This window comes from Procambarus clarkii, chromosome 61 (genome assembly GCF_040958095.1).
Source record: "Procambarus clarkii isolate CNS0578487 chromosome 61, FALCON_Pclarkii_2.0, whole genome shotgun sequence".
Lineage (NCBI taxonomy): Eukaryota > Metazoa > Arthropoda > Malacostraca > Decapoda > Cambaridae > Procambarus > Procambarus clarkii.
This window is the reverse complement of record NC_091210.1, coordinates 15,588,993-15,820,676: the sequence shown is the minus strand read 5'-3', so window position 1 is coordinate 15,820,676 and position 231,684 is coordinate 15,588,993. Positions and strand designations below refer to the sequence as shown.

Below are 231,684 nucleotides of genomic sequence, written 5' to 3'. Positions count from 1 at the left end.
TTTTTTTGATCAAGTTTATTAAAATGACCGTAAATGATTCAGTAGTTGTTCGATATTTAGGATTAGTTTGTAAATCCTACTTTCACGAATCAGTGGTCATATGTAGTCCCCAATCATGCATATGATGAATCACCATAACGTGGCTGATGATATGATGACTAATCAAACACATCAGATGATGAGGAGACGAGGACTTTTCGGTCCGTCCTGGGCCACTATCAAGTCCTGGGCCACTATGAAGTCCTGGGCCACTATCAAGTCCTGGGCCACTATCAAGTCCTGGACCACTATCAAGTCCTGGGCCACTATCAAGTCCTGGGCCACTATCAAGTCCTGGGCCACTATCAAGTCCTGGGCCACTATCAAGTCCAGGACCACTATCAAGTCCTGGACCACTATCAAGTCCTGAGCCACTATCAAGTCCAGGATCACTATCAAGTCCTGGACCACTATCAAGTCCTGGGCCACTATCAAGTCCTGGACCACTATCAAGTCCTGGACCACTATCAAGTCCTGGACCACTATCAAGTCCTGGGCCACTATCAAGTCCTGGGCCACTATCAAGTCCTGGACCACTATCAAGTCCTGGACCACTATCAAGTCCTGGACCACTATCAAGTCCTGGGCCACTATCAAGTCCTGGGCCACTATCAAGTCCTGGACCACTATCAAGTCCTGGGCCTCTATCAAGTGTCTGCCTCAGTCGGGAATCGAACCCGGACCCTTAGGTCTACGACCCCCGAGGTCCCCATGTGTGCGCGTGCGCGTACATGCGTGCGTGTGTGCGCGCGCACATGCGTGCGTGAGTGGAAGAACCAAACTGGCAATACTTCACTTGTGTGTGTGTACAGGTTCGATGCTCACGTGAGTCTAAGCAATGAAAGAAAAGCAAACATTGATTGGTGATTTACGTGCACCCAACAACACCCTTCCCAATCACTACCACCATCCCCCAATCACCACCATTCCTCAAGCTTCAGAGGACCTTATCTCAGTCACTATCTCTCGAGTTGTATCTTATCTATATGACCTGAAGTATCCACAGACCAGTTCTTGACCCAACTGGTGGATCCACAGACCAGTTCTTGACCCAACTGGTGGATCCACAGACCAGTTCTTGACCCAACTGGTGGACCACAGACCAGTTCTTGACCCAACTGGTGGATCCACAGACCAGTTCTTGACCCAACTGGTGGATCCACAGACCAGTTCTTGACCCAACTGGTGGACCACAGACCAGTTCTTGACCCAACTGGTGGATCCACAGACCAGTTCTTGACCCAACTGGTGGATCCACAGACCAGTTCTTGACCCGACTGGTGGATCCACAGACCAGTTCTTGACCCAACTGGTGAACCACAGACCAGTTCTTGACCCAACTGGTGAACCACAGACCAGTTCTTGACCCAACTGGTGGATCCACAGACCAGTTCTCAGATCAAGTCCATTCCATCCAGCGGTCGACCCCACAGACGCATTCGTCAATTTTAACATGCTGTCCATTCAAAAAAATAATTTTCTCAAATGTAAATTAATATTATAATATATTAGCATATTGTGCATATATAGGCATAGGTTAGGTTAGGTGTTTAGGTTCTGTTGGCGATTATTTGTATTTGTAGTACGTGGGTGAAGCATTTACAGCGTTGTGGTTCGAACACCAGTCGTCAGTGAAGCACTTGTTCCGGAAGTGTTCGGACGTCAGCAGTTGTGAGTCAGCAAGTCCGCCAAACAGAGCCCCAAAGTCCATTCCATCCACCCGCCAAACCCCCAGCTGTTTATGAATGAAAAACGGTTTACACACGACTGATGACGTTCGAACACTTCCGGAACAAGTGCTTCACTGACGACTTGTGTTCGAACCACAACGCTGTAAATGCTTCACCCACGTACTACAAATACAAATAATCGCCAACAGAACCTAAACACCTAACCTAACCTATGCCTATATATGCACAATATGCTATTATAATATAATATTATTTTATATTTGAGAAAATTCCTGTTTTGAATTAACAAATTAAAATTGACGAATGCGTTTTTGGGGTCGACCGCTGGATGGAATGGCCTTGAGACGAGGACGGGTTGTCTGTTGTCCAACAGTAAACAGAGCCTGTCCAGCTAACAGTAAACAGAGCCTGTCCAGCCAACAGTAAACAGAGGCTGCCCGGCCGACAGTAAACAGAGCCTGCCCAGCCAACAGTAAACAGAGCCTGCCCAGCCAACAGTAAACAGAGCCTGCCCAGCTAACAGTAAACAGAGCCTGTCCAGCCAACAGTAAACAGAGGCTGCCCAGCCAACAGTAAACAGAGCCTGCCCAGCCAACAGTAAACAGAGCCTGCCCAGCCAACAGTAAACAGAGCCTGCCCAGCCAACAGTAAACAGAGCCTGCCCAGCCAACAGTAAACAGAGCCTGCCCAGCCAACAGTAAACAGAGCCTGCCCAGCCAACAGACAACAACAGATCGCCGCCTGCTCGAGGACGCTCCATAACGGGGACCTTCATATTACGTCTTCCGCTAAATCTGGTTAAAAGGTCGCTTATGTAACATTGAAGCAACGTCCATCCTACGTTGATTTACCGTCCATCCTACGTTGATTTACCGTCCATCCTACGTTGATTTACCGTCCATCCTACGTTGATTTACCGTCCATCCTACGTTGATTTACCGTCCATCCTACGTTGTTTTACCGTCCATCCTGCGTTGATTTACCGTCGATCCTGCGTTGATTTACCGTCGATCCTGCGTTGATTTACCGTCGATCCTGCGTTGATTTACCGTCGATCCTGCGTTGATTTACCGTCGATCCTGCGTTGATTTACCGTCGATCCTACGTTGATTTACCGTCGATCCTACGTTGATTTACCGTCGATCCTGCGTTGATTTACCGTCGATCCTACGTTGATTTACCGTCGATCCTGCGTTGATTTACCGTCGATCCTGCGTTGATTTACCGTCGATCCTGCGTTGATTTACCGTCGATCCTGCGTTGATTTACCGTCGATCCTGCGTTGATTTACCGTCGATCCTTCGTTGATTTACCGTCGATCCTACGTTGATTTACCGTCGATCCTACGTTGATTTACCGTCGATCCTGCGTTGATTTACCGTCCATCCTACGTTGATTTACCGTCCATCCTACGTTGATTTACCGTCGATCCTGCGTTGATTTACCGTCGATCCTGCGTTGATTTACCGTCGATCCTGCGTTGATTTACCGTCCATCCTACGTTGATTTACCGTCGATCCTGCGTTGATTTACCGTCGATCCTACGTTGATTTACCGTCCATCCTGCGTTGATTTACCGTCGATCCTACGTTGATTTACCGTCGATCCTGCGTTGATTTACCGTCGATCCTGCGTTGATTTTCCGTCGATCCTGCGTTGATTTACCGTCGATCCTGCGTTGATTTACCGTCGATCCTACGTTGATTTACCGTCGATCCTGCGTTGATTTACCGTCCATCCTACGTTGATTTACCGTCGATCCTGCGTTGATTTACCGTCCATCCTGCGTTGATTTACCGTCGATCCTACGTTGATTTACCGTCGATCCTGCGTTGATTTACCGTCGATCCTGCGTTGATTTACCGTCGATCCTGCGTTGATTTACCGTCGATCCTGCGTTGATTTACCGTCGATCCTGCGTTGATTTACCGTCGATCCTGCGTTGATTTACCGTCGATCCTGCGTTGATTTACCGTCGATCCTACGTTGATTTACCGTCGATCCTGCGTTGATTTACCGTCGATCCTGCGTTGATTTACCGTCGATCCTACGTTGATTTACCGTCCATCCTGCGTTGATTTACCGTCGATCCTACGTTGATTTACCGTCGATCCTGCGTTGATTTACCGTCGATCCTGCGTTGATTTACCGTCGATCCTGCGTTGATTTACCGTCGATCCTGCGTTGATTTACCGTCGATCCTACGTTGATTTACCGTCGATCCTGCGTTGATTTACCGTCCATCCTACGTTGATTTACCGTCGATCCTGCGTTGATTTACCGTCCATCCTGCGTTGATTTACCGTCGATCCTACGTTGATTTACCGTCGATCCTGCGTTGATTTACCGTCGATCCTGCGTTGATTTACCGTCGATCCTGCGTTGATTTACCGTCGATCCTGCGTTGATTTACCGTCGATCCTGCGTTGATTTACCGTCGATCCTGCGTTGATTTACCGTCGATCCTGCGTTGATTTACCGTCGATCCTACGTTGATTTACCGTCGATCCTACGTTGATTTACCGTCCATCCTACGTTGATTTACCGTCGATCCTACGTTGATTTACCGTCGATCCTACGTTGATTTACCGTCCATCCTACGTTGATTTACCGTCGATCCTGCGTTGATTTACCGTCGATCCTACGTTGATTTACCGTCCATCCTACGTTGATTTACCGTCGATCCTGCGTTGATTTACCGTCGATCCTGCGTTGATTTAACGCAAACGACGTTGATTCACTACGTCGATAAATCAACGTTTATTACGTCGATTAAACGTCACTTTTGGCAAAGTTACTTTCTTCCAGGACGAAGGTAAAGTTAATATAAGAAAAAAGCTATCGGAACGGAGCCAATAGTGGAGTACCTCAAGGAGTATTCACTATAGGCCCCTAGACTTTAACCCTGCCAAATGCAAGGTTATAAGGATAGTAATTGGAACAAGAATGTTCCAAGTCCCTCCATGGGTCATTCTACCTCAAGAAACAGAAAACAAAGAGAGAAAAATATCCAAACATAAGCAAGAAGGATCGTTTCTGAGCTGTGCGGGAGAGCACGCGCGTGCGGGTAGCGCAGGGGGGGGGGGGCAACAGGGTAAAGAATTACATGGACAAGAAAATGGGAAAATCCCTTTGTTGGTCATATGACTGGCTGGCTGATGACGTCACAGGGTACGAACCAATCATGTGACTGGCGTCGCTGATGACGTCACAGGATACGAACCAATCATGTGACTGGCTGGCTGATGACGTCACAGGATACGAACCAATCATGTGACTAGCGCCACTGATGACGTCACAGGGTACGAACCAATCATGTGACTGGCGTCGCTGATGACGTCACAGGATACGAACCAATCATGTGACTGGCTGGCTGATGACGTCACAGGATACGAACCAATCATGTGACTAGCGCCACTGATGACGTCACAGGGTACGAACCAATCATGTGACTGGCGGGGCTGATGACGTCACAAGATACGAACCAATCATGTGACTGGCGTCGCTGATGACGTCACAGGATACGAACCAATCATGTGACTGGCGCCACTGATGACGTCACAGGGTACGAACCAATCATGTGACAGGCTAGGCTAATGACGTCACAGGATACGAACCAATCACGTAACTGGCTGTCCAGCGGTAGTAATGACGTCACGGAGTACGAACTAATCGTATGACTGTCGGTATAGCGGCATTAATGACGTCACAGGGTACGAACCAATGACAGAATGGGAGGAGGGGCCGGTAGCCGACAATCCCGGCCTGGCCGATATCAATTATCTAGGGACAGCGCCGTGGTCAATAGGACTGGCTATGATATCTTCTTCCTGACGCCCTTAGCCTCTCACCCTTTACCAGCAGCGCCCTCTATATTGTCTTGTTGTTCTCAATCTCTGTCCCTAGCTCCCTCTCTCTCTCTCTCTCTCTCTCTCTCTCTCTCTCTCTCTCTCTCTCTCTCTCTCTCTCTCTCTCTCTCTCTCTCTCTCTCTCTCTAGGGGTTCGTTGGGAAATAATCACAGGGAAAGAGGGCGCTGAAATGTAGAGCAGGAGCCAGAAGTGAGAGGTGTGTCGAGAGGGCATAAATGAGAGGGGAGAGGAGGTGGGGAGGGGGTGAAGGGGCAACAGAGAAGGGGGAAGGGGGTAAGAGAGATACAAGACATTACTGTCAATCACTTGATTGAGATACGTCTCTAGTGGCAACAGGAAAGGAGTACCTAGCATCTGGACCCGTCTCCTGTGAGAGAGAGAGAGAGAGAGAGAGAGAGAGAGAGAGAGAGAGAGAGAGAGAGAGAGAGAGAGAGAGAGAGAGAGAGAGAGAGAGAGAGGGAGAGAGGGAGAGAGGGAGAGAGAGAGCGAGAGGGGTATAGGAGAGGGGGGGGGATATACGTATATCCCAGTACCGAGCCTGTTTAACCCAGTGTGGGGTGGTTCAGTGGAGAGAGGTTCCCACGTGGGGGCGCCGGTCCGGATTCACCGGTACCAGGCGCCTCGCCGGAACGTAAACATGTCAGGTACTGAGGCGGCCGCGTGTTCCCGCCTCTAAACTACGAGGCCTTGGAGGGCGAGAGGGTAAGGCTCAAGACACAGCACGGTAAGGAGAGCCTTGGAGGGGGATTTATAGGGTGTGGGGGGCCTTGGAGGGGATTTATAGGGTGTGGAGAGCCTTGGAGGGAATTTATAGGGTGTGGGGGGCCTTGGAAGGGATTTATAGGGTGTGGGAGAACATTTGAGGGGGATTTATAGGGTGTGGAGAGCCTTGGAAGGGGATTTATAGGGTGTGGGGAGGCTTGGAAGGAAATTTATAGGGTGTGGAGAGCCTTGAAAAGGATTTATAGGGTGTGGAGAGCCTTGGAAGGGGATTCATAGGGTGTGGGGAGCCTTGGAGGGGCATTTATAAAGTGTGGAGAGCCTTGGAGGGGATTTACAGGATGTGGGGGCCTTGCAATGGGATTTATAGGGCGTAATCCCTTACAAAATCCCTTGATGCTCCTGGTTGCAAATCTTAACTCTCGCGTCGCATTAATAACGTTTCTGGTGCGAGGAAACAGTCACATTTGTTACGGATTGAGCGATATATCAGAGGAGAGCATGTGACGGGATAGCAGGTGGCTGGGACCTGCTATCTGCGATAGAGCAAATTACTGAGCCGATAACAGGTAAGATAATGATAAGGGCGCTAAGAAGTAGCAGGGAGGGTGTGTAGGTACTCACCTAGTTGTGCTTGCGGGGGTTGAGCTCTGGCTCTTTGGTCCCGCCTCTCAACCGTCAATCAACTGGTGTACAGGTTCCTGAGCCTATTGGGCTCTATTATATCTACATTTGAAAGTGTGTATGGAGTCAGCCTCCACCACATCACTGCCTAATGCATGTGTGTATGTGTGTACTCACCTATTTCTACTCACCTATTTGTGTCTGCAGGATCGAGCGTTGACTCTTGGATCCCGCCTTTCTAGCCATCGGTTGTTTACAGCAATGACTCCTGTCCCATTTCCCTATCATATCTAGTTTTTAAATTATGAATAGAGTTTGCTTCCACAACCTGTTCCTGAAGTGCATTCCATTTTTCCACTACTCTCACGCTAAAAGAAAACTTCCTAACATCCCTGTGACTCATCTGAGTTTCCAGATTCCACCCATGTCCCCTCGTTCTGTTATTATTCCGTATGAACATTTCGTCTATTTCCACTCTATCACTCCCTCTAAGTATTTTATATGTGCCTATCATATCCCCCATCTCCCTTCTTTTTTCTAGTGTCGTCAGGTTCAGTTCCTTCAGTCGCTCTTCACATCCCATCAATCGTATCTCTGGGACGAGCCTCGTCGCAAACTTCTGAACCTTTTCCAGTTCCTTATGTGCTTCTTCAAGTGGGGACTCCATGACGGGGCGGCATACTCCAAAACTGGCCACACGTAGGCAGTGTAAAGCGCCCTGAATGCCTCCTAACTTAGGTTCCTGAATGGTATCCGGGTTCCTGAGTCACCCGGGCGTGGGTGACTCAGGGTATGGGCGCGCACGTGTTCCGGGCGTGGGCGTGAGAGTATACCAGGTCCCGCCCGTGGACCAAGGGGGCCGCCCGGTACAATGACTCCGTCCTGCACCCTTCCGTTGATCATTGTAAGGTCTCGCACCTCACTTTCTGAGCATTTCAGCCTTTTTGTACATGTGTAGACCAGGCCCTCAGTCTTTTGTACATGTGAAGACCAAGCTCTCAGTCTTTTGTACACGTGTAGACCAAGCCCTCAGTCTTTTGTACATGTGAAGACCAAGCTCTCAGTCTTTTGTACATGTGAAGACCAAGCCCTCAGTCTTTTGTACATGTGTAGACCAAGCTCTCAGTCTTTTGTACATGTGAATACCAAGCTCTCAGTCTTTTGTACACGTGTAGACCAAGCCCTCAGTCTTTTGTACATGTGTAGACCAAGCCCTCAGTCTTTTGTACATGTGAAGACCAAGTCCTCAGTCTTTTGTACATGTGTAGACCAAGCCCTCAGTCTTTTGTACATGTGTAGACCAAGCCCTCAGTCTTTTGAACATGTGAAGACCAAGCCCTCAGTCTTTTGTACATGTGTAGACCAAGCCCTCAGTCTTTTGTACACGTGTAGACCAAGCCCTCAGTCTTTTGTACAGGTGTAGACCAAGCCCTCAGTCTTTTGTACATGTGTAGACCAAGCCCTCAGTCTTTTGTACACGTGTAGACCAAGCCCTCAGTCTTTTGCACACGTGTAGACCAAGCCCTCAGTCTTTTGCACACGTGTAGACCAAGCCCTCAGTCTTTTGCACACGTTAAGACCAAGCCTTGATTGCGGGACTGATGGGCCAGACTGTTCTAGACTTGCTCCCATGTGTAGGCTGAGAACTCTCACTAAAACGAATCGAATTACATTGCTTTCCAGGGTTCGAACTTGGGTTCATAACACCTATGTGTTACCATGTATATGTGTGTTTCTTGGCTTGAAATCCTTATCTCTCTTACTCATTTTACGTCTAAACTCCGCTAACAATTTAGACTTTTTTGATGGCTAGATAATTGATATTTTCAGTGGAACATTTTGATTGTATGAGATTTATATATTTGTGAGCCGGTCGGCCGAGCGGACAGCACGCTGGACTTGTGATCCTGTGGTCCCGGGTTCGATCCCAGGCGCCGAAGAGAAACAATGGACAGAGTTTCTTTCACCCTATGCCCCTATTACCTAGCAGTAAAATAGGTACCTGGGTGTTAGTCAGCTGTCACGGGCTGCTTCCTGGGGGGTGGAGGCCTGGTCGAGGACCGGGCCGCGGGGACACTAAAGCCCCGAAATCATCTCAAGATAACCCTTTCGGCGGGTAGTTTAGTTACAAAGATGTTCCGTTTTTTAACCAAAAACACTTTTTTTTTACCAAAAAAAAATGGTTCGGTCTGTGGCCGAGTGGGTGCGTGCGGCCGAGCGAGCGTGTGGCCGAGCGTGCGCGTGTGGCCGAGCGTGCGCGTGCGGCCGAGCGTGCGCGTGCGGCCGAGAGGGTGAATGAGCGCGGGGCTGCCAGGCGCACGATGCTATTGATCGAGGCACGCGGGCCGCTCCTCTGGCAGGTACCTCCGCCCTCATGGAATGTGCCAGCCATCACAGTCAACTTTCTCACGTCCTAAACTCCCGTGCCCTTGCCCGACCCTTGCTCCCGGAGCTGCCCATGGGCACCTGGGGGCATGGGCATGGCCCCGCGGGCTCCCTTCAAGTGCTTCCATCTCACAGCCTAGCCGTCTCGAGCATGGAATCCGGGCCCATGGTCGTGGGAATCAGTGCTCAAATGGGTCACTGATTCCTACCTTTACCTTACCTCTAGCACCTCCCCTGGTTCCTCACTTTCCCTGGGCCCTCTCTCCCCTGGGCCCTGTCTCCCCCTGTGGAATAGGGAGGGACCTCTTTCACATGGGACAGGAATTAGGTCAAAGTCGTTTTAATTATGTAAGAGGACCCTCTCAGAGTTCCGGAACAGCTGCCCTGGGTTATGATGTTCTGCCTGTTCTTCCTGTTCTACTCTCCTCTACCTGTTCTCTCTGTTCATGACAAGTTCTCACGGAAAGAACGTAAGCGAGAAGAGTAAATGACGTCCAAGAACGTATACCTTAGAAAGAGATGAGAAGCGAAGAGGCATTTACAAAATATACAGCAAAATCTATCTATAGATACTTATAAAAACTAAGTCAAACGAGAAGCATTCGTGGTGATTGAAGATTGGGACATATTCACAGGTGATTAGCAAGTCTGTAAGGACTTGTTTGCCCAACCACTTGGACGGTTGGGGATTGAACGCCGACCTGCATGAAGCCAGACCGACCGATTGGTTACGACAATGATCAGGGGGCCAGATTCACGAAGCAGTCACGTAAGTACTTAGGAACCTGTACATCTTTCCTCAATCTTTGACGGCTTTGGTTACATTTATTAAACAGTTTACAAGCATGAAAACTTGCCAATCAACTGTTGTTATTGTTATAAACAGCCTCCTGGTGCTTCGGAGGTGATTAACTGTTTAATAATTGTAAACAAAGCCGCCAAAGATTGAGAAAAGATGGACAGGTTCGTAAGTGCTTGCGTAACTGCTTCGTGTATCTGGCCTCAGGGAACCAAACAAGAACCAAACAGGATCTTAGCATGAAAGCAGAGATGAAGGAAGACAGATGAAAGAAGGATCTTGACCTACAAGGTAAGACTGTCCGGTCTTCCTTAATAGTTTCTACAATATTAACAAACAAGAACCAAACAGGATCTTAGCATGAAAGCAGAGATGAAGGAAGACAGATGAAAGAAGGATCTTGACCTACAAGGTAAGACTGTCCGGTCTTCCTTAATAGTTTCTACAATATTAACAAACAAAAAGCAAGTGCAACAGGAGACGAAGTAGCACGTGACCGGTGATTGAAAGTGAGGATCTGTTTTTTTGAGGATTGACGAGGCGCCTCATCAATATGATGAGTTGATGAGGCGTCATGTGTAAGAGGAGTGATGGTAGAGTGGCTAGCGTCTGGTCTTGCTTCACCAGCATCCCTCACCACGCCTCACCAGAGATTAATACACTGAATTAATGTGTGTGTGTGTGTGTGTGTGTGTGTGTGTGTGTGTGTGTGTGTGTGTGTGTGTGTGTGTGTGTGTGTGTGCGTGCATGTGGTTCACCAGCTTAGCATACAGTAATGTATTATTCAGGCGAGCCTCCGGTTGTATATCCCTATACACGTTTCACTTGTATTCACTAACACTGAACACCTCGAGTCATTCATAATGTATTGATCATCTGGCCTTCTTGCATATGTCCCGAGACTTATGACCTTGCACTGATTTAGATTCAAGTCGAGTAGCCATTTGTCCCTCCTCCCCTGCAACCTCTCTAACTCTTCATGCAACATCTTGAAGTCCTTGCTCGTCCTGAAAGTAGATAAAAATTCAGTAGGGCAGGGGTTTCCTGGCTCTGAGATCTTCCCTATTGGGTCTACCAATAGCTCAGTGGAAGAGCTTCCGCCTCACACCGTTGGGTCAGTGGTTCAAGTCCCCTAGTGCCTAAAATAATTATATATATATATTTCTAGAGTATGCATAATTTGGCGTCATTTGGAAGGGCTGAGCGTCAAAATTCGTGTGTTGAGGCTGATGATTGATAGATAGATAGATAGCTGTGTCTAGCACCAGCATAGATAGATAGTAGCAGCAGCAGCAGTGCCAACAATCGTGGCTAAGGATGCGACGCGTTAGATCAAATGCATCAAGTTTAGTTCCCACTAAATATATAGTCATTCTTCCGTTTTCTTTAACTTACGATACGTTCGTAAACAAAAAATTGTAGATAGTAAAATGTAGATTAGATTTAGAACGCATTATACATAACTGGTTTGCACAAATCATTATAGCTGCAGAGTTTCGAACGCTCATTTTGAATCTTAGTGATTCGTGGTCGTCCACATATAAAGAAACGACCTGTCCGCATGGTAGAGAACTACCATGGGTGTCCCAACCATGCCAGACGTCGTTCTAGGTAGGCAGACAGCAGTGAGGTAGGCAGACAGCAGTGAGGTAGGCAGACAGCAGTGAGGTAGGCAGACAGCAGTGAGGTAGGCAGACAGCAGTGAGGTAGGCAGACAGCAGTGAGGTACGCAGACAGCAGTGAGGTAGGCAGACAGCAGTGTGGTAGGCAGACAGCAGTGAGGTAGGCAGACAGCGACTTGCTGGAGCGCCTGACAGCTGGGTGGACAGCGCTTCGGATTCGCAGTCCTGAGGTTCCGGGTTCGATCCCCGGTGGAGGCGGAAACAAGTGGACAAAATGTTTCTGTCACCTAGCACTAAATAGGTACCTGGGAGTTAGTCAGCTGTCACGGGCTGCTTCCTGGAGGGTAGAGGCCTGGTCGAGGACCGGGCCGCGGGGACACTAAGCCCCGAAATCATCTCAAGATAACCACAAGGCTTTTATTACTAGGGGAATAACGGAGACTTCAACTCCAGTAATGTAGGAACCCAATTCTGGTGACCTCTCCCTCTCCCTAACTTTCTAACTTTACCCTACTGTATTCTCATGTATTCTCCTGTACCCTCCTGAGCTCTGCCCCACCCCCCGTGTACCCCTGTACCCTCCTGTACCTTCACGAACCCTCTTTTGTTGATCCCCAGACAAAAAATTTAATTTCGGGATTTTTCGGGAGTTCGAATAATACCTAACATATTTTTCGGGAGTTCGGATAATACGTAAAAGATTTTTCGGTGAGTTCGGATAATACGTAATAGATTTTTCGGGGAGTTCGGATGATACGTAACATATTTTTCGGGAGTTCGGATAATACGTAACATATTTTTCGGGAGTTCGGATAATACGTAACATTTTTCGGGAGTTCGGATAATACGTAAATATTATCGAACTCTGGTGGAGTTCGGATAATACGTAATATATTTTTCGGGAGTTCGGATAATACGCAATATATTTTTCGGGAGTTCGGATGATACATAACAGATTTTTCGGGAGTTCGGATAATTCTTAAGGGGCTTCGCTGTGGACAATAACTGATGAGCCAGCTGACTGGTAGACTGGATGGGCGAGAGTCTTACCAATTAATCGGGTGACTTAATGGCAGCCGGCCCGTACCAGTCAGTACCATGTTGGTATCGGTATGGTGGGCAGACTCGTGCGTGCGTGTGTATGTGTGTGTGTGTGTGTGTGTGTGTGTGTGTGTGTGTGTGTGTGTGTGTGTGTGTGTGTGTGCTGCTGCTGTTGCTGTTGCTGGTGGTGTGAGCCAAAGTGTAGGAGTGAATAAATTAGAAAGTCTCTCAGAGTATGGGGCAAGGGGTGTGTATGAATGGGTATGTGTGTGTGTGTGGAAGCAAGCAGGTGGAGGCATCTGGCACGCCATGATCTAAGAAGCATCCGGCTTTTATAGATGCTATAAGTCAGGCGGTGCTTCAAGGCCCCAAGAAACTAGGGCCAGAAACGGTCTTGGATCAGGCACAAGGTCTTAATCCTGTGTGGAGGCCAGAGAACATGTGATCAGATGTGGATTTTGAGAGTACAAAATCCCCCAAAAATCGCTTGAAATCTATTGGCTGACGCGAGCAGAAGAGTCAGTTCTCTTCTACAGTCAGACTGGACGGATGGAACGGCAAATTCATGGATGCTTCAGCAGCCCAGTTGTCGACCAGAACGTACGGCCGACTTACGGTACGGAACGAACGAACGACCAGACTTGTCGACTAGGGTCGACAAGTCCGAGGCTGGCAGCCTTCACACCTCGGTATAGCAGAACAGTAAACCTACATGTATACCTGAGTATACATCGTGAATAGCACATTTAAGTGTCATGAATGTCTGACATTGGGTCCGTAATATGAAGAGAGATAATTATTATATTATTGTTATAATCCAAGATATCCTATATCCTATATGTATGTATATTAGTTATAAACACACACCACATGACACAGGGGGGATGTGTATGTGTGTGTGTTAAGGAATTCTCCCAGGATAATTCATGTACGGATAAGGAATTATCCTGCAGACACTGGATAATGAGTTGAGACCCTTGGCTGTGTTGTAGAGTATGTTTGTATATATGAAATATATCGTGTAAGTAATTGTTAATATATAAATTAACGTCTAGGTGTGTATCGAACCCCTGTCTGCCCTGACAATTCGGTAGCCTCATTGAAGAGTAATGGTGCATGCATTTGATATATGAGTGTATCAAATTACAAGTATATCTTCGTTGATATACAAGTATATCAACAACAGTGTTACCTGTTGATTCTGAGATATAACCAGTTACAGGATTGTTGCTGTTGCTTCTGTTCTTCCTGTTGCTGTTGCTGCTGCTGCTGTTGCTGGTAGAAGTAGCACTACTAATTCTAACAATGACACCCTCCACCTTGCTGCTCACTCATCATGCACACACACGACCTGGAGACCAGACTCTGTTGGGCAACACTGCCGCACCCTCGCCACCCCCGTGTGTGTGTGTGTGTGTGTGTGTGTGTGTGTGTGTGTGTGTGTGTGTGTGTGTGTGTGTGTGTGTGTGTGTGTGTGTGTGTATTCACCTATTTGTACTCACCTATTTGTGCTTGCAGGATCGAGCATTGACTCTTGGATCCCGCCTTTCCAGCTATCGGTTGTTTACAGCAATGACTCCTGTCCCATTTCCCTTGGAAATGTATGTGTGTGTGTGTGTGTGTGTGTGTGTGTGTGTGTGTGTGTGTGTGTGTGTGTACTCACCTAGTTGTGCTTGCGGGGGTTGAGCTCTGGCTCTTTGATCCCGCCTCTCAACCGTCAATCAACAGGTGTACAGGTTCCTGAGCCTACTGGGCTCTATCATATCTACACTTGAAACTGTGTATGGAGTCAGCCTCCACCACATCACTGTCTAATGCATTCCATCTGTTAACTACTCTAACACTGAAAAAAGTTCTTTCTAACGTCCCTGTGGCTCATTTGGGTACTGTTAATACTACCCTGTCAATTCCTCTGAGAATTTTGTAGGTAGTGATCATGTCTCCCCCTAGCTCTTCTGTCTTCCAGTGTCGTGAGGTTTAACTCCAGTAATCTTTCCTCGTAACTCATTTCCCTCAGCTCGGGGACTAGTCTGGTGGCATACCTCTGAACTTTTTCTAACTTCGTTTTGTGTTTAGACATGGACTCCTTGCTGGAGCTGCATATTCCAGGATTGGTCTGATATATGTGAAACACAAAGTTCTGTTCCTCCACCACACTACCACTACCACCACACCACCACTACCACCACACCATCACTACCACCACACCACCACTACCACCACCCCACTACCACCACCCCACTACCACCACCCCACTACCACCACCACAAAACCACCTCACAACAACACCACCACCACCACCACACCACCACCCCACTACCACCACCACACAACCACCACCACAACAACACCTCTAAACACAACTAACAACTGTCAAATTTTCAGTGTTGCAACTGCCGCATTTTTTGGTCAACAGATCTGATTTTCTCCAGTTCCGAATTCATAAAAAAACTAGTCTTTTTATCCGGTCTAGTCAGCGGATACAACCGGTCTAGCCAGCGGATACAACCGGTCTTGCCAACGGATACAACCGGCCTAGCCAACGGATACAACCGGCCTAGCCAACGGATACAACCGGCCTAGCCAGCGGATACAACCGGCCTAGCCAACGGATACATCCGGTCTAGCCAACGGATACAACCGGCCTAGCCATAACTAGCCCACAACCACCCAAACCTCCTTATACCGGACTCACAGAATTTGACAATGATACCCGTTTATACTGACTTAACGAAGCAGTTGCTACACTGGAATGACGTTGATCGCAGCGTTATTAAAGCAGTTTCTACATACCATTGACGTCGGCATCAGTGTTAATCATGCAGCTGCACCACCATGACTTGTGCAGCCTCGTCAACTTTGTCATTGTATGTCGGGGTCACAAGCAAGGCTCACTAGGCTTGGTATGTCGGGGTCACAAGCAAGGCTCACTAGGCTTGGTATGTCGGGGTCACAAGCAAGGCTCACTAGGCTTGGTACTGGGGCGGCCTATTTCATGTGTCTCTGCTTCCAAGGTGTCGATTATCTTGTACTTAACTAGTTGTGCTTGTAGGGGTTGAGCTTTGGCTCTTGGGTCCCGTCTGTCATTGTGGTCTATAAGGATAGTCTTTCTAGTCACAGCTTCCTCTATGTTCTTGCTAGCATAATATTTATAATAATACTGTAATTATTATGTTATACTGTAATTGTATGTCATATGAAACCGCTAATTCCAGCATTATACAGGTGCATAATGTCTCAGATGTAGGTTCGAACCCTTATCACGGCCCTGGTGGATTTGTTCACTAATTCCAGTGTTTGGGTGACTGTTGCACAGTTGAACACCTGTTCAGCCAGGCCAGGTGAACAGTGGTGTGAACAGGGGATGTTACATCTGAAGCCTGATGATGTTCGTAGCCTCATATTCATTGTACAAGTTTCTAACCAATTACAGAGTCAACTAACTGCTAGTCAAGGAATTCTGATTAGCATGTCTATCCTCACTCTATAACACCTGAGGCCAGTCATGTGTTAACCGATCCTAGGTTAACACATAATATAATGTATATATATTTTTATATTAAGAATGTTTATACTTTAGCACCATCCTGCCACCAACTATCTTCATACGCTCGTATACACACAACTTTGGGAAGTAAGGATACTTGCCATAGGTCGGGACAAGGCTGGTTGATATGGACTGCCGTTGGAACCTCAATATGGAGCGTAAGGACTCTACAATTGTTGTTAAAGCAGAAAGTGTTGGGACGTGTCGTTGGTGGAGAGGAATATGGCGCGGCTCCCTCACCACCCGCCTTCCTGGGTCAATGTAGAGTCTTATTATTTAATCTTGAGTGACCAGTAAATTATTACTGATCATAAGATCAAATTTATATTATTAATTTGATAAATTTACCAAGTATTAACTCAGAATTCCGCTACTTTGAATTAATAATGTGAGTTAAGAAGATAATTTTAGAATCTCAATTGTCCCATATCGCAATAGGAAAAATTTGGCGAGCTGTTGCCATAGCTACAGCTGCGCATTTATAATTAAAATTATTATTTTTTTCCTAACAGAGGACGAATGCTCATAGTTGTTAATTATTAAATATAATTAGTATTTATCCTTATATGTGGGGGAAATATTTTCCAAAACAACAGTATTTTGTATCTATATCACTGACAAATCTTTGCAACCGACGGCCATGCAAAATGGAATCTTTAGCCACTCAATGTTTATTTTAAGTTGGTTTAACTTGGTATTTCTTCCCGCTGGATGATTGCAGGAATAATTAAGCCCTTATTGCAAGCCAGCCGTGGCTGATCAGGTAGCTGAGTGGATGAATTGAACATACAGGATGATGATTAGAATCACCTGTCGTAAAACATTGTCGTACGCGTCTTAAGTCCCATGGTTGGGGTGGTCGTACGTCCCGCACCACATCGTACCTCTTTCTTTAAGCAGCAAGATAGCGGGAAATGGTAGACTCGTACCTCTTATAATAGCTTTCAATCCTGGTATGATAGCTTTCAATCCTGGTACGACAGCTTTCAATCCTGGTACGATAGCTTTCAATACTGGTACGATAGCTTTCGATCCTGGTACGACAGCTTTCGATCCTGGTACGACAGCTTTCAATCCTGGTACGACAGCTTTCGATCCTGGTACGATAGCTTTCAATCCTGGTACGATAGCTTTCCATCCTGGTACGATAGCTTTCAATCCCGGATGAAGCATTAAGCAGACGACGTCAAGAAGGTTGCAACACAGCTTGCAATGTCTTGTGTATTCAGAGTACACCTTGGCTGGGCTGGAGGTGTTGATGAGGACATTGACACGGTGAGTAACGACTCACCTCTGGTCTAATTAGCATCTTGAGACTGACGAGGGTTTACGATTAGGGATCTCGTAACAGTTAATGATCGTCCTGAAGAGGCCAGATTCACGAAAGCACTTACGAACCTGTGCATCTTTTCTCAATCTTTGGCGGCTTTGTTTACAATTATTAAACAGTTAATGAGCTCCGAAGCACCAGGAGGCTGTTTATAACAATAACAGCAGTTGATTGGCAAGTTTTCATGCTTGTAAACTGTTTAATAAATGTAACCAAAGCCGTCAAAGATTGAGCAAAGATGTACACGTTCGTAAGTGCTTGCGTAAGTGCTTTCGTGAATCTGGCCCCTGAAGAGGCAACTCATTCAATCTGTCCGACAAAAGAACGTCGCTTTTCGGTCGTAGGGGGTTGCATAAGGCCAAAAAAAATTGTCGTACGCGGTTGGCGAAAGTGACTTACTGTCCCGTTTTCTGTTAAATTGACCGTTTTCTTGACGTTGGGAAACCTTTGGAGGACGGACTGACTCATTTACTGTCCGCTTTCATGACGTACTTATAAAAGCTGTTATTACCTATACAAATATATCGTTTCTACCAAACAATATGTAGGTAAGGTGATCAAAGCCGACAGTCACTGCTATGACTGATCACTGCCCCGTTCTCGCGAACGTTCCCAACGTCAAGAAACTGTCGTACTAAAATGCTCCTTATCGTAACCCCCCCCCCGCCAGAGGACCCACAACAGAAAACGGGACAGTGTGTCAATTTCGCCATCCGCTGCCATTTTCTAGCACGACAGTTTCTTGGTCGTATACGTCAAAATGCGACGTTCTATTGGGTGGACGTCCCAATAGAAGTTCGTTCTTTTGGGTCGAACTTAGTTTGGTATTGTTTAAAGTTTGGTGGTAAAGCTTGTTATAGAATTTAGTCAAACTTAACGTTTCTGAATTTGCGTACTTGTTCAGGGCACTTTTACCCCCCTTACTAGGGGGGGCTGGCTCCCTCTTCTTCCCCTTACTAGGGGGGGCTGGCTCCCTCTTCTTCCCCTTACTAGGGGGGGCTGGCTCCCTCTTCTTCCCCTTACTAGGAGGGCTGGCCCCCTTGCCCACCTTACTAGGAGGGCTGGGCCCCTTGCCCACCTTACTAGGAGGGCTGGGCCCCTTGCCCACCTTACTAGGAGGGCTGGGCCCCTTGCCCACCTTACTAGGAGGGCTGGGCCCCTTGCCCACCTTACTAGGAGGGCTGGGCCCCTTGCCCACCTTACTAGGAGGGCTGGGCCCCTTGCCCACCTTACTAGGGGGGCTGGCCCCCTTGCCCACCTTACTAGGGGGGACAGACTTAGTCTCTACCCCCTCCCCCAGAGGACAGCAGGGGTCACCACCCCCCTCCCCCACAGGGCAGCAGGGGTCACCACCACCCGCATAGATAACTCCCTCATCAACAACCAGAGCGGCGGCAGATCTACTCAATAGATGGCGCTGCGGCCGCGTGTTATGTTTCCCCGGACGCAGTAACTCTTCTTGATGGACAAGTTGCGCGCCACGGGCCTGCTCGCCTGCCGGTTGTAGCCGGCGGCCGTGCAACAACACCCCGTGAATACTGGCTCTGGGGCCTCGACGCCTCCTAGTGCATTACATTTGCGGGGATTGAATTCTAGGAGCCACTGGCGTGCTGTAATTGGCTCAGGGAGCCAGGGACACAGGTGGCCAGAGACACAGGGCGCCAGGGCCACAGGGCACCAGGGGGGAAAACGTATGGGTTTAGAAATGCATTTTGTGAGTTATTGAAAGCAGTAACCGTCACTCATAGTGTGAGGTACAGACACCTCAAGGGTGATGGTAAGGTGAGAGGCGGGTCACACTCCAGGGTGTTCAGCGGTGTAGTGTAGAGTCGTGGTCCCAAGTGTGGCGTCAACGTCTCCCTCAAGTGTTTCCACAAGAGCAGTCTAGGAGAGGGAGCAATGGTCAGGGGCCCCCAGCACCGTGCAGGAGAGGATCTTCCAGAAGAGGAAAGCACGCCTCTTGAAGAGATTTCACACGAAGAGATGTTAAATACAGTGCTATCATACTGCCATGCTATCATACTGCCATGCTATCATACCGGTGGCAATAACCACTGGGGATTGTGTCTCCAGGTAACTACCAAACAATCGAGCTACAATCCATGAACCGAGAGAATCCATGAACCGAGAGACTCCATGAACCGAGAGAATCCATGCACCGAGAGAATCCATGCACCGAGAGAATCCATGCACCGAGAGAATCCATGCACCGAAAGAATCCATGCACCGAGAGAATCCATGCACCGAGAGAATCCATGCACCGAGAGAATCCATGCACCGAAAGAATCCATGCACCGAGAGAATCCATGCACCGAGAGAATCCATGCACCGAGAGAATCCATGCACCGAGAGAATCCATGCACCGAAAGAATCCATGCACCGAGAGAATCCATGGACCCTGCTTGATCCTAGCCAAGCTGTACCAACTGACTCAGGCCACACTGAAGTCCTTAACCGCTATCCTTTCCCCACAGAATCTTGCATGTCTCTCGGAGCCACATTCCTAAGTCGACCCAATCCTCAGGTGAAGGAACATAATGTTAGTCAGGTGTTTAATACCCGGTGGACGGGTGCGTGGGAGGACGGCAATGGGCCATGTTTTTGCCTCGTAACTCCTCCAGAAGAGGTGCCCCAAGAGCTAAGGTCAACTGCTCGTCTGACCATCAAAGCACTGAAGAATCCATTCCCCCACTACCACCTTTCCACGTCAAGGTCCTGCCCACTAGGGGGAAACGTGGTTGATACCTTGCCTGACCTTGCCTTTTATGATGGTGTAGTGACCTTGTACCGCCCTGGTCGACGCCGGCTCCCTGCGCTTTGTACATGCCATTTTGTTCCTGCCTTGGCCTCCTGATTTAGCCTGTTTTGACACCTTTGTGACTTCTGAGTGGAATGAACCTTTTAGTGATTGTGCTAGGTATTCCTCTCTTATTGTCTCCTGCCACTCTACGCCCACTCGCCTAGAGTGCTCTGCAGCCTCACTCTGGGCGAGGTCATGCACTCTTGACTCGCCTCAACCTGTTCTCTTACAAAACAACGTCGCTTTTCGTTCGCATGCGTTACATAAGGCCAAAAATTGTCGTGCGCGGCTGGCGAAAGTGACGTACTGTCCCGTTTTCTGTTTTGGTGTCCTTTGGTAGGTTAGGAGAGACCACTTTAAATTGATCGATTTCTTGACGTGTGGAAACTTTAGGAGCCCGGGCTGCTTCTCTTGGCTGTCACGCCAGGCTTTAGAAAACACCTATATGATTATAATTTTCGGTCTCTAAGTGTCGTCTACGCTACGGGCATCTTCTTACCCAATTTACAATTGATTAAAATCTCAAGTAACAGTAGCTTTAGATGTGTGCAGGCGAGGAGTCACAATAACGTGGCTAAAGCATGTTGACCAGACCACACACTAGAAGGTGAAGGGACGACGACGTTTCAGTCCGTCCTGGACCATTCTCAAGTCGATTGAGTTTCTCAAGTTTCCTCTCATCGACTTAAGAATGGTCCAGGACGGACCGAAACGTCGTCGTCCCTTAACCTCCTAGTGTGTGGTCTGGTCAATTTAGATGTGTCTTCAGGCCCGTTTGTTGGGGAAAATGTACGAGGCCAAGACCCGTCCCACTAATTGTGTAGTTCTGGGGGCATATGCCACCTCTGCCACGGGGACTTGCCATTCGTGCCACAGTTTTTGGGTCCCTGTGCCATGGGGAGTTTGCCATCTCAAATGTGTTTCCAGCAGCTGAGTCTGTGGAAATTTCTTGAGGATTAAGCCAAGGAGTTATATAATTTCTTTAGTCTTCCTGCTTTCTGGAGTCAACTTTCCCTCGTTTCATTTACTTGAGGTAAAAATAACGTCGCTTTTGGCCGATTACCCGTATGGCCGAAAGTGGACGTAATTTGAAAATGAAAATAAATTCGAGATATTTTTTCAACAACAGTTAGTTAAGAGTCCTCTGGTAAGTTAGGTGAGCAGGAAATTCTCATAAAGTTGCAAAGCGTTATGAAAAACTTTAATTGAAAGTTTCCTCTCCTAACCTTTCCGAGTAAGCCGGACGACTCGGAAAACGGGACAGTACGTCACTTTCGTGAGTCGATTTCATTTCAAATTACGTCCACTTTTGGCCATAGCGCGCATACGAGCCAAAAGCGACGTTATTTTTAAGAGGACGGGTTGCAGAGAGGTATACCTCGTATACCTCTCTTCTCGGCCTGTATATACAAGGAGTTTACTTAAATCGTGGACTATATTCATGACTAAAGTATACATAATGGTCCATCATTAAATTATTGGACTTGCCAATCTCTAGAAAACTATCATTCTTGAGATTAATCAGCCCAACACCAAACCAGATTCGTGGATCAATACCTGAAATGATTGTAATTGTTTGGGTTGAGGCAGTTAGACCGTGTCTCAGCTCAGCCCTGGGGCTCAGATGGGCGCGCCAGCGTCTTGTCAGGATCTTCATCTGTTCCCACTCGTGTCAATTGTCGTATTATCCGGAGGGCGTCGTTATTACGTGTTGAGTGCCTTTGTAAGGTCGCTTACTTGGACCAGGAACCAGATAGGAGCTGGTACTGGATCATGTGATTTTTGTCCGTGTGTGTGTGTGTGTGTGTGTGTGTGTGTGTGTGTGTGTGTGTGTGTGTACTCACCTATTTCTGCTTGCAGGATCGAGCGTTGACTCATGGATCCCGCCTTTCTAGCCATCGGTTGTTTACAGCAATGACTCCTGTCCCATTTCCCTATCATATCTAGTTTTAAAATTATTAATAGTATTTGCTTCCACAACCTGTTCCTTAAGTGCATTCCGCTTTCCCACTACTCTCACGCTAAAAGAAAACTTCCTAACATCCCTGTGACTCATCTGAGTTTCCAGCTTCCACCCATGTCCCCTCGTTCTGTAAGTATTCAGTGTGAACATTTTATCTATCTCCACTTTGTCAATTCCCCTGAGTATTTTATATGTTCCTATCATATAAATCGTGTGTGTGTGTGTGTGTGTCCGTGTCCGTGTGTACTCACCTAATTGTGCTTGCGGGGGTTGAGCTCTGGCTCTTTGGTCCCGCCTCTCAACTGTCGATCAACTGGTGTACAGGTTCCTGAGCCTACTGGGCTCTATCATATCTACACTTGAAACTGTGTATGGAGTCAGCCTCCACCACATCACTTCCTAATGTGTGTGTGTGTGTGTGTATGTGTCCGTGTGTGTGTGTGTATGTGTCCGTATGTGTGTGTGTTTGTGTAACCTTAGCGAATGGGGGTGTAATAGAACCCCTTGATAAAGAATAATTAAACATACCTAGAGGTAAGTTATGTAATATTATTTAGGAGTAATGATATACGGAGAAGTCTAATAAGTTATCCAACACGGGTAACTTATGTAAAAGGGCCCGCACCTGCGTCACGGCCGCAGTAACCGCATGCGGAAGTGGTCATAACAACTTGGTCACTATGACGTCAGAACAGCAAGTTATCGTCGCCGCCGTCAGGTGGCGCTGCCAGAGGTCACCCAAAGAGGTCACAGCAACGAAAACGGAACACGTTTGGATGCGTGTATGAACGATTACTGGAGAGGGAGCAGGCGAATGTAGAGGAGCAGGGGGGGGGGGAGAGATTAGGGGGCTGAGGAGGGGGTTAAAAGGAGGGGGAAGGGGGGTTGCACACCCCCCCCCCCCATCCTCCAGGAACCTGCACCGCTGGGAGCGACAACCTTGCAACTCAGGTCATGCACTGCACCACCTGGCCACTGAAATAACCCCCACCTCCCCCACCTTGGCTACCGCACCTGGGATTTCCCGCAAGCGGACCACTCGCCGCGAGCCTGGTGGGCCGGGCCCTGGTGGTCTAAGGGGCCCACCTTTCATGGGATTGGTGACAGGCACGGCTCATAGTCTCGCAATCTATTGGTCCGGGTTCGATTCCCGGGCAGAGCGAGCCGTTGTCTCTAATGCAGTTCCATTGTGTAATACTCGCGGCCTTCTCAACCCCAATATGTAGTGATGGACCACCAGGAAGTACCAATATGTAGTGATGGACCACCAGGAAGTACCAATATGTAGTGATGGACCACCAGGAAGTACCAATATGTAGTGATGGACCACCAGGAAGTACCAATATATAGTGATGGACCACCAGGAAGTACCAATATGTAGTGATGGACCTCCAGGAAGTACCAATATGTAGTGATGGACCACCAGGAAGTACCAATATGTAGTGATGGACCACCAGGAAGTACCAATATGTAGTGATGGACCTCCAGGAGGTACCAATATGTAGTGATGGACCACCAGGAAGTACCAATATGTAGTGATGGACCACCAGGAAGTACCAATATGTAGTGATGGACCACCAGGAAGTACCAATATGTAGTGATGGACCACCAGGAAGTACCAATATGTAGTGATGGACCACCAGGAAGTACCAATATGTAGTGATGGACCACCAGGAAGTACCAATATATAGTGATGGACCACCAAGAAGTACCAATATGTAGTGATGGACCACCAGGAAGTACCAATATGTAGTGATGGACCACCAGGAAGTACCAATATGTAGTGATGGACCACCAGGAAGTACCAATATATAGTGATGGACCTCCAGGAGGTACCAATATGTAGTGATGGACCTCCAGGAAGTACCAATATGTAGTGATGGACCACCAGGAAGTACCAATATATAGTGATGGACCACCAGGAAGTACCAATATGTAGTGATGGACCTCCAGGAAGTACCAATATGTAGTGATGGACCACCAGGAAGTACCAATATGTAGTGATGGACCACCAGGAAGTACCAATATGTAGTGATGGACCTCCAGGAAGTACCAATATGTAGTGATGGACCTCCAGGAAGTACCAATATGTAGTGATGGACCACCAGGAAGTACCAATATGTAGTGATGGACCACCAGGAAGTACCAATATGTAGTGATGGACCTCCAGGAGGTACCAATATGTAGTGATGGACCACCAGGAAGTACCAATATGTAGTGATGGACCACCAGGAAGTACCAATATGTAGTGATGGACCACCAGGAAGTACCAATATGTAGTGATGGACCACCAGGAAGTACCAATATGTAGTGATGGACCACCAGGAAGTAGTTTCGCAAGTTAACTGGTAAATGCTTGATGCATCTTTTGCCTATATTACCTATGTAAAAGTTGTGTAAAAGCGTCGACCTCACACGCATAGGGTCCATGGTTCGAGACCCATAAAGCCCAGGCGAATGGAATATTACCCATGACTTTCCACTAAGGACCCACTCGTGTCAACATTGGAATGTTTTGTCCCAGTTCTCTGAGGCCGAATATGTCATTCCCCTCCACCGCCCTGCTCATGATTAGGAGCCTTGGTCTTATGTTATTAACGTGATCTATTAGGTCAGCTGTGTGTGTCCAGGATAGGTCAGGTGTTGCCTACGGCGGACGAGTTGTAGCTCATGTCCCCCGCCTCCATGTGTACTGGCGGCAATTTAATAATCAAGACGAATGAGATTGGGACTTGTTCCCGAAGCCCAACACGTCCCAATCTGTTGAGACCGGTGGCTTCGAAGTCTTCGAAGTCCGGTGGCTCTTCGAAGTCCGGTGGCTCTTCGAAGTCCGGTGGCTCTTCGAAGTCCGGGGCTCTTCGAAGTCCGGGGGCTCTTCGAAGTCCAGTGGCTCTTCGAAGTCCGGGGGCTCTTCGAAGTCCGGGGGCTCTTCGAAGTCCGGGGGCTCTTCGAAGTCCAGTGGCTCTTCGAAGTCCGGGGGCTCTTCGAAGTCCGGGGGCTCTTCGAAGTCCGGGGGCTCTTCGAAGTCCGGGGGCTCTTCGAAGTCCAGTGGCTCTTCGAAGTCCGGGGGCTCTTCGAAGTCCGGGGGCTCTTCGAAGTCCGGGGGCTCTTCGAAGTCCGGGGGCTCTTCGAAGTCCGGTGGCTCTTCGAAGTCCGGGGGCTCTTCGAAGTCCGGGGGCTCTTCGAAGTCCGGGGGCTCTTCGAAGTCCGGTGGCTGTTCGAAGTCCAGGGGCTCTTCGAAGTCCGGGGGCTCTTCGAAGTCTAGTGGCTCTTCGAAGTCCAGTGGCTCTTCGAAGTCCGGGGACTCTTCGAAGTCCAGTGGCTCTTCGAAGTCCAGGGGCTCTTCGAAGTCCAGTGGCTCTTCGAAGTCCAGTGGCTCTTCGAAGTCCAGGGGCTCTTCGAAGTCCAGTGGCTCTTCGAAGTCCAGTGGCTCTTCGAAGTCCAGTGGCTCTTCGAAGTCCAGTGGCTCTTCGAAGTCCAGTGGCTCTTCGAAGTCCTGTGGCTTCGAAGACTACTACTTCGAGTGCGCCTCGCTTGTCGATCTCTCCTTCGGCGTACGAGTTAGACCTTACGATTCTCCGGTTCATTTGCATGTTCTTAATGCGGAATTACTTTAGTAAGTCACTCCACGAGGCCACAGCTGCGGCCCGAGGCCAATGTCACATGAGGTGTAACGGGCCGGAACCTTGGTAATAAAAATTGTGTGCGCGCGCATGTGTTTAATTAGACCGGAAGTGGTGTCAAAATGCGCATGTAGATAAACTTAATTTTCTTCGTTATTTTCCTGCATGTCTGTTATCTCGTTCTTGTTATCCCGGACTCTGTTCTTCCCTTGCTATCTTCTGTTCCAGATCTTTTGTTCCTGATCGCCCCTAATATCTCCTGTGTCTGATCTCCCTTAGCCCTGATCGTCCCAGGTTCTTATATTCCCTCTCCCTGATAATTCCCCTTATATCAGGTGACTTGTAGATATATCGGGTGACTGTTGGGTATTATATCGGGTGATTGGTGGATATTATATCGGGTGACTGGTAGATATATCGGGTGACCGTTAGATATATCGAGTGACTGTTGGTTATTATATCGGGTGATTGGTGGATATTATATCGGGTGACCGTTGGATATTATATCGGATGACTGGTAGATATATCGGGTGACCGGAACACTCCATGAGTGAAATCGGTGGACTAAAGGTGTAAGGGAGAGGGGGCCGAGCCACAGGGTCCTTCACCACCGTGAATCACAGAGGTTTAGTCTGCCCTTGAACTATATAACACCATTTTCCCACTGTGGTGACGTGAGTGAACCACCACACTCGCTGTATACTCTCAGGGGTATGTATAACCATATACAAAATACAATTAATACAGTTGCGTCAAGTATACATCATGTATTTGAGATATTTCCCTCTCGACCGTTGGGGAAAATATGACTTTTTAAAAATAAACGTTGATAAAATGACGTTGACTTTTTGAATTCAAATATTTTTTAAAATTAGTGTTTGTGTGTTTAGAATGTTTTGCGTTAGTGAATTATTTATTGAAGAGGATGTGTTGATGAGGATGTGTGGGGCCCCTTTGTGTACTTCTGTGGTGGTCTTGGGGCCCCTTTGTGTACTTCTGTGGTGGTCTTGGGGCCCCTTTGTGTACTTCTGTGGTGGTCTTGGGGCCCCTTTGTGTACTTCTGTGGTGGTCTTGGGGCCCCTTTGTGTACTTCTGTGGTGGTCTTGGGGCCCCTTTGTGTACTTCTGTGGTGGTCTTGGGGCCCCTTTGTGTACTTCTGTGGTGGTCTTGGGGCCCCTTTGTGTACTTCTGTGGTGGTCTTGGGGCCTCTCTGTGTACTTCTGTGGTGGTCTTAGGGCCCTCTGTGTACTTCTGTGGTGGTCTTGGGGCCTCTCTGTGTACTTCTGTGGTGGTCTTGGGGACCCTCTGTGTACTTCTGTGGTGGTCTTAGGGCCCTCTGTGTACTTCTGTGGTGGTCTTAGGGCCCTCTGTGTACTTCTGTGGTGGTCTTAGGGCCCTCTGTGTACTTCTGTGGTGGTCTTAGAACCCTCTGTGTACTTCTGTGGTGGTCTTAGGGCCCTCTGTGTACTTCTGTGGTGGTCTTGGACCCTCTGTGTACTTCTGTGGTGGTCTTGGGGGCCCTCTGTGTACTTCTGTGGTGGTCTTGGGCCCTCTGTGTACTTCTGTGGTGGTCTTGGGGCCCGTCTGTGTACTTCTGTGGTGGTCTTGGGGGCCCTCTGTGTACTTCTGTGGTGGTCTTGGGCCCTCTGTGTACTTCTGTGGTGGTCTTGGGGCCCGTCTGTGTACTTCTGTGGTGGTCTTGGGGCCCGTATGTGTACTTCTGTGGTGGTCTTGGGGGCCCTCTGTGTACTTCTGTGGTGGTCTTGGGGCCCTCTGTGTACTTCTGTGGTGGTCTTGGGGGCCTCTGTGTACTTCTGTGGTGGTCTTGGACCCTCTATGTACTTCTGTGGTGGTCTTGGACCCTCTGTGTACTTCTGTGGTGGTCTTGGGGCCCCTCTGTGTACTTCTGTGGTAGTCTTGGACCCTCTGTGTACTTCTGTGGTGGTCTTGGGGCCCGTCTGTGCAATACTGACATTCAGTAAGAAATACTTCCAACTTCACGATATTTTGGGTGGCCAAAAACAGATGGAAGTCACTGGTTACCTTGAGGTTACCTTGAGGTGCTTCCGGGGCTTAGCGTCCCCGCGGCCCGGTCGTCGACCAGGCCTCCTATAGTCAAGTCTATTGGTAGTCAAGACTGAAGACTAAGGAGCAGTTAAGACCTCAAAGTGCTCGTCTTAAATGTTGTAGGCTGTTGCACCCATTTAATTTGCATATCCAACTTGTTTTGCAACCGGGGGAGAACATTGCAAGACCTCAAGGCTATTTTAAGTCTGTTCCATAACCATGTTGACGATAAATAATTCTGGATTTAACTTAGTGTGATGATTTCAGTCGTCCTCGAGCTGTGGAAAGTCTTGATTTAGACTTTTTAAGTTCTCTCAATTCTGCAGTTAATTGATGGTTACGGAAAATTATTATTTTATCTGCGGTGTGTTAAGTTGTCGTCTGATATATGAAGTTGTGTTGTCTGATATATGAAGTTGTGTTGTTTGATATATGAAGTTGTGTTGTTTGATATATAGAGTTGTGTTGTCTGATATATGAAGTTGTGTTGTCTGATATATGAAGTTGTGTTGTCTGATATATGAAGTTGTGTTGTCTGATATATGAAGTTGTGTTGTCTGATATATGAAGTTGTGTTGTTTGATATATGAAGTTGTGTTGTCTGATATATGAAGTTGTGTTGTCTGATATATGAAGTTGTGTTGTCTGATATATGAAGTTGTGTTGTCTGATATATGAAGTTGTGTTGTCTGATATATGAAGTTGTGTTGTTTGATATATGAAGTTGTGTTGTTTGATATATAGAGTTGTGTTGTCTGATATATGAAGTTGTGTTGTCTGATATATGAAGTTGTGTTGTCTGATATATGAAGTTGTGTTGTCTGATATATGAAGTTGTGTTGTCTGATATATGAAGTTGTGTTGTTTGATATATGAAGTTGTGTTGTTTGATATATAGAGTTGTGTTGTCTGATATATGAAGTTGTGTTGTCTGATATATGAAGTTGTGTTGTCTGATATATGAAGTTGTGTTGTCTGATATATGAAGTTGTGTTGTCTGATATATGAAGTTGTGTTGTTTGATATATGAAGTTGTGTTGTCTGATATATGAAGTTGTGTTGTCTGATATATGAAGTTGTGTTGTCTGATATATGAAGTTGTGTTGTCTGATATATGAAGTTGTGTTGTCTGATATATGAAGTTGTGTTGTTTGATATATGAAGTTGTGTTGTTTGATATATAGAGTTGTGTTGTCTGATATATGAAGTTGTGTTGTCTGATATATGAAGTTGTGTTGTCTGATATATGAAGTTGTGTTGTCTGATATATGAAGTTGTGTTGTCTGATATATGAAGTTGTGTTGTTTGATATATGAAGTTGTGTTGTCTGATATATGAAGTTGTGTTGTCTGATATATGAAGTTGTGTTGTCTGATATATGAAGTTGTGTTGTCTGATATATGAAGTTGTGTTGTCTGATATATGAAGTTGTGTTGTCTGATATATGAAGTTGTGTTGTTTGATATATGAAGTTGTGTTGTCTGATATATGAAGTTGTGTTGTCTGATATATGAAGTTGTGTTGTTTGATATATAGAGTTGTGTTGTCTGATATATGAAGTTGTGTTGTCTGATATATGAAGTTGTGTTGTCTGATATATGAAGTTGTGTTGTCTGATATATAGAGTTGTGTTGTCTGGTATATAGAGTTGTGTCGTCTGATATATAGAGTTGTGTTGTCTGATATATAGAGTTGTGTTGTCTGATATATAGAGTTGTGTTGTCTGGTACAGGTAAAATCCGGATACCATAACCGGTGAATCCTTCGTTGGTACGTAGGCCCGTCGCGGTATCCGTATATATTATACGGATACCGCGTATTATACGGCTGAATATAATATTTTCATCCCTCAACCGGCTGAACCCAGTCGCGAGACATCTCCCGTCACGCAGGGTGCAGTCGCGCCTCCACAGATCTCCAGTATCAGCTCTTGATACTGGTAATGACTCAAAAGGGCCACCACTTACGGGCTATTCATGCCCGTGCCACCTTTTGGCTGGCTTAATCTTTATCAATCAATCGGCTGAACCCATTGGGCTGCGGCTAGGTGTCGTGAAGAGCGGTTTATTGTCTTGAGCCTAATAGTTCAGTTTGCCCTCCTAAGGTTTCCCAGGGTCAAGAAAACGGTCAGTTTAAAGTGGTCTCTCCTAACCTACCAGAGGACCCACAACAGAAAACGGGACAGTACGTCACTTTCACCAGCCGCTTCCATTTTCTAGTACAATGTTTGGTCTTTTGTAACGCATATGAACGAAAAGCGACGTTCATTGTAGGAGAACAGGTTGAACAGTTATTCAAACTTATCAAATATAATTCTGCATTATGCACCATATGACCTACCTTGAGGTGCTTCCGGGGCTTAGCGTCCCCGCGGCCCGGTCGTCGACCAGACCTCCTGGTTGCTGGTCTTGACTGTGAAAGTTAACTCGACGATTTTGGAATCTTGGGGCATAGTTCGAGACCCATACAGCTTTTAGATTCTACCACCCGAAACAAAAAGTTGCAAGTAGCACGGGCTATGGTGAGCCCGTGGTGGACTTACCTGGCACAGGAGCGGGGCAAGTAGCACGGGCTATGGTGAGCCCGTCATGGACTTACCTGGCACAGGAGCGGGACAAGTAGCACGGGCTATGGCGAGCCCGTAGTGGACTTACCTGGCACAGGAGCGGGGCAAGTAGCACGGGCTATGGTGAGCCCGTAGTGGACTTACCTGGCACAGGAGCGGGGCAAGTAGCACGGGCTATGGTGAGCCCGTAGTGGACTTACCTGGCACAGGAGCGGGGCAAGTAGCACGGGCTATGGTGAGCCCGTACTGGACTTACCTGGCACAGGAGCGGGGCAAGTAGCACGGGCTATGGTGAGCCCGTAGTGGACTTACCTGGCACAGGAGCGGGGCAAGTAGCACGGGCTATGGTGAGCCCGTAGTGGACTTACCTGGCACAGGAGCGGGGCAAGTAGCACGGGCTATGGTGAGCCCGTAGTGGACTTACCTGGCACAGGAGCGGGGCAAGTAGCCCGGGCTATGGTGAGCCCGTAGTGGACTTACCTGGCACAGGAGCGGGGCAAGTAGCACGGGCTATGGTGAGCCCGTAGTGGACTTACCTGGCACAGGAGCGGGGCAAGTAGCACGGGCTATGGTGAGCCCGTAGTGGACTTACCTGGCACAGGAGTGGGGCAAGTAGCACGGGCTATGGTGAGCCCGTAGTGGACTTACCTGGCACAGGAGCGGGGCAAGTAGCACGGGCTATGGTGAGCCCGTAGTGGACTTACCTGGCACAGTTGTACACTTACCCGGCGGCAGTTGTATCAGGTCGTGTCGGTCAGTAGCTAGGCATAGATTTCCCCTTGACTAGGCTTAGTGGCTGCTTAGTTTATTATGCACCCCATGCCCCTCGTGTGGGTGGTGGTGGACCCCATGCCCCCTGTGTGGGTGGTGGTGGACCCTATGCCCCTCTTGTGGGTGGTGGTGGACCCCATACCCACCCGTGTGGGTGGTAGTGGACCCCACACCCATCCTGTGGGTGGTGGTGGACCCCACACCCATCCTGTGGGTGGTAGTGGACCCCATACCCATCCTGTGGGTGGTAGTGGACTCCATACCCATCCTGTGGGTGGTGGTGGACCCCACACCCACCCGTGTGGGTGGTGGTGGACCCCACACCCACCCGTGTGGGTGGTAGTGGACCCCACACCCATCCTGTGGGTGGTGGTGGACCCCACACCCATCCTGTGGGTGGTAGTGGACCCCATACCCATCCTGTGGGTTGTAGTGGACCCCACACCCATCCTGTGGGTGGTGGTGGACCCCACACCCATCCTGTGGGTGGTGGTGGACCCCACACCCATCCTGTGGGTGGTGGTGGACCCCACACCCATCCTGTGGGTGGTGGTGGACCCCACACCCATCCTGTGGGTGGTGGTGGACCCCACACCCATCCTGTGGGTGGTAGTGGACTCCATACCCATCCTGTGGGTGGTGGTGGACCCCATACCCATCCTGTGGGTGGTAGTGGACCCCACACCCATCCTGTGGGTGGTAGTGGACCCCATACCCATCCTGTGGGTGGTGGTGGACCCCACACCCATCCTGTGGGTGGTAGTGGACCCCATACCCATCCTGTGGGTGGTGGTGGACCCCACACCCATCCTGTGGGTGGTGGTGGACCCCACACCCATCCTGTGGGTGGTAGTGGAAGGGTTACACAGGTACATAATAGCCTTCGAACTAAATCCCAATATTTTCGTTTAGTTAAGCAAGTTACAGCATTGATGAGCTGGATACAGAGTAATATTCACGTCAAAAGAATGTTAATAAAGATAGTGTTGATTGTTGGTCGTACGGCAGGCAGCGTGTGTGTTTGTCGTACAGCAGGCAGTGTGTGTGTGTTGGTCGTACAGCAGGCAGTGCGTGTGTGTTGGTCATACCGCAGGCAGTGTGTGTGTGTGTTGGTCGTACCGCAGGCAGCGTGTGTGTGTGTTGGTCGTACGGCAGGCAGCGTGTGTGTGTGTTGGTCGTACGGCAGGCAGCGTGTGTGTGTGTTTGTCGTACAGCAGGCAGTGTGTGTGTGTTGGTCGTACCGCAGGCAGTGTGTGTGTGTGTTGGTCGTACCGCAGGCAGCGTGTGTGTGTGTTGGTCGTACAGCAGGCAGCGTGTGTGTGTTGGTCGTACAGCAGGCAGCGTGTGTGTGTGTGTTGGTCGTACAGCAGGCAGCGTGTGTGTGTGTGTTGGTCGTACAGCAGGCAGCGTGTGTGTTGGTCGTACAGCAGGCAGCGTGTGTGTTGGTCGTACAGCAGGCAGCGTGTGTGTGTTGGTCGTACCGCAGGCAGCAGCAGCTCTGCCAAACGAATGACCCGTCACACAAGAATCTCTTCCACATCTTGATATAAAATATATCTCATTGTTTTCTTTATTCCCTGCATATAATTTTCTCTCAATGTAAATTGATCAAATTCACATAGTTGAATAAGAATGTTGTTTCCTGAAGGCCGCGGAGTGGTTCTCCAAGTTACCGCCTACATTATCATTTTCTTTCTAATAGGCTTTCACAATTTTACTAATATTTAGACAACAAAAACGCCATCCAGAACTGGCCAGGCTGGAATATATTTCGCTTCTGAGGCGAATCTTTTTCATATCTTTCTTTTAAATATCATATTTTTTAAAAGATTATGCTTTTCTCCCCAAAACGCTGCGCATACAAGTAGCTTTACAAGAATGTAAACACATGATGTAATCTCATAAACCCGATGTAACTTCGTGAATATATTTAAATAAATAAATTATCACCTATTTAGGCTCGATAAAATGTTTGATATGTATTATAATTGAAGGATAAGATGTTGGAGAGGAGGAAGATTGGAACAAAGGGGATAGGATGCGAGGCGCCTTCGAGGGCTGCTGCCCAACATGGCGGGAAGACTTGGCAAGGGGCAGGGAGGTCGCTGACCTGACCGCCAACCTTTCTTGCCATCTTTGTCGCTTCCTGGGGGTCGCTGTGTGTGTTCTCTTGCCCTGTGGAGAGGCTCCTAGGGGTGCTTGATCTGTGGCGAGGCTCTGGGAGGGTGCTTGGTCTGTGGCTCTGGGGCCAGATTCACGAAAGCACTTACGCCAGCACTTGCGAACCTGTACATCTTTTCTCAATCTATGGCGGCTTTGTTTACAATTATTAAACAGCTAATGAGCCCCGAAGCACCAGGAGGCTGTTTATAAAAATAACAACAGTTGACTGGCACGTTTTCATGCTTGTAAACTGTTTAATAAATGTAACCAAAGCCGTCAAAGATTGAGGAAAGATGTACACGTTCGTAAGTGCTTGTGTAAGTGCTTTCGTGAATCTGGCCCCAGCTCTGCTAATTCCCTATCACGTGTGTTTCTAGCTTATATTCGACGTTTGTCGAACTTGGAGCAAGAAATTAGCAAAACTGCTTTATTTTCTTTATGTAAGTAAGGTCAAGACGTGTTTTGAGAGGTTGCAAGATTGGGATAAGAGAGGATCATTTAGCAACGTGCAATTGAACGCTGTTGTTGCAAAACTTGTTTTCTGTGCGATGTTTTTTCTTGCGTGAGAATTTGTGGTGTTTGGAGTTTGTGGTGGTCGTCTGTTTATGACCCCACCTGACCCCTTACACCCCCACCTGCACCCACTGACCCCACCTGTCCCCTACACCCCCACCTGACCCCTTACACCCCCACCTGCACCCACTGACCCCACCTGACCCCAACACCCCCACCTGACCCCTACCTGACCCCTACACCCCCACCTGACCCCTACACCACCACCTGACCCCTACACCCCCACCTGACCCCTTACACCCCCACCTGCACCCACTGACCCCACCTGTCCCCTACACCCCCACCTGACCCCTTACACCCCAACCTGACCCCTACACCACCACCTGCACCCACTGACCCCACCTGACCCCTACACCCCCACCTGACCCCTACACCCCCACCCGACTCCTACACCACCACCTGCACCCACTGACCCCACCTGACCCCTACACCCCCCACCTGACCCCTACACCACCACCTACCTCCACTGACCCCACCTGACCCCTACACCCCCACCTGCCTCCACTGACCCCACCTGACCCCTACACCCCCACCTGCACCCACTGACCCCACCTCACTCCACTGTCTCCCGCCAGAGGGCTTCAAGGCCGCTCCCACCAACAGGCAACTGAATTAACACACAAAAAGTTAGTTTTTGTCTACAACTGGCAACTAGCGTTCAACTTATGATAATATATGTAAATTACAATAGCAAACGCTTACTTATCTACCTATATAAGTATGCTAGTATACCTAGTATACTTATAATTAGTTCATACGAACAATGTGCAACAGAGAAGGAATGCGCAGACTCGGTGGGTGATTTGTTATGATGCGCTTTGTGGGGTTATTTGGGTCACTAACTAGGTATGTTATTGACCTAAAAGGGGGGGGGGACCTGCTGCATGGGTAACAGCTTCTTCCTCCATATCAACCTACCATAACTTTGCGCCCTGGAGAGGCCACTCCAGACCGACAACCAGAGCACAACTCCATAGTCTCCTGAGACTGATGGATGACTACTAACTAGGTGGTTAAAGCGAGGCTTGTGTACTATTCTAGGTCATTTGATAGTTCGTGTTCAGGTGTTTAAACCTGTCCTAGATGGAATAGTTGAACACACAACATGAATGCACTCAGCCACGATTGATTGATTGATGAAGATTAAGCCACCCAAGAGGTGGCACGGGCATGAATAGCCCGTAAGTGGTGGCCCTTTCGAGCCATTACCAGTATCAAAAGATGATACTGGAGATCTGTGGAGGCGCAACTGCACCCTGCGTGACGGGAGATGTCTCCTGGACCAAGTGGTGACCAAATGGTGACAACCACGGGGTTGAATGAGTTCATAAAGACTCGTGACTCGTGATTTTGTAGTGTGGTGGTGCAGCGGTACAGTACTCGACTTTGCATCACGCAGGCGGAGGTTCTAATCCCAAAAAGGGCATTTGGAACCTTCATGTAATATGTACACACACACATAATATATGTGTGTGTTCACAGTTTGAGGACATGCTTGGGACTAACCTAACCTTAGCCACATTTGTAGGAAGAATGATCTGGGGTGCCAGAGGGACATATAGGCGGGTCAGGGGAGGCCAACGCTTAAGGTAATTTACGAATCATCAGTTACATCACCTGAACAAATCCACAAGGGCCGTGACGAGAATTCGAACCTGCGTCCGGGAGCATCCCAGACACTGCCTTAATCAACTGAGCTACGACAGGGTTAAAAGGGTTGAAACCGAAGTTCTGCTGAACTTACTGGATCCCGTAGCCTCTCCGAGGTTCGAATCCTCGTCACGGCCCTTGTGGATTTGTTCATTTGATGCATCACATTAGTGTGATCTCTGTGTGTGAGTTACATCACCTGTTCAAAATGATATCCATTTACTTGAATATATTTTCGAACGCGTTCAACGCAAGATTTTCGATCATTTCTAAGAATGGAATTACTCGCTTTTATGCCTTCAAATCCTCTATGTAATCCTTAAGTGCATGTTCTATACTGCCCTTGTTAACTTAACCACCATAATGTAATTTGAAAAATTAGAGAATTTATAAATCTACTGTAAACGGAAACTATAGTATTAAATACATGTTCTATGGGGATAATTTTTGGGACACCCTACGTATATTAATTCTCTATCCCAATAACTATTCTAATATAACTCCAGGGACGCTGCCAATCACATTTCAACTTCAATTCCGCGACGGTCACCATGATAGGAAAACCCCTTTGGATGCAACGGAGTCGATCTCACCTCGCCTCTGTTGGTCACATCCCCCACACCAGTCACCGTGCAAAGTTGGGTATTCTGCACCAGCGTCTGACCGCCAACTTGGACAAACATTATATTTTATAGAAATGTAGAAAAATTAGTCTTTACGATGAATGGAAGTGGTAGTGGTGGTGGTGGACTGGTGGTGGACTGGTGGTGGACTGGTGGTGCTGGTGGACTGGTGGTAGTGGTGGTGGTGGTGGTGAAGACCAAACCACACACTAGAAGGTGAAGGGACGACGACGTTTCGGTCCGTCCTGGACCATTCTCAAGTCGAAACGTCGTCGTCCCATAATTGTCTAGTGTCAATAAGTTTCTACCATTGAGACTTGGGGCAGCGTCCTCTGGTGGTGTCCACACCCAGGCTACGAGAGCTGGCCATCTCTTCTTTGATTGATTTCGGGGCTTAGCATCCCCGCGGCCCGGTTCCTCCACCAGGCTATACCCTTAAGTTATACACAGTCTCTCTCTAGTCGTTTTTGGGCAGTTTGAGCTTCCAGTCACAGCTGTTATGGGTTCTTTAAATTCCCTAACCACTTCTTCGTGAGTCCGCTGCGGGCTCACCATAGCCCGTGCTACTTGGAACTTTTTGTTCTAGGTAGCGAATCTTAAACAACAACAACTTTAAATTCCTTAAGAATAATGATTCTAAATCTTTAAAGAGGGGGGGGAGGATGTGGTAGAGAGGGGGGGGGATGTGGTAGAGAGGGGGGGGATGTGGTAGAGAGGGGGGGGGGATGTGGTAGAGAGGGGGGGGGGATGTGGTAGAGAGGGGGGGGGGATGTGGTAGAGAGGGGGGGGGATGTGGTAGAGAGGGGGGGGAGGATGTATAGCGTATGAATACAAAATACAGCACGTCATGCCACTAAATACATCTGTATTAAGGCCACGTTCCTTGCCCCATGTATACCTAAGTGATAGGAAGCCGGCGCCCAGCATGTCATGCGGCTCGGCCCAGCTCTCATTGGCCGAGCTGGGCCGAGGGCCGGGCGAGGCACTCCCAGCTCGCCCCTGTGGCCGAGCGAGGCACTCCCATCTCGCCCCTGTGGCCGGGCGAGGCACTCCCAGCTCGCCCCTGTGGCCGAGCGTAAGCACTCCCATCTCGCCCCTGTGGTCGAGCGAGGCACTCCCATCTCGCCCCTGTGGCTGAGCGAGGCACTCCCATCTCGCCCCTGTGGCTGAGCGAGGCACTCCCATCTCGCCCCTGTGGCCGAGCGAGGCACTCCCATCTCGCCCCTGTGGCCGAGCGAGGCACTCCCATCTCGCCCCTGTGGCCGAGCGAGGCACTCCCAGCTCGCCCCTGTGGCCGAGCGAGGCACTCCCAGCTCGCCCCTGTGGCCGAGCGAGGCACTCCCAGCTCGCCCCTGTGGCCGAGCGAGGCACTCCCAGCTCGCCCCTGTGGCCGAGCGAGGCACTCCCAGCTCGCCCCTGTGGCCGAGCGAGGCACTCCCAGCTCGCCCCTGTGGCCGAGCGAGGCACTCCCAGCTCGCCCCTGTGGCCGAGCGAGGCACTCCCAGCTCGCCCCTGTGGCCGAGCGAGGCACTCCCAGCTCGCCCCTGTGGCCGAGCGAGGCACTCCCAGCTCGCCCCTGTGGCCGAGCGAGGCACTCCCAGCTCGCCCCTGTGGCCGAGCGAGGCACTCCCAGCTCGCCCCTGTGGCCGAGCGAGGCACTCCCAGCTCGCCCCTGTGGCCGAGCGAGGCACTCCCAGCTCGCCCCTGTGGCCGGGCGAGGCACTCCCAGCTCGCCCCTGTGGCCGGGCGAGGCACTCCCAGCTCGCCCCTGTGGCCGAGCGAGGCACTCCCAGCTCGCCCCTGTGGCCGAGCGAGGCACTCCCAGCTCGCCCCTGTGGCCAGGCGAGGCACTCCCATCTCGCCCCTGTGGCCGAGCGTAGGCAGAAACAGTCGTACGTCGCCCTGTTCTCGCGTTCCCAACATCAAGAAACAGCCGTACTAAAGTGCCCTTATCCTAACCTACCCGAGGACCAACGAACAGAAAACGGGACAGTATGTCAATTTCCTGAACGACAGTTTATGGCCTTAGCACGTCGTATTTTGACGTATACTCTATTAGGAGGACGGTTGTATAGTGGTTCAATCCGTAGTGTATTTACATGTAGAGTCTAGGAACGAGAGTTCGATTCTATTGCAATGCCGTCTGTGTTGTCAAGATTTCTCTCTTGTATCGCCTCTTGTTCTATCGTATCGGCTACCGTACGTCTGAAGGACGCAGCTCATCATACAACCTCTCCCAGCTACGTCGTTTGACGTCATTACGTTGTATTAAAGTAACGACGGGGAAAAGGTAGTAACGCGGATACGTTATGCGTTTGTTGGGAGCAGCAGGCATCCGGCAGCCGACGTTAGCTGCGTTGCTAGAGTCCACTAGTGAGGTGCGCGTCGGTGGTGGATGGGTTTGAACACAACAGTTGCTGATGGCAACTTCATCACCGACGAGGTCCACCCGCACCTCTCTCAACCAGTTCTAGAACACTCTGTGCCACGTCTGGAATGGCAACAAGGAGGTCAGCAACGACCCTGATTTGCCATTCCTTCCGTACCCCCTTGAGTCCGGCCGCAGTTGCCACAGTTTAGGGTCCGTTCATGCTGCCATATTTGTTGCACTTACGCACATACCTTTCTCACCTTGGAAGCGACTCATGTTTACGGTTTACTCTAATGGCCCTTAACTTACACGTGCTCAAGGAGCAATATTGCCTGCACAGGTGGATGGACTCGGAAACAAATGCCAAAATTCTGCGTAGCTTAACGGGCTAACTTGCCCAGGAGGCGTGATACTACGCAGGTCCTGGTGGGGGTGAGGGTTGTGGGGGGAGGGGAGGGTAGAGGGGGCATGATGCTGCGTTCATACGCTTCATTTGTAAATATTTATCAAATGCATTTGTCTGCGTGTACCAGGTGCGAGAGGGAGAGCCAGAGAGGGAGGGAGAGAGAGCCAGAGAGGGAGGGGCGAGCCAGAGAGAGCAAGGGGGAGAGTGAGTGAGAAAAGAGCTGAGTACACTGGGTGCTCTCCCTGTTCCTGAGTTAGTAACTCACCTGACTCATCCTGCTACCGCTGTGGCGGTCCCGGCGTCGTCTGGGAGCCAGACGGTGGTCCCGGCGTCGTCTGGGAGCCAGACGGTGGTCCCGGCGTCGTCTGGGAGCTAGACGGTGGTCCCGGCGTCGTCTGGGAGCCAGACGGTGGTCCCGGCGTCGTCTAAGAGCCAGACAGTGGGCCCACCGGTTCTCCGTCTAGGTTAAACAACAAGCCCCCGAAGAGTTCGGGTGCTTATAAATAAGAGCCGCCTCGTATGGGCAAATAGATCTACAACACTTCATAATTCACATGTTCTAATCCTTATGTTGTTAAGTATAAGCTTCATATCCACAACAAAGGGGGAAATGTGTGTACCTCTGTCCCCCGATACCGAGGTCTGTTGTGGTGGGGCACATGCACGAGTATTCCTCTAATGGAGAGGAATTTAGGAGCTCATGCGGCAAGTAACGAGGCAGTACAGTTCAGTCTGCTGCGAGTCCTTGCTAACTTGAATCTTGTAGCCCTGTTATGCCAAACCTGTCCTCATACCTGACTCATTAAAGCACCGGCTGTCTCACAAGATTCATTCGTCAATTTCAACGTAACGTAATAAAAATAAGTTTGTTCTCATATATATATTAATATTACACACTAAAATGTTGTGTATAGTTAGGTTAATTGTTTTTGTTCTGTTGACGATTATTTGTATTTGTAGTATGTGGGTGAAGCATTCATTGAGCTGCGATTCGAACAGAGGTCGACAACAAAGCAGTGTTCGAGGAATGTTTGAACGTCAAGGGGGGTAGGGGTTGAGGGCTGGATTAACAAGACACAGTTAGGTACAATTTCTGGTTTCAACTCTTTTTGACCCAACCCGTCCTCGACTCAAGTCCATTACATTCAGCGGTCGCCCCCACAGACGCATTCATAAATTTTAACTTGCTGTTCATTCAAAACGGGAATTTTCTCAAGTATAAATTAATATTATAATATATTAGCATATTGTGTATAAATAGACATAGGTTAGGTTAGGTGTTTAGGTTCTGTTGGCGATTATTTGTATTTGTAGTACGTGGGTGAAGCATTTACAGCGTTGTGGTTCGAACACCAGTCGTCAGTGAAGCACTTGTTCCGAATATGTTCGAACGTCAGCAGTTGTGAGTCGTGTGTAAACCGCTTTTCATTCATAAACAGCGGGTTTGGCGGGTGCATGGAATCACTTTTGGGTCTTTGTTTGGAGGACGGGCTGTTTTGACCATGTCGTAGCTCAGTCGATCAAGGCGGAGTCTGGGAGGATCTCGGACGTAGGTTCGAATCCTCGTCACGGCCCTTGTGGATTTGTTCACTGGATTAACAAGCATTTGGTCTTTGTTGACGTGGACAAGCTGGTTGTGTCACAGGGTTGGTAGGGAAGATACGAACAGAGACACATCGACTTGCGTCTTGCTAATCTAACGTAGCTTATTTAGTTCAATTTTGACCTCTGGTTTCCACTTGAGGAACCCAGGGTCGTAACAGTTCCCCATTTAGCATGACCTCTCCTGCCACCATCTATATATTCTGGTGTTGTGTGACTGCTTCAGCTGTTCACCTTCTCAGTGCCAGATGATGATGATTAGATAAGAATTAGTCAAGTACTCAGAGCACCTCGTGGGAATTAAACTGGTCTATCTGTTATAAATATATACTCACATCTTACTCAGCTCTTAGAGCGCCTGACAGCTGAGTGGATAGCGCCTCGGATTCGTAGTTCTGAGGTTCCGGGTTCGATCCCCGGTATAGCCGGAGACAAATAGACAAAAAGTTTCTTTTACCCTGATGCCCTTGTTACCTAGCAGTAAATAGGTACCTGGGAGTTAGACAGCTGCTACGGGCTGCTTCCCGGTGGTGTGTAACAAAAAGGAGGCCTGGTCGAGGACCGGGCCGCGGGGACGCTAAGCCACGAAATCATCTCACGATACCTCTATTAATGTTGAGTTCATAAGGTCCCAGTAGCCTTTACAGGAGGCGAAAGACTCAAATTCTTCCTTTGTTAGTTACCAGGAATTAGCAATTATATTGTGATAGAAGACATCAGGTACATTTTTGTCAATTTTTCATCCCTTAATAGTTTTTTTCATTAGTGTCATTAATATGTTCATTCCACATTATTCCACGTTCATTCCACCCTGCCCGAAACGCTTTGCGTAATAGTGGCTTTAGGCATTGTATGTACTAGCTCTATCTATAAATCCATCAATGTTTGTATCAACCCCTTGTATGTACTTTACCTGAATAAACATTTGAATTTTGAATTTTGAATTATTTTAGCTTCTCTGAAATATCTTCATTTTTCCTGTTGTCATGTAATTATTTATCTAAGGCAACTGGGTAAAAATCGGATTAAGGAATACCTTTACGGGAGATGGGACAAGTGCGGATAGCTTCCTTAGAGGCAGCATCCGCATGCTCATTTAAAAGACACCAACATGGCTGGGAACCCAACAAAACTCTACTGTCTTAAATCTACTGGACATAAGAAACAGCCAATGTTGAATCTCGACTACCATCGGATGGACTGGATTAAAGGACTCCAGAGCCATGAGGGCACTGCGAGAGTCAATTATAACCACAAAGGAAAGAGACTTTACCAGTCTCCGTGGTGTAGTGGTAAGACACTCGCCTGGCGTTCCGCGAGCGCTTTGTCATGGGTTCGTATCCTGGCCGGGGAGGATTTACTGGGCGCAATTCCTTAACTGTAGCCTCTGTTTAACGCAACAGTAAAATGGGTACTTGGATGAAAAAACGATTCTTCGCGGCGGGGATCGTATTCCAGGGACCTGCCCGAAACGCTACGCGTACTAGTGGCTCTACAACCATGTAACAACTCTTGTATATATCTCAAAAAAAAAAGGTTGACAGCGAGAAAGCAGAAGACGAAGAGCATAGAGAATAGCATAAAGTTCTGCCGTGAAGATGCTAGTCTCCGGAGACAGGCGACACACATAGGTGTGGTCAGGACAAACAACACAGTAGCCTACACCGTCTGCAGACTTAGACCCATCGGTGAAGATGGAAATGGAGCGGGTGTGTGAAGAAAAGTGCTCAAGAAAAAGGCGTTTCAGACCTGTAGGAGGGGTAAAAGCTTTAGTGATGTGTATAAGAAGGCGCTTGAACTATTTCCCTTTTACAGCCCCGCTCTTGTGCCAGGTAAGGCCACTACGGGCTCACCATAGCCCGTGCTACTTGCAACTTTTTGTACCCAGTGGCTGAATTTATATCAAGAACAGTTTCCCTTCACTTCGTTCATATTAAAGAAACCGAGCAGCCATAGCGGGGTTACTATAGTATTTTGTACCTTCACACACTGGGTTAATTACTTAAAGAAAATTAATAATAATATCAATAAATAAGAGGAAGGGGAGGTTTACGAATAGGAAAAACAACTGCTTGAAACTAGTCTTCAGGGATGCATGACGTCTCCCAAATATGATTATAAATGTTCAGTAAACACAAAGGCACAAGCAGAGGTCACGACCTTTCCGTAGGGTGCAGTCGCACCTCCACAGATCTCCAGTATCAGCTCTTGATACTGGTAATGGCTCCAAAGGGCCACCACTTACGAGCTATTCATGCCCGTGCCACCTTTTGGGTGGCTTAATCTACATCAATCAATCAAAGGCATATTGAGGGAGATGACAGGGTATCTCATAATTGGCCATTTGAGCCTACCGCCGTAAAACCACAGAGGGACATGACACTGACATTCCGAGAGAGAGAGATCGTTATAGGGGAGCTGGAGGCGAGTGCAGAAGACTAAGGTACGAGACTGTGGAAGGCCTTGCGAGTAAGGAAAGTAAGAGGAAGGTGAGCGCTGGAGTCAGCAGCTGAACAGTGCAAACTCAGTTCATTCGCGACTAGCAGGAGATCCACTACGACAGTACCGTGGACACGAAGGATACGCGATATGTCTGGACCAAATTTCCCAGCAATCTTTTACATCTTCTTTCAGACCTGAGGGAGAGGGGGTGTTGACCATAATACCACAGGATATCAAACTTTTCCGTTTAGCTGCACAGATGGTCCTACAGTCCACCACACTCGCTTTCCAAATCAGGAGTCTGCTGACAGAAGTGTCATTTTTTTTCCTCCAAGCCGTACGCTTACAGCATACAGTCCAAATTTCACCAGGAAATGCACTTTCGCATGCCACGGAGAGCACAACGAGGAAGAGAGAGGAGGGCAGCATCCCATAAGGAGATGCTACTCTCAAAAAAGGCAGAGCTGGAGATAGACAGATCAGAGGTTGGAAAGAGGAGCTCAGGGCGAAAATATTACAGTCTGCCTTATCAAACCGCCACCAAGGAAACGAGAGAGAAGGGCGGGAAGAAAAAGATGGTTATGAGGATAGGGAAATGGTCAGTTATGGAGCTCGTCGTGGACCCTCCACGACAGATCTATATAAATGGAGGACGAGCAAAGGGAACAGGAAATGCCTGTTTTATGCCCGAAACGCTTTGCGTAATAGTGGCTTTAGGCATTGTATGTACTAGCTCTGCCTATAAGTCAAACAATCCTTGTAAATATTTATTGTATGTATGTACCTTACCTAAATAAAATTGTATTGTATTGTTGTATAGGAAAGAGTGCGAATCAACACGAGTCGGCTCGTTGGAATTCAGGAGACAATGGAGAAAAGAGGACGAAAGGTCCCAGAAGACAGCCTCGGGTATATATCAGAGCATCACCTCGCTGGGCATGCAGAGTGAAAATCACCCAAAATGGGCAACAGGCTCCAGTAATGAGTCCAAGGGGGTGACCAAGATTGGAAAGAAAAAGAAAATGGGAGGGGGGAAGAGATAAATGGAACAGTGTACCTGGCGAGGGTAGAAATAGCCTAAGCTACTCTATCCTTTCGAGATGTACTTCATTTTCACAATAAACTTACTTGAACTTGGCAGTGTACCGCTTGCCTATTAAGATACGAGCGGCAAAGATATTAATAAACTTACGAGCTCACTAAGCCCGTGCTACATGGACATTTCGTTATGAAATGTCCATGTCAAATCTAAAACAACAACAAAGAGAAATAAACATTAAACCGAAAAGGAGAGGAACGTAGGGAACATCAATCCAGATAAATAGAGGATGAATTATTGTTCTGGGAGGATTGACGGCTAGAGAGCTCAACTCTTTTTGAGATTTTGGGTAGGATAAACAAGACATAGCAGAGTGAAAAAGTGCATAAAGGTGTATCAATATCTGCCAGACACAAGCAAAACAAAAAAAAACTTACGGAAACAAAGCAGAGATAGTGTTTTTAAAAGAAATAGTAGGGAAGCACATGGAACCAAAACAAAGATGGCCACTGGCAAGAATAAGGCCAAAACAAAAGAGATTAATTATTATGGTTTTGATGAAAATATTAGTAGCAGTATTCACAACAGGTTGGCAAAAATAGAGATCATTGGTCGAATCATGTGGATAGAATTGAGAATTTAGGCAGCAGGAATGAAAACTTGAGAAAGACAGTTGCACCCCTGGAAGGTCAAATAAGGGAATTATACAGAGATGAGAATCACTGGGGAACTACAGGGAAAGTCCTGGAAAATAGTGTTAAAGATTGTTTTTGAAGTTAAATCAGATGTTAGTGAATAAAATAGTTTAGGCAAGAAAATTCAACTGGGGGAAAAAAAAACTTCCATCAGAAAAGATGGAGGAAGTTACACAGAATATAGGAAAGTGCAAGAAGGATATCCAGCTAACCCATGCACAGAGAAAGTAATATTCGAAGCAGTTAAGAAAGTAACCCAGCAACAACACAAATCTGAAAGACCTCGACCTACATCTTTCAACAAAGAACCAACACAACATTTACTACAGATAAACCAACACAATCCAACGCAGCATGAACTGGGAATCTGCTAATATTATGCATGTTGTGTATGCAAGTATGGGATATCAGAGCAATAGAACATATAAATATAAACACCTAAGAAACTGCAAAAATATCCGAAACAGAGGAACATGTCGCTCTGAAAATTGCAAATTTTTCACCCAAAACTGCATAAAAACTCACTAAACAAGAAGGAATGTTTTAATAGATTGCCCAGCATTTCATATCAAAGAAACCAAGCGAATAAAATCAAAAGTATGCAATTATGAATACAGCAACATCCATGCACACCAGGGAAACTTTTTAGAGAACTTTTTTTTTTGAGAGAGAGAAAGGCAAGGAATGTCCAAACTCTACCCTCAACGTTGTCATATAGTAAACAGGACTCAATATAGCACCACTACCAGAACCACAGATATTATCACAAAGTAAAATACCCAGCACTTCCACAAATATGACAACATCTTTCTATTTGCACAAGGCATCAAATCATGCAAAACAAAAGTCCACTTTCTAACTGGTCCCCTAAATGAGGTAAATGCAATGTTCGCAACTTTGACTGAAACTTACAAAAAGGATTATTATGATAATGAGATATAGATATCAGAATTGAATCTTTTCAGATGTGATTGAAAACAAAGGCTACAGGGTGGGGTCAGCCTGTACATCAAAGACTCGTTCATCTGCACTGAGGTGCTAAACACCACAAACGATATGGTGGAAGTGCTGATACTCAAAATAGAAATTCTAAATGTGGTGATTGTCCTTGTATATAAATCACCAGATGCAAATCCTCAGCAGTTTAAAGACTACTTACACAAATAGAATACTGCTTAGAAATCCTCACAAACCCTGCCCCAAACATCATTCTGCTTGGCGACTTCAACTTACAGTCCCTAAAATGGAAAACTGTGGCAAATACAATTATACCAGAGATAATCCCAGGAAGCAGTTTAAGTGAACACTCCCACACAGATAACCTCTTGCAGGTGTCTCATAGATTTGCCTTATACCAGCAAACAGCAGAACCAACTAGGAAAGAAAGCACCTTAGATCTTATTTTTACAATGATGAACTGACTACACACAATGATTACAAATACATGTTACTCAGATCACAACCTAATTGAAGTTCAGACATGCATGGGCAATAGACAGTCAGTCTTAAATCCAAGAGGAGGAGAATTCAGCAAAATAAATTTTAATAACAAACAAATTAACTAGGAACAAATAAACCAAGCCCACGCAGAAATATGATGGGAATGACAGCCAGATAATAGAAATCTGGCAAAATATAAATAAGAGCCTTGAGAAAATAGACACAGTAGCACTAGAAATATGTACAAGTCACATACAGTAGAGGTGCTATGGAGAAACTAAAAAAAGATACACACTAGAATGAGACTGGCATTCTCTCTTTAAGCAACGAAAACATATTGCAGAACATCTTAAATGCTCAACTCAATTCCAAGAATGACAAAGAAAGCTATGTGGAAAAATAGAAACAATTGAGGTAGCGTTACAAGAAGCATATAAAATCCAGGAGAGGTAAAGAGAGCAAAAGGCCCTAAGTGAAATACAAAGGAATCGAAAATACTTTTTCTCCAATGCAAAATCTAGAACAAAAACTACATCCTGCATTGGGCCCTTGTGCAAGTGATGGAACCTTTACTGATGACAGCAAAGAAATTAGTGAAATACTGAGGTTACAGTACGATTCTGTTATCACTGACCACATTGCAGATCAACGATCCAAACAAATTCTATATGAATGTGACACCACCACCAAACCATATATTAGATGATACCCTAACCCCACTCGACTTTGAAGTATCCATAGGCCCATGCACTCTTCACCAGGCCCAGACTTCTGGAATTCTGTATTCAAAAATAAAAAATCCTCACAGGATCTAAACATCTATTGGAGACTCGATACTGGTGTTAGACCCTGACATAATTAAAACAGCAGGGATTGCACCACTTCACAAAGGAGGTAGTAAAGCTGCTGCAAAAAAATAGCCCAATAACTCTAACATCACACATAATAAAAATCTTTGAATGAGTGCTAAGCAGCAAGATCACAAAACCCATTGAATCAGTCTACATAACCCTGGGAAACATGGGTTCAGAACAGGACACTCCTGCTCCCTCTCAATTCCTGGATCACTATGACATGGCCTTAGATGCCATGGAAGACAAACAAAACACTGATGTAATATACACAGATTTTGCAAAAGCTATTGACATATTTGACCATGGTGTTATTACAAATACATCATCGTAAGACTTCCAGGCTTCACAATGGCCGAAGAAAGTCATATGCAATTTTGTTTCTTGTGCACCGGAGTGCCAGGGATTTAATATCTTAAGTTTTGGAAAATTTGCATAAAAATCCTATATATTTTCTACTGAATACTAGACATCCTGCAGTAATTAGTGAGAATGTAAATAAAGGGAAAATCCATTAAGGAAAGAAACATGAAAAAAAAATGAAAAACTTAGGATGGGATCTGTGAAATGATGTTTACCTTACCTTTAGTCAGTTCCAAAGATTAATATCCACACAGCCTGGTTTCCGACTAGTAAGGAAGGGAGGTCAGTCATTCAGACAAATTAACACGAGGGAGAAGGTTAAGATGGGATAGAAAATGAGTAAGGGAAGATGCTTAGCAATAAGGACATCATCGGACTCTGGAATGAAGGTGGATACTACAAAATGATCAGACTGAGGTTTTCTTTCCCTTAGAGATGAAAGATGAGGGATCTGGCATATAATTGTGACTGAGGAAAAAAAAGAGGCAAAGATTGAAGGAACATTGATCACAATACAGTTTGCAGTGTCGGCAGCTGCCTTAGCCAGAGATAAATGTCGAGGATAGGGAGGAAACATTAGCTAGATTGACCTTCATAGAAGATGGGGCAGAGACAGGTACAAGAGGGGCCATTACTATCTACATCAAAAACAAACTGCAGGATGAAACATTATTACCAAGTATATTATTATTGTCCTTACTATATATAATCCAGGTGAGGGGGAAGGGAAATGTATCTGGAACTTACCTGATGGTCAAAAGCGAAACTCCTTAAACACTCATCTGCCCATAGGCCTTCAGCCTACGGGGACTTCACAAAACACTGCAATAACTTCTGAGTTAACAGAGCATTCAAGTCTTTTCTACAACTACAACCTACAGGATAAAATGCACTTCCTATCCTGTTCTATATTGAAGTTAGACAAGCTTGAAACTGTTACACCCAATGCCAGTCAGACATATTAATGAAACAGTGTGGATTAACATCTAACATCAGTCTTTTGGCATCTATGTTGTATATACAGTACATAAAATTAAACCTATACTGATATATACTGATCAATCATTCACCCTGAAGGGAACAAGGGGAGCCGGTCGGCCGAGCGGACAGCACGCTGGACTTGTGATCCTGTGGTCCTGGGTTCGATCCCAGGCGCCGGCGAGAAACAATGGGCAGTTTCTTTCACCCTATGCCCCTGTTACCTAGCAGTAAAATAGGTACCTGGGTGTTAGTCAGCTGTCACGGGCTGCTTCCTGGGGGTGGAGACCTGGTCGAGGACCGGGCCACGGGGGATACAAAAAAACGAAATCATCTCAAGATAACCTCAAGATAACCCTTGCCAATAGTTACAGCATCATATGTTCCTAGTCAGTGCATTTGTTTTTAGATAATAAGGGATTTTGCATGTTAGGTTGAATAATTACAAAGGCCTACTATATAACATAAAAAATTTATATTTCAATAATATTAATGTATCACATGACACTAAGATTTACAAGACTATCTCTCTGTTGAGGAATCAAGAAATATATTACAATCTTCTGCCTTCTAGTAGATAAACAACTCAGTCTTCACGGAAACAACTTGTCCTTACAACAAAGTGAAGAATTAAAAAGCCAAGAAATCTATATATTAAATGACAGTAATGGCATGGAAATTTGTGACACTTAGAGAAGTCAAAAAATAAATAATTCCAAGTTTAATAAAACATAAGTTATGTCTGATGAGCAATCAGAACTTAAAACTGTACAAAAGTAATAAAATTACAAAAAGCAAATACAGTAATTTGTACATTCCTTTCTATTTACAATGGTAAAAAAGATATCAAAATATGGGAACACAAGTCCTCCCCGGAACAATGGGTCCGGCGCTCAGGGCCCCAAGGTCAGGGGTCCAGGGGGACCCAGCCAGGGGTCAGGGGCGCCGTGCCCACCACACTGCCATGCTCAACAACAACCACCCTCACATTCCATACAAAAGTGACAGTAAAAACAGGCAAGGAAACAAGACGTTTGGCTAAAGTAGCCGACTGAGGGTGGAGCAGGTGAACCAGGGGAACCACATCTGGTGGCTGGGGCCTTGTGGGGCTTGCAGAGTGAACAATTATCTTAACATGGCTGTATGGGGGAGACCAGAGGTGCTCCCTCCTGACTCACCCATCACATTAACAATCATAGCCAACAGTGTAGCCATACCCTTGTAAAATTCCTTCTGGGGAGCGAGTATTTTTCCCTAACAAATGACAGTGCAGAACATTACATTAATAAAAAGAGAACAGAAATTGTGGCTGCCATCAGCCCATGAGATGCAAGTGATTAAATCCTTGCGTAACTAACATAGTGCATCGAGTGAGCAACACCAACGGTATCTACATTTGTACATAATTATGGTAGTTTGTTACATTATTGTAAATATTAAAGTTATTACTATGAAAGAGAAGCAATTATCATCTGCAGTCAGAGCCTTCCTTGTATGGGTATAACGTGTGGTGTATTGAGGGGACGTCTGGTAAAGGTGGTCCTGATTGCTGCCGAGGAGACCCTAAGCTGCCAGCCGGGTCTCCGCTTTCTGTAACGCTTCTGCTGGCAGCTGCTATTTGAGCCTCTAATCTTTGAAACAAATCTTCTTGTACATCAGATCTTGGGGGTGGACCCAGTCCTCCAAGACCATATTCTACTGGGCCCAGATTTAGCTGTTCAGGTGCTGTACAGGTAGGGGGTTCAACTTTCCGAGGGTATATATCGTACAAAGGAGCAGTAAGCCGATTAGGATTTTCCTGTTGTGATAACCGGGATCCTGCCTGAGACTCGCTTGGCATTGAAGGATTGAATGGAGGTGGCGGCGACGGAGGGGTTAAATTAGATATATTTTTTTCCGATTGGGATTCTGGGGGAAGATCAGGTGGTTTAGGAGGAGGAGGACCCGGTCCTTGGTCCTGTATATCAGGTTGAGGCTTTCTGGGAGTATTGGAGGCAACATAACCATCTAAGCGTCTAGATAACTTCAATTTTAGGGGCACTTTAGGAACAGAAGATTCTTCTTTATTTGAATCAGAATCAGGCTTTGGCAAGGATAACCGAATCTTCAAGGAATGAGGCATGATAGTATCTGAATCAAGCCTATCATCTTTATAACTACTAGAATCGTTCGTCTCTCCCTTGGAATTTTTAATGTTACTCGAGTTATCACTTTTACCTTTCCCAAACCTTATGACTAATTTTGGAGCATTTGTGCTATCCCCCGCAATCACTTTAATATCATGCTTTTCAACAGAGTTGAGATCCTTATTCTCTGCACAAGAACTGTGACCAGTCTCCCCAGAATATACCTTCCGTTTTTTTGCCTTCTTTTCTCTGTCTGAGCTCTTCAGGCCACTCTTCTTAACCGGCTTATCAAAGTCGGCCATAATTTGTTCGCGAAATTTCATGTTATCACTCTTAATTTTAACCATAGGGTTTTCTTCAGCATGTCGTTTCTTAGGTGGACGTTGCTTCCCAGCCAATTCTTTAGTGTCCATGGTAACAGTAGTAACTTCACTGCCTTTCTTGCCCAAACTTATTCTTAGTTTTGGTGGAGGTTTGGCATTAGACACATCTTTCTCCTCCAGATTTTTAGACTCTTTAGCACCTCTTGGTCTCTTTCTGCTGGTATCTCCAATTTCCGTTGCTTCTGAATTACGTTTACCTGATTCTTCCCTTATAGCCCACACTTTCAGATGCCTAAGCTCTCTTGGTGGTCTCTTTCTTCTACCTCCACCTGCCGCAGTGCTAGGAGGCTCATCTTGTGTGTACATCTTGTAATCTTCTCTTGTTGGTATAGATGTCATGGAAGCTACCGCCTTGGGAATTGTGATTCCAGTTCTTACATGTGGAGTTGGATTTGGAGTACTGTTAATAGGCCCCGAATCTGGTGGTTCAGCTGGCATTTGATCCTGATAACAATACTGCCGGATAAGTTCCTTCTTTCTCATTCGTCGCAAAGTTGAAGTCGTAGACGTTGGTGTTGGGGCCCCAACTGCCTCTTGTGGTGGAGCTGCTGTATTGCTAGTTGAGTACGAGTTAGCATAAGGCCCTTTAATTTTGAGCTTCAGTTGATTGGTTCTCTCATCTATGCCAATTTGTGCAGTAGGTACAGCGAGAGAGACTTTACTGTGGTCCCCAGCAGCTGTCTGAATAACTGTCAGTTCTGAACTCTGGTTAGTCTCTCTTGCCTCACTTATGTTTGATATTGTTAATTTAGTTTCAGATATGTTTGCTGTGTACTCCACACCAAATGGTGGCAAATTTTGCAATCTATCTGGTGTTTTTGGTGGACCATCTGGTATAGTGTCTCCATGGGGTGGTGTTGGCGAGTGGACACTTCTACGTAACTGGGAGTTCTGCATATTTCTATAATCTTCAAGTATTTTGGCAACTTTATCATCATCACCACTGTTTATTTTACCAGCCCCCTTATCCTTATATGATGACTTCGACTTTTTGCTAGATTTTTTAGGGGACTGTTCCTTAAGGTCAATGATTAATGTAGGCGCAGTTGACTGTTGTTGTGGGGTTGTGTCCACAGACTGACGCTTCTCACGAGATTTTCGAAGGTCATCCAAAGTATTGTTGGCTGGACCGTCATCATCATCAAATTCATTGTCAAAATCATACACTGTTCCCACAAGCTCTTTAGGCACTGAAACAGAATTAAATCTTGGACTGTGGCCTCTACCTTTACCTTTGCCTGCATTCCTCCCTCGGCCTTTACTGTAAGATGCTCTGTTAAGTTTAGTTGACTTCTTTTCTCTCGTTTTTGGACTTTCTTTGTTCCACCGGGGAGAGGATTTTCGAGATCTAGGAGGTTTTTTATCCAAAATTTTCTGGGGTTTTGGCTCTTGCATATAAATTGGCACACGTTTTTGAGTAGGTTCTTCTTTCTGATGAATAACACTATCATCAACAGTAATGGTTTCAATTTCTGAATCAGGTACATCTACAGTAGTGTGCTGTGGTGAAGATTCCCTTTGACTGGTGGGACTCATCACAGCTGGGAGAGGAGATTTATTTAGTGAGCTTAGACTAGTTGTATTTGTAGCCGACTTGGCTACAGTCATTACAGAATTAGATACAGTTGGCACCACATCCTTCTTTGATATGAGAACAGAGTTGGCAGTAGGAGACACAAGTGGTCTCGGGCACTTACTTCCTCCATTAACAGTGTCGGCAGATGTTATGCAAGCTGACACGGCTACCTGGGAAGCTTTACTGGACTGGGGAGAAACTTGTGCCTCTACTGGCACTCTGTTTCCTCTCAACATTAATACTGAATGATCGGCAGGAGATATCTCTGGTAGGGGTACACACGTCTGTGGTGGCTGTGAGGCTAACGAAACAGAAGTGTCGTTTTTGTTGTATATACTTGACGGAGAAGGTTGTGGTTGTGCAGTTTTGTTGTGTGGTAATACTGGAGATAGAGTTTCTTCTCTGGCTGCCATTATTTGCTGCCCTCTACTAGTGGTGGGTGAGGTAAGACCTAGGACAACTTTATTCCCAGTGGTTGGTGGAGATGGTAGAGGCACAGGTGCAGCCATCACACTAGGTAATCCCGGAGATGTTAATGGCTTGCCAACTTTATTACCAGAGGCGGCTGGTCGGTTATTTGCCTTATTATTAGTTGGAAGAATTTCTGGAGTGGGCGGCCGGTTATCGAGATTGGGTAATCTGGTCAATTCCTGAGCAGAATGTATGCTAGGTTTATCTGGAACCTGATTTTCCCGAGAAGGCTGTGCATACTGTTGTTGGTTGAGAGCTGCAATTTCCGAAGCACTGTGCTGCCGTAAATATGCTAACGAATTAAATAAATGAGGTGGAATGCCGGACTCTAACATCTGGCGTAACTGATTAGAAAGTAAGGCTTCTTGCGGCAGCATGGTACGGGCATTTAACATATCATAGGGGGTAAACAGTTGATGTGGAGTATCTGGGTAAAGAGCTCGTTGCAAATCTAGCATTGACATAGATGTAGTGAGGCCAAGATCAAGACCTGTCATTGGCAAGTGAGGAGGAAGGTGAGAACCACTACTGGGATCCAGTTTGTGGTCCTGCGGGGGAGGACTCTTAACCCATTGGCCTCGCCACTGTTCCACAAAATTAGCAGCTGGAGAAGTTGCACTTTTTGGAGTTAAGGTTTCTACAGATGATGCCTGAGAAGAAGGAATAGAAGATTCTTGTGGAGGAACAGAAAAACTAGATGAATTTGGCTGGCTGTGTTGTGGTGAAGCTGTGAGCTCACTCTGACTTTCAGAAGGCAGAACAGAATTACTGGGCTCTGGTTGGGCTTCAGCCTGTCTTTTCATCTCCCCTATGACATCTTCCAAGTTCTTTCTTCTTGTTGGGGACATAAATCTTTTCACTGACTGTTTGAATTCCACTGAACTTTGTACAACCACCGGGGTTTTACTGTTTGCATCAATGGTTTCTATACACGACTCCTCTGGCATAAAATTATTTACAACACTATTTACATTTACCACTTCATTACAAACAGGCTGAACTCTATCTAAAGGTTCAGGTGTAGTTATTGCACTCTTATATCCACTGTCCTTGGGCTGTTCTACTCGTTTCTCTCCCGACACAAGCACAGAATCGTCATCACTGTCACCAATGCGAACTCTCTTGTTTTCAGGCTCCGTGTCTGATGTTTCAACAATATCAGCTAATCTTTCAACCTTAACTTCCTCATCAACATAACCAAAAACACCAGGCTTTTTTTGTTGTTCTATAGTCACAGGAATGTCTAACTGTTCTTCTGTAGAACCCTTTTTTCTAACAGGAACCTCTGGTTCAACTAATGTTTCTGTAACAGGTCTCACTGGCTCCTCCACTTTCACTGGGCTTCCATCATTTTTGGCTTGTATTTGTTGTGGCTCCATTTCTGTAACCAATTCCACTTTTTCTTGTAACCTTTCTTGAACTTTGTCTGTATTTTCTTTCTCTTTTGCTTGTTCACTTTCAGTAACCATATCCAACTTTTGTTGTAATGGCTGTAACCGTTCACTCTGGGATTCTAGTTCGTCTTCCGAAGTATCCAGAGGAATTGCAACTTCGTCTCTTTCTTTAGGCAACTCATTTTCCCTTGTAATTTCTATCCTCTCTGCTGGTAATGTTTCTTTATCCTTATATAAGACTTTTTCTCTTGACACGTCTCTCTTATCTCGTAATGGCAGAACCTTTTCTTTAGGTGGAAATACTTTGTCTCTCGGTGGATAAGCTTTCTCCCTGGGCGGTAGTAGTTCTCTCGATAAAGTCTTTTCTCTCGAGGGTAAGATCCTTTCTCTTGAAGGCATGACCCTTTCTCTCGAGGGTAAGACCCTTTCTCTCGAGGGTAAGATCCTTTCTCTTGAAGGCATGACCCTTTCTCTCGAGGGCAAGACCCTTTCTCTCGAGGGTAAGATCCTTTCTCTCGAGGGTAAGATCCTTTCTCTCGAGGGCAAGATCCTTTCTCTCGAAGGCAATACCTTTTCCCTTGGAGAAAGAACCTTTTCTCTAGAATGTAAAGCCTTTTCCCTTTGTACTTCTTTTTCTATTATAATGTCATTACTCTCCAAAGACTCCGATTCTTTTGATAACACTTCGTGCTCTCTTGAAAGTATATTCTTTGAAAGTGGTGCCATTTCATTTTCTCTATCTGTTACATCCTTATTTTTATGTACACTTTCTTTTAAGGGTGAATCTCTGTCTTTAGGCTTTTCTCTCTCTCTTAGCATTTCTCTCTCGGATTCTCTCTCTCTTAACGCTTCTCTTTCTCTCTTGGCTTCTTTCTCTTTTAATGCCTCTCTCACTCTTATTGCTTCTTTCTCTCTTAACGCTTCTTTTTCTCTTAATTCTTCTTTTAATGCTTTCTCTCTCAATGCTTCTTTCTCTCGTAATGCTTCTTTCTCTTGTAACGCTTCTTTCTCTCGTAACGCTTCTCTCTCTAGTAACGCTTCTCTCTCTCGTAACGCTTCTCTCTCTCTCAATGCTTCCTTCTCTCTTAATGCTTCCTTCTCTCTTAATTCTTCTTTTAATGCTTTCTCTCGTAATGCTTCCTTCTCCCTTAAAGCTTCTCTTAATGCTTCTTTTTCTCTTAAGGCTTCCTTTTCTCTAAAGGCTTCCATTTCTCTTAAGGCTTCCTTCTCTCTTAAGGCTTCCATTTCTCTTAAGGCTTCTTTTTCTCTTAAGGCTTCTATTTCTCTTAAGGCTTCCTTTTCTCTTAAGGCTTCCTTCTCTCTTAATGCTTCCTTTTCTCTTAATGCTTCTTTCTCTTTTAAGGCTTCCTTTTCTTTTAAGGCTTCCTTTTCCTTTAAGGCTTCCTTTTCTTTTAATGCTTCTTGCTCTCTCTCTCTCGCTACTTCTTTCTCCTTTATTATTTCTTTTTCTCTTAAAGTTTCTTTCCTTTCTCTTAAGAGCTCTTTCTTATCCCAGGCCACAACAGTTTCTTTTACCGTCTCCTTTTTTTCGGAGGTGGTGATTCCTGAGGCTGTCTTCTCTTCGCTGATTCCCTCAGTGACCTTCTTGCTGGATCTGAGTGATTCCTCAAGCTGTACCTCTCGCCTTCCAGGGAGTTTGCCGTGGCTGGCACCAAGGCTGTGGGTGAGTGGAGGCGGTTCTCTCTCTCTTCCTCTTCTTGGTCCTCTGGGTGGCGCATGAGAGTTACTTCTGACGTTTTGCATGGGGACATCACCAGAAGGAGTTCTCGGTCGGCACTGAGCCCCACTTTGACGCAATCTTGACTCCAGTCCAGCCTCTCTTCTGACAGCTGGTTTTGTACTGGCATCTTCCATCTCAGTGGGCACTCTGGATTCACTTCTCTCAGTAATCGGCGGCTGAAACCCATGTTCAGGCCGCCCTTCGGAAGTTTTAAGCTTCTTATCAGGGGCCTTCCTAAGGGTTCCAACTGCCGGTTCCTGGTTTTCATCCTCTCTCTCGCTGTCAGAGGTGAGCCGTAAGTCACCCGAGATGTTTGCTGGACCATGAAAGGGCTGATTCTTTGAGGAGGACTCTTGGCCTTCATCAACTGGTTTATGAGTTGGAGACAGGCGAGTCTTCTTTCCAGGAGTGGAGGGTCTTTCACCGTCATTCTCATCTGACGAGCTCTGATATTCTCTGACAAATATGTCGCCACGAAAAAACTGCTCAGCAGATGACGTTTCCTTTGGTGCTTCAGGCACTGGTTCAGGCTTCTCTTTAACGAGTTTTTCCTTTTTGGCAGAAGTCACAGATTCTTCTTCACTGTCTGAAAATATGGACTTGGATAGTTTCTGCAAATCTTTTGGTCCTTTCCTTGTTACTGATGAGCTTTCTGATTCACTCTCCGATTCTGAGTTTGTAACATTAGCTGGTGAAAGATGCTTGGCTGCACGCGGTGACTTTGATTTTGATCTTCCACTACCTTTACTCTCCTGGCGTGAGATTCGCTTTGTTTTAGTTGGTGGTACGACAGGAGCAGGTGGCACTTCGGGATCTTCCACACCAGTACTGACTGAAGCACCTTTACTATTGACCCCTTTGAGGTTTTCCGCAGCCTTCTTTGCCGCTTGCCGCATTGGTACATAAGGTAAAATTTCTGGAGGCTCAAACATGTTCTTTTTGGGAACATCACTTCCTTCAGTTTTTAAATCATCAACAGCTTTATCATTTTTATCCTTGGTAATTTTCCCTTTTCTTCCTTTAGTTGGCGTTACTTTCTTTTCATCAGACAATTTTCTTTCTTCAATGATTTCAGGCTCTTCAGATTCTTCCTTCACCTCTTTAACTTGTTTTGCACCAACCTTCTTTGCCTCAGCTGTTGTTGTCTCTGCAGGCGTTGATGATGCAACAGCCACAGCAGTGGTCGCAGAGGTACTCGTTGTGTTCTGACTAGTGATGAGTTCCGACGCCTTCTTAGCAGCCTTTCTCTGCGGAACAAACAAATGACCAGAAGTAGCTTCCACTTCACTGCCCTTTGTGCTACTAAGCTCTGAATCAATTTCTTCTGCTTGTTTTGTCTCGTTTTTACTTTTGTCAACAACAGCCGTCTTTTTGACCGTTTTGCCACTCTTATCACTTTTCTTTTTGTTCATTCGCTCAGCCTTTGCTTCTATCTTTGGAGTAAACTCCTTCTTAGCTGCCTTGGTTTTCAATGTTGCATGATTTTGAGAATCTATGGTACTTTCCTTATTTTCATCATCACTATTCACATCACTATCACTTAAAACAGTTTCACCCTTTTTCTCACGTTTCTTTGGTCCTTTACTTAAAGCCGTATTGCGACCATTATCAGAACTGCTATCTGTCCGGTCACTGACACCACACGCATCACTAACAACAGCCGCTGGATCATTACTCTTTTCACTGTTGTCCTCATCACTAGATAGTTTGTATGTTGGAGGACCTAACTCATCATCATCACTTAACTCTAACTTAGGAGGTTCACATGCCGGAGAACTCACACTTACGGGTTCAATTCCCACTGCACCTTTCCCCCACTTTCCTTTGCGATTGGGCTTTTTCTCTTTAGACGGAGTAACTGTGACTGCAGGCTCGTCCTCACTGCTCACACTAGAGTCAACCTTGGGAGGTGTCACCTTTTTCTTATTTCTTCTTTTACCGGGTTGTGGTTTCGGTTTACTAACCGTCTCTGTTTCATCCTCAGAACTTTCTACAGGAGGATGCTCCCTAACTGTTTTAGAGGATGACGCATTTGTTTCACTTTTTATAGTTTTTTCTATCAGGGCATCAAAATCTTTTGTATCTTTATCATCACTGGATGCGGGAATACGATCCCTGAAGGACGCACTTTTGATGGCATTGGCTCGACCACTGCCTCTTCTTCTTCTCCCAACTCTTCCTCTCACCGACACACTGCCACTTTCAATCACAGGCTTCTCCTTGTCACTGCTTTCCAAGGATGTGAGTTTGCACTTACTCGACGCTGGCTCATGTTTGATGGAGTGGTTCTCCTTATTCATCTCCTCCTCACTGCTGGTGTAAACAGAATAACGTGCATTGCCCTTTGGAGGGGGAATCCACTTATTCATTGCTAGAGAGGAATCCGAGTCACTGGTGCTACACAGAGAACTAGAACGAGAGCGCCGCTGTTCGGCGCCATTAACGTACAGCTTCTTATATGGATTGTCGGATTTTTCCTTCTTAGGTCTAATGAGCCCATTCACATCTTTCTTCAATGGTGGTTTTCTACTCTTGACCTTCTCAGTTAAAGTGCCAGCAATGCACGCAACAATCTTCTCAAACTGCTTCTGGGTGTGAAGAGGGGCGGTGTGGTGAGAGTAGAGCTGGTCATAAACAGAGTGGCCATGATTGGCTTCCATTACCGCTTCTATTTCCTGAGGAGTTAGGTTCATGCTATTGCTGCTTAAGAGGGACACTTGCTTGGAAAACGTCTGCTCACGAATCTTGATGAACGATCGTGATAGTCTTTCCCGACGATTCACCATGTAACACAGATTACGAACCTGAAAGAAAGAAAATGTTAGAAAATCAAGCTTTACTACATGACTCACATATACAGTATATCAATTACACTTTATTATTGAATCTTGAATGAATAACTCTCTCATTTTATCACTCTGCACAATTATGTTGGCATTCGCAATATTAATAAGAATTCACAAAAGGCAAATAATTTCTATATTTAAATTTAGCTTAAACAACTCCAAGGTAAATATTCCCATGCATGCTAGCCAGTGAAAGTCCAAATATTTCCATATTATATAAATGCTACCACTATTTACATTTTGAAATGGATTTTAATCAATACCCATCGTGTGCGTTAAGAAACCACTTAAGCCATGAAATGCATACCCTCTCCAGGTATTGGCGTAACTGCACAAACATCTTCATGCGTTCGATGTCGTGCTCCTGCTGATGAGATAGAAGGTCGATTTCTTCGCTGCGTGGTGTCAGCAGCGGCTTGTTGAAACTTGCCTGCAAAGAAAGCAAATTAATGAAGACGAGGAGTCACAATAACGTGGCTGAACTATGTTGACCATACCACACACACACTATAAAGTAAAGGGACAATGTTTCGGTCTGTCCTGGACCATTCTTAAGTTGATTGTTGCTTACACAATCGACTTGAGAATGGTCCAGGACAGACCGAAACGTTGTCGTCCGTTCACTTTCTAGTGTGTGGTTTGGTCAACAAAGCAAATGAACAATTTTGGTTGTGTGTAAAAACATATTGGCTCCAAATGTGTCATTTAACAGCAACTAACTATGTGCACAGAATTCACCAGTAAGTACCTAGAGCTTCAACAAATTCTGAAGTGTTTGAACATCTTTTCTTTAAGTAACTTTGTAAAGGAATGCAATGAGAGATATTGATTGATAACCAATGCATATACAGTATATGGTTTGATATGCTACTGTATGGTATTTGCATTACTATATGTATTGTATGTTACTGTAGGGTAATGTATGTTATTTTGGTAAACCCCCTTCTTCTTCTGGACCTACTATATGTGACTAGATAAGTGAATATCTGAGACAGACGGACAAAAACTGTCATAACGAGAAAGGAAATGTGAGAGCAGAAGGCAACAGGAGGGGAATGTTTTGCATCATTCAGTCTTTGGATCCCTGCTGTTGCTGAGCTATGTGCATAAGCTACCCTAGGGAGTAAGCTTCGTGTCACTGCTTGCAAATGATGTAAGCCGGATGCATGGACTAAACCACGGACTCGAGATGATTGCAGGCTGCTGCAAAAGGACCTAAACAAACTACAAGATTGGGCAAATGAATGGCTACAAGAACTCAATCCAGGTAAATGAAATATAGTGACAATGGGGGATAAGAAAAGTAAAGAAAGGCATTATAAAATAAGATTGAGGAACCTACAGAACTTGACAAATGAGAAAAAACAAAGCGTGGATTTTCTCCAGTATTTTGTATGCAGCTATCTTGAGTTATCTTGAGATGATTTCGGGGCTTAGCATCCCCGCGGCCCGGTCCTCGACCATGCCTCCTTTTTGTTACACATCCCCAGGAAGCAGCCCATAGCAGCTGTCTAACTCCCAGGTACCTATTTACTGCTAGGTAACAGGGGCATCAGGGTGAAAAACCTTTTGCCCATTTGTCTCCGCCTCCACCGGGGATCAAACCCGGAACCTCAGGACTACGAATCCGAAGAACTGTTCACTCAGCTGTCAGGCGCCCCAGCTATCATATTCTCCCGGTTTCATCCCTGCTCTAACGTTCTGAGATCACTAATTTTGTTACAAACCTTGGAACTTTTTAAGTTAAGTTTTGTGCATCACATGTGTGGAATTCATGCCATGATGTGTATGTTAGTAGTGACCCCACAGTGGCTATGTAGCTTGTCTTGAAAGAATCCTCGTTTGTTTTGTAAACAAACAAGGATTCATGTTATCATTCATGTTTTGGCCCATATGGTGGCAATGATTACTTATCAGCGACAACAGGAGTCACGCTACCTATCCTCTAGAATAATTCTGCAAAGGATTTTATATCAAAATAAAATTTTACATCAAAATCCCCTTCGGACAAAATATATTGCAATATAAATCATAGCGGCTTTTAACCACGTTTTCTACATGCGAGACATTAGTCAGCTAAGTTCGGGCACGTTAGTACATTATTCTTGCGACGTTGTGACAACTCCAAAGGACAGGTTGAGATGAGACCCAGTCAGGGATGGATTAAGACCTTTAGAGGGCCCAAGCACTGAAAAGATTGTGGTAAGGTGTACCCCCACATACCACATATGTAATTCAAAATAAAAACAATATTAAACCATAAAATATATATATTCTAATGAATTCTAATGAAATATATATATTCTAATGAATAAATACCATTATTTGTATGAGCAAAATGCCAATTATTCCATTGCTTTCTTGCCTTGAAGATGCATAGCATTTTAACTTACACATATCAAAGATGCCATATAATGCTTACTGTTGCTTAATTATAACTTTACATATACTACAAAAAAAATTCCTGCATTTTAGAAATGCAAATTTTTTAATCGTTATCTTAAAAATTAATGTGCCGCGCACTTCACTCACAAGTGACGCTTGACAAGTATTGCTGTACTGAACACGTTCTAAAGCAAGCCGAGGTTGCTCTGAGGACCACGTGGTAGTTGCCAAATTCCACTTTTGTTGTATTCCCTAGACAAAAATATATTATTAACATTCCTTAATAATATAATTACAGTACAGTATATTAATATTTTTTTCATTTATCGTAGGGCCACAATGTCATGGGTCCTGGTTCAGCTGCAACATTGCACTACGGGCCATTGCAAATCTGGCACAACCCTGGAAACACAAACCGTAACTGTCTCTATTTCCGCTTGTTACAACTTGTAATAAAGTTGTTACATCTTGGCTTAACGTATTTATGACGTATTAGAACATTGTTACAATTTGTTATATTGGTTGTTATAACTGGTTAGGTGTTAAAACTTGTTCGAACGTTGTACCAACGTCGTAGTTTCGGTGTTTGGCGGCAACAAAATAACTGTGTGGGGCCGGTCTTTACTTGAGGCCCTAAGCACGTGCTTAACTGACTTAATGGTTAACACAGGACTGGACCTAGCTCATTATACCATGTGCCTTAGCTTTTTATATCTTGCGCAATAATTACATCTCTGCATGTTCTAGTTCACGTCGTAATTTTTCTTGAGGTTTTGGATGAAAGTGACTTCAACAACTTCCTCCTTGAATGAATTCATCTTGTCAACGTGGGTGTTAGAATGTCCTTATAACTCGATTGCATGTTCAGCTGCCACTAATGTCCCCTTGTCCTACCTCGTCTTAATTTAAATAGCACTCTTGTTCCCCTATCCTATTCCCCCGGTCGGGAATTTCTAGGGAGCCGGTCGGCCGAGCGGACAGCACGCTGGACTTGTGATCCTGTGGTCCTGGGTTCGATCCCAGGCGCCGGCGAGAAACAATGGGCAGAGTTTCTTTCACCCTATGCCCCTGTTACCTAGCAGTAAATAGGTACTTGGGTGTTAGTCAGCTGTCACGGGCTGCTTCCTGGGGGTGGAGGCCTGGTCAAGGACCGGGCCGCGGGGACACTAAAAATCCCCGAAATCATCTCAAGATAACCTCAAGATAACCCCCTCAGCTTCTTACATATTTCTTCTCTAAGGTTGTGAGCTTGAGTTACCTTAACCTCTTCTTATGGCTGAGCCCTCGGAATTCTAGTGCTAATCTAGTTGCCAACCTCCGTATTCTGTGGTGTTTGTTGTGTTAATTGTTGGTGGAATTTTAAATATCGTTATTCATTTACTTATCTTTGGCTTACTTGCCTTTCAGGAGGACACAGTCTGGCCTTGAACCATACTACCTGGTGACTGCCTCATCGGCCAGACAACTGATGCAATTAAATTAGCTCCTTCAAAAATCACTCCAATTATATATTGCAAACTGGCCAACTAGGCATTTAGATCACACTATTATACACTACTGTACACTGCAGTTAGAACCACCACCAAATAATACAATTCGTTAAAAGGCATAGTCACTTACCCGTCTTTTAAGCTTCCAGTAATTAAATATAGTTTCTGTGGTTTCAAAATCTATATCTAGGAAGTTTGAAGTTTCAAGGACATCGACATGCTTGAAGAACTCCGACTCTATCTGCCGCAATTTTGCAGCACGCGCCTGGTTCTTTTGCTCCGACGTCCAATCTTTCTTCTTTTTAGGGGCACCCTCATCGCCTTCCTCACTTTCTGCATCCTCTCCTCCAAGTTTCTTGCTGGACACACTGTGCTTCTCACAATATGACTAGAAATAAGAAATACACGTGTGTAAAAACACAGCACCATATACCTAGGCCTATGCAATATATACCTAAGCCTTGATTCACTTACTAGTTTGCTCCTTCCCTCACTTGCCCCACTGACTCTACTCACTTCCTTAGTGGCTTGTTCACTCCTTCACTAGTTGGTTCACTTCATCACTAACTCACTCCCTCAATGACTCGATCACACATTCCCTCACTGACTCAATCACACACTCCCTCAATGACTCGATCACACATTCCCTCACTGACTCGATCACACATTCCCTCACTGACTCGATCACACATTCCCTCACTGACTCGATCACACATTCCCTCACTGACTCGATCACACATTCCCTCACTGACTCGATCACTCACTTTTACTGACTCATCTACAGCCCAGAAATATATTTAAAACCACAGAGGACTGACCACCCTAAAAATGTTTATAAAAATTTGCAAACTCTGCCACTTTCCAACCACATATGTACTACTGGTACTAATGAACTGTAGACTACCTGTAGATGTCACAATGCAAAATACAAGTTAACGGTGTCAAATCTTCCTTTGTGCTTTCTAAGAGGGCCACCCGCAGTGACTCCCTAACAGTAACAGGAATCCACTGAGTTACCAGAAAGAGTCATCTCATTACTCTCAATGCTAAATTTGTAAATGTTAGTGTTAATAAAACCATGTACATTCAAGTAAATGTTATATGATCTTCGGCAAATCAAGAATGCCAGTACACTAGTTGACTGACAGTTGAAAATTACACCCTGACAAGCACAATTATTTAAGAATATTTACTTGCCAAAGAGAGAAAGTAACATGGAGAAAAGTCAAGACACTTACTCTTAGCTTGACTCCGTCATCAGCACTTTCGTCCTCGATGATGGCTTTCATCTCCAAGCCATGCTTGAAGGCACAGGTTACATGGTAAGCCGTTTTGCAGGTTTTGACGGAACATTGTATGCAAGCACCACGACGTTCTCGGCACAACACGCAAACAAGCGCCCATCGACTTTGCTGCAATTCAAGTAAGAATTTCGTAACACTTTAGGAGGAATGAATGTATTTTTGACAAGCACAGGATTTACTTTGCATAACATCCTAAGATGCATAACCTGCAGATTCTTCAATGAAAGATACAATAGCTAATAACATATATATATATATATATATATATACTATTATATTTACATGATTTTTCTATATTGATAAATTATTTATCTCTATGAAGTTAACTGACAGATTTTAACCTACCACCTCAAAGCTGTCTTGAACACCCTCCCATTAGAATATTATATCATACTTTATAATATATAAATGTAGTATATTACACATTCAAACTGAAGGGCTTAACACTGTACTGTATATACAGTATTTTACAGAAACATTTATATAGAAAAAGTGCCTAATAGCAGCTCAGTTAAAAGAACCCAACACTATAATTACTGTACAAGTCCTTGCCAAACTCGGTTTTGACTGCCAGCATCTTAAGGCTTTCCTGGTTCAAGGTGTTGGGCATTTGGATCTTGCCAAATATGTTGTTATTTTCTCGTCCACCTCGTTTATTCATTGGCTTCTTGTTTATTCAAGCCCATCTAGTTTATTCATTGGCTTCTTATTTATTCAAGCCCATCTAGTTTATTCATTGGCTTCTTTTTATTCATTGGCTTCTTGTTTATTCATTGGCTTCTTGTTTATTCATTGGCCTTCTTCCCCTCACTTGAGAGCACATGAAGGTGTCAGCTTCAACTGAGGGTCAGGATCAAACAAGCACTCTTGATAGCAAATTGGTAAAGTTTCCAACCTCCAACCCCTTCCTAAGGCACGTCTGAGTGAGGACCAAAATCTTTTAAAAACCATGACATAACATGGAAGAGGTGGGGAAGAAGAAGGCACACTTGACAAGATTTGAGCAGTATTGTCCTGCCAATAGTGAAACGTCAACACAAATTCAACGAACTACGTAACCATATCCACTAAGGAGAGCAGGATCCTGCAATGCATCTACTTGAGCAAGCAGCATAAGCAGCCAGCCGAGATGATGGATCGTGCAAAGCCACGTCCTACACATGGCAGCCATGACAAAAAGGAAAAGACTTAGAGGAAACTGAGACCCTTAAAGAAGATATCTCAGCTGGGGAAAGGGAAAACAATCCAACAAACCAGAGCAGAAAGAAGATTCCAGACCAAAGTCAGAGCAAAATAGTAAACTGGAAACACAAGGTTGATTCCATAAAACTCAATCATGAAGTGTAAAGAGGAAGAAAACCAGTGGCTTTACAGTGAACAAAAGGTCCAGGGAGAACCATCTCCACTCCCCTGTGCCAGGAAATAGAAAATGAGTTCCAGCAGAAGCCATTTGACCCTCACAGTATCAGACAAGTGAGGCGGAAAATAAGTCACAATAATATGGCTGAAAATTAGACACCCAACAGATTTGAAATTTTTTTTTTTACAATGATTTGGTCCATTATCAACCATTATCAAGTCATAATTATGACGTATGTCATCAATAATTATGACTTATGTCACCAACATGTCATTAATTCTTTTATTTTCATAGCTGTGAGTTGGGTGTCTAAGTAGGGTGGGTTGCACGCCGGGACCCCGATGCATGAACTGCAACCTAATCTATTCAGCAAATGAATAAACGTCAAACATATTACACAGCTCACCGGTATGTTAGGGATCTTTGTGATAGGTTCCATCCTTTCGACCGAACCAATCGACACTTCAGGAATCCAAAGAGCACATGCCACATGAGCCCATTTTTGTCCAGATTTAGTGGACTTCATGGCACCTCCTGTTGATATAAAATAAATTATTAGTACACACATCATTAAACAAATTAAGAAAAGGTATACTGTATTGTAATCAATTACCAACACCTTCTCTGCCTGCAAATCTTAATACCGTGGTAGCAATACTGTATGCTACTGTAATAATTGTTAGTGCACAAATAATATAAATGCTATAAGCTTGTTAGAAAAAGGAAAAGAAATTAATTCCTTAAAGTTCACTTGTCGTGGCACAAAGATAATAGAAAAGAACCCAAAGACGCATCAGTGGAGAGTCAATGTACTGTACTTGCTTGTTCAACTGGCAAGTTACAACCACTAATCCCAAGAGATGTGCATAGATGTATAGTTTAGATGTATAGTTTGTATAGATGTATAGATGTGCATAGATGTATAGTTTGACTCCCAGCTACAAATGGAGAAGGTAAATACTTAATGCGTCCGTGCTATGAAACCTTCAAGTACAAAAAATATATAGAATTACTGATGCCGAGGATGGAGAAAAAAAAAAAAAAGAGTGCATAATGAAATGGTGGCACTGATATTCACCATAAGACACACAATTAAGAATGGAAAAGGTTACAATATTTATTACAAAAATCTGAATAAGTAAACCCCATACATATAATATAATCAGCAGAGCAAATTAACCCATAATACCCGGCTCACATTCCTAGCTAGACCAGGCAAGAGAAAAATGTCTACATTTAGTAAAAAGGCAAAGAATGCCATTTAGCTATAGGTGATCAGCCCAGGGAGGAGACCATCACGATACGCCACTCACTTTACCCTAACCCACTACTCATATTACATTATAGGACAAGTAACACCCCCACTTAAATGATGAAATCACAATAATGTGATGAATTTATGAGGAAATATTGAAGCTGTATGATGGAATCGAGCCTGAATCCCTAAATTCCTCAGGCACATACACTACCACTTAACGATGATGGGCTTAAATATACTTCTGGTTCGGATACTCTTAGACCTATCGTGGTTCAGACCGTAGTGCACGTGCCTGAAGATTTCAGGAATGGAGGTTTGATTCCATCACACCGCCTAAATGTTTATTAAGCCACCTGAGGTATCAAGCTACATGTGACACCCTCATCTAATGACTCACCATACATGAAACTAGTGTTAAATGTAACAAAACACCTTTTTCGGGACGGTTCTTGCTGGCTACTCGATGCTTGTTATATGGCAAACTCCATCCAACTCCATCCAATTCAATCCATGCCCAGCCTTTGTGAATCCTGTAAACCTACTGGAGACTAGATGACAAAACCTGGTCCCCTTTAATTAGTGAGGCACAAGGGGAAGGGGGAATCTTAGCTCACCCTAACCAAAGAAAGGCCAGCTTGACAAACTAAACCATACAAACAGTAAGGTAAACAAACCATAGAAAATAGGACTGAAAATCCGGGACTCATGAACTACCCGTTCATGAAGCAGCTCAGCCAAGGCTTAATGATACATGGCAACAATATTCAGCCTGCGAAGCCTGTCCATCAACAATAGGACTGCAGGCACAGAAGTCAAGGCTGATGGAAGGTGCACCAAGAAACATCATACTGTCGCTGTACCAAAATCTGCAGGTAAGACACCAAAAGACTGCCTACCTCTAGGCAGTACAAACAGCATTACACAAGAGCATTATGCCAAATATGTTGATGGGCAGAGTACCTCAAACCATTGAGAAACATCTCTGGGATTATCTGCTAAAAAAGGTGGAGCCACAGAAAACGACACAAGTTCAGACAACGAGTTCATAAGGCTGGAAACCATGGTTAGGCTAGCCATAAGGGAGCCATCAGGAGAGCCTTGTCAGAGAAAGTCTCTAGTCTATAAGAAACCTGGAGCAACAGATGAACCAGAGGAAAAGATAAAGAAACACCATACCAACCGCAGTCCAGTCGGAAGGCACCCACAGTGAGAGCCTCGCAATCAGGGAAGGGATCACGTTAACTAGAAGCCACCGGCTCCATGCCGAAAAAAAAGATCCACCTCAAGTTAGCCAAATGCCTCACAAAACCAATAAAAGGACATATCGTCGACAGTCTACCATTTGACAATGGGTCAAAAACAAGTGAAGCCATGTGCCAAAATGCTCAACATGTCCTGAACACAAACCAAACATAAGAGTCAAACCCGGAGAATCCAGAAGACGAGCGACACTTTGCTTTTGGGATCCTTACCTGATCCTGGTAAGGATCCTAAAGCAACCAAATACACACCGTGTTGGGCAGGAGAGAAAGAAAAGAAAAAAAAGGAAGAGAAAGAGGTGAAGAGGATGGACCCCCCCCCCACTTGATAAAGACTCAACCCCTCTGGGCACGAGGTGATTCCGTAAGAGAAATGTCATGATGACAAATGTCATAGGTCCTAAGGCAGTGTATTAACACTGTAGGTGGTAGTAACCTATGGCTATTGGAATATAAGATTGATGGCCATCCAACAAACTCTCACCTTGTGAGAGCAGAATTAGAGGGCTGGTCCATAAAAAAACCCTGAAAGCTGCAAAAAGCTTGCCAGATACGATGGGGCAGAACAAGCAGGAAACACCAGGAACAGGGGGCTGGATGCCAAATATGTATTACGAACACCAAAAACAGCCTAATGACATAGGTGGCCGTTAAAGGGTTTGAGTGCCATGGCAAATAACAAGGAAGCTAACACCTTGTGTGACCCATGTGCAAAAACCCTTCCAACCTGAAGCCAGCCTCTCACACAGCCACGCAAACCCACCAAAGAAGACAACTCTGGCTAGGCAGGAGCAACCCCAGCAAACACTTGGAGATGAACATTCTAGGCAGGTGCAGTTCGAGGTGAACAGTTAATCGGTCACACAAGAAGCGAGGCATAAAAAATACACATCGTGAAGCAAACACTTAAAACATGTAACAAATACATAAGCAAAAGGCCCCCTGCATAACAGAAGAGTGTCCAGGATAGCCAGCACTTATCTGAATAGCCTGGACTTGAATAGATGCCAGAAATGAGGAGCACAGCAGTGTACATAAAAAATGTAAGGGCCAGACAATAAGTGACGTATCAGGGTTGGTGGATCGAAGAGGAAGGTGCACAGTCCACTGGTGTGCACAGGTTGTATGAGAGAACTGAGAGAGAACGAGAGAACTGAGAGAGAAGGTGAGAACTGCTTCATGAACGAGTGGTCATGAAACAGTTCTTGGAACCTCACTGTCCCATTTTCTATGCGTTGTTTACCTTGCTGTTTGCATGTTTTAGTTCGCCCACCTTTCAGGTAGTCTTTTCTTGGCTACTAATCTAGCATCGCCCATTCCTTGTGCCTCTTTAGAAGGAACCGAGTTTTGGCCTCGGGTCCCCGGCGGGCTTATATAACTCACAAAGTGCCTCCCGTGAACTGAATTGGGTGGAACTATCCAGGTAGCAAGCACCAAGGAGCCACCAATAGGAGCTCTCCCAGAAATTTTTGTATACAATCTTTGCCAATTGATAAAACTGTCCAAAAACTAGTGCAATGTTTGTAATTAATGTCTTGCTTATTTTGCCAATAATGTGCCAATATCTTTGAGTAATTTATATGGGACAAAATAAAATGAGGAAAATGATTGATGTGAAGAGGACAACTCAACTTTGGAAGCCTGCGTAATCACAAAGTATTATGCTTGGCAAAATAAGTTGTTTAACCACTTGACTCAGTTTATTCCACCAATCGTGTATTTTTTCCAAATTTAAAGTCCGCAGATAATTTTGGTTTGAAGCGTATTTGAACGGCTGCTTCAACACTTCTGGTTACTCTAAAGAAACTAACGCAAGAATATTCTTTCATGCTACTAGCAAGTACCTTGACCAATTCAAGGAAGTGTTGTTGATAACTACATCAACCATGCTCTTTCAGACACCTCCAGTTAGAAGCAGGATGATGATGAATTCAGTAGAGGGAGACATCCTTGTAAACAATGGATACGCTAACGGATATGAGGAAGAGGTTGTAAACAAAAAAAAAGTTAACTACAATGCTACAAACTGATGAAGTTAACACTACAGAACCTGTCCCACCTATAAAACTCAATTACAGGAAGTAGTATTCTACGGCTCACAAAGATGGAGAGAAAGAGTCCTCAAACACTTACATTAGTTGACAAACAGTAAACATGAGATACAACTGACCATTTACTACAAGAGTGAGGAGACCACTAACTTGTTCATGAAGAACTTTCCAAACAAATGCAATGCCCTGAAAGAGACTAATGTTGTCTTTACATTTACATGCCTCTTTGAGGACCGTCAGTCCCAATGATCTCAATATACAGGCAAGACATCATCATCTCTTCCAAGGAGCATAACTATGAACAAACAACAAGGCTCTATCAAAGATCACATCACTTCTACACAACCAGACCATCACCAGAAAAAATCTGACCTGCAACACCAAAATAATCAATAGATACAGCAACAAAAGGAACTTGGACATAGCAGAAGCACATTACATCAAACACACTCATCCAATTATCAACAGCCACCTCATACCTAGGTACGTCCTTTCATTAGCCGACCAATGAGAATGCAGGACCAGATTACCTTGTCCTCACAACACGGTAAACCATCTCGCTTCTCAGCACACCCGAATGGATTATACACAGCTGCGTTGTTCTTTTGTATTCACTTTCCCTCTGCCTCTCACAATGCTAAGATAAACTTGCGTAATGCGTCCAGCCCATTATAAGTATAAAATGAACTTTGGAGAGCTCATTTTCAACTTCCATCCCAAGTGAAGAAGAACCTAAGATAGACAGACAGACAGATATATATGTAGTGATAGAGATGTTAAATTTAATGAAAATTATAAGTATTTTTTAAATATGAACCAAAAACTAACTCAGAAGCCTTACCTAATACAATTATCCCTATTAATTTTAAAATTTACCCTAAAGTAGGTAAAACTAGTTAAAGTTAATAATAAATATAATCCATATACAGTAATGTGTTATTTTTATTAACTGAAGCCTAGTATCAGATATATTTGAAAACACTGTATACAAAATTGCTTTTAAGCAAAACAGATCTGGCTTGCGATGAGTCACAATAATGTGGCTGAAGGATGTTGACCAGACCACACAATAGAAGTTGAAGGGACGACGACGTTTCGGTCCGTCCTGGACCATTCTCAAGTCGATTGTGATCGACTTGAGAATCGAAAGTCACAATCGACTTGAGAATGGTCCAGGACGGACCGAAACGTCGTCGTCCCTTCAACTTCTAGTGTGTTGTCTGGTCAACAGATCTGCCTTTTAAACCTAGCAGTGTGGTTCTGGCTATCGAATACAACACGTACATACTGTGCCTAGATGACTGTCTTGCCCTTCAACATGACCTCGGCAAAATAAATGGATGGCGCAACACATGGAAAATGAAATTCAATATAGATAGGTGACATGTGATGATATGTGGAATAAATGAAACCAGACATGTTCATCTTATAAAAAAAAAAAGACTAAAAAAAGAACTCATGCAAGAGAAAAAAATCTAGGGATGGTATTGGATAGTGAACTGTCACCAGAAGACCTCATAATAGAACACATTTAAATGAGTTTATATTCATTCTTTAATTCAATAGGAGGAGGAGCCTATGTTACTCTGACCTATATCAAAATTGCATTTAAAATTCATGGATGGAAAAATGCCTAAACAAAATTTCATGAGTTGTGAGACCCAAATTAAGAACATTCTGTGTTTATTATAAAACAAAGTATAATACATGATGAGTTACTGTATCATCAAGAGACATTTCTATACCAAAATAATAAGCTTGTTTCTATGCATAATTTCTCACTGCCAATACCAAACTCGGCAACAATACTATTCCAGACTGGCTAGGACACATTCCAGGGCTAGGTATGGACCAAATATCTCTGCAGGTGACTTGCTCCACACACCACCCAGCTTGTTCTCAGGAGTCGCCACAACGAACAAAATAAGGGGTCTTAAAATGCACAAACCCAACACACCCACCTATCACTAACTGTTGCTAGTGTGCAACAGTATTCCACTCTGGAGAGCACCGGTGTCTTGAAAAGTATCGTCATTGATATGGTATCTCTCGTTGGAAAGGTTCTTGGTATCCAACCTGTCATTTTTCTTGCAGCAACTTTGTTGTGTTCTTTAAAAATAAGTTCTTCTGACATGACTACTACTAAATCTTTTACATTGCTTTCTCTTTCAGTATTGTGGGATGACTCCATTTTATATGTGGTGTCTGTTTCGGTATCTTAGTTTTTTCCATAGCACAGTACTGTAACTGGAACTTATTCACATTAAACATATTAATTTATTTGGCCCTTGAAACACTCGATTAACATCAGATTGGAGGTTTACTTTGTCCCCTACATTGTCGACTCATGAAAATCCTAGTATCGTCTGCAAAGAATGATACAGTGCTATAGTTTGTATCCTTGTCTATGTCTGATATGAGGACAAGAAAAAGTACCGAACAAGCACAGTACTTTGCGGGACCGAGCTTTTCTCATTGGATGATCTAGATTTTACTTTGTTGGCAATTACACTACAGGTTCTGTTGGTTAGGAGGTTAACACATTCTTCTCCCTACTTTGCCAGTAATGAGAAAGCAACACAGATCAACGAGAAAGCGACACAGGTCAACGAGAAAGCAACACAGGTCAACGAGAAAGCAACACAGGTCAACGAGAAAGCAACACAGATCAACAAGAAAGCAACACAGATCAACAAGAAAGCAACACAGGTCAATGAGAAAGCAACACAGGTCAACGAGAAAGCAACAGAAGTCAACGACAAAACACAAATCAATGTAAAGATGGAAATTAAGAGCAGAATTAAATTGTGGTTTTAAATATATAAAAACGCATCAAACATTTCCAATTATTTTCATTGTTATATCCAAAGCATATTTTTCTACATAATATAATAAAAAGTGAGAAAACAAATAACCCCAAAATTCACCTCCTCCCTCCCAACCACAAACAAAAATAAATAAGATTACAGAAGTGGAAGCCCATGGCTCTACCAACTACAACATTAGTTAGTAAAGCTACGGGCTTCCGCTTCTGTGGTCCTGGATTCAAGTCTTCGAAGGTCCAGGTGAATGAATTACCCGCGTTACTGTCGTTCGCAATTTTAATAGGATTAACGACAATTAATGATAGAGTTGTATTGATATTATGTCTTTTGAACACAACCTAAGTTTGTGTTATTGGAATGTATTTTCTAAAGCAGTTTTTAGGTTGCATTTAGTCCCTTGGTAGACACAGGCCTGAAAAAATCGAGCAGCCAAATGGTTAAAAGAAACATCCTATAACTGCTAGATATCTTTATACTGTATATCTTAATAGGTATGTAAATGAGCTATGAAATGATATAATGTCCTCTTGAACATTTTCCACAAAATTGTTAGGTGTACAGTATATTAGTTTTTTGTCACCTTGATCCAATATTGAGAGACTTTATATTCTAGAGTCGAGTGTTGCATTAGCAGTACCCATTCTAATATTTTTTTGATATGCTGATGATCTAGTTACCTGGAGTATACCTGGAGTATATCTGGAGTATACTTAGAACGGATTATGAGTTCTGGTACTACCCAAGCTCAGCCTGGGACTATGTTGTCTTGTGATAATTTAAGAAGCTCTATCAGTACCTACCGAAGATCCAAAGATACTAAGACATATAAGATACGGTACTAAAAGCACCATATGTAAAGATGTACAGTAATGCAGAATATAATCTCCCATTCAATCCAAGTCTTGAACTAAAACTACTAGGAAGAAAAATTCCAGTAAGCATATCTCGGTCATGTTCAAGAGAGCACGCTGGAAAATGTTGTAGTTGCCATCTAAGAGTGAAAAGTCAGAACAAATGTCATTCTTATTGAATTTAGTCATCTCGACACCTGATTGAAAGAACAGTTATTTAATGTCTCAATTAGCATGGTTGGGAACTATGGGACTTGCAAAATGCTGACCTTGGAAAGCTAAAATGTGTATGGAGGAAATGCTCAAGACGTATCTTGAGTGTTCATCCACCCCGCACTCAATGCAACGTGCTGCTTGGCTTCTTGTCCACACCTATACCTGAAGAAATAATTCACAGACGAATGATCTTTCTTTGTCGTAGGAGAACCGTCCACTCAGGTAAGAACATTAGATCTTTCCCCTTTTTTTTTTTCATAAATTTGCATTTCACTGTCCTCTCTGTCTTTACCAAAAAAAAAAATATATATATAGAATTTTGAGAAAATATAACTTAAGAATGAGTGATGTATATAATTGTGTGGTAGGTCACCTAAATCAAATAAAATAGTCATCAGCAGGGAAACTGGGATACTACTAGCTGAATACGTATTACAGTGGAACCTCTATTAACGAGTTTAATCCGTTCTGGCACCGAGCTCGTTACCTGGAAAACTCGTCTTAAGAAACAAATTTCCCCATTTAAAATAAAGGAAATAAATTTAATCCGTTCCACTCCCAAAAACATCCATACTTGTATGACTTTTTTTTATGTAAATATAATACTGCACATGTAAATATAAATGTTTTGTTGTAGTGTTTTAATATTTACTTTACCTTATGAATAGTAATTGCTGGCTTGAGGGAGACGATGGGGAGGTGGGAAGGAGGAGAGGGGTTATGGTGTGGAAGGAGAAATCACCTCTGAGTCAGGCGGACTCTCTCTTCTTGGGAATTTCATTTCAAATGTCACACAAGGATGCGTTAGACCAGCACCAAATAAAAAACTACGTCGATTACACTCGTTGTGTCAAAAATATAATAGTCTTACCACGAAGATACAATACAATGCCGTTTTCTCAAATAGGCAATGTGGTTATTAAAGAAAACAGAAATTTCATGGCAAACATGTATACAATCCCCAAGTCGATTGGATAAGAATTGGATTTTATAGAAATATTTGCTCAAATGACGCTTGAGCGCGGTGTTTGGGTGCATTCAAGAGAAAAAGAGTGTGTCACGTTCAAGCGACATATACCTGCGAAAGTGATAACACTTTCATACAGTGTTATCACAAAGTGATAAATTAATTAAACATTTTCACACGCCGGGTTGTCACTGCTTTATCAGGGCAGCTTTTCCAAGAATGCGTTCACCTTTTCAAACATTCCAAACACTTCCCTGATCTCAGTGGAAGAGGCAGCATCCTCCCTTACCTCCTCATTCCCTTACTAATGGTGTAAATTGTTGATGAGGACCTGCCATACTCCCTTGTGAGATCAATCACACAGACACCACACTCATGCTTTGCTATAATTTCCTTCTTTAAATCCACAGTAATTGTGTCTTTCTTCCTCTTGACAACACTATCTTTAGCAAGCAGCTTCTTTGGAGACATCGTGTGTTACAAATTGTAGTCGCAAAACCACTAAAAACCCAAAGAAAAGCTCAAATAAATCCAGAGGGATGCTTGTCGTGTGCAATACAACAACAGCACTGGCGTCGGAGGCGTCCGAGAATTTGCGAGAACCCGCGAGATGCTAGGAAGCACCATGTGGTTTTGCTCGTTAATAGAGGCGAGCTCGTCAATAGAGACAAATTTGCTGCGAGTGGCTTGCTCGTTACTGGAAAAACTCGTTAATAGAACCACTCGTTAATCGAGGTTCCACTGTATTACGGAATTGCTGTCATAAAGATATGGCTTGCCGACGACCAATCAAAATGGTTTGTTGACAACCAATCAATAAAGAGAGACCTGTTACAAGAGCTGTGTGTTCAAAAGGAAGTTAGGTCCAACTAGCATTTGACAATGCTAATGATCTAGAACTGTAGACAGGTAGTATAATATCTCTCATTGACAGTTCTTTGTTAAATATGAAAATCATACTGTATGCAAGAATAAAGGAAAATGTAAAAAAGCTTATTGGCTCATATGAGGAGGTTCCTATTTATACCCAACTAAAGTCACCTCTTGTATGCTAAACTTGTGCTTGAAACTGCCTACCAATCCATAGTCTATATTACCTTACAGACCATTCCCATAAATATATTATGGGATTATTATTATTCTGCCCGAAACACTGCGCGTACTAGTGGCTTTACAAGATTGTAAATACTATGCTATGTATTCTCTCAAACCCAATGTACCTTCTTGTATATAAATAAATAAATAAATATATGACCTTATTTTCAAACCAGTGTTTACCGAGGTCTCTCTTCTGTATCTGAACTTGTATTATCCATAGTCTTGTATTCTATTTTATACATATACAGGTATATATAACACCTTATTAATACAAGTATCCATCTTCTTATACTCTTTTATCCATTTCTATAACATGTCCTCCCTTAATTTTCCCTTTTATAAAGAATGGAAATTAGGATTTCTTAATCTCTCTTCATAGGGGAAATTTTCAATTTCTGGTATTAACTTTGTCATCCTTCTTTGTGCAAGCCCAAAACTGAGCTGATTCTCAGTACCCTATTTGAATTATTTTGAATATTTATACACCGGCTTAAAGCCTCTATTTATTATAACTCCCAGATCTTCCTCGCATTCAGATCTGAATAACTTCACTGTTGTTAGGCTTGTATCCCGTTACTTTTGTTATCATCTGAGCCCAAAACCGTGCATTTGGCAGCATTAAAATATATTTAACAATCATACGAGTCCGTAGAAGATTACGCTCTGTGAATCTTACGTGTATTTTAAAAGTTTATCTAAAACATCTTCCTGCAATTTTCATTCCATTAAATATATTTCCCTCTCTATTTTGCATCATTTACAAATTTGCTAATGTTGCTATGAATAAATCACTGACACACAGAATACTGAGAATAAGTAACAATAACAGGGCTGAAAATAAATTACCTAAGGACCAAAACGTTGCCACTTTTATTGGACATTATTCATTTATACACCGATTCATTTAGTGTAGTACACTAGTACAGGTACTACCTTGTAGTAGCACACAAGTACTACTAATAGTACCTTGTACTTGTACCGCAGTATTAACCTTTGTACTACACATATCTTAAGATGTTCAACCCAATGGGGCGTATATCATCCTAAGATGTTTTAGGTGCTTTACTGCACTTCAAACTCACATAAGTACACAAGATTCTCAAGTCCAAAAAGAATCAGTCTGGACACAGTCTGTATGGTGGCAACTGCACACTGAGGAGCTTCAGGTCAAGCCAGAGCCTGTATGGTGAGATGCTGTAGGGACACTGTGGAGTATCTGGTCGAGCTTGCGACAGAGTCTGTTTGATGAGACAGCATTGGGGCACTGCAGAATGTCTGGTCAACTTGAAGGCAGAGTCTGTATGGTAAGTTGGCATCAGAACACTGTGGACCATATGGCCAGATTGGTGGCAGAGTCCATTGTTGAGATTGGCAGGGTCGAGACTGGTTGCAAGCGTACTTGTTTGCAGAATAGTTACTCATAGCTGGTCTGTAGTGATACCATTTCTGCGAGGCCAGGCTCGGCCTTATAGAACTTCCAGTCACTGATCACTTCTTGCTAATTGAGGAAAACCATCTTAGACCAGTAAAGTGTGTGGATGCAGATGCTGACAGAGCTACTACAGAGCTCCCCCTTCCCGATGGCAAGAGATATCTGTGTATAGAAAAAGAATGTGGTTGTCGTTTCCTGGGTCACTGGAGCAGCAGCTACTGTATATCCGGTATCAGAAGCAGGCAACATACGGACAGGCTCTGTGCAGTGGGACCATGTAAAAGTGATGGAGTATTAGAGAAGAGAATCATTTCTCCTTGGGACAATGATGGAGCAGCGCTATCTGATACAAGTGGTAAGCATGTTGACGGAACACGTGCAGGAAGGCCATGGGAGGCAACGCAGTTTGAGAAATGTCGCACGGTGCAGAGGCATCTTGGATGGAAAGAGGTATGATGGCGGCTGGTCGGATTTAATCAGGGCAACAAGGAAGAATCCCTAGACAGCTGTAGGTCCGGCATTGCCTGGCAGTGATGGAGAGTCAGCAGGAAAGCAGGGTGCAGAGACTCGGGAAGATGTACCTGACAAAGGCACAGCTAGAAATGTCCATGATGGGAGTTACAGCTGTGGCAAGATTGGAGAAAGTGGCCCACCCCATGAAGCAACAACATAAAGGGCAGCAGCAGTAGTGGAAGGCCACCAAGTGGCCAAATTGTGGTTTGTCCAATCTGTCAGGGCCTGGGTGTGTTGTCACTCTTTGGGTCACCAATAGGCAAGTCTCATAGACCAGACTCAGCATTGTATACCCACCTGACACTGATCGCCAGTCATTGTTTGCTGATTGGTCAAGGAGAAGCATCTTAGTCATGCGAGGTGCATGAATGTTGTGGTAGCACCAGGGATGCTGATGTAGCTACTACAGTACAGTATCTTCCCTCCACCACCATACAAAACTTTAAAGTTTCAAAACGATATGCAAAAGTTTCCAGACATTGCATGGACATCATAAAAAAAAAATTAAAAACTATAGGTACAGTATCCCTACTAAGGATACTCAATGACTCTCATCCTTAGCACCCATCAGTACAAATAGTGCGTTCTTGAAAAACCGTCATTCATATACCATTCCTTACTTGGGATGGAATAAAAAACCTCAACATATACTGTAATCTAAAGGTAAATAAACCTAAGAAAATTAGTTAGATTACGTCAAACAACAAACCACCAGACATTCCAACCCATCTGCCTGTTCAGATAGTCCTTATTGTAACTATGCGGACCATCATACATACATAGACGTAACTGACAATTAGATAATAGAGTTTGATACTACAGTACATGTATTTACTTTATGGTCCAAAAAAATGAAACTGAAAAACAAACTTAAACTTTTCTAGGCCTAGTATAGCACATATATATATGTACTATATTAAGCCTCAGATACTGTGGATTAGGCCTAGGAAGGATAGTTAAGGTTTTCTTGGCAACAAATACAAAACCTTTCCCGGTTTGTCCAAATTCAATAGTACCAATTTATACCTTCTAACTGCCTTTTACGTCAATATATATGTACGATGGTTCTCACTGTTACTGTAAGCACCTGTATTACCTAAACAGGAGGATATTCAGATACAGTTATATGTATGGTTGGTCAAATTACCAGCCCAGCATACTGTACTAGGTGGTGATGCCAGAGGTCTATTTTTACACAAAAACAAAGCATTAATAGCATAAAATAAATCAATCTTGTTCCAAATAGTTTAACAAGTATCAAATGCTAAAATGCTTTATTTGCCTGCCAAAATAATTAGTTTTTTTACATGTTAACTTTCACACTGTGTGACCTAATTGGATCCCACCCATTCCCGTGAGCCATGTGCTTTTGCATTCACATTTGAAAATTCAAAGAAAATACACCATACGCTACATTATTTACATTCTATACTTTCCTTTTTACGACTGCTCATAGCCTAGTTGATAGTGGCCATATGGCCACATATGGTCATAGTGCTACGGCCTCACATGCCTTGGGTTCCGCGGTTCAAGACCCATTCAGTCCAGAATGTATGGGTCTCATTCCCATGGAATGTTTATTTCCATGGAATGTTTATTTCCATGGAAATGTGGATGGCAATTTATACACACTTTTAGTTCCTATGTACCATGTGATGAAACAATCATCAGTGGATATTTTGAAGCCCAATATATAACTATATCTTTTAACCATTCTTAATATGATAAATTTCCTCTTGTCCCATCCCAAATCCTTGTCCTGACCCCTTCCCAGTACTAAATACCAGTAGTACCCAATGTATTATTAGTACTCAATGTATGCCAATGACACCTTGGAGGAAACTGTCTTTTTGATGAAAGTAAGTTTAATAATGAAACAAAGAAAGACGGCAGGGCTGATTCATGGGGTGAGGAGGGTTATAAATTCAGAGCCTGGGGAAAGAGTAACATAGCAAACAAAGGTGCTCAAGAATCACACAGGCCTGGCAAGGACAGAGAAAATCAAAGAGGTTTCAAGCAACCAACATCTCCAGAAACCCCTAAGCCTGACTAGTACAGTAGCTGTAGGCATATTGCCAAAGACGGTAATAACAGTCTTTGTGCATATCATGTGTATGTGGATCCACATCCCGCCAAATGCACGACGAAACAACGACGTCGCTACAATGTTCAAACAGGTCTTAACACTTTCGCGCTTTAGATTAGAGATAACTCGTCCCTGTTTTTTCTTACGATTCCGCATAACAGCCTACTTTTCTCGTCAATCGAAAAAATATTTCTATAAATTCCATTTTTTAACCGAAATGGATGGGGATACTTTTGTTTTGTAGAGAATTTATTTGCGAATTTTTTGGTACTAGAATGAATATTATATCACATAAACTTCTATGAGTAAAAAAAAAAATACACAAAGTATGTTTGGGGGTGTGGCGAGCGTGTGGCAGTGGGTTCCCATTAGCCGTTGATATATCCAACACGTGGGAAATATTTGTATATGTTATGTATATGTCTGTGTAGGGAATTTTACTGCGATCACTGTCATACAAATTATAAAATGTTTCAACAAGTATAAACATGACAAACATCAAACGAACGAAAACAATGCGTTCGTTTCTGCCGCGAACGCATACTGAGCGACGTGGTTCTATATTTGGCGCTTCTCTTACACATGCTTTGTACAAATGTTATACAGTTCATCTTATAGAAAATTTTATTGCGAACACATTGGTATAAAAAAGAAATACGTACATAGAAAAGTAGGTTCAGGAAACGTATACACTTTCCAAGCATGATTTCCCCCCTGTGTTTTCGCCAGTGCGCTCGCGGCTAACTACTCTCCACTTCACACACTCTTGCGGGTGGGCAATTACCTATATTAAACATTCATATGCATATGTCCGTGTAGAGAATTTTATTGCGATTCCAATGACACCAAAATTAGCGATGTAGGACAACTGTAGGCTTCGCAACCATTAAGAGAGTGGAAACATTTTGTTGCTGTTTGGCGCTCTCGGCGAGTGATCTGCATAGTTTTTTATTTGGTGTTGATACTCCTTATGCTTGGGCGGCATTTTATAGGTATGCTCTTATAGACAATTTCATTGCGAATACAGTGATACCAAATTTAAATACGTGCGCCTTCAATTGTTGTCAGGACAGTCAAAAGAGTGTACACTTTTTCGGTCTTACCGCGTAGGCGTGCGAAGTGCCGAAAGCATCTGGGGTATTGTTTTTTTTTGAGCGCCGAGAGCGCGAAAGTGTTAACACCTAACAAGTTGTAACAACCAATATATCAAGTTGTAACAACGTTCTAATACATTATACAAACGTTATAACAAGATGTAACAACTTTATTACAAGTTACAACTTGTTACAAATTTATTACAAGTTGTAACAAGAGAATCATAGGGACCGTTACATTGTGTATTTGCAGGGATCAAACTGGCCGAGCCCCACATCCCAGCCCCCCCGGCCTTGGAACAAGGTACCAAGGAAACACGACCGACAGAGAATTCCAGCTCCAGCATACAGTTACGGACTCAAAAGATGGAGTATAAATACAACCATGAAGTGTAGGGAAAAAGACTATATAACCTTCCCCCTTTCAACCTGTGGGCCAACAGTCCCAAGAAATGTTAATCCCTGCTAAACGCAAGACTATTAGGGCTCCCATTAATAACTAAGTGCTTTCAACGAGCACTTAGATCGTTGATCTCTTCACAAGTGTCGACACTTTGGTAATCAGCATATTTTAATATATTATTAAAAACTGCAACTACAGACTAGATGTGGTTATTTTATACATAAAACTTCACTTTGAATTCATAAAATAAGGTTTCCAAATCATTATTAAGACACTAGTGTTCCAAGTGTGTTCTTCTTGAAACACAAATAATTTGCTTCAGTAGCCAAGGAGCAACAATATTACCACACTCTTCAATGCTGCACCAACCTGGTTGACCAGTCCAGCAACCAGGAGGCCTGGTCGATGACCGGGCCGCGGGGCTGCTAAGCCCCAGAAGCACCTCAAGGTAACCAACTGGCATCCTTACCATTTACTAATAATTAATGTACACCTTAGCAATGACACAGTAAATTACAGTACTGTACTGCACACCTAAACAATTAACTTTGCTCCTCAGTCCGCCAACATCAAAAAGTATGTGTGCAGATTTGACTTACCTTTGTTGGGACAGAGAACACAGTCAGGTTTGATGCCTAGTGAGCAAGTACGACAGAGCCAGGAGCCCGAGGGGATGGCTGTGATCCCGTAACACGCTTGGTGAACACATATGTTGCACGAATCACAAAACACCATCTCGTTCCCTTCTTCGCTGTCAGGCTGAAAGAATAAGCGTTGAAAGTGTAACTAAAAATTAATGAACAAATGGAAGAGGAGTAAGGGAAGAGGGGAAGAGAGAGAAGGGGAAGGGATACTGTTAATATAACAGAATAGGAGCTAAGCTCATAGCTCCTATAAGGCCATCTTCCTTATAGTCTGTCATAGAGAGTTTTGAAAATTCCAACAATACCAGCACATGCCATTCAAGTTATTCCATCTACCACTCGTCGGAAATTTTTGACAATGAATTTCTATAATTTGAACCACTATCCTCATAACACAAAGTGTTAATAATTTCACATCTTTTACACTCCCTCAGAATTGACCACAAGTACAAAATCTCCTCTCTCTTTTTTCATTACTAGTTTTGTTATATAGTATTTAGCAACTCCAGCAATGGATTCGTAGCTTTTATATCTCGGGTCTGGGAGCAATTTAAAAGCAGGTCTTTGCATCTTTTTTTTAGGTACTTTTTGTTTTGTTTTTAAGAATGGACCATATACCATAATGGACCTGTTGCATATTATTGCTTTTCTCATGGAGCTTATGATTTTCTTTTAAGAATTTCTCCATTCACGTGACTGAAGACAATTTTGACATTTGCCACCACAACACAGGACCCTCTGACTATTCCCTTAAGCCTAACACTACTCCAATTGCTGTGAGTTTCCTCTTGTGCACAAATCACCAAATGTAATACTGAGTAGTTCTTGAATGGTTTCCAATACTTTCTTTTTTAGGCACACCATGGGGTAGGATTTTCAAATAGGTGAGCAATTTGAGGATTAATATGGTCCTTTGGCATGAGTTTAATATCCATTATCATTCCAAAGTCTCTTGCCATGGCAGCATTACCTGCTTGATGGGGTTCTGGGAGTTTTTCTACTCCCCAAGCCTGGCCTCGGGCTTGACTTGTGAGAGCTCGGTCCACCAGACTGTTGCTTGGAGCGGTTCGAAGGCCCACATACCCACCACAACCCGGTTGGTCCGGCACTTCTTGAAGAAAATTACTTCCATTCAGTAGCATCTTTCCACATAATTCATAACATGAATGCAATCTGATATCACCTTTCCCACACTTTATTACAAGGCATTTACCCATGTTAAAATTCCATTTGCCATGTTTTGTTCCATTTAATTATTTTATCTAGGCTATTTTGAGGGGCAAGACAGTCCTTTACATCTGTTCTTCCCAGTAGCTAAATACTTTTATGCAAACATTCAGATACCTCTCCATCCCTTCAGGTAGGTTATTAATATGAACATTACTGGAGCTAGTACCAAGCCTTGCGGAACTACAGCACCAGTAGCTTTCCTCCAGCCTAATTCACAGTCCCTAACTAGCATTCTACTAACTAGCTTCCTTCCATGCTAGTGTGCTAGTAGTGCCCCATTTCCCTCATAATTATGGTCATTCAGTATCAAGTTTTAATGCTGCTGTTAGTTTTGGCATATACCGCCCTCATTCCATCTGCTGAATCACCATTTGCAGGAGAGAATTTATGCTAGATTTTCAGTACATTTTTCTTAATTTGAAGCTATAACTTCTTGTTGTGGATTTAAAAATATTATTTGTTTAGAGTCCAGTTCAAGTACGTTTATTGAGACCATAAGATACAGCTCAGAAAGGATAGAGTAGCTTAGACCATTTCCTCCCTTTGTTAGATTAGTCACAATATTTTGTTAGTGATAATTATGTCACCTCTTATTCTCCTAACTTTTAGTTCCGATATATTCAAGTATAACATTTATTCAATGTTGATAACATTGCTTCAAAGTTGAATTAACGTTACACTTGGATAATGTGACCACTTGGCTCTTGCACCAGGCAACCAGTTACCCAGAGGACACAATATCCAAGAGTGGTATTGGTTCGTCGCAGAATTTTCACTGAAGCACAGTTGACAACGCTGATTCGGTGTTGCACATTGCCAACTGCGCAGAAGCATGTCTTTGCTATTCTTAAATTTTCTTAATTTGATTTATTTGCTTTTGAGAAATAAATGTCACATTGCTGTATATTTTAAGAGTTTACATATGAAAATTTTGTAAGCATATATATTTTCATATATAGTATTTAAAGGCAATTCTCAAAGAGTGCATACATTATGTGCATAAACATTCTTCAATGTTCTTTAATTTTTTTATTGCTTTTGAATACAGATTCCTTTCTTTTGAATATATTTAATAAGACAAATTTTGTTTAGTCTTGACTTCCATTATAATGTAATGTTGATAAATACCAGAAGGAATTTTGACCCCTGCCCAGACCAAAATAAAGATATATATATAATTTTTATTTTCTGGATTTTACATACTTCTGAATACAAATTTATCATGTCATAAGAAACACAAGTAAACTAATTATATTTCTTTTTGGGCACATACATGATAAAAATTATGATGATAGCCACACTTTACTTGGTATTAGCATTGTCATATCTCATACAATACAAGTCTGGCATCACCCCTCGGATTGCGACACTCAGTTTCCTGTCTGTTGGGTACTCCCTTACTCTGTTCAGTCTTGCCTCTTCATCCTACACACTACTTGTATATGCATCATTATCAAATCTTTTTGCAGGTCTATCCAACCCTCTCTCTCCTGTCGAATCTTGGTGACCTTGTCGTAGAACTATCTAGCCAGGTATGACCTTTCGCCTCTTTAAACAATCTTGCCCTTCCATTATTGTGTCATCTCTAGGTCAGCATTTCTCAACTTTTGCACTGTTGAAATTGCACAATTCCGGGTTGTACTTTAGATAAACACACTGTTTCATTGTCAACTGAAAGGAGACAATTTCTGTCTTTGCTCTTAATACTGTACTTGTTAAAATGAGAAATTAAAAAAAAAAAACTTTAAAACAGTATATTTACATATGATTAAAATTAGCCTTTATCACTACCTCTTGCTGAACCCCTAGCTACCTTGGGGTTCCGCTGAACCCCCAGTTAAGAAACACTGCTACCGGTGTTGTAGATTGTGATTATTTTCTCGATACAGTGTACAATATTGTAAATTTTATTACTTTGTCAATTTGTTGAAGATTGCAACTACATATTTTCCAATCTAGTATTTTACTGAACATTACAATTACCAGATAACATGAATATCCCAGCAGACTGTTTCAGTTGCCATGGTCTGGCCCTAATTTCTTGATTCCATATTGCTCCTCCGGGCACCTTTATTTCTCTTAAAGTGACTACTATATCTCTTTGGTGACTACTATACTGTACAACATTGATTCTGACCATCACACAGAACATAAGCTCCTACACCTGCACACCACAATCATTCTTACATGTTCCTACACCTGCACACCACAATCATTCTTACATGTTCCTACACCTGCACACCACAATCATTCTTACATGTTCCTACACCTGCACACCACAATCATTCTTACATGTTCCTACACCTGCACACCACAATCATTCTTACATGTTCCTACACCTGCACACCACAATCATTCTTACATGTTCCTACACCTGCACACCACAATCATTCTTACATGTTCCTACACCTGCACACCACAATTACTCTTACATGTTCCTACACCTGCACACCACAATCATTCTTACATGTTCCTACACCTGCACACCACAATCACTCTTACATGTTCCTACACCTGCACACCACAATCGCTCTTACATGTTCCTACACCTGCACACCACAATCATTCTTACATGTTCCTACACCTGCACACCACAATCGCTCTTACATGTTCCTACACCTGCACACCACAATCACTCTCACATGTGCACAGGCAGAGTTTAACTACTGTATGCCGACAATGAGTCACAATAACGTGGCTGAAGATATGATGAGCAAACCACACATCGGAGGATGGAGAAACAATGACGTTTCAGTCCATCCTGGACCATTATCAAGTCATGTGTGATAATGGTTCGCATACGATTTGATAATGGTTCAGGATGGACCGAAACGTCATCGTTTCTCCTCCTCCTGATGTGTGGTCTGGTCATCGTTTAACTACTGTATGTTCCTATTACCCTGTACAACTACATCGAGTGTAAGTCTCCATGATTCTGGTTTGGTAAAAACCTAAACACCATCTAACATTGGCAAAGCAATAATGCAAAGTACCACAGTTTTATTTAACAAAAATAACAAATATAAATTTATACAGGCTCCTCCTCTCTGAACCATCATCAAGCTTCAGTACTTGCAGTGGCAACCTAAACACTTCACAAACCTGTTCAAAGCACTCAAAACTTAAATTACCCAGAGTTGCTCCCTGAAGACTTGCTTCTACAGTAGTTCCTTCTCGTTGCACAACTTCTGTTTCCACTTTTCCCAAACCACAATGCCCCAGAGGTTCTTATTGTGGCTCAAAACGCGTATGTTTCCAGAGCAATCATCCCCAGAGAAACAATGTTTTCATTTTCAAACAGCCTTACGATTTTTTATCAATAGATTAAAAACTCGTTATTCTGAAGGAAGAACTCTGGCTGGTAACTTTAGTTCTGATGCTGGTAGAATGCTTCTTAAAAAGATTCGCAGGCATGGCTCCTTGTTTAGCATTCTCCATTTATATATATACACTGGAGAAATCTTATTTCTAAGTAGGAAGAACAGGTCAAATGTCAACTTTCTTTTAGATAAAACATGCAGGGACCATATTCTTCATTGACAACAGACCCTGAAAATCAACTGTCTTGAAGCAATTCATGCTAAGTAGTGTACACTTAGGCTGTAAGGATTCCTTCTTATTCTACAGATGATTCGTCTTCTGTTGCTGAAACAGTCAGAAAGAGATTTGTCTGAGAAAACAACTTGATACCAGTCATCCCCAGTTTGGCTTTCATGCTTGACAAAATATAGTAAGAGGCAGTCCTAGTTACGTTTCAAGCTGAAAGGAGACTTCGTTGCCAACCTGCACGGGGATAAATCATTATGCACCCAGTGTCTTCAGACGTTGATATTGCTTTCATTCATATTGCCTACAAATACCCTTGCAATTGCAGACTGATGGATATGTTTTATGCACTATGAATTTGCACACAAGACATTTTGGTCATCAAAACGATTGTGTCTAACTCTTTCCACCACTGCCCTTGGGATGGGTATCAGGTGCATAATAAAAAAAGAAATTGAAGAAATTGAAAAACCAAACACTTTCTTTGTAAATTTCCCATGCCAAGCTTTGAATGGTCTTGCCGACAGTGCCTTAATCTCTGGCAGGATTCCGATGGCTGATTAGACCTTCCTAATGAAGAACAATGGAAGGCTAAGAAATTTTCTGGCAATGTTTGAGAAAGTATTCTGGGTATATCTAAACAAAAAACATTGAATGATCAACATATGAACAAAAATCATTTTAGTAAGCCTCAACAGAAACAAAGCACGGGGTACAACTTCATTAAGTTGAACTCATAGCAGCATATAAAATGAGTTCTGTGCCTGTAGAACATGATGAACAGCAATGGTACACTTCTCTGTTGATCTAATCCCAAAGATCAGTAGCACCCTAAGTACTGCAGATAAATTGTTAGCAGAACAAATTTATGGCCATACACTTACTATATATCAAGTGTAATCACTACAACTGTAGTTCAAAACAGAATAATGTAAGCTTAAATGTCCAAAAAAATCATAATTGATACAATACTTGAGGACTTGTAATCACTAACATCCTTTGTATCCCTTCTGTCTTCAATCGTACACCTCCTTGCAGTCCTTGAAAGACATCTACACCTTATGAAGATAATGAGTTACAATAATGTAACTGAAGATATGTTGACCAGACCACACACCAGAAGATGAAGAGACGACGATGTTTCGGTCCGTCCTGGACCTTCATCACAATTGACTTGATAGCGGTCCAGGACGGACCGAAACATCGTCGTCTCTTCATCTTCTGGTGTGTGGTCTGGCCATCACCTACACCTTGCAATCTTTCTCACATGCCCTTTTACTATTAACATTTTGTTCACACACGTCTTCCGATGCAAAATTTCACAATACAGTAAATTATGCCATGGGTTCGGGAGGTTAAGTATGCCACAGGGTCAAGAAAGACTAGCCTTCAAGGCACTCTTTACTACTACTACAGTCTTGGAAATTACAACTTCATTCCAAGCAGAAACTGCCTTGATTAATCTGATGAATAATAAGCAGTTGCTATCAAATCTAGAAGAAGTCATCATTTTCACCAATAAATTCTTAGTAACAGCCCTTCTTTGCGATGAATGTGTTCTTCGTTGTAATACACAAGTTAACTCAACTCAAACACTTTAGTTAACATGCAGACGAAGAGTCACAATAACGCGGCTGAAGATTAAACCACACACCCGAAGATGAGGAGACGACGACGTTTCGGTCCGTCCTGGACCATCATCAAGTCGATCTTGATAATGCTCCAGGACGAACCGAAACGTCGTCGTATCCTCACATTCTGGCATGTGGTTTAGTTATCGCTCGAGTTAACCAAATGTTGAAATTGTAGTGATTAACAGGAAGCTGTTTTATATTAATATACTCTAACTCATTTTATACAAATATGAGAGCTGGAAAAAATATACAAAAGCTCTTTGCTAATGAATTTAGGAAGCAAATTCAGTGAAGTATACTTGGCATGTGAAATATACTGAATACTAAAAAGGTTGAGAGATGTAGTGTGGCAAAGTGGAATATACTATAGGAGATAGCAGGTTAGAGGATATACAATAGTGTTACAGAGGTTACAAAGACCACAAAAAAGCTTTGCAGATACAGTGAAACAAGTAGTTACAGGGATATTACAAAGGATAACTTCCATAGAGTAACTATGAGCCATGATCAATAAAAGAACTTTGAGGGAAGAAAGACGTGAGAGTAAATGTAGGTGTATAGTCCGGCTACACGACAAGGATATTACGAACGGTAACACCATAAGAATACTACGAATCACAATCAGGACAAGGAACGCAAGGAAGGGGATGTAAAGGCAAATGGAGTTGGAGAAATCCTTTGACAAATCCACTAAGTGAACACAAGTGAACAAAAAAATGAAGCGCTGTTGCAGTGTGGAAGAAGCTGTTCACTCCAACTCACTGTGAACAAGTCGAGGGTACACAGGGGAGAGATGAGGGGTTGATCGATGGTTGATACACTCCATTTCTATGGGAAGGGAGGCAGAGATAACAGATAGGTATTTAATGAAGATTTCTCCTTGTTTGCACCAATATATAAAGTGTAAGGACAATATGGAGTGCTTGAGCAGGAATGTTTGGTAAAGGCACATCATACAACAGCACACACACACACACACACACACACACACACACACACACACACACACACACAAGAGAAGGTGGTGGAGGCCAAGACCGTCAGTAGTTTCAAAGCGTTATATGACAAAGAGTGCTGGGAATACGGGACACCATGAGCGTAGCTCTCATCCTGTAACTACACTTAGGTAATTACACACACACACACACATTATCTTGTGTAATTACCTATTTTAATTGTGTAATAGCCAGAATGCACTACTCGGCCTAGTATATAGCAAGGCCCAATTTGCCTAATAGGAAGTAATTTTCGTTATTTAAAAAAAAAAAATTCTAATTGGTTTATTTGAATTAATATTACATTATTATATTAAGAATATGAATTACTAACTTCATTATGTTAGCTAAGGTTAGGTTAAGATAGGTTAGGTAAGGTCATATTTCTACGTTAAAACTAACTCAAATAAAAAATAATGAACTCATATATAATGTAATGGAAAGCTTTATCATTGCACAAGAAAAAAAATATATAACTTCAGGAAAACTTGGCTTATTAGGCAAATTGGGCCTTGGATAGTAGGCAAAGTAGTGCATTTTGGCTATTAGGTACAACATATATACAGTATAATATAATATATATGCATGCAGTACTCTAAGTGTAGTTACAGGATGAGAGCTACGCTCATGGTGTCCTGTCTTCCCAGTACTCTCTGTCGTATAACACTTTGAAACTAGTGACAGTTTTGACCTCCACCACCACCACATTTAACCTGTTCCAACCGTCTAACCACTCTGTTTTCAAAAGAAAACTTTCTAATATTTTTTGACACCTTTGTTTCCTTAGATTGAATCTGTGTTTTCTTGTTCTTGAAATTGTTGATTTCACGATTTCTTCTTTGTCAATTTGGTCAATTCCTGTTGTTGTTTTGTTGACTAGAGCGCGTCTGGAAACACACAGCGCGTAGGTTTGGAATAGGGTCGAACCCTCATCAAGGCCCTTGTGGATTTGTTCATTTGATATATCACATTGTAGTATTGTGATTTCTGTGTGTACCCGCCTAGTTGTGCTTGCGGCTCTTTGGTCCCACCTCTCAATTGTCAATCTACTAGTGTACAGATTCCTGTGTATTGAAGTTGGAGCATCAGAGGTAGAACTATTTAATTGACAGAGCTCGTGTGCATGGGGGGGAATTGTGTGAACCCCGGGTTAGGCTTCAGTGGAAGTCTCGGGATCCTCGTGGGGGCAGTAGCACGCCAGGTTGCAATTCTTTTCCATGTCATGGTACAGTTGACTAGAGTGCGTTTGGGAACTGTTCCTGATCTTTGCTATTGGTATTGGTTCAACTAGAAAAACTGGACACAACAATGACTCAAAAATACATTTGCATATGTTTAGAATTACCCTATTTATCACTGTCTCTAGTGGAACCCCTAATTATCTTTGGTTCCATGGATCCCAAGTTAAGAAATGCTGATCCGAGGTATTCAACCCTTTCATCCAAGGAATTTCAACCCTATCACCCAAGGATTTTAATCCTTTCACCCAATGTATTCCACCTTTTCATCTAAGGTATTCAACCCTTTCAACTAATGTATTCAACCCAATCATCAAAGGTATGCACCCATTCTAAGGTACTCAACATAATACAATTTACCACTTTGATTATAAGCAAATAACATTCATCTCTCTCTTACCTTTACATTCATATTCTTTATTAGTTTATTAAATTACACACACACACACAGTTAAAGAATGCAGCAACTGCCGACTTACCGATCTACACACATCACAGATAACATCTTCATCGAACTCGATGGAGAGAGACTCCTCTGTTTTGAGCAACTTGTGGATGTTTTCATAGCACGTCTCCTCAAGATGTTCAATGATCATCTCGAAGATTAGTGACGGAACTGGAGCAGCACCTGCAAAATACCTCGTAACAATTTATTGAGCACAAAGGTGATGTCATATTTTCAGAAAGAGCACAAGCTCAAATTAATAGGCAGTCTTTCCTTTTTGTCTCACTTTACTGTACAGTATTTGGAGTCTAACCCACTGTGTTGAATAACATTCATTTCAGTTATTATTTTCTTAGCTTTTGAAAAATTTGTTAAAACCAAACAGTCTCCTTTTGTAGCTATATCTGTCTCTGTACTATATACCCACATCTGAAATAGTTAATTATGTTGATTAAAAAACAAAATAAATTATTAAACTATAAATTAATATCAAATTATACATCCCCTTCTATGTATAACAGAAGAGCCATCAGTTAATCCATCTTTATCTAAATACAAATCCTATATCCATGCTCATTCTGCTCTCAACAGGACCTCTGCCATATGTACATCTCTACTCTGTGTCCATCCGATTGGTCCCCCACTCTTCATTATAGACCCTTTTAGCTCATTATTGTTTCGTTTTTCTTCTCCAATTTTCATTCCTAACATATTAATAAAGCCCAATTCAGCCTCGAGTATTTTCTTAATTCCCTAGAATACAGACCGTACATAGCTGACACATGAAGTCTTTTACATTTTCAAAATTCTTTTCTTGTAAACAGTCCCTACAATCTCAAAGCCCATATTCACGACCAACTATCAAAAGTCTGTCTATAATATTATCTTTCATTTGCATAACACTGCAATTTCCCAAGAAGGTTATTCCTATCTGAAGACAGTGACAATAACAGGAAAGCATTCAAGCTGTCTATTTCAAGCAGATTCTTCTAGTTTACAGTAACCTTACGCTTTCGGTGGTTCTTTCCTGTGCGTATTCCTACACTTCCCTCTTAATCAGTGTTATTTTCAGTGCACCTCTTATCATTTCTAGCTCATTAATGTACCACTGTACTGTGCACACCAAGATACCATGAAGACAGGGGACGATGTACACACCAGCATATCATGTTTGTTAGTACACGTTAAGATTCAAAACTCCCGTGGGTACACGGGGCTCGCATCCTGTTTCTCAGGACTCCAGGAAACAGACACCATCTTGAAAAGATCTCGAGTCCCTTATTTTTCATTCTAGAGCCTTAATAAAAAACAAATGAGAACCATATCTAGCAACATCACCCCTCCAGTGTGTGAATGTACAGGCTGCCGTACTAGAAGCCATTGAACTTTTAACAACAGCAAATGATAGATTACCATGTATATATTTCAGGCAAAACTAGTGCAATGTGCAATTATAAGATTTAGGCTTATATAAAAATATATTACTTTGAAACATTGTGTGTGTGTGAATTTATACACATATCTGTACATACACATATTTTAAAGTTATACGTAATGAGCACCACCACTGACACATCAACACAACTTGTTAAGAGTGAAAAAGTCCAGCGTTGAATGTAATGAAACGCCATTTTCTGGGTGAGCCCCTGAGGCTCCCTGGAGCTATCGGGGTATTAGTCTAAGGAGTTTGACCTACCGGGGGACCACGAGCCAGAACCTGCAACCTCCCCCTACCCGCACCGACTACCAAGCACTCCAGTTTGGAAGCCAAGCATCAAACAATGCGAAAAACCACCGACTGGAGGGAGGGAGGTTTTAACCCAGATAAAGGCATTTCATTATATTCAATGCTGGTTTTCTGTGGGGAGCCCCTACGGCTCTCTGAAGCTACATGACCAAAGATAAGGAAAAGAGGCACTTACCCCGGGTGGCGGCCGCCTCAAATTACTCAATGGAAAGTCGAGACAACAGCTTGCAACCTGCGACCCAAAGCAACAAAGCAATGCCCAGGAGCAGGAACATTAACCAAATAATGGGCGGCCAGGACCCTGTTCGACCTCCAAAATCCCCATGCCCGAATATCAGCCCAAGACATGTTGCCAAACACAGCAACCAATGCAGCAAACTTCCTGACATCATGGGCACGAGGATAGACAGCAGGCTGGCAAGACTTAATAACCTTGTGGACGACCTGGGAGACCCAAGCCCTGGAACAGGAAATGAGGGAAAACCGGATCAACCCAAAGCACATCCCCAGCCACCAAAGCTGAAGCGTGCAGATAACAGTGGAGAGCCGCAGCCAGACACAACACATGATGCACCCCCTGGCCTGACCAACCAAGCATCAATGACCTAAGGACCCCTCCGGAAAGAAACCATCTTGTTCTTCACCAGAAAAGAAGGAGAAGGCTGCAACCAAACAAACCTACCACTAGGCCCGAAAGAACAAAAATCCCTGTGCCAGAGGAGAACATGAAGCTCCCCCACCCCCAGAGGCCAATGCCAATGGAAACAGAGCCTTAGAAAAACAATCTTGAACCGAAGGGGCCGCCACAAACCGAGTAGAGGAAAGGTAGTAGAGCACCCTGTCCAAGAACCAGGTGGATGGCTCAGGTGGCACATGAGCATGCCAGAGGTGAAACAAAGCAAGAGAAAGCTTACAGAACGGGGCAGAAGAGACAACCACCACAAACGAAGCTGGAGCAGCTCTGCCAGCACCACACTATACGAGGCGACAGTATAAGGTATCAAATGACAGTCCTGAAAAAGCCAAGACAGAAAGGACAAGACAACCTGATTCAAAATAGAAGACAACCTACGAAGAGAGAAAATGGCAGAAAGAATGCCAGGAAACTTCATACTGTTGCCAAGACAAAGCTCTCAGGGGGGACACCATCAACGGAGCCACCTGATCACCATGCAAATGGTGATAAACCTGCACCAAAAGACCAGATGCGAAGAGCAGAGGAGAAGACCAAACCAGCTGTGTATTGGACTGGTCCGACCTGCTGGAAGAAGCGGAGCCGCAGGAAACGTCCTGGGGTTCACACACCGAGCAAGCAGTGCCTGGAACCAAGGCTGGGCTGAAGAGGCCACAAGGACTATTCTCCCTTGGTAGGACTAACTGAGTAAGAACTTGAAACAACAGCTGGACCAGGGGGAAGATGTACAGGTAACCCCACTTCCACCAGTCCTGCCGAAAGGCATCCACCGCAAGAGTCTCACAGTCCGGGAAGGACGCCACATAGATCAGGAGACACCGAGACCACACCAATGCGAAGAGGTCCACATCCGGGAGTCCGTACTTCCAGCAAAGCCAAGTGAAAGAGTCTGCGTCAGCCATCCATTCTGTGGACAGAGGGATGAACTGAGACAGGCCGCCCGCCAGGACGTTGGACACTCCCCAGATATGAACTGCACGGAGAGCCAAACCTCGAGAAGCCAGCATACAAACCACTCGAAGTGATCAGCCCCAAAGAGGCAAGGACCAAAGAGAACCCCCATGGTTCAGGCACTGAACCACCAGAGAACAGTTCGAATGGAGCCGGATGATCGAACCCCGAACCCTCCGAAGCGAAAGCCAAACCGAGGCGAACTCCCGCACCGTGCTGTGAGCCCAACGGAAGAATGGACCCCATCGCCCCTGGCCTGCCTGGTGAGCACTGGTCACAAAGCCCCAGCCGAGAGACGACATGTCCGTGAACGCATCGAGCGAGGGTTCGGGTAGGTGCCAAGGCACCAAACCCCGAAAACCCCGAAGAGGATTTCGCCATGCTGGTCTACCAGCACGGAGAAGATCAAACACCTGCACAACTGCTCGAGCACCCGCCTAGTGACCCGGAACCTCCCCAGAAACAGCCGAAGGTGGGACCGCAGCCGCAGCAATGCCTCCGAAGGGAGAGTCAATGGCCTGAGAGTCCCAAGCAAGATCCAGCCAGGTCCGAACCTGGGACGGAACCAGATGGAACGTCCTCCAGTTCACCAAGAACCCGAACCCGGTAAGCTGGGAAAGAACCACACCCCTGGCAAGCAGACAAGTGGACTGACTAGGAGCCCACACCAGATGGCAAGAAAAATGGCAAAAACCCACGTCAGAAAGTCCCAACTTGTAAAGAAGCAGAGAAGGTTGAACCAGCAAGGAACATTGCTGGACTGAATCCTTGAAAGAGGCAGAGCCACAGTAAAACACCCAGGTTCAGACACCTGGGTGGCCACTAAGGAGAGAGGAGGAGCACCCTCCCTGAGAAAAACTTCAGTCTGAAAAGAACCCATAGCAACAATTGAACCAGGACAAAAAAACAAAAAAAAAAGAGGTAAATGCACCCCACCTTGAACAGACCAGCTGAGAAGCAAGTGGGGAATGGTACCATGAAGACTGGAAAGCGTAGGTTCCGTGCTGACATTAAGACATCCACCTTGGAGCGACCTAACGCTTCACAAAGCCACTGGAAAGATACATCGACCACGCAGTCTGTTGAGACGGAACAGAACCAAGACAAACTGCCCATGAGAACAATGGAAACACCCCCCCATGTGGACTGCACGGAGAAGCCAAAAGATGAGCCACTTGCAGTATCCAGCACCACAGGAGAGGACCAAAGACACCCCTACAAGTTTCAGGTAGTGGCCCACTGGGGGAATAATTGTAGTGGAGCCAAATCACAGAGCCCAGAGGGCACTAAATCTTCCATAACGCCTGCTGCACAGCTGCGAACTCGCACACCGTACTGTGGGCATGAAGCAAAAGATCTGACCACCATCCCTGGGAAGCCTGGCGAGTGCTGGTTATAAAACCCCAACCCAGAGCCAACGCGTCCGTAAAGAAAACGAGTGATGGAGCTGGAAGACAAGATAGAGTCTAACAGTTGTAGCAGCAGTGAAATGGACAGAACCGACAGAACCAGTACAGAGTCCGGAGCCCAGCTCTGCCCAAGGGAAACACTGTGCAAGCAAAACTGACAAAGTTGATCAAAAGGCATTCGATCAACCGCCAAGTCACACTGGGCCGACCCAACACCAGACGCCAACAGAGCTGTAGGCGGAGCAGGGCTAAAAGAGGCCAGGAAAAAAGGACACCAATTGAGAATTCTAGAAGAGACCCGGCCAAGACTGAACCTGAAACAGAACAATCTAGGACTCCACCAAGTAATCAGGAACCTGATCCCAGCAAGTTAGGAAAGTACCAGATCTCTGGCTAGTTGCCATGAACTGGCTGGGAGCCCAAACCAGCCAGTCATCGAGGAAGGACAAAACACGAACCCCCATAACACATGGAATCACAACACATGCTAACCTGGAGAAATACAGGGAGCCAGATTCAAGCTGAAAGACAGAGCCTGAAAGTGGTAAGGATGAAGCTCATTGCAAAAACTTAACAGTCCCCGAAGTCCAAATGGAAAGGAACATGCCAGAATGCATCTGGGAGATCCCGGGGACACTATCTAAGCCCCCAGTTAAAAAACAAGGCAAACTTGAGCAAAAGTGATCATGCAGAAGGATGAACAGGCAAGCTGTTCAGACCCGAAAGATCGAGGATAAACTGCAAGTTCAACAAGTCCCTCATGGGGACAAGAACAAACAGGATACCCAACAAAGGAATGATGTCGACTCAACTATGTTATTGCCCAAAGATGGTACAATGACTTGACATAGTAAAGGGAGAAGAAAACTGATCCACCAGTTTCGGCCTCAAAAAGGGGGGTGGAACTGACCAGCTTCACTGTAGGCTCAGGGAAACAACCCGGAATGCCCACAGATTATGGGACCAAGAACTGGCAAAGTGAGCGAGACAACCCTTCATGTCATCATCAAAAGAGGGAAACAGCAAAAAAGCTGACACGAATCACAAGAAGTGCCATCCTTCTGTGATGCAAATGAGTGGCACCAAACAGCAGAAGTATGCCCCGCAGGAACCGTAACAGCTTGAGAAACTGGCAACCCTGAGGGCCCACCCAAACCAGCAGCAGGTGTAGCCCCAGCCCTTCCAGACTGCCTCCAATCACGGGAAACAAACCCCAAGAAACCAAAAGACTGAAAACAGATGGCAGGAAGCAGCTACCAACGAAAGGAACTGCACCACAATATCCTCAGGAAAGAGGAGACAAAAAAAAAGAAGCAGCAGAGAAAAGGGTTAAGAACCAATCCACCGGGGATCGAACCCGGAACCTTAGGACTACGAATCCTGAGCGCTGTCCACTCAGCTGTCGGGCCCCTATTGTATACCCTACCAATGACAGCTCAACATACCAATGACCCCTTGCCATACCAACAATGCCTCAGCATACCATGACACGTCGCCATACCAAAAATACCTAATCATCAGATAAGAACAATTCCAGACCCCCAACCCTGCATTAAGAACATCCTCACAACATTGTGATACATCACACATTTTACTCAAGTACTAAATATGATTAACATACCCATTCTTGCTCTTTCTCCATTATAAGCGTTGAGCCACTTGTCGTCTAGGTCATCCATGTCGTAGCGGCACATCTTCTCCGCCTTAGTTGGAAGGTTGCTGAGGATGTGCTGCTCATTGCTGAAGAAGTCGTCATGGTTCACGCGGATAAACTTGTCCTTTGTACTAGAGAGAGAGAAAAAAAGTCAATTTGAAATATTTAAATCATTATCACTGCCCCATTTCCCACTTTCATTAGGTAGGGAGGGAGGCAGGTGCCTCAAGAAGACAGAGGAGCAGCAAGCCTAAAGAAGGGTGAAGATTGCAAAAGAGTACATCGTCATTCACCATATCCCAAACAATATAGTGTCATGTAGCACCAGCAAACGTACTCCAGAAAATTATCCGCCAAAGCATCCCTCTCCCCCATCCCCTGCTATACAGTACTACTGCTGGTGGAACAAGATATCAATCTTCCTGCTATACAGTACTATATAATAAATGAACTTCAAGATGCTTTGTATCATTTCCTTTATATAATACTATACCATACATCTGCAGACAAGGCAATACTGTATTTTGTCCACAATATTGCAAATACATAGTACAGCAATTACCAAATTTTTGCCTAGCCAGAGGTATCCTATTAACATATTTGTCTATTACTATTACTTGACATAGGGTTGGACAGATACCCCTATGAAAGAAATGGGACAATAGAAAGCACAGGATAAGCTCGATGACAAGAAATGCATCTTTTAAACAGTAATTTTACATGGGAATAAAGGAAGCCTGTTTAAATTAAAAAGGGGTAGGACAAGACCACATGCAATAGAGTCAAAGAGATATAAGGAAGTCCTCGTTCTCTACACCTGAATGCACTGAAGAGGGCGTTGAAGCCAATTCTATCCACAACTTACACAAAAATAACATGAAAATGTTAATGCCGAGAGAAATAATTAGCATGTCAGGTATGAAAGGCTAGGAGGTGAAGCATAAAGAGCTAGATCTCGCTCCCCCATAATCTTGCTTCTAAATTACTGCGAGTTGCTAGAACTTTTCCACTTTCATTCCAGAGAAAAAAATACAATCTGTACCTCAAATGTATTCTTCAAACAGTATCGAAATTAAATTGAAAGCAGCACATACTTTTTATCAACCAGCCATGTTAAATACCATTACTCTTGATAAGCACTATTATAAATTCTACATAGAAAGCATATTATTACATTCACAGACTCCCACAAGAAACTTTGATCTAATCTTTTCTTGCAATTCAGTATAAACAGAAAATGTCTCATTAATTTTGAGTTCCGAGATTGCTCCATTAAACTTACAGCGTGAAGCTTCATATAGAGTAGCATTATCATTCAAGCGTGTCACGTTATGAATAAGGACCTATCATACAATACTTACAGTTACAATCCATGGGATACTTACAGCCTAAAGTTGGCTTCACGGTCACGATGTTGTCTTTGTACAGTAACGGTGACACTAGACTCAGGTAGGGAGTCAGGGTTGACGGGGACCTGGACGCCTCGCTCCCATTCCTGTTTCCATGGGTCACCAATGCCCCAATAATCTTCGGAACTTAGTGGTTCATTATCCGCAAGTTTCATCGCCGAGATCAGGTCCTTGCGGAACAACTGCAATAAAACGTAAAGAAAGGGTTATACTGTAAAATCTTTACAACAATGTACACTGTGTAAACAGTATCCAAGTCCAAATGACAAACTAATAAGAGCAAAAAATGAAACTTCACGCACAGAGAAATCACAATAACGTGATGCAACAAATGAACAAATCCACAAGGTTCGAATGAGGATTCGAACTTACTTCCAGGATGATCCCCAGATGCTAAGTCTGGGATCCTAGTCTTGAGGTTATCTTGAGATGATTTTGGGGCTTTTAGTGTCCCCGCGGCCCGGTCCTTGACCAGGCCTCCACCCTCAGGAAGCAGCCCGTGACAGCTGACTAACACCCAGGTACCTATTTTACTGCTAGGTAACAGGGGCATAGGGTGAAAGAAACTCTGCCCCATTGTTTCTCGCCGGCGCCTGGGATCGAACCCAGGACCACAAGATCACAAGTCCAGCATGCTGTCCGCTCGGCCGACCGGCTCCCTACACTGTACTCCCTGTACAGTAAAACAAAATTCACAACCTAGTCGACTAAGACAGCATCTGGGATCATCCCAGACGTAAGTTCGATCCCTCATCACGGTCCTTGTGGATTTGTTCAACTTCACGTAATTGCAATAGTATCCTCTCTTGAAATTTTGTATTCACCTTTACACTTCTATGCTTTATCCTCTGAAACCTTCATTCTCACTCCTATAAACCTGTAAACTGTACACTCTTCAAACTACAGCAGAGTATATACGTCTTCCACACCCTTCACATACATAGTCACTTCTGCCTATGCTCTTTCTCTTTCTTCAATTACTTCCAACCATTGCACCTTGCTGCAATATAGCATCATTTAACCCTTTATCTTCCATTTATTTCCCTCTCTCATCACATCAGTCTTACTAAATATTTAAGTTTTGTGAACTCACGAATACTGTCGCTGAAAAGATCAAGATGTGAATGATTGATCAATAAAAATGTCATAAGTAAATGGTTGATAATGTGTGAGCATTAACATACCTCAGCAGGGGCTTCTGAAGCGGACCGATTGTATGCCCGCAAATCACCCAGATGTTTGGGGGTCCAAACAGATCGCTCTTCATCATCTGATCCAGAATTGTCAATACGGCGCTTTTTGCGAGCAGCAGCAGATGGGGCGCCCCCTCCCCCTTCGGCCGAGCCCCCAGCCTTGCTTAGCTGTCTCTTAATGCGCGTTGACATCTTTACCTTGTCATAATTTCCTACGGTCCACTATAGGGGAATCTGAAACGGAAAATGATAAAAATCAGCAATCGTGACGAGTTCAATCTTCAATCCAAATACTAAACTTCAGTTTTAACTAGATTACAGGCCATCATGTACAAGGACAAATAAGCGTGAACATAGTACAGTATTGACACGAGTACCTTTCGTTCACTTCCTACGTATCACGAAACCTAAACAACATATGCTTCGTGTACAGTAGCCAGAGTTGGCTTGGGAGCTACCCATACCCACCTGGACCAGGTATTTTACTTTAAAAAATGAAGATGGGTTTAAGAACTTTTTTGGGGGGCGAAGAAGGCTTTAGTATGGGCAATAGTGAAGCATATTTTGAAGCATTTTAATGAAGCATGAAGCATATTTTACTTCATTAGGTTTAAACTACAACTGACACAATGTTAGAAAGACAAACCATGTAATCGCGAAAATAAGTAATTCTATTTACAGTCTTACTGTACACTATTCAGAAAGACATCCACAAATAACTATCCTTGCTTAAATGCATTAGACAATACTGCAATAATTATTTAACTACAAAATGTGCTTAATTTTAACAATTTTAGTTGGGATATTTCTTAAAAATAATATGCTAATACAGTAAATAATGGGCTGCCTTTGACAGATTCAGTTTCCTCAACCTTACTGATTTCTTCTCACATTCCATTTAAAAAATCATTATGTTTCTTAAGGTTAATCAGCTATTTCAAAAGCCATAAGCATTCCCAGGGGTCAATACTGTTTAAGATCACTGATTTTCTTACAGTCAATAGGATTATACAAGATAAATATACTGTACTTAAGTTTATGCTAAAGAAGCACTATGAAAAGTATTAAGAAAAACTGTACCAAAATAATACAATGAATACCTCACTATAAATATCTTACAAATGAAGGTATTCCATTCTTTTGTGATTCATCAAGAATTAAAAATACAGTGTAATGTCTAATTTAGAAAGTATTCTGCACTGTTAATGCAATAACCCTGGACATAACACTATCGAATAAACACCTTGATATCAAATCCAAATTTATAGAAAGAAACACACAGAAATCACAGTAGCGTGATGCATTAAATGTTCATTTCCCGATTGTAATTCTTCTAACCATGTTGTAGCTCAGTCGATTAAGGCGCATCTGGGATCCTCTCAGACGTAGGTTCAAACCCTCGTCACGGCCCTTGTGGATTTGTTAATTTTATAGAAAGAAAACTTCCGATGATATTTAATAAAGCCTCATCAGGAAAAATGTCATCTTCATGAAAATTTGTTCTTGACCGAGTTTTTTGTTTTACATTGTTATGAGCACTTTGGTTAAATAAAACTTACAGTAATGTTGCTTTTTAGAATAAACTAAATTTTGTGTATTTCCCGTTAGATACTGAATACTGTACAGTACTTGGCTTCTTCAGTTCAACACAGCTTTTCCCCCCTTGCAATACAGTGTTGAGCTGCTCCAGTTCCACACCGCTTCCCCCTTGCAATACAGTGGTTTGCTACTCATTCCACACCACTTTCCCCTTGCAATACAGTGGTTTGCTACTCATTCCACACTGCTTTTCCCTTGCAATACAGTGGTTTGCTACTCATTCCACACCACTTTTCCCTTGCAATACAGTGGTTTGCTACTCATTCCACATCACTTTTCCCTTGCAATACAGTGGTTTGCTACTCATTCCACACCACTTTTCCCTTGCAATACAGTGGTTTGCTACTCATTCCACATCACTTTTCCCTTGCAATACAGTGGTTTGCTACTCATTCCACACCACTTTTCCCTTGCAATACAGTGCTTAGCTACTCGTTCCACATCACTTTTACCTTGCAATACAATGCTTAGCTGCTCCAGTTTTACACTAAACTTAAGGTCAGAAAATTTGAAAAATAATCAATATAAATTATTATTAACACACACAATATCATACATTGAAAGTTTCAGAATAATTCAGAAGTCTTTAGCATTTGATACAACTGCGAACACATGACGTATGAAAGATACGTATAGGTACTGCATACGTACAACACATATTTAAAAAGTTCCAAAACTTTTGGAAAGAAACACATATGATGATTAGGAGACGGCGACATTTCAGTCTGTCCTAGACCATCATTAAGGCGATTGTCATCTTGATCAAACGTCGTCGTCTCCTCATCATCTTGTGTTTGCTTTAGTCATCTTATCTTCAGCCACGTTATTGTGACTCATCGTCAACAAATACATAATCAGGATGGTATTTAATATGCACTTCTGGATATACCATGAAGCTACTTTGACGTTGGTCTAGAAAAACAAAACTATTATTAACTTATCACACTCAAATGACATCTCATTCACCTCCAGACACTGTGCTACAGTATATGCACTTCTCAGCACATGCACGAATATGCATTACAATTCTTCACGAGGAAGCCAGGCCTTAGGCCACTAGCCCTAACACATTGAGTTTACAACTACCAGTACTGTCATTTAAGTCATTTAAAAAATCTGAAACCCTTCTAAATTTGCACTCAAGAAATTACCAGTACAGTATACAGTATATATTAAAAATAACTCTTTACAAAAGTACTGTATATATATTTTGTCCACAAGATAAAAACTACAGACACATATAATGTATTTGTATAATTATGTGTACTAGTAAATGTAAATGAAACTTGTATAAAACAACACACTCGGACAAAAACGAGATAATGCATCAGTGGGCCTCAGTTATCCATGAAGGCAGAACCCAAGTCATGAAAGGAATGTCTTTTATATATTATTTTTTACGGGTTGGGCGGGTGGTGGTGGTGGGGGGGGGGGGGGGGTAAGGAGCGCCACATAAAAACTGCAGTGCCCCCTATTGGTCAATCACTTCCATCTCCACTCATTTTAGATTTGCAATTGCAATTTTTACATCATGATTATATATACACACACACACACAGTATATCACTTTCTTTACTACTACTCAATTTCTCCTGTTAATTGACCTATTCAAATATTGAAGCAATTGTTAGTCTTCCAAATATTTCATTTATTTATTATTTATATACCCAAAGGTACATTAGGTTTATAAGAGTACATAGCATTGATGTTTTTACAGTCTTGTAAAACCATTAGAACCTGCCCGAAATGCTAATAGATAATTTTAAATAGATAGTTTCTAGCAAAATTGAAAAAATGATAACAGGATAACAGATAAATACATATTTATTCTTTACAAAAGGTATCAAGTGCTTTATGCAGCCCAAGCAAACATACATCATATGCTTTGGCAAATGCAATGCATCTGGCACTGGATACCCGATATCATACGAGATACAGTACTGTAAAAAAAAAAAAAATTGTTAGAAACGCACTGTATATTAGTGGCTTTATGCACCGTACTTATGTGACTTATGAATCCTCCACTGTTCATGTATCTTTATTAATGTCCTTTTGTCTGAATTATATGTATTATTGTGGTTAATTATTATTTATTCACACACCATCCATTTAAGAATGTCACCAATCACATAAGCTACCTAGTAGCTGAGAGAAATAATGGATATTGACTAAGCTATGCTACACATAAATACTGTATTACAAATTCAGAGAGAAAGTGCTTAAATGAAGTTTGAAGTGCCACTTATCCAACAGAGCAAGAAATAAAGAAACAGAGTGCATAAAATAACACCAAATCAATAGGGCACTTATATACATTTTTACTTTTTTTTTTTGCGTGCTTGTTTCCAAGGAAAAATAATCTATATTATGGAAAGTCAGGTTAGGACGGATTAGGTTCAAGTTACACTGTTTAGTGATACATCTATCTTGAGGTTATCTTGAGACGATTTCGAGGCTTAGCGGCCCCGCGGCCCGGTCCTCGACCAGGCCTCCTTTTTGTTACACACCCCCCAGGAAGCAACCCGTAGCAGCTGTCTAACTCCCAGGTACCTATTTACCCCTAGGTGAACAGTGCATCAGGGTGAAAGCAACTCTGCCCATTTGTTTCCACCTCCACCGGGGATCGAACCCGTAACCTCAGGACTACGAATCCGAAGCGCTGTCCACTCAGCTGTGAGGCTTCTAACATTGTTAGATACAGCTCACAATTACCTCCAAACATACTGTATAGCCTATAGAACCAATAACTGGCTACACGGCATGTGACACCTCTCTTAAACGTTTCCATATTAGTTGTTTTTAGCCAAATACAATTTGACCTGGAAGTGTGGGTGATTGGGGGGGGGGGGAGGGAATGCAATATATGATTAACATGTACAGTATATATATATATACATATATATATACACTGGCTGCCTGTTCAACACAATGAATTTATTATTATTATTTCTATTATTATTACAGTATTTCTATTATTATTATTTCTTATACTGTATTATTATTATTATTATTATTATTACTGTATTATTATTACTATTTCAATTATAACTATTATATCAACATCACAGATGTGACATTTGACAAGCCGCCAGCTTCCTGTCCACATCAAGGCCACTTGCGAGATCGAGACTTTCAGGTATATTCAGTTTATGTAACAGTAAAACTTAACAGTTAATATTTCCGAATGTAAAATTGATAGAAAAATAGTATTAAGTATTCTGCACAAGATTACTATCCATCAATAGCACATGATGGATACTGGGAACTGGGACTGGGAACCACTGGTTCCCAGTCTTTTTAATGAACCGATCTATTTCATCTTAATACTAGAACAGTACTCAAACGACCCCAAGGGGGTTGACCTGCTATTTGGGAACTACCAACATATTAACTACCAAAATGTTGGAATTACCAACATACGCGTAGCGTTTCTGCCCGAAACGCAGGGCGTACTAGTGGCTTTACAAGAATGTAATTACTATACTATGTATCCTCACAATCCCAATGTACCTTCTTGTATATATATAAATAAATAAAATATACGACAGCCACAGTACCCATTGCCTCCTATTGGTCAATCTCTTCCCTCTCGACTCATTTTAGATTTGTGCTTATAAATAATCTTATAAATTTAATCAGGTTTTAAAAATTTAATAAAAAAAAATGCACAGAAATATTGTGTGCTTATACATAATGAATTCATTTGCAGATATAGAAAGATAACAAATTTAAGTGACGATTTACATTCTTTTAATATATTTTTTTAATTGATTGTTGTATTCTACTCAATGGCAAGTAACAGAGGGTTACTTGCTGGCAAAAATGTACTACGTACACAAAACAAATGGCCATCTAACCTTTGTGAACCCAAATACAAACAGTAATATATTGTGTAAACTTTTGACACCTTTTTGATATCATATAACTTTTTGATATCATATAACTTTTTGATATCATATGACTTTTTGATATCATAACTTTTTGATATCATATAACTTTTTGATATCATATAACTTTTTGATATATAACTTTTTGATATCATAACTTTTTGATATCATATAACTTTTTGATATCATATGACCCTGTTTCATGCCTCTCTTCAGTTTCAATCATACATACAGTACAGTATCACGATTATTCTCAACAACTGATAACAAGAAATTATATCAAAATTCGTCAGATTCTGCTCAAAATTTAAGTGTGAAAAGCAGTCTATGGCATAAGTCATCGTAATAAAGATAGAGCAAGGGTTTAATGATGAAGCCCCAATTTTAATGCTATATGCACATAATTTCATGACTTCAAAATTTCATTTTATATACTGACACTGTACTTTAATGATTTATAACACGTAGGCATAATGAAAATGCCACGATCAAGTATAATTGCAACATAAAAATTTAGGCCTGCTGTATATGTGTTCACTTTTGTGTAGAATATCACCGATATTCTACACAAAAGTGAAATTTTTTATAAACAATTATTAACTAGTACTTTGAGCTTGAATTAAGACAGATATAGAATCATACTTATAACAAACTACATTTTTACTGCAAGTAGTATAAAAACTATGTACTGTATAATATACTGAACAGAATATTTTGTATTTTTAGAGTACTATTGCAAGTTGCAAACATGTAAGCCTATGCAAGCACAGACAAGCGTAAATTACAGTGTATTGTAAGACGAGCAATATAATACAAGAACAAAACTCGTCAAAAGAATCGCAAGGTCTCTCACTAGTGCAACTACCTAATGAATTTGTCCCTAAATCACAAGAAAAATTGACTGAATCCTTAATTTTTACTTTCCTATGTTATCATTTCTTACTCTGCAACATTTATCATAACTAAACATAGTTATGATAATCTTCTGTTACAGCAACAGTAGTGATAAAAGTAATGGTCTTAAAACAGCAATTTACTAATTTATCAACCTATAAAATTAAGCAAGATATATACTGTATACAAAAATGCCAGACATATGATCTAATTATAATCTGTTAAGCAATAAAGCTCTTGGATAATGCCTGTCAAGTGATTTTTGAGTCAATGACCCTAAATTTTTGGCTTGTAGACAAGGTCTCCAGCAAGAGCAAGTGTGCCTTTTTTTTACAATGCATATTCTGAAAGAATTTAAAAGGGTCAATCATTCATAGGTTTAGAATCACTACCTTAAAATAAATTAAAGGTCAAGCTAGCAGAGAATACATGAAAAAAGCCAAGAATAAAGTTGTCTGGGTTCATTACACCCCAGTTTACAATTTACAGTATTTGCAATATATTGACAATACAGTATTTGTAAAATTGATGCCTATTAATACAACAATACAATATAATATATTATCACCTAATATGTAGATATGCATATAGGCAATTTAATACATTTGTAAGGAAATACTAAACAAAATGCAAAACTTTCATAAACATTTAAGAATCTGTAAAAGTTTATGCCAATTTAAAAAGGAAGAAAAGTGTGAAAGTAAATTAATAAAATAATTATTGGACAATTTGCTAGCATGTTATCATGTCAATCATGAGGGAATCCATGATATCTTAATTATTCATTAAATCCTTACATGGCACAGTACTTATTTAATAAACCTGCTTCATTAGTTCTATTCTACAATCTATATCCTGTTTAAAACCCCATGAATTTGTTATGATAGCAGCCCATAACAGCTGACACCCCACACCAATTAAAAAATAAATGATAATATGATCCAAGGTAATATATCTTCTAATAAAACTGGTTTTATTACTTGTTAACTAAATAAAAATGGCACCGGCATAGGCTAAACCCAAAAAAAGAATTTGTAATGCAAAATGTCACAGACCTGGTTATGGGGTCAATGATCTCTTGACCAAAACAAAGAAGTTAAACAATTCATTTTCCAAGTAATGTAATCTAATACAGGTATATGATTCAATAGCTTGCATCTACTATATTTTCCTTTTTGAATTTGTTAAAAAATGATACATTAAATCTCAAAATTAAAGATTCAAAACAAATAAGATTAGTATTCATTTTGAAATGTCATTTGAGCTATATTTAAAGTTTCTTATAATATAAATATCAAGACCTTATCACTGCTATTATGCACTCATATTTTAGGTAGATGTATGTATTTTAGCCTTTGTGATTAATAACATTCACTAATGTTGCATTTAATTACTAAACTGACTTGCAATGCAAGCAAGTTTATTGAAGTTATTGTCAATTTCATTTGCAATATTTGCAATGAATAAATAATTACACATTTTCTAACATTCACTAATAACTAGGCCTACATATATTTAAAAAACAAACAGTTTAACTATTTGTCTAATAAAAAAGTTATCTTATATATGAACATCATATCAAGATGACATTCTTCAGGGTCTATAACCTCAATTAAATTCCTTCAGCTACAAGCTCTAATTCAAACACTATATCCAACTCCAATCCAATAACTTATCTCTCAAACTATTATTTAATAGAAATAAATAGTACCCTAACCCATTTAGTATAAATGTTAACCTAACCTTCAAAATAGTTTATGAGTACTAGAATAAAGGTTATACAGTTAAATATGTTAATTGTATGGGTTAAATTTCCCCAAAAATGACAAAAATTACCAGCAAGGTAGACAATGTGTATATGACAATAGTGATTGTTGATGTAATAGAGGTTAGAAGGTTGTTGATAGTGAGGTTATCCTGGCCACAAGGAGTTGTTATCATGTGAGGCAGAATGTAAACAAGACACTTCCCACCCCCAACACACTCACCACTTGGCCCTTGCCTCGAGTGCCACTCCACACACACCCGCAGCCACAGCTGGCCCCGTGCCTCCAGGCCACCCTGGCACACACCTGGCCCCCACCACACACCTGTCAGCTCACACAACAGGCTCGCAACCTGGCATGTCAAGTCGGCAGGTGCCTCTCCTCCAGTCCTGGCCGCCTCCAGTCACAGTTTTCCGCACTTTGCACCACTTTCCCCCCTTACAATCACCCCCACTGCCACTTTGCCACATCCTCACGGCCGTCCCAAAGTCACTTAGAGCCTCAAATTTCTAGACATCTTTCGAAATTACTTTCAGATATGAAAATCAATGGCCCACTGCCAAACATAAACAGAGAAGAGGTGGCCAGGCCGGGGCCACCACACCTTATCTCGCACTCGCACATCTCTGCACAGCCTCACTAGGCCTCCTCACAGCCGCCACAGGGGAGGTTTCACCCCAAAATTCACTGTCACGGGCCGTTAATGGCCGTAAATGCCAAAAAATCAAGAGGGAGATCATCCGCGGGGGCTTCATAGATGGCAGCACTGCGCAATTTCCACTTTTTAACACCGAGCTTATTTCTCGCCCTCTCCCGCCTTATTTCCCCTCATTTCACCCCTCACGGGCACTAGTGAGGCCCTGGCCGCCTCTAAATCACCCTTAGAAGCGGCTATACGGCTCATACGAGGCGCCAAAGGGCGAAATATTGAGCGAGGAGGTGTGTTGTTTCTGTCTGACAACCCATTATTTACCCAGGGACGCATATTAACACTAGAACTACAGCCCAGCCACTTACCTGGTCAACACCTTTCATGCGCGAGAGTAAACACTGCATCTCTTTACAGCCTAAAACAGTGCTCAACAAGGATAAAACCGCCGCGGAAGAGACTAAAATTACATATAAATGTACATATACGGCTTGGCGCCATTGTGGTGGGAAAAAATAAACGTCTCTGTGGGTCACGTGACCGGGGCGAGAAGCCGCGAGAGCCCGCGAGGCTCCGCGAGATTACACACGGACCACCACTTTATTAAGTACATTTAAATGTTTAGAAGTAACGCAGCGTCTTCCCTTTCCCCCCATTAACTCCCCTACATAATCTTGATATATTCACCAACATATATCTTAACATATCCGTTATTAACCCCCATTAATTCTCTTAAATACTAATGGGGAAAAATTGTTGCTGGAACAAGTCTCTGCAATTCAGAAATGTGGAATGGTATCGACATTGCACTCATTAACATTTTCTTAATATTACCTAATTATGCAAACATAATGTATTAGCTAATTTATAAGCTTGAGCTCTTCTCTTAGCTAGATATATGAGCGTTAAGTGACACTTTAAAAAAAATAATATTATATGCGGGGAAGGTTTAAAGGGCCGTATAAGTTGCATGATCGGCGCGTTAATTGATTAGTTTAGTTAAATATGTTAATGTGGCTGATGGTTGGTGATGGTTAGTGAGGGTAGATGCGTATATATGGCCTGGCGTAAGGTTGATGTAGAGCGTAAGTGCGTAGAGGACGCACTAGCATTACTATGGCATGCGTTAGTGCCTCAGAACTGTCACATCTCGCCAGCTGATTGCCATCTACCTCCCGCGCGTTACGCTAATTCCAAAAAAAAAAAATTTTGAGGATAATAACGCCGCTGACGCAAAGACGCGCCGTTAGGAGGAGGTGTCTGAGGGAGGGTTGACAGCGGGGAGGTGCTAGATACATGAGGTGCAGCCGGGGAGGTGTCAATGAAGCGAAACAATGTGGGAGAAGCCAGTGATGAATGAACCTTCCCGCCGCGTCTCGTTCACTAGTAAACAAACCCCACGAAATGGCGGCAGAGACGGTGAGTGCCGCCGCTTGTCCTCCTCCTTTAAACCCTTCCTGCCGCCCACCCGGGCGCCCATACCGCCGCCCACGCCAGCCCTAAGGGGCGGCACTATCCTCACCACCCCTGGAACGCCCATAAACCCCGCGGGGTGGCCGCAGGAGCCATCTATACCCGCATTTTACCTGCGGCTCACCGCAGCCTCCACCTGCGACCCTTCAATGGGGCTCCTCCACCACAACTCAAAATCAAAATCAAAATCCTCGGCTCTGCAGTGGTCATACATCGGTATACATACCTCCTTCATGTATACTTTTGGCATACACTACAGCTGTCAAGATGGCGTGACGATAACAGCTGCTTTAATTGGTATTAAGTTGTAAACAGCTGACAGTTGTAAACAGCTGACAGTTGTAAACAGCTGATAGTTGTAAACAGCTGATAGTTGTAAACAGCTGACAGTTGTAAACAGCTGATAGTTGTAAACAGCTGATAGTTGTAAACAGCTGATAGTTGTAAACAGCTGACAGTTGTAAACAGCTGACAGTTGTACACAGCTGACAGTTGTAAACAGCTGATAGTTGTAAACAGCTGATAGTTGTAAACAGCTGACAGTTGTAAACAGCTGACAGTTGTAAACAGCTGATAGTTGTAAACAGCTGATAGTTGTAAACAGCTGACAGTTGTAAACAGCTGACAGTTGTAAACAGCTGATAGTTGTAAACAGCTGACAGTTGTAAACAGCTGATAGTTGTACACAGCTGATAGTTGTAAACAGCTGACAGTTGTACACAGCTGATAGTTGTAAACAGCTGACAGTTGTGCACAGCTGACAGTTGTAAACAGCTGACAGTTGTAAACAGCTGACAGTTGTACACAGCTGATAGTTGTAAACAGCTGACAGTTGTACACAGCTGATAGTTGTAAACAGCTGACAGTTGTACACACCTGACATTTGCGTGATGACAGGGCCGCGGGGACACCTTAAGTGCCACTTTGAAGGCAATGGTGCTTAAGTGCCACTTTGAAGGCAATGGTGTTTAAGTGCCACTTTGAAGGCAATGGTGTTTAAGTGCCACTTTGAAGGCAATGGTGCTTAAGTGCCACTTTGAAGGCATTGGTGTTTGTGTACTTCTTTGAAAGCATTGGTACTTGAATGACACTTTGAATACATTGGTGCTTGAGTGTTACTTTGAAAACATTGGTGCTTGGGCATTACTTTGAAGGCATTAGTACTCGAGTACCACTTTAAAGTCATTGGCACTTGAGTGGCACTTTGAAAGCATTGGTGTTTGAGTGATGCTTTGAATGCATTGGTGCTTGATTGGCTCATTGAAAACATTAGTGCTTGATTGACACTTTGAAGGCATTAGTGCTTGAATGATACTTTGAAGGCATTGTGCATGAGTGACACTTTGAAAGCATCGAGCTTGAGTGATACTTTGAATGAATTGATGCTTGTTTGCTACTTTGAATTCCTTGGAATTACTGGGCAACAAGCATCACTTTGATACCAACTGGGCAACAGGTGTCACTTTGATACCAACTGGGCAATAGTGTCACTTTGATACCAACTGGGCAATAGGTGTCACTTTGATACCACCTGGGCAACAGGTGTCACTTTGATACCACCTGGGCAACAGGTGTCACTTTGATACCACCTGGGCAATAGGTGTCACTTTGATACCACCTGGGCAACAGGTGTCACTTTGATACCAACTGGGCAACAGGTGTCACTTTGATACCACCTGGGCAACAGGTGTCACTTTGATACCACCTGGGCAACAGGTGTCACTTTGATACCAACTGGGCAACAGGTGTCACTTTGATACCACCTGGGCAACAGGTGTCACTTTGATACCACCTGGGCAACAGGTGTCACTTTGATACCACCTGGGCAACAGGTGTCACTTTGATACCACCTGGGCAACAGGTGTCACTTTGATACCACCTGGGCAACAGGTGTCACTTTGATACCAACTGGGCAACAGGTGTCACTTTGATACCAACTGGGGATCAGGTGTCACTTTGATACCACCTGGACAACAGGTGTCACTTTGATACCACCTGGGCAACAGGTGTCACTTTGATACCACCTGGGCAACAGGTGTCACTTTGATACCAACTGGGCAACAGGTGTCACTTTGATACCACCTGGGCAACAGGTGTCACTTTGATACCACTGGACCACAGGTTCTACTTTGATACCCACTGGTCTGCAGATGCCTCTTTGGTGCCACTGTAACACAAGTGTCACTGAGGTGCCCACTGTGATGCCCACTGGGCAATAAGCATTATTGTTAGGGGACACTGGTCGACCACGCACAGGGTGACGCTGGTCCACCACGTGCTGGGTGATGCTGGTCCACCACCCACTGAGTGACGCTGGTCCACCACCCGCTGGGTGACGCTGGTCCACCACCCGCTGGGTGACGCTGTTCCACCACACGCAGGGTGACGCTGGTCCACCACGTGCTGGGTGACGCTGGTCCACCACGTGCAGGGTGACGCTGGTCCACTACATGCAGGGTGACGCTGGTCCACCACGTGCTGGGTGACGCTGGTCCACCACACGCTGGGTGATGCTGGTCCACCACCCGGTGGGTGACGCTGGTCCACCACACGCAGGGTGACGCTGGTCCACTATGCACTCTGTGATGCCGGCCGCCACAACCTGGGTGACACTGGCCATCACGCAGGTCTAGTTCTTAAGTGATATATACAATTCATAAATAAAACATTGTCTGACAGATTTATCCTATAAGTTACATTAACCATATATTGCAGGACCGGATGAAGATACTGGCAGCCTGTACAGCCGCTGAGAACTTTACGAAGTTGTACTATGAATTTGTAGACAAGGTAAGAAGACACGCTCAGACTGGATTAGTTCTTCTGCGATTAATACCATATCCATGTTAGTCATGTTGAACATATTCTAAATTGTGCCTAAATAATAATAATAATAATAATAATATTTTACATAAAATTGTGGCAGATTTTTCAAAGTTGGTGAGAAAAATCTTGCAAACTATGACTACTTTGCATCCTACTAGGCCTTTACTTTACCTCATCACCAGATGAGGTAAACTTTTGAGTCGAGAAGAAAGTCAACCGTACTAACATTGTATACGTCTCTCCTCTCTCTCCAGCTTCTTGTACATTGTCTTGAATATAAAGCAAAAATAGTTACTGCATTGTGGCTTTTTCAGATGAGGCATAAGTTGTTCTTGAATATAAAGCAAAAATAGTTACTGCATTGTGGTTTTTTCAGATGAGGCATAAGTTGTTCTTGAATATAAAGCAAAAATAGTTACTGCATTGTGGTTTTTTCAGATGAGGCATAAGTTGTTCTTGAATATAAAACAAAAATAGTTACTGCATTGTGGCTTTTTCAGATGAGGCATAAGTTGTCCAAATTATACTTAGAGGATGGCAAGTTGGTGTGGAATGGCACTGCCGTAGATGGCAACGTAAACATTCAAAAGTTTTATGAGGATTTGCCGACAAGTTTTCATATCATCACATGTTTGGACTCTCAGCCTGTTCGTGGTAAGTGTATTATTGCAAATTATCATCAAGATTCTTAGATTTAGAAGTGAGCTGAGATGCAAGTAGAAATTGAAATTGAAATAAGTTTATTGAGGTAAAATACACACAAAGGGATGAGGTAGCTCAAGCTGTTCTCACCCCGTTCAGTACATCGTGTTAATACATACATATAAACACATCACAAACAATAAACATATTACCAAACATTCTGAGAGATAAACATCTACATTTCCTATGCAAGTAGAGGTTTTGCATGATTTTCATAAATATTTTTAAACCTCAGTTTTTTTAATTATTACAGTATTATTATTATTCATTATTATATTATTTATAATATTAATTAAGAAAATTTATTAGGTGTGCATTACTATTCCATCATATTACCAAATTCATTGTTATAAAAACTTGTTATATATACTAAAACAATGCTTATGTTAAAGTCTTTTAACAAAATTGTCCTTGCGCTAAAACTTACCAGCCATGTCTCAGGTTGAATTGGTTTACCCATTGACTCAAGAAATTGCATGAATTTGAAGTTGTGCTTTCCATTGTCAGTGATATAACGACAGTGGCGCCTCAATTAACGAATTTAATCCGTGCTGGCACTGAGCTCGTCGTGTGAAAAGCTCGTCTTGCGAAACAACTACAGTACTACTTTGTCGTTGGAGGTGTCCGAGAACCAGCAGGAACGTTAGGAAGCACCATGTGCTTTGCTCGTTAATCGAGTGAAAGCTCGTCAATCGAGACAAATTTTCTGCGAGTGGCTCGCTCGTTACTCAAAATGCTTGTAACTGGAGTCGCTCGTCACTCGAGGTTCCACTGTATTGTTATGTAGTCCATTATATCAATTAAATTACCATTTCAGATCTTGGTCACATAATTTTTTTGGTTGAAGTTTTTACGTACAGAAGTTAAGTATACGTGCTTGACCCGGATCATTTCTGTATCGGTATTACATTGAGGCTTATATATTGGCCTTTAAAATAGTATCAAACTTAGTTGTGTTCCTTCAGTACTATGCCATTATTCTTGCCTCATAACATATTTATATCTAGGACTAATTTCATTTTTTTCACTTTGATCTTCAGTGTTTTATATTAATAATGTGGTATTAAAGTAAATTCTGTCTTGGTAAACAATCTTTTTAAGTGTGTAGTGATATAAAAAGTAAGAGGATTTTGCACATTCAAGTAAGTTTATTGAAGCATAAATACACACACAAAGGGATGAGGTAGCTCGAGCTATCCTCACCCTGTTATTTTGTACATTGTAGCAAGAGGTCAATAATAAGGACTAACTATAAAAATCCAAGGTTGTGTAGATTTGATTTTACTATAAAGATAGTACAATGTAGTTATAACATTCTGTAACATTAAGTTCTAAAATACATTACATAAATATGGAGTAGAACTTACGGTAAGTTATTCCAACAAGTTTCTGAAGAGCAAAATATTAGTACTATGTTGGTAGTCACTGCCCTTCATTCTGAAAAAAAATGTGTTCAAGTGATTACTTTTTGACGCAATTTAAAGTCGGACAAATATTATGTCAACTTGGGCCATTCTTCCTAGTTTTCCTTGTGGCATTTCTCATCCCTGATTTAAATGAACAAATCCTCGTCACGGCCCTTGTGGATTTGTTCATTTGATGCATCACGTTAGTGTGATCTCTGTGTGTAGTGTAGTGTAGTGTCATCCCTGATTTGTTTCTAATGTTTCAGAGGAAGCTGTCGGCGAGCAGTCAACAATCCAGGTGACAACATCTGGCTTTGTCACCTTCAAAGAACACAAGCATCTATTTAACCAGTCATTCCTCATTACAGCCAAAGAAGATAAATGGAAAGTAGTTTCAGATGTATTTAGATTTCAGCAGTAGCATCATGAAGAAAACTACATCTTGAAGTTTTATGATAAATATGTATTTTTGGATCTAAGTATATGTTTTTTTATAAACATTTTCTTTAATTATCTTGAAATCTGTAGTAGTCAAATGAACCAGAGGACTGTAAAATTTAAGCAATGACAAAAAAAATCATTTTTTGGCATAAGAGAGCTTCATGAAACCTGTCCTAACCAAAAAATTTAATCTAGCTAAAAGATTGTACAACTACCGACACTAGTATTTACTTAACAACACTACAATTCACAGTATATTGTGACAATCAATATGAATATCATTTCCAAGCATGAGAGATCTTTCATAATACTGTACACTGTGTAGGGAAACACAGTAGTCAAAATCTTGGCAAACATTAATACTGTACTATATTCTGTGAAAGATGTCATATCAAATACCTGTGCCTTGTCACCAAGGTTTTTAATTACAACAATGTTGAAATTCTTAACCATTCTTTCCAGTACCGTACTAAATATTTTATAATCTTACAAATTTCAATAGAGGATATTAACCCTTCAGCTGCAGCCCCATACATTTGGAGGATCTAAATAAGGCACACACTAAAATTTGAATTTTCTTTTACTAATTATAAACAAATTTACCAATCTTTTTTTATAAAATTATAATAATTTATGTTATTGTCCCTATTAGGCAGGCAATGAGTCACAATAACGTGGCTAAAGTGTGTTGACCATACCACACACTAGAAAGTGAAGGGACGACGACGTTTCGGTCCGTCCTTGGCCATTCTCAAGTTGATCTGTCGAAACGTCGTTGTCCCTTCACCTTCTAGTGTGTGGTCTGGTCAACTTGTCCCTATTATTTTTTAGTAAGAATATAGGGCAAATAGCATAAGGCTAGACTCACAAGACATACAGAATAAATTGCCTGAACAAATACAGTACAACAAAATAGCAGGGGAGGAGGCTTTTTTGTTTTGTTTTTGTTTTGTTTTTATTACATTTCTAAAGAAAATTATTACATTCTTTCCATATATACAATAAATGTCATTAGATACTTTTTAGATGATAAAATCTATTTTGGCAATTGTTAATTTTTGAGTCGATATCTGTCATTAAAGAGAGTGTATCCTTCTGTCTGTCTGAGATTGGAGACCAGATGCTCGAGACCAACTTCCTCCAACTCTCCAAGATATATGCGGGGTTACAGAAGTGTAAAGAAACTGTGCGTTTTTCATAGGTATCAGTTTTTCAGTGCTTTTGAATATTGATTTTTCCAAGAGAGGAGGGGGGGGGGGAAGTAAGAAAAGAGGGAAGGTGGGGTGGGAGACAGATGGAGATAGGGGAAAGAAAGAGGGTACAGGAGAGAGATTCAGGCACTGCCTGGTAATCCCATTTGCTAGAATATAAATAGTGGTCCCTATACCTGATTATAAAAGTTTTCACAATGCAATGAAAATCATTATAAAAGCAAGAAATTAAACTCCTAGAAAATGGTTATGTAATTTAAGATAAAACAAAAAGTTTGTCTTCCTTTCCTTTACAGTAACATGAATGCCTTTCTTACCAATTCATGTTTTCCAGCAATTTTGACATTTCAATACAAAAATACTGTGTATTTAGCATTAATAATAACACTTTTATAAGTGGTCAAATTTTGAAGGGTGGAGGCCAAGACTGTCAGTAGTTTCAAAGCGTTATATGACAAAGAGTGCTGGGAAGACGGGACACCACGAGCGTAGCTCTCATCCTGTAAATACACTTAGGTAATTCACCTATTTAAATCCACCATACTGGCTGATATTTCAAGGTCATTCCTAAGGCCCAGATGGTCCAGACATTTATTAAAACTTGCCTGTCACATTGTAGGACAACTTTTTGTCAAGGATCCTGCTTATACTAATATATATCCCCTTTTTGCCCCACACTATGAGCAAAATTTAAAATGTTAATCTTTCATGTGATGGATATCTACCAGGAGAACCTTGCCGAATACAGCTGTTTCTTAACCTTTGTACCCCTTGAACTAATTCTGAGTTGCACTTTAGATACACACACACACACACAGATTTCATTGTCAAGTGAAAGGAAACTTTGTCTGCTTTTGATAGTAGTTAAATGAGAAAAATTAAACACAAAAATGGCTCAAAAATATAATTGCATATGATTAGAATTAACCTATTTATCACAATCTCTTGCAGTAGAACTAATAGTTACCCCAATTAAGAAAAATGCCAGTACTATACAGTATAGAATAGGTTTCACTCACAAGGTAGTATAACATAGGTTATACTGTGTCTCTCTGCCTTCCCAATCTTGTATAATATTGCCTAGGGTAAAATATTTGTTACATATAAATACAATACAGTACATACAACAACATATTCTATTCCATCAGCAATAATATTTACAACTGGATGCCAGCTCCAATGGTACAGTAATATGAGATACAAGTCTTGAGTATTATATCACACTCCCAATGATCTTAATGATAAAAATCAACACGATACATCCATACCATTTTAAAAATAAATATTTGGAGATTCAAATTACAAGAAAACAAAGGTGTAATAATAATAATACACAGAGAAATCACATTAATATGATATATCAAAGAATAAATCCACAGGTGTCTCGATGAGGGTTCAAATCTATGTGCGCAACAGTTGGTACAATCGTGATACAGTTGACTAAAGCACATCTGGGAACACTCGGTGCATAGGTTCGAACCCTCATCACGGCTCCTGTGGATTTATTCTTCAATATTAAGAATTCTTTATTATTAAGGTGTAAAAATTTATTAAAGCTAAAATTGCATAGAAATATGAAAACGCTCGGTGTAAGTAACACGCATATGAATTAGGGTGATTCAATATTACACTGAACATTCTCCTGAGAGACATGTGAATCAGGGAGCTCAGTATTACACTGAACATTCTCCTTAACGTCCTCCTGACACGCATCGTCAATACCTTGCACTTCCTCATTTGTCAGCAAGCCGCTGCCCAGTGCCTGACGACGCCTCTTCCTGCTCATGGCAATCCCTACAGCAAGAATGCCTCCAGAAACTCCAATGAAAGAAAGTACTGTGCCCATGATCAAGAGAATTCTTTTCATCTTCAAAATACTGGCATTGCCTGGAGAGCACATTGCATCCTCCACAGCGTAAGGTGAAGTTGAATTGGTTTCCAAATAAAATATGCCACCCACTCTGTAATAAAAAAAAATTCATTCTAACTTAATATGTAGAGTTTATTTATTTTTAAATTTAGTGAAGATTAAAACCACTTAAAACACATTTTTGAAAATCCACAACTTTGAGCACTACAGGCCATAGATTCAAACTAAGAAAACAAAGTGCTACAAAATATAAATAAATTATTTTGTGAATAGAGCAGAAGACAGATAAAATCAATTAAGCAAGAGGGTAGCGAATGCCAAAATCGTTAGAACCTACAAAAAAAAAAACACACGACAAAGATTAGAGCGAGACGGGACACCACGTGTATACTGTACTGTACTTCTATCTAATCTCCACTATTTTAATAACTCCTGTGATTTTCACTATTGAACCTCTCAGTGCAACAACCACCTGCCCCCCCCCCCCCCACCCCCCATAACAAAAAGTAAGGTCTTCTGATATGATTACTCCTAAATCTCTTACATTGCTTTTTTCAATCAACAGTGTGGTTTGACTGTTTTATATACGGTTTTTGCTTTGATATCCATATTAAACAACATGTTATTTTCGAGGCCCACTGAAAGACTTCATTAATGTAGGATTGGAGATTTGCTGTGTTCTCTATGTTGTCTCCTCTCATGAAAATTCTAGTGTCATCTGTAAGGGATGATACAGTACTATAGTCAGTATCCTTGTCTATGTCTGATATAAGGATGAGGAAAAGTACCGGAGCAAGCACAGTACTTTGAAGGGACTGAGCTTTTCACGGTAGATGATTCAGATTTTACTATGTTGAGTACAGTACTACACTCTGGGTTCTGTTTGTTAGAAAGTTGCTGCTTCCTAACACAATAAATTAACAGAATCACATCAATAAACTGGAAAATGTGCAAAGGCATGCTACAAAATGGCTTCCAGACCTGATGAACAGGAGTTATGAAGAGAGGCTGAGACGTTAAATATGCCAAAGCTAGAAGATAGAAGAAAAAGAGGCAATATGATCTCCACTTACAAAATTAATAATGGAAATTGACCAAATTGACAAAGAGGAATTCCTGAAACCAGCAACCTCAAGGACATGAGGTCATAGAGTCAAGCTACAGAAACAAAGGTGCCAAAAATATAGTAGAAAGCTTTCTTTTGCAATCAGGAGTGCTAGACTGTTGGAACAAGTGAGAAAGTTGTGAGGCCAAAACCGTCAGTACTGTTGTTTCAAAATGTTATATAACAGTGAGTACTGGGAAGACGGAATACCACGAGCATAGCTTTCATACACTAACTACACTATTAAACACACATGCACGTTTGTGCTTATATTAAGGTCCCCCCTTCCAGGATGCAACCCGACAACAAGCTGACTAACTCATGCATACTTATTTACTGCTAGGTGAAGAGAGCATAAGGTGATAGGAAACATGACCCGACTATTTCTGTCCCACCTGGGGTTCAATCCCGGAATCCCCGATTGTGAGTCGAGAACGAACCCAACTATAATACCGGGGAGAGATGAGTACATCAGTGAGGTTGAAATGTGGGTAATCTGCAGGTACGATGAGGTCTATACGGAAATTATTAAATGTCAAGGTGAAAAAGAAATGAAGTAGGTTTGGAGAATTTTCCGACAGGTTTGAAATTGCAGTCTTCACAAGCCATCAAATCTACATGTTTACATTAGCACCTTTCATAACCTGACGCCCATTAGACTTTTACGGTACTCTCTCATAATTACAATTAGGAAATTATACAAGCATTTTAATAAACAAATATTGCACAAACATTACCTGGTGTCGACAAAGAAACCCATATACTGAGCATTTTCCCCACACGAGCAAAAGCCTTCTTCATAGTCATTCCAATTAGAGCAATTCCTTGCCAAGAATAATGTACTGTCAATCCCATAGTCAAGACTTTCTAGAAAATATTTGTAAGCCATCATATGGTCACAACCATATTCACCTGCAAATACCAAAAAAAGTATTAAATAAAAATGTAAACATACATACATACATGTATATACTGTATATATAATGATAATTAAAGATATGGACTATACACAAACATGTAAAAATTCTAGATTGTCAGTTTTATGCTAATTGTTTATTTTAGGAGGCCATAGCACCTCATAACACTACATTCATACTAACTCATGCATACAATAACTTTCATTTGTCTAACTGTGCACTATAAATTACATCAGTTTCCTGGTGCATATCTTTAGGACTTTTGAACATTATGGAGCATATTAAATCTCCCACAGGCAAATTGCACATGGGCCTCTATCCTTGAGGACTACAGAAGCAATTTAATGGTTAAAGAAAGCTAAATTTCCTCCATTTTTTTATCTTAATTTGTATTAATCCTGATCTTCTTCGTTTACACACACAAATTACTTTTGCTTTTGTTTGTTTTGTTCGTTCATACAAAATTCTAACAGAAATCGACCAAATTGACAAGGAGGAATTCCTTAAACCAGCGACATCACGAACAAGAGGAAACACATTCAAGTTAAGGAAACAGGTGCCGAAAAAACATTTAGAAAGTTTTCTTTTGCAAACAGAGTGGTAGACAGTTGGAACAAGCTAAGTGAGAAGGTGGTGGTGGTGGTGGAGGCCAAAACTGTCAGTAGTTCCAAAGTGTTATACGACAAAGAGTACTGGGAAGACGGGACACCACGAGCTTAGCTCTCATCCTGTAACTACACTTAGGTGATTACACTTGCATTACTCCTATGAATATATACTACAATAAAAGAATTTGTATTTTATTTTAAATCCAGAAACATTCAATACTAGCACACTGGATCATTAATTAACACAATATTCTGTGTCCCCACATGCACATCGCACACCATTCACATTTGCTGAGTGGTAGACGGTTGGAACAAGCGATAGGATGGATGTCAAAACCATTAGTATTTTCAAAGCATCATATGACAGAACTGGGAAGATGGGACATCAGGAGCATAGCTCTCATCTTTTACCTACACTTAAGTACTGTAAGTGCACTTAGATAATTACAAGTGTATTCAACAGAGTAAGGGGGCTTACCATTGGCTTGCCTGCATGCTGGTTGGTGCTCTCCCCCATTAGGCCAGAAGTCACTATGGCCAAGGTTTTCATTGAGACCATAACAATCCTGTAATTGATAGAAGTATGCTACACAATTTTGCATAATGGAGTCAAACTGGACTTTTTTTTTCCTTTAGAAGGCTATGAATAGCAAATTATAAAGGAAATCCAAAATTCAATACAGGTATCATACCAACATCTTGTCAAACATTAAGTCTTTACCACAGTGATTCCCAATCAAGGTTCTGGGAGACTGAGTCGTGGCATGAATACACCAAAAATACACTTAAATCACTGTCAAGACATCCTCAATAATATAAAAAATAAATTGCAGAAAATAGTGTAAAAAATATTATAGGCATGCAGTTTTAATAAGGCAAGCTTGTCCAACACATTATTTAATACAAAGTTATGTGTATGGCAAGTATTTACTTAGTTGTGTTTGGGGGGTTGAGCTTTGCTCTTTTGGCCTGCCTCTCAACTGTCAATCAACTGTTTACTAACTACTATTTTTTTTTTCACACCACACATACCCCAGGAAGCAGCCCGCGAGAGCTGACTAACTCCCAGGGTGAAAGAAACTTTGCCCATTTGTTTCTGCCTGGTGCGGGAATCGAACCCGTGCCACAGAATTACGAGTCCTGTGCGCTATCCACCAGGCTACCAGGCCCCCTAAAGTTATATGGAGGAATTGCAAGGTGTGCCGTCTAACAGTCTGGTTAACCAGCTCACCAACCAGCTCACCAGGTCATGGGGACACCGAGCCTCGGAACCATCTCGGGGTAACTACAAAGCAAGATCAATTCATGTCCACTATATTGATAAGAAAACAAGATTTCCATACTAGTTGCTAATGAGTTACAGTGTCTATACATGTGCCAAGTTTAGCACTTGCTAAATACAAAATATTCGAAAGATACTGTAATGTCCAAAAATATATTGAATTAAAATAAACCGAACCAAATCTTACGGTATCTTTCTTGAAAGATATACGGTAGTACCAATTACTTGTGCGAAGTTAAAATTAATGACAACATAGATCAAATACAGTAAAGTGCAACCTTGCTCGAATGGAGCCCAGTACCATAAGTAGTAAATACAGTATTAATAAAACAAAAACTATCAAATTACTGTATTTGAAATTTCTTTACTTGAATATTTAATAATAATTTAATAATAGTAATAATTTAATAATAAAATGTTGTGGAAACCAAACTAAGTAAGAATTTATTGGATCCTCAGGATGACTCTCCACAGATCAAGTCTGAAAAGAGTACCCTGTTGTAAGACTTGTGCTTACAGTAAATCTAAACATAGGCAAGGAAATGTGAGAGCACCAATAAGCTAGTCAAGCCTGGCCCGGGCCGGGCTTGTGGAGTAGAAGAACTCCCAAAACCCCATCAAGCAGGTATCAAGCAAACCTCTTAAAGCTAAATAATGCATCAATGCACACAAATTATTAAATGATCGACTGAAGCTGAACAGTTTGTGCACCATTTAAATGCCTTGGCTCCGAATAAAATCCCTGGGCACTAGAGAGAGAGGGAGCAGCAGCTCAAAAGGAGAAACCTAAACTGAATGCACTAAAAACCTGAACCAGAGAAGGAAAATTCTGCTCACACATTTTGGCAAGTTCTAGGGACATGCAATGATACTGTATACACACACATGCATATGAAGTGGTAAATAAAGCATAAGCTTATTACAGAAGAGACCAAGCAGTGTCAGAATGAACCAACTTTTACAAGTTAATTACATATCAAATAAAAGATCAATAAGTTAGTGTTCACAAGGGTGTATGGACCCTAGAAGAAAGCAAGAAGGTGGCCAATAGAATATTTACGCTAAAACAACTGCTGCCTGGTGACGAGTGGTAGATAGAAAATCTCACTGCCCCAAGAGGAAATTTGCCATGTCCAGAAAGAGCTGGGATTATTACCTATGAAGCAAATGAGTGCTCTATGCCTAGAAATGTCTGAGAACACAAACCCTCCATGGGTCCCAAAAGTTGTAGCAGCCATTAGTATGCAGAATATCCACATAATCAGCATCTGAAGAATCAATACGCTGTTCTGCAGGAACGTTGCGATACGTTAAGCCTGCTGGGTCCAAACCTGTGTAATGAAACAAATTTGTTCACAGTGCTAATCTAGACAGGTATAAATAAAATATAAATAGCAATGCTTAAATTATTTTGCTTAATTATTCAAAAATTACTGCAAATGAAAATGAGTATGTACCTAATTTTAGTAACAAATACGAGGTTAAATTTCCTTTTCAGTCAGCTTTGTATTTAAGACATTAACGTAAGTAATTACAACAATACTGTTATAATGTAATTAAACTATTTTACTATATACTGTATACACGAAACATACAGCAAATGCTCCATCACCTAAAAATCCAGCCCAGATGGGTCAGTAGGAAGCTACCATGCCAATCTTATCCAGACTATGTGGGGCTGAGAAATACTATTGGTACCTAACTGACTGGAAGTTAGGTACCTTATATGCCAGCCACAATAAAAGAGAGAGTGATTATTCACATTTATACTCATTCCATAGTCACACGCTGACTACAATTTAAGGTTATTTCACTAAAGCCACCTTGTAGACCAGCAAACACAATGTGCAGCTACAAATTCTTAAAACACAAGCAGCAATAAATGCAAATGCTGTATATCAGGCCGTGTAGTATCGAACTACTGACTTCCAATTTAAAATTTAGGCACTTTATAAGCCAGCTTTGATGACACTGAAGCAGGGGGTTCTTAACTGGGGTACCCAGTATAAGACTTAATTATCACCATTATAACTATGGATTAAAGCAGTTCCACATTTTGATTTTGCACGAAAACAGCAAAAATCTCACTAGTTGTAGCTAACTTGTGTATTTGTGATTTGCCATAAATATGATAAAATTTTTACAATTTAATTTCAGCTGCTCTTTTGGTAGCTCTCCAAACGTGAAGTAAACCCAAGGTGCCGGCAATGAGTCACAATAATGTGGCTGATGTATGTTGACCAATCCGCACACTAGAAAATGAAGGGACGACAACGTTTCGGTCCGTCCTGGACCATTCACAATCGACTTGAGAATGGTCCAGCTGTGGACTGGTCAATAAACCCAAGGTCTTGACATCTTTTAAATTCACACTGGTACCTAATAGGACTGGTGGGTGATGGTGATTTCATCAGTCTGGGAAAGGAGGTATGGGGGACATATTAGGTAGTCCATTGGGGACTGAGACTGGTGAAAGGGGGTATGGGAATGTACTGATTAACGCATTGGTGGTTCTATAATTCTAAAACGGTTAAGAATTCTTGCATTAAACAATGAGTGATTACTCACATTTACATTCAGAAGTTAGTGGTTCAGTTCCAATCACTGGACACTATTTACATGACAATCATACCTGAAGTTAGCAAGTTGGACGAACCAATGTCAAAATACAAGCCCAAGAAAATGAAACGATTATGCACCTGCATAAACTAATCAACTAATAAAACTTCTCAATTATAAAACACGAAATCTCAATTTCTAATAACAATAGGACTGACAGGTGCAACTATACAGGATCTTTGCTTATTCTACCACTCCCATCCAAAAACTTCAACCCATGAATTTCCACTTACCTTTAAGTGACCACTTTGTGTCACTTTAAGTGACACAAAGTGATGTAATTATAAAAAACAAGGTACCAAGCCAGGAAGACTACATAGCATACATTATTGAAGACTATGTTACCTCTCAAATATTTCATACTACATAATTAACATGAAATAAGTGAGTCATAGCTATATTGTACATTTCTGTAAGTACACCGTATATTTACACAAATAAAAAAAATGCTATATACATACCTGTAATACGTCCAATTTTGCCACCGTAAGGCTTTGATGCTATTCCAGCAACATGAGCACCCAAGGAATGCCCTATAAAGTGTACATCTTTCAGATGCAAGGCCTTGTGAGCGGCTAAACTTTTAATCAAAAGAGTTGTGTCCTTAGCCACGCTGGGAACCCGACTAACAGCAGTATAATACGTTAGTAACATCCAACCTTGTCCTGCTGGCCATTCGACTGATATTACATTACAATCCAAGACGTCCAAAAGCTCTGTCAAGTAAAAAAAAAATTCCCTATAAAAATCATATGAAATATTTTGTTCAAGGAATGCACGTATATTGTTTGTACACACAAGTACCTATGAGGTAAGGTAGGTATGAGAAGAGAGCACTAAGCCAGCATGACAATATAAAGCATTTGTAATGGATATAGGGACAGACTAAGAGCTGGGAAAAAATGACACTGAAGGAATGGTGCCCTAGCACACGGACCATCAGGGATCGAACACTGACCCCACAAGAAACAAGGCTGTTGCCGTATCGACCAGTGAAGGGTATTGCTGGAGATGGTTCCTTAAAGAACATTGAAGACCAGTTCCTGAATCCATTATGTGACTAAACTTTCTTTTCCCCAACTCCCCACACATTGGGTTTGTGATCCCTAATAAACTACTGTACAGTAATTATAGTAAGAGGGGGGGCGGGGGGAACTTGTGTGGGCCTCTGTAGAGAGATTTACTAAATTAATAAAAATATCCATCCCGCGAGTGAAGGTGAAATGGTTAGTTTTTCATGGGTCCTTGGTGGCTCTTTACCGATAGCTACAGCCTGTTATACCAAGTTATCACCACTTAAGCCTGGTCTCAGGCCAGGCTTGGGGAGCAAAAGAACTCCTGGAACCCACTTCAGGTATACTAAACTTGAATAGTCTACTTAATTTAATTCCTGCCAAACATTTGGAAGTGCTTGTAAACCCACTGAGAACCAGAGGTCAAAACCTGGCCCCCTTCTAAAGAGGAACAAGGGGGAAGGGGATCTTAGATCACCCTAATCAAGATAAGGCCACCAGAAAGGTGGATGAGCCGACACATACAAACAGCAAAGTAAACAAAGCACAGAAAACTAAACAATGAACCCGAGATGAACAAACCACCTGGTTGTGAAGCAGTTCTCTCCGTAGGCTCCACCAGCGCACCACCTGGGAAATGCACACTCCTCCTCAACTCCTCACTTCTGGAAACCAGCCATCTCATTCATCACCTCAATGGAAACCTCTGGAAACTTAAGCACGTCTGGAAACCAGCCATCTCATTCTTTGCCAGAAAGGAAGAAGAGGGCTGTAAAGAAAGTAAATGCCCCACAAGACAAAACAAGCAAAACTCCCACTTCTCAAATCAAATCAAATCATCTTCTGGATGAAGATGATCAAGACAGGCAAAATGACTCAAAACTCAGATTCAGAACAAAATAAAAAATTACCTGAATAATAAGGAATAAATATTTTTAATTTTTTTTAACCAAACTTAGCCTGGAAATGCAATATTGTACAGTACTAAAATATTAACTGAATTTAGATTAGTACGTGGCTGAATATACAGTGCTAGCAAAATGTTCAGACATCTGTATCTAGATGTTTGGCAAGGAAGTAATATTACCATTTGTAAGGAATTTCAGCAGTATAAATAAGCATATTATGATCAATATAACAAAAAGTATTAATACTATCATGCAATATTCCTATGGTGCAACTAAAAGATTTGGAACCCACAGGTCCAAAATCAACATGGCCAAGAAACAATGTGGCAATTGTCCAAGCACCAGCATCAGCACCAAAATGTTCAGAGGCTTGTATCATAGGAACCAACGAGTGTGTGAGAGTTGTTGTTTCTGTATCTTGAGATGATTTCGGAGGCTTAGCGTCCCCGCGGCCCGGTCCTCGATCAGGCCTCCTTTTTGTTACACGCCCCCCAGGAAGCAGCCCGTAGAAGCTGTCTAACTCCCAGGTACCTATGTACTGCTAGGTAACAGGGGCATCAGGGTGAAAGGAACATTTTGCCCATTTGTCTCCGCCTCCACTGGGGATTGAACCCGGAACCTCAGGACTACGAATTGGAAGCGCTGTCCACCCAGTTGTCAGGTAGAGACAGGTATATAGTAGTATATAATGCATCAGCACACACACTAATGGTGTTGTCACCATTTGGTTGCATTTTTTTAATGGTTTTTGGTATGAATGAAAACCAGTAACAGCTCCCCCTATGTTCAGTGGTTCATTCCTTGGGCACCACCAAGATATTATTATATTGGTTTGTTGTATTTAGCAATGCAGGTGTTTAAGGTTAGTTTTTACTAGTTTCAGATATATCATATGACAAAAACTATAGATATATTACTCACTGTCTTTCAAGGAAAGAATCCACGGCTCAGTCCCCCAGCCAAGAAATCCATGGATGATAATATACGTCTTGCGTGGACGAAAGCTACTCTCTATTATAGTATTGACTTTGGTGGGGTCCAGATCTTCTTGCGAATCATTTCCAGAAGTTTTGCTATGCAGAAAGGAAAAAGATGGAAAGAAGAGTACAAAATAAAATACACTTATTTTAGTTTTATAGATTTTGTATAAAAAAAAAAAAAGGTGACATGTTTGTTGGAAAAGAACACAAATTTTTATTCATTATTCTTAGTACTGAACTTACCGTGTCCATAGAAAGAAGTGTTGAACCTTAATCAAATTATCCTTTAGGGAGCCATTTTCCACTGTACGAAACTGATGATAATCGCCATCATCGATGTCTGTATGATCAATATAAGGCCTACTCCAATTTCCTGTTGGGATGATATAGAAAATGTCCATAACAGCACAAACTACAACAAAAATAAATTTGTACGTATTAAAGAATAACAGATTCTTTGCCTTTTCAACTACCAAGCAAATTTACAATATATATTATAAAGAGAATATGAAGGTCACTGGCTGAATTTTACAGTAATATACTTTCAAAATGCATCATGATCACAGTTACCCTGTTTATCATTTCAACGAATTGACGAGATAGTGCCGTCTTAACACACAGCTTAAGAAAATATAATATGAATTGTGAGACAGTGCAGAATATACAAATTTGTATTAACATTTCAACATTCCATATATACACAAAAATCACAATAGCGTGATGCGTCAAATGAACAAATCCACAAGGGCGTAGGTTCGAATCCTCATCACGGCTCTTGTGGATTTGTTCATTCCATATATTTCTCAACATTCCCCAATAACGAATGGAAAATATTGTTGAGTATGGTATTGGTCTGTTTGCAGTGTCAAGCAAAAGTCAGCGTCAGTACAGGTATTAGCCAAAATAATATTTTGTTTATATAAAAGTACAGACATCTGATACATGAAATGATGGAAACTAATAGGTAAGAAATCTATGCTATACAGTACAAAGTTTCTAAAGCACAGAGCATTTCTAGCATAATGTAAACAATTAAGAGATTGTTTACAAGTTCAACGAGGGGAGGGAACTCTCAGGAGAAACCGCCAAGCCATTATGACTATATAGCACTTGGAAAGGATCAGGATAAGGATTTGGGATGGGACAGGGAAAAGGAATGGTGCCCAACCACTTGGACGGTCAGGGATTGATTGTCGCTCTGCATGAAGCGAGACTATTGCTCTACCGTCCAGCCCAAGTAGTTGGGACAAAACCACTTTAGGTAAGACTTAACCCTATATAAGAAGTTAACTTTTTAACTGTTAGAGAGAATTAGCAAATGATTTAACAAAATTTATGTGATACAGTATATAGAAACTACAATTTTTTGCAATACACATAGTACAAATACTGAACAGTAACTAATGTTCACAATACCAGCCCAGTACAGCACGTGTACTGTACTAGTTCCACTGTCTTACCTGCAGCTGCATGTACTGCTGTTACTTGAGGAAGAGCTGTGGTATTAGCAGGAACGGGTTTCAGACGACTGGCCTCCGCAGCACTTAACCCCCAAAGTAACAGGGATAAAATCACAATATCACAGTGCATCATGATATGATGGGCACCACTTCTAAACGAAGATTTCATCATCATCAGATCATTGCTCTCTTTAACCTACAAAATATTCATACTACATCAATTAACACTTATAAGCAGATGAAAAAGTTTAGTTTAGATCATTTATTATGCACCCCATACCCATCTTGTGGGCAGTAGTGGAAAGGGTTACAGAGGCACATAATGGGCTCAGGGACTGAACCCCACAATTCATTTAGCTAAGCAAGTTACAATCTTGATGAGCTAGTTACAAAATTCAGTATGAAAAAGAAAAGATATTTTCTAACAAATAGCCTATGTGTAGCCTACTTTGTAATAGGCCTTTTCATGTAAAATGTAATTACTGTAGACAGTGGAAACGAACATGCAGTAAAAATAATTTCAAAGCAGCACAACTCCATAATGAATAGAATATATATACACACACAAAATCGGCATCTGTGTTTAGCTAGTTTAAATCTATGACCTCTTCTTAAAAAAAATCTCTTTCCCAACCATCTCTTTCCTATAATATCTCTGTTGCTCGATCATAGAAACTGAGTAAATTCGGTACACAGGATCTTCCAGATCAAAAACCATACTGTCTGTCTGATATTATATCATTTCTCTCCAGGTGTTCTACCCATTTAGTTTTAATTATTTTTTCCAATATTTTGACTATTACACACACACACACACACACACACACACACACACACACAAGAGTTCTTACATTCTTGTACAGCCACTAGCACGCTTACACACTGTACACCACACAGAAGAGGGGGAGACGAAGAATGACAAGAGCAATTCTGCCAAATTGAACGCAGGCATTTCAACAAAGCTGATTTGTAATTGTTAAAAACTAAATTTTATTAGACTAGACTAGGTTAGGTTAGGTTTGATTGAGCACCAACCCTTAACTGTAGCTTCTGTTCGCCCGGCAGCGAATTTGTACCTGGTTGTTAAACAATTTGGCGGGTCGTATTCCGGGAAAAAATTAGAGTTAAGGACCTGCCCGAAACGCTATGCTTGCTAATGGCTTTACAGAAATGTAACAACTCTTGTATATATAAATACAAAAAAAATAAGGCAGGTACAGTAATATTTAATATTAATTCACTGTATTGGGGGACAGGCAGCCAGTGTATCTTTTATCTCGCTCACACCCCTAAGGTTGAACTACTAACCCTCTCTAGGATATAATCCCACAAGCCAGGACTAACTCCTGGGGTACCTAGGTGAACAGACGCATTACGTGATAGGAAATGCCTCCCAAGTACTCGTCCCATCCTTGGAATTCTCAAGAGTGGAGAAAAAACCGTACTACCGAGACCCATATATTAAAATGTGGGCGTTCCCGTATAAGAACTTCAGTCACAATAGGTGATTACCATCTTAAATTAACACAAAGCCTTTCATTAATCAAATGAATCTTCAGTACCAGTTCTGTGTACTCAATCCCACCCCACACACACACTAAGTGGAACTAGACGAGTACATACAAGTAGGAAATAAAGGCACTCAAGACATGCTCTAAGAACAAGTCACATACACCAAACGTCTCAACACATGCGGAAATTAAACCCCCCCCCCCTCATTATAGCTACCCATCTTCCCTCCTCCACTCAAGTCAAGCACTCACTAGGGGCACTCAGGCACTCACAACAGGCACTCAGGCACTCACAACAGCAGCACCGAGGCCCTCAGAGGACGGACTCAACGTCAACACTGAGCCAGACCATGAACCGTACCTGTCAACAAAGGTTAATTAATTGACGGCTCCCACACGTATAAAATATAGAGTAATATCAATATATATATATATTACTTCTATGGTACATATTGTAGTATATATATATAAATAAATACTATATATAGTATTTTTATATTTATATATATATTTTATATAGTCGCATCCTTACGAAGCTTCGGGCGGAACTTTGGAGCTTCGTGAATCTAGGTTCAGATATAACACAAAGAAGAAGTATAATATACTAATATACACACGGTATAATATACTCGCAACGGTATAATATACCCCCAATAATATACTCGCTACAAAGTTAAACAAGCCACAATGCAGGACTGACAACATGAGATTGCTTTTCACCCACAAGGTTATAAACCTATGGAACCGCCTACCCGCTGAAGTCGTAAATGTTAAAGCACTGCTTAATTTTATGATCCAGCTCGATAAAATCATCAGAACAAATTGGAGGACCTTTGACAAGCCGCCGGCTTCCTTTCCCCGTCAAGGGAAACTCAGGAAAACTTAAATAATCCGGACCCGTCTATGACCATCCCTAACAGAGACCAGTCACCCTGCAAAGTTTAGTGAAACTATAACTCCTTAATTAAGCGTCTTAACCTGTCACCGTGGAGGCCACTAGAGAGAGACAGTGACTCTGTGACAGTGAGGTAAATTCAGGTAAATGCCAAGTTTTATAGCCTAATTATCAAAAAACATTTATCTAATCAACTAATTTGAAGTTAATCGAAATTTGTGATACAATTTTAAGTATCAACTCAGTGAAGAAAATAGTAGTCCTGCATTTACTGATTAGATTAATAGGTAATAATGAATAAATAACACAGAAAATGGGAATATCAGATGTAAACAACTGGGGATTAAATTGGGTAGTTTGGCGTTTACGTGGACGTTAATTAATTCGAAGTTAATCGAATTTTGTGATACAATTTTAAGCATTAACTCAATGATGAAAATAGTAGTCCTGGATTTAATAGGTAAGAATGAATAAATAACACAGAAAATGGGAATACCAGATGTAAACAAATGATGGGATAAATTGGGTAGTTTAGCGTCAAGAGGCGTCAAGAGCAGACGTGTTCGACCCCTACTGAACTAGTGGGCACACCTGCACCACCATGGCTCCTCACACACCTGCTGACATTAAAGTGAGCATATATGGCTATCTGGGAGGGTTATATAAGGCTTAGAGAGCAAGTATTTGAGTTATTAAAGGGCATTCTTGCCTCCTTTAGTGACACGTCGACGAAAAGTGCAACAATGAAACTACTCATTTTAGACGTAATAAATCAGATTATATGAGCTATTATCAATTTATATGTGAGGAAAAGTGTGAACAGACTTCATATATGTATGTACAGTATGTTAATACATTGTAACTAGTTCATCAATGCTGTAACTTGTTTCACGAAACGAGTTTTAGGGTTTAGTTTCAGAACGAATTGTGTTATCATAACTTACCTTACCTTACCTTAACTTCCTCTACAACCACTTAGGACATGAGTATATGGGGTGTACAGTAAGCTAACTTAAAGCTATAGAGCTTGTATTGAATTTGGTAATGCGAGTGGCAATGAATTGAAATAAGTTTATTGAGGTAAAATACACACAAAGGGATGAGGTAGCTCAAGCTATTCTCACCCCATTCAGTACAACGTGTTAATATATACATACACACACATCACAAATAAACATATTACCAAACATTCTGAGAGGTAAACATATACATTTCCTCCTTCACAAGTAGTATGGTAGGCAATGAATTATTTCGTATGAATTATTTATTCATTAATGAATGGCAAAAACTTTCATGAATAACATTGCACTGACCTGCCAAACATGTGTTTATTTTAGTGGGTATCTCACGGGCAGTCATGAGGGATTACGGGGTAGCAAATTGAATAATGGTTCAATTATCCATAGGAAATTCATTAAAGCTCAGTTTTTAATTGTAAGAACTGATTAATTGCTAAATTAAGCTTATCTATATTATGCTAGGCAAGGTGGAGTTTTGATACAACATAAAATCTATTGACAAACTGTCTTGTGTATGAATTATCCAATATCAGTACTGTATCTACCAGCTAGGTTCTAGCTCTAAGGTAGCAGAATGTTGATTTCTAAATACCTAACATACTACATTACCCTATTATGGCATGATGTGGTTTGTATCCAACCCTAGATTGGCAAATAATATTTGTCAGTATTATTGTTTATTTGGATAAGTCATATTGCACACACTGCGGTTTGCCAACAGACTTGAAAATGTAACTAACTTTATCCATGCTAAGTTGACCCAAATCAACCTCAAACAACTGATCCAAGCACAGCCTAGCCTAAGTTAATACATTTTAACAATATTTACAGCTTTAACAAACAGAAAACATACTTTGTCAAACCATCTTGTGTATGATTTGACTATACCCCTATTTATTTACCTGAATTTTACCTGAGAGCAACTAACACACTTGTGGCCTCAATGAGGATAGGCAGCTGGCAGCTTGTCAAAGGTCCCCCATTTGCCCTGCTGATTTTTTTTTCCAGCTGGATTATAACTGAAGAGAGTTTTGGCACTTACGGTTTTGGCAGGTAGGCAGTTCCATGGGGTTTATAACCCTGTGGGTGAAAAAGCATCTCCTGTTCTCATTCCTGCATTGTGGCTTGTCGAGCTTGAAACCGTTGCTCCTTGTTTGTGTTACATCTGACCTTTTGAACAAATTGCCCCAATCAACATTCCTCCAAATTGTTCAGTACAGTACAGATCATAGGCCCCCAATCCCCTGGGCAGTCCTTCCTCTCTCCTCTCGTTTTACACCCCCTACCCCGAAACCTGCCACCCCAGCACCTCTCATTCCCCGTACCTCGAGCCACTGCTGTACGGAATTAATACGGTATGTCACGATGCCTGTCTGCGGATATGGCAAAGTTTTGCCAAAAAAATATTCGGCCGTGAAAATCGCTGGATAACCCAAATACAGTATTCGGATCAACGGGCTTCAGATAATCGCTCTCATGCTGTGTATGACACTATAACTCGATTGGATTTTTCAACACTCAAAAAACATATTTACATGTATGTAGTTTTGTATAGTGTTCATAACAATGCTAATTATCATATGTAATACTGTAATTAGAAATAGAAGGAAACTAATTTTCAATTTTATTTTTATTAAAAATTACTACAGCTGTATTATTAATAACTAATGGTATTAATTACTTGAACTTACTTTACAGATCTGATGATGGAGACATCCACAGCATGGCAAGAACACAGAGAAAAACATCTCACTATGTACATTGGCATTCACCATCCTTTTTGCCAGTTGAAACCGCCTTGGTGCACGTTACTTTGTGCCCTCATGATCAATTTCACAACCTTGGTATCTGCCAAGAACAGAGTGGACCCTTCGGAACTCCATCATCGAGGAGATCTACACTTCTTCCGGGAATCTCGCGTGCACTCTCTTGCTTGGGTGGTAGAAATCCGTGAAGAATGTCATGTCAGAGAAGTGATCGACAATTTTAGGAAAATAATTCTTCAATTGAAAAACGATAGCAGTAATGAAATTTATGCAAAATTTAGATACAATCAATCCCAGAATTTTTTAAGTAGTTTAAATAAAGACAGTGACCAAGAATGTAGTGAAAAAATTTACCCCCTTCAACAAAACAGTTGTTTTTGTGATATACCATTGCAACTCATTCTCGTAAGAAAATTGACTTTCTTCAAAAATATGTATATTATTGCTCATCCTTATTTCCGTTTTTACTCGCAAAGCAAAAGAAAATGGAAGGTTAGACAAAACAGAAGAGTACAAAGTGTGATCACCAGCAATAGATCTGCTTTGTTTGGTGATTACAGGAAACCCGTCACGAATAGTGAAGTTGATTTCCTCAAAACTGAGGCATGTATGGAGCACTATTTTAGTAACCATCCCTGTATTAAATATGCTAAACAAGAAGTTCTTAGACCGCGGCAGAAGAGAAGCAAAGTAGAATTTCTTGATCCTTTATATGAAGAGCAGTGGCATTTGGTAAGATTTTTATAATATATAATGATTATATAATATATTTACAGTATTTATTTATTAAGGATTAAATTATCCTTATTTCAGCAATGGTCCTCAAGGGTAATAAATGATACTGTATTTAGCTCAATCTATATTAAGTACTGTACAGTACTGCATAGGATTCTACTTATAAATTGCCAGAATTTAACATTTCATTGGCAGTTGCTAATAAAATTATAAATCTTATTATTACTGTGTGCATTGATGGCCATGTTAGTTTGATTATTATTATTATTATTATTATAATTATAATATGTTGTATGTATGTAATATGCACTGTGTATAGTACTGTATATAGTATCTATATGCCAGAATAGCATTCTGAAATTTATTACATTTTCCAATGCTTGTGTTGCAGAAAAATGGAGTGGCGGGCCAGTATGATATCAATGTGGTAAGTGCGTGGGAGAGTGGTATTACTGGCCGAGGTGTCACTGTGTGTGTCATTGATGATGGCTTGGAGTGGCAACACCCAGATCTACGCGACAACTATAATCCTGCCGGCTCGTATGACCTCAATTCTGATGATCCTGACCCCTCTCCGGTAAAAAATGGAGGCACGTACCTCAATGCGTACAGAACAGAGACAAATGGTATCTCTTACTGCTTTATGAGTACAGGTACTCAGTTGCACGGGAACTGGGGTGCTATATTATATTTATAAATTAGAATAGTGTTAGTTTAGATCACTTGTATGTTAAAACTGTTCAAGAGAGCTCCAAGAGGTCCACAACTTCTAACCTTCTATTGTATTCACCAGTGTATAACCTGTAATCTTTTAATACCTAATAAAGCACAATAGAACACAAAGAGAAGAGGGGTGATAGGACAAAAGAACATGGAAACTGCATTGGAGGGGACCCGAAAATCCCCCCTCTAATGCACTGTTTGGGCTTTTCACCGAGACTGAGGTCCCCCCTTTCTTCCAGCTAAAGGATATGTTTAGCATATGTAATATACTTACATTTCTAATTTTAGAACGAAATGAACATGGTACAAGATGTGCTGGAGAGATTGCTGCTGTTGCAAATAGTGTTTGTGGTGTTGGTGTTGCATACCGAGCAAATATCTCTGGAATTCGAGTGCTTGGAGGACGCATGACGGATACCATGGAAGCTGCTGCATTTATTCAAGGGCTAGAAGTTAATGATGTATATTCCTGTAGGTAAGATAAGTTGAATTTGTTATATGAGTGATTATATAAAAATCTTCTGTTTTTTGGCTTCTGTCCCATAATATGCAACAAAATCGTAGTTTATTGTGGTATTGAACAGTATTCAGTGTCTTTAATTTTTTTACTTCTGAAATTAATATATTTTTGACCAAACAAATAAGTGAGCATACTGTGTGTAAAACAGTATTTTTAATATGCAATCTAATGTCCTTAGAACTACACACACACATCGGTTTTGTCATTGTTCAGGACACTCATCCACTGTAACCCATAAATTTAGTCTGGCAATTTATACACCCTCATTTCAGTATTAATACTAATATTTATTATACAATTAATACTAATTGTAGCTATACTATGGTGCAATTCAAATAGGAATGCCTGCGATACCTGACCTTACACAAATACTTTTACAAATTTTAAATGTACTGCTGCTCATTAGTAAAGTTGGGTTTGTTCTCGACTCACAAGTGGGAAACCCATGTTTAAATCCTGGGCAGGATAGAAATTGTTGGGCATGTTTCCAGTTACCTAATGCATCTGTTCACCCAGCAGTAAATAGGTACCCAGGATTTAATCAACCATTGTGGGGTTGCATTGGGAGAGGGTCAATAGTTTGACCTTGGGGAGACTCTGGATAGAAGTCAAATATACTGTATATATTGTATGTGTGTGTGTGTGTTGTGGTAGACATGGGTGGATGCGTGCGAGTTTGTATGTATGTGAATGCACCAAGACATTACTTGCTTCAATTTAAAATCTCTTGTAAAAAATCCTCGGGAACAATGGAGGAGACCTTTAACAAGCCACTAGCTTCCTGTCCCGATTGAGGCCACTAGAGAGATGGTGACACTTGGGTAAATTCAGGCACATAAATAATACATTTTGAGTTGATGATGGTAATATATAATACATGCTGTATACATAAAGTTGACCCTTTTCCTCGTGGCAGCTGGGGCCCTGACGATGATGGGAAGACAGTAGACGGTCCTCATCACTTGGCCTCGCGTGCACTGGTGCACGGTATCACTTACGGCAGGAAGGGTTACGGGGCCATTTATGTTGTTGCCTCGGGTAATGGTGGAAGGAACAAGGATAATTGTAAGTTAGGTGAATTGTTACTTTAGTGCCTAGGGCAGTGGCTCTCAAAATTTGTTCTCCGGGCTGCACTTTTGAAATAAAATTTTGCTTGTGCCATATGAAATTTTATTGATAAATACATTCAACAGGAAAAAAAGACAACTTTTTTTTATTGCTTGATTCATAACATAGACCACAATTACTTTATAATGATTTTTAATAAAATAATATTTTATAATTATATGATTATGGGACATCCAGAGAGTATAAAAAAAAACATCTTTACCTTTGCTTTACCCTAATAGTGTTAGATCAGCATTAAGCAAAGGTTAGACATGTATACAAATGAGTTTTGGCTCATATAAATAAGAGCTGCCTCACATGGGTCAACAAGTCCTTGGCAGTTCCTGTTATTTTTATGTTCTTCTGTTACATGTGATAGAGAACAAGGCTAGATGGCAGCCATTTGTGAAAAATGTTTTGCTTATAGAGTACTGTATATGACAACTCCTGAGAAGCCCTGTATATCCAGTCTTATACTGTTATGAATGATTGTGCTGGTTCTTCGTGATGTTCTGTATGGTGTGTAAGATATTGTGACTTAGATGGGTCAAGTGTAATACATACATGGGCCAACAGCTTCAAGCCCAGTAAGACATAGTGTAGGACAGAAAACAGGAGATAAGATAAACCCATTTGGTTTACAACCCTTTGGGTTATAAACCAGATGGACCTACCTGTCAAAGCCATAAATGTCAACCTGTCTATTATCTGTTGATTCCGAGAATCAACGTACCTGTGACCCAGTCTCTGATGAGGCCTGGTCATTACTTCAGTTCAAAATCCACTTACAAAAAATTGTTAGGAAATACGAGGGGAACCTTTGACAAGTCAACAGCTTCTGGTCACCATCGAGGTCATTAGAAAAATGGTGGTCCTCGGGTAAATTTGTTTAACTTCATTGGCCTGCATTTTCTATACTGCTTCCTTAGAGGTAATTCCTTTCCAACTTGTGTACATGAGAAACTAATAATGGTGGTAATTTGTTGATCATAATTTCCATCCTTTGCATTATGATAGTCTTGAGTTGTATTTTTTTTAAACATTGTTTCAGGTAATTTTGATGGTTATGCCAACTCAGTCTACACGGTTACAATAGGGGCTGTAGACTTCAAGGGTCGAATGCCATACTATGCAGAGGAATGTGCAGCAATGTTGGCAGTAACACCAAGCTCTGGGAGTAATGGTCGTGACATTGTAAGTACACTTTACATTATTAGAGTCTGAATGTCTGTGGCAATATAGTTTTGCTATCTGAAAATATCATTCTGCCTGGTGTGTGTGATCATCTGTGGTCATTGAACATGGTCATGTAGCCAGGCAGGACGACATATTAGACAGATAAATGAAAATGGTAATCAGAGGCAATGTATCTGACTGGAGGAGTACCACAGGGTTCAGTTCTTGCCCCAGTAATGTTAATCGTCTTCATAAATAATCTGCCAGAAGGAACACAGAATTATACGAACATGTTTGCTGATTATGCTAAGCTTCTAGAGGAAGATAGGAGATGTAGACGATTGTCATGCCCTTCAAATTGACCTAGATTAAATAAGTTCTTGGAATACCATGTGGCAAATGGAATTCAATGTGAATAAATTGAGTACCTCTGAGTGGCAACATTGCTTGCTCAGAAAGGAACTATTTACAAGCTCAAAGCATATACTTCAGTGGGGGGAATTCTGAGTTTGTGATTGCATTTAACTGGATTATATTATTTAATGAATTACATTGGTCCTTATTTCTCATTATTTTCATATTTACATAAGGTAACAACTGACTGGAGTGAGATCAGCCCATCTGGGTGCACCAAACACCACTCCGGCACTTCTGCCGCTGCTCCTTTAGCTGCTGCCGTAATTGCTCTGGCTTTTGAGGTTCAGCCTTGTCTGTCTTGGAGGGACGTTCAGTATCTCATTGCGCTCACCTCCAGAAAGGTTGGTATAACGTTATGGTGTTGGAATAGTTAATGTTATTGAGTATATTATGGAATATATTAGAATAATTCCAACTGCAACCATTTAGTAGACCACTTATATCAATAAATATTTGATTTGATTTAATATCCTCCTGAAGATATTTATCCAGAGTGCAGCAATAATTGAATAAAGTTTTACGTTAATGTTAAGAAATCGCCTTATTGTGATTTCTTTGTGTATATGAAGTTGGATCATATGGTGGATGAACTACTTTAGCTGCACCTGAGTGCTTGGGGAGGGGGGGGGTTATATGTCAAATTTAGACAGGCTATAGCAGGAGCCTCCAGACTTCCTGGGGGTTTCAGTAGAATCCTGGTTATATAACTTTGAGCAAGTTGAGGAGGTACAGTGGTAAGTAGAGTCCCTCGATCGCTGGTTCAAGTCGCCTCAGGGCTCCAGTGGACTTTCACATAGGTATAGTAGTGGTATATAATATTTGGGAGAGGGATAGTAATGGTATATAGACTGTGGGACAGTTATAGTAACGAATATGTGATAGATTTGTGAGTGAAAACAATTAGGTAATGAAATGTTGAGTGAGTGAAGTGTAATACACCACGGTTGTCGTATGGATGTGTTAGAGGGATGTCTGAGAATTGTTAAACAAGAAGAGTGTACGAAGGTGAAAGAAGGGGATCGTGTGGCAGAGAGTGAGGACCAGTGTCTTGGAAGGAGAGTGTGTGCAGCAGTATATGAAATAGTGATGGAAGGGTAAGAGAGCCTGAAAGAGTGAAAGATTTGTTTCCTTTTGTGCTGCAGTGTCGTAAATTTGTGTTGATTATCGCTTTAACAATTGACTTGAGAATGGTCCAGGACGGACCGAAATGTCGTCGTCCCTTCACTTTCTAGTGTGTGGTTTGGTCAACATATTTCAGCCACATTATTGTGACTCCTCGCCTGCAGATTTGTTTTGTGATAGAGGATCTGGGGAAAATCTGCTGTGACGTCCTCATGAGGGGGAGCTCCCAGGTGGAGGTTTTATTTTACTGTGATATGGTGCTCCACCAAGTATGCATGTCATTTTGACCCAGTCAACAAATAAATTGCCAAAGATCAGCAATAACAAGTGCATGGAAAATCATCTACATAGATGCCTTTGTGATGGTTTAATATTATTGATAGTATTATACTAAAAGTATTAATGTTCTATGCTATTTTTCTTCATCAGATTGACACCACAAACTCAGATTGGGCTAAGAATGGTGCTGGGCTCCACCACTCTCATCAACATGGTTTTGGTCTTATTGATGCTGCAGCAATGGTTTCCGCAGCAACTATCTGGGAATCGGTGCCTTTCTCAACCACTTATACTTCAGAGAAAATGGTAGTCCAGCTTCCTATGCCGTCAGAGAGACTCGGGGAAGTTATGGTCAAGCACACGGTTGATGAACAAGCGCTGGAAGGATACGCTCTCAACATTTTAGAATTTGTACAAGTAAGGCATTAAATCGGTTTTCAAATTGCACTTACAATAGATAATAACTTTTGATATGAATTTCATCTATGAAACATTGAGATAATTGCAATTAATGCTTTGAAGGCATCATAAGTTTTTTTAGTTATATATTTTTTTTATATTGACTAGATAATTGGCAATTTTTTTTATCTTTTAAGTGTTCCAGATTTAGTGCTGTGACAGGTGATTGTTAAGTGTAACAACAAAGTCAGTTTACAGAATTCTCTAGTATACTATTTTTTGTATTCTGTAGTTCTTTGATGAATACAAGTGGCTGAAATAGTTATAGAAAAACTGGCTTGGGCCAGTTGAGTTGACGGTGAGAGTTAAGGGTATGAAGCTGTGAAGGAAAAGGTGCCAAGCTAGTGTGAGGAAAAATGGTAAATAACACTCAACTTTTACATTTGCGGTGGAGTACATGTAGAGGACACATACACGCAAGACACATGTACATGTAGAGGACGTATACACACAAGACACATGTACAGTACATGTAGACAACACACATAGGACACTGTGTTGTATTTTCATTTTAATTGTTAAATTTGTTGTGTATTTTTATTGGTATTTAAGCTTTTATTGTTTTGTTTTATTAGTATGGTGTATATACTAGCAGAGGAGCTAAGGTCATATTTTTTATTCATGTGTACAGGTACGAGTAACTGTAGAACATGATTATCGAGGTAGCCTAAATATCGTCCTGGTGTGCCCCAGTGGTACTAGGTCAACACTTGCTGCTCCTAGGGAGGCTGACAAGTAAGCCACTTTACATTTTAATTTTGGAAGTCTTGTATCCACCATAATTTTTCTGTTGTGCATTGTGTAAACAGTCCCGTTTGTATTCAGAACTATGTAACTACTGTATTGTATTTAAGTATTTTGAGTATGTTGACCAGACCACACACTAGAAGGTGAAGGGACGACGACATTTACGGTCCGTCCTGGACCATTCTCAAGTCGACCATTCTCACAATTGACTTGAGAATGGTCCAGGACGGACCGAAACGTCGTCGTCCCTTCACCTTCTAGTGTGTGGTCTTGTCAACATACTTTAGCCACGTTATTGTGACTCCTCACCTGCATATTTTGAGTGTGACTTGCTGTGTAATATGTTATATGAATATACTGTATGGAGAAAACCCTTTTCCAGTTCTACCAAGGGCCTTGTGGACTGGCCACTTGGTACTGTGCGGTGTTGGGGGGAGAATCCCGTTGGTACCTACCAGGTAACTGTTATGCAGACTCGTCACCAGCACCTAAATGGTCGACTGGTGTCTTGGCAGCTAGTTCTTCATGGCACTTCCATGACACCATCTCAGCTACAGGAGAGAAAAAGGTGCGAGATTGATATATATATATAATATGTTGTTGTAACTTGCAAGTTCATTACTGGAATGTGGAACCTATATTCTTGGCTTTATTCACTTTTAATGTTATTGCAAATTTCAGGGAAATTACAGAAAATTTTTGTTCATATATAATTCATATAAATGCTAAACGCTTGGTATTTTAAATACATGTCTGAGTAGAGTACCTTCGATTGCTCCTGTGCAAAGAATAAAGGTGTTAAATATACCAAAGCTAGAAGATGGAAGAAAGAGGTGATATGCTCATTACATACAAAATAGTAACAGGAATTGGTAAACTTGATAAAAGAAGAATCCTTGAAACCTGCATCTTCATGAGGCCATAGACTCAAGCATGACAAGAAGGAAGATGGGTATTAATTAAAAAACTTTAATGGTGACTAATAATTAACTTTTATCAAATACATTTCACCAAATTCCTCTAAACTGACTTGAAAGGTTTGAACCAGTATCACAGTACAGTATGGGGGGATTATTTTCATTTTGTTTCCTATGTATTAGTAATATTTTGCGCTTATAAATTAAGCATTGTGGTTGACGTGTAATTAGCGTACAATTTCCGATAGATTGGTAGAGAAGGCCGTGCGAGGTGAAGTGGTTCATGTGAATCGCAGCACGTTGTGTCATCCACCAGAGCTGAGATTTGAGCCTTTTGAACCTCTGCCAGAACGCTGGCTCAAGGTAGGTTCTCATTAGCATTACATTATTACTCTACAGGTACTTTATGATTTTCTTAGTAGAGTGGAACCTCAGAAATCTGAACTGCAATATAACAAATGTTATACTGTATTACCAAAAAATATTTTTCTACAGGCACAATATTTCAAGGTGTGAAGCTTTCAGAGTGTAGAAATGTAGACAAATTACTTGGATTATTTGCTCTCTTTTTTGCCATTACAGTAGTAGTAAATATTCCCGGAAAGTCACGTTGGTTTCTGAGCACAGGGTATTCATTCGCTCCCTCAGGCAATAACTCGCCCCCTCAAGGACATTGTATACACCAGTCAGGGCTCATTAAGCAGATGATGAGTCACAGTAACATGGCTATAGATATGAAGACTAAACCATATGCCAGAAGATGAGACGACGATGTTTCAGTCCATCTGGACCATTACCACAATCTATTTGATAATGGTCCAGGATGGATCGAAGCATTGTCGTCATCTCATCTTCTGGTGTGTGGTTTAGTCTTCAGGGCTCATCAAGACCTTACTACTTAACACTTTAGTGCGCGCGGCACTTGCTGAAAATAAAGCGGGTTGTGCGCGCGGCGTTCTGGGCGCTCAAGCGTAAACACAAAAAAGTGTATAATCTTTTCACGCTCCTAACATCAATTCTCGAGCTACGTTTTTCATTTTGGTATCAATGCGTTGGCAATAAAATTCTCTACAAGATCATATGCATAAAATGTCACCAAAGCATTTGCTATCCCACCACGAAGTAAATAAACACGAAGATGACTCGCCGTGACACCCAAACAGGAAGTAAATGTTCATACTCTTTTGTTTGTTGCCAGCCTCACAGTCATCCTACAGCGCTTATTTTGATATCACTGAACTCGCAATAAAATTCCCCACCCAGACATATGCCTATCAATGTCTAATTATGTTCCGCACGAGTGTGAGAACTGGGCGAAGCGTTAGCCGTGATTTCAGCAGCGACGACACTGTTGTGATGCAGCGCTTTGAAAGTTTATACTTATTTCACTGTCCTGACAATATTTCTTGAGCTACGTATTTCATTTTTATAGCAATGTGTTCGCAATAGAAAGTTCTATAAGAACATGGGTAGAATTGGCCAACAGAGCGTCAAATAAATTTGCGGCGAATAAAATCTTACGCGAATCTTACGCGTGTTTGTACCCGTGAGCGTAAAAAGTTTTTACTTTGCTCATGTTTTTTCAAGTTTATACTTGATTCACACCGGTTTTTTTGTTTGTATAGTGTTCGGAATAAAATTCTCTACACAGACATATGCATATAAATGTAGAATCATGATCGCGACCAACACAAGAGTGTGTGAAGTGGGCGATTACCCTCGTTGTGTCACCAACTCAATAGTCTCTCCTCTAAGTTACAATACATTGCGGTTTTCTCAAATAGGCACTGTGCCTATTAGAGAAAACGAAAATTTATTGGCAAACATATTCATACAAACCCCAAGTCGATCGAGTAGTAAATACCCAATATAAAACACGGTCCGTAAATTTACGTCGTGATCCGACAAGCGGTTAAGCAAAACGCCCGTAATTCCAAGTGGAAAATCCAGGAAAGTGTTAATCACTTCCAGGCAGGATATGGGCACAAACAATAACCAGTTTAGAATAGAACATTTCTTTACATTCTGCAGCTTATTTTTGTAATATTCACTCCTTATGGCAAAAATAACTGCAGTCACCAGGTGAAGAATACCAACAAAAAATAGGAGATAACTTACCCATGCTACAAAATGACCAAGAGAAGGTAGAAGGGGACAGATAGAACCAAAGGTAAAAAGGAATGCCGCACTATCTCATCAATGGATGATGCATCTCAAGTGTTTGGCAGTGGTAGATGCCTGCAGTTTTCACCCTTAGACAGCCGTCTGGCAAGGGTTGTTTCTTAGTTTTCCTCAAATTTTTTCTTTCTTTTTCTCAAGCAATAGGTTTTTTGGTTTCACGAATCTTTCTGGTTGGTTCCTTCCCCTTACCAAGTAGAGCCAGATTATGGACTTGGGTTCCTGAAGGTCTGTGTGGGTCTGGGGCCTTTCATGGCCTTAATTGAAACTGCAGGTGAGCACCAAGGAATGACTGAGGGCCCTGCCAGAAATAGCCATTTAATTACATTCTGCACTTTATTATTATTGTTCAGTATTTGGTTATATTGAGTATACATGTCTCTCAACTATGTACCATCTTAAAAAGATAGCCACTAGAATTGCCAGAAATTTTACTTGAATTTCCATTGGAACCCATATTGGCTAAATTTTTACATCGAAAACAAAGCTCTTTGTATCCAGCTTTCCCAAAAGATCCCATTGTCCCAGGAGAAATCCACGTGATTTAAATAAAGAGAAAGTTGTAACCGTATATCATAGAGTTGTTCCGAATTTTGAGGTTCCACTGTGCAACACATAGAACAGGTAAACACACTCTATAAGTTCTTCTTAAGCAGTGGGCAGTACAAGATTTTATTGTACAGTATTTTTGTGCAGTGTTAGGCTCTTTGGTTCAAATTTCATTCACATCAACACGCAGTTTACATGTTAAATAATTAATTAGAACCCATTTTGTGTTGCAGAGCATCTCTGACGTTTATGTTACGTGTCGGTGTCAAAAGGTGTCATGAGAAGTGGTTTTTATTTTTATTTTTAATTTATTTTAATTTTGGGGCTCAGTTTTGAAGTTTCCTGCTGATGTTTATGACACAGTTCAGAAGTTTGACGCTGCTCAATACTTCAACTTATATTTTGGCTCGTGTCATCTAACAACAGTACTGTGTAACCCATATAGTGTGGAAATAAATGTACAGTACTTGATAATTGAGAGATTTCATGTAGGTTTAAATAAAGATGCAGTAACTAATAGGTGTATATATAAAGTGTTACAAATTAAAATGAACAAAATCTATTTTGTTAAGTTTTGTGCAATTTTCAGGTGCTTGTCATTACTGGGTTCTTTTTGATGTTTATGGCAATATTCAATTCCCTTGAGTATATCTTTTGCTATAATGATGAGAAGGAGAAGTTCTACAAGAAACTTCAAGATGTCTCGGCCGGCCGGGCCATGCATCAGAGAAACGTCTTGGCACGACGCAACACTAATGCGGATCATCATTATGGAAGCATTGACGATGGAAGCCATTCTCAGGACGCAGTGGAAACACACTTGCCCACAGCAAACCCAAATGAAATTGTTCCTCTGATGGTGATAGAGAGAGAGACTTCACCATCACCCTCTTGTGATGCCGATATATCTAGTCTGGATTGTGATAGTGATGAGGGTAATCTATCTTCACATTGTACAAGTGATACAGTTATACCAAAGGACACCGATGTTACCGACTTCACCAATGATGAATTTTTGTCGGAAGTTGATGAAGATCGGAGAATTCTGCAAAAGGCAGAGTTAATGGATTAATTTTGTAAGTATTTTTCTACTGCTCATATCTTGTACTGTAGATAAACAAAAAAAGAAATATTTAATAAGCTTTTACATATGGGTTTTTAAGGCATTATTAAGAGATGGTTTTTGTAATATGCTTCATGATGGTGGTTTAATATCCGTGATACCATGCAAAAATAAGGTTCAGATATTTATGGTTATGGTACATAGTATTGGATAATTTGCTATATACAAAAATTGGTTATCATTCAAATATGAATTATGAATATGGCAATAGTTTGACTTCTCTGATACAAGGTATTGTAGTACAGTACTTGGAAAGATTTTTGTAACTTTGCTGACCTTACAGTGTTGCCTAACATTCCATAGTTTAAACTATAGACATCCATTATTCGTAAAAATAACGTACAGGTATATGCGAGCAGTACACTGCCTCCTCTATCCCATCTCGGGCAGTTAATTGTCATAAGCACTTGTGTTTTACTTCATTTTTATTGATATATCTCTACCCATTTCTGAGCTATTCTATTCCATTTGTTTCCGCCTCCGTTGGGAATCGAACTCGAAACCTTAGGACTACGAATCCCAAGCGCTGTCCACTCAGCCGTCAGGCCCCTCTGGTAGAGTAGAGTGTCATTCTGCACCAGTGCAACACAGATCTTTTCAATTCTAACTCAGTCAACCCTAGAGTGACTAGAAAGTTAACTTGTACCATAATTCGAGCCTTTCAAAAGCCATACTTAACATCACACATAATGCTTTCACAAATCACAAATCACCAGCTGCTCACCAGGGCTACTACTCATCAAGCATTTATGCAACCACTGGTGTAACCTTGTCATCTTTCCTCAATCACAATCAAAGGTTATTTTTGTCATAAACAACCTCGTAGTGCTTCGGAGCTCATGAACTCCTAAGTAAATGTAAACAAAGCTGCCAAGATTGAGGAAAGATGCACAGGTTTTGTAAGTGGATATGTAAATGCTTGATGAATGCTGGCACTGGCTGCTACCCATGACTGCCACCATATTGCATGACCCGCACCAAGGCCAGGTACCCCTTGAGGTTATCTTGAGATGATTTCGGGGCTTTTTAGTGTCCCCGCGGCCCGGTCCTCGACCAGGCCTCCACCCCCAGGAAGCAGCCCGTGACAGCTAACACCAAGGTACCTATTTTACTGCTAGGTAACAGGGGCATAGGGTGAAAGAAACTCTGCCCATTGTTTCTCGCCGGTGCCTGGGATCGAACCCAGGACCACAGGATCACAAGTCCCGCGTGCTGTCCGCTCGGCCGACCGGCTCCCTCCACCCCTGCTTCAAGCCCCATTATGTTTTTCCTGGCGTGTTCCCATGATGGTTGGGCACACTTGAGGCTAAATTTGGCCAAATGCCTTGTTTTTGTTCTTAAGTGTCTTGGTTTCACTGTACATTGGGCTCATGCTGTGTACTTAAAAAGGCAGCACATTTTATTAGAATGCATCTCGTGTATGAGAGGATTTGTGTCATGACGTAAATGGCTGGTGATTCAGACTGTTTTGTTGTGGTCATCAGCAATGTGTTGTTCCTCTCGGAGTTCAGACTGCATCTACTTTTCGTAGATGCTTTGCTCCTAGACTGGATGGTTTGTGCTAAGCAGTTTATTAAGCAGCTAAGGAGGTATACAGTACTTGGTTGGTTTCATATGTGGGAAAGTTGTTTGTTTAACACACAAGGCTAACTTTGTCCAAGTTTTGTGTGACTATACTGTATTCATTTTTGTAGTTTGTTTTGGTTATAGGCAACCCTCACCTTTCCTCGTTCCAAGGTTTGGTTAAGAGGCCAAGGTCGACGACCGGGCCGCGGGGACGCTAAGCCCCGGAAGCACCTCAAGGTAAGGTCAGCCAGTAACTCTGGCCTCTGCTCCCAGACCTCTTCCTTGCCTGCTGTGGCTGAGCTTGAGCATCTGGTACCCCTGTTAGTGGAAACCAGTCGTTTGCCATTCCATATTGTTCATAATCCTTGATTTGGTAGAAGCAGGTCTGCTGCCATATGCAGTATTTTGCTAAGATGGCTGCACTTTCGGCCTTCAGCCTTTTCCCTGTTGGATTCAGGTTTAGTAGCAGCCAGGTAGTCAACAGGTAGGACTTGGAAGCTTTTTCTGGTGCTCCTTGTATTACCGGTGGGGGTTAGCAAGGATTTGAGTGCTTATTAGTAAACTTTCTTTAGTCTGGGCTGGACTGGGCTTTTTTTCGGAGTCTTCATAGCACATTATGACTAAACAGGTACCTATGTTTGAATAAATCCTTCTTGTGCGGGTGCAGAATATTGCCCTACTCTATCACGTTCCTGTCCATTGGAACCTTGGGTGATCTTGCATAGAGATCATGCGAGTCTTTTTCTCTGAGAGGAGGATTTCCTATTTATTTATTTGCCCATTTTTGAATATATTTATTTGCCCATTTAAGTACCTTATTTGCACAAATATAAGTCACTCCAATTGTAAGCTTGGCCATTACTTCTAAGCCTCATCCGTTCAGTCGTTACTTTAACAGCCTAAGTTCAGTCGTTACTTTAAAACTGTACATCAAAATTATCCTCACGTTCTAAATTACTATTAGCTCAATACCTGTTGTATATGCCAGTATAAAAGATGGCTATGCAGTCTAATGAATAGCCCTTAAAAATTACATGATGCCAACTTTCTGGAAAGGATATGCATTTCTTTAGAAGCATGGTAAGGGGCAACATTTTCATTATATGTAAGCATCCAGGGCTTGCATAGAAAAGTGAAGATCCTGGGGCATGGGCATATGGGGACTGTTTGCAGGCAACGAGTCGCAATACAGTACTCGCCTAGTTGTGCTTGCGGCTCTGCCTGAGCTCTGGCTCTTTGGTCTCGTCTCTACCCACAGTAATGTGAGTGAAGCATTGACACGCAACCTGAGGCTTCACTTTTGTTGTCTTGCGAGTGGTAAGAATGTTCCTCAATGCTGTTAAGCAATGAAGTTATTATTTGTGAATTATCACCCCCTCCCCTTCCGGCCCGTTGGCGTCGTGAGGGGGCTTGGTGGACGGCTGCCGGAGTGTGATGCTCCGTTGGGCAGTCCTCTGTCCTTTTCTGGCCTTGCACTCCTGCTGCTGTCTTCTCCAATTGTGCCGGATCGCTTTTCCTTTTCCTTATGTTTCGTTTTCCCCCCCCCTCTTCTCCTATCTGCTTGTCGTTTCCTGCCGACCTTTTGCTTGTTTTGGATTATTTCTTTGGACTTCTTCTATTTTGACGCCCGGGTGCTTGAGGGGGCATACTCTTGCACCCGTAGAACTGTAGTACCCGACGTCTCGAGCGAGGGGAACCTTTTATTGTCAATCCCCCTTTCGTCGCTGAACCCGATCTCGACGGACTGACGGTTCTTAAGGTGACGTTTGTGGGGCGTATACTCACGATGCACCCCTAGGGGGCCCCGGCTTGATCGGCGATAGCTTCCTGTTGGGTGTCCTGCCTCTAATTGTGGCTCCATGGTGGGTATGGGGGCACATTCGTGGATGAATTTTTCACTTTTCGTCTCTATGTCGTTGAATGTTTCCGTTGTACCCTCTCAGGCTCGTGGGGTGGGCGACCAAGCCCCCGAGTCGGCCTGTATTGGAAGACCAGGCTCTGTAGCTCCCGCTGCGTTGGGCCCCGACCTTGCTCCTCCTTTGACCGTCCTGACTTCTTCCCCCAGCTCCCCTCCCTCCTCTGAGGTTGGGTCGAGCCTCCAGCCCCCGGTGGTGACCACTTCGTCCCCTGGTGTGGCTAAGTCTTTCGTTGTGACTACTGCGCCTTTTGACCCCTCTCTCTCTAGGGGTTCTCAACGCCGTTCGCGCCCCAACCGCACTCGCTCGATTCCTTCCCGTGCTGATGCGTATCAGGCCTTGTTTGGTCCTGCTTCATGGGCCAAATACTTCGATCTCCTCCCTCTTGATTCTGCGCCTCCTGACGATTTCTCCCTCCATCGGCATCTTGTAGATTCCGTGGATGCGTGTGTTACTTTCAACCCCACTCGTCTCGGTACACGTGTCGTTGCTGCTCCTTCTCAGGATGCGGCTTCCCGCTTGGCTGCCTTATCTTGCCTTGGCGAGATCCCTGTTCGGGTCTCCAAGAACGTTCAGATGAATTCCAGTGTTGGCACTATTCTCCTCCCACCCCATGTTGCAACCGGTGTTCGGAATCTGCAGGATTGCCACGATGATATTCGGCATATCCTTGATGCCCAAGGCCATTCTGTCCTCCAGGTCGACTCGTTTACTCGTCCCCCTCGTGGTCGTCGCCGTCAACCCCTTCGCGTTGTGAAGATCACCTTTGATGGTAGGACCCTTCCATCCTCTGTCATTCTTGCTGGTGCTAGGTGCTCTGTCCAGGAGTATATTCCTTCTCCTCGACTTTGTAATAAGTGCTGGAGGTTTGGGCATGGTGCCCTCCGCTGCTCTGGGACTGTCTCTCTCTGTCCTTTGTGTGGGAGTGAAGGTCACTCTAAGTCGGAGTGCACTTCTCCCCAAGCTCGCTGCCTCAACTGCGGTGAGGCCCATCCTACGTTCTCCCGTGCCTGTGTACATTACAAGCTTGAGGCGGCCGTCCTTAACCTGAAGCACCGGGAGCGTTTGTCTTTTCCTGAGGCGAGGCGCCAGGTTCGCCGGCTCCCGCCTTATACTAACATCTCTTATGCTCGCGTGTTGCACTCTTCCTCTCCTCGTCCTTCCCCCCTTCCTCAGACTCTCAACCGTTTCCGGGCCTTGGACCCTGATACTCCCACTGCCCCCTCCTCTGTTCCTTTGAGTTCTTTCCCGAGGGGTCCCCCTCCTGGTCCTCTGTCTGGGGTTCCCCTTCTTTCAACCCGGTCTGTCATGTCTCCTGTGTCTTCTTCCTCGTCCCCCTCCGATCCTCCTTCCCATCCTCTTCCTCCATCTATCGGCTCTCCCCGCCGCCTGTCGGTGCAGGCGGATGTCCATCGCTCTCCTAACGGCCGTCGTGTGTGCTCTCGTTCGGCTTCTCCGGTTGAGACACTGGAATCCGTTGCCCGGTACGTAGTTGCTGGGACACCGGTCTCTTTAAGTCAGAAGCGTAAGCCTGGCTCCTCTCCTTCCTCTTCCCCGGCGGGTAAGAAGGCTTCGCTTTCTTCCTCAGCTCCTCCTTTTGGCTCTGTTGCTCCTTCCCCTCCCGTTTCGGTGCTTGCGCCCCCTGTTCCTGCTATGGAGGTTTCTTTGGCCCCTGCTTCCCTTTCGGTTGCTGCTCTTGCTGGGGTGCGCTCCCCTCTTTCTACTCCCCCTCTTCCTGCTGCTGTCCTTGACTGCTCCTCTCCGTTGTCTCCTCCTCTTCCTCCTCCTCCTCCGGACCCTGCCCGCCCACCTCTGATCTGTTCTCCCGTTTCCTTCCCTCCGTCTTTGCTCAGTTTACCCATGCCCCCTAACCCTGACTTTGCTGACCCTGATCCCGACCCTGATATTCTTTAACGTGCTCTGTTGGTCTTTCGCCTTTGTTTCTTCCTTGTTCTTTGTTTTTGTCCTTTCTCTTCTCGTCGTTGTCCATTCTTCAATGGAACGTTCGAGGTTATTACGCCAATTTCCTCGAACTCCAACTTCTGGTTTCGCGGTTTTCGCCCCTTTGTGTCTGTCTCCAGGAGCCAATGCTTGGTGCTCGTCCTGGTCGTTTTCGTGGCTATTCCTTTCTCTCCCCCCCCCCCAGCCATTGCTGGGGCTTCTAATTCTTCTGCTCTCTTGATTCGGGCTGATGTTCCCTTTGTTCCTTTACTTTTTCCTTCGCCTCTCCATTGTTCTGCTGCTCGTATCTTTGTGGGGAAATGGTACACAGTTTGTTCCATTTATCTTCCCCCGAGTGTCCCGCTCTCTCTTCCTGATTTGAAACACCTCCTAGACTCCTTGCCGGAGCCTGTGCTCCTGCTGGGTGACTTCAATTGTCGTCATTCTCTTTGGGGTGACGTTCTGACGAATACCCGGGGTCGCCTCCTTGAGCCGTTTCTCCTCTCTTCTTCCCTGTCTCTTCTGCATTCTGGTGAGCCCACTCATTTGGACTCTCGAACTCGCACCCTTTCTTGTCTTGATCTTTCTCTCTGCTCTTCTTCTCTTTACTTAGATTTCACGTGGCAGGTTCTTGATGACCTCCATGGAAGTGATCATTTCCCCATCCTTGTTTCCTTTTTCTCTTTTCGCCCTTCCCTCTCTTTCCCTAGGTGGCAGTTTGCTAAGGCGGACTGGACCCTATTTTCCCTCAGTGCTACTCTCTCTGACCTCTCCCTTCTACCCCTCTCTCGCGCTCTCCTCCTTTTTCATGACACTGTCTTCGACGCTGCCCTCCGCTCTATTCCTCGCTCTTCCTCTCGGGGTCCACGGAAGTGCGTTCCCTGGTGGAATGCGGACTGTGCTCGGGCTGTCCGCTGTAAGCGTGCAGCCTGGAAGAAGCACCGCCGTAGGCAGACGACCGATTCTTTTCTTTTCTTTCGGAAAGCGAGTGCGGTGGCCCGTAGGGCCATCCGTACGGCTAAACGTGAATGTTGGGCATCTTATGTCTCGACAATTACGTCCGAAACCCCTCTGGCCCAGATCTGGAAGCGTATCCGCAAGATAGCGGGTAAGTTCGTTCCCGATGTTTCACCGGTCCTTCACCTCCATGATACTCTTGTGGCGGACCCGTTGCAGGTCGCTTCCGAACTGGGTTCCCACTTTTCTTCTGTTAGCTCTGGTCTTCATCTTCCCCAATCTTTCCTTCTTCGTAAACCTGTCCTTGAGTCTCGTCCTTTAGATTTCTGCACTCATCTTCAGCTTCCCTATAATGATCCCTTCTCTCTCTCTGAACTTCGTTCTGCCCTGGCCCTCTGCGGTTCTACGGCGGCGGGCTCCGATGGTATTCATTATGAGATGCTTCGCCATCTCCCTCCGAGCACGTCTCAGTATTTACTGAGTCTGTATAATCGGATCTGGGAGTCGTCGTCAGTCCCTGAGGACTGGCTCGATGCCATTGTCCTCCCTGTTCGCAAACCGGGGTCTCTGGGTACTTCCCCTAAGGACTTTCGCCCTATTGCTCTCACAAGTTGTGTCTGCAAACTCTTTGAACGTATGGTTAACGTTCGTCTGATGTGGTTCCTGGAACACCATCACCTCCTCTCCCCTTCTCAATTTGGTTTCCGCAAGTGCCGCAGCACGACAGATGTCCTGGTGAACTTGGAGGTCTATATTCGTACTGCTTTTGCTGCGAAGACCTCCGTTGTTGCCGTCCTTTTTGACCTAGAAAAGGCTTACGACACCACTTGGCGTTATCATATCCTATCTCAACTTCATTCTTTTGGCCTTCGTGGTCATCTCCCTCTCTTTCTCCGCAGCTTCCTCTCTCGTCGTTCCTTTCGGGTGCGCCTTGGTACCGCTCTCTCTCCCTCTTTTCAGCAATACGAAGGTGTGCCCCAGGGTAGTGTTCTGAGCACTACTCTTTTTCTGGTTGCCCTCAATGGTCTTCTTTCCTCTCTTCCTTCTGGTGTCTTCTCCGCTCTCTATGTCGATGATCTTACCCTTTGTTGTCAGGGTGATGATTCGCCTCTCCTTCAACGCCGGCTTCAACTTGCAATTGATGCCGTGTCGTCTTGGGCCACAGGTCATGGCTTCAAGTTCTCTACTTCTAAGACTTGTGCCATGACTTTTACGCGGAAACGGGTTGTTCTTCGTCCCTCTTTGTCACTTTATGGTCATCCCCTTGAATACAAAGATTCCGCGAAGCTTTTGGGGTTATTCCTTGACACTCGTTTGTCTTGGTCTCCCCATATCTCTTACCTCCGTGTTGAGTGCTCTAAGGCCCTTACCCTCCTTCGGGTCTTGTCCCATACTTCTTGGGGGGCAGATAGGCGCACTCTCCTTGCTTTACATTCCTCTCTCGTCCTGTCTAAGCTCGATTATGGTTGCCCTGCTTACTCGTCTGCTTCTCCTTCTACTCTTCGCCGTCTTGATGCTTTGCACCATACTGGGTTGCGCCTCAGTTCTGGTGCCTTTCGTTCGACTCCCGTCCTTAGCTTGTATGTTGACACTGGCTTCCTGTCTCTCCAGGACCGCCGTGATCGCTACTGTCTTCGCTATCTTGCGCGGTCCTTGCAACATCCTTCCTCTCGCCTCTGTCGTGCTTTAACTTTTACCCCTCCTGCGGTTCCTGTTCCTCTTCGCCACCTCCCTCTTTCTGTCCGGTTATCTCGCCTACAGGATTCTCTTTCCGTTCGTATTTCTGATGTTTCTCCTCGTGTTGTTCCTTCTTTGCCCCCGTGGAGGGTCCCTCTTCCGCGGTTTTGTACATCCTTGACTCGTATCACTAAAGCTTTTACCCCTCCTACGGTTCTAAAACGCCTTTTCCTCGAGCACTTTTCTTCTCACTCCCGCTCCGTTTCTGTCTTCACCGATGGGTCTAAGTCAGCGGACGGTGTTGGCTACTCTGTTGTTTTTCCTGATCGCACTTATATGTGTCGCTTGCCTCCGGAGACTAGCATCTTTACAGCGGAACTTTATGCTATTCTCTATGCTCTTCGTCTCCTGCTTTCTCGTTGTCAGTCTTCCTTTGTGGTTGTTGTTGACTCTCGTAGTGCCCTCATGGCTCTCGGGTGCTTTAATCCAGTTCATCCAGTAGTTGTCGAGATCCAGCATTGGCTGTTTCTCGTTCACAGTAAATTTAAGTCGGTTGAGTTTTGTTGGGTTCCCAGCCATATTGGCGTGTCTTTAAATGAGCGTGCGGATGCTGCCGCTAAGGAAGCTGTCCGCTCTTGTCCCATCTCTCGTAAAGGCATTCCGTATTCCGACTTTTACCCGGTTATCCATTCCTCAGTCCTTACCCGTTGGCAGGCTTCTTGGTTGTCTGTTACTGGTAACAAGCTACGTACTCTTAAATGTTGTGTTTCCTCGTGGCCGTCCTCCTTCCACCGTAACCGGCGGTGGGAAACAGCTCTGGCGAGGTTGCGTATTAGCCATACTCGCTTAACCCATGGTCACTTGATGGAGCGCCGCCCTGCTCCTTATTGTCCTAGTTGCATTGTCCCTCTTACGGTCGTGCATGTCCTTCTTGAATGTCCTGACTTCCAGGACGAGCGTGTGTCTTGCTTTCCGACCGCCCCTCGCGGTCACCTATCCCTCGATAGAATTCTTGGTGACTCGGATACTTTTGATATCGTTCGCCTTATGCGTTTTTGTTCTCGTATTGGCATCCTTGGTGATATTTAGCGCCCTCTGATTATTTTGCGTATTTGATGGTGCTACATAGCCTTCCCGGTTTGGTGCCTTCTTTTGATAATTACTTACTTACTTACTTGTGAATTATCATTAGGTGGAGAAAATTATAAGTCATGTTATTGGGGACAGGAAGCCTGTACTGTACTTAGGCTTATTGACGTCCCCCAACACTAGGCCAACTATTAACCTATCTTACAATACTAACGAACAACAGTTGTTTAATTCCTAGCTACCTATTTTAGTACTAGGTAAACAGAGGTATCTGGTGGAAGGAATGTGCCAAATCATTTGTGTCCTATCCTGGGATTGAACCCGGGATCCTTGATTGTGAGCCAAGAATGTAGACCACTCTACCACACGACCCATATCATGTAATAGAATATCAGGACACTTTGAGTGGCTTAATAATTTATTTATATTGAAGAATTAACCCTTTGGTGGTAATGAATGACAGCGATCGACTGCCAAAAATATGCCTTAGAATGCAATAAGCGGACCGAGTCCACATGCTTCAAAAAAACAAGTACTTAATTCAAATAATTGGTTACTATACACTTTACATTATACTTTGGTGCTACATAACCTTCCCGGTTTGGTGCCTTCTTTTGATAATTACTTACTTACATTATACTTTTTAATTATATACAGTACAGTAATTTGGACTTTTTACTATTTTGCAATGCTTCATCTTTGCCATCAATATTTCAACTTGTATTTAAGTAATTAATTTTAACCCTTACACTGTGCACCTATTTCATGTGACAACTTCATGTTACAGTTGTTAATGAATTATTAACATTAACTTAAACAAATTTCAAACTAGAAAAAGATGTCAAAATACTACCAAATTCAACAATTTTCATTTCAAATCAGTGGAAAAAAAAAAACATGAAAAACACTAAAATTTTACTAAATTCAAACATTTTTTGCACCACCCATTCACAATAGTGCTGTGGTTAATACAAATAAAGACAAATATGAAAGAAACAGAAGTAATTCGTGCATTGAAAGGCATACCCTGTTTCTTGGTGCAGTACTTTCCCCGGTACAGGTTTCCCTGGTACAATACTGTATGTACAATACATGAATAATTTACTGTTGTCATGGACTAAAGTTAAGGTCAGGACTAAAGTATAACTGCTGGTTGATCAGCGAGGTATTGTAGTGGCCTAAATAACCCTGCAGAGGCTGGTAGGCCCAACCCTAATCCAAAGTGACATTAAGAGAGGACAATTGAGAGATTTGTAATGTTATTTATGAACAGGTGATGGCTATAGTGGGGAGCGGAGGTGGCTATAGTGTGGGGTAGAGGTGGCTGTAGTGGGGGAATAGAGCCAGCTATAGTGGGGAGTGGAGGTGGCTATAGTGCGGGGTGAAGGTGGCTGTAATGGGGGAATGGAGTCGGCTATAGTGAGGAGTGGAGGTGGCTATAGTGCGGGGTGGAGGTGGCTATAATGCAGGATGGAGGTGGCTATAATGCGGGATGGAGGTGGCTATAGTGCGGGGTGGAGGTGGCTATAGTGCGGGGTGGAGGTGGCTATAGTGCGGGGTGGAGGTGGCTATAGTGCGGGGTAGAGGTGGCTATAGTGTGGGGTGGAGGTGGCTGTGGTAGAGAATTGTGCAAGAGCTTGCATAAAGATTTTTCAAGAGTTGTGCATTATAGTACATTGTGAATGCCAGCCCCACTATATAATGTGTGGCATATATTTGTGCAACCAGTGCATGTTAGTACAACTTTATTGTATATTATTCACTAGTTGATGATGATTTTGTTGCATCATTTTGGCTATAGAAAGTATCGGTGCATTTACATTAAATCGCAGAAATGTTGCTATAAACGGCTTATTATATATTTATTTTTTTGTCTTCACATACTCATATGTTTATTTGCTCATTGAAATACTCATTCATGCAACTTTATTATGTAATAAAGATTAGCAGTGACAACGAAACACAAATATTTTGTCTGTAAAAAGCCGCAGTACAAGACGACGATGCGCCTTCTTGCATGGCCATTCTCTAGTGTGTCGTCTGGGAGCTGTACACCTGTATTTTATTTACTTTGTTCATGCCTTTATTTATTACATTCAAATATGCATTGATGCAACTCCCGGAACATTTATAGAACCAGTATTACTAAATTATTTTGGTAGGGATCTGCTTACACTGGTAATTAAACTAGGCAGGGTTAAGTGCCTCTCTATCCTGGGCCAAAACAAAACACTTTCTTGCAGGTTGAGGCTGAATCCAGGAATGACAAGTTGTACTGTAATATATACCAAAATGTCTTATTCAGTGTTTGTATAATATTTTGCTCTGTTTCATTCAAACAAATTGTAAGTACTGTACTGTACATTTTTTAATAAATCCACAAGGGCCGTGACGAGGATTTGAACCTGCGTCCGGGAGCATCCCAGACATTTGTTCATTTGATGCATCACATTAGTGTGATCTCTGTGTGTAATGATGTCTGTACATCTTTATTAAACCTGCACAACAATGGTTCAAGTAGGCCAGGAAGAGCTGGTCATGTAGCATGTGTACAAACATTCATAGATAAGAGATCTATAAACGACTGAAAGCACTTGACTACCGTACTCTGTATCAAGGTTTAACTATACTCGTATTGTTAATTTTACTGTTTAAAGTCAAAGTTACACTGAGAGTGATGGGTGTTATATTTGAGGCTTTGACCATGTAATGTGTAACTCATACTGGTTACCATTTGGTGTAGAGGCAGGCATAGCGTATATTTGGTGTATTGGCAGGCATGGTGTGTATTTGGTGTAGAGGCAGGCATGGTGTGTATTTGGTGTAGAGGCAGGCATGGTGTGTATTTGGTGTAGAGGCAGGCATGGTGTGTATTTGGTGTAGAGGCAGGCATGGTGTGTATTTGGTGTAGAGGCAGGCATGGTGTGTATTTGGTATAGAGGCAGGCATGGTATGTATTTGGTGTAGAGGCAGGCATGGTGTATATTTGGTGTAGAGGCAGGCATAGTGTGTATTTGGTATAGAGGCAGGCATGGTATGTATTTGGTGTAGAGGCAGGCATGGTGTGTATTTGGTATAGAGGCAGGCATGGTATGTATTTGGTGTAGAGGCAGGCATAGTGTGTACTTGGTGTAGAGGCAGGCAAAGTGATTATTTGTTGGGGTGTGTATACTTAGTGTTGGTACAGGCAGGATGTGTAACTGCTGGAGTATCTAGTATTTAGGCAGTCAGAAGTGATAATGAGATGTGATATAACTAGCTAATAACCTGACATTAACTATAAATTTAACTTTTATAGTTTGATGATAAGCCTATACTGCAGTTGATGCCAAAATTCTTACCTTTACACTGTGTGTGTGGACTGAATCACTGTTATGATAACTTATTTGTGCGTTTAAAGTTTTATTTGGAGTTCTCTGGTAGATTAAGTTGATTCTGATTTGGAGCTTAATGGGTAAAGGATATAAAATTGGACAGTCCCATCAGTGCAAAAAGTTAGTTAATAGCAATGTTAGTTAATGTAAACATATTCATATTACTCTATTGTGGTGTCTGGGCATTCACTCAGAATGTTAAAATTATCGTCAGGATTCTGGTATGTGCTCACGTCTGTTGTAGAGATGATAGAACCCGTAGTAGCAACAGTTGGAATTTATGAAAGGTTGGTAATCATGAATCTCTATTAAACATGACCTATTGCTCTCAGGCAGTAACCTATACAAAAAGAGTATTAAATATTTAAAATATTCCCATAAAACAATAACATTTTAAAATTATTGTAACTTAAAACATGACAATCTTCGCTTCAGAGATTTGTTCACTAGTTCAGATAGGGCGAAACTAGCTCGTGTTAGTTTCACAAATTTTTCATTGTTTACATTGTTGGGGGAGTTTTGGTTATTTTGAGGCTGTAGTCTCGTTTGTAACCAAACTGTGCCCTGATTTTTTTTCACTTGACACTCTGGGTGCCGTCCCTTGTTGGTGGCCAACATGAATAAATTCACATAAAATTTTTCATACAGCTACTGCTCCCTGGGCCTCTCAGAGGAGGGGCCAGGTTCTGGCTCAGGGTCCAGGTAGGACAATAAGAACTTTGCGAGTGATGGCACCTTGTATTCTGGCACTATGTTAGTATAGTAGCTTCAGGGAGCCATAGGCACTCACCCAGAAATTGGACTTTCATTACATTTAACACTGGTTTTTTAGCACCATATTTATATATCTTCTACAGAAGAGATTGTATAATTCAGTGAGAGTTTTGCTTTTACAATTATTCATTGTACAGTGATAATGTTCATGTAATTTGGTAAGCCTTCAAAATGTTACCTTTTTTGAAGTAAATGTAAAAATTTGTTGCTAATTATCTTGATTAATTTTTGTTTACTTGCAATGAATGTAAACATGTCTAATCAAATGCATAATACTGAAATAATATAATTAGGCAAGAAAGGATTAATGACATTTGAATGTGTGGATATTAAAAAGATACAATGAATTATGAAATATAAAACAACTGTATATATGATCAGTGATGTATATGATCAGACATATATGTGGCCTTAGAACCGAGTGATGCATGTTCGGTACAGTTTTATTACCGAAACTGTTTTCTCATCTTTCCATAGTGCTCGTGAGATCATAACTCCAGTGTCCATTACATAATTATGAATCTGACATTAACTTGTTTTACTAACAAAAATATTTATCTTTACCTAAACTTTGCTCAGCTGCCAATTTCAGCAACAGTGACTGATCAGTTGTTTGCATATTTAACTTGCCTGAATTTACCCAAGGCCCACCATCACCCTAGTGGCCTCGATGGGGGGACAGGAAGCTGGTGGCTTCTCAATGATCCCCCATCTTCCTCCAAATTGTACCCGAGGATTCTTTCCATCGGGACTTTGAACTGGAGCAATATCTTAGTACTTTTTGCTTCAGCAGGTAGGCAGTTTCATGGGTTCATAACCCTGTATGTATGTGTACACACACACACACACACACACACACATACATTAGTATATACAGTACATCTACCTTTACATGCACATATGCACTTGTTCACAATGGTGTGATGATACGAGAAGAGATGGAATAGGGAGTGCGGCAAGGAAGGCAAGTAAGAAAGGAGGGTGGATAGGCTAGGAGGGTGGATAAGCTAGGTGGGTGGATAGGCTAGGAGGGTGGATAGGCTAGGTGGGTGGATAGGCTAGGAGGGTGGATAAGCTAGGTGGGTGGATAGGCTAGGTGGGTGGATAGGCTAGGAGGGTGGATAGGCTAGGAGGGTGGATAGGCTAGGAGGGTGGATAGGCTAGGAGGGTGGATAAGCTAGGTGGGTGGATAGGCTAGGAGGGTGGATAAGCTAGGTGGGTGGATAGGCTAGGAGGGTGGATAGGCTAGGAGGGTGGATAGGCTAGGAGGGTGGATAGGCTAGGAGGGTGGATAGGCTAGGAGGGTGGAGCAAAATATAAATGAGCTAGGAGCAAATATAAATATATATGTATATTCATGCATATATACAATACATAGCCAGTATTGACTCCCGGTAGGGTACGAGACCATGTTCTTGGTAACACCATCTGTATATAAAGTATGCATATATATGATGTAAATACAGTAGCAAAACTACAAGGTAATACATCATCCTGAGGGTGTAGTGCTCTGACTCTCGTAAGTGAGAAATAGAAATGATAAAGCAGTTCTTGTACTTAAGCTACACAAAGTACTTTAATTTTGTTTTGATGCTCTATATCTGACTTACATTTATGATTGTATGAGATTACAGTACCATGATCAGGTCCCAAGTTCTTAATTGTCTGTGTGTACACTTTACAGTGTTGATTACATCCTAGTGTTGTTTATATCCTATAGTGTTTACATCCTACAGGGTTTTTTACATGCTACAAAGCACTGATGTCCTATCACTGTTGCCTATATTGAGGCATAAGGGCTAATATTACCTCTACTTTGATTTACACATACTGTGTTTAAAGTACTGCACAGAATCACCTTATTGCTTTCACTCATTTCCTCTAGTGGCTGACTGAGGGCTTGGAATGTTTTGTTGCGGCTACAGAATTTTAACATGGTTTGCTTAGCTGCGCAGTTCACAGCAGTGAACAGTGCATGATAGTAGTCACAAGACCCTCCCTCTCCAGCTAATCTGACCTCAGACATGAACTTTGCATTTTTCTAGTCAAATTCAGTTTACAACAGACACAAATGTGTTAGTTTGAGATCAGCAGTGAAGAAATTTTACTGAATTTAAGGACATGTTCCCTTAAGAATACTGTACAAAAATGGCCGAGTTATTGGGACAATTCACTATGATGACCAAACCACAAGTCGGAAGATGGAGAAGCGACGACATTTTAGTCCATCCTGGACCATTATAAAGTCACGAGATCACATGATTTAATAATGGTCCATGACAGACTGAAACGTCGTCGCTGCTCCATCTTTCGAGTTGTGGTTTGGTTGTCACTTCTTCAGCCACGTTATTGTGACTCGTCGTCTGCACAATTCACCTTCGTTCAGCAGTTAAAATTTAATGCATTATGATTTGTATACAATGCTGCTTTTAAGGCATTAATATTTATTGCCATATTAACAAAAATTATTTCAATTATGTTCATTGCTTTTGATGCGATTTTACATGCTGTAAATCCATTAAAATACTTGTAAATCAGATGTTGGCAAATCAGCATGACACTCATAGGAAGCATTGCAACATGTACACAAAACTTTTAAATACTAAATATGGCATTTAATTACACAAAGAGGAAAATGTATACTGGTTGCAGCATAATAGAAAAAAAAAATCTAAAAATGTAGCTAGTTTGATAGCTTGAATCTAGTCGTTTCCATTACACATGTTTATTGTTTGTAATTATTTGTTTTTTCAACCTACATGATGGCAGTGTTGTATACACTGTTATAACACCAAATATATTTGTTTCTATGTTCATGAACTGCATTATTAAAATGTCATCTTTATCTTTATATTCTACTGAGTTTGCCAAGAGCAAATTGTTTAATGCTGTGTTATATGTATTGGTTTTTAGTGTTGTATGGGATAGTGTTTTCTAGCATTGACGGAATAGTGTTTTCTAGTGCTGATGGGATAGTGTTTTCTAGCACTGCATGGGTATAGTGTGTCCAGAGCCGCATGGGCAAAGCGAGTGTGTAATGTTGTGACAAACATCCCGGTGAGCACAATATCAGAGAATGTTATTTCAAAGTGGAAATCAACATTGATAATGTTGACTGAATTAATGTTACTCTTGGCTAATGTACCTACAGGGATATGACACGTACAACACTAACGTGAACATTATTTTTTTTCAATTGCTAGAAGTTGGGCATTACAATTTTAAATTGTTGAAACTACAATATTTGTAGTGTTAAGTAATTAAATAATTATCTAGAGAATTTACTAAGCCTGAGACTATTTAACACACTTTGCAGTGTTACGAACACACTTTTGTGAGTATAAAGTTTGCAGTGATTGTTTTGCTGAAAGTCAAGTGATGATGACTCCTTAGATTTTGTTTTTTCTTACAGCAAAAGTGTGTAACTTGAAATCTGTTAATCAAAAATGCTGAAACAGGATGGTTCAGAAATATTCCCGGTGCAGGTATATATTTTGCCGCAAGTTAAAAAGCAATCCTGGATAAGATTTTTGCTTATCGATGAACCCATTAAACTGACTCGAGTAAAATAAATAAATTATACTATATGTACAGTATATTATATAATTTATCTGGTTAATTTTCAAATTTTTAAGTGTTTAAATGCATTTTTATATTTTGTACGTATAGAAATGCAGCCCTAACATTTTGTTTGCTCAAGAAATGTATGGTTTGTAAAATATTGCAATTGTTTGCACTTGAATTCCTAGCTATTTATATTTTAGTATACACAAGTTTACACGTTCAGCAATATGTTTCGTCCAAACAAATTTTTAATTTTCTTTTATAATTTGCATTATCATTTATTTACTATTCATTGCTAACGAATAAGATTATTTATCTAAAAGATGTCAAATCTTTTTAAAAATCAAAAATTTTGAAATTGTATTGATTTTTTTTTTTACCCAGCATCTGGATTAATTCATTCTGGAAAAGAGGTTTCAGGATATTTGCCTATTTTTGGATATTTATTGCTACTTTTGTTGGGCATTTTCTTGTATGCAAGGATAAAACACATCTTGCATGTCTTTAAATACAACTAATAAACAGTATAAACAAATGTTGTTGATATACTGTAATAAAAATATGATTAGGATGATGTTTTACTTGCCTTACTAGTGATCCATATCCTGGTTACCAACAGGATATGGAATCCCGTCTAACCAGGCGCTATGGTAACGACTGGTTACCATGGCGCCTGACAGCTGGGTGGACAGCACTTCGGATTTGTAGTCCTGAGGTTCCGGGTTCGATCCCCGGTGGAGGCCGAGACAAATGGGCCAAATGTTCCTTTCACCCTGATGCTCCTGTTCACCTAGCAGTAAATAGGTACCTGGGAGTTAGCTGCTGGGGGGTGTGTACCAAAAAGGAGGCCTGGTCGAGGACCAGGCCGCAGGGACGCTAAGCCCCGAAATCATCTCGAGATAACCTCAAGACGGACAGACCACACTCTTGTGAACCATTTGTCTCCTCATGACAAGTTGCTTGATACAGTGGGGAGGGTGAGGATGGCTCAAGTGCTTTAATAATAAATTAATTGTTAGGGGACAGGCAGACAGTGTGTATATACATATTAGGCTTGTATTGAGGTCCTCCCTGGGTCAAACTACTGACCCTTCCACAGGATGCAACCGTGGGTACCTATTTACTGCTAGGTGAACTGTCCCATTAGGTGATAAACGTATTGGACCATTTCTGTTCCACCCGGGATTTGAACCTGGAATTCCCCCTTGCGACTCGAGAACGAACCTAACTATTACAGATGGGTTTGTCGAGAACAAACCTCATGGTACCACTCGATAAAAGAACATCCTCGTGCCTTCGGGTTTAGAATATAGTACTGTATTTAATTAAGTATGCTAAAGAAAAATAAATATGCTGACTAAATACTGCAATGACAGTGTGGACCTCTTCAAAATTTTTAAAATGCTGAATAATTTGGAGGATATTGATGCAGACAACTTTAAATGGTCATATGTAACAAGGAACAACGGTTTCAAAAGCTCAACCCCAATGAATTACCAAGAACAGATGGTTTTTCACCCACAGGGTTATAAACCCATGGAACCGCCTACCCGCCAAAGCCATAAATATCATAACATATAATACAGCTTAAAAAAAATAATCAGGGCAAATTGGGGGACATTTTGACAAGCCACTGCCAATTTTTTTTTATTATTATTAACAAGCATAGGTATTACACTATTTATTTTATTTATTTATTTATATATATACAAGAAGGTACATTGGGATTGTGAGGATACATAGCATAGTAACATTCTTGTAAAGCTACTATAGAAGTTCCAGAGTGTTCCAATCACTGCAATTTGTCCCATATTATTAAGTATTATAAAAAAAACTACCACCACTTGCAACAGTAAATGAGTTAAAACAATAATTTAAAATCCAAATGAACTCGCGGGAGCAACTGGGTAGAGCCAGCAGCCCTGTGCTGTAGCTGCCCCTAACACAATAACAACAACAGACCCTTGGCGTCTGCAGGGCCGCGCTGCCTGCTGGGTCCCAAGCTGTTTATAACGCCACATCAGGCCACAGGAGCACAGTTACGACAGCCCACGGGAGCACAGCTACATCAGGCCACAGGACCATAGCTGTGATATGCAGGTAGAGCAAATGTCCTGGATGTGATATGCAGGTAGAGCAAATGTTCCCTTGCCAGAGTCCTATAGATAGCACCAAGCCAGAGTCAGGTGCAGTAATCTAAAATGGATCTTAAAATATGATTAAGCTTGAAAACAGTGTTGTGGATATATGAAACAAATTACCAGATAACATAGACATGGGATCGCTGGTTTATTTCAAATGTAGGTTTGATATATACAATATATTTAAGACTTTGGGTGGTTATAAATCAGAGATGCTTCATATGGTTCAATAGGCCTCCTGCAATTAACTTTATTCTTATGTTCATGACTGAAATATCATCAGGTTTGCTTTTCGGCGTTTGTGTACAGTGATAAGGACTCTTATGTTGGTGCCTCATATTCCAAAATTATTTCTTGGCAGAATATGCAGTAATGAGTTTCCTCCTGTGTTGTCATCTATTGTTGACAGTCAGAGAGAGGCATGGTCGAGTGCAATGGCAGAGATGGTCATTATATATTAGGTCAGGCCATTGTCCAGGAGGAAGACTTGCTGCACGAGTTCAAGGGTCACCGCAGCATCTCCATTCATGACATCCACAACATGTGCCTCCAAAGTGGCGGGGCACCTGAACGCACCAGGAATGCAGTTTCCATGTATGTAGTATATATGCGCCTCCACGTATGTATATGGAGTAGCATTGTGGCAGTGAAGTTCAACTGTTGTTGTCTTCATATAAAGACAACGGCCTCAAATGAACAAATCGGTTCCATCAAATGAAACTTCGGTTTCAACTCTTCATGACCATGTCGTAGCTCAGTCGATTAAGGCAGCGTCTGGGATGCTCCCGGATGCAGGTTCGAATCCTCGTCACGGCCCTTGTGGATTTGTTCATTTGATGCATCACGTTATTGTGATTTCTGTGTGTAACAACATCAGATGTGATTTATTAGCTGTATTGTTTTTCATTGTTAATGATGTGTATCAATAACGATACATAATAATATGTAACGATAATGATGCATATTGATAGTGCTATGTATTGATTATGATATATAATGATATGTATTGGTAATGATATGTAATGAGAATGATACATATTGTATCATACACAAATAGAAAATACATATATACATGCACACAGGCTTCCTGTCCACGACAAAACAAATTCATTTGTATGTTACAGTACACGCATATTCACTTGATGGTGACTGGTTATTTTCTCTATTACGCTGTGTACAGAAGTATTGGGGCTATGCTAAACTCTGGTTATGGAGGCATCATCTACCTTGGGGTCACTGACAACGGTCAGGTGAGAGGACTGACGCTTACCAGGTACGTGAGATTCTCGTATTGTATAGAAATGTTACAAGATGTGAAGTAAGAAGGAAGTACATTTCTTCAGCATTACTGGAAGATACAAGTTTGGTCTCGTAAGGTGAACTGTTCTTTAAGATATTTATTATTATAGGCTGGGAGGGGGGGGGGGGCAAATTTATTGTTTATTCTATTCTGTCTTAGGAAGTTGAAAGTTCATTGTCTATGTTACATTATACAACTTGGTCAGTTTCCTAACTATTTTAGTTCAATTCTGTCATACCTGGTTTATTGAGTTATTAATCATGCAAATTTGCATGAAAAAATTATCAATTTTTTTTTATATCTTGAGCTAATGTAACTCACAAGCCTAGCAACATCATCGACGAGACGTCTCATCGATGTCTCATTGATGCTGTACTCGCCCAACTAGGTGAGTACAGCATCAATGAGATGTTCTTTTAAAAGCATAACAGTAGAAGTGAAATCCTCCTTTAATTTTGTAACACAGTACAGGTATAGTGTGTATGTCATGTCTTTTTAATGTAATTACCTAATTACCTTTATTAATTACCTAAATGTAGATACAGGATGAGAGCTGAGCTCATGGTGTCCTGTCTTCCCAGCACTCTGTCATATAACGCTTTGAAACTGCAGAAGGTTTTGGACCCCACTACTTTCTCACTTCACTTGTTCCAGCCGTCTACCACTCTGTTTACAAAAGGAAACTTTCTAATATTTTTTGGCACATTTGTTTCCTTACCCCTTGTTCTTGAGGTTGACTGTTTCAGGAATTCATCTTTTGTAAATATGGTCAGTTCCCATTATTTTGTGAGTGATGATCATATCACCTCTTTGTCTTCTATTTTCTAGCTTTGGCTTATTTGAAGCCTCTAGCCTTTCTTCATAACTTGTTTTTTCAGTTCTGGAAGCCATTTTGCAACATGCCTTTATATCTTTCTAGTTTATTGATGTGCTTCTTGAGATTTGGGCACCATACAACTGCTGCATATTCCAATTTTGGTCTTACAAAAGTCATGGACAGTTTCTCTACTATTCAACCATCCAAACAATTAAAAGTGATTCTGAAGTTGAAAAGTGTTGCATGTTTTTCTCGCACAATGTTCGTTCTTTGTTCCTCTGGTGACAGTCTACTATCCAGAACCACCCCTAGATCTCAATCTTTGTTAGAGTTGTTTAAATCCTTTCCACATAATTTGTAGGTTGTGTGGGGTCTATTTTCTCCTATTCCACAGTTTATAACATGTTATATATTTACATTAAATTCTATATGCCACATGGTGCTACACATTTATTTTACCTAGGTCAATTTAGAGGCATGACAATCGTCTACATCTCCTACCTTCCCTAGTAGCTTAGCATCATCAGCAAACATTTTCATATAATTCTGTATGCCTTCTGGTAGATCGTTTATGTAGACAATGAACATTACTGGTGCAAGAATTGAACCCTGTGGTACTTTGCTAGTAACACTCCAGTGAAATAATAATAATAATAATTATTATAATAATAATAATGAAATTAATAATAATAATTCATTGAACCGGACTGAACGGACAAGCAGCCAGAGTGTATTCATGCACATTAGACTTATAAAGTATCGAGGCCCCCTTCCCCCCCCCCCCCCCCAAGGTGGAATTACTGACCCCGCTCAGGATGCAACCCCACAACAAGCTGATTAACTCCTGAGTACCTACTTACTGCTAGGTGAACAATCCTATTAGGTGATAGGAAATGTGCCCAACCATTTCTGTCCTTCCCGGGATTCAAACCCTGGAACTCTCGATTGCGAGTCGAGAACGAACCCAACTGTACTACCAGGACCCTGTCTACTATTGACTATCTGTGTGACTATTTTCATGTGCAGAACACTAAGGGATTGTTCCCCCTCCGCAGATACCAGATGGATCATATTGAGGCATCCCTGGAATGGACACTGGGAAGATTCACGCCACCAGTCCCTGACTCCCGCTACCGTGTGGATTTTGTGCCCGTGGTCTCCAACAAAACTCAGAGGCTCTCTCATGATATTGAAGAGTAAGCTGTTATGTTCCCAATCAACATAATATTCAAGAGCAATGCCAATTCAATGCCGAATCAGCACAATCAGCATTAGGTTAATGTTGATAGCATTGATTTAACATTGAACAATGCCATTCCTGAATATTGTGCCCATTGGGTTGTGTTCCAGTTCTGTGTATTATTACATCCTCCTGATAGGTAAAACGGTTGAGCGTTATTCTTGGAAGCAGCAAGTAGACAATGTAAAGGAATAAAGGTTCTCCTTTATGAATTATCTGTATACTGTACTCACGTGAATAAATTAAATTTCTATTTCATCTACTGTTTCCTGTCATTGGGTCGGGAGTTGTCGTAATGAGCAGACTTGGCTAGTGAGGGCTTGCTGCCTGTTGTGTGCCCGATTGTGACAATGTCTCACACTGTGAACTTCGAGAAACTTGTGTATTACAGTGGCTGTCATGTAGGGCACAGTGGGAGCTTGTAATACATAGTGGCTATTGTGTAAGATACAGTGGCTACTATTGTGTAAAATGCAGTGGGAGCATGTAATACTCAGTGGCTGTCATGTAAAACATTGTATAACTCTCATGCAGAACTACTTTTTTCTGTGATAAATACAAAATGTGTAATTCTTAACATGTGTCCTATATCACTGGTGCAGACATGTGGACTCCAAGAGACGTAGTCGTCCACACCACGTTGCTCAGCCTAATTACTGCTGGTGTGACATCGATGCTGCTGCACAGCAGGCACTGGTTAGTTTTCTTTTAATCACCTTGAAACATATTGTCCAATTGATTGATACTTAAAGTGTTATGAGTATAACTCTACAACTTGGCCAATTCATCGTTATGTGCCATTTTTGTCATTGCAATCAGGCCAAAAGAAACAATTGTGTTTTGACTTTTGTAAAAGAGTGGTCTGTTTCAAATAAGTATTAGAAGTACAGCATGTCACTAAATAGCATGGTCATGTTGCTTATATTCAAGAAGAGTTATAATACCCTTTTATATATTACAGTACTATATTTTCTTTCTCCTTGGGCACTAGGTGCCTCGAACACCCATCCCCTGACGTGGAGGCGGACGCTCTACCGACTGTACTATGGGTTAGCCTTAAAGGAGAATGTTTCCGAAGCAAATAACCACTGCCCAGATGGAAATTGCCTATCTACGTGGATCTACAGTTGGTAGAGCGTCTCCCTCACATTTGAGAGGATGGGGTGTTCGTGGCACCTAGTGCCCACGGTGAATGAAATGTTACATCGACGAGTGTTGTATACCGTTTATATTACTATAGTATTTGTTTTAACTTATGATACTAGATTAATCTTCATTTGGTTATGGCAAGTAAAAAATTTGTTTATATCAAAAGTTTAAATTTAATTACAGTGAACTGCTCAATTGGAACTTTATTCATTTGAAACCAAAATGCCGCATAAGGCATCTATTCAGCCAGTAAGATCATTGTGATTATTTACAGTGGACAGTAACACTGTGGGGTTAATCTATGCTACACTATATATACTACACTGAAATTTGCTGCCAGTGAACATAAGAATTTAAAAAAAATTCTAAAGAATCTTGAACCAAGTGATTTTGATATTAAAATACAGTACAGTATGGCAAAACATCTTTTATCATTTGCACTAATTAAAGCATAATAAAATTTGGTATCAAATAGCAAAGCTCAAATGCAATGAAAGTTTTCTGGGGAAAAGCCATTTGAGGCTTCCTGAAGCTATTACACTGATCCAGCTCACTCGGAAATTGACATTTCATTACATTCAATACCGTTTTTATTGTGTGTACAAGTCTAGTATAGAGTTGATCATTTGAGCACATTATCCCACTTGCTATTTTGTGATTTACGAATTTTACTGTTTTTCATGGAGGATACACAACTAATATTTCCTCAGGGAAAGCTTCCAATATTATACGTAGTTGAGATTCACGTGCGTCCCTGGGAGCCCCACAGCTTGCAGGGCAGGAATTTGGGGATTTCCCAAACACCTGCTCTCCCTCCCCTTCATCTCAATGAAGCTTCAAGCTGCTTCTTCAGGCAGAGTTGTCGGCAGCCGCGGGTAAGTCTGCTTGTGTATATTTTAATCTTTTTATTTATTAAGCATATTCAAATACTGTAGAGAAGTTGAATCATTGTAGTTTCTATCGATTCTCGTAATGCTTGAAGATTTTTTCACTTCTTGAGAGCAATGAACAAATCCACAAGGGCCGTGACTAGGGTTCGAACCTACGTCCGAGAGGATGGGTGTGAGCGGTGCTCTTCAGTATAACAGATTGTGTTTATATGGTAACGAATTTAATTCACTTGGATTATCGGGGATTCAAACTCGGACCTGAAAAATACGAGACTCTAAACACCTGGCCAGAATATTCACTAAGGAAGGATCATGATAGGTAAGTACCTAACTTGTGCTCCAAGTAAATCAAATGTTATAAGATGCAATCCACAACATTGTCAGTAATGGATTGCTACAAGTCACAGTCAATGGGAGCCGGTCGGCCGAGCGGACAGCACGCTGGACTTGTGATCCTGTGGTCCCGGGTTCGATCCCGGGCGCCGGTGAGAAACAATGGGCAGAGTTTCTTTCACCCTATGCCCATGTTACCTAGCAGTAAAATAGGTACCTGGGTGTTAATCAGCTGTCACAGGCTGCTTCCTGCGGGTGGAGGCCTGGTCGAGGACCGGGCCGCGGGGACACTAAAAGCCCCAAAATCATCTCAAGATAACCTCAAGATAACTATAATGGCACTCCAGGAAAGGTTTAAATGTTCAGTCAAGTACCAGTTAAGTACTTTTGAAAACATACCTTAGTGTCTTGGTCTGGTGGCGAGTTTGATGCTCGTGTTATTCAGGCTCGAGTTTGACTTTTCAATAATCAATCTTAAGTGATCAATCAGTTAATAAGATTCCTCAAAGGATATATGTAGGTGGAAAGATGGATGTAATATTTCTTGAGTTGTTGTTACCAGTAAATGAAATGCAGCCTACTAATAAGTTTATTGTTGCATTAGTTGTGCTTAGAGGACGTGAGACGATTACTGGTGCATCGTGTTCAGGAGCATTACACACTCAAGCTGGCTGCCCTCGAACACCGGTACGAGGCACTTCAGCACCTCGCACGCCAGCACAATGTAACGTTTGCAACAGACATGCACCCTAGTGATGTCGATGACGTACAAGTGAAAAAGTGATGATGCAATGCAAAAGATATTTGTACTTAGAACTAAAAGTACATAATTGCAGACGATGAGTCACAATAACGTGGCTGAAGATAGCAAGACTAAACCACACACCAGAAGATGAGGAGACGATAATGTTTAGGTCCTTGCTGGACAATAGACTTGATAATGGTCCAGGACGGACCGAAATATCCTGGACCATCTCCTCATCTTCTGGCGTGTGGTTTCGTCTTCAAAAGTACATAATTGTTTTGGACTATTCATGTACATTAAATGTTAAAATAAATGTACAAAATGGGAAATTTGTACTTTGGTCTTTACAAATATACTGTGATATACTTTTGGGTATGTGCAAAGTCAAATGCTGTGTATACCTTAATATGAACAAGAATACAAATACTGAATTATTGTACAGTACTGTACATAAAAGCTTTTCAGATATATTTGAAATTATTTTTAGAAATTATCCTTAATTTGCCAAGAACTTAATGTTGCCGATTACTATACGTATCTATGCTATTTTTAATGAATAACAATATTTCAAATTGTCAGGTAAGTGGAAATTACTTTGAACAGCAAAGCGGCAGATTTTGAGAGCTGCAGAGATTGACGTTGCACATTTGGAGTTGGCAGTGTGAGTATATTGAGCATGAGCATTTTTCACTTCCACATTTCAGGGTGTTTTGAGAGAGACGTCAACCCGTCACATCTTCCTCCCTCACCATTTTTTAATATTTTAAGAGTATCTTGAATCCAACGTTTTTGGAGATTGATTTAAACCCCATTTCTTTTTAAAAGCTATTGAGGTCGAGCCATGGTATCGGTTCACCGTGTAAAGTCATTTCAGCAAATGTGTATTTAATATTTTCTGAAAATAATAAAAATCCTATACCCTTGACATCCCTTGCCTGTTTGTTGAATTTTTTGCTATTGTATTTACATCCAGAATGATATTTAGGAACTTTTGAATATCCCATGACACAGATGGTACAAGTCCAGCTTGGTGCCGTCTTTTGATAATTACTTACTTGCTATAACTTGTGTTTCTGATTATTCATTCATTCTCTTCATCCCTCTCCCCCATTCACTTCTTTGTTCCCCATCGACCCCCCTTTCTCCTTTCTTCTATCCCCCCCCCCATTCTCTATCTCCTCATTTCTGCCCCCCACTTTCTTTCCATCTCCCCCTCCCTTCCTTTCCATTTCCCACTTTCTTTTTCCATTCCCCCCCCCCCCCTTATTTTCAATTCTCCCCTTGCTATGCATTCTCTTTAATCCTCCCCCTCTCTCTCGCACACGTGAGACCAAGAGTGTGCATATGCTCACTACATATAAGTGAAGTACACTAAGTTATGCTGTTATAATTATTGTATTTGTTAAAATTATTGACAATTTGTTCAGTGTGGAAAGAAACACAGGTATTGATATAGCATTTATTGTATTAACATTCTAATGAAAAAGTATGATCATATGAATAATATTTACAAATTATTAGTGTAAAAATAATGTTTATGTACAAAAGAAAATACTGATATATAAAAACAATTTTTTTCTTTAGTTACAAGACATTGATCATTGTTACAAGTAAGAGTACAGTAAGTGATAGTGTCTTGGGAATCATAATCATTGAGTGGTGACGTATGGTACAAGGAGTTTCTGGGTTAAATGTGATGTGAGCTCGTACACAATGTAACATTACTCGTGCATTGTCACCAAATGTTTTTAATTGGGTATCTTATTACCCATAAAAATCTATACATGGATACAACAAAAGAATTAGGATAAAACTCCATTTAGTCTCTGTTGAGAGAAAAAAATACATTCAGTTGTGTTGCAACCCCAAACTGCAGGAAGGTTGGTGTTGAAAACTTGCTCTGCAATCTGTCTTCAGACCAAGTCCATTCCATCCAGCGGTCAACCCCAAAGCCGCATTCACTGATTTTAACATGCTGTTCATTCAAAACTGGAATTCTCATATATAAGTTTTGTTATATGTTACCATGTTGTGCATATTTAGGCACTGATTAGGTTCTGTTTGCAATTATTTGTAGTAAATGGATGAAGCATTTACAGCATTGTGGTTCAAACAAAAGTTGTCAGCTAAGCTCTTGTTCCAGAAGTGTTCGGACGTCATTAGTTGCAAGCCTCTTGTAAACCGTTTTTCATTCATAAACAAGGGGTTGGCGGGTGCATGGAATGGATTTTGGCCTTTGTTTATGAGGACGAGTTGCACAATGCAAAAAAAACCATTCTGTTGTGAGCTTACACTTGAAAAGTATGTTGAGTTGGAAGCGTGCTGTCACAGAAACCATTTTTCATTATTTGTGCTTTAAGGCAAGTCATCTTTCAGGCTCAGTGCCCACCTTTTTTTATAATTGTGCTTTAGGGCGACCCTGCACTAGGCCTAATGTGTACTGTGTGCCTTGACTATAATGATACGCCACAAGCTCACGTCACTGAAGAAATAACAAATAACAGACAGGAAATACAAGTTTATCAACAATACCTATAAGCATGGGTAGTTATTCGTCAATAATAAAAATAATTATTTAAACGCAGGTGAAATATTGTAAGATCATCATTTGCAAAAAACAATAAACTTTCAAAACATAACTTGAACCAGATAAACATTACCTATAGAAAATCGTGTATTTACATATACAAGTTACAAAGTGGAAACATCGCTCGAGCTAGGTTAAGGACTGTATTGGAAAAAAACATACAAGATAAATACAAAATACACAATTATACAACAATGGCACAGAATATTATATAATTACAAATGCCAATAACAAAATCGAGGGGAAATAGTGACTGATGTGAATAATGCTATTGATAATTATGGTGTTGGCGATGGAAGAAGCCTATGACATCTTGACTATAGTTATGGGCGAGAAGGTTGCGATGGCCTAAGGCAGCTCCAGACTGAATTACGCCTGTCAAGAGTTAATGCCCATTACCAAGTTTACAACAGCAGTGGCGTTATTACAGTTACTCAAAGACTGATATCTTTTACAGTGAAGGTGTCATTATTAACCACAGAAAACGATACAAATGAGAGGATAGCTGTGATAATGTTATCCACTGCCACAACGGTACCCGGAACACGTGAGCACAGCCACTTATGAAGATGCCCAAAACGGTATTAAACACGAACACAACAAGATAGAGTAATTGTATACGAAAGGAGGATGAAGCTGGCTATATGTGAGAAAGAATGAAAGACCATGCGATAAAAAGTTGAGCCTGTGTAGGGTTACAATGTGCAACTAAAGATGAACTTGAACATAAACAAAACGTGTAGGCAACGACAATAAAGGGTTGTAGATGACATTGACAATGGCGAAAATGATTGATAAAAAGTCGTGGTGCATTTGGACAGGCGTGAGAATATGATAGATGGTGTGGTAGAGGTCAAGAGCAGTCAGCAAGATGAGAGCAGCTTCCCGGCGCGGCTGTGGGAAGCTGCCTCTGCTGCACACGTCCTTCATCGTCGGCCACGTCACTCCTGCGCTGCTACCTGCCTGGGTAGGGACTCGCAAGTGGCGTTATCGTGTATGTATGTATGTGTACGCAACCTGTCCTCTTAAAAAAGAACGTCGCTTTTGGCCGTTTGCCCATATGGACGTAATTTGAAAATGAAAAAAATTGAAAATAAATTTGGGATTTTTTTTTTCAACAACAGTAAGTTAAGGGTCGTCTGGTAGGTTAGGTGGGCAGGAAATTCTCATAAGGTTTCAAAACGGTATGAAAAACGTTAATTGAAAGTTCCTCTTCTAAGCTGGCCGAGTAAGCCGGGCGACTCGAACAGAAAACGGAACAGTACGTCACTTTTGTGAGTCGATTTCATTTCAAATTACTTCCAAATTTGGCCATAGCGCGCATACGAGCCAAAAGTGACGCTATTTTTAAGAGGACGGGTTGGTGTACGTGGGGCTCAGTGCTGGAGACGTGTAGAAGTGTGGTGTGTGTGTGTAGGCCTACGATCTGTGAAGACTGGCTAGTACAGGCAGGTGGGGACCTTCGACAAGTCTCCGTCTGCCTGTCCTCGTCGAGGTCACTAGGGTTAGTGGCCCTCAGGTAAATCAGATATGTATGTGTGTTGGGAGGTGTATGTATGTGCCATAGTCACTGTCGTTAAGTTGTCTTGAGGTTGTGAAAATTAAAGTAAGATGAGGAGGGATAGAGACCATTTGCATTGCCGTACAGCTGTGGCTCAAACGACGATACGATCGGATAATGTCTACGACGTCGGGCGTGAACAATGAACTGTATCGGCAGTTCTTGCGTTGAAAATGACAGGAGTCGGTTCAGAATTCGATCATTTTGGTAATGACACTATTGTAATTTTCAGCGCTACAACCCAATAGTTCATTATTCACGTTGAACGGTATGAACAATACGGCCACCTGGTTCGTTTGACCCTCCCTGATGGTCGTGTGATATCCCCGTGCAATTTGGAGTCCATTGACGACGAGAATACGCGCAAGAAGGTGTTTGAGTGACGCAGGTCTGTGAATGAAGGTAGGCCAGCCCACCTGACATCTGCCATGAATTATAAAACAGTGAAGGCGATTGAATAAACCCGAGGCAGACAGCCCCGCTCCTGTGCCAGGTAAATCCATTACGGGCTCACCATAGCCCGTGCTACTTGCAACTTGTTCCTAGTAGCTGAATCTATAACAAAAACTGAATAAACGCCTTACGGGCTATTCATGCTCGTGTCACCTCTTGGGTGACTTAATCTTTATCAATCATCAATTTGAATAAACGTCAAAGCTCCAGTAGAATGACAACCGCGAATGAACCCGAAAACTTAACTCTAGCGCCTTATGTGATCTCGGTTTTCCAGGATGTACCGAAATGGAAAGAAGATATTCGATAGCTAAACGGCAAGTCAGAAAGCACACACACGAGAGGAACACCAGATAACTGACATCAACAGATTGATTGATGAAGATTAAGCCACGCAAAAGGTGGCACGGGCATGAATAGCTCGTAAGTGGTGGCCCTTTTGAGCCATTACCAGTATCAAGAACACATCAAGAGCGAACAGCGGCGTATATAACAGGAGGTCTGGCGATCCGGAGCGCCAGCTGGGATTATTAACTAGTATAGGGGACGAGTGGCCGGGTTTGCAACAAGACACTTGGCCCCATTCTTGTTGACGCCACTGGTCGCCCTGCAACCATCAATTGAAGACGCAACACATCTGGCGCCAACAGCTTACAGGAGATGCGGTCAATGTCAGTGGCTTCACACACCAAACCACTTATAATAACCATTAAATGTGAACTCGCTGATGGCGGAATACATGTTCAAACATGTTATATCTTGCGGCATTCTTCTTATGAGTAAAATATCTCAAAAAATCTATATATAAATGAAGCATTAAAGAAAACGCATTTTCACCGGAACACAACCCAGACTGGCGGGGCCGCGGCGACCATATGGCTCCGCCAACCCATCTCTTGCCCGTTACAGCTTTCATGAAGCTTACCACACTTGTGTTATTTGGAAATATATACGGGCTCACCATATCCCGTGATACTTGGAACTTTTTCTTCCAGGTAGCGAATCTTTAACTGGATAAACGAATTCGATAACACTGGCTTTTATTAACCCATAAATTCGGTTGCGCGGTATGTTTGTTTTTTTAAGTTGCTGAATTGCTTTTGACACCTATTTCAATGCCCTTACTAATTTTGTTCCAGGTCTTGGAGACCATTATGCGGCGCTGTAGCCATTGGTACTACCAGGAAGGTAGTAGACTGGTTATGGAATGCATCAGTTGACCAGACCACACACTAGAAGGTGAAGGGATGACGTTTCGGTCCGTCCTGGACCACAAGTCGATTGTGAATGACAATCAATCGACTTGAGAATGGTCCAGGACGGACCGAAACGTCGTCGTCTTCACCTTCTAGTGTGTGGTCTGGTCTACATACTTTAGCCACGTTATTGTGACTCCTCGTCTGCATCCACCAGTCTTAGGAGATTGCACGACATATAAACATTAAAAACGGTCATCTATTGTTTTTTTCACCTGGAGGATAAGGCCAGCAAAAGTTTAGAACAACTTTTGCATGTCCAAGGGTTGCAATCGTGCAATGAGAGCAGGTGTGAGAGACTAATGTTGCCAACTAGTATGTGAACACAACACTTGCCTCGCCACCCTCCGTATGGCTCCCCTTGTGTCCGTTATCTTGCTAATTATCTTTATCCTCGTTAAATTGCACACTCCATACTAAATAGTTTGTTAATTACTACTGTTCCGCTTCTCTGATCTGGTATTACATCAACACCTTAATTCATTGCAAGCTACTATAGAAGATCATGTATCTTTGAGACACCAGACTGAGTCTTTAACGTCATCCCCCGAAATGGTCAAGATTGAATGATTAAACGAAACGCCCGAAACGAAATGCCCGAAACGTTGTGCGTACTAGTGGCTTTACAAGAATGTAAATACTGTACTATCCAATGTATTCTCACAAACCCAATGTACCTTCTTGTATATATATAAATAAAATAAAAAAATTAAACCGCCCAAAAGGTGGCACGGGCATGAATAGCCCGTAATGTTAAGACCACAGTGGCGGCCAGCTATAGACAACATGATAAATCCCAACTCGTCACCACCACCTCCGTCAGAGACCAAGTTATATGGCGACACTTCTACTCATCAGAGCCTACTAGGCTACTCACAATCTAATTTTCCATCGAAACCGCTATTTAACATTAAATTGTAACCTCTGGCTAGCTGCATCATCATATATTAGCAACATTTGTTCTGATAGATGCTTATAAGTTCTCGTTTTTCAAAACACCGTAAATTGAGATTATGGATAAGTCTATCCAGTCTATTGAGGGCTGGCGCGCTGCACTTTCACACGCACGCACGCACGCACGAACAATACCATCAACTTGCCTGTCCATCCACTGTGACTAGTCGGTAGAGCGACGACTTTCCTTCACGCAGGTCAGCGTTCGATCCCTGACGGTCCAAAAGAGTTGGAATTCGTTCCTTCCCACCGTCCTCATATCCCATGTGCTATATAGTCAAACTAACTTAGTGCTTTCTCTTCATACTTCACTTTTTACAACTTTACGGAACGGCTCCTTCATAAGCTTTATAGCAACTTAAGCATTACCAGACCACAGTAATAATGAGACCGTAGCCACTTAAAAACATAATTGCTTATTTTAAACCCCTAATTCTGACAAGCCGCTGTCTAGAAACTGAACAGCAATGGGAGCCCTGTTCTTAAATTTCATATGGACGGAATACATTGAAAAACAATTTAATAAAATCATCGCTTGTAATATACTTTACTAAAATTCATCTACTTTATTTTGATTTAAACTTATTTTCATAATTACATACAATTATGTCAAATTGGCTTCAGACCATGAGAGCGATTTCGAAAACTGGCGATGAACCCAATGACAAGCTGCTGTAACGTTAACTTTAGGCTCAACCTGAATTGGTTTAAGAGAAACTCATTGCAACTCATTTGTAGAGAGAGAGAGAGAGAGAGAGAGAGAGAGAGAGAGAGAGAGAGAGAGAGAGAGAGAGAGAGAGAGAGAGAGAGAGAGAGAGAGAGAGAGAGAGAGCCAGACAGACAGAGACAGACAGACAGAGAGGATGGGGGAGGGAGAAAGACCCCTGTATACACCTATACACAGGGCGGGCCTGGAACAGATAAGTCATACATTCCTTCAGTAACTACAAACATTGCCAGATGCAGTGTATAAGAATATCAACTAATCGCGCAGACTACAAACACCATATTCTTGACCCCCAAGACGAAACAAGTAGTTGGCTCTATTACACATGATTAGTTTCGTAAATTTGTCGAGCACATAATTTCACTAAGTAACAATGAGACTAATTTGTTGTAGCGAAAGAGCTTGAAACCCCACGGACCTAAAGTTTTATATAGACAAGTCAATTGATTAGTTAGTACTGAGCAAAGAAAATAAATGCAAGAATAGGCTATCCTATACATAGTTATATTTCCATATTTAGATATCTAAAATAGAAATAAAAATTGGGTCGTATTAGTGACATTGAATTATCAACTTCTTATTAAAACGTTGATTTATTATATTATAAATTATGCCGAAGACGAAATATAGAATACTATTGGATTTACATTTTATATTCGAAACGACTTTAAACCAATTTAAATAATCAGTTACCAAATACATTAGAGTTTAACGAAGATAGACTTGGTTAATTTAAACAAGAGACGAAAATCATTAATGTGATGTGAACTGTCTACTGCAGTCCAGGATGATGTGAGCTGTCTACTCCAGTCCAGGATGATGTGAGCTGTCTACTCCAGTCCAGGATGATGTGAGCTGTCTACTCCAGTCCAGGATGATGTGAGCCGTTTATCGTAGTCTATACAACCAAATATGTTTCTTTCACGCACAGGAGATAGGAGAAGAGGACAGACAGGCGAAAACTATCCGAAGACAATGCACTTGGATCATCTTGAGAGTCGTTAACACGAAGAAAGGCTTGTGCAAATGTGGCAAAATGTGGGACGAATTAAATATCTTTCCTTGTGAAAATTAATGACACTGTCGTATACAAATAATTAACTAATTCAGGTGTCGTTCGGATGTACAATATTCTGTATTTTGGTATAGTTTGTTGATGGATTTAAGGCCAGATAACCTCAGGAGAGTTAAGGTCACCACACTAACTTACTAACCAACAGTAAATATACTTTAATCCAGGACTAAACTCGGTGAATATACACCGAGAAGCGGAGTCTATCTCTTAGTGTATACATCCCTTGATGTTCTTACACTGACATCAGTTTTGGCGGTGGGAAGAGGAGTTCAGGACGTGGGAGCAACCTAGACAAAATTGACATCACTATCACTCAACACTTCCCTGGTCACTACTATAGAAAATGGCTTGAGGAACAGTTGGGGGGGAACTTGACTACCCTTGACTCTGACCTACAATGTGGGTGAATAATGAACTTGAACCTTATTGTCAAGATGGCAGAGTCACATGTCTTACTGCCCCCATGAACCAAGCTCACTGCACCGTGGTCTATCACACACTATCAATGAACCACTCGCTATAACTATTACGGACCTACCACATTGTACTATGTACCGCACTAACTGTACAATGCATCTCACTCATTGTACGTACACATGCAGTTTATATGCACTTGTTTTCCGGGACGAATGTGGGGTAGACGAGTGAAAAACCCAAGGGCCCGCTCACTTCACGAGGCAGGGGGTCCGGCCCGGTCCGGTCCGGCCCGGCCCAGCTGCTGCACTCTGACGCACTTCACTGTCATGAGTAACAAGCGCCATCTGTCATGAGTTACCAGTCTTCACTTATGGCAGGTAACCCAGTGAGTTCTCTATATTTTCAGAGAACAGGAAAGAGTTATTGGCTTGCATGGAGGAATAGGCATCGTCTTCAGACTCTGATGTTGATTGACTGTGGTGGTTGATGAGGTCGGTTGTCTGGTTAAGTTTAAGCTCGGAGAAGAGGGCAGCGATCTCGGCGGTTTTCTTCATGGAGAGGATGGAAGCCGTGTCGCTGTCTTCACGCTGCTGGCGCTGTGATGCTCCGCGATACACAACCTTCCCGCTGGGGTCCACTGCCGACACCAGCAGAATCTTCTGGTGAGACGTTCCCGACCCCCTGGAGCCATGGGAGCGATGCGTCCCTGCCCCACTTCCGCTACCTTGAGACGACGCATGAGAGCCCCTGGAACCGCCCGATCCTAAGGAGCCCGACGGGTGTCTCCGGAGCCTAGGAGACAAGAGGAGACACTCGGTGCTTGATGCTCGCTGATGAGGTGGAACCCGACATCCTCCGCTATCCTGGCTATGGTAACCAGACCCGTCCGACGATCGTTGCATGGTTGACATCTCTGAATCTGTCGATAAATTTGATGACAGGCTCTTTTTCCGGATGACGTCTGGGTGCATTGAAAAGACGGTGCCTGCTGATCGACTCTTGCTCTGCTCCGTCAGGTACAAAGAAGAGCTCTTGTGTTGCGTTGTGCTACTGGAGGATCCACCGGTGTTGCGCTTCCAGGAAGTAGCATGCGACTCCAATTCGCTGAGGTTGGAGTGCGACCCGTATCCTTTCTTGTAAGAGTTGGCGCTCTGTACAGTGTTGCTGTCAGTCTCAGAGTCGAGGTTGATCTCGTACATCTTAAGGCCGTTTTTCTTGACGCGCTTGAGGGAACAGTAACACTTTTCACTCTCGGCACAACTCTCAGTGTCACAGTCGCACGGAGAGTCGTGGCCCTTATGAGCGTGTTTATCGTGTGGCAAGACTGAAGAGGACCGCCGGGGCAGGGAACAGTAACACTTGCTGGAACATTCACTGTCGTAACCACACTCGCTGCACGACACGTAGCCTTCGTTGGCCCGGGACAGGTTGCGTCGGGGCATAGGAGTTTTGGGCGCCACTTTCCTCCCATTGCTCTCTAGCATGTGACTAAACTCGTTCTCTTTGTTGTTTACTCGTCTCGTAGCGCCGTTGGGGCATCCAATCCTTTCAAACGTGTAGCGACTTTTGTTGTTGACTAACCGTCTGAGTGGCGACTTGTCCTTCAGGTAGCTGGACTGTAGACTAGAGGCGCGGGAACCAAGGCGGGAAAAGGATCGCTTAGTGGCCTTGAGAACGGAGGAGATGGTGGACCCGTCGCTGTCAGAGTCCATGAGGTTCATGAGGGAGGAGCTACGCCCCCGGGTGTGTTGTCTCATGATGTTCTTGGACCGTTGGTAGATCTCATCCTTGGAGAGTGTGAGAGCCAGCTTCAGCAAAATCTCCCGCTGGTCAGGATCCATTTCGCTGAATGACATCCCACGCGGGTTTATCACCTGCTTCAGAACCTCGTCCACACTGTTTAAGCCTGTCTTTTGTTTCACGTCATCCAACAGGTCTTGGAAATTGTACTTATTAGTGACGTTCATGAAAGACTTTGAGCGAGGCAGCGCCACTCTGGTGTAAACGTCGCCAGGATCCAGGAGGAAAGCGCCCTGGTGACGCTCACTTATGGAACGCTTGAGTCGACGTTTGCTTGCCCGAGAATCGTCAAGAATAATGTGCGACTGCAAGATGTCCTCGCTGTTGGCCCGTCGCAGTCCCTGTCCAAAACCCGGAGACTCGGAGCGGTGTGAGCGTTTTTTACGTGGCGGCCTGACAGGCACCGTCTCGCTGTCACTCATCACGTGTCTATCGTCCTCCCGCGTGTCACTGGAGGCGTCGCTGGGGGCCTCGCTGGGGGCCTCGCTGGGGACCTCACTCCGCATGTTCTCCAGCAGTGCCTGGTACAAGTTGGCAGCCATCACTATGGCATCCTCGGACGACTGGCACACAAAGCCGTGACACTCGAGCACTTTGGGCACACCCACCTTCCTCATGACACAGGCGAACATAGGTGGGTGTTGGATGACCATTACGGAAGGCTCGGCCACATTAAGCGGATGATACAGGTTGTACTTATCCTGCGCTTCTGGGTCACAAATGAGCGGGAGGAAAGCGTACGTGAAGCCCACCTGGCCGTGGTCCAACAGCTCCCTCCGGATAACCAGCTTCACCGCCGCCCACACCGCAATGGTCGGGAATGGGTTAGTAAACTCCAAGTGGCCATCAGAGGAGTCCGCACTACCATGGGTTATTCTTAGTCCGCCTTCTGTGATTTGCAGCGTCCCGGGCACCGGCCGCTTTCCCCTCGACACGCTCAGGCGATACTTGTAGTAAAGGTCCTTAAGAGGCGCCTGAAGCACGTCCAGACTGGTGGCCTTCTCTGCCAGCTGTACTGCCCCGAGGTAATCCACACGATACTTCATGTTGGAGAGCGACGCTCGCGGTGTCGCCGCCTCGCGCGACTCTGCTCGACTGATTCCACCGCCTGTGGGGCGACTGCTGGTAATGGGGGAAGGGGAGCGAGACTCTTGGTGCCTCGGTGGGGTAGGGGAGGCGAGGGGTGGTGGGGAAAGTGGAGGGTCTGGAGCGCGGGGGGCTGGCGGGGGAGCGGCGCGGGTGCCAACTATGGGTTCACTTGTGGCATCAGCAAATAACCTCTCAATCTGTGCCTGGACAGTGGCACGCACATCCAGGAAGGCTCTCTGTCGCTGGTCCCGCCCTCCGAACATCCGCTCCAGCTCCTCTTGCACCGGGTTGGCCTGCACAGGCGCGGGTTCGGACCGCAATGGCGCGGAATCGACCCGCAATGGCGCGGAATCGACCCGCAATGGCGCGGAATCGACCCGCAATGGCGCGGAATCGACCCGCAATGGCGCGGAATCGACCCGCAATGGCGCGGAATCGACCCGCAATGGCGCGGAATCGGATAACAGTTTGTTTTGGCGCCTCTTATCCCTAAAGAGGGAGTCAATGCGTTGTTTATGTGTAGAGGAGATGGTACTGGTGTCGGAGTATATACCATCGTCCAGGTGTGAGAGCCGGAAACTGTAGGTCTCTTCCTCGTATTTCACCATGACTCCGGATCTGGTGAGGGTCAATTAGGTGTGTGTGTGGGGGCTGCCTGGTGACCCGTCAACGCCACACTGCCTCGCTCAGCGATCACCAGCTGTTGCAGAAACAAAAGAAAAACATTACTACCTCCTCTGTATCCCGTGAAAAGGCTACAAGGCCAGCGAAACATATAAGGTAAGACCAATATAATGGTTAGTCTGAACGAATGTTAAGTAGACTTCAAGATGTGTATACAATCTTATGAACTATATTTTGATTACATGATAAAGATTAAGCCAACCAAAAGGTGGCACGGGCATGAATAGCCCGTAAGTGGTGGCTCTTTTGAGCCATTATCAGTATCAAGAGCTGATACTGGAGACCTGTGGAGGTGCGACTGCACCCTGCGTGACGGGAGATGTCTCCCTTGTTGATTACATGATTGATAGATTGATTGATAAAGATCAAGCCACCCAAGAGGTGGCACGGGCATGAATAGCCCGTAAGTGATTACATGGTTATGGAAAATAGTGTATATTAAGGCTCTGCCTCACATTGTCACAATCTGTAACAAATATGTTACACCAAGATTAACACAACCGAGTCTGGATTTCATTGAATTTTTCCATTAAATATTTTAAAATTCCCTTTTTATAACAATGTCGAACTGATGTTATGACACCCAGTTCAACATTTTGTTTACAATTACACTCTTACAAATAGACAACTTGAGATGTGTAGTATTACAATATAGAAAAGAATGGACATTTTCTATGTTTGTCCTATGCCCCTGTTACCTAGCAGTAAAATAGGTACCTGGGTGTTAGTCAGCTGTCACGGGCTGCTTCCTGGGGGTGGAGGCCTGGTCGAGGACCGGGCCGCGGGGACACTAAAAAGCCCCGAAATCATCTCAAGATAACCTCAAGATTGTGTAAAGATACTTAAGCTGATAAAGTGTAGAGGAACTGCTTATGTTGGCAGTCAAGGCATCCATACAATTGTATCCTATAGAATACTATATAGAATCCTATATAGTAGTATCCTATAGAATACTATATAGAATCCTATATAGTAGTATCCTATAGAATACTATATAGAATCCTATATAGTAGTATCCTATAGAATACTATATAGAATCCTATATAGTAGTATCCTATAGAATACTATATAGAATCCTATATAGTAGTATCCTATAGAATACTATATAGAATCCTATATAGTAGTATCCTATAGAATACTATATAGAATCCTATATAGTAGTATCCTATAGAATACTATATAGAATCCTATATAGTAGTATCCTATAGAATACTATATAGCATATATATTTTATATAGTATCCTATAGAATACTATATAGCATATATATTCTATATAGTATCCAATAGAATACTGTACAAAATCCTATATTTTATTTTATTACTGTTGATTGATTGATAAAGATTAAGCCATCCAAAAGGTGGCACGGGCATGAATAACCCGTGATCCTGAAGATGTTTTGTGCAAGGGGATACAGAAGAAGGCGCCTGTTGAGTCCTGCTAGCAGGCTTACAGCTCTCGCTCATTCACCTTAAGTTTCTACCTAGAACACGATCTGCCAATCGGCTTACAACCAAGTCCCCCAATTACTGCTGGGAGAAGTTAAGGATTAGTGCCCAATCGTTTCTCGCGTCGAAAAATGAGTTATCAGGAAAGACTAGAGGGACGCGCACGCGTTCACGCACACGCGCGCACACTTTCAGTGTCAGAGTAGTTAACAAATGGAATGCATTAGGCAGTGATGTGGTGGAGGCTGACTCCATACACAGTTTCAAGTGTAGATATGATAGAGCCCAATAGGCTCAGGAACCTGTACACCTGTTGATTGACAGTTGAGAGGCGGGACCAAAGAGCCAGAGCTCAACCCCCGCAAGCACAACTACGTGAGCACACACAGACACACACGCAAACACACACACACACACACTATTGAGTGTTGGCCAGATTAATTTTATTGTGCACCCTATAATCATCATATGAGCGAACTCCAAAAAAAGGATTACAGAGGGCATAGAAGGTCTTAATCAGACCTCAGCGTAACATTCAACATCATCTATTACACACTGATCACACTATCAACTAACATCAAACTCCTCTCATTGCAACAGTAAAGATCAGCACAAACACTGCTTGGCGTGGTCCTCGATCTCTGCTTCAATGCGCTTAAACAGGTGCTCAAAATATCAATTATCGCGGGAAAGTATGCGTTCCGCCCCTGCGCGAACTCACTGTGACGCGCACTGATAACACAGCCTCAGCACTGGTCCATGCGGGGCGGGGGAGTGCACAGGTTGCCTCTAGTCCTTGTAACACAGGTTCGAACCCTGCTCGGGTCATTCACTTAAGTGATTTATGGCTTGGGGCACCATGGACGCTTGTGTGTGTGTATTCACCTAGTTGTGTTTGCGGGGGTTGAGCTCTGCTCTTTCGGCCCGCCTCTCAACTGTCAATCAACTGTTTACTAACTACTTTTTGTTTTTTTCCCACACCACACACCCCAGGAAGCAGCCCATGACAGCTGACTAACTCCCAGGTACCTATTTACTGCTAGGTAACAGGGGCATTCAGGGTGAAAGAAACTTTGCCCATTTGTTTCTGCCTGGTGCGGGAATCGAACCCGCGCCACAGAATTACGAGTCCTGCGTGCTATCCACCAGGCTACCAGGCCCCGTGTGTGTGTGTGTGTGTGTGTGTGTGTGTGTGTGTGTGTGTGTGTGTGTGTGTGTGTGTGTGTGTGTGTGTGTGTGTGTGTGTGTGTGTGTAAATCACGAAAAAACATGCGATGAACAATATGATTGTCAGAGGATTAAGACAGGAATTTCCTTAAGTACTTTCGTATTTAATCTTCAGAAGGATCCTTCTGAAGATGGATTATTAAATACGAAAGTCCTTAAGGAAATTCCTGTCTTAATCCTTCCTTCGTGGTCTGACACTGTCACATTACACACACACACACACACACACACACACACACACACACACACACACACACACACAGGAACAAGTTAGGTGAGAAGGTGGTGGAGGCCAAGACCGTCAGTAGTTTCAAAGCGTTATATGACAAAGAGTGCTGGGAAGACGGGACACCACGAGCGTAGCTCTCATCCTGTAACTACACTTGGGTAATTACACACACACACCTATGTTTCCCGTCTCACAAAAATGAATAATATACATTTATTGCTAGGCCTAGTTTGGCCTAGTGGACCAAACTCTCACAAGTCAAGCCTGGCCTCGGGCCGGGCTTGGGCAGTAGAAGAACTCCCAGAACCCCATCAACCAGGTATATGTGGGCCTGCGGGCCGCTCCAAGCAACAGCCTGGTGGACCAACCTCTCACAAGTCAAGCCTGGCCTCGGGCCGGGCTTGGGGAGTAGAAGAACTCCCAGAACCCCATCAACCAGGTATATGTGGGCCTGCGGGCCGCTCCAAGCAACAGCCTGGTGGACCAAACTCTCACAAGTCAAGCCTGGCCTCGGGCCGGGCTTGGGCAGTAGAAGAACTCCCAGAACCCCATCAACCAGGTATATGTGGGCCTGCGGGCCGCTCCAAGCAACAGCCTGGTGGACCAACCTCTCACAAGTCAAGCCTGGCCTCGGGCCGGGCTTGGGGAGTAGAAGAACTCCCAGAACCCCATCAACCAGGTATATGTGGGCCTGCGGGCCGCTCCAAGCAACAGCCTGGTGGACCAAACTCTCACAAGTCAAGCCTGGCCTCGGGCCGGGCTTGGGCAGTAGAAGAACTCCCAGAACCCCATCAACCAGGTATATGTGGGCCTGCGGGCCGCTCCAAGCAACAGCCTGGTGGACCAAACTCTCACAAGTCAAGCCTGGCCTCGGGCCGGGCTTGGGGAGTAGAAGAACTCCCAGAACCCCATCAACCAGGTATATGTGGGCCTGCGGGCCGCTCCAAGCAACAGCCTGGTGGACCAAACTCTCACAAGTCAAGCCTGGCCTCGGGCCGGGCTTGGGCAGTAGAAGAACTCCCAGAACCCCATCAACCAGGTATATGTGGGCCTGCGGGCCGCTCCAAGCAACAGCCTGGTGGACCAAACTCTCACAAGTCAAGCCTGGCCTCGGGCCGGGCTTGGGCAGTAGAAGAACTCCCAGAACCCCATCAACCAGGTATATGTGGGCCTGCGGGCCGCTCCAAGCAACAGCCTGGTGGACCAAACTCTCACAAGTCAAGCCTGGCCTCGGGCCGGGCTTGGGCAGTAGAAGAACTCCCAGAACCCCATCAACCAGGTATATGTGGGCCTGCGGGCCGCTCCAAGCAACAGCCTGGTGGACCAAACTCTCACAAGTCAAGCCTGGCCTCGGGCCGGGCTTGGGCAGTAGAAGAACTCCCAGAACCCCATCAACCAGGTATACAAATATCAGACGCAGCCCGACGCTATATTCATATCAAAATGAAAGTCAAATATTCACGCTTTCCCTCTCCAACACAATATATAGCTCACATCCTCTAATTACACCCGCTGTGGTCTCCCGGACCAAAAAAACTGCCTAAATTACAATAATCTTGTAATTAAATATCCGCCCAACTACCTCAACCTATCAATAACACCAGAGCTCTACCGAGCGATTGTGTAATCTATTATTATCTCACTATCGGGAGAACTAGAACGGTAAAATGAGTTCAGTGGCATGCAGAATGTATGGTAGAAAGTGGCGAATTGATTTCTTCTTGCAGGCGAGGAGTCACAATAACGTGGCTGAAGTATGTTGACCAGACCACACACTAGAAGGTGAAGCGACGACGACGACGACGTTTCGGTCCGTCCTGGACCCTTCTCAGGTCGATTGTGAGAATGTCCCAGTCGACTTGAGAATGGTCCAGGACGGACCGAAACGTCGTCGTCCCTTCACCTAGTGTGTGGTCTAGTCAACTTGATTTCTTCTTTATGACATCTCCCGTCACCTGTATACACCTGCGGAAAGGTTTTCTCCTGATGACTGCCATCAACACGTCCTTTCGAGTAGTACATCACATTTGGACGTGAAAATCCCCCCCCCCCCCCCCCTACGGCCAAAAATTGATGTACTGAAAATCAAAGCGACTCGCAAACATGATGTCCTCGTTTTCTATTCGTGGGTCCCCGGTTACGTCAGCTTCGGGCAAGTTAGTGCATCATTTTAGTGACAGTGAAGGCTGGAGAGGCAGCGCTTGAGGGCGGACTGCATGTCTAGAGACGCAGCGGAATAAATTTATTTCAACGGGAGACTGAACTATTCCTCAACTTATAGAAAACTGAATTTCAAGGGGGGACTGCACCATTCCTCTTTCAAGGGGGGACTGCACCATTCCTCTTTCAAGGAGGGACTGCACCATTCCTCTTTCAAGGGGGGACTGCACCATTACTCTTTCAAGGGGGGACTGCACCATTCCTCTTTCAAGGGGGGACTGCACCATTCCTCTTTCAAGGGGGGGACTGCACCATTCCTCTTTCAAGGGGGGACTGCACCATTCCTCTTTCAAGGGGGGGACTGCACCATTACTCTTTCAAGGGGGGACTGCACCATTCCTCTTTCAAGGGGGGACTGCACCATTCCTCTTTCAAGGGGGGGACTGCACCATTCCTCTTTCAAGGGGGGACTGCACCATTCCTCTTTCAAGGGGGGACTGCACCATTCCTCTTTCAAGGGGGGACTGCACCATTCCTCTTTCAAGGGGGGACTGCACCATTCCTCTTTCAAGGGGGGACTGCACCATTCCTCTTTCAAGGGGGGACTGCACCATTCCTCTTTCAAGGAGGGACTGCACCATTCCTCTTTCAAGGGGGGACTGCACCATTCCGCTTTCAAGGGGGGACTGCACCATTCCGCTTTCAAGGAGGGACTGCACCATTCCTCTTTCAAGGGGAGACTGCACCATTCCTCTTTCAAGGGGGGACTGCACCATTCCTCTTTCAAGGGGAGACTGCACCATTCCTCTTTCAAGGGGGGACTGCACCATTCCTCAATCTCACACTGCATACTTCCCCCTTTTCTTCCGCTAAGGTTTTCCTAAGTGTGTGTGTTCGTTCTTCACATGTTGCCTCGTCGAGAAAGTGCTCTGGTGTTCATTTCTCAACACTGGTGCAATTCACAATCCACCTGGATAAAATCCTTTTGAATAAACTGGAGGGGGCGGGAGGGGACCTTTGACAAGCCGCAGGTTTCCTGTCCTCGTCGAGGCCACTAGAAGGATGGTGGGCCTCGGGTAACTTCAGGCAAGGTAAGTAATAGTGGGCCAGTCAAAGGCACAGGAATATCCCTACAAAATATATAAAAATATAAAATTATGAAAAGTTTGTTTAATACGTTTTTAAAGATCCCAATTTCCCTCATCATGATGTGAGTAACAAAAAAGTTAGTCACTTAATGGGCAACTTTTGTGAATATTTTAAATAAGAGAAAACAGAATTTTGGGGCTTCCCGTTCTCGCACGCACTAGATCCTATGATCGCCGTTTTCTTTGAACGTTAATAGTCACCAACTTAAATAATTTGTTGTCGGGGACCAACCCGGCCTCTCAGGTAGTACGTCTCATTTTTATGCTATAGTCCCTAACATACTAAGGAAAGTAGCGGCTCAGAACTATCCACGTTATGCTTCGGAAGGTTAGGTTAGGTGGGTGGATTGGGTTCATGCGTTTCTGGACAGGATAGCACTATGTACTCTTGGTGAACAGCGGCATTAAGTCCAAGAAAAAAATTACCCAACCATTTCTGTTCCACCCCGGGGATCGAACCCGGGACCCTTTATTGAGTCAAGGGGGAGGACACACTTTAGGAGAGGGGTGTACAATGGTGTGAAAGCATAAGAGGATTACAAGGATTGGTGTGCAAGGATTACCCCCCACCAAGTGTGGACCAGCTTGGAGAGTGGGGATTGGGGAGAGGGACTGGGGAGGGAAGATTGGGGAGGGGAGATTGGGGAGGGGAGATTGGAGAGGGGGATTGGAGGGGGTCAAGATCACAAGGGACATGATGAAGATTACAATCGACTTGAGAATGGTCCAGGACGGACCGAAACGTCGTCGTCCCTTCACCTTCTAGTGTGTGGTCTGGTCAACAGGGGACATGACCTGGCAGCTGCCGTCCACAGACCACAACTGCACTCCTAAAGCCGGCCCAACCATCGTCCGGAACACGACGAAGGGTGTACAGCCTTACGAAAAACTCGTCAAAGGCGTAGGAAAGAATTGGGAGGAGGATAATTAGGAATGCATTATACACCATACAGCAAAATACAGCAGCTTAACGGCCATAGATAGATCCACTAGAGGCTGGTGGATCTGGTTAAGTACGCGTCCAAGTCGTGTGCTCGTATAGTATAAATAATATAACCAACAACAAGATGGTTGAACAACTTGTTTACCAGCAAGAACAATTAAGTTGCCGACCAGGGGGAAGGGGGGGGGGAGCAAGGAAGGAGCTATCAGGAGAAAGCGCCAAGTCATTACGACTATATAGCACTGGGAAAGGGGTCTGGATAAGGATTTGGGATGGGACGGGGGGAAAGGAATGGTGCCCAACCACTTAGACGGTCGGGGGATTGAACAGCGACTAGTGTGAAGCGAGACGGTCTCTCTACCGTCCAGCCCAAGTGGTTGGGCACAGAGCCTAATAACAGCTTTCAAAATACTGTATTGCTGTAATGGTCTTAATACATACAGATTCAATCTTTTACAAGAGCTGATTATTGCGGTTGAGATGGAAAATTGACAGTCGCAGAGCGTGTACTAGTCGCGCGTGGTGGCCTGAGGGAGACCGGTGAGTGAGTGAGAGAGATACTGGGAACTATAGTGGTGTTGGACGTCTCTGTATGTGATACATGTAGCTGCTTCTACACGCACGCACGCAGGCAGGCAAGCACGCAGGCAGGCAGGCACGCACGCAGGCAGGCAGGCAGGCAGGCAGGCAAGCACGCAGGCAGGCAAGCACGCAGGCAGGCAGGCAGGCAGGCAGGCAAGCACGCAGGCAGGCAGGCACGCACGCAGGCAGGCAGGCAGGCACGCACGCAGGCAGGCACGCAGGCAGGCAAGCACGCACGCAGGCAAGCACGCAGGCAGGCAGGCAAGCACGCAGGCAAGCACGCAGGCAGGCAGGCAAGCACGCAGGCAGGCAAGCACGCAGGCAGGCAGGCAAGCAAGCACGCAGGCAAGCACGCAGGCAGGCAAGCACGCAGGCAAGCACGCACGCAGGCAAGCACGCAAGCAAGCACGCACGCAGGCAGGCAGGCACGCAAGCACGCAAGCAAGCACGCACGCAGGCAAGCACGCAGGCAGGCACGCAAGCACGCAAGCACGCAGGCAGGCAAGCACGCAGGCAGGCAAGCAGGCAGGCACGCAGGCAAGCACGCAAGCACGCAGGCAGGCAAGCACGCAGGCAGGCAAGCACGCAGGCAAGCACGCAGGCAGGCAAGCACGCAGGCAAGCACGCAGGCAGGCAAGCACGCAGGCAAGCACGCACGCAGGCAAGCACGCAGGCAGGCACGCACGCAGGCACGCAGGCAAGCACGCAGGCAAGCACGCAGGCACGCAAGCACGCAGGCAAGCACACAAGCAGGCAGGCAGGCAAGCACGCAGGCAGGCAAGCAGGCAGGCAAGCACGCAGGCACGCAGGCAAGCACGCAAGCAGGCAAGCAGAGAGGCAAGCACGCACGCAGGCAAGCAGGCAGGCAGGCACGCACGCAAGCACGCAGGCAGGCAGGCGGGCACGCAGGCAGGCACGCAAGCACACTACCTCACCCAACACCTATCAAGGCCGTATTCTTCTCTAGTATACCAAGATCCGTTCCTCGTAACTCAAGCCCTTCAGCTCAGGGCTGACGAGCCTTGTTGCATATCTTTGAGGATTTTTCTGACCTTGACATGCAGGCAGGTCAGATGCCTTTTTCAGGCGAGGTATTCATGCCGGGCTGCATATTCAAGAATAGGTCTGACATACATTGTGTATGGGGCCCAAGAGATTTGTCCACGCTTTTGAAGGTGAGCTGACGGTCAGTTTGGGACAGTTTGATTGATTGATGAAGATTAAGCCACCCAAAAGGTGGCACGGGCATGAATAGCCCGTAAGTGGTGGCCCTTTTGAGCCATTATCAGTATCAACAGCTGATACTGGAGATCTGTGGAGGTGCGACTGCACCCTGCGTGACGGGAGATGTCTCCCTTGGGACAGTTTGGCGTAATTCTGCATATGTATGATGACTGATAAAGGTTAAGGCACCCAAGAGGCGGCACGGGCATGAATAGCCCGTAAATGGATATGTATGCTACCGGTATAAGATTTTGGGATACGTCTATACTGAAGTCTTTCTCCTTTTCTGATGCAAGAATCTCGCACTCCAATACTGCTGTACAGGGCGTCACAGGTTCTTGGTCCTCTGCTCATCACCGTGCACTTAGCTTGGTTAAATTCTAGCATCCAGTTTTTTCAGATCACTTCTGGCGTTTCACATTTGCTTTGTACTGTAGCTTCTGTACCATCTTAGGAGTTTTGCACAGTTTGCCTACTTATATGAGTAGACTAAGACCCACACCACGAGAGACATCTCCCGTCACGCAGGGTGCAGTCGCACCGCCACAGATCTCCAGTATCAGCTCTTGATACTGGTAATGGCTCAAAAGGGCCACCACTTACGGGCTATTCATGCCCGTGCCACCTTTTGGCTGGCTTAATCTTAATCAATCAATCAAACTGTCCCAAACTGACCGTCAACTCACCTTCAAAAGCGTGGACAAATCTCTTGGGCCCCATACACAATGTATGTCAGACCTATTCTTGAATATGAATGTGGGTCTTGATTGATTGATGAAGATGTGGCTTAATCTTCATCAATCAATCAAGACCCACACATTTCCACCACTCCACGTGATCTCTAACCCAACCCAACCCAGTCGATCCCAACCCAACCAGACCCAACTCAACGTATCCTGCTTTAACCGAAATAGACGCTGAAACGTGTTTCATACACGCTATCGACACGAAATTCCCTTGCATCCCGGGAAAGGTCATCAGTCATTGATCCTTGGGAGAGGCTCAATAAGTCTTAACACGTTTCCAAGTGCTTTCTGGCAGTCGAGGAACATGCAGTCCGTCTCCTTCGCTATTGTATCTGTGTCTTATTGAAGAACTGCGGCACGTTCGTCAGGATGTTCCTTGTTCGCTAGAACCTTGCTAGTGGTCCAAGGAAAACCCCGCACATCACGGGTCTCCAACTGATTGGAAAAGCGAGCCTAACCTAACCTTACACTACGTAACCTTCTTATCTTGAGGTTATCTTGAGATGATTTCGGGGCTTTAGTGTCCCCGCGGCCCGGTCCTCGACCAGGCCTCCACCCCCCAGGAAGCAGCCCGTGACAGCTGACTAACACCCAGGTACCTGTTTTACTGCTAGGTAACAGGAGCATGGGGTGAAAGAAACTGTGCCCATTGTTTCTCGCCGGCGCCTGGGATTGAACCCGGAACCACAGGATCACGCGTCCAGTGTGCTGTCCGCTCGGCCGACCGGCTCCCTAACCTAACCTTACACTATGTAACCCAACTTTCCTCTTTCCATAGCTCACAGTAAGCCTTACCCTACTAGTTTACCCTGCAACACGACAAACGCTAGCAACCAGGTACCTAATTACTGCTGGGAGAACAGGGAAGTACAGCCAAGGTCAGTCCTCCCGGGACTCGAACCCGTACGAAATGTGCAATAGGTGGTGTAGGAGGCAGGTTGGGGGGTGGGGGAGGGGGGTCTTCAGTGGTGGTAGTTAGCGTCTATGGGAGGTAGTTAAGCAGGTCCTAAGGCATACTGGTTGCTTGCTGATTGGGTGATAGGTGCTGGGTAAACACGGGTCTGGTGATGGAGATAGAGAGTGGCGGGGGGCAGGGAGGGTCGTGGAGGGGGGGCAGGGTCGTGGAGGGAGGCAGGGCAGGGAGGGTCGTGGAGGGAGGCAGGGCAGGGAGGGTCGTGGAGGCAGAGCAGGGGAGGGTCGTGGAGGGAGCAGGAGGAGTCATGTTGTCCTGCTCACGGGTGTATAACTGTTCAGCAGGTTGTGTGGGGCCACGGGCCCTCTGGGACAGTCTCCTGCCTCCCTCCACCTCCTCTCTCACCTCCTCTCTCACCTCACACCTCTCACCGCCAGTAATTTATTAAATAAGAAGTATAACTGTTTTGAAAATCCTTGAGCTTACGACAGAGAGAGAGAGACAGAGAGAGATATATAGAGAGAGAGAGAGGAGGGAGGGGGCAGGGGGAGCAGTGGGGGGGGGGGGACGATATCTAGGAGGGTCCTAGCACGTCCATTAGACACCATCACCTATTGCATTACACTCCCCCCCTCCTCCCCCCCCCCCCTTATCACCCCCCCCCAGACCAGAAAGTGTTGTCAACAATGTAAGAGGAACGCCGCCGCTTGAAAGAATAATTTAAGTTAAATAAAGGTCTATTAATTTTTGGAGGGTTATTTAAATATTTTAAACCAACGATTTATAATATAATAAAGTTATAACTACTAAATCTGTGGTACCGAACCTGCCCGTCCTGGACCTGTTAATGAAACCGTGACAAATGTGCTTGCGGGGATTGAGCTTCGGCTCTTGGATCCCGCCTCCCGCCCTATAATGAACTGGGATTCATTGATTGATGAAGATTAAGCCCCCCAAAAGGTGGCACGGGCATGAATAGCCCGTAAAACAACTGGGAGGACACTCGCCTGGATGTACTTGCGGGGGGTCGGGTGCCAGCTCCTCAGCCCCGCCATCAGACCATTCGTGGGTCAATGGAGCAACGACTCACTCGTGTGCTTCAGCTCCTGGGCCCCATACCTCCCACGACAATCTAAGTGTCAATCATCCATGCTAATTCCCGAGTGTATATATGTTTTAACACATTTTTATTAAAAGATAAAACTTGTACATTACGAAATCCTGCTGAAAAAATCTTCAGGAATAGTGGAACCGCCGGCTTTCTGTCCCCATTGAGGCCAGTAGAGACTGTGGCCCTCGGGTAAATTCGGGTAAATGACCTTGAGAATAGGCGGGTGCGCCTGTGTACACAGGCGCGCGCGCAGGCGCGCACACCGCCGCCGTAAGCACAAGTCGACTCAACCAATTGGATCCGGATTCGATTCACAAACGCTGAGCGAAGCCTCAGACGCCGTAAAGGTCAAAACATTACCGCAATTCTAAATTCAATAAGGGAAAAAATCCCCCACGAACAATATAGGGGGGTTCTTTGACAAGCCACCGGCTTCCTGTCCCCGCCAAGGCCACTAGATAGATCATCAGGTAAATTCAGGTTGGAATTCTGACTGACATCCGCCGGATTCTGAATTGAATTGGGATTGAAATTGGAAAATTTGGATATAACTGAATTCTGATTCTGAAATTCTGACTGACCTTCAGAAATTACCTGTTTTCCCCAGTCTTTTTTAAAGCCAATAGACTTGAGGACTCTTGAAAGGGACTATCAGGGGAAAGCGCCAAGCCATTACGACTATATAGCACTGGGAAGGGGTCAGGATAAGGATTTGGGACTATCGGGGGAAAGCGCCAAGCCATTACGCCTATATAGCACTGGGAAGGGGTCAGGATAAGGATTTGGGATGGGACGGAGGGAAAGGAATGGTGCCCAACCACTTGTGGACGGTTGGGGGATTGAACGTCGACCTGCATGAAGCGAGACCGTCGGGGATTGAACGCCGACCTGCATGAAGCGAGACCGTCGGGGATTGAACGCCGACCTGCATGAAGCGAGACCGTCGGGGATTGAACGCCGACCTGCATGAAGCGAGACCGTCGGGGATTGAACGCCGACCTGCATGAAGCGAGACCGTCGGGGATTGAACGTCGACCTGCATGAAGCGAGACCGTCGCTCTACCGTCCACCCCAAGTGGTCGGGTACGGGACTCTTGAGAGATTAAGAGCTAAGTCTGCAGCATCCTTGAACAAGAGCCAAAGGGAAAAAAGCAAGTGAATAACGGCTTTATAACATGAACAAGGCTCGGCCTGTCCCTGTTATAATGGTAACCAGTGTCTACAATTATTTTGCCTGAATTTACCTGAAGGATATCATGATCTCTAGTGACCTCGGCACGGAGACAGGAAGCTAGCGGCTTGTCATAGATGCCGCACATTAAATCCCGAGGATATTTTCTAATCTAATTTTGTACTGAAGTAATATCTTGACATTTTGCGGCTTCAGCGGGTAGGCGGTTCCAGATATTTATTTCCGGGAGCAAAGAGCCAAAGCTCAACCCCCGCAAACACAACTAGGTGAGTGTACACACACACACACACACACACACACACACACACACACACACACACACACACAGTGCATAATTTTAAAACCAGGTATGATAGGGAAATGGGACAGGAGTCATTGCTGTAAACAACCGATGCTCGAAAGGCGGGATCCAAGAGTCAATGCTCGATCCTGCAAGCACATATAGGTGAGTACATATAGGTGAGTACACACACACATGGGAAACAGAGCTCAGGGGAAAGACGGCCCAAGATATGATGGATTACATCACGCAGAAGTGCAAGGACGCAGCAAACAAGTTTGTCCCAGTCCAAAAGGAAAACAGAGAAATGAAGATGAGAAACCCATGGTTTAATCAAAGATGTAGGCTAGCTAAGCAGCAAAGTAAAAGGGCATGGAGAAACTATAGGAATAACAGGACACTGGAGAGCAGAGAAAGATACCAGAATGCCAGGAATGAATATGTCAGGATGAGAAGAGAGGCAGAAAGACAATACGAAAATGACATCGCAAGCAAGGCAAAGACTCAGCCTAAATTGTTGCATAGCCACATTAGGAGAAAAACAACAGTAAAGGAACAGGTTATGAGATTAAGGATAGGGGCGGAAGGATTCACTACAAATGACAAGGAAGTGTGTGAGGAATTGAATAAGAAATTCCAGGAGGTCTTCACCTTAGAACAAGGAGAAATTCCAGAGGTAAGTGAGGGAATAGCTAACCAGGAACCACTGGAAGAGTTTGAGATTACCAGTGGGGAAGTAAGGAAGTGTTTACTAGAGTTGGACGTGACGAAGGCTATAGGCCCAGATGGAATCTCCCCTTGGGTTCTAAAGGAAGGAGCAAGAGAACTGAGCCTACCACTCTCCATAGTGTATAACAAATCACTGGCAACAGGGGAACTGCCAGATACTTGGAAAGCAGCTAACGTAGTCCCGATATACAAGAAAGGGGATAGACAGGAGGCACTGAACTACAGGCCAGTGTCCCTAACCTGCATACCATGCAAGCTGATGGAGAAGATTGTGCGAAAAAAACTAGTGGAGCATCTGGAGCGAAGGAACTTTGTAACACAGCATCAACATGGGTTCAGGGATGGCAGGTCCTGCCTCACAGGGTTACTTGAATTCTACGACCAGGCAACAAAAATAAGGCAAGAAAGAGAAGGGTGGGCAGACTGCATATTTTTGGATTGTCAGAAAGCCTTTGATACAGTGCCACACAAGAGGCTAGTGCGAAAGTTGGAGATGCAGGCTGGAGTGAGAGGGAAGGTACTCCGGTGGATAGAGGAATACCTAAGCAACAGGAGACAACGAGTCTGTGTGAGGGGTGAAGTCTCAGATTGGCGAGACGTCACAAGTGGAGTCCCGCAGGGGTCAGTCCTCGGACCTATACTGTTTCTGGTATATGTAAATGATCTCCCAGAGGGTATAGATTCGTTCCTCTCAATGTTTGCCGACGATGCAAAAATTATGAGGAGGATTGAAACAGAGGATGATAGTAGGAGGCTACAAGATGACCTGGATAGACTGAGTGAATGGTCCAACAAATGGCTGTTGAAGTTCAACCCGAGTAAATGCAAAGTAATGAAACTAGGCAGTGGAAACAGGAGGCCAGGCACAGGATACAGAATAGGAGATGAAGTACTTAATGAAACAGACAGAGAGAAAGATCTAGGAGTTGATATCACACCAAACCTGTCTCCTGAAGCCCACATAAAGAGAATAACGTCTGCGGCATATGCGAGGCTGGCTAACATCAGAACGGCGTTCAGGAACCTGTGTAAGGAATCATTCAGAATCTTGTACACCACATATGTAAGACCAATCCTGGAGTATGCGGCCCCAGCATGGAGCCCGTACCTTGTCAAGCACAAGACGAAGCTGGAAAAAGTCCAAAGGTATGCTACTAGACTAGTCCCAGAACTAAGAGGCATGAGTTATGAGGAAAGGCTGCGGGAAATGCACCTCACGACACTGGAAGACAGAAGAGTAAGGGGGGACATGATCACAACCTACAAAATCCTCAGGGGAATCGACCGGGTAAACAAGGACGAACTTTTCAACACTGGTGGGACGCGAACAAGGGGACACAGGTGGAAGCTGAGTACCCAAATGAGCCACAGAGACGTTAGAAAGAACTTTTTCAGTGTCAGAGTAGTTAGCAAATGGAATGCATTAGGAAGTGATGTGGTGGAGGCTGACTCCATTCACAGTTTCAAATGTAGATACGATAGAGCCCAATAGGCTCAGGAATCTGTACACCAGTTGATTGACGGTTGAGAGGCGGGACCAAAGAGCCAGAGCTCAACCCCCGCAAGCACAATTAGGTGAGTACAATTAGGTGAGTACACACACACACACACACACACACACACACGTACGTGGGTATGTTTTCAAATGTAGATATGACAGAGCCCAGTAGGCTCAGGAATCTGTACACCAGTTGATTGACGGTTGAGAGGCGGGACCAAAGAGCCAGAGCTCAACCCCCGCAACCACAACTAGGTGAGTACACACAGACAGCCGGATATTAACTGGTCAACGTGTAGACCATTCAACCACGTCTATAGTGGTCAATAATACCTATTCAAGGTAGACAAACTGTCACCCGTGTTCTCTACTAACCTACCACTCACATCTACCTGCTACTGACCCCATCAATCTACCCCACCCTCCTAAAATGGAAGTACTTACCGTAAGTACTCGGTCGAAAGTACCAATATTTATATAATGGAGCTAATGGGGAAGCTTTAAATGGGATATATTTATATAAAACCTAACCTCACCTAGCTATCCTAGGCCTAATATAGTACATATATGTACTATAAGTACCGTAATATCAGCGGCGAAAACGTGTTTAGAGGAAATGAATAGGACAGTTTGGACCATTTTGTAGGACTACATAGAGGTCATTACTGGAGTCATCACAATGCTATACCTGACGCCATATATGCAATCCGTCCCCTGTACCACACCTGTCAATATGCTACACATGTGCACCACGGCTAAATGATTGTTTGCTGAGCCTATGGTACGTCCAGCGAAAACAATTTTTCTCCCGGAGGGATCTTACTGTACAGAGACCGGCTCTCTCTCTCCCTCCCTCTCTCTGACTCCTACCCAGGCTACACCACATCTTGTACAGGTGTACCAACGTCGATACACCTTTGTGGCCCCTTGTACAGGTGTACCAACGTCGGTACACCTTTGTGGCCCCCTTGTATAGGTGTACCAACGTCGGTACACCCTTGTGGCACCGTTGTACAGGTGTACCAATGTCGGTACACCTTTGTAGTCCCCTTGTACAGGTGTACCAACGTCGATACACCCTTGTGGCACCGTTGTACAGGTGTACCAACGTCCGTACACCTCTGTGGCCCCCTTGTACAGGTGTACCAGCGTCGGTACACCTCTGTGGCCCCCTTGTACAGGTGTACCAGCGTCGGTACACCTTTGTAGCCCCCTTGTACAGGTGTACCAACGTCGGTACACCTTTGTAGTACCGTTGAGTGAGGTAGACACGTGTTGTCATAGTCAAGGTGCGCGCGCACTGTCAACATACCTGGGCGAGACTACATATATATACTATATATCTATCCTGGGTACTAGCCGACTCGAACACCCGTCCTCTGAGGCGAGAAGCGACCCCCCTATACAAGGCAGCTATCCACTCAAACTCATGTCTGGCCTACGCTTGAAACAAGCCAGAGAGGTCATTATTTTACCCGGTAATCTGTATATTCATTCGGCATATTCATGATGAATGTATTCATCATACCAAGGCACTTGTTCGTGAGTAATGATACTCATCGTTGTTCTTGTCTGTTAGGAGTCAAATGTTATGTTCCGGTTACTTGGCGGCGGTAAAGTGAGGCTCTCAGCCACACAGCGTGATGGCTGGTGGTGGCTGGTGGTGGTGGCTGGTGGTGGTGGCTGGTGGTGGTGGCTGGTGGTGGTGGCTGGTGGCTGCTAGTGGCTGGTGGTGGTGGCTGGTGGCTGCTAGTGGCTGGTGGTGGTGGCTGGTGGCTGCTAGTGGCTGGTGGTGGTGGCTGGTGGCTGCTAGTGGCTGGTGGTGGTGGCTGGTGGCTGCTAGTGGCTGGTGGTGGTGGCTGCTAGTGGCTGGTGGTGGCTGCTAGTGGCTGGTGGTGGCTGCTAGTGGCTGGTGGTGGCTGCTAGTGGCTGGTGGTGGCTGCTAGTGGCTGGTGGTGGCTGCTAGTGGCTGGTGGTGGCTGCTAGTGGCTGGTGGTGGCTGCTAGTGGCTGGTGGTGGCTGCTAGTGGCTGGTGGTGGCTGCTAGTGGCTGGTGGTGGCTGCTAGTGGCTGGTGGTGGCTGCTAGTGGCTGGTGGTGGCTGCTAGTGGCTGGTGGTGGCTGCTAGTGGCTGGTGGTGGCTGCTAGTGGCTGGTGGTGGCTGCTAGTGGCTGGTGGTGGCTGCTAGTGGCTGGTGGTGGCTGCTAGTGGCTGGTGGTGGCTGCTAGTGGCTGGTGGTGGCTGCTAGTGGCTGGTGGTGGCTGCTAGTGGCTGGTGGTGGCTGCTAGTGGCTGGTGGTGGCTGCTAGTGGCTGGTGGTGGCTGCTAGTGGCTGGTGGTGGCTGCTAGTGGCTGGTGGTGGCTGCTAGTGGCTGGTGGTGGCTGCTAGTGGCTGGTGGTGGCTGCTAGTGGTGGAGCTCAGCGAGGCGTGGCGGGGACATCACAGTAATGTCCCAAGGCTCTCTCTACCACCTGTATGACGTCTGTACACGCGCGCGCGCATATGCACGCAAGCACCCCCCCCCCCCCAAACGATTAATGAAGACATAGGGGATTCGTAACGCAAGAGCTGAATCTCAACTGCAGCCACAGCTAGGGCAATACACAAAAGATTGGAGAAAACTATGGGGTGACTTCAGAGATGGTTGAAGCAATGGCTTCCAGACATCAACCCAGACAAATGCAATGTAATACGAGAGAAGATTACTGAACAAGACGAAATAAGACCCCGTTAGGAACACAAGGACAGCATTTAAGAACCTGGTCCAAGAGGCTTTCAAAGTATTGGTGACACAGATGAGGCAGGACCAGAGGACACGGGTGGAAGCTGGTGACACAGATGAGGCAGGACCAGAAGACACGGGTGGAAGCTGGAGACACAGATGAGGCAGGACCAGAGGACACGGGTGGAAGCTTGAGACACAGATGAGGCAGGACCAGAGGACACAGGTGGAAGCTGGTGACAGATGAGGCAGGACCAGAGGACACGGGTGGAAGCTGGTGACAGATGAGGCAGGACCAGAGGACACGGGTGGAAGCTGGTGACACAGATGAGGCAGGACCAGAGGACACGGGTGGAAGCTGGAGACACAGATGAGGCAGGACCAGAGGACACGGGTGGAAGCTGGAGACACAGATGAGGCAGGACCAGAGGACACGGGTGGAAGCTGGAGACACAGATGAGGCAGGACCAGAGGACACGGGTGGAAGCTGGTGACAGATGAGGCAGGACCAGAGGACACGGGTGGAAGCTGGTGACAGATGAGGCAGGACCAGAGGACACGGGTGGAAGCTGGAGACACAGATGAGGCAGGACCAGAGGACACGGGTGGAAGCTGGAGACACAGATGAGGCAGGACCAGAGGACACGGGTGGAAGCTGGTGACACAGATGAGGCAGGACCAGAGGACACGGGTGGAAGCTGGTGACACAGATGAGGCAGGACCAGAGGACACGGGTGGAAGCTGGTGACACAGATGAGGCAGGACCAGAGGACACGGGTGGAAGCTGGTGACACAGATGAGGCAGGACCAGAGGACACGGGTGGAAGCTGGAGACACAGATGAGGCAGGACCAGAGGACACGGGTGGAAGCTGGTGACACAGATGAGGCAGGACCAGAGGACACGGGTGGAAGCTGGTGACACAGATGAGGCAGGACCAGAGGACACGGGTGGAAGCTGGAGACACAGATGAGGCAGGACCAGAGGACACGGGTGGAAGCTGGTGACACAGATGAGGCAGGACCAGAGGACACGGGTGGAAGCTGGTGACACAGATGAGGCAGGACCAGAGGACACGGGTGGAAGCTGGTGACACAGATGAGGCAGGACCAGAGGACACGGGTGGAAGCTGGTGACACAGATGAGGCAGGACCAGAGGACACGGGTGGAAGCTGGAGACACAGATGAGGCAGGACCAGAGGACACGGGTGGAAGCTGGTGACACAGATGAGGCAGGACCAGAGGACACGGGTGGAAGCTGGTGACACAGATGAGGCAGGACCAGAGGACACGGGTGGAAGCTGGAGACACAGATGAGGCAGGACCAGAGGACACGGGTGGAAGCTGGTGACACAGATGAGGCAGGACCAGAGGACACGGGTGGAAGCTGGAGACACAGATGAGGCAGGACCAGAGGACACGGGTGGAAGCTGGAGACACAGATGAGGCAGGACCAGAGGACACGGGTGGAAGCTGGAGACACAGATGAGGCAGGACCAGAGGACACGGGTGGAAGCTGGAGACACAGATGAGGCAGGACCAGAGGACACGGGTGGAAGCTGGAGACACAGATGAGGCAGGACCAGAGGACACGGGTGGAAGCTGGAGACACAGATGAGGCAGGACCAGAGGACACGGGTGGAAGCTGGAGACACAGATGAGGCAGGACCAGAGGACACGGGTGGAAGCTGGAGACACAGATGAGGCAGGAATACAACAGGAATACAATACAGGAATACAACAGGAATAAACAGGAATACAACTACAAGAATAAACATTACATTAACCGTCCAGATGAAAAGCCGAGGGCTTTAGAGCTATTAATTGATACCGTAAGCACAAACAGGTGGATATAGACAGGTGTGGTAGAGACAGGTGTGGGGTATAAACAGCTGAGTACACACCTGCCTCACTTGGAAGTGTTGAGGTAGTGACCGTTACCAAATACCTGGCGATGAACAGTATGCTATGCTAAACCACCTTCGTCCTCCCCACCCCTCCCCCCTCCCTGGTTCCCCCCCTTCACCCCTCCTCCTCTCACCCCTCCTCCTCTCACCCCTCCTTCCCTCACCCCCCCCCTCCAGAATGCTCCTTCAACTGTGACTTACAGTACATGCTACTTTCTTGGTTCCGACTCGCTGGCGTTCCTTTACTACGTAAATGCCTCCTCCAGTACGATATCTTGGCCTCCATGAGTACGATATCTTGGCCTCCATGAGTACGATATCTTGGCCTCCATGAGTACGATATCTTGGCCTCCATGAGTACGATATCTTGGCCTCCATGAGTACGATATCTTGGCCTCCATGAGTACGATATCTTGGCCTCCATGAGTACGATATCTTGGCCTCCATGAGTACGATATCTTGGCCTCCATGAGTACGATACCTTGGCCTCCATGAGTACGATACCTTGGCCTCCATGAGTACGATACCTTGGCCTCCATGAGTACGATATCTTGGCCTCCATGAGTACGATATCTTGGCCTCCATGAGTACGATATCTTGGCCTCCATGAGTACGATATCTTGGCCTCCATGAGTACGATATCTTGGCCTCCATGAGTACGATATCTTGGCCTCCATGAGTACGATATCTTGGCCTCCATGAGTACGATATCTTGGCCTCCATGAGTACGATATCTTGGCCTCCATGAGTACGATATCTTGGCCTCCATGAGTACGATATCTTGGCCTCCATGAGTACGATACCTTGGCCTCCATGAGTACGATACCTTGGCCTCCATGAGTACGATATCTTGGCCTCCATGAGTACGATATCTTGGCCTCCATGAGTACGATACCTTGGCCTCCATGAGTACGATACCTTGGCCTCCATGAGTACGATATCTTGGCCTCCATGAGTACGATATCTTGGCCTCCATGAGTACGATATCTTGGCCTCCATGAGTACGATATCTTGGCCTCCATGAGTACGATATCTTGGCCTCCATGAGTACGATATCTTGGCCTCCATGAGTACGATATCTTGGCCTCTATTAGTACGATATCTTGGCCTCCATGAGTACGATATCTTGGCCTCCATGAGTACGATATCTTGGCCTCCATGAGTACGATATCTTGGCCTCCATGAGTACGATATCTTGGCCTCCATGAGTACGATATCTTGGCCTCCATGAGTACGATATCTTGGCCTCCATGAGTACGATATCTTGGCCTCCATGAGTACGATATCTTGGCCTCTATTAGTACGATATCTTGGCCTCCATGAGTACGATATCTTGGCCTCCATGAGTACGATATCTTGGCCTCCATGAGTACGATATCTTGGCCTCCATGAGTACGATATCTTGGCCTCCATGAGTACGATATCTTGGCCTCCATGAGTACGATATCTTGGCCTCCATGAGTACGATATCTTGGCCTCCATGAGTACGATATCTTGGCCTCCATGAGTACGATATCTTGGCCTCCATGAGTACGATATCTTGGCCTCCATGAGTACGATATCTTGGCCTCCATGAGTACGATATCTTGGCCTCCATGAGTACGATATCTTGGCCTCCATGAGTACGATATCTTGGCCTCCATGAGTACGATATCTTGGCCTCCTTCAGCCGGGATAGCACTCTGGATTCGTAGTTCTAAGGGTCCGGGTTCGATACCCGGTGGAGGCGGAAACAAATGGGCAGAGAAGCCTGGTCGAGGACCGGGCCGCAGGGACGCTAAGCCCCGAAATCATCTCAAGATAACACGCTGTCGGCTGTCTTACCTCATAGGGAATAAAGGCATGATATGAATACGGTCTAGTCATTTCGACTGCTAGGGATCGAACTCGGACCAGGAGGGATGGTTTAGGCACCGATTCACAACTGTTCGCCCCTGTTCACCCAGCAGTAATTAGGGACCTGGTTGTTAATCGATTGGTCGGTCGTGTTCCAGGGAAAACTAGTAGGGTAAGGCTTACCATGAACTATGGGAAGGGAAAGCTCTCAGCCTGCTAACAGGAGTCAACAGTCGTCTGCTCCTGTACCCTCCTGTGTGTAAAACTAGTAGGGTAAGGCTTACCATGAGTTATGGGAAGGGAAAGCTCTCAGCCAGCTAACAGGAGTCAGCAGTCGTCTGCTCCTGTACCCTCCTGTGTGTAAAACTAGTAGGGTAAGGCTTACCATGAGCTATGGGAAGGGAAAGCTCTCAGCCAGCTAACAGGAGTCAGCAGTCGTCTGCTCCTGTACCCACCTGAGTGTAAAACTAGTAGGGTAAGGCTTACCATGAGCTATGGGAAGGGAAAGCTCTCAGCCAGCTAACAGGAGTCAGCAGTCGTCTGCTCCTGTACCCACCTGATATAAAAAAAAGTTTAACGACATCATTAAGGGAAGTCCAGCCCTTAATGGCCAGACAGACCACTACACAGAGAGCCGCAACATTAGGACCCAATGGCATTCAAAATGATCCAGACGAGGTCACCGCATTGCCATTAAGTGTAAGTAGGCTGTAAGTCAGTACACACACCTCCACACACACCAACACACAACAGTAAACAGAAATAGGTGTTGCTGCTACACTCGACATCAAAAAAATCCAGAAATACCAATTAACCCGTGGCATAGACACACCGAGCTTCTGTTAGGCGAAAAACTTGTAATGAAAATCATGTACTTCTAACTGGTCCGTGAGGGACCAGTTAGAAGTTCAAGTTTGTTTAGTGTTGTGATTAAGAGAGGCAATTCTTACTGCAGCCTACCTCTTGGAAGCTGAACTAGTCGAATAAAAACGAACTAGTGGTACTAGTGGCTTTACAAGAATGTAAATACTTCTCTATGTATCCTCACAAACCCAATGTACCTTCTTGTATATAAATAAAAAAACTATGTATGTATGTATGCAGATGAGTCAATAACGTGGCTGAAGATATGAAGAGACGACGACGTTTCGCTCCGTCCTGGACCATTATAAAGTCGAAACGTCGACGTGGTCTCATCTTCTGATGTCTAATCTAAATTCAAGATGTGATGTTACTTAAAGTCAGGTAACAATGCAGGGGAACCAGTAGCGTGATCTCCAGGTACACAAGCTACCAGCTACACCACAGGCAGTAAAAGTTTCAGACCAACAGGTGCCAAACCTCATACTGGAGCGTGCAAGGCTCAAGCCTGCTATCCACAAATCCAGTTTTTTAAGTCGAAATCGCTGCTATCGTCTCGAAGGCAGCGAGGTCCTCAACCACCCTGTCTTTATCCTCTCCATTCAATTGTGCAATTCATAGTGACGTGGGTTTAACCTAAGAATAACCGAACTACTACTCACAGTTTAAGTGAGGTTTGGCTCAGTCTTGGCCACTTATGGTGACATAAGGAGCGTGGGAGAGATTCAATACGAGTCCCCTCTTCCTACACTTGCTGTGTCATGACATTCCTGGCTTGGGTCACTGGTCATTGTGACGCATTCTCTGTGTGATACTATGACATTCTGGAGTAATATGGAGGGTTGAGGCCTATGACAAGATGCCCCCCCCCCCTACACACACACGCACACACTATCCGAACAGACTGTAGGACGCGACAACCTAGATCCTGCTTCCACGCAATCCAGGCTCCACTTTCTTAATAGTTCGACACACTGGCCTTGTAAAGCTTTATGCTACGCTAGAAGCTATACCCAGCGGTGCCCGGGTCTCTCTCCCCCCTCCCCCTTTTCCCCTCCCATTTAGGATGCAGCAAGGGTGAGGAGGCCCGACACTCCGGAAACAGAAGGTGTTCGCGCCCTGGGATGGGTGTAGAGGCGTCTGCGGCTAGGCATAGTGAGGAAGACAGACTTCAAGAGGCACTCGGTAGGTAGATGAAGGGAGACGAGATGAATAAAATGCCATAAGTATATATTTAAAGTCACTATAGGTAAAATATGCAACCTGTCCACAGGGAGAAGCCCCCTCAAGGGAATGGATTAGGAACGATTACATAAATTGTGCTGTTATATACTCTCTATCCAGGGTTAGGTTAAGGTTTGGTTAGGTCTGATTTGTCTACGTTCAGGGCTTGCTGTTCCCGTCCAGGCCACTGGAGACGGTGGCCCTCAGGGCTTGCTGTTCCCGTCCAGGCCACTGGAGACGGTGGCCCTCAGGGCTTCCTGTCTCCGTCTAGGCCACTGGAGACAGTGGCCCTCAGGGCTTCCTGTCCCCGTCTAGGCACCAATATATTAGTATTAGCACTAATAGCCTCAAAGACACTGTCACCAAAGGAGATCGCGTCTGTCCCATCTTGCAGAAGCGAATCCCTTACCCGGATTTCTACCTTGTCATCCACGACGCAATCCGCAACCGTCTGAGAGACAGGTGGATGACCATTAGTAGTAGTAGGCATCCATCCGTCTCAGGAGACTATGGAGTTGCACTCTGGATGAGTCTGAAGTGACTATTGCCTGAATTGTCATACAGACAATATGACTAAAGTCATATTCGATGACTTATCAATGTCAAATTACGTACAGGATAATGTGGACACGAGATCGTCAAAATGTTCCTGGTGGTAGTTCAGGTGGTGTAGTTGGTGGTGCAGGTGGTGGTGCAGGTGGTGGTGCAGGTGGTGGTGCAGGTGGTGGTGCAGGTGGTGGTGTAGTTGGTGGTGTAGTTCCTGGTAGTGTAGGTGGCGGTGTTCCAGCAGGAACCTGGTGAAGCTAGAGGCTGTGGCTCCCTCACTACACAAGTCAACACTCTCACCATTACGTCTATCGTTTCTCACCAATCCCCAACACTCCCTCCCCCCCCCCCAAACACCACCACCACGAACTATAAGGCTGGAGTTCTCAGGGAATGACTCGAGTAACTACAGCGGCCCCTAGGGCGGTCAACGCGAGCTGGAGCCGTGAATCATGGGAAATCAGAGGGAACACCACAAGCGTTCCCTCTGTAACTTTTCATTACAAAAGTACCATGCAGAAGCCAAAACCCGCCAAACACACACAAACTACGACGTTGGTACAACGTTCGAACAAGTTTTGACACTTCCTAACCAGTTATAACAACCAATATAGCAAGTTGTAACAACGTTCTAATACGTCATAAACACGTTAAGACAAGATGTAACAACTTTATTACAAGTTGTAACAAGCGGAAAATAGAGACAGTTTCGGTTTGTGTTTCCAGGGAAGGTGCTATGAGAAGGGAAAGCTCTCAGCCTGCTAACAGGAGTCAGCACCTTTGACAGGCCGCCGGCTTCCTGTCTACATTGCATATTGCTATGCCATAGGATAGCAATATGCTGAGAGAGCAGGGAATGGGGGGGTGGGGGTGGTGGTGCACCTCTTCACTCGGCAGTAATTGAAGACCTGGTTGTAAAATGATTGGTAGGTCGTGTTCCAAGGGTAATTTATAGGGTTTGAGATTTGAGAAAGAAATGTCTCACAGAACGAGACATCATCCCACAAGGATTAGACACGTTGAACAAGGTTGTCAAGCGCCGCCTTAATGATTCTCTTGTCAGTTTAAGTGCGTCACTTAGCAACAATTATATTCCCTTGGCTATGGAGTAGTTGTTGATTAACGTATTTTGTAACTTACATATTTGGCGAATTCATAATTCCATCAAATTTGGCTGTAAATTATAAGAATTTGGCGTTGAGAAAGAAAACGGCGTCTGTAACACCAGTTATAAGTCGTCTGTGAACAGGATAAAAAAAAAATAAGATTGAAAGACAGGAGTCGAAGGTTCATGTCAGCTGCCTCCACGGACTGCCCGTGGACTGCCCATGTCTGCCCGCCTCCTCCGCGGACGGCGTCTGCCCGCCTCCTCCGCGGACGGCGTCTGCCCGCCTCCTCCGCGGACGGCGTCTGCCCGCCTCCTCCGCGGACGGCGTCTGCCCGCCTCCTCCGCGGACGGCGTCTGCCCGCCTCCTCCGCGGACGGCGTCTGCCCGCCTCCTCCGCGGACGGCGTCTGCCCGCCTCCTCCGCGGACGGCGTCTCCCGCCACGCTCACTCCGTGTGGAACTCTATCATAATATTTATGAAGGCGTCGGCTACGTCGAAGACGTCACTTGGGACGTCTTCGAAGGCTGCGTCTGGAGCGTCCTTGAGGATCACTTCTAGAGCCTTTATCAGTGTCCCTTTAGCACCCTCCTGCAGGCCGCCACCTGCACCCTGCAGGTGAGCACGACGCTTGCAGGCCGCCAGGAGTATGTGCCCAAACTGCTCATTACTGACCTTCCCGAAGGTCTCGTTGACCTTATCGGTAAAGGCAAGGGCTGCAGTCTCTAGGGCGGCGCCCCTGGGAGGTGCCTCAGAGGGGCGCCGGGCGTACACCAGGGCGTCGTAGCTACATCCGGCCAGCCAGACGGTCACTAAGGCCATTACGTGGAGTTTAATTTTCTCCATTAAGGTCAAGGAGGAGACATGGGTCCATACCCGGCTGGCAGCAGAGGTCACCCACCGGCCGACGCCTGTCAAGGTCAAGTTGACCCCCAAAACGCGGGTCAAGGGCATCAAGTTGACCCCCACGACGCCGGTCAAGGGCATCAAGTTGACCCCCAAGACGCCGGTCAAGGCCATCAAACTGACCCCCACGACGCCGGTCAAGGTCAAACACCCGTAAAGAATAAATGTTGACTGAGAGACCATTTTCTTGTTAATACACGAATTTATTTATTTTTTTATTTTAAGTTACTTTAGTTGATGGATTACTTATTAAATTGCGTTGTTAAGTAGGATGTGTTACGTAGACGACGCCTTATCTTGAGGTTATCTTGAGATGATTTCGGGGCTTTAGTGTCCCCGCGGCCCGGTCCTCTACCAGGCCTCCACCCCCAGGAAGCAGCCCGTGACAGCTGACTAACACCCAGGTACCTATTTACTGCTAGGTAACAGGGGCATAGGGTGAAATAAACTCTGCCCATTGTTTCTCGCCGGCGCCTGGGATCGAACCCAGGATCACAAGTCCAGCGTGCTGTCCGCTCGGCCGACCGGCTCCCTAAGTACACAAGTGAAACATCTAGCCCCAGGCAGATGAACACTGGAAAGAACAGACTTACAGCCGTGGTGATTGATTGATTGATTTAGATTAAGCCAGCCAAAAGGTGGCACGGGCATGAATAGCCCGTAAGTGGTGGCCCTTTTGAGCCATTACCAGTATCAAGAGATGATACTGGAGATCTGTGGAGGTGCGACTGCACCCTGCGTGACGGGAGATGTATCCCGTGTACAGCCGTGGTAGTTACTAAGGACAATAGTAGTCCTGTAGTTAGCTACACTAGTCAAGCAGTTAGGAGACCATGTAACCAGATAGCAGCAGCAGCAGAAACCAGGTAGTTAGCCCAAGTAATAGGGCAGTTAGTACCAGTAATCAGCCAATTACCACCAATAACCAGACAGTGCCAAGAGGTCACAGAACGAGACATCGCCCAAGACACGTTGAACAAGGTTGTCAAGCGCCGCCTTAATGATTCACTTGTTAGTTTAAGTGCGTCACTTAGCAACAATTATATTCCCTTGGCTATGGAGTAGTTGTTGATTAACGTATTTGTAACTTACATATTTGGCGAATTCATAATTACAAAATTCTCTTTTGCATTGTAGCAGACTTATAAACAAGTGGATGCCAAAACCTTCAATAGTTTCATATAAGAACATAAGAATGAACACAACTGCAGAAGGCTTATTGACCCATACGAGGCAGCGCCTATCTATATATCCACACAAACTCGTTCATATACATGTCTAACCCACGCTTGACACAATCAAGGGACCCCACCTCCACCACGTTACGCGGTAATTAGTTCCACAAATCAACAACCATGTTCCTGAACTAACGTCTGGGATGCTCTCGGACGCAGGTTCGAATCCTCGTCACGGCCCTTGTGGATTTGTTCATTTACTGAACCAGTATTTACCCAGCTCTTTTCTAAATCTAAACCTATCCAATTATACTTTGATATGACGATAGACGGGACACCAGAAGCGTTCACATAATTACACTTAATGTAGGGAGCTGGTCGGCCGAGCGGACAGCACGCTGAACTTGTGATCTTGTGGTCCTGGGTTCGATCCCAGGCGCCGGCGAGAAACAATGGGCAGAGTTTCTTTCACCCTATGCCCCTGTTACCTAGCAGTAAAATAGGTACCTGGGTGTTAGTCAGCTGTCACGGGCTGCTTCCTGGGGGTGGAGGCCTGGTCGAGGACCGGGCCGCGGGGACACTAAAGCCCTGAAATCATCTCAAGATAACCTCAAGATAACCTCAAGATAAGACAGCCTCAAAACTGAATACACACAGAAATCACAATAGCCTGATGTATCAAATGAACAAATCCACAAGGGCCTCGAAAATTCGAACCTACGGAATATAATAAAAACGGAATATATTTGGATATATTCACAGTAACGTTGTAGATATGATGATGCCTTACGATGAACGTAAATTATACGAGATTATTTGGCGTGATAATCACGATACGGTAGTTAAGAGCTGAATGACCCTACGGCAGTTAGCATATACTTACCGTAAAGAACTAGAGCGGCGTAGACAGGGCTGCCAACCGAGGGCTCATCTGGAAGGAGACAATCTATTAAATATCCGTTTCCTTTATTTCAAGTTGAAGGTCTTAATATACATAAAGTAAAAACTCCACAGGAGCCGTGATGAGGGTTCGAAACCATGTACTGGGTATCCCCCCAGGCACGCGTCTGGGAACACCCTATACATAGGTTCGAACTCTAATCAAAACGCCTATGGATTTGATCTCTGATATATCACGTTAAAGAGATTTCTCTATCTCATCAACACTTATAACACTTTAGGTATCTGTAATGAGATAATGTGAAAGTGTTATAAGCCTTAGGTTGCTAGTGGTTCGTAGTCCATTTCCAAGATCAATTTTAACAAATCCAAGCTAACAACATCCTGAAATTAAACAAACGCAGCCAAGCATAATTTAAACAAACGCAGACACGCATAATTTAAACAAACGCAGCCAAGCATAATTTTAATGTTAAAAAGCAGAGTTATTAACGTCTGGCGTGACGTCATCGGGCGTCATGGCTGCCAACCCTCCCGTACGCGGCATCTGCATCGACTTTAATCTTTAATAACGTTAAATAACTCTGGTTTTAATACTTAAAAAGTCTTAAATACAATACTAAGTAGTGGAGGTGTGTTTAAGAGTGTCAGAGAGGAGAGGTATTAAGGTTGATGACCTGTTTCGCTAATAATATATACTACAATACACTTATATGGTTGTATACACAGATCTGTTACCCCTATTTTATGTGTATACACAAAGTTAACTATTGTGTATTTTCACAATATTTTTCAATATTGTGTTATTGTGGTGAGTTTTAGGCCTATCCAACGCGAGAGAAGCCTATAAGCAACTAGGCTATCTTCTTGAGATGATTTCGGGGCTTTAGTGTCCCCGCGGCCCGGTCCTCGACCAGGCCTCCACCCCCAGGAAGCAGCCCGTGACAGCTGACTAACACCCAGGTACCTATTTTACTGCTAGGTAACAGGAGCATGGGGTGAAAGAAACTCTGGCGTTTTCTTGCCGGCGCCCGGGATCGAACCCGGGACCACAAGTCCAGCGTGCTGTCCGCTCGGCCGACCGGCTCCCTTATACGGTGTAAATATAGGTTGGATTAAATAACCTATGGCTTAAACATCCCATGGAGCTAATAACTCAACGTCTAGATATTAAATTATTTAAATAATATTGTGGTAAAAACCCAGCTTTTAATTATTTTTTTTAGGCTTTCCACAGAAAGTTATAGAACATCTGTTAGGTAAATGATAAGCAAAGGCCATTATTTCAGCGCAATTGACAAAACTGTAAACTTGTATGGCACACTTCTAACAATGTGAACATCTTGAAGCGTAAGTCTACTGATGTCAACATCTTGAAGCGTAAGTCTACTGATGTCAACATCTTGAAGCGTAAGTCTACTGATGTCAACATCTTGAAGCGTAAGTCTACTGATGTCAACATCTTGAAGCGTAAGTCTACTGATGTCAACATCTTGAAGCGTAAGTCTACTGATGTCAACATCTTAAGACAAACGTGTTGATGGAAGCGTCTCATGATAACATCTGATAAACGCCTTCTGATGCATATATCAAACGAAGAAAATAACATTTGATATTATTATTATTTAATAATATCAAATGTTATTTTCATAAGCATATGAAAATAACATATGCTTATTATTATTATTTTCTACCACAGACGTGGCCAGACATTTACAATGCTAACCAGCATATATACATTTTCTTCTGTCCTCCATGGACAGGGTTAGAGATGTGTTAAACATATAGTTCAGGGGTTTATTGACCAATCAACTGCATTTGGTAGTGCAGGATAATCTTGATTTGAATAGTATACGACTTCGGGATTTCACATGAGGTCCAGCCACTTGGTGCGGTCGGTAGAACCACAGTCTTGCTTCCTGCAGGTCGGAGTTCGATCCCCGATGGTCGAAGTGGTTGGACATCCAGCCACTATCGATATCGTGTCCTATCCCAGCTATCCTCATGTGCTTGTGTGTGCGCGCAATATAAAAACGGATAACCACGAAGGGAAAATGAAACAAGAAATTACTTAAGCGCTTGTTTGTAAATCAACACATCACCAAAAGCATGATTTGTTACGCATTTATTTACTAGCTTAAATTTATTTACTAGCATTTATTTATCGCTTAAACTAATTTATTTTTCACTTTTCCTTTCGCACAGGAGTACTCACATTATTACACATCCATATATGGCTTTATGTATAATGATCTGGAATGTATTAAGAAGCGGAACCGGACATAGGTGCATCTTATTAAGATGTGTTGGTGGTTTAGGAGTGTTGTGCTCGGGAGGGTTGGCAGGCCTGGCGCGCGGGAGGGTTGGCAGGCCTGGCGCGCGGGAGGGTTGGCAGGCCTGGCGCCCGCAGAGACCATCGCCCTTGTGAGGCCGACAGATGTTCCTGTTTATCATCTTCAACTGGTTACTTGCGCCTCTCACTAGGGATAGGAAACCCCACTAAATAATAAATGACTCAAGCCTGATTGCATTGCAAGTGTAATTAAGCGATAGGATTAAGCGATGTTTCAATTTAATCCCGATTAAGCTTTTAAGGTTTCGAGACTCTCTCTCTCTCTCTCTCTCTCTCTCTCTCTCTCTCTCTCTCTCTCTCTCTCTCTCTCTCTCTCTCTCTCTCTCCTAACTACTGACCTCAGGATGCAACTTAGAATAGTTGCCAAAATCCCGGGTACCTATTTACTACTAGGTGAACACACACATCAGGTGAAAGGAAACCTTTCTCAACGGACTATCCTGGAGTCCCTCGGTTGTGAGCCGAGGACGTAGCCTACTATGCTTGGCTAGTCTTCCTCTGAAGTTGATATATTAATTGTGGCACGCGGTTATCAACCATAGGCTAGGTTATCACCAACCACAGGCTAGGTTATCACCAACCACAGGCTAGGTTATCACCAACCACAGGCTAGGTTATCACCAACCACAGGCTAGGTTATCACCAACCACAGGCTAGGTTATCACCAACCACAGGCTAGGTTATCACCAACCACAGGCTAGGTTATCACCAACCACAGGCTAGGTTATCACCAACCACAGGCTAGGTTATCACCAACCACAGGCTAGGTTATCACCAACCACAGGCTAGGTTATGAACAAGATTAGACGTAAATAAACAGAGTTATTAAGACGATTATATCCTAACTAAATAATTTTACGATAACGGTCTCGATTGACAAGCTTGCTGTTTAAAAATCTTTATGTGCGCCGCAGTAAGTAATTATCTATGTAGATAAGTCATTCTCTATTAGATAATTAGGCGTGATTGTTAGTATAATTGATTTACATTGGACAGTTCAAATTTTCCAATATATGGAACCTGGCGACAGGCTTCGCTGCACCCGATTACGGATTTTTGAGAGTTTTAAAACATATTTTATCTTGTACTCAAATATCGCAGCGTTCCAAAGGTATGTATGTACACTGGAAACCAACTAGGGGCTCACCATAGCCCGTGCTACTTTGAACTTTTTGTTCCAAGTAGCAAATCTTAAAACAACAACCTAATATTCTTATATTTTGCTAAATGTGTATAGCAACGGTCTTGCTTCTTGCAAGGTAGGCGTTCGATCCCCGATGGACAAATCAGCAATGTAAGCCCACACTGGCTGTGTATACACACTGGCTGCCTGTCCCTCTTACACATTTAAAAAAAAAACATATTCAATCATGTGCATACAACCCGTTCTCGCACTTAGTCAATATTTGGCATATGAACAAGTGCGTATGTGACATACTAACATTACGTTGCATTAATACAGAGAAAACGGGAAGCATGAGAGGAACTGCATTAACCCTGGGAGACTGCGACAAATGTCACCATGCATAAGAGGTCAGTGGCCACCTAACCGTCTTAGAGAGTGTGTCGCCACGATTCTTAAACACTCTAAAGAGAAGGAAAAAATATCCCAACTGTGAAATTTATTGTCTTCGAGTGTCAACGCGAGACAGTTGGTTCCCATCACACTACCGTTATTTTGGGCAATTGTGTGTTCGGATATATGCAAATAATAATAATATTTTATTTAGGAAAAGTACATAGATGCAGAGTTACAAACATTCAGATTGATTTGTAGATAGAGCTAGTATATACAATACAATTACAATAAATGAAATACAATAAAATAAAAAATACAATAAATATAATACAATAAAAACATAAGATTTATTGCAGGCCTATTGGCCTATACGCGGCAGCCTCTATACATGTCCTCAGAGAGGTGTATTCATTTCTGTGTATACAAACTTTATTTTGGATTATGATAAAGTAAGATTAGTTAATTATGAAGAGAAAAACAAAGCTAATACCACTATATCAAGTTTAAGTACGTTTATTGAGACAATAAAATATATCTCAAAGGGATAGAGTAGATTAGGCTATATATCAACAAGGTGGGATAGGACGGAGGTAGGGAATGGTGTCCAACCACTTGGACTATAAGGGATCGAACGCGGATCTGTAAGAAGCTATTGTGGTTGATTAGCCTTATGTTGATTAGTAAACAAAAAATATTTCAAAGCGCGAAGAAAAAGATGTGATATGATAATTACGTACAAAATAGTAACAGGAATCGACAGAATTGATAAAGAATCATTTTTACAATCACAAGAGGACATTGGTTCAAACTAAGGAAACAAAGCTGCCGAAAAAAACATTAGAAAGTTCACTTTGACAGACTGGTAGACGGTTGGAACAAGTTTAGAGAAGGTGGTGGAGGCCAAGACCGTCAGTAGTTTCAAAGCGTTATATGACAAAGAGTACTGGGAAGACGGGACACCACGAGCGTAGCTCTCATCCTGTAACTACACTTAAACAATTACAAACACATACCTGATATTCTTAAGATCCGAAATTATGAAAACATTAACTTATGACAAATGACTTGACAGCCTTCCGGCGATCCTTCTCTTTAAATAATGTTATGACAAGTCTTTGCATTACCAAATTAACAAAAAAAATAAAAACTTACTTAAAAGAAAATTAATCATATACAAAACAACGCTAAAAAAATACCCGGATCAAATTAACTTAGTATTTACATAATATTTACATACAATTAAGTAAAACTGAATTATTACAAATTTTGGATGAATAATTAGAAAATTCCAGCAAACAGATTGACACAAACTAAAATAAATATATTTGGTGTGAGTAAAGGAGAAAGAACTAAGATACAGTCTCGCTCCATAACGACCACGTCGATATATCACCAGATTATATGCCATACTAGAATATACGAGCTAAAGTCTTATAAGAAACGAGAGAGAGTGGGAGGTTCCAGGTGCTATGCTAAGAAACAGTTTAATGTGTCGATGACTCGGCGACACGAGGCTACCAGCGGCACCCGAGTCCAGAAGCCAGATTCACGAAGCATTTACGCAAGCACTTACGAACGTGTACATCTTTCCTCAATCTTTGACTGCTTTGGTTACATTTATTAAACAGTTTACAAGCATGAAAACTTGCCAATCAACTGTTGTTATTGTTATAAACAGCCTCCTGGTGCTTCGGAGCTCATTAACTGTTTAATAATTGTAAACAACGCCGCCAAAGATTGAGAAAAGATGTACAGGTTCGTAAGTGCTGGCGTAAGTGTTTCGTGAATCTGGCCCCAGGAGCTGGATTCACGAAGCACTTATGAACCTGTCCATCTTTTCTCAATCTTTGGCGGCTTTGTTTACAATTATTAAACAGTTAATGAGCTCCGAAGCACCAGGAGGCTGTTTATACAGCCCGTCCTCCAAACAAAGATCCCAAAGTGATTCCATGCATCCGCCAAACCCCCTGTTTATGAATGAAAAACGGTTTACACACGACTCAACTGCTGATATTCGAACATATCCGGAACAAGTGCTTCACTGACGAATTTTGTTTGAACCACTTCGCTATAAATGCTTCACCCACGTACTACAAATGCAAATAATCGCCAACCGAACCTAAACACCTAACCTAACCTATGCCTATATATGCACAATATGCTAATATATTTTAATAATTTATATTTGAGAAAATTCTTGTTCTGAATGAACAGCATGTTAAAATTTATGAATGCGTCTGTGGGGGCGACCGCTGGATGTAATGGACTTGAGTCGAAGACGGGTTGGTTTATAACAACAACAACAGTTGATGTTTTCAACAACAACAGTTTTCAATAACAACAGTTGGCAAGTTTTCATGGTTGTAAACTGTTTAATAAATGTAACCAAAGCAGTCAAAGATTGAGGAAAGAAGTACGTGCGTAATTGCTTCGTGAATCTGGCCCAAGATCGTCTCTACAGCTGCACGAGTGTGTCCAGGCTATACAGTGCCTGTATTTTTTCAAATTATTGTATATTAACATTTTGTGTATAGTTAGACCTAAATTTGGTTTGGTTAAGTGTTCAGGTTCTGTTGACAATTATTTGTATTTGAAGCACACGAGTGAAGCATTTACTGAGATCCACTTCGAAAAGAGGACGTCAGCGAATCACTGTTCGAGAAATGTTCGAACTTCGTCTGTTGAGAGGCAGCTCGTCCTCCAAACAAAGATCCAAAAGTGATTCCATGCACCCGCCAAACCCGCTGTTTATGAATGAAAAGCGGTTTACACACGACTCAACTGCTGATATTCGAACATATCCGGAACAAGTGCTTCACTGACGAATTTTGTTCGAACCACAACGCTGTAAATGCTTCACCCACGTACTACAAATACAAATAATCGCCAACAGAACCTAAACACCTAACCTATCCTATGCCTATATATACACAAAATGCTATTATAATAATTTATATTTGAGAAAATTCCCGTTTTTAATGAACATGTTAAAATTTATGAATGCGTCTGTGGGGTCGACCCCTGAATGAAATGGACTTGAGTCGAGAACGGGTTGAGAGAGTCGTGTGTTAAATGGTTTTCACCCATAAAAAGGCGGATTTGGAGGATTTAAAAAGCGGATTTAACTAGCATATGACTTTTGAGGACCTGCTGTCTTCCAATGTGTTATGAGAAATGTAAAATTTATCACAAAGTTTATTTCTCTGGTTTAAGGTAACATTCCTTAGCTCTCGCTTGCAGTCTTTAAGTCGTCTGAGGTTTTAATGTGTATGGGACATTTGAGAAGTGTAATTAGCCGTTCTCAAGGTATCTTACCTTGATAAGTAATCGTGAGGAAAAAGCGCTAGGTCAGTATGACTATATAAGACATGGAAGGGACACGAGAAAGTTTGAACTGGGCAAAGTAAGATAATTATGAGAAAGCGCTAAATTAGTATAAATGTAAGGCACTTGGAACGGATTAGATGCCAGGATAAGAGGACTAGAGTGAATGAACGATGCTCACCCACTAGGACCATCGGTAATCGAACACCGACCCTGCAAGAAGTGACGCCATAGCAGTACCGACCGAAGTGGATTAACCAACCCATCTTCAAAATAATGAGTGAAATATATTCAACAGATTAAGATATGTCACATCATCTTGAGATGATTTCGGGGGCTTAGCGTCCCCGCGGCCCGGTCCTCGACCAGATCTTTTTGTTACACACCCTCAGGAAGCAGCCCGTAGCAGCTGTCTAACTCCCAGGTACCTATTTACTGCTAGGCGAACAGAATATCAGGCTGAAAGAAACTCTGGCCCATTTGTTTCTGCCTCCCCCCGGGGATTGAACTCTGAACCTCAGGACTATGAATCCGAAGCGCTGTCCACTCAGCTATCAAGCCCCTAACCTTCACCATAGAAAAAAAACTTTACACTTACCCAATCGAGGTCAGAAAGTTAAGTGGTAATCCACTAAGGCTCTGCGACACTTAACAATCACTTACACAGTAACAATCAACAAATACTCAATCGATTGTCCAACACAGTTTAAAGACAAACTAGTTAATAGATATGATAAATGTAATCCAGTTAAGCCACAGATGGATTACACTTCATCCATAGTCACGCTCTAGCAAATCACCATACAACTTGATTTGAATTACAGGACAAAATTAAAACTTCTCTCACGAGCGGCGGAGAGGCGAGCGTCACACCCTCACTCCGTCACTGCACGAGGGTTACTGATTCAACTTGAACTTGACAGCCGTCCGTGCTGCCAGATGGCATCAGTTGCCACACAGGTAATTACTTCCATGTTTTATCCCCCAGAAAACAGTAATAATGTTTTATACATGCGATGTAAACACAGATTTATAGCACTAGGAGAATTAATTATTGTAGTTTAAGCGTTGTAGAAGGTATCTGGTGCAATTGTAGGGACCCCAAATGTAGAAGATAAATAACAGAACAGTTTGTAGTTCTTTAAAGTCTTCATATATATATATATATATATATATATATATATATATATATATATATATATATATATATATATATATATATATATATATATATATACATACGTAAAGTTCACTTTTAATTCCTACCTGTTAGGAATGAAAGTTGATAACTGATTCCATGCCCAGGCAGAAGCAAATGGGCAAAAGTGATTTCTCCTGTGTTTACCTAGCAGTAAATAGGTACCTGGGAGTTGACGGTTGCTACGGGCTAGTTAGTGTTGTTGAAGATTCACCTACTCAGAAAAAAAAGATTCAAAGTAGCACAGGCTATGGTGAGCCCGTAGTGAACATTTTTGGGGAGGATGCGTGCATGTACGAGAGAGAGAGAGAGAGAGAGAGAGAGAGAGAGAGAGAGAGAGAGAGAGAGAGAGAGAGAGAGAGAGAGAGAGAGAGAGAGAGAGAGAGAGAGACAGAGACAGAGACAGAGAGACAGAGACAGAGACAGAGACAGAGAGAGAGAGAGAGAGAGAGAGAGACAGAGAGAGAGAGAGAGAGAGACAGAGAGAGACAGAGAGAGACAGAGAGAGACAGAGAGAGAGAGACAGAGAGAGAGAGAGAGAGAGAGAGAGAGAGAGAGAGAGAGAGAGAGAGAGAGACAGAGAGAGACAGAGAGTTTTTTAGTTTAGTTCATTTATTATGCACCCCATACCCATCTTGTGGGCGGTAGTGGAAAGGGTTACAGAGGCACATAATGGGCTCAGGGACTGAACCCCACAATTCATTTAGCTAAGCAAGTTACAATCTTGATGAGCTAGTTACAAAATTCAATATAAGTCGTCACAGAAAGAGAGAAGTATGTCTTAGTAAATATAAGATAAAATTAGATTGGGTATCAATATATTAAACAACTCACTGATATTTAGTGAAAGTGTATGATTTAACACGCTCAAAAGGCTGCCATACACACTTGAGATCATAGCTAGTGTAACTAGAAGAGTTCTAGGCACAAAAGGTTTCCATACAAACTTGACAGCAAAGTTGGCTCTAAGTGGGAAAGAGGGAAGATGAGAGAGTACCTATCGGTGGTGAAACAGAGATTAACTGTACGAGAGGATAAAGACTTAGATGTCTCCAGGTAGTTCCCAACGCCTCCATACCGTGTCCTTCATGGATATAAATACCCTGTCATCATAAAACCAAAAATCATCCATATCCCTGACTGTTGACGATGCTAAACTGATAACAATTTTAATTATTAAAATGTTATAAGCTGATAATTTTACATTTGATTTATTATTACACTTATTATTAAAATATTATATCATAAAATATGACGCAAATGATCAGAATTTAACTATTAACTTCGACTGGGACAGAAAGCCGGCGACTTGTCAAAGGACCCACCCCACTTTTAAGGGAGCCGGTCGGCCGAGCGGACAGCACGCTGGACTTGTGATCCTGTGATCCTGGGTTCGATCCCAGGCGCCGGCGAGAAACAATGGGCAGAGTTTATTTCACCCTATGCCCCTGTTACCTAGCAGTAAAATAGGTACCTGGGTGTTAGTCAGCTGTCACGGGCTGCTTCCTGGGGGTGGAGGCCTGGTTGAGGACCGGGCCGCGGGGACACTAAAGCCCCGAAATCATCTCAAGATAACCTCAAGATAACCCCCCTACTGTTTTCTGAGGAATTTTCCAGCTGAATTTGGGAGTATTTTCTTGGCATTTAAGAGCTTACTGTGTGTTTACAAATGTATTATAAACATTTTCTCACATATTTCATTTCACACATTTATTTTTTTACATTGTGATGCTTTTGATGTATTCACTCAACACTAAAAAAATACTTATTTTGGTTATATAATGAAATGTATCATTTTAGAAAGATTTACTTATTCAGTTGAGCCTCGTCTTCGCTTTCAATAATTTTCTAAATGTTCGGGTGCCACAGGGGAAAGTGCCATGACCGGAAAAGTGCCATGACCGGAAAAGTGCCACATGGGGGCTTGACATGACCGGAAAAGTGCCATAGGAGGAGTACCATGACTGGAAAAGTGTCACAGGAGTACCATGACTGGAAAAGTGCCACAGCGAGTACCATGACTGGAAAAGTGCCACAGCGAGTACCATGACTGGAAAAGTGGCACAGGAGGAGTGCCATCACCGGAAGAGTGCCACAGGAGGAGTGCCATGACTGGAAAAGTGCCACAGGAGGAGTGCCATGACTGGAAAAGTGCCACAGGAGGAGTGCCATGACTGGAAAAGGGCCACAGGAGGCGTGCCATAACTGGAAAAGTGCCACAGGAGTGCCATGACCGGAAAAGTGCCACAGGGGGGGAAGGTAGTGGGAGATCATGGAGTTCCCCATGATCTGGGGGAAACCCCATGAACCGGAACACCGCCTTTCGTGTAAATATATGTTAGCTTTCAATTTGTATCCTCATCATTGTAATTTTATAGCCTGTGCTTCATCAATATAAATCTTGCCGCTCTCATTGTAAGCTGTGTGTGTGGCTTGTTCACCGCTGTTCACCTGTTCACTCCAGTCACATCTGCCTCGTCTGTGTCAATTATGTCAGAATTATGTTTTGAACGTGTCTGTTTAAAGTAGAGGAAATAGATGTTTTAAATCAGAGTTTTACTAGAGAATATTTATACCCCTTGGGGGGGGGGGAGGGTTCTCTATTACAATTATCTACCAATTTTGGATTAAAATGATCAAAAACCTTGCTTGATCAGAAATCAGATGATCAGAAACCTTGCACGATATATATACATATATATATCGTGAATATATATAAAAAAACAGCTAAAATCTCACAATATATTTCTAACTTGTGTGTTTATGGTTTGCCGTTTTTCTTCTAAAACAAAAAATGATGATAAATAAATGATGTGGCACTTATCCTTATGGTTTTCTTTTACCTGTTGTGTTCTTACGGAAGCCCCGGAAGCACCTCAAGTTCTTAGCTACTCATATATGAAGCAAAACCCAGCTATTGATATGTATTTTTTTAGTTATACAGTACAGGTAACTGGTGGGACTGGTGGTGGTGGTGGGCCAGTCTTCTATAGCCTAGTGAAGGGGGTATTGGGGAGAACATGTTGGGCAATCTTCTGACGACCACAATCTTTTTGAGGACAGTCTTAGCAAAGCTTTATAAGCTACGAATGTAACCGAGACTCGTAGTATCAGCTTTTGCTACTGTGATCAATAGCCTAAGCTTGTGGTTCCTAATTTAAATAAGCTTTATAACCAAATCACACACCAGAAGATTAGATTAGATTTTTTATTCAGGTAAAGGTACATACATTGAAGATGAGTTACAAACATAGTGTAGGATTTAAAGATAGAGCTAGTACATACAATACCTAAAGCCACTAGTACTCACAGCGGTTTCGGGCAAAGATGAAGAGACGACGATGTTTCGGTCTGTTTTGGACCATTATCAAGACACACGACTTGATAAAGGTCCAAGAGGGACTGAAACGTCGTCGTCTCTTCAAGTTCAAGTACGTTTTTGAGACAATAAAATCCATCTCAGACGGATAGAGTAGCTTAGGCTATTTCTACCCTCAATTCGTCTCTTAACCTTCTGGTGTGTGTGGTTTGATCAGCAAATCTTCAGTCACGTTATTGTGACTCATCTTCTTCAATAAACTTATCTTAAATAAGCCATCAATCCACATCAATCAGCCACAGCACAGAACAAAATTGTGAAGTCAAGAGAATATAATTTAACGTGAGTTTCCGGCATTGTGGAACACCAATCCCACTTCCTTCGTGAGGTCGTACTCAACCTTGAGTTGAGTACGACCTCACTGTGCCTTCCAGCTCGTAAACTGTTTAATAAATACAGACGAAGCCGCCATGATCAAGCAAAGATGTACAGGTTTCGCAAGTGGACGGCGTAAATGCTTGATAAAGAGTTCTGCCCGAGGTTCAAACCTCGAATTGCCAGTTTGCAGGTCTCAGAATCTTCCGATAGTTCTTATTAATGCCACAGAACTGCTCTAGTCCAGGAAGAGTCCAATGGGCACCTATCCTTACCTACTCGCCCCTCTCCACCTTGTACTTGGTTGTAAAGCAAATGACGGGTCGTGTTCCAGGGGACAACTAGTAGGGTAAGGATGGCTATCAGAAGGGAACGCTCTCAGCCTGCTAACAGGCGTCAGGCGTCGTCTGCTCCTGTGTAAAAATATATATTTATTGAGTAGAATAGCGGCCGCAAGTGCTGACGGACATGTTGGATGGAAAGCACGTTGATTGTAAAGGCAAACTGATGGTGTGTGTGTGTGTGTGTGTGTGTGTGTGTGTGTGTGTGTGTGTGTGTGTGTGTGTGTGTGTGTGTGTGTGTGTGTGTGTGTGTGTGTGTGTGTTACTTATATATACACAGTGTAGGAAGCAGGTGGTGTGGCGCTGTGTGGTGGGATGCCACCTGTTGCTAGCTCCAGTCTCCCCCACCACACACACAAACCCCGTCTCGGTATTTACAAAATTACATCCCCTACACATATATCAATTTTGCATGCATAACGAACGTGAGACCAGCCTGACAAAGTATGCAGCGCACACTGAAGGAGCCAGATTCGTGGCTGCAGAAGGGATCCCATGAGCCAGAGTTCAGGCCAAGAAGCAGAGCAAGGGTAGCATAGGAATCGAAGAAAGCACATCACCTCTTCATTAGATCTTCCGGGTGTTGCTTACGAGTGTAAACAAATCCATGAATCCACTCATCGCATTATGTACGACACTGAGTCAAGCAAATACATATACGACCCTCTGAAGCAAGCAAACACATGTACGACCCTCTGAAGCAAGCAAACAGATGTACGACCCTCTGAAGCAAGCAACACATGTACGACCCTCTGAAGCAAGCAAACAGATGTACGACCCTCTGAAGCAAGCAACACATGTACGACCCTCTGAAGCAAGCAAACACATATACGACTCTCTGAAGCAAGCAAACACATGTACGACCCTCTGAAGCAAGCAAACACATATACGACTCTCTGAAGCAAGCAAACACATGTACGACCCTCTGAAGCAAGCAAACACATGTACGACCCTCTGAAGCAAGCAAACAGATGTTCGACCCTCTGAAGCAAGCAAACACATATACGATCCTCTGAAGCAAGCAAACACATGTACGACCCTCTGAAGCAAGCAAACACATTTACGATCCTCTGAAGCAAGCAACACATGTACGACCCTCTGAAGCAAGCAACAAGATGTACGACCCTCTGAAGCAAGCAAACACATATACGATCCTCTGAAGCAAGCAAACACATGTACGACCCTCTGAAGCAAGCAAACACATATACGATCCTCTGAAGCAAGCAAACACATATACGATCCTCTGAAGCAAGCAAACACATATACGATCCTCTGAAGCAAGCAAACACATATACGATCCTCTGAAGCAAGCAAACACATATACGATCCTCTGAAGCAAGCAAACACATATACGATCCTCTGAAGCAAGCAAACACATATACGACCCTCTGAAGCAAGCAAACACATGTACGACCCTCTGAAGCAAGCAAACACATATACGATCCTCTGAAGCAAGCAAACACATATACGACCCTCTGAAGCAAGCAAACACATATACGACCCTCTGAAGCAAGCAAACACATATACGATCCTCTGAAGCAAGCAAACACATATACGACCCTCTGAAGCAAGCAAACACATGTACGACCCTCTGAAGCAAGCAAACACATATACGACCCTCTGAAGCAAGCAAACACATGTACGACCCTCTGAAGCAAGCAAACACATATACGATCCTCTGAAGCAAGCAAACACATGTACGACCCTCTGAAGCAAGCAAACACATGTACGACCCTCTGAAGCAAGCAAACACATGTACGATCCTTTCAAACAAGTTGATAAAAACGGTATGTTTTGATTTATGTGAATTTGTCAGGTAAGGCAGGTGTGGAGCGGTACAAGTGTGGTGTAACAGGTATGTAGAGTGCTACAGGTGTGTGTGTGTGACGCAGAAGACCCATGCGCGCACACGTCATATGGCACAGTGCCACTGGCACCAATATGGCGCCATAATTGAGAGATAAGGAACCATTCAAGTCCTTGTATACCACATATGGCAGACCAATCATGGAGCATGCATCTCCAGCATCATGGAGTCCATATTCAGTCAAATACAATACAAAGTTTGATAGAATTCAAAAGAATGGAACGTGACGATTCCCAAGGTATGAGTTATGAGGATAGGCTACATGAACTGAACCTCACGTCGCTGGAAGATACAAGAGTTAGAGGAGACATGATTACCACATACACAATTCTAAGGGGAATTGATAAGGTTGATAAAGACATGATTTAGCATGAGTGGCACTCTCACAAGAAACAAAGATGGAAGCTGAGTACCTAAACGAACCACAGAGACATTTGAAAGAATGTTTTCAATGTCACTAATTGACAAATGGAATGCATTAGGCAGTGATGTGGTGGAGGCTGACTCCATACATAGTTTCAAATGTAGATATGATAGAACCCAGTAGGCTCAGGACACTAGAATTGTTAGGATATTGAGAGGCGGAGCCAAAGACCCGAAGCTCAACCCCCGCAAGCACAACTACATAATTACACACACAAATAATTATTCATACAACAAGATAAAAGCAGTTCATTGGTGTTGTCGGTGACAGGAAGCCTCTACATAGTCCTCTTAATCCCAGGTCAACCTTAGACATTTCACAGGAAGCAACCCACAACAGGTGTGTAATATGACTAGGTGTGCAATAAGTCACCATATGCCTGATCTTGCCGTTAATTAAGGCAGTTATCACGTGTTATCTTGAAATAAATCTTATCGCTAATAACTCATACATTCATCAGTTTATAAAGTTCTGTGTAGACAGCGTAATTAAACGCTATTTAAGGTAATTATTCCATAAATTGTGAACTATAATTGGGTAACTGTAATGTGTTGGTGTTGTTTGGCGACATTCTACCTGAAGATGGTTTCGAGGGTTGTTCTACCCTGAGTTGCAAGGAACCTGACGGCTGAGTGGACAGCGTTCTGGACTCGTAGTCCTAAGGTTCTGGGTTCGATCCACGGGCTGCTTCCTGGGGATGTGTAACAAAAAGGAGGCCTGGTCGAGGACCGGGCCGCGAGGACGCTAAGCCCTGAAATCATCTCAAGATAGCCTCAAAAAGATAACCCCTCAAGCCCGAATTGTGGCAACTTGGTCCTTCAGACATCAGAAAGGCGCCGAATCGTTTCCGTCCTGCCCGGAGATTGAACCCGGGTACCGCAATTGTGAGCCAAGAACGTAGTCCACTATGCTACCATAAGTTACACAGTTAAATAATGACAATTATGCACCTAGGCTGCTTTCCTTACTTCCGCCTGTCAGGTCAATTATTTTTGTTGATTATTTATTATACATTATGACGCAAAATGCCAGGATAACCATGCCAATTATGCTTATAAGTCGCCACAGTTTGTGTTAACGTGAAACAACAAAGTAATTATCCAGGCAGCTCGGAGTGGCAGATGTTTTAAAGCGACGTCGCCACAGATGTTTTAAAGCGACGTCGCCACTACACCCAGAATTGTCGTACCTCGCGCTACACCCGCGACGCGTTGTCGTGGATAACTTAAGCAGCGACAACGTCAGACTTTGTGTCGTTCAGAGGGAGATAGTTGATTGTGGGAGGGAGATATGGGTGGGGGAGGTGACTAGACGGAAAGGAAGAGAAAAGGAGTATGGGGGGGGATACCGAGAGGTGGGAAGGGTAGTGTGTGCAGGTGTCCGTCAGTATACCCAGTGAGGTATGACAGCTTTCCCTCTCACTGGGTTAATGTTTGGAGCCAAATTTCTTTATGTCCGACAGTGTCTTCCATATTTGCTCTCTCTCTTGACGTACACCTGGCACCCATCTGTTTGGTTATCGTGTTGGAGTGGCAGTTGTTATATATCTGGCAACCACCTGGTTGGTTATCGTGTCAGAGCGGCAGTTGTTATATATCTGGCACCCACCTGGTTGGTTATCGTGTCAGAGCGGCTGTTATATATCTGGCACGCAGGGGGTGGGTAGCTATCATGTAGGTTTGGTAGCTATCATACCCCTGGCTCACATGGGTGGCGGATATCGTGTCGGAGCCACTCAGGACATATGTGGGAACTGGAAACACAAGTTAAGAAATATAAAGAACTAATCATGCCCTGTATGAGTCGTCAACAAGTGGAATGCACAGAAAGAAGTTGTAGAAGCCACCTCCATCCACAAATTTAAGATTCGACAAAGAATTCAAATTTCAGAATAGTTCAGTTATACCGCAACGGGTTCAAGAAGGATAGTAAGGGGGGGGGACAGTGAGAGGCGGGGCCAAAGAGCTAAAGTTCAACCCCCCAACTAGGCGAGTACTGATAGTAAATTGTAGTGAAGAAACTCACGAATAGACGGATCCTTGTTGCCTTGTGGGGCTCTGACCCCATTTTCTGTGGTGGCTGGGGAGCAGAGGGGTCACTAAGGTAACTTTCTTGCCCATCGGTGGTGGTGGTGGTGGTGATGGTGACGAAGGTGGTGGATAGTGAATGTGGTGACTGTAGCTGCTAATATTTCTTCGACTCATTTGCGTTTCCAGCTTCTTCTTATGTCCTACTTTCTCTCAATCTAAAGAGGCTATCTTTGTCCACCTTATCTCCTCCCCATCAGTATCTCGTATGTAGTGATCATATCTCCTCTATTTCTTCTGTCTTCCTGGGTTTTAAGCTCCAGTTTCCTCAACCTGTCCTCATAGCTTAACCCTTTTGCTTCTGGCACTAACCCTGTTGCAAATCTGTGTTTGTTCAAACCTAATTTTATGATTCATAACGTATGGATTCCAGGCCGTATGTTGTGGGAGCTATGAAAGTGTGTCGTGAGAGTGTGTTATGAGTGTGTGTTATGAGTGTGTTGTGATTGTGTTGACTAGAGCAGGCCAGCTGACAGGGTTGTGCTAATGGACGGAGCCAAGCAGGTCACAGTGTGTGTGTGCATTAGAGAGAGTTAGACCTTTCCTGATTGAGCCCTATAGGCTGCGAGATGTGGCTCTTGGGCCCCGCCTCCTATGTCTATTAAATCCTGGTGCATCTATACTTCTTTTCATTTCACGCATTCTGGGTAATGTATTTCCAACTTCCAGCTATGTCCCCTGATTGCACGTCCCCTCGGCTGGGATGGACTATCCCTATCCATCTCGACTACCCTTTCCCTAGTATCTTGCACGTCGGGATCA

General features: G+C 43.3%; 7 protein-coding genes across 15 annotated transcripts; 3 read left to right on the top strand and 4 right to left on the bottom strand.

The window, feature by feature from the left end:
• Positions 1 to 25,141: 25,141 nt before the first annotated feature.
• On the bottom strand, positions 25,142 to 39,114 carry LOC138354127 (uncharacterized). Its single transcript, XM_069308000.1, has 3 exons — positions 39,090 to 39,114; positions 36,438 to 36,514; positions 25,142 to 25,927 (listed from the first exon to the last, which is right to left on the bottom strand). Exons 1-3 carry the CDS (start codon positions 39,112 to 39,114, stop codon positions 25,142 to 25,144), a joined length of 888 nt encoding a protein of 295 aa, XP_069164101.1.
• Positions 39,115 to 49,110: 9,996 nt separating this feature from the next.
• rno (PHD finger protein rhinoceros) lies at positions 49,111 to 109,957 on the bottom strand. 3 transcript variants are annotated; one of them, XM_045768567.2, is made up of 11 exons: positions 109,736 to 109,957; positions 100,564 to 100,806; positions 99,356 to 99,561; positions 97,938 to 98,101; positions 91,550 to 91,698; positions 82,383 to 82,542; positions 66,137 to 66,264; positions 64,305 to 64,478; positions 63,197 to 63,454; positions 59,499 to 59,621; positions 49,111 to 59,149 (listed from the first exon to the last, which is right to left on the bottom strand). In XM_045768567.2, exons 2-11 carry the CDS (start codon positions 100,762 to 100,764, stop codon positions 50,123 to 50,125), a joined length of 10,590 nt encoding a protein of 3,529 aa, XP_045624523.1. In that variant the 5' UTR covers positions 100,765 to 100,806; positions 109,736 to 109,957; the 3' UTR covers positions 49,111 to 50,122. The 3 variants fall into 3 exon arrangements, with proteins under 3 accessions (XP_045624523.1, XP_045624525.1, XP_045624526.1); XM_045768569.2 differs by lacking the exon at positions 109,736 to 109,957 and adding an exon at positions 108,941 to 109,632; XM_045768570.2 differs by lacking the exons at positions 82,383 to 82,542; positions 91,550 to 91,698; positions 97,938 to 98,101; ... (1 more) ...; positions 100,564 to 100,806; positions 109,736 to 109,957 and adding an exon at positions 70,829 to 70,959.
• A 421-nt stretch (positions 109,958 to 110,378) lies between these two features.
• Positions 110,379 to 117,173, top strand: Nxt1 (NTF2-related export protein 1). 3 transcript variants are annotated; one of them, XM_069307902.1, is made up of 4 exons: positions 110,379 to 110,400; positions 113,556 to 113,630; positions 114,167 to 114,320; positions 116,041 to 117,173. In XM_069307902.1, exons 1-4 carry the CDS (start codon positions 110,398 to 110,400, stop codon positions 116,193 to 116,195), a joined length of 387 nt encoding a protein of 128 aa, XP_069164003.1. In that variant the 5' UTR covers positions 110,379 to 110,397; the 3' UTR covers positions 116,196 to 117,173. The 3 variants fall into 3 exon arrangements, with proteins under 3 accessions (XP_069164003.1, XP_069164002.1, XP_069164004.1); XM_069307901.1 differs by lacking the exon at positions 110,379 to 110,400 and adding an exon at positions 110,524 to 110,786; XM_069307903.1 differs by lacking the exon at positions 110,379 to 110,400 and adding an exon at positions 110,793 to 111,056.
• On the bottom strand, positions 116,778 to 131,777 carry LOC123774372 (pancreatic triacylglycerol lipase). The gene is made up of 9 exons (XM_069307900.1): positions 131,751 to 131,777; positions 130,189 to 130,384; positions 128,972 to 129,101; positions 128,670 to 128,821; positions 126,289 to 126,543; positions 124,415 to 124,539; positions 122,405 to 122,492; positions 121,139 to 121,313; positions 116,778 to 119,387 (listed from the first exon to the last, which is right to left on the bottom strand). The coding sequence occupies exons 2-9, from the start codon at positions 130,361 to 130,363 to the stop codon at positions 119,036 to 119,038; spliced, it is 1,452 nt and encodes a 483-aa protein (XP_069164001.1). The 5' UTR covers positions 130,364 to 130,384; positions 131,751 to 131,777; the 3' UTR covers positions 116,778 to 119,035.
• Positions 131,778 to 133,116: 1,339 nt separating this feature from the next.
• On the top strand, positions 133,117 to 164,858 carry LOC123774371 (proprotein convertase subtilisin/kexin type 7). 2 transcript variants are annotated; one of them, XM_069307899.1, is made up of 13 exons: positions 133,119 to 133,225; positions 135,312 to 136,111; positions 136,506 to 136,704; positions 137,126 to 137,312; positions 138,274 to 138,422; positions 139,516 to 139,658; positions 140,231 to 140,398; positions 141,609 to 141,875; positions 142,549 to 142,652; positions 143,047 to 143,232; positions 143,830 to 143,944; positions 146,898 to 147,384; positions 158,821 to 164,858. In XM_069307899.1, exons 2-12 carry the CDS (start codon positions 135,317 to 135,319, stop codon positions 147,378 to 147,380), a joined length of 2,796 nt encoding a protein of 931 aa, XP_069164000.1. In that variant the 5' UTR covers positions 133,119 to 133,225; positions 135,312 to 135,316; the 3' UTR covers positions 147,381 to 147,384; positions 158,821 to 164,858. The 2 variants fall into 2 exon arrangements, with proteins under 2 accessions (XP_045624519.2, XP_069164000.1); XM_045768563.2 differs by lacking the exon at positions 158,821 to 164,858 and having other exon boundaries at positions 133,117 to 133,225; positions 146,898 to 147,455.
• Positions 164,859 to 166,222: 1,364 nt separating this feature from the next.
• LOC123774370 (schlafen-like protein 2) lies at positions 166,223 to 178,765 on the top strand. 4 transcript variants are annotated; one of them, XM_045768562.2, is made up of 8 exons: positions 166,223 to 166,389; positions 166,840 to 167,024; positions 167,611 to 167,703; positions 169,603 to 169,743; positions 170,390 to 170,483; positions 171,647 to 171,811; positions 173,484 to 173,565; positions 178,645 to 178,765. In XM_045768562.2, the coding sequence occupies exons 1-7, from the start codon at positions 166,384 to 166,386 to the stop codon at positions 173,523 to 173,525; spliced, it is 726 nt and encodes a 241-aa protein (XP_045624518.2). In that variant the 5' UTR covers positions 166,223 to 166,383; the 3' UTR covers positions 173,526 to 173,565; positions 178,645 to 178,765. The 4 variants fall into 4 exon arrangements, with proteins under 4 accessions (XP_045624518.2, XP_045624516.2, XP_045624515.2 ...); XM_045768560.2 differs by lacking the exons at positions 173,484 to 173,565; positions 178,645 to 178,765 and adding an exon at positions 172,764 to 173,372 and having other exon boundaries at positions 166,223 to 166,420; XM_045768559.2 differs by lacking the exons at positions 173,484 to 173,565; positions 178,645 to 178,765 and adding an exon at positions 172,764 to 173,372 and having other exon boundaries at positions 166,224 to 166,389.
• Positions 178,766 to 179,481: 716 nt separating this feature from the next.
• On the bottom strand, positions 179,482 to 222,224 carry LOC123774369 (serine-rich adhesin for platelets). The gene is made up of 3 exons (XM_045768558.2): positions 221,910 to 222,224; positions 214,099 to 214,146; positions 179,482 to 185,523 (listed from the first exon to the last, which is right to left on the bottom strand). The coding sequence occupies exon 3, from the start codon at positions 185,429 to 185,431 to the stop codon at positions 182,303 to 182,305; it is 3,129 nt and encodes a 1,042-aa protein (XP_045624514.2). The 5' UTR covers positions 185,432 to 185,523; positions 214,099 to 214,146; positions 221,910 to 222,224; the 3' UTR covers positions 179,482 to 182,302.
• Between the last annotated feature and the right edge of the window lie 9,460 nt (positions 222,225 to 231,684).

Coding starts and splice junctions, on each gene's coding strand:
- rno (XM_045768567.2), bottom strand. CDS start 100,764: ATGTCAACGCGCATTAAGAGACAGCTAAGCAAGGCTGGGGGCTCGGCC. Junction 82,543..91,549: donor TCTGTGATGTGTGTAGATCG/GTAAGTCGGCAG, acceptor TTATTCTTTCAG/CCTGACAGCGAAGAAGGGAA. Junction 63,455..64,304: donor ATGACGGAGTCAAGCTAAGA/GTAAGTGTCTTG, acceptor TCTTATTTCTAG/TCATATTGTGAGAAGCACAG.
- LOC123774369 (XM_045768558.2), bottom strand. CDS start 185,431: ATGGTGAAATACGAGGAAGAGACCTACAGTTTCCGGCTCTCACACCTG.
- Nxt1 (XM_069307901.1), top strand. CDS start 110,724: ATGAACCTTCCCGCCGCGTCTCGTTCACTAGTAAACAAACCCCACGAA. Junction 113,631..114,166: donor ACTATGAATTTGTAGACAAG/GTAAGAAGACAC, acceptor TGGCTTTTTCAG/ATGAGGCATAAGTTGTCCAA. Junction 114,321..116,040: donor GGACTCTCAGCCTGTTCGTG/GTAAGTGTATTA, acceptor CTAATGTTTCAG/AGGAAGCTGTCGGCGAGCAG.
- LOC123774371 (XM_069307899.1), top strand. CDS start 135,317: ATGATGGAGACATCCACAGCATGGCAAGAACACAGAGAAAAACATCTC. Junction 137,313..138,273: donor AATGATGTATATTCCTGTAG/GTAAGATAAGTT, acceptor TCCTCGTGGCAG/CTGGGGCCCTGACGATGATG. Junction 138,423..139,515: donor TGGAAGGAACAAGGATAATT/GTAAGTTAGGTG, acceptor ACATTGTTTCAG/GTAATTTTGATGGTTATGCC.
- LOC123774372 (XM_069307900.1), bottom strand. CDS start 130,363: ATGATGATGAAATCTTCGTTTAGAAGTGGTGCCCATCATATCATGATG. Junction 129,102..130,188: donor AGCAGTACATGCAGCTGCAG/GTAAGACAGTGG, acceptor TCATCCCAACAG/GAAATTGGAGTAGGCCTTAT. Junction 128,822..128,971: donor CACTTCTTTCTATGGACACG/GTAAGTTCAGTA, acceptor CTTTCTGCATAG/CAAAACTTCTGGAAATGATT.
- LOC123774370 (XM_045768560.2), top strand. Junction 167,025..167,610: donor ACCAGGAATGCAGTTTCCAT/GTATGTAGTATA, acceptor CGCTGTGTACAG/AAGTATTGGGGCTATGCTAA. Junction 170,484..171,646: donor CTGCTGCACAGCAGGCACTG/GTTAGTTTTCTT, acceptor ATATTTCCTCAG/GGAAAGCTTCCAATATTATA.
- LOC138354127 (XM_069308000.1), bottom strand. CDS start 39,114: ATGAGTCGCTTCCAAGGTGAGAAAG. Junction 36,515..39,089: donor TCGCTTCCAAGGTGAGAAAG/GTATGTGCGTAA, acceptor TGTTTGTCCAAG/TTGGCGGTCAGACGCTGGTG. Junction 25,928..36,437: donor ATGTGACCAACAGAGGCGAG/GTGAGATCGACT, acceptor TCGAAGCCACAG/GACTTCGAAGAGCCACTGGA.